Source organism: Ambystoma mexicanum, chromosome 3q (genome assembly GCF_040938575.1).
Source record: "Ambystoma mexicanum isolate Mex_15411 chromosome 3q, UKY_AmexF1_1, whole genome shotgun sequence".
In the NCBI taxonomy this organism is placed as follows: Eukaryota; Metazoa; Chordata; class Amphibia; order Caudata; family Ambystomatidae; genus Ambystoma; species Ambystoma mexicanum.
The window spans coordinates 1,031,239,379-1,031,527,736 of record NC_090926.1 but is presented as its reverse complement, the minus strand read 5'-3'; positions in this window follow the sequence as shown (position 1 = coordinate 1,031,527,736).

Genomic DNA, 288,358 nt, shown 5'->3' with positions numbered 1-288,358 from the left:
CATTGAATACTGGGCTACCATGAGAATACTGGCACTGAACATTCAATACATAGCTACATGAGATGCATGGCAAGGAGCTTTCAATACAGGGCTAACCAGAAAAGGCAGGCACCAAGCATTCAATACATCAATAAAGGACTGGTCTGAGCAGATTGTCAGAGAGTGATCAATGCATAGCTACAATGAGAAGTCCGGCAGGGAGCTTTCAATACAGGGATAATCAGAAAAGGCTGGCACTGAGCATTCAATACAGATCTGCCACGAGAACACTGGCAGGGAGAGATCAATACATGGTTACCCTGAGATGGCTGTCACTGAGTGATGACTACAGAGCTAATCCAAGAAGGCTGGCCCAGGGCGATCGATACAAGGACACCTTGAGGATGCTGGCCCTGAGTGATCAACAAACAACTACTCTGAAAAGACTGGCACAAAGCAATCAATAAAAGGGTAGCTGTCCTAAAATGGCTGCCACCAGGAGATTGATGTGAAGCTATCCTGAGGAGACTGGCACCAAGCAATCAATACAGGGCTACCCTAAGAAGGCTGCCACCAAGTGATGACTACAGGGCAAATCTGAGAAGGCTGGCACAGGGCGATCAATACAGGGTTAGTTACTGTGAGATGGCCGTCACAACGAGATTTGGAGCAACCCTGAGGAGGCTGGCACCAAGAGATCAATACAGGGCTATTTTGAGAATGTAGGCCCCAGGCGATCAACACAGGAATAGCCTGAAAAGGCAGGCACAAAGGGACTGATATGGGGCTACCCTGAGTAGGATGGTGCCAAGTGATTAATACAGGGCTAGCTGCTACTGAGACTGCGCTCCTTGCTGTTACTGACTCTCCTCTCAGCATGTCACTCTCTTCCTGTCTCATTTTACTCTGCTGCTTTTGACATGGTGAATCATACTCTTCTTCCATTTTCTCTTTCTTCCTTTGGTATTGTGTTCCTATGTCTCTGACCGCTTTTCTTCAATTTCTTGTGCGTGTAATCTTCACCCAACTATTCCTCTACATTATGGTGTCTCCCAAGGCTTCTCTCTCTACACCGCCCCTTTTGCTGATATTATTGAGCCCTTTGGTCCATCCTGTCACTTCTATGCTGACAGCACTCTGATCTTCCTCACACTTTGCTCAATTTATGGTGCAACCCATGATAATATGGCTGCCTGACTGCCGTCTGGACAATCTTGAATGCACTCACACTTTAATAATCTTAAGCTTTCCAAAATGGACATTCTTTTCTTCACTGCTATCCTATTTATTATCCTCCCCCTCTCTTTTTATTTCCTTTCCCCCCTCTCGTATCTCTATGTCCAGGGTCAGAATGGGGCATAAAATTGTCTCGGGCACCAATGAAAAAGTGGCCCACAGTTGCAAATGGCAATTCATTCCTTTTGTTACAGACTGTTTGAGTAGTACCATAGGGGGAGGTTTTTGATAAAATGAGATGCAAATTGTGCATTTTAAAGAATATTTATTCAGAAACACTTGTCAAAACTTCTAGGCACAGTGAAGTAACTTATCAAACTGCCCCCATGGCCAAAAAAAGTAAAGTGGCCCACTTTGACCAAAAATAGGCCCACACTAGAATTTTGTGTTTTCGGTTCGAGCATTGCCCTATTTCCCTATAGGCCAGTACAACCCTGTCTATGTCCCATACTGCTCGGAATCTTGGGGTTAAATTTGATTCCTCTCTTTCCTTCACATCCCACATTTCTAACTCTGCCTGCGTCTGTCATTTTTATCTCTTTAATATTCATAAGATAGACTCTTTGATTTCATTTCAAGTCACTGTAGCTCTTATTTCATCATTGGTTTTGTCAAGATTAAACTATTGCTCAGCTCCTCTTATTTGTCCTCCCGATTACCGTCTTGGTGCTCGCACTCTATCAACAACTCCTCTATTCGCACCCCTTTTCTTCTCCGCCCGTACCTCGAGCTCTAATGTTCTACACTATATTGCCTGGCTATCTTTTGAATCTCACCTTCTCTTCAAATTTCTGGGCATTGCTTTTAAATGCACACACCGCTTGGCCACTCCTTATCTTTCATCGCTGGCTTCCTTTTATGTAGCATCTCCCTCTCTGTCTTCCCAATCTCACTTTCTTCTTACTAGCCCAAAACCTCTATGTACATCATCCTCTTTTGTCTCTTTCTCCCTACTTGCGCCCAAGTTCTAGAATTCCTTAGCTGAAGCAGTTCATTCTCCCCCTTCTCTAGCCTCATTTCGCTCTTCACTAAAGCTCAAATACTGTCTTCATAATCTTAGTTTTTTGTAATTCATTACAATGCCAATTTTATTGTACCATTGGCTTTACTGTTTAGCACTTTGGCAAAATTGCTATACAATTTCAATAAATGAAAATAATGAAATGAGATGACTGGCACAAAGGGATTTATGTGGAGCTACCCTGGCAAAAGCAATCAATACTTAGCTATCCTTCACATATGCGCTAAATTATGGACGAATGTTGGGGTAAATTCGGCCTTAAGATACAAAGGAACTGCAAATGGCTGATTAAAGCCCAAATGGTGCAGAAATATAAAAACACACTGTTGGCAGAGACAAGGCCATCATGTAATTCTGAAACATGAAGTAACTGAATGTTGGTTTCAGAAAAAGAAAAAAGAAAATTAAATGGACCCTGTGTTTGATTGACAAAGCCCAAAAGCAGAGGCCTAATTCCAACTACATTGGCCCGATACCTGAAAATGTAGCTTTGCTACAACCGAGCTGACATGGAGAAAGGTGGCATTCTGCAGCATGGATATTAGCATGTACAGATGAAACTCCACTGCAGAAGTACATTCAAAGGCACACATGGTGGCTACAGAACAACTGTTTTAAAATAAGCTGCAAGAATGAAGATGTAAGCAAAATGCATCTTGTGGGATGCAAGACATTGAAGCTAAATGTATATTGTGGAACTAAAATACATTTTAGTATGATATTTTGTGTCATTCGAGCTGACTTTAAAAACTGTGGTTACACCGAAAGTGGCCTTCCTCCACATTAGATTCAACGGACAAACAGTGACCTTCCCCTTATAGTTACTGGACATATAGGAATGCCCATGAATCACGAAGAGCTAGAAAGGGAATGGAGCTTATGCCTGACCAAGTTGTATTGAGGTGAACAGATGACCACTGAGTCAACAAAAACTACTGCTGATGGATGTGACTATGAATAATAAACAGAATTAAAATTTAATTTGTGGTCTCTCCCAAAGGACAATGGTAATTGACATGTTAAAGGAGACTGCTACATGATGCGAAGGGGTGGGATTATACCCATCGGTTCAGTAAGATTACAACACATTTTCAGGTACGGGTCTTTGAAAGAATGTTAAGTGCTTTATTGCAGGTTCTGTTCACAAGTGGGAGATAACCCAGCCTGGACACAGATCTTGGGAAACCAAAATATTCCAGTTAACTGAAGTGAAAAGTATATGTGTCATTAATTCAATGAAAAAACTTTGATAAAGGGACGTTATGGTTAAGTTGCACTAATAAAAACCTATGAAATTCAATGAAAAAACTTTGTTAAAGGGACGTTATTGTTAAGTTGCGCTACTAAAAACCTATGGAATTCAGTGGAAAATCGTTGTTAAAGGGATGTTATGGTTCCAAGTAAAACCGAAAAACCCCTGAAATTCGCCAGTTATGGTAAGCTAAGCAACTATAACTCGCGCCACCACCGTGCACTGCTAAGACTCCCAGGACATCAAAGATGACATCACAAATCTCATTCATGACATCACTGATGACATCACATGTCTGGCTCACTATTTTTCCCTTTACTGATATATCTAGGCCAGTAACAGTCAGGAACAAAAATGTCAAAAAGTACTATATTTGTAGACTTATACTTCAAATGTGTTCTTACAATAATTCACTTAGGGTTCACTCACAGCATATGAAACATATACATAGGGGAAAACACAGACTTGGAAGACAGCAATGCTTTCTATGTATGAAGATGATTAGTAAGGTTATCAACACTTTTTTATAGGTCTGCTGTTTTTTATATTACTGTACTTTATATTATGCTCATATTTGTACACATTGCACGTACACTACTACCCTTAGGGTCTAGTCACAATATTTGATAGTTACATATACGAAAGTAGTAGCTTTAAAGCAGAGCAATCATTTCTGTGCATGAAGATAATTAGTTAGGTTATGAAGATTGTCGGGTAATACTGCTGTTTTTTTGTTTTCTTCACTTTCCCTGTATATGCTCATATTTGTATGTGTTGTTGTCTGTTTGTGTTTTGAGTGCAACAATGCAATAATGTAGTAAGTGGGTTTTATTAGGTACTTTTTAAATGTTTCACATTATGCAAAACTCTAATAAGAAAGCATTTGTAATTTTAGTATTTTACATGGCAAGATTATTAATATTGCATCTCCATCATGTCTGCTGCACAGTATGCCTATGTTACCACATGTGTACCTTAGTATATTGAAAAAACTTCATAATGCAATGCTATTTGGATTAATGCATTGCTTAATGCACTACGTACCTCATGGCATATATTCCAATGATCCTTGACAGTTTTTATTAACATTACAATAAGAATCCCTTGTACAGACTTTTCATGAAAAGTAAATGCACATGTGATGTCATCAATGATGTCATCAATGACATGTGTGATGTCATCTTTGATGTCCTGGGTATTAGTCTTAGCAGTGCACGGTGGTGGCGCAAGTTATGGTTGCCTAGCTTACTATAACTGGCGAATTTCAGGGGGTTTTCGGTTTTACTTGTAACCATAACGTCCCTTTAACAACGTTTTTTAACTGAATTTAATAGGTTTTTAGTAGCGCAGCTTAACCATAACGTCCCTTTAACAAAGTCTTTTCATTGCATTTCATAGGTTTTTATGAGTCCAACTTAACCATAACGTCCCTTTAACAATGTTTTTTCAGTGAATTTCATTGGTTTTTATTAGTGCAACTTAACCATAACATCCCCTTAACAAAGTTTTTTCATTGAATTTCATAGGTTTTTATTAGTGCAATTTAACCATAATGTCTACGAACATCTGACTTCATTGCGGACCTTCCGGACAGTGCCACTTGACCATATGCTGGTGCACGGCATGATGACGTGTCCGAGAACCGGTCCACACTTCACGATAAGATCCGTGCTTCGCGGACAGTTCGTAACTGCATTTTCTACTGATCTAGGAACTTTCAACTTCAAAATTTCCCTTGCACAGCTCCAACACCTATTCCTACTCATCCATTAACAATCTAGTACACAGTACATACTTTTAGCAAAACTGATATTTATCTTAAATATTAGTGTTTGGATCCCCTTCCTTCTTTTCCCTCCTCACCTTTCTTTCTTAGCTCTCCTGCCAAAGAAATACATCCAAAAACAACAAAAGAAATGTTCCTTTAGGAACCACCTTTCACAGTTAAAAAATAGAACTAAAAAAAAAACTTATAGACTCCATCTACTTTATATTTCTCAGTAAAGTACATAGACTCAGTAAGATTTTCCAACATTTCCATTTGCATTTTGTGTTATGCTAATGGGAATTTTGTGGCGTTCATCCTCCGTTCCAGGGACTGGAACGGTGGATACCGGTCCAGCAGCCCAAGTTATCAGCCCAAGTGAAGCGAGGGTGGATAACAAGGTCTCTGGACCATTATCCCCCCATACAACAACCACACAGAGACGTAGAGCCATTTAACAACGTGATGACCAGGCTCCTAAGCACAAATTCTGGACAATCCTTCAACAAAAGATCATACACGTCTGCCTGTTACCCCTTCATGTACTCCTCAGGTCATGTCAACCTAGTACTTTTAGCAAATAGGTACCAAATTGTCACAAAATAACATCACTACAAAAAACAATTCATCATTTTATTTCATATAAATCAAAAATCCTAATATACCCATTTAAAAATGTTTTTATAAAATTGCAAACATTCCTAAAAAAACCTTTTACAATATTTCACATAAAAAACAATTACATAAAACAACCTGTGTTGTACTCAACTCTGTGACATCCTGCCTATACAAAGCTAAATCATGTACAGTACTTTGAAGGACATCACTATGCCTCAAGTGACACAATGGTCAGTAGCCCATGTGTTCCCTTTTACTCAAGGATACCTCATGTACAGTATACCATCTGTTTAGTACATTCCTACCCCATACAGTGCTACCCTGGGGTGAGTTCCAACTCAATTTACAATGTTTTACATGTATTGTCACTAACTCACAATATTCTTAACTGCCCAACATGTTTCGTTCAACATAATTCTGTTTGACACAATGCTTCAGAACTTCATCAGGGGGACCATCTGTACCCTTAAAGCATCTCTCTTCTTCTATGGTTGGTTCAACATTATTTGACACCTTACTCTAAGTGATGTTCAAATAATACAATAAAAACTACGCCACCAATTCCTGACCTGGGGAAAAATAAAGGGGAAATAACAAGAAACAACAGTCAGTAATATACACTTCGCTGTTGTTCTACTTAGTCAGCACCTAAGTTTGCCGAACTAAGGCTTACCGTGTAGTACTTCCACAGTGTCACTTGACTATGGTTATTTATTAGGGGAGAGTCCAAACAACTATGTTGGACCACTCAATTCCTGAAAAACACGAAACAAAAAAGACAACTCAAACGGTGTTCAATCTCAACAAGGAACTCATCATCATACTATCACAATACTGGTGTGTTTGTTGTTCTTCCTACAACGAGGTCTTATTCCGTAAATTACACAACCATATTTAGCCTCTTACAAAACCTGTGCATAAAAATGTGACTACACAGTCTGTACTGACAACATGACTTCTAAAGCCTTCTATTGTTCTGCGTTTCAAGGTATCATTATGTACCAACAACTCCATCTACAGGACACTCTATGTTGTGTTGAGTTCAATAAATAACATACACAACTATTACCTCCTATCTGTGGTGGTTGTATTCCCCTTGTTTTCCATTCATCTGTCTACGGAGCCAATTCTCCTGTTGCCGTGTTAAAGTCATTACGCCACACGTTACCGTTTCTGCCACATCTTACTAATAACACCAGGAATTCCTGCAGTTAAAAATAAACAACCGGACTCGCCGTTAAGTACAAATAGGTGTCGCAGCTTTCATTCTCAGTTTCCTATTGACTAACTCCTGTCAAAATAAGCTAGAATACACTTACCGACGTGGCAGTCTCTGTTATTCCTGTCTCTCTCCTAGGGACCGTGGCTCGCACTACCAGAGCTGGTGGAGTGTTCTATGAACCCGTCCGGCCTCGCCACGTGAACACTTCTAATATCACATGTAATACTTCACATCACGTGAGTGCTTCTGGTATCACGTGTCTAACCTCACGTGTTCCTAATCTTCCTCAGAACATTAACTCCTTCTTGCCCTGGACTCGAGTGTCTCTCACCAGCCTTTTGCAACGCAACATCGATTCTCAACTCACTACCTAGCGGTAAAACACCTATGTTTATACTACGATTCAATTGTCTATCTCACCGAGTACTACTTAATGGGCAGTTGTCTTACCATAATAGTTTGCCAACTAGCTACTCAAGCCTGAAAATGTTGACCTGTGGGTTAAAATTAACACCCTCCTTCTCTCAAGATCTATCTTCCTGGTACAGTCAGCAGTAGTCTGTCTCAATATACTCCACTCTCATTATCCCACCATTGCAGCCCCTGAAATGGGGGATGAAGGCCATTAGCACCCTAGGTTCCCAAAGCGGGAACCCAGGGTGCTAAAAAAGAGTATTTTTCTTCCTACACCTGTGGCCTCCCGGTGTAGGAAGGAAAATCCTTTTCCAAGATGGCCACCATGGAAAGGGAGGCGGGGGTTCCATACAGGGCCCCTCTTCACTTTCCATGGCAGCCTGCAGAAGGCACAAAGAGAACCCTATGACCATATTACCACGAGCACATTTTTCTTCCCTTTCAAATCTATCCTAAATTCGAATAACTTTACCACAAAGCCAGTCCCAGGTGGACATGGCCACTTTAATCCTATGTTTTGTCCCTTGTGGTCATGGCCAGTAGCCAGATTGTCTGGATCATGACCTTATTCCATGACCCGGACAATCTGGCCACTGCCCTTGGCCACAGGCTGCCCCTCAGTCTCTTAAGGTATACCACTATTTTTGTCGCTACATTATGACACTTGTCAAAAAATAAAACACTGGCACATTTGCAAAACCATGCTTGTAGGTCCTTGCCAATGCTCCTTACGCAAGTTTGCTGGAAATCCACCCATGTTTTATTTTTTCAAAAGTGTCAACATATGTATGTATGCACATACAATCGTCATATAACCTAGCCCTTACTTGACAAAATCCATTCAGACTTTACGAAAACATTTATATCTAGATCTATAATCTTTTTTCAAACCTTTGTGTAGATTTGTCAAATGGCACCACATTTATAAGCCTTTACAATATTTTGGGACCCCCCACCCCTATAATCTTGCTCCCTCTTGACAGAATCCCACCAAACTTCGCAAAACCATTTATATCTAGATCTATTATCAGTTTGCCAAATTTGGTGTAGATTTGTCAAAAGGCACCTCATTCATAAACCTTTACATTATTTTGGGACCCTCCTCTAATTTTGCCACCTCTTGACAAAATCCCACCAAACATCGCAAAGCATTTATATCGAAATGTATTATCAGTTTGCTAAATTAAGTGTAGATTCATCAAATGGCACCTCATTTATAAGCCTCTACATCATTTAGGGACCCCACCCCCCTCTCATTTTGCCCCCTCAAGATAGAATCCCACCAAAATGTGCAAACTCATCCGGAATCAGGTCAGAAATATACATGTTAATGCTAATGTTAAAGGACATTTGTACCGCGCACTATCACCACTGGAGTGGTCCCTTGGCGCTCTGGCGGCTCTGAAAGAGGAGGGGAGGTTTAGTTAGTGGGAGGAGGCAGGAAAAGTGCAAGAGAGCAGTGATGTGCTGTTGGCGGCCTCAGCCCTGTGGGTCCGTTGGCTGCGCCTGGGGTGTTTGCGGCCGGTAGTCGTCGTGTAATGTTGTGCAAGACTATGCGTGTTTTTGTTTTGTTGTTGCAATGTAGTGAAGTTTGAGGGGTTTGTTGTGCTGTAGATTTTGGTTGTGTTTGGTTTGGAGTTTGAGAGGTGTATGCAGAAAGGGAAATTGTTAGTAGGGTTGGTTAGTTTGCGTCTCTATGCTGAATTCAGGCGCTCGGCTTGCGCAGTCTCCCCTGGTGCGGCTCAGTCCTGATCTGGGTCTGTCTGGCATACAAGGTTCCTTACTCCTCTGGCCCCCACCTCTAACATGCTCTCAATGTCAACCTCTCAGGTAGAGTGGTGATTTCCAATATCTCGACAATTCCACACCACTGTGGTACCTGGCGGTAACTAAGGGATGGGCGAAAGTGTTGGTGGGATTGTCTGGGGGAGTTGTCTCAGTCTTCGTGCGTGCCGCCTGTGTTCCAGTCAATCCGGTGTCACCCGTCCAGGTGCCATGAGAGCTACCCTCTCGGGTCGGGGATGTCCGTGTCCTTTCCGGATTAGTCATATTTTTTCCAGTTTCGGTTTCCAGATTTAGTCTGTGGTGTTGAAGAGCCAGGTTGTTAGTGATTTCCTGAATTTTAGGTGATCTTCAGTGTTTCTTATTTCTTTTGGGATGTTGTTCCAGGTTTTTGTGGCTAAGTGGTAGAAGGAGGTGCCTCCAAGTTTTTTTTTAAGGTATGGTTTGAGTTCCAGGCGGATTTCGTTGCTTGATCGGAGGGGTCTCGTTGGTTTGTAGACTGTTATTTTATTTTGTAGGAATTCTGCTCCTTGTCCGCTGATTGCCCTGTGCGTTATGCACATTGTTTTGAAGGTGATGCGAAGTTTTACTGGGAGCCAGTGTAGTAATTTAAGGGTTGGAGTGATGTGGTCTCTTCTGGATAGTATGAGGAGTAGAAGGAATGGAATGTTAAAAGGTAACACATAAATGGGTTTTAAAAGGTTGGGTTGAAAGGAAAAAAAATGACGATAGAGATACTTATTTTTCAAAGGAAACTCATTCAGTTTTATATTACAGGCGGGGAGAAAGAGAACCCTATATATACCTGGAGAATTGGCGGCACTCGAACCTATGAGCAGAGAGAAGGGTCAAGGGACCTAACCAGATGCCCATACACAAATGTGTCTGCTGTGCAGTTTTGACAGTGGACAAACTCCTGTGAAAACTCCCATATTGTTGAATGGACTAAGTGGCCTATGCAGTGAAAGTCGCAGGAACTTGCTGCAAAGCATGCCTAAAAAGAGGACAAATACGACCGGACAGACGATCTATGGAGTCCAAACCAAGATGATTCGGGTGGAAGAAATACACAATGAATAAAGAAGAGAGGGAAAATCAATGTGTAAAAATGCAAATGGAGAACCAGGAAATGTTATGGGATGGGAGCGATGGAACAAATGTGGAGTATAAGCCACACATGAATAAAGTGTGACAAACGGGCTGGTGTGTTACCTCAAAGCGTGATCTTCTTTCAAATTCTCATAGTGGCTGTAAAATTATCTGAGGCATATAGTTAGTTTAAAGTTAACTGGGTAATAGTGGTGGGATTTAGATAAAAGTAAACAATGGTATTCTTTGGGGACACATGCATGTTTAGACTAGGAGAATATAATGTCTTAGTACTGACATTGTAGAAATGTTGTAGGATATCTCCCATATTAAAATTAATTATATCACAGAAAAGGGTGATTAGGTAATTATATTTTTATAATATAAAAAAGATAAAAAACAAAACATAACATTTGTACGTTCAATTACAAATTACAAATGCATATGTCATCCATCATAAAAGTAAGAAAAATGACACCTAACAAAATACAGTGATTCCAATGCATTTGTGTTTGATATCTGAACACCATGATTACAAGCTATTTCCTTAAACTGCATAAAGTATAAGACAGAGCACATAATTTCCCACCTGCAGCAGATCATGCCATTTATCCCAATTTCAAAATTTCTAACAAAACATACTGATAGTTGCTTGGATCAATGCCACTGGAAGCCCATGATTTCAACTTAGTGGATCTTGCACATGTATAGGGAAAATGCTAATTATATCTACTTCAGTTCTAGTTCATTGGTGTTCTCCAAGGCCAGAGCCATCAAGAAGTTTGCAGTTGCAATTCTAATGCTGATGGAAGGTGAGGCACGACTCAAGTGGAGGAAGCCTGAATGGTGTTGTCTTTTCCAATACACAAGTAAATTGGATGCAAAATTTCATGCAGTTCCATTAAGTTGCGCCAAAGATATAAGCCATCCAAGAACTGCATTTCACCAACCCTGTAATGCTGAGATGTCCGTGAACGTTTCAGGAAAAAAAAACGTTTTTTTTGCTTCTTACAGCCATATCCCATCCCATCCTCATCACCCCTCACCTCCCCAGAGATTATTTGATAAGTTTGACAAGTGCAATGTTGTGTTTTTTATATGTTTTTACCACAATGTCCACTTACAAAAATGGTTGAAATATCAAACTTGGGAACAAGAGTCATAACCTAAAATGTGATTGCAGCTCCCCAGAATACATTACAGATTAAAGCACCACGTACCTTGTAGTTAATGGAACTAGATATGTGTCTATAAAATCTGTGGATTCTAAACTCTATCCTTTTTGAATAAATGGGAAAAATCTTCCATTCGCACATGAAACCGTGTGCCGACATGTGACACAGTGCATTTCGTCCGGCATGATCAGTCCAATTCAAGAATATGTCGTTTGTGACTCTTTTTTGTAAATTGGTGAAAGTTGTCATCTTGTAGCTTTTTTAAGTTCATAACTGGAGTGTTCAGAAAGGCTAATGCAAATGGGTCGAGCAATAACTCCCAGAGTTGGTGCTTCCTAGCTAAACGAACCAATCATTGCAAAAGGGGACGATAATGGATGTCCATTTCGAATCATGATCCAATAAACTGGCACCTCATGATTGAGATATTTTGGGGTGTGATTATGGCTTTAAAAGGAGAGGCAAAATGGGACACTGGGTGTCTTTTGACATAATGAGGATTGTCTATCGAGAATGATGAGCTGACTAAAAAGAGGAGAGCTCTCTGCGATTGTCTGAGCTGTCAAAGCTGACTGGAGCTCTATAAAACTATTGGAAGGGGGAGAGAAACAGGTGGAGGAGACCAGGTGAAAGACGAAAATCATGAGGGAAACAGGGCAGAGGGATTGATGCTGGAGGCTATCTATAACTGAGTCTGGAGGGGAATTCTTACCAGATCCCTATGCCCCCCACAAGATGACTCTGGCGCTTGATGACTTTCCTGAGAATACATCCAGAGAGATCTTCAATGTAAGTACCTAATCCCAACAGAACAAACCATTGGTGATGGTGGGGGTGGTGGGGTCTTGTTAATTTGGTATCTTTTCCCATATAGACATGTGTGGGGTGGGCATACAGGACTAGATCCCTAGCCATTGTGATTTATTCTTACTGTGATGAATTTCCACATAGCCAGGTGGCATGCAGTGATCTTGGAATAGTTTGAAATCTCCAAACTCTCTCTTAGGTAAAGGGGGGGCGTAACAAAAAGAAATGTCAAACTCTTGAACATTCTGTGTGCCTTGCATTAAAGCAGACAGGATGCCAAATACCTATTGAATATCTGAGGCAGTGCTGTTCAGTCAAGTGGTTTCTAGGTAAAACAAAGTGAAACAAGTGATTTAAAAGCACACTCTCTAATGGCAGTGAGCGAGAGACTCCAAATTGAATGAGAGATTCTTCAATGCCTCGGGGTAAAGGAAAAGGGTTTATTATTTCTTGAGAAAAGTGGTTGTTGATTCATGTTGTGCTAGAATTTTGCTATAACTGAAAAGTGCCCATGGAGGACCGAAATAAAGAGTGCCCCCGTGTACGTCTATTCTGTTGGAAATAGAAAAGAATAACATTTCATTTAAAGTCAGACCATTCACAATCTATATATTAAAGCAAAACTGTCATGTCTTGTTCTCAGGCTCTGCATAAATTGACTTGATAAGAGTATTTTGTGAGTGACCCAAGTATATGAAGTATTCTATAAACCTGTGTTTCTCTTTAGCAAGAGGGAAGAGAAAATAAAGAAGAAAAATGAAAATGTTGTTGCGTCGTAAATGTTCTGCAAATTGTACTCCCAAAAGTGAATTGTGTCCAATTGGTTTGTATTGAAGTTGTTGGAAGGAAAGGTTGTGGGCCACAGGGTAAGGTGGCATGCATTTTGATACTTATTGTGTGATAAGAGTTTGATCTACTAAATATTAAGGGGGTAATTCATAGAATTCAGCGCACAAGTGGCGCACGCGGCTGGCGCACAGTGTGCGCGTGCGAATCCCTGCGCCAGCTGCGTGCGCTAAAATCCATTTCCGCGCACAGCGTATTCATGGATTCCAGCCACCAAAACCAGCAGTGGTGCACAGTGGCGCAGCGACCCTGCAGCAGCGCCAGTTACGCCCCCAAGAACGCCTCTCGCGCAGGGAAAAGCCATCAATATACCCAATCCAGTGCAAAGGGCTGCGCTAACCCTGTACCAGCACGGCAAGCGGGCTACGTGTATCACTGGGGTGCACGGGAAGTACCTCACGCGATTGGCCCCGTGCGAGCAGGGTACGCGTATTTCAGGGGTGCACGGGAAGTTCCACACGCGATTTCCGTAGGGTATGCGTATCTCAAGGGTGCGTGGGAATTTCCTCACGCGATTGGGCCCGTGCGAGCAGGGTACGCGTATCTCAGGGGTGCGCAGGAAGTGCCACATGCGATTTCAGCACGGTACGTGTATTTCAGGGGTGCGTGGGAATTTCCACACGCGATTGGGGGTATGCGTATCTCAGGGGTGCGCGGGAAGTGCCACACGCGATTTCCGCAGGGTACGCGTATCTCAGGGGTGCGCGGGAATTTCCACATGCGATTGGGTCCGTGCGAGCAGGGTACGCGTATCTCAGGGGAGCGCAGGAAGTGCCACACGCGATTTCAGCAGGGTACGTGTATTCCAGGGGTGCGCGGGAAGTTCCACACGCGATTCCATCAGGGTATGTGTATTACAGGGGTGCGCGGGGAGCACCACACGTGAATTGCACGTGTGGGTCCTCCCAGGTGTTCCCTCTACACCCTCCACGGCCCCTGCAGGTGGCTCACACCACAGGGGCCTACCCTGCACATGTCCTGCAGGCACACCATCCACCATGGCCATGACCCCCAGCCAACCCACATGTCAACTTGCACTACTGCCCACCAACGCATGTCCCCCTGCACCCCCAGTCACCAGGGGCAGCCTCCACCAGGCCCCCACCCATGTCTCCCACCACCCCCACCCCCCAGCAGTGCAGGGGCACCCACCACCAGGCCCCAACCCATGTCTCCCAGCACCCCCACCCCCCAGCCACCAGGGGCAGCCTCCACCAGGCCCCCACCCATGTCTCCCAGGACCCCCACCCCCCAGAACTGTGGGGCACCTGCCAGCAGGCCCCCACCCATGTCGAACTCATGTTCCCCACCACCCCCACCCCCCAGCACCGTGGGGCACCTGCCAGCAGGCCCCTACCCATGTCCAACTCATGTTCCCCACCCCCCCACCCCCCAGCACTGTGGGGCACCTGCCAGCAGGCCCCCACCCATGTCCAACGCATGTTCCCCACCACCCCCACCCCCCAGCAGTGCAGGGGCAGCCACCACCAGGCCCCCACCCATGTCTCCCAGCACGCCCACCCCCCAGCCACCAGGGGCAGCCTCCACCAGGCCCCCACCCATGTCTCCCACCACCCCCACCCCCCAGCACTGTGGGGCACCTGCCAGCAGGCCCCACCCATGTCCAACGCATGTTCCCCACCACCCCCACCCCCCAGCAGTGCAGGGGCAGCCTCCACCAGGCCCCCACCCATGTCTCACACCACCCCCACCCCCCAGCCACCAGGGGCAGCCTCCACCAGGCCCCCACCCATGTCTCCCACCACCCCCACCACCCCAGTCACCAGGGGCAGCCTCCACCAAGCCCCCACCCATGTCTCCCAGCACCCCCACCCCCCAGCACTGTGGGGCACCTGCCAGCAGGCCCCCACCCATGTCCAACTCATGTTCCCCACCACCCCCACCCCCCAGCACCGTGGGGCACCTGCCAGCAGGCCCCCACCCATGTCCAACTCATGTTCCCCACCACCCCCACCCCCCAGCACTGTGGGGCACCTGCCAGCAGGCCCCCACCCATGTCCAACTCATGTTCCCCACCACCCCCACCCCCCAGCACTGTGGGGCACCTGCCAGCAGGCCCCCACCCATGTCCAACGCATGTTCCCCACCACCCCCACCCCCCAGCAGTGCAGGGGCAGCCACCACCAGGCCCCCACCCATGTCTCCCAGCACCCCCACCCCCAGCCACCAGGGGCAGCCTCCACCAGGCCCCCACCCATGTCTCCCAGCACCCCCACCCCCCCAGTCACCAGGGGCAGCCTCCACCAGGCCCCCACCCATGTCTCCCACCACCCCACCCCCCCAGTCACCAGGGGCAGCCTCCACCAGGCCCCCACCCATGTCTCCCGCCACCCCCACCCCCCCAGTCACCAGGGGCAGCCTCCACCAGGCCCCCACCCATGTCTCCCAACACCCCCACCCCCCAGCAGTGCAGGGGCACCCACCACCAGGCCCCCACCCATGTCTCCCAGCACCCCCACCCCCCAGCCACCAGGGGCAGCCTCCACCAGGCCCCCACCCATGTCTCCCAGCACCCCCACCCCCCAGTCACCAGGGGCAGCCTCCACCAGGCCCCCACCCATGTCTCCCACCACCCCCTCAGTCACCACGGGCAGCCTCCACCAGGCCCCCACCCATGTCTCCCACCACCCCCACCCCCCAGCAGTGCAGGGGCAGCCTCCACCAGGCCCCCACCCATGTCTCACACCACCCCCACCCCACAGCCACCAGGGGCAGCCTCCACCAGGCCCCCACCCATGTCTCCCAGCACCCCCACCCCTCCAGTCACCAGGGGCAGCCTCCATCAGGCCCCCACCCATGTCTCCCACCACCCCCCCAGTCACAACGGGCAGCCTCCACCAGGCCCCCACCCATGTCTCCCACCACCCCCACCCCCCAGCAGTGCAGGGGCAGCCTCCACCAGGCCCCCACCCATGTCTCACACCACCCCCACCCCCCAGCACTGTGGGGCACCTGCCAGCAGGCCCCCACCCATGTCCAACTCATGTTCCACACCACCCCCACCCCCCAGCACTGTGGGGCACCTGCCAGCAGGCCCCACCCATGTCCAACGCATGTTCCCCACCACCCCCACCCCCCAGCAGTGCAGGGGCAGCCACCACCAGGCCCCCACCCATGTCTCCCACCACCCCCACCCCCCCAGTCACCAGGGAAGGAAACATAAATAGAATAAAAAATGAAGAAACAGAAATGTGAATGTACAAAAATGAAAAGAAGCATGTCCGTTAAAAAAAGCAAAACCAAAAATAAAATTCCAAAGTAATGTTGTCCAAAGTCAATGTCCACAAAACAAAATCCAATGGGAAATAAGAAAGAAAGCCATTGCTCCATGGTTAAAAAGTGAAAAAAAAATAAAATCCAACTGTGAACTATGTACATGGGAACAAGCCAGGGTCCATTATCCCAACAAAATAAAGGAAACCTAACTAACTACAATAACTAATAAAATAAATTATATACAAAAATGTGGCCAATGTCCGAAAGGTCCAAATAAAATAAAAACAAAAATGAAACCTAACACTACCTACATAACTATGTACAAGGGCAGCGGGCTAGTTTCACGGCTCACTTGTGGATGTCCCGGGCCAGGGCATCATCGAACTCCTCCTCAATGTCCCGGAGGCGGTCCTTCTCCATGGCCCCGAGGGTCTGCAGGGCCATCGACGTCTCCACCTCCAAACCCCTGCGGATTGCCTCAAGGCACTCGGCCCGCCTCAGGGCCCTCCGCATGGAGTTCTCCGCCCTGACCATTGTGAGTCGTGCCTCTTCCGCCCGCTGCCGCTCCGCATCTATGGCGTGGCCCAACCGCTGCCACACGGAAGACACTCTCTGTCCTGAGTCCTCCTGCCCTCCGGCCGATGCCTGCCCCTCCGATGTTGAAGGCCCCGAGCCTTCATGGCTGCTGTGCCTCTGCCCGTGCACTGCCTCCTGCTGCCTGCACATCCTCCGCCGGCTGGGGTGCAGTCGTTGATGTGGCCACCCCTGCTGGACGTCCGACTCCCGACTGTGGCAGGGATGCCTCCTCCACCAGCCTGGCTGCACCGTCAGAGGAAGCTCCACAGGGCACCCAGGTGACTGATGGGTGGGAAGATGGCACAGAGGACGACTGGCGCGTAGGGGGTCCAGTTGAGGAGGGGGTCGGAGCAAGCCCCATCAGACGGAGGAATCCGGCCTGGGTGACCTGTCCCAGTAGGCTGACGTGGTCAACGAGCCATTCGAGATGACTTGCAGTCTCTTCATGAAAAGACTGCAGGTCACCTCGCATGGCCCGTTGACGCAACGCCACACCAGCCAGGACAGGCTCAACCCGGACCTGGATAGCCACGTCCGCAGGCAGAGGAAGGCCAGTTGACGTGAGCTCATCCCCTGCCTGCAAACTGGTCTGGACGTAGGCATCCCTGCTGGTGCAAGATGATGCAGGGACAGGATCAGGGACAGGATTGCACACAGGCACCTCCGCGGCGGCCTGTGCTGCCTCCTGTCCTGGTCCTGCACTGCACCACTAGCACCTGTGGGATCCCTACCTCCAGACACCGTCTCTGGTGCTTGCACGGCCTCCTCCTCCACCAAACCCCCCACCAACCTGGATGACTCCGTGCCATCTTCCCCTGTTGGGCCCTGTGGGGTCCCAGCTGCCCCTTCTGCTGCCGAGGAGTCCAACTCCAACCTCCGCCTCTTGGACCTCCCCCCGGCAGCTGCGGCCTGGGACGCGGCACCGGACTCCTCACTCCCCGACGAGATGACAACATGGGAGGGGAGCCGGGCCTTGCGTCTCCGGCTGGCGGTGGGATCCCCGCCACTGTGCTCCACAGCACCTTCTCCGCCCTCTTCATCAGTTGACGCTGCAGACAGGGAGAAACAAAACACAGGCATCAGGGCACTGTACAATGGACACATTCACACATGACAGTTGTACATGAGTGGCATTGGCAAACCTCAGACATGTCATCACAATCCCCAACACACATGTCATTACAACTCGCACACATGAGCCATACCACAGCCATATCGCAACTGCCACCACCATCCATACACATACAACAGCATGAGCAGCCAAAGGTGAGCCAGACATCACATGCAACACAGGAAGTGCACCACACATGTACACACACCACCACACTTGCATGCATGTGTACACCTCTGCCAAGTGTCGCAGTGTTCAGACGGGCATCCATGTCACATCTACCAATCAGGCTTCCACATACCGCTGTCACATGGATCCATGTTGCATCACTGTTGCACCCTTGTCAAATACACCCACATGCACATGTACACAGTGCTGATACATGCAGCCAAAAACAACATACATGCATGACATCACAGACATGTCTACTTGCATACACATTCATCCAAACATGTGTGCCCACACAACTGCATTTGGCATGCAAGCCTACACACACAAGCACCATCCATGTCTCACACATTACAGCCCTCGCATGTGTCAGCCCCACGGCCCTGTACACCCCCACCCATACTCGACCCCATACAAACAGATGTGCAACCTGCACACTACTGAATAATCACCACACGCACTGCTCACAATCAGGATGCATGTACACTCACCGCTCGACTCCAGACGGGTCTGCTTCTCAAGGACCTGGACGTGGAGCGCTGGGGATATGCATTCCAGGACCCTCATCTGTTCTTCCGACAAGTGGCCCCGGCGCCCCTTGGCATCCGCTGCCTTCAAGAGGCGCCGGGCCTTGTTCAGGGTCCTGGACCTGAAGTCCTCCCAGCGCTTCTTGACATGTTGTAAGTCGCGGACTGCCACCCCCTCCGCGTTGATGGCAGTCACGATGTCAGTCCAGATCCGAGTCCGTCCTTCCTTGTCGGCACGGGAACTTCCGAATAGGGCATCATACTGCCCCAGGACTTGCTCCACCAGGACACCAACTTCGGTGGCACTGAAGCTGGTGCCCCTCTGCCTCTCTGGCCGGGGGTTGTCAGTGGTCCCAGATGGTGTTTGCCCCGACATGACAACCCCAGAGGCAGGAGTGGGTGGGCAACTGGGTCCTGGGGCTGGGCTGTGGAGCGATGGAATCCCAGTCGGGAGTCTTCGGTTCCAGCAGGGGTGGTCACAGCAACAGCACCCCTGGCTGATGTGCAGGCAGCAAATGGCAGGGCACGTGGGCAGCAGGCAGCAGCAGATGGCAGGTGGGAGCGTGCTCGGGGCTCTGGGGGGCAGTAGTTCAGCCTTCTGGGCAGGAGCGTGGTCTTCCGTGTGCTTACGCGTGGCCAGCTTGATACGGAGTGATTTGGCACCTGAAAAATCTGCACGTCAGCGTGTAATTCGAGGAAAGGCCCTTAGCGCGTAAGCGCGTCTGCACGCATACGCATTTTCATTGGACAGAAGGCCCCTCAAGCGCAAGCGCCCCTGTGACGTGACGCGTACAGACGTGCATGGGCATTTCAGCGCGCGTGAAAAACTGCACATCCGCGTGTAATACGAGGAAAGGGCCCATGCGCGTAAGCGCGCGTGGAAACTGCACGTCCGCGTGTAATACGAGGAAAGGGCCCATGCGCGTAAGCGTGCGTGAAAAACTGCACGTCCGCATGTAATAGAGGAAAGGGCCCATGCGCGTAAGTGACGTGATGCACGCGTGCGTTTCCCTCAGCACGGGTTAAAGGTGAGCGGGCCCAGCAGTTCGCTGTAAGTGCCTTTCGTGGAGACCGACGTGTGTTGCTGCTTCCTGTTGTTTCGCGCGCCATCACAACTTCACAGCTATCAAGGACGTATCTCTTCTTTTGGCGGGGGTATTGGCTACGCGTGTTTTTCTGCATCGCGCTAGTCAGACGGTGAGTCGCACTCGCTCTTTTTCCCACTGCCGGTGCCCCTGTGTGAGGCACCCATTTTCGATGTCATAGTAGCCTGCGTGTCCCGCGCATACGCGTTATTCGTGTTACTGGGTGCCACCGCGTACTGCGGGAGGTTGAATCCACGCACGTAGGCTGCAGGGTTGCGTGCACGGTTTTACTGCAGTTTTGGGGTGCCTGAGCGTTGCGTGACCCGTCACCACATCACCGGGGTCACATACAGCCTTGCAGGTTCAGGGGGGCTGTTAAAATCTTGCTTTCCACCCCCTTCACCCCAATTGCCCAGGTCAATTGTGGTGTACACCTCCCATTGGCACCACTCCATCTGTGCCAGCACTACTACATCTGTGCCATGGTTGGGAGGCCACCAAAGGTGAGGGGCGCCTCAGCTGGGCGTACTCCTCGTGGCGGGCGTGGTCAGGGACGTGGCCGTGGTGACCAGGGAGTAGGGGGACTCCAGGGTGTCCAGGGCAGCCACAGAGGGGGAAGAGGCAGAGGTGTGCCACTTGAGCACAATGTTGTGCCATGTGTCGGTGCAGCCATGCCACCACCCCCTGTGGTTCCGGGGGATGCAGCTCCTGCATCCTGCACTGGCACCCATATGACCCGGCAGTCTATTCCATCGACTGCCACGGGCCCAAGGGTAGTGGTAGCTGCAGGTGCAGCTGTGGACACCGCCACCCAGGCTCAGGGTCTGCCAGCGCAGGCTGCGTTGGCACTTGAAGAGCCCTTGGTAGATCTCCAACAGGCCAGGGGGGAAACCATAGGGGCAGGCCGGGCTGCTCAGACCAAGACACGTGTCCCTGGGGCAGTCATGTCATCTGCTGCCCCCAACAGCCGGGTGTTGGCAAGTGCAGGGGCAGATGCACCCAACAGCACCCTGGTTGTGAGTCTGCCAACCAGGACCGTTGCGGTCAATGGCCCTGCCACAGCTGATGTTGCTGCGCAGGGTCCATTAGTGGGCACCCAGCTGCCACTGACACAAGTCAGGCCTTTGGTCATCCCTCCACCTGCCACTCCCTTGGCTCAATCCACCGAACCCACTGGCCATACTGGTCAGGGCGGCATTAGCCAGCCAGGGTCTGCGCCACAGTCCAAGAGGAGGAAGGTTGCACCTGCAGCACAGGCTGGGACCCCACACACAGCCACGACCTCCTGCACGTCGAGGAAGAAGCCTTTCTGTAAGCAGGAACTGGACTTCCTCGTGGACCATGTGCGGGGCCACAGCCGTGACATGCTCGTGGGTGCCAATAGTCAGATTACGGCTGCCCAACGTGACACCCACTGGAAGCATGTTGCGGAACATGTCAGTTCATTCGGCCATGAGGTGCGCACGGCGCAGGAGTGCAAAAAGCGTTGGAATGACATCAAGCGCAGCACTAAGGCCAAGCGTGCCTCAAATTACAACTTGACTCTGGTGACTGGCGGTGGGCCTGCACCAGAGGAGGAAGAACTCACTCCGCATGAGGCTCTCGTTGCGGAGTTCATACCACCTGAATTGGTCGAAGGAGTGGGAGAGATGCTGGACTTTGATGCCCAGTCCAGTGAGTGTTGATGCGTTTGTTGAGGACGTGTGTGTTTCACTTGTGGGATGTGTTGTGCATGATTGCTGCTACATGTGACGTGTACATGGTTCTGATGTGTAAGTAATGCAACGCTACCGTCATGCATGTCTCCTCTGCCTGCATGCGGGACTCCATGTAGGCATGCTCCCTTGCCCCTCCTCCGCCACTCTGCACCCCAGTTCCACCTTTGCACTGGTCTGCTTCAATCTTGCCAATGTGTACTTTCTTGTTCATGTGTCATGTGTAGATGCTAACTTCCAGCGTAGAATCTGCCAGACATATGCCGTGTGGTACAGCCTTAGTACTCGATGCAGGGTATCTCACTTGTACTGTGCATGGGTCAGATGTCCCGCAGGGACATGAGTGCCCATTCATGCTCCATGTGCATTGCACGCATGCCCCTATGTGTCCTTGACTGGATGATCACTGTAATATGAGTCCTTGGTTACATACATTGCCTGCCATCTCATCAGCCTTCCCATGTCAACTGTGGCTCAGTCCTGCGTTCCACACATGTTTAGGCTCTGACAATCTGTGTGGCTCACAGGCCTCAGCCTGTTCAATGGCCAATGACTCTGTCCAACTCTTGTTGTGTCTTCTTCACACGTGGGCGGCCTCCGGAGTTTGCATCATGTGTCCTGCCCACTGTCCCAGCATCATTTGCAGTGTTGTAATTTGAATCACATTAAGCTGTTGATGCCAGTCAACACTGCCTGTCAATACACAGGTGTATGGTCAGCCTTTTGATACCATGCTAGGCATCCCTGCTTTGGTACTGGGGTGGAGGGGTGCTTGGCTTCTAGACATGGTACACATTGAATGCACAATGCACGTGAAGTCTGAATTTGACATTGCACTGCCTTCACATTTCCTGGCACACACCATGTAGTGCTTGTACATGTAGGTAGTGAGTGGCGTACACATTTTCTGCACTGCATAGACCCACTTCCATGGAAACTGCCACCTTTCAACAGGTCTGATCACAGAAGCTATTCAAAGTAGACCCAGCATGCATGCCATGTCATATGTTGTGTGTCACATGACTGCCGGATGCCTTTGCTGTCAGTGTGTGTGTGTGTCGTGTGCTTCTGACATGTGTAGTGACCTTTTTCTCTCTATTTTTCAGGTGATGACGCAATGGAGGAGGAGGATGGTGTTGTCATGCCAGACACAGGGTTGGTAACACCACATCAACCCGGCACTAGTGGGGGTCGTGGGGTGGTAGGCCACGAAAACCCCCAAGTGCTGCAGTCCATCTTGTCTCTGGCTGCCTATGAGTCCAGCCTTGATGATGACTCTGACGTCCATGTTGAGTTGGATGAGCATCAAGTCCATGTGTCAGGGGTGAGTGATTCTGATGTGGACACTCCTCTGTCTGCGACACCTGCACTGAGGGATCAGACAGTCTTGGTTCCTCCGCCCGTAGTGGATCGGGACGCAGGGTCACCCTCCACACCAGTCACTGATGTGCCTGGGACATCACGTCGACAGGGGCATGTAGTCGTGCAGCCGCAGGCGGTGCCAACACAGCGAGGACCCCCGGTCCATGGGTCCCGCAGGGGTCAAGCCCGGCAATGCGGTCGCCACCGCAACCGCTGTATACTGAGTGGGAGCAAGACATGACTGCCAATTCCGAACGGCAGGGGGCAGCAATAGAGAACATCGCTGAGAGCATGGAGCGTGTGGCCCGATCTGTGCTCCCCACTGCTAGGCAGGTGCTTCTCCAGCAGCAGGCGGCACGGTCCACGGCCCGCTCGCTCAGGCTGGGCATGGCGGCCTCAGACAGGGCACGCCAGGCTGAAATGTCGTCTCTGCGTCAAGAAATTGCTGCTCACGCAGAGGCGCACATGGATGCCCTGAGGGAGGAGTATGCTTCCCTCAGATCCACTCTGGGTGTCCTTATGATGTCCCAGAGGCAGCAGGCAGAGGAGAGGTTTGCACAGCTTGAGCGTACCATCTCGGCTGAGCTACAGGCTTGCCGGGAGGTGCAGCGGTTGTCCAGCCAGGCCTTGCAGGAGGAACTCCGTGTTACACGTGCTACCTTGCAAGAGGAAGCACGTGTATCACGTGAGGTTCTGCATGCAGACCTACGTCACATCGCCACACAGAACCAGGCTCACCCGCCCGGCTGACCTGCTGCCGACGAGGGGCAAGCTGCGGCTAGGCGTGGCCAGGCTACTGTGCCACGTCCTCCTTTCCAGGATGAGCCAGACTCGGACGACTATCTATCTCCCACATAGGTCGTGCTGTGCAGGCGTTGAGCCCATGGAGGATTTTTTTTTTGGCTCAGCATCATCGCATGTGGATGTTGAGCAGCACCCTGTACCTCCCCCCTCCTGGGTGCCTCCCCTCCCCCCTGGGTCGTATGTGGCCATTTTTGATTTTTCTTTTAGTTTAGTTAGTTAAGTTTCTGTTTGATAGTTAGTTTAAATAGGTAATGTAGGTTTTCCATAGTTAGTGTAATTAGTTAATAGTTGAGTTAGTTTAAAATTGCTAGTCTATTGTGCTTTCATGTGACGGTGCGGTGCTTTGTGGCTTTTGAAGGCATCCACTGTCTGTTCCAGCTGGGCCCTTCATGGTTGTCTTGTGTATGTGTTTGCTGCTTGGGGTCCTTGACTCACATATGCCACTCCTGCCTCCCTTATCCATGGGCTCGCAAGGATGGTTCGGTGTTACAGCATTTTACATAAGGGCTTTGGACTGTCATATCTGTGGCATGTCTGGTGCTGTGTGACTTGTGTTGACACCCCTAGTGGGGATGATTTAGGTGTCATTGTCCACTGTTCAGCTTTTGCTAGATGGGGTGCGTCATGATTAATGTGGACATTGATTGCTATGCATTGTGTAGTATGTTTCATATCTTTCCTGTACATGTGCTTGTTGCAATTCATGCTGTAGATAGTGTTCCACATTTTGGAGGTGAAAGACGGACTGATGGTGTGATTTGTGATGTGACTCTCTGACATGGTCAAGTAATGAGATGCCTGATGAGACACACACAGATGACTTTGAAGCATTAATCATGTGTTTCATGCCCTTTCTGCAGGGGGATGAGCCTCCAGAGCACCTTTGCCAGCAGACATGGCCCATTGGATGACGGAATTCTGGACCCGTTTGTTGGTGCCCACATGCACATGTGTGCACAAGCAGAGGCACAGTGATTGCAGACCCACATCCTAGAACTGCTGACATGTTCCAAGGAACTCCAGGCAAGGTGAGCATCACAGGGGGGCCACGACACAGCAAAGCATGCACCAGGTGAGTTGCACATGCAGGCTTAGTCACAGCACTGAGGGTGAGCTTAGACGAATATTGGTGTTGAAGCACACAATGCAGCTCAGATGTGTTTGTGGACTGATGGCTGTTGATAGTAGGGTTGTCTGGGACACATGCAGGGGCAGTGGCACATACCCTCCGGTACACCAAGGTCCATTGAGGCACTTGTATCAACCATGTAGCCTTCCGAGACATGGAAAGGGGCAGCTCACAGGGACATACAGCAAGGGACATACTCGGGTGCAGTGCATGTCTTTTCCACGTACTTCATGATAAATGCACTGCCAACTTTGTTTCGGTCATGGTGGTACGCAACTTGCTCTGTAGTCATGGCTTGCTATATGGGTCTGTCTGCTTACCCAGGGAACATTGCATGTTGTGTGAATTGTGACACATTGGTGTTCCATTTGCCACGCACCCACCAGCGGCTGCCTTACTGCATTGACTGTGTATGACCCGTCACAGGGGTGATGTTATATATGGGTACGAAGCATCAACCACAGATTGTCTGTTTGTAGAGTAGTTTGTTGCTATGGGGCATGTTTGGTGTTGTGTTTTTGTGTAATTGGCACGTACAGGTTGTTGACTGTGGCTCTCTTTGCAGCATTGCAGTGCTCCTGTAATCGGACCTGAGAGTGCGCAGGCAGGAGGCCAGCACTCAAAACCAGAGCTAAGTGTCTTGTTGTTTTTCTTACGAACTGCTCTGCATAGGCTTGCTGGGGAGTGTACTGATGCATGGATGTATGTGTGGTTCAATTTGGTATGTTTTTTTCTCCCTAATCACCCGTGATCCTATGCAATTTTGAAACCTGTACCCTCTACCCGGTGTTCCTGCTTCCCGTGCCTATCCAAGCAACGTTCCCTGACCCTCTTTCCCCACTAGGGTTGCGGATGCGTAAGCCCCGAACTTGCAGGCGCCAAAACCCTAGAGGGGGTGGTTGGTTCGTACCACTCCTGAGCCTGGACTACAGAAGGCCATGACAATGATGTCCAAGTTTGTTTGGATTGTGTATGTGTTCATGCAGGTTGTACATTTTCGGGCATTCCCTAGTTTCATGTGTCATTCCTCCTCCCCTCTCCTGCCACTCATTCCAGTCATCCAGTGTGTCAACACCTGTCCCGACTGCATATCCCTGAACCTCATTCCCCACCAGGGTCTCAGGGGCCTGTGTGAGTTTGACCTTGCAGGCACCCGGGACATGGTGGGGGGGGTTGTTTTTTCGTGACACTCCCGCGCCTGTATAGGGGACCTGTGACAGTACACATCCATTCATGGTGCATCATCCTATGTCATGTACAACACATGTCTCACATCCTGTCGTGACATTGTTTTGCTGTGCTACCTTGGTTGTTGCATCATTGTGGTAGTACTTGGCCTTTGTGAGGTACTGCTACGTCAAGTCATCTACTGGAGGGTGTTCGGGTTCGTTTTTATGCCTTGGATTTTGTGATTTTGGAAATGAGTGTGGATTCTGAGGGTTCAGGCATCTTTTTACACACAAGGTGGGAGATGGTGACGAAGGGTAAAGGTGATCCTGTGGCCAGGTGGAATTGAGGTTTGGAGGCTCCATGACCCAGGTGCAGTTGTTCAGTGGGTCATGGTCATTTGTGAGGGAGGGGGGGGTTGTTGTTGATAGTTGCCTTGCCCTGCAGTGTGATGGGAACTCTGACATAGTAATGGTGGTATCCTATGTACATGTTGTGTTCTGCTGATCAATGCCTGTTCATGTGTTGTGTTTTCCTTTCAGGTGCGAGGGGATAGTTGTGGTTTGACATGCTGGGGTGTACACATGGTGGATGTTCACATGTGATGTGTAGGGAACACTGATGGTCACTTGAGTGCACATGCATATGTGGAGTGCATGTCCTTGCAGAACCACACACTTGCACTCTGATGCACTACATGTACTCCCACCCTTGCATATCCACATGTACACTGTTTGCCTTCTGGTGCCCACTGTGTCCCGGCAGCACATGTTCTGTGACCGATCATGGATCCAGTACATGCCTAATTTGATGTTTGACGTGGTCTGTCACTTAGATGTGATGCTCAGGGTGTGCATCACACACAATGGCTGTTCACTGTGCTGTGCGCCGAGCAGTGTGATGTAGGAGTAAGACACTGCACACATGAGCTGCAGTGTTGATTTTGCAATGCATAATGTGCATGTAGACAGGCATTCATTGTGATGTTATGTCTACGACTGTTGTAATGCATTTGGAAATGACTTATTTTGGGTGGGAGATTTTGTTGGTCTGTCATTTCATCTGATTCCGGGTCAGGCAGCAGTGTCCGATGCCACTGTACATTTAGGACATGGCAATGTGTACCTTATCGTTACTGCATTGGTGTATGGGTATTGCTTGCCATGTCATGTTGATGTTTGGGAGGGTTTGAGTGACATGACAGTGATGGCCATGGCCTGTTTTGCAGGTGTGTGTGATGCACACCTTGCATGTCCGGGTCATCCGCTTCTCAGAGCAACTAGCTGGGGGTAGATTTCTCTCCGCAGCAGGGCCCTCCCCCTGGAACAGACTTCCGGCCTGACTTGAACTTGAGGGGAACCATCTCCAGTTCTGGAAGCACCTCAAGACCTTCCTCTTTGCTTCTGCTTACGGTCTGCCTCTCCCTTGCAGACTTCTCCACTGGAACTGCACAGGAGCTGCAACTGGGCCACTCTCACCGACCTCGGTCCCTGGCCCAGCCACTCTCCACTTGCACTGCCTCCCTGGCAACCCCTGCACTGCAGTACTGTCTCTCTATCCCTACAGCCCTGCCTTCCCAGCACTTGTCTGCACTTACCTTTGTAGTTGCCACCAGGCGACCTATGTATTATTTTTTTGGGCTACTTCCCCTGTACTGGACTCCCCCCCACCCTTCCCCTTGCACTTTTCCCATTCCCCCTACCCCTGCACTTGCACGATCTCAATGACACCTGGCCTAGTAGTACCGTTCTCTGTGTTCCCTTGTTCCCCCCTCCCTGCCTCATTGCGCCTTGGAATACTTGTGTATGGCCCATATCATGTCATATGTCATATGTGTGCCTTTTGGTCACACAGGATAGCCTGTGTTTAAGTAGCTAGGGATGCAGACGATGTGGCACTTCCATGGCAACTATCTCAGGGTGGTAGGGTTGTGACAGTTGACTGTCTCTTTGTCATCATCGATTGTCACCTGGTATGTGCCAGGCCTGTGTGCAGTCCGCAGGGGTGGGAGTTTAGGTGAAAAATGTGGCCACAAGCTGGGTCCGGGCTTCCTCGCCACATGCCCTGTCCCCTCCCATGGGCAGCGCCTGTGCCTGTGGTTGGGGATGTGGGGGCACCACCATGTCCACCGGGACGCCCTGCCGTGTTGCAACATTGTGCAGGACACATGCTGCCACAATGATCCTGCACACTACTGGTGGTGCATAGAGTAGTTGCCCACCAGAGCGGTCAGGGGAGCGGAAACGTGACTTGAGCACTCCGAATGTGCGCTCCACTATGCCCCTGGTTGCAATATGGGCGGCGTTGTATCTTACCTGGGGTGGTGTGGTGGGGTTCCGGATTGGCGTCATCATGTGGTTGCTCAGAGGGTAGGCACTGTCCCCTGGGGAGGTCATAATAGTTGAGATTATTAGGGTTTGGATATTTGTCTGTGTGTGACTTGCATGCATGTGCAAGGGCATTTGTACTGACCTAGGAGCCATGTGTCGCCATGCTGCCCAGCTTCCACGGCCCGGCTCAGGGCGGACATTCTGTATATGAAACTGTCATGGGTGGAGCCAGGGTAGTTTGCATAGACAGAGGTGATGATTCCCTTTGCATCACATACCACCTGTACATTGATGGAATGCCAGTGCTTGCGGTTTCGGTAGATGTGCTCAATGGCCCTAGGTGGACGTAGGGCCACATGGGTGCAATCTATGGCACCGAGCACTTTGGGGAAGTGTGCCACCCTGAAAAAATCCAGGACAACGGCCTGCCTTTCTGCGGGTGTTCTGGGCATGTATATGTGCCTGCGTACTGAAGGGGCGCGCTGTCATGATTGCCAGTACCTGGTGTAGGCAGCGTGACTGCGTGGCCTGTGAGACCCCCCCCACTATGGCAGTGGTCCGCTGAAATGACCCAGTGGCCAAAAAATGCAGGACATTGAGCAGCTTCTCCAAGGGGCTCAATGCTTGGGAGCAAAGGGTGGGGGATGTGAGGTCATCTTCCCACTCCCTGACCAGGTCTAGGATGATATGGGGTGGAAACCTATACCTGCCATAGACCTGGTCGTCAGGCATCCCAAAAAGGCTTGTCCTTGGTGCGAAAATGCGTGTCCTGGCTATTCTCCTCCTCCTGCGGTGTCCCACGATCAGTGCAGCGACAAATGGGGCATTCATCGTAGCTGTATATACGCGTTTGTTGTTTGCGCGCACTTTTATGCTGTGCGCGGGGACGGCTCCGCCTGCCTTCGTGTGGGCGGACGCGTTGACGCCTGCGCACGTCTTTTGCCGTGCGCGGGTTTCCCATATTCGGATACGGTCCGAGTGTCATCGCGTGTGATCGGAGGGGAGTGAGCGTACACGCAACTGGCCTGGGTACGTGTGTCTCGGGGTGCGCGGGAAGTTCCACACGCGATTAGCCTGGGTACGTGTGTTCCGGGGTGCCGGGAACTTTCACACGCGATTGGTGGAAATCCACGTGTGTTCTGTCATCACGTGCAATGAGGGAAACACCTGCGCGTGTCACGTCATAGACGCGCTCACGCGCTAAGGGCCTTTGGTCCAATGAAATCGCATATGCGTGCTGCCGTGCATACGCGCTAAGGGCCTTTCCTCATATTACGCGCGGACGTGCAGTTTTCCACGCGCGCTTACGCGCATGGGCCCTTTCCTCGTATTACACGCGGACGTGCAGTTTTTCACGTGCGCTGAAATGCCCATGCACGTCTGTACGTGTCACGTCACAGGGGCGCTTGCGCTTGAGGGGCCTTCTGTCCAATGAAAATGCGTATGCGTGCAGACGCGCTTACGCGCTAAGGGCCTTTCCTCGAATTACACGCTGACGTGCAGATTTTTCACGTGCCAAATCACTCCGTATCAAGCTGGCCACGCGTAAGCACACGGAAGACCACGCTCCTGCCCAGAAGGCCGAACTACTGCCCCCCAGAGCCCCGAGCACGCTCCCACCTGCCATCTGCTGCTGCCTGACTGCCTGCTGCCCACGTGCCCTGCCATTTGCTGCCTGCACATCAGCCAGGGGTGCTGTTGCTGTGACCACCCCTGCTGGAACCGAAGACTCCCGACTGGGATTCCATCGCTCCACAGCCCAGCCCCAGGACCCAGTTGCCCACCCACTCCTGCCTCTGGGGTTGTCATGTCGGGGCAAACACCATCTGGGACCACTGACAACCCCCGGCCAGAGAGGCAGAGGGGCACCAGCTTCAGTGCCACCGAAGTTGGTGTCCTGGTGGAGCAAGTCCTGGGGCAGTATAATGCCCTCTTCGGAAGTTCCCACGCCGACAAGGAAGGACGGACTCGGATCTGGACTGACATCGTGACTGCCATCAACGCGGAGTGGGTGGCAGTCCGCGACTTACAACATGTCAAGAAGCGCTGGGAGGACTTCAGGTCCAGGACCCTGAACAAGGCCCGGCGCCTCTTGAAGGCAGCGGATGCCAAGGGGCGCCAGGGCCACTTGTCGGAAGAACAGATGAGGGTCCTGGAACGCATATCCCCAGCGCTCCACGTCCAGGTCCTTGAGAAGCAGACCCGTCTGGAGTCGAGCGGTGAGTGTACATGCATCCTGATTGTGAGCAGTGTGGTGATCTGTTTGTATGGGGTCGAGTATGGGTGGGGGTGTACAGGGCCGTGGGGCTGACACATGCGAGGGCTGTAATGTGTAGACATGGATGGTGCTTGTGTGTGTAGGCTTGCATGCCAAATGCAGTTGTGTGGGCACACATGTTTGGATGAATGTGTATGTAAGTAGACATGTCCGTGATGTCACGCATGTATGTTGTTTTTGGCTGCATGTATCAGCACTGTGTACATGTGCATGTGTGTGTATTTGACAAGGGTGCAACAGTGATGCAACATGGATGCATGTGACAGCGGTATGTGGAAGCCTTATTGGCAGATGTGACATGGATGCCCGTCTGAACACTGCGACACTTGGCAGAGGTGTACACATGCATGCAAGTGTGGTGGTGTGTGTACATGTGTGGTGCACTTCCTGTGTTGCATGTGATGTCTGGCTCACCTTTGGCTGCTCATGCTGTTGTATGTGTATGGATGGTGGTGGCAGTTGCGATATGGCTGTGGTATGGCTCATGTGTGCGAGTTGTAATGACATGTGTGTTGGGGATTGTGATGACATGTCTGAGGTTTGCCAATGCCACTCATGTACAACTGTCATGTGTGTATATGTCCATTGTACAGTGCCCTGATGCCTGTGTTTTGTTTCTCCCTGTCTGCAGCGTCAACTGATGAAGAGGGCGGAGAAGGTGCTGTGGAGCACAGCGGCGGGGATCCCACCGCCAGCCGGAGACGCAAGGCCAGGCTCCCCTCCCATGTTGTCATCTCGTCGGGGAGTGAGGAGTCCGGTGCCGCGTCCCAGGCTGCAGCTGCCGGGGGGAGGTCCAAGAGGCGGAGGTTGGAGTTGGACTCCTCGGCAGCAGAAGGGGCAGCTGGGACCCCACAGGGCCCAACAGGGGAAGATGGCACGGAGTCATCCAGGTTGGTGGGGGGTTTGGTGGAGGAGGAGGCCGTGCAAGCACCAGAGACGGGGTCTGGAGGTGGGGATCCCACTGGTGCTAGTGGTGCAGTGCAGGACCAGGGACAGGAGGCAGCAAAGGCCGCCGCGGAGGTGCCTGTGTGCAATCCTGTCCCTGATCCTGTCCCTGCATCATCTTGCACCAGCAGGGATGCCTACGTCCAGACCAGTTTTCAGGCAGGGGATGAGCTCACGTCAACTGGCCTTCCTCTGCCTGCGGACGTGGCTATCCAGGTCCGGGTTGAGCCTGTCCTGGCTGGTGTGGCGTTGCGTCAACGGGCCATGCGAGGTGACCTGCAGTCTTTTCATGAAGAGACTGCACGTCATCTCGAATGGCTCGTTGACCACGTCAGCCTGCTGGGACAGGTCACCCAGGCCGGATTCCTCCGTCTGATGGGGCTTGCTCCGACCCCCTCCTCAACTGGACCCCCTACGCGCCAGTCGTCCTCTGTGCCATCTTCCCACCCATCAGTCACCTGGGTGCCCTGTGGAGCTGCCTCTGACGGTGCGGCCAGGCTGGTGGAGGAGGCATCCCTGCCACAGTCGAGAGTCGGACGTCCAGCAGGGGTGGCCACATCTACGACTGCACCCCAGCCGGCGGAGGATGTGCAGGCAGCAGGAGGCAGTGCACGGGCAGAGGCACAGCAGCAGCAGCAACGTGGTGGGAGCCATGAAGGCTCGGGGCCTTCAACATCGGAGGGGCAGGCATCGGCCGGAGGGCAGGAGGACCCAGGACAGAGAGTGTCTTCCGTGTGGCAGCGGTTGGGCCACGCCATAGATGCGGAGCGGCAGCGGGCGGAAGAGGCACGGCTCACAATGGTCAGGGCGGAGAACTCCATGCGGAGGGCCCTGAGGTGGGGCGAGTGCCTCGAGGCAATCCGCAGGGGTTTGGAGGTAGAGACGTCGACGGCCCTGCGGACCCTCAGGGCCATGGAGGAGGACCGCCTCCGGGACATTGAGGAGGAGTTCGATGATGCCCTGGCCCGGGACATCCACAAGTGAGCCGTGAAACTAGCCCGCTGCCCTTGTACATAGTTATGTAGGTAGTGTTAGGTTTCATTTTTATTTTTATTTTATTTGGACCTTTTGGACATTGGCCACATTTTGGTATATAGTTTATTTTATTAGTTAGTGTAGTTAGATAGGTTTCCTTTATTTTGTTGGGATAATGGACCCTGGCTTGTTCCCATGTACATAGTTCACAGTTGGATTGTATTTTTTTTTCACTTTTTAACCATGGAGCAAGGGCTTTCTTTTTTATTTCCCATTGGATTTTTTTTTGTGGACATTGACTTTGGACAACATTACTTTGGAATTTTATTTTTGGTTTTGCTTTTTTTAACGGACATGCTTCTTTTCATTTTTGTACATTCACGTTTCTGTTTCTTCATTTTTTATTCTATTTATGTTTCCTTTAATACATATTTTTTTTGGTGAACTTCAATGTGTGGTATCTCATTGGTTTCATGCATTTCATGATATGTGTTTTGAGATTCACTGACACCCATTGGGTGTATGTGAGGGAAATGTGTTTGTTTCGGAACTTGCAATTGGTGTTCTGTGATGTAATTGCAAATTATGAGTGGGTGGATGCAATACTCGGGTGGGTGTTTTGCATTTGGAGGCTGACCATAGGGACCAGGGATCTAGATTGTGATGACATGTTGCCTGGGGAACATGAGTTGCACATGGGTGGGGGCCTGCTGGCAGGTGCCCCACAGTGCTGGGGGGTGGGGGTGGTGGGGAACATGAGTTGGACATGGGTGGGGGCCTGCTGGCAGGTGCCCCACAGTGCTGGGGGGTGGGGGTGGTGGGGAACATGAGTTGGACATGGGTGGGGGCCTGCTGGCAGGTGCCCCACAGTGCTGGGGGGTGGGGGTGGTGGGAGACATGGGTGGGGGCCTGGTGGTGGGTGCCCCTGCACTGCTGGGGGGTGGGGGTGGTGGGGAGCATGTGTTGGACATGGGTGGGGGCCTGCTGGCAGGTGCCCCACAGTGCTGGGGGGTGGGGGTGGTGGGGAACATGAGTTGGACATGGGTGGGGGCCTGCTGGCAGGTGCCCCACAGTGCTGGGGGGTGGGGGTGGTGGGGAACATGAGTTGGACATGGGTGGGGGCCTGCTGGCAGGTGCCCCACAGTGCTGGGGGTGGGGGTGGTGGGAGACATGGGTGGGGGCCTGGTGGAGGCTGCCCCTGCACTGCTGGGGGGTGGGGGTGGTGGGAGACATGGGTGGGGGCCTGGTGGAGGCTGCCCCTGCACTGCTGGGGGGTGGGGGTGGTGGGAGACATGGGTGGGGGCCTGGTGGAGGCTGCCCCTGGTGGCTGGGTGGTGGGGGTGCTGGGAGACATGGGTGGGGGCCTGGTGGAGGCTGCCCCTGCACTGCTGGGGGTTGGGGGGGTGGGAGACATGGGTGGGGGCCTGGTGGAGGCTGCCCCTGGGGAGTGGGGGTGGGGGTGGTGGGAGACATGGGTGGGGGCCTGGTGGAGGCTGCCCCTGGTGGCTGGGGGTGGGGTGGTGGGAGACATGGGTGGGGCCTGCTGGCAGGTGCCCCACAGTGCTGGGGGGTGGGGGTGGTGGGGAACATGAGTTGGACATGGGTGGGGGCCTGCTGGCAGGTGCCCCACAGTGCTGGGGGGTGGGGGCGGTGGGGAACATGAGTTGGACATGGGTGGGGGCCTGCTGGCAGGTGCCCCACAGTGCTGGGGGGTGGGGGTGGTGGGAGACATGGGTGGGGGCCTGGTGGAGGATGCCCCTGCACTGCTGGGGGGTGGGTGTGGTGGGAGACATGGGTGGGGGCCTGGTGGAGGCTGCCCCTGCACTGCTGGGGGGTGGGGGTGGTGGGAGACATGGGTGGGGGCCTGGTGGAGGCTGCCCCTGGTGGCTGGGGGTGGGGTGGTGGGAGACATGGGTGGGGCCTGCTGGCAGGTGCCCCACAGTGCTGGGGGGTGGGGGTGGTGGGGAACATGAGTTGGACATGGGTGGGGGCCTGCTGGCAGGTGCCCCACAGTGCTGGGGGGTGGGGGCGGTGGGGAACATGAGTTGGACATGGGTGGGGGCCTGCTGGCAGGTGCCCCACAGTGCTGGGGGGTGGGGGTGGTGGGAGACATGGGTGGGGGCCTGGTGGAGGATGCCCCTGCACTGCTGGGGGGTGGGTGTGGTGGGAGACATGGGTGGGGGCCTGGTGGAGGCTGCCCCTGCACTGCTGGGGGGTGGGGGTGGTGGGAGACATGGGTGGGGGCCTGGTGGAGGCTGCCCCTGGTGGCTGGGGGGTGGGGGTGCTGGGAGACATGGGTGGGGGCCTGGTGGAGGCTGCCCCTGCACTGCTGGGGGGTGGGGGTGGTGGGAGACATGGGTGGGGGCCTGGTGGAGGCTGCCCCTGGTGGCTGGGGGGTGGGGGTACTGGGAGACATGGGTGGGGGCCTGGTGGTGGGTGCCCCTGCACTGCTGGGGGGTGGGGGTGGTGGGGAACACGAGTTGGACATGGGTGGGGGCCTGGTGGTGGGTGCCCCTGGTGGCTGGGGGTGCAGGGGGACATGCGTTGGTGGGCAGTAGTGTAAGTTGACATGTGGGTTGGCTGGTGGGCATGGCCATGGTGGATGGGGTGCCTGCAGGACATGTGCTGGGTAGGCCCCTGTGGTGTGAGCCACCTGCAGGGGCCGTGGAGGGTGTAGAGGGAACACCTGGGAGGACCCACACGTGCAATTCACGTGTGCTGCTCCCGGCGCACCCCTGTAATTCACATACCCTGATGAGATCGCGTGTGGAACTTCCCGCGCACCCCTGGAATACACGTACCCCGCTCAATTGCGTGTGTAACTTCCCGCGCACCCCCGAAATACACGTACCCCGCTCAATCGCGTGTGTAACTTCCCGCGCACCCCCGAAATACACGTACCCCGCTCAATCGCGTGTGTGACTTCCCGAGCACCCCTGTAATACACGTACCCCGCTCAATCGCGTGTGTGACTTCCCGCGCGCCCCCGAAATACACGTACCCCGCTCAATCGCATGTGTAACTTCCCGCGCACCCCCAAAATACACGTACCCCGCTCAGTCACGTGTGTAACTTCCCGCGCGCCCCCGAAATACACGTACCCCGCTCAATCGCGTGTGTAACTTCCCGCGCGCCCCCGAAATACACGTACCCCGCTCAATCGCGTGTGTGACTTCCCGCGCGCCCCCGAAATACACGTACCCCGCTCAATCGTGTGTGTGACTTCCCGCGCACCCCCGAAATACACTTACCCCGCTCAATCGCGTGTGTAATTTCCTGCGCGCCCCCGAAATACACGTACCCCGCTCAATCGCGTGTGTAACTTCCCGCGCGCCCCCGAAATACACGTACCCCGCTCAATCGCGTGTGTAACTTCCCGCGCGCCCCCGAAATACACGTACCCCGCTCGCACAGGCCCAATTGCTGTATTGTGCCACTTTTGTGATGTGCTGGGACTCTACCGCCTGCCTTCGTGTGGCGGACGTGTTTCAGCTTGTGCGTGTCTTTGGCTGTGCGTGGCTTTGCCCTATTCGATTCCATGAATACGTGTGGTTCGAGTGCGTGTGGGCGTTCCGTCTGCTTCCCTGCTGGAGGCAGAATAACGCGAAGCGTGTGCTGCTCTTCGAGCGTGGTTTAAATAGCCACCAAAGTATTCCCAGGTACGTATTCCTCCCCAGCCCCACCCGAGTAAAAAAATAGTCCCTAGGTAAAATAGTCCCTTCCAAGCCTCATTTGGCTTGGAGCTCTTGTAGCATGGTCTGCATCAGGTAAGCTTGCAGCATGGTCTGCATCAGGTAAATTCTACTCTATGAGCCTGGCGCCTAGGCGCCAGGACTGACTCTCCATATGAGCCTGGCGCCATGGGCGCCATGGGCGCCAGGACCGCACCCAAACAGCCCCTAGCAGGCGTTTTTGGGCTTGCTCAAAATAGCTTGATGCCTGCTTCCGGGGTTGCTGGACCTGGTCTGGGTCCCCGGGGGTAGACATCATGACAGCACTCCCCCCCAAGGCCCCTCCTTAAGTCGTTCTTCCCTGTGGTTTTGGTTTGTCTGGGAAATTTTAGTGGAATCTTTTCACCAATCCAGGTGCATGCACGTGGTCACTAGGTTCCCAAAACCTTTCCTGTGGTCCATAACCTTTCCAGTCGATTAAATAAAAAAGTTTTGACTTCACCATCTTGGAGTCCAGGATGTTTTTAACCTCAAATTCGGGTTCCCCGTCTATAAGGATGGGGTCTGGTTGCTTGGTTAGTCTTGTCCCTGGTTGCACTGGCTTCAAAAGTGACACATGAAAGACGGGGTGAATTTGCATATTAGCAGGTAAGTCCAACTTGACGGCCACCGGGTTGATAATGGCCTTAATAGACTAAGGTCCCAAATATCTAGGGTTAAAGGTCTGCGTTCCTTTGAGAGGTATGTGTTTTGTGGCCAACCATATTGATCCCCTATCTGGTACTGTGGAGTATCACTTCTATGCCGATCAGCATCTTTCTTATATTTCTCCTTCGCTTGTTTTAAATGTGCAGTTGCCTCCTTAAAGGCTTGTGCAATCGTAGCATGTAGATGGTCCACTGCAGGCATTTCTAAGTGTTGGGGTGAGTCAAGGTCTGAGGTTTCGACGATGGTGCCCATATAGGGTATAAAACGGGCTTTGCCCAGTTCCAGAATGTACTGAATTATTGTATGCATATTCGGCGATCCAAAGAATGTCCTTCCAATTACTCTCAGTCTGATGTAACATACAACGCAGGTATTTTTCAAGAGTCTGGTGGTCCTCTCCATTTGACCATCGGTCTGGGGGGGGGGGTGACTGGTCGATAATCTCACGTCGATTTGCGCCAATTGACAACATTTCTTCCAAAAATGTGAAATGAATTGACTGCCCCGGTCAGAGACCAACACGGATGGAAATCCATGTATGCGAACAATGTTTTCGAGGAATTCTTTGGCCAGGATTAAGGCTGAAGGTAATCCTTTTAAAGGAATAAAGTGGGCCATCTTGGAAAAAAGATCCACAATAACTAGAATGGTGTTAAATCCATTACAAGGAGGAAGATCAGTAATAAAGTCTAACAATAAGGTGTGCCATGGTGTAGGCGGAATGTCTAAAGGTTGTAAGAGTCCAGTTGGTTTTTTCTTTTGACTTTTGTTTTGGCCACAAATGCCACAAAACATCACAAATGATTTAATATCCTTTCGCCAGGTGGGCCACCAGAATTGTCTTTTAATTTTAGCTTCAGTTTTTGCAATACCTGGGTTCCCTCCATTAGGGTATCATGATAACGGGAAATGACTAGCTCTTGTAGTTCCTTGTGTGGCAGAAATAGCCGCCCTTGGTAATAAGGCAGATCATTGGTGACAGAGTAGTCCGGACCTTTCTTTACCCAGTCCTGCAGGGCTGTAGGATCAGAGAGTTGCTGGATCTTTACCTGAATGTCCTATAGTGTCTGTAGAGTAGTCATGCTAAGAATCCTTTGTTCGGAAATTATAGGTACTGGTTCTGAGTTCACTTCTGTCTCTCCCATCCCGATTTCGGGATAAGGCGTCTGCTTTACCATTCTTACAACCTGGTCGACAGGTTATCATGAAATCGAACTCGGCAAAGAACAATACCCATCGGAGTTGACGTGACGATTGGGCCTTGGCTCTTTTTAAATACTGTACGTTCCGGTGATCGGTGATCACAGTAATGGTATGCCTGGCACCGAGAAGATAGTGCCGCCAAGCCTTGAAGGCGGATTTAATGGCTAATAACTCCTTGTCGGTAAACGCATAGTTTAACTCGGGTGCCGAGAACTTTCTGGACCAAAATGCTACTGGGTGAAGCTGGCCAGTTTCAGGGTCCTTTTGAGACAGGACAGCTCCCATGGCTAGACTGGATGCATCAGTTTCCACTATGTATGGAAGGTCAGGGCACGGGTCCTTTAATACAGGTGCAGATGTGAATTTCGCTTTCAGCTCTTGGAAGGCATTTTCAGCTTCTTCAGTCCACATGAAGCGTTTATTTTTTCGCAAGAGTGCTGTGATGGGATGTACGACATGTGAAAAATCTGGGATGAATCTGCAGTAGAAATTGGCAAAGCCGAGCATGCTTTGTTCTCCTTTAACTGAACTTGGTGATGGCCACTTAAGGTTTGCGTCCACCTTTTGTGAGTCCATTCGGACTCCTTTTGGGGTCAGGATAAACCCAAGGAATTCAACTTCTGTGGCATGAAAAACGCATTTTTCTAGTTTTGCATATAGTTTGTGCTGGCGCAATTTCTCAAGGACTGCTCGGACGTGCTTCACATGTTCAGATTCTGAAGAGGAGTATACTAGAATATCATCGATATATATGACAACACAAACGTCAATGAGTTCACGAAGGACATCGTTCATGAAGTATTGGAAGGCTGCTGGTGCATTGCACAACCCGAAAGGCATCACCTGGTATTCGAATAACCCATACTTAGTGCAAAAAGCAGTCTTCCATTCGTCGCCCTCTTTTACACGTACCAGATGGTATGCCCCCCAGAGATCTAATTTAGTGTATATACAAGCGTCCTTCACTTGGTCTAGTAGTTCAGGGATCAGAGGCAATGGGTACCAGTTCTTAATAGTTATCTGGTTCAATGCGCGGTAGTCTATGCACGTTCTGAGGTCACCTTCCTTTTTGGGCATGAAGAACAAAGCTGATGATGCAGGGGAGTTGGATGGACGAATAAAGCCATTGGCAAGGTACTGGTCTAAGTATTGTCTGAGGTGAAGGTTCTCAGGTTCCGTAAGGGCACAGATCCTGCTACAAGGGGGTTGTGCACCGGGTATGAGATCAATTTGGCAATCATACGATCTGTGAGGAGTTAAGGTGTTTGCCTGTTCTTTTTGGAAGACATCCTGGAATTCTTGGTATTCTGGAGGTAGTTGCATGACTGCTGTGGTTACTGTGGCCAGGCCTGCGCTCTGATTTTTCTTTGGGTAACAGGTTTGTGCACAATCCGTGAAGGTTATTCTCTTCTCTCGCAAATCAATACAAGGATTATGTGTTTCCAACCAAGGTATCCCCAGTATTATTTGGAACTGTGGGGCTTTGATTAGATCAACCACAATAGTCTCTAGATGCCCATCCTGACCCAATAGTGCCATCTCTGCGGTGGAATGAGTTACAGGCCCAGAGGCAATTTCAGTTCCATCGAATGTGGTGATGACATCTGAGGTGGTTTTTCGGCAGAGAGGTAGATTCATCCTGGAAGCCAATTCATAGTCCACATAGTTTCCTATGGCCCCGCTATCAATGTATGCCCTTACTGCGTGCATACGCGATGGCTTCCCTGGATCTACGAGGACCATTGGTATGATGAAATGCGAGGTCTGAGTATCCTTCTTCAAGCTCGGCAAGCGGACCTCTACGTTTTTCGGGTGTGGTCGTTTCCCGAGTCTGACTCCATATGGCTTTTATCAGCAGCTCCTACCACCTTCTTGGGTGGTTTTACAGGGCAATCCCGTAGAAAATGCCCAGAAGTTCCACAATATAGACACAATTGCATTTGCCGTCTCCTTTCTCTTTCCTTCTGGGTTAAGGGTCCTTTAACCACTCCGATTTGCATGGGTTCTGAAGCAACTGCTCCTTTGGGGTTAGCGTGGGTTTTGAACAACTCCCGATTCTCACCCTTGGCTCGATCAGCCTTTCTGTTCTGAAATCTGTGATCTAACTGGACCACTAAGTCTATATATTCAGCGCAGTCTTGAGGTGGGTTCATGACTTAAGCCAAGACATCCTTGAGTTCTCCTCGAAGCCCTCGATGAAATAACGTGATTCGTTTTACCTCAGGCCATCCAGTTTCCACTATCAACCTATTAAAGGTCGTGATGTAGGATAGAAGGTCTTGGTTACCCTGTTGTAGGTACAAAAGGTCGTTATCCAGGGCCTGTCCTTGGGAGTGGCGGGCAAATAGTCTTTCCATGCTCGTTTGAAAGCCCTGAAAATCCCGAAGAATTGGGTCATCCTGAGTAACTAGTGGAATTGACCAATCAGCTGCACTGCAGCTGAGATATGACAATACAAAAGCTACCTTGGCTTGATCGTTTGGGAAGGCTCCAGGTCTGCATAAAAAGTGCAAGCGGCATTGGTTCATAAACACAGCGAACCTTTTGGGATCTCCGGCAAAGCGTTCGGGTGGAGCTAATGGAATATTTCCTGGTAGGTTTATTTGCACAGGGTTACTCGATAATACAGGAGCTGGATTTCCCCCGGAACCAGGTAGGGGTGCTTGTCCAGCCTGGCTTTGCAATAGTTGCCTAGCAAGGTCATCAGTTCGCTCCTTTGACAAAATCAGTTCTCTCCTAAGAGCATTGGTTTCTTGACGGGCGGAATGCACTTCAGCCCTCAGTTCCCCTAGTAATTGGGCCAATTGGTCAGTCTCTGAGGTATCCATAACGCCTGGGTGGGAATTTGTGGGTAGGCTTCGCGTTCTGTTATGCTCACCTGGCTCCCACGTTGGTGTCGATCTGAACTGGACAGCTGCGGTCTCCACCAATGTGACGCGTAGGGCCGAGATGACGGACTGGACTGCCCCACCTAGCTTCGTTTGCTTGGCCCGTAGGAATATTCTTCTGCAAATGGAGAAAGGGAATTAACCACCCGTGGAGTTAAGTGTAAATCCCACCCGACCCCGCTGTTCTCCCCACAGATCACCTTTGATGTTCCCTCTTATAGTCCACCTGATGGTTTGAAAAGATGAGCTCTCCATCCTGCATTGAGCGCAGGGGCGAGTTAATAACCAGTTGCTTCACTGGCTCGAAGGAATTGGTGAGTTCCAGAACAATATTGACTCCGAAAAGTATGTAGTCCGTAAGAGTTCAAATGCCTGACTTTCACTCTTGTTCGATTCCTTGCAGATTGCAGCTTGACCCTAGTGAAGAGTTCCTCGTGGCAACCGGTAATATTCGGGTAGGGATTTTTATTTCCAACACAGTTTGATAAATAATATCAATATGTAACCTGTTGCTTTCTCCCTTATTCAGGCGCTGAGAGAAAGTATGAAGTCTCGGGGAGTAATACCTCCGGCGGTAAAATCAGGTAAGTCTATTGTGGTGAGGAGGGTTCCCCTTGATAGTCCCTTTGTTTCACCTTGCTGTCCTTTTGTTTCCCCTTAGGGGCCGGGGTTCGGCGAAGATGCAGTGGAAGCTGTGCCGACCCGTGAAGAGGAATAGTACCCACGGTGGTAAAATTAGGTAAGTCTATGGGGAGGTAACTAATATTCCTCTCTGTATTCCCTTGGCTCACCTTGCTGTTCTTGTCTACTCCTTAGGTGCCAGAATGCGGCGGGAACATGCAGGAGGATGCGGTGGAATGTGAAGATGCTGCGAAGGCCGGTGAGTTCAGCGCGGCGCTGCAGCAGGCGAGGCGACGCGCATAAAATAACTTCTTTCTTCCAGCTCGAAGGCACGATGGATCGGGAATTCAGGTAAGTATCAAAAGGAATTGCTCTTGTTCTAACCTTTTCTCTTGCTTTCTCCCTTTTTCTAGGAGTTCGAAACTCGAGGCGGGCGTGGCAGAAGACTGGATGCAGACTTGCAGGCACGGTGAGCGTTATGCTGCTGGATGCAGAATAACGTGAAGCGTGTGCTGCTCTTCGGGCGTGGTTTAAATAGCCTCCAAAGTAGTCCCAGGTAAGTATTCCTCCCCAGCACCACCCGAGTAAAAAAATAGTCCCTAGGTAAAATAGTCCCTTCCAAGCCTCATTTGGCTTGGAGCTCTTGCAGCATGGTCTGCATCAGGTAAGCTTGCAGCATGGTCAGCATCAGGTAAGCCATAGGCGCCGGGACCGCACCCAAACAGCCCTTAGCAGGGGTTTTTGGGCTTGCTCAAAATAACTTGATGCCTGCTTCCGGGGTTGCTGGACCTGGTCTGGGTCCCCGGGGGAAAGTATCATGACTGCATGTGAGGTGTAAAGTGGACATGAAACAAAAATAAGGTATTAACCAGGGTATGGTGTGGGGCGATTTCCTTAGCAAATGGAGTCTAACTATGTTAAAGAGTCGTGTACATGGGGATCGCCCAACTAACTACACCTGGTCGAATGGTAAGAGCCACTAGACACTTGACTACATATTTGATAATCAAAATATGCTGAAATGGGTACGAGATATGAGACTCAAAGAAAAGCTATATTGGACAGCTGGGAGTCTAAAGAGTGCTGCTAACTTCTTCTACGATATAACTAAGAATAAACTAGACAAATTTAGAAAACTGTCAGTAGACAAGATGGAAAATTGGTTCTACAAATTAACAGCAGGTGTTGCTTTAAAGAAGTGCAATTATGCAGTAACATCAAAAAAAATCAATCAAAATGTATTTGACAGGGAGGTGAAGAAAGCAAAGAAACAGATGCGACAGGAAATATGACGTGTAAAGGCATTATCCTTGTAAAATACCTATATTTGCACCAAAATTAAACAAACAAAAAAATAGATAGAACTTGGTTAAATGGAGGAACAAAACATGTAAACATGCTAAGAGGCAAGGACTTGTTTCCATCATTAAATCCAGAGACCTCTGAAAGATCTGGCAGACTTTGGGGAAAGCTAAAGGCAGTAAGGATGATTTGGTAGTTAACTCAATTGACTCAACTGAGTGGGCTCAATATATCATATCTAATTACACCAGCAGAAAGAGGGCTGAACTCGAAGCATTCTACGGTAGAACAGAGGGATTTAGGATTTCGATAGATATATTTTAAAGAACAAGATAATGAAACTCAAGGCCTCCCGTACACCAGGCCCAAATGGGCTTTCTACTATTGTCCTGAAATATGACCCAGAAGCTTGGGCTATGCTCCTTCACACATTGATTGTTTTCCAAAGTAAGTCAAAAGGGTGTAATACTAGTATCCTGGAAGAAGTCATACTTAATTCCCATATTTAAAAAGGAAATAGATGAGACCTGGTTAATTATCGGTTATTGGCTGTGCTAGATAGAACAGGAAAAATATATGCTAGCCTAATACTGGATGGGTTGCAGAAATGGACCGGCTAATCTATTTAACGAGTTTCAAACTGGCTTCAGAGCTGGATCAGGGACAATACACAATCTGAGACTTATGGACAAGCATATCAAGAATGCAAGAAGGAAGGATGGATCTACTCAAATGTTGGATTCATCGACTTCCGTGCAGCTTTCGCTTCAGTAAACCGAGAGATCCTTTGGGCCAAGATGGAAACGTTTGGTTGTCCTATCAACTTGATGAGACTGGTTCGAAGTTTTCATAAGGGAACTACTATTCAGGTCAGAATGGATATCAGGGGGACAATCACAAACCCAATACAACCCAATACAGACTAGTAAACCTGCATCTGATTAGCATTCTGAATTGTCCCCCCAAAATAGCTGGTTTTAAGATCCCATGCATTTCCTATGCCTATGACCATGACATTATGAATCACATTTTTGCAGGAATAAAAAGAACATTGACTGAACAGTGTGAACATGCCTGTAAAAACTCTCTAAGTATGTATTACAATAAAATAAAATTGATGCAGTTCTCTAGCCACAAGTCCCTAAATATACAATGATAATATCTGGGACAATCATAGAATATGTAAACTCTTATAAATAACTAGGTGTGCACATATCAACAAGAATGATTACCAAGAGTTTGTGAACGTTAAGAAGAAAGGCAGTAATTTTGACATCTTTAGTTAATAGATTTGCTTGGCTACTTCTGGCTATAGCCTGGCGGGCATATTAATGCTATACAAACAATGCCTTTGTCCTGCCATGCTTTATGGTACAATGCTCTCGCCATGAAGAACTATAACTGGTTAAAGGTGATACAAGTCCTATTTTGGCAGAAGATTCTAGCTATGGCTCCTTCTGTATCTATTGAAGCATTGCGCTTGGAGTTGGGATAGATGTCCTTGGCAGCACTAGATATGAAGAGGAGAGGCACTTTGCACATAAAATCACAAGTCTCCCCTAAATGTCCACTATTGTCTATACTGGGGAAAAACAACCAAAAAAGAGGATAACGATCCTTACATCGAATGTGTTAATAATATGTTTGAAAAAATCAAATAGTTCGCACAACTGTAACGGATGTTTCTATGAGAAAAAAAAAATTGAAAAACGTTTTGATGCTCGGGATTGGGCAATGAATTTTGACCGTGTAGCTAAATTACAAAGCTATAAGGATGGTATGGCTTTAATTTTAAAAAAAGAGCGAAACCAAGAACTGATCTGTTGATATGTTCATCTCCTCATGTCCGAATATGTTTGCTCTTACTTCCTATTAACAGACTTCCTTTGTAAATTGTATTAGGCCCAGAACTAAAACTGACAAAACTACAAAGATATTGCCATAACTGTAAAAAGACAACTGAAAAGGAAAATGCAAGGCAAGTATTGGCGTGATGTGTTGAAAAGGGAAGTGTCTGTATGACTCCTCTGAACAGATGTGTTCACCATCTCCATAGCATAAAGGATGAGCACTTTTGCCATTTCTGCCTGAAAAGTGAAAACAAACCTCGTCAATTGGCACCTTAGCAAGGATGGCTGGCAGTAAACGTTATGCTAAATCGATGACATTATCGAGTACAGAACATTTTACTGAATTATTGATTGTGATCGTTGATTTTAAGATTTTCAAAAATGATGTTTAATGCTTTTAGGATATATATGTGTAAAGTTTGTATTAACTAAAACACAGAGAATAAATAAATAAATAACGAAATAAAGTGTTCACCATTGAGGTCTGCTTTTTCATGCAGTGTTGGTGCTGATCAAGGGCTTTGACAAAATGCTAATGCCCCAGCAAGGCTTGCCAGGCTGCAGGTAATTGCCTCGCTTCAGTCGTGTGTCTTTTAAAGCAGCACATTTGCCATGTCTTTTACTGCAAGCTGCAGCAGACACAAATGGGAAACTTGGAGGGAGAATAGCCCAAGTCTTCACTGCTCACTGGACTGGCGTATTAGCATATCAAAGCCCGGATTATGTGCCTATTCCCAAGTAAATTCCATCAGGGCACGAACCTCCGTTTCACATCTAGCAATGCAGAGCTATGTCTGCTAAGTGATCGCCATTTTCATTGGACTGCATATTCTGTTACTCGGATGCCCTATTTACTAAGGTGAAAACTACAAATATACAAAACTGATAAATCACACCCACTCAAGAAGATAAGGTTTACAGTAAACGACTTTAGATTTCTCCTTCAGCATACTTGAGAAATGAGTGACTGAAATAATTACAGTAGGTGGGAAAAGTGTGCAGTGGGATCTCTACATTACTAGCTTTAGAAGATACGACTTCATTTTAAAAAATGAGGATTGGTATCAGTTTAGACTGAAAGTGACACTGCTGGCTTGAAGCCAAAGAATGAAGCTGTCCTCCTACAGACGCTTTCCTATGCTGGAGGCGTGGCACTGGGCATGAGCACGTTATGTTCTTGCATAGTGTCCTGCCCTATATTGTTGTACCTGGTTGGCACCTCAAGCTGCCTTCCTCCACTTCCTGGAGTGATGTCCCCTCTCAAGTCACTGTAGGGTGCAAGGGAAATAGCAGAACTGTGGCAGCCTACATATGGACCATTTTCAGTGGAGTTCCTCAGAAGCCTTCCTTTGAAGATCACCAAAGACACCTGCATAACTGCTCCACCCCCATGTCCCGACTTAAACAGGCCTCCACGCACAGATGCCTGCTTAGCCTGTTCACTTTCATTTACAGATCGAGAAAATAAATCTACAATAATACTCTTTGTGCTTAACATGTTTAAATAACAATTTATATTTAGACAGGTTGCTGTGTTATGTGATTTGGAGTTGCGGGGTGTCATGTTTACATGAGCACCCAGTGTTGCTGATGTCAGAATGTCTGTGAGGACAGAGTGGAATGTATGGATTGGTGGAGTGTTGAGGGTTCCAGCAATGGCAGTAGGAGACAGGGAGCTGGCAGGAAGGGTGTGAATGGGTCTGTCTAATGAACTGGTGGATGTAACTTACATTTGTGTATTTATCTTTCCAGTCAGGTAGCACCAGTGGACAATAAAGCATACCCCGATATATACAATTACCGGGTCCTGTTTCCTCTGTACCGCGAACCAACGTCATTATATAAAGTAATCCCTAAAGAGCGAAATATTAATTAGCCTGGGAAGGCAAACCTTAACACATATTAGTGCAAAATATAACGTATTAGATATGTGATTAAGTGCTTATATTTCAGACTGGGATCACATCCCGGCTTCACCACTTAGCCTTAGTGTGTGATCCTGGACAATTATTTCAACTCGCTTTGCTTTATCTGACAACATTGGGAGTCCATAGAAGTGCTAAGAAACATCACATTTATTTACAAGGCTGCAGTCTTGCTTTGGCAAAAGCAAACAGTATGCCCAGTAGGCCCTTGTGGGCATTGAAAATGTTTTCTTTGTTGGAATGTATCGAGCATCCAAAGAGATATTTGTTGTGTGCAATTGCTCTTAAGATGTCGGTTACAGCTGCTGAGAGTTGACAGGAGTTTCCGTAAATTAAAACAGAGATTGATGCCTCTAGTTGTGCTTTCAGTTGAGAGCAAAATGATTGAAGAAATAGATAACACAGAAGCAATACACGCTTTTGTGGCTGCAAAATGTTGAGTGATGTTGCCAATGAAAATATGCAAGAGACAATGAAAGTGAATCAGAGGTTGAAATAAATCTTCTTTGCTGGTCCCCAATACAACTTTTAAGTACTTTAATTGCAGGTTAATAAAAACCAGCTTTTTGTTTATATTGCAAGGATTTTATGATTTCTGGCAGGGTTGCAGTGCAGGGCTTGCGGGATGGGGCGCATTCTAGAATTCTTCACATGGCATTCTTTTGCCTAGACGTTGCCCTGGCAAGAGGGTCAGAGTGAGCGAGCGGGATGGGAATGTGTTCCATTAGCTCTCATGAGGGCCTTACCTGCTGGTAATAGGCCAGAGTGAAGCAGGGGCCTTTAATGCCTGCCACGACTCTTAGTATGGCCAGAAGAATTGATTGGCTACATGGCAACTAGGACTCTGAGGAAAATGCCCGCGGTGCAAAGGTCAACGTAACGGAGGTAAAACCGAGGCCCTCGGAAGCACATTGCATGAGCCTATTAATGTAAAAAGAAATATATATATATATATATATACATATATATTTATTTTATTTTATTTATATATATATAGCCACATTGAAATGTAGGATGAGGGTCAGAACGGATAGCCTCTTCCATTTCCACGGCATGGGGGCAAGATCCTGGGAAGTATGAGAGGGTCGGATATACAAGACGTGGGCTGCAGAGTGCTTTGTTGCCAATAGAGGGCTATTAAGGGCAGGGCGGTTTTAGAGAGAAGGAGCTGGAAAGTGTCTTGAGGTCTGGGGTCAGAGTGCGAAATGAGGCACCATGAGGAGAGGCGCCTGCCAGCAGCTTTGAACGAAGGCTTGCATCTCTAAATAAAATCTGCATTAATGCCAAACGGATTTCCTGGCACGGATTCCCTGGGCGCTTGTAACACATGAGCTTTCCCACGACTCCGCCTTCCATTTTGATGAGTTCACTTCAATGCCTGGCCCCCACCTCCCATGACCTTAAGATTAGTTGCACTAATCAGTGAATACAGGATTACCAGGAGTAGGCTGGCACAGAGCAATCAATACAAGGCTGGGCTGAGAATTATAGAACACAGTGAGATATAAATGGCCACTCAAAATAGGTTGGCACCACTTGATCAATGATATATGATATGGCATTTGTAACGCGCCTATACACAAGTGTTTTAAGGTGCGACAAGGCAAGGAAGGGGGACAGAGGGAGGACAGCGACAACGATCTTACTAGGCCAAGTGACATTGAGATTGCGCAAGTGCAGTAGTGGAGGGGAAAGGTAAAAAGTGCCAGGGGAAAGGGGATGGGGCAGTGCGGTACATGGGATCAAAACAATAACAAGAAGTGCGGCCAGCAGGTGGCAGGTGCAAGGGAGAGTGCAGACAGCAGGTGTCCAAAAGTGAAGGTAGGGGGACTGTAGGTTTACATATAAAGACGCAAGAGCAAGGGTTTCCGTGAGGCAGTGCGGGTGTGCAACTGGGAGGGCTGGGACCTAGGCCCGAAATCCGAGGGTAGCCAGGTGACCAGTGCAGTATCAGACAGGAGATCACAGGGGAGAGAAAGAGAGAAGGCAGAAGCAAAGAGGAAGGTCTTGAGGTGCTTCCGGCCCCGCAGATGGTTCTCTTCATGTTTCAGAGAGGCAGGGAGGCTGTTCCAGAGGGAGGCCCCTGCCGACGAAAGAGATCTACCACCAACCTGACCCTGCGGGAGTTGGAGGTGGACGAACATAGAGCTCAAGTAGGAAGGTATTTACAAAGAGAGAGTTGGAGGTATTGAGGACCCAGGCCCTAGAAGGCCTTGTGGACAATGCAGAGGCTCTTGAACTTAATCCGTGCAGCCACTGGGAGCCAATGCAGCAATTTCAGTGCTGGAGAGATACGATCCCAGGGCTTGAGGCCAAGAACAAGTCACGCAGTCCTGTTCTGGATGAGTTGCAGAGGGTGGAGAGTAGACGTAGGCAGATTTAGAAAGACACTGTTGCGGTAGTCCAGCCTAGAGAGAACCATAGCTCTAGAGACAGTGAGCTTCTGAGGGAAGGAGAGGAAAGGAAGAATACCTCTGAGGAGGTGCACTTGGTAGTTTGACTTCTTAGAGACGTCAGAGATGTGAGGCAAAAAGGACAGTGCGTAGTCAAAGATGACTCTGAGGTTCTTAGCCTCACACGTGGGAGCAGGAAGAGGACCAAGGGAGGCCGGCCAGAGAGTGACAAAAAAGGAGGGTGCAGGTGTGCTGATGAGGAGAATCTCCGTCTTACTGGCATTAAGGCAGAGATCGTTGGTGGCACACCACTCCTGGATAGCAGACAGACAGTCAGAGATGAGAGAAGGAGAAGAGGTGGCAGAGGGGAGCCTGAAAACGAGCTGAGTGTCATTTGCATAGCACTGAAAGTTGGAGCAGAGAGCAGCAATGCAGTGGGTGAGTGGTGCCAGGTATTGGTTGAACAGCCAGGGAGAGAGGTGAGACCCCTGGGGAACACCACAGGTAGAGAGTGAGATAGAGGAAAGGAAGGACCCAAGTTGGACCTGGGAGGGTCGATCAGAGGAGAACGAGGTCAGCCAGGCCAGGGTCTGATCGGTTATACCCAGGTTATCACGGAGACGATAGAGCAGGATGGCATGGTTGATCGTGCCAAAGGCAGCAGAGAGATCGAGTAAGATGAGGACAGAGGGGAGATTAGAATCAAGGTCAGAGAGGAGGTCTTCACAGATGTTCAGGAGAGCAGTTTCCATGCTTCTGGCTGATCTGAAGTCAGACTGATGGTCATGGAGACAACAAACAGATTAAGTGTCAAGATTAAGCTGGGAGATGGCCAGTTTTTCCAGGAGTTTGCCCAGGAAAGGAGTAGCCCGGGGAACAGTGGCGTTGCAACAGGGGATTGGGGGGTCAATGCCCCCCTCTGAAATCCTGTGCCCCCCTAGTGCCCCCCAACCTAAGGCGAGCAGTGATGTGTTCTCTTTTCCCAGTGTTATATGTGACACTCACGAAGGCAAATGTCTGCATATCACACGGCGAGTACTCTCCTTTTCTATCAAAGCTAGCAGTGATCTTGGTATGCATTCTGGCATCGGTATGAACATGAGCAGGAGCCACTTATTAGGTGTTCCTGTCTGGCTTCTGCTCAGCGACCCCCATAGTGTGCGGAACAGCTTGCACCTCCTCCCATCAGAATGTAGCGCACAAAACTGCTAATGGTGGGCCATTAGTCACTGAATGGTTTCGTACCTGCATTATGATGGGAGGGGAGGTGTGGTGTGGGTAGTTGGTGTTCACAAAAGCCTCTCTGCAGGAGTGCTTGTGATGTCACACATTACCTTTCATAGGCGGCCCCCCCACTTTTGCCTGAGGCCCCCCCTACTTTTGTCTTTGGCCCCCTCGGTGCTCCTCCTAAATTGTATTCCTGGTGACGTCACTGCCGGGGTAGCAAGGAAGGAGCAATTGATACAGGACAGGGCAACTCTGAGAATGCTGTCAACGAGGGTTTGAAGCAGAGTTACCGTGTGAAGGACTGCCCAGAATAGACTCTCACACAGCAGTCATGGGTGAGCTCTGCAGATACGCCACCACAGATCATTCAATCCAGGAACTGAGCGGGTAAAAAAGGCGACCAGGAGAGATTGGCAATTACTGATAAATACAGAGCTCTCCTGAGAGGTCTGCTGACGAGATTTCAATATGTGCTACTCTGGGATGCTGACCTCGCCACAAGAAGGCTGGCACAGTACAATTAGTACACGTTACACAGGGAAGGCTGGCATGGAGTCAGCAATAGGTGCCAACCTGGGAAGAATGGAATGGCGTAGTTAGTGCAAGGGTACCCTGAGAAGACTGGCATGTAGAAACGAATGACTAAGAGCACCCGAGAAGTCTAATAGCCAGTATTAAACACCATGAGACGCTGGTTGTTCTCAGGGCTATCCTGAGAACGGTGTCACAGTGCAATCACAACGTGCTACCTGAATAGACTGGCATTGTTCATGCAGAGACATTGGGCGAGCAGAGGGCGATGCTGAAAATGGCGGGAAGCATCCCTGCTACCCCGAAGGAATGCTCTGCTGTGGCACTACCAAGCAACTTTTTTTTATTTTTTATTAATTTGGTTTTGGTTTCAAAAAAACCTTTACAATGCAATACAATCTTTTCATACATATAAAATGACTTATTTAAAATATGCATTTACAATCCAAGATACACAAAACAGATTAAAACAGCTCAGAATTAGTTTTCCATTACCAAGACCTCATAAACATACCAATCATTATGCTAATAACAACATCTGATTAAAAAAGAAGAGGTCTCAACTAAGCCGATATACCTCATATAATACCTTTGATTATGGAGACAATTGGGACATTAAACCAGTTCAAGACTATTCACTGAGGTACTAAGCTTCGTTGTGCGTATAAACAAATATGCAAATAATACATGGGTTGGTTTGTGCATTACAAGCAGTAACACTGCAACTTCATTAGAAAAATTCTAAATGATTTCCAGTACAGTATATAATATGTGCAAAGTATACAAAATGCCACATGAAATTAGTTCACGACAATCACACAATTATACAATATTAATTAATTTGAACACAATATTTTAAATTCCCCTCAAGTGAACTACAACATCTTTTTTAAGAAGATGTGTTGGTACTTTTCAATGCAGCTTATAGCATGTGCAAATCAAGCAAATGTGCAAACAAATGTATTGTGCAAATCACACAAGGCTTCAACAGAATATCAAACTCATACATTTAAAATAGTAAAGGAACAGCACAAGTCTCCACCAGTGTACTTCGAGGTCTTCATAGGAAGAATTCTGGTAATTATAGTAGCGAAATGAGCCATGGGGAAATCACGCAAATATGTAAACAATGTATTGTGCAAATCGCATGATGCTTCCATAAAATATTGAGTTGAAGAATTTGAGGTATTGAAGAAAAAGCTCGTGCTTCACCGCTCAGGGGCCCAAAATGTGAACTGCAAATCAGGATTATATGAGGCCAGTTGCAATTAAGCGCCTTGATGCTATGGCTCATTGAGAAGTGTGGAAAGAGTCAAGAAAGATGTGTCTATTCATTATTCTCAGAAATTCACATCTCTATGACATACACATGGGCTTGATTGAGCAACTGAAAAAGAAATGTGCATAATGGCTGTTCACAGAGATTCCCAGGGTTATACCACATAGATAACCTCGATTAAACATTTAAGGACCAGGATTGAGGGAACAGTTGAATTCGCCATCGTTAATTCAGATTCCATTATTCTCAAAAGTTGTACCAGGGCAAAGATGAGAGGTCTATGTTCCCCCAAGATCATACTTGTCCAAAGGAGATGATGTGTATCCTCAAATTCATTATTAAGAAATGTAACTAATAAATTCGTTCTTGGAATGGGGACGGTCATTGGTCCACCATATGGTGGAACTGGCTGACTATGAACTGGAATCACAAGTGGATTTGCTTGCTATTACAGAAACCTGGATCCAGGATTCTGCTACCCATGCCTCTAATATTGCCACTTCGGAAGGATGCAACCTTTTAAGAGGTGACCGTATTGGCTCTAGGGGAGGGGGAGTTGTACTTATTTTTTTATAGATAATCTAAAAATCCATAATACTGCTAAGGTAGAGCTCAAAACGCGTACCTCTCCCACAATTGTGTTAGATTGTCTCTGGTCGAACCATAGCTGCATTTCCTTTGTTCATTTCCTACCTATTTCACATCCATTTGTTTTATTGCAGAGTCTATGAAACCGAAAAAGGTTAGGGACACAAGGAAAGCTACTCCTGAAGCTTTTGATTCTTTGGACCTACTTTTGCTTGACATTCCGCCGAAAATCATACAAATCACTTTAGATTAAATACCAACGCTGCATTTGACACTTTAGCTCCCATACGTTTTATAATCTCTAAAAATGATGCTAAGCAAACCCACTAGTTAAATGATGAAGTGATACAATCTAGGAAAGAAAAACATGCTCTTGAGCGCAGCTGGAGGAAACATCAATGTGACTCCATACTGGGGGCCTATAACATGGCTGTTAAAAGATATTAAAAAACTAACTTTAAGGCCAAGCAAGTTCATTTCAATAATAGAATTGTTGCGGCAATCGAATTCTCTGGAACTTTTCACTATTCTTCATGAATTTTTAGGGGATATCCAGCAATCCCAGTTTTGAAGCTGATAATAATTAGTGTCAAAATATACAAGGGGAGTTTACTAGGAAAATGTCCTCTCATCAAGAAGCCATCATGCAACGTGTATCATTACTTGAGAAACCCTCTGTAGTATCTCAATCATTACTTGAGAAACCCTTGGTGGCATTACAATTCTTGCCAGTTTTAGCATTATCATCTGAGAAATCGCCTCCTTTTACCTTTAAGGAAACCAACTGAGAGCGAGATCTATGGTTTAGTTTAGTTTAGTTTTTTATTTGATAATGCGCTCCAAACCCAGGGGTAGCCTGGCGCAGCAGTCACAAGAATACTTGATCTTAGGTTACATACAGAGGATACATACAAAAGATACATTACATGAATTATTAACATATTTACAATACATAGCTACAAGCGGTACAAGATGTGAGAACCTCACATCACAAGGGGCAATGAGATAGTCTGTAGTCTGGATTCAGACGTATCAGGTGATTATATGCAAAGATCCGGGACTAGAGCAGAGGATCAGTTTGTTAGTTGTCATAGGTCCAGAGCCAGCTTTTCACATTACATCTGAATCTAGAGTAGGGTAGATTAGCTCTCAATGCAGCAGGGAGTGCGTTCCAGGCACGGGCAACTGTAACAGGGAAGCTTGCTCCGCCTGCTTTTGTTAGTCTGAATCTTGGAGTTTCAAGTAGGAAGTGGTTAGAGGCTCTAGTGTGGGGACTAGAAGATTTTCTAGTCAGTCTAGCCGAGATGTATGGGGGTGTAGTATTGTTCAGTCCTTTATGGGTGAGAGATAGCGTCTTGAGGAGGACTCTGTCACTAATTTTGAACCAATGATGGCCTTTCCTGATGTTGGATATGTGCGCTCTGCGTGGTATGTCCAAGGCGGCTCTAAGAGCATTATTCTGCAGTATTTGCATTTTGTTTATGACAGTTTTACTGGCACCCGCATATAGGGCGTTGCAGTAGTCCAATTTAGACATTACTAGGGCGTTGGCTAGTGTGATACAATTGGTTTTGGAAAAGTAGGGTCTGCAGGCCCTGATTAATTTGCAGGTGTAGGCTGTAGATGAAGCCAAGGAGTTGACTTGTTTTTTGAGAGATAGTGTGGAATCAAGGGAGAAACCTAGTGTTTTTACCTCCGTTGCCACTTTAATTATATTGCCATCTATGTTGAAGGCGAAATAATTAGGGCTGAGTTTTTTGAGGTTAGAGTCGGAACCCAGGATCAGTATCTCTGTTTTGTCGCCATTAAGGCATAGGCCTGAATGAGGAGGTACATTTTATTTACTAGGGCTGTGTCTTCCACAAAATTGCCAGAGAGTGGTATGAGGATCTGCGTAAAATGCTCCGATGAGTTTGCACTGTGGTTTAAATCCTTCTTGGGACTGCGATGCGCTAGAGTAGTCATGGATGATTGCCATTCTCGCCCTGTTGTTCTTACGTGGGGTGTTTCCCAGGGATCGTGTTTGTCTCCTTTATTATTTTATATCTATATTAGGTCTTTGTGTGACCTATCAGATGATCTGAATATGCTATTTGGTTATTATCCAGATGACACACAAATCCTCTTTGATCTCTCTGGGGATTACATACAGGACTCCAGCATGATTAACCAAATGTACACCTCCATACAGTCATGGATGGCACTGAATTCTTAAACGCTTAATAATAAGAATACGGAGATGCTTATCATTGGAACAGGTACCAGATTGTAGAAACTTGACCCACTGTACAGCCAATTTACGATCGCTGGCTGTGCTATCCCTTTTGCCTAGCACGTATAAACGCTGGGCATTTATTTGGACTCTCAGTTATCGTCCAGTAAGCATGTGACGCATCGTAGATCTTCTTGCTTGTATATGAGTAGACTGCTTAGGCAGATCCATCCATATCTATCACAGAAGAATAGGGCTCTAGTTGAACCTAACACCATTAATGCAAAACTGGACTACTGTAACAGTCTTCTGATTGGTACATCTCAGACTAACATCTTGAAGGTGCAAGAAGTTTGAGCAGTTTGTGGCCTCAGGAAACAAAGCCATGTCCCTGAGGCCGAACAAAAATTGCATTGGCTCCCAGTACATCAAAGGGTGCAGCATTAGATGTCTGTCAGGCAATGCCCTCTGTTATCTCAGTACACACATCAAGGAGGCACCTTTTAGAAGAACGCTGCGCTCCAATAAGGGTGACCTACTGGATCAACCTTGACTTGCACTGAAGAAGTGTAGCAGTACCAGTTTTGTTGCTTGGTCTCCCGCACTATGGAATGTACTACCGCCTTTTTTTTTAAATGATGGCCCGTCTTTCTCTGTGTAAGAAGTGTCTGCAGGCCTTCCTATATAGCAGAGGCATAGATTAATTCATCCTCTGGGTATTCCTTTCCATAGTTCATGTTTCTTGTTTGTAAGTTCTGGGATATAAGTGGTGCAATATAAATAACCAATAGAATGGAGTACAATAGAATAAAAGAGAACATCTCACCGGGCCCCGGGTAGCCTTTCTCACCCCTCATTATTTTCCAACATTTCCAGTTTTAGACATGTTAGTGGGGATGTCCTGAGGCGTGTCCCACTCTGGTCCATCATCAAATAACATGAGATCTTTGCAAAGCACTGGGGTGGTCAGCCTTTAATAGGGGCACACATATTAAAGATGGCAAACTATCTCACAATTACACCCTATGCCCTGCAGGTTGATCAGATGGGCTGGAAAATAGAATATTCATGTACAGGGCTAGCCCTGGTGATGGGGACCAGGCCTGCAGCTGTGCTGGAGTGCCAGAGTGAGGGCGCCAGCTGGAGCACGAATCCTGAGAGCCCACAGAGGCATATCATTGTGTGGCAAAGAGGCCTATAATGGTTGGCATCACTGCTCAGCCCCTCCCCCACCATAACTCTGTGTCCCCATGCCTTCACTGGTGGGGTGCCACACTGCCACAGGCATCCACGCTCGCCCCCTCTAACACACATCTTGGCCCTCCTATCAAACACACCCACTTGTTTTTAATCCAACACTGGTGACAAGCGTCTGGGGTGAACAATGGAAAGACAACCTGATGAAATGCAAAATCACAGCGCCAGGTGTCCCGGATGCAGAATTAGATATGCCACCACTTCAGCAATGCATGGATAGTTCCTTCCATATTATGCCAATTATAGCTGCATGTAGGTTATTGTTATTACATGAAAAGTAGACCCCCTACATTGCTGGTTGCTGTGATAATACAAAATCCAAAAATCCAATAATTTCAAGTCACTTTCCGTGCACAGGAGCATTAATGCTTTAATGATAAGGATTTGTTATTTACATAGCGCTATCGCCAAAACACTGTACATAGCTCATATTTACATACAATATCACCCCAACCGAAGTTGGTATTCATTTATTAACCTCAGAAGAAGGAAAGGCTGAGTTGACCATCCCAGGATTTGAACCTGCCACACACAGAGCGCAACCCACTGAGCTATCTGACTGTTTTGATATTAACAATGCAATGCCACCATAAGAAACCATGTTAAATCTGGCTGCAGAATGTAGGCCAGACACGTAATAACAAATGCCTTTCCAAATTATGACATCCCTAGACTGTCAGCACTAAAATGCCAATCTAACCACATGATAACACTTACCATGCTTACTTTATCTTAGCTGCCCATACAAATATGCAATGCCACACTAAGGACGGGCTGCACCCAAATGCCAGTCTAGACAGGTAATAACACTTATCTTGCTTACTTTATCATAGATGCCCTGTAGAAAATGACATGCCACAGTAACAAATTACTATACTGGCTGAACTCAAAACCCTGTCTAGACAGGTAATAACACTTATCATGCTTACTTTATCATAGATACTCTGTAAAAATGTCATGGCACGTTAAGAAAGGACTATACTCGCGGTACCATGCACTCATTCACACATATCACTTAATATAACTATATACACACACACTCTTTTATACATGCATGTACGCATGCACTCACACATGCAGATGAGGACGGGCGAGGCGGGAATAAAGTGTGAACCTATAGACCACTGATATGACATTGAAGAGGTGAACTCGCCAGACCTGGGAAAAGAGTCAAAGAACTCCAAGGGGAATGATGTACTAACCCCTGACGAAACAAAGTCAGATAGATGTGAGGAGCTGTTGTCTGAACATGATAGTCGAGATGCTGATCAACTACCAGCCCCCGCTACCTGGGAAGAACACATAGGCCAATTCCAGTCCAATTCATAGACTTGGTGACTGACTTCCTGCCATCACTGAGTGACCAAGGACTCAGAGGAATATTCATATATCATGTTGCGGAGGAATGAGATGGACAAAGATCAGGGTCTCATGTTGATTGGGCAGCCCTCAACACACATGCAGCCAAAACGTGATGACATGCATTCCCATTACCCAACATCAAGGAAGAAGCATCTCCCCCACGGAGATCAGGCACACCCAAACAAGAGCAGATGCAACCTCAAGGGAAAAAGAAGAAGAGGAAGACCAATAGACCAGAGGACAGTAAGGTGCCACCTTTGGAAGGATCATACGAACCAACTACACCATCAGCACCCACTATGGCAAAGTCAGACAACGCAAAACAGCAAAGGAAAAAGATAAACAAAGGAATGAAAAACACTCACTGTTTTAGCAAAATATCACTACCCCCAAAAAAAGAGAGTGACATCGGCACACGAAAATCTGACACAAAAAGAGTCCTGAAGAAAAAAGACACAATATGACAAGATCCCCACTATGTAGTAGACCAAGCACTGCAAACAGAATGTAAATTGTACTTGAATCTGGAAATCCAGTAACAAATAAGACAAGTGAAGAGAATGTTACAACAGGAAAAAATAACAACTTGAGAGAACTTCAAGTACTGAAATTGGCTCCCATCTTCTTGAAAAAAGAAAAAGCACCACAGTGCGAGGCCAGCAGCAGGGATAGTTATATTACAGCATCATTAACACACTTGGGAGATGAGAGAGAATGCAGTCACCATGGAAATGAACCAAAGAAACATGGTCAATGGACTGACAATGAGGCAAAAAGCATCAGTTCCTCAGAACAAGTAGAAGGACCCCAGTCAGAGGCTGAAGAGTACAAAGGGAAAAACGCAACCAACACTAGTAGAGACAATCCCTTCGCCATTACAAGAATATGGATGAAGAAGCATCCTCAAAAGAAGCATCCTTATATCCATTTTCAAAAATATAGCAGCACATTATTTCTTTTCATCACAGGATCTGGAATATGGGCGCGTGCCTTAAATAAAACACACATATATAGTTAAAGTAGGTCTGAAATCATGGGAAGGCGAAAGTACACTGATGGATACCAGCTCTGACCTAAAGAAGGTCGGAATCCCAGTGTCAGATTTCCGCCCTGAATGAGATCACAGCGATACAAGAGAGATGAATTTTGACGAGATAAAGGAGTCGAGACGGGAAACAATAAGCACACCAAAAGCAACAACAATGATCAAGGGGAAAGAGAGAAGAGAGTAGAGGAAAACCCTGCCTTAAAAACAAAGATTTGCCGTCTACTACTGAAAATAATCACTCAGGTCTTAGTGAAGCTGGGACTAGCGAATGAATCTCTCTAGCCAAAGAGGAGAGGAGTGTGTTAAGCTGGAACACACGTGGTTCCAGCTCATTTAAGGGCCACAATGTATAGAAAACAATTTTGGGCAATTTTGATCTAATATTATTTCAGGAAGCATGGCAGATGAGATGCTTGGAAGTGGACAACTTCTTGACTTTTAACCAACTGGCACTCAATGGGAAGGGTGCCCCCCCCTAGGGTGGTATGCTAATTGCAGTCTGAAATTCAACCATCCACAAATCTTTTCTCATCAGCAATGACTTCTCTGGAATTTTGGCTATTGGCATAATGACTAAAGATACCTCTACCCCCTTCAAGATAGCTGTCATTTGTATATATTGGAACCCTGCCACAACACATCAGACTTTCCCACAATCTTTGATGTCAGTGTTTTTGACCATTGAAAATATGTGTAAAGATTTTACACTACGTATTGCTGGTGATCTGAACTCACAATGTGTTCCCGGTAACACACAAAACTCAAACTCAAAAGTAGGTCAAATCAGCAGTAAACGTAAACAATGGTCCATATTCAGGGATGACATGGCAATGACAATGGTCGCATGGGAACATTGAGGGTGACATCCCCCCAAGTTTCACATGGAAACAGGGAGTGAAGGGCTCCTCACTGATCACATGTTTTTATCCAATCTGCCATTCTCAAAGTGTACTAGTTTTCAAATCTTGCAGCAATCAGTCAGTGAGCATGACATGTTAGTGGCAAACTTTGCATTGCCACACAACACGAAGATAAACAAATACACAGCAGAAGTAGCTGTCAATGAAAGTAAAACCCGGATTAGAAAATTCAAAAGAGATGGTCCTGATTCGAATGAAAAGTTGAAACCTCACTGGGACACTGCAACTAAATTAGAAATAAGAAAACTATAAGAGTTTAGCAGATTTCTCGTTTGAATCACACCGGCCAAGACCAGGGAAAATAAAGGAACATCTCAAATACAATAATGTATGTGATAGTAAAACTGCACACAAAAAGGGCCCTAAAAAATCCATCCCCTTCGCTTGAGTGATATTGTATGTAAATATGCTCTTTGTAAAGCGCTTTGGCGGAAGCAGTACATAAATAACACATCATTACCGTCATCATGTGCACCGAGGGGGCCTCATGTCAAAGAACACAGCATTGCATTCTCCGAGTGCCACTCTTATCAGAAAATACATGCATCGAGGGCCACTCATGTTAGCAAACAATACCTCGCATGTACTTAAAAATGCTAACATCACAGAGCACCGCATGCAATTCACATCCGCGAGAACAGCACTACATTTACCAAGTGCCACTCATGTCAGTGGAGAATGTCACGGACTTAGTAACACTAATATCAAATGCCATGCCATCGATCGAATGCATAAAGCGTTGCTAAGATCAGAAAACACAGCGTCTGATACACCAAGTGCCACTGATACCAGAGGACAATGCACTGTGTCAAGAGACCACGCACAGTGCAGCGGAGATAAAACCCAATTACATAACATTACATAACTGGACACAACAATTCACTCAATTGAAAGTAAAGCCATCCGTTTTATTAATGGTAGAATCCTACCACCTAGTGTCCGTTGTGCAACCAGCAATTACTTAACAAAAACATGCAATACACATTATACTTTACACTTTGATATGATATTTTATTTGTATCGCGCTTGTACACAAATATAAATACTTTACACTTTAAAGTTATTATTCCCCATGCATTAAAGGACGTGGCATCGGAGCGGCGTCCACCATCCTTCTCCTTTGTCTGCTAGCCCTCCTTCGACTTTCTTTTTCCTGTGGCTGGCTAGCTGACTCAGTCACTGGCCGTAGGCTTTTATTTACCAAACTTCTGTGAGCTGTAGTTGTTGGATTTCATGACTTTACCTCTGTACATTTACATCTTTACGCATTTGCATCGATGCGTTTACATCTGTGTATTTGCATTTTCTTAACAAGTGGAAAGCCCCCTTGCCCCATTTCTGATTTAAATGTTCTATACCACATAGCTGTTTTGATATCTGTTCCCTGGCAAAAGAGCAACGACATGAATGCACAGATGCAAAGAAACTGATGCAAATGCATGAAGATGTAAATGCATGGACGTCACCAGTTTTGGCCTCTACAATTGAACAACCTGTACTTACAAACTTAAAAACAAATCTCATTTGTAAAAGGAAAACCCGAGACTATGAAGTCGTATGGATTCCGCCAGTGACTCTATCCCTCCTTTGCCTAACATTCCATCATTAACTTTTTCTTGCCACAAGGAGTCCCTCCAGCTTACCTTCATTTATGGCTCAAAGTTAAAAACTTGTGTTTGGCACGTGGCAAGATTGCAAGCAATACAAACCGCACTGTACTGGAGAACTTGCAATTTATGAAAGTTGGGTTTGTGAGGTGCCTATAAGAAGGCTGTTGCAGTAATCCAACTTTGAACCCACAGTTTCCCTAGCTAAAAGACAGCCCTTGGTGTCAGAAAGTGAGCGTCCGATGTGCCTGAGCAATCTGAGATAATATGCCCAAGAGGATCTAAGCTGGCTGATATCAGGAGTCATACAAAGTTCAGAGTCCAAGATGAATCCTAGTGTCTTAACTTTGTCAGCTACTTTAATGTTACAGCCAGAGATTGAAACGGAGCAGTAGTGGGCCTCTAGATACTTAATATGTTGACTAGTACCAAGGATGAGCAGCTCAGTCTTTGCATTGTTCAGTGCAAGAGAGTTAGTAGCCATCCTGGCCTGAATACTGGAATAGACTTGATTAGTAGCCAGGAAGTCTTTGTCATGTTCCCCCCGATAGTTGCAACAGTATCTGCCTGTTATCGCATAATTAGCATAGCTCACACCCATGTGGTCAAGAAGATCGAACAGAGGCCGGGTATAGATATTATAAAGGATGGGAACTAAAGAAGATGACTGAGGGATGCCACAATCAAGAAAAGTCGGAGATGCAGAGGCATCACCAGCAAAGACTTTGGCTTGTCTATTCGAGAGAAACGAGTTGACCCATGGAAGAGGCAGATGGAGAGAAGTTAGCAACAGCAGCAAGGCGATGGACCAGGATGGAATGATCCACCAGGTTGATGGCGACCGACAAGTCCAATAGCAAAAGGTGTGCACTATGACCATGATGTTGGAGATGTTAGCTTTAAGAAGAACTAAGGCAGTTTCAGTGCCATGGTGTGATCGGAAGCTGGCTTGCCTGGTGCTAGGGATGTTGTGAGTTTCCAAGAAATGCTGAATCTGCAAATAAGCCATTCTATAGACAATCCTAAGCAAAAAGGGGATGCAGGTAATGGGCCTGTAGGTGGAAGAGTCAAGGGATTCTTTCTTCAAGAGAGGAGTAATTCAAGCCTGTATAAGAACACTGGGTACAGAAGCTGCATCAAAGGAATCATTAATAATCCTGGTAACAAGAGGTATTAATGAGTCAGCATAGGATTTAATAATAGATAATAATAGACAGATGTGTCCCCTACATGCTGTAGGCTTGAAGTTATTAATCATTTCCCTGATAGTGATCTCAGTGATTGGCTAAAAGGGAAATGATGGACAGTGGATTCAGAAAGAATGATGGGGCCAGGGCAGGCCTGCAAAGGATCAAATGAAGTATTGCAAGCAAGATTGCTTTGAATGGTAAGATGACGTGTCTGTAATTTGGCCATTATGGCACCCTGAATCTTCTGGACCCAAGCATCATCTTTAACAATGCAGTTCTCCAGAACGTATTTTCCCTTCAGTTCTTTAAGGATGGCAAACAGCTTATTAGTGTCCAATTTGGGTGAGTTCATATCTTTGTTGAAGGCAGTTTTGTTGGCCTCAATAAACACATTTTTATAACGTGCCGTAGCCAAAGAATACTGGGATCTGTCCTCAGATTATCGTAGCCTACACCAGCATCTCTCAGCTATCCTTTTTTCTCTGTGTACAGGGTGATAATGTTATCAGAAAACCATGTACATTTATTGTTGTTTTGTTTAACTGGTTTCAATTTGGATGGAGCAAGAGAGTGGATAGTAGAGGTGACAGCAAAATTATAAAGAGACACAAGGTCGGAAACATTGGAAAGATCATTCACATGATTATGAATAGATTGAACAACAGAGGCAAAGGCCTCTGGAGTGACTCTCTGCAAATTGCGGCAAGCTATGCTCTTTGGGGGAAGGCGAGGACGAATGCTAGGAATATAAATGTCAAAAACCACAGAAAAGTGATCGGAACAAGGACAAGTGGTAGTTGAATGGTCAGTAATGTGCATATTCCAGGTAAGGTCCCAGTCGAGGGTGTTGCCCTCTCTATGAGTAGGAGAGAGGGTATTTAGGAACAAGCCATTGGCATTAAGCATGGATGGAAGGGAGACAGTGCATTTGTCAGGAGCATCATTAGCCTAATAGTTGAAGTCACCTAACCGTAGCATGTATGTGAGTGTTTTTAGCAAATCAGACAATAATGCCTGTAGATGATTTTCCAAGTCAGGCATAGGTTGAGTAGATTGATAGAGGGTAAGAAATGTATAGGCAAGGTTTTCATTAATCTTTATCTTTGCATGGAGAAACTCAAAGTCAGCGAATGTGCGGCAGCCTTCTTCATGAACATCTAGGGTACCTTTATATATTAGGGTAACCCCACCACCCTTGGTGGAGGGTATGATCAGCTCTTAGTATTTTGCATCCCGGAGGAATAGCTAGAGATACGGTATGGGCAGCAGTAGGATGTAACCATGTTTCAGTGATAGCTAAAATAGAAATATCATTATCAATAATGTAATCAGCAAACTCAGTAAATGATTCACAAGAGGCCAAGTATTGAGTAGCATAGTTTTTAAAGTATCATGGTTAAATGAATAATAGATGAGTCGAGGGGTAAGGACGGAGACGTTGCATGAGAAGTTTTAATAATGGATTCCTGCAAGGAGGACAATGGTATGTCAGAAGACTTGGTTTGAGGTTAGAGCCTGGCTAACACCATGGCTAGGCATGATAATATCAGAGACAGGCTCAGAGTTAGGATTTTTAGAGGGAACATATAGCAAAATGAGAGTAAGCCAGGGGTGGCTCGTAAAAGATCGGCACAGCATGACTAAGCACGCTATCATCATGCTTATGAGTTGCGCCATACATATGAGAAGGAAGAGCAGAAGATTCCATGTGAAGAGAGCAGTCAGAGCCAAGAAAATGCTTGGACACAGGGGGGGCTGGAGGCAGGGCCACATAAGGGGCTGCTGTAGCAGGGACGTCATTTCACCAAAATGCTAGGGGTAGCAGAAGTGACATCACACGACCCTTGACTTCTGATGACATCACAGGAGTTGATGTCATTTGACCCCACCCAGAAGTGACATGGGAAGCGATGGAGCACAACCTTTCACCCCTTGACAAAACGGGATGTGGTATCACATAGCATTGTTTCTAAGTACACTACAAAAAATATGGTTACCACATCACTGAAAAGTGATATACATTTCATACAAGAATGGATCACCATATTTATCTTTAATATCAGTGTGATCAGGCCCACATTACCAAATTACTGTGAATGCAAAGGCCACAACTGCCCCAGTCCCAGACCCCAGAATTCCCTGATAGTAGGTGGCCTCAGACCACCAACCATAAACCCAGTGGTCGTAAAAGATCCAAAAGAACACGATCATTCCACCTTATTTCATAATGACACCCTTTGTAATACGAGGTTCAGGGAGGAATAAATTATAGTCCACAGCGAGGGTGCACACCTTTGGTTTCGGAGAGTGTGATATGAACTGAGTGAAGAATGTGTGGATCAGCATGATCTTGAGTCTCCTGATGTACCAGACACCGAGTTCCCCAGGTGCCCGCCATAATGATAGAGTAGCATTGTCTTCCAATACTAACTAATGAGGAATGTGACCATTCCCTGGAGAGATGAGCCCAGCTGACCCCACGAGATGGAAGATGGACGGACGGGGCTGGGTCCAATTGCAGTCTACCATCCCCTATGGAGCAGGCCGCCCATGAATAGGGTCTCACCAAACAGCCACACAGGTTTTCACTGTATGTATGATGTAGTAATGACAATGTGTTGCCTTATAAGCTTTTTCATGTACTATTTTTCGGCAGAACATTCTCGAGCAACACAGTTCTTTGTTGGCATACTTAAATTATTTTTTGTGCTATTAAACTTGTTATCCTTGAAAGAAATTTCTTGGCCTTTTTCCCTAGAGGGTTGTATTTTTTCTGGCATGAGCGCTCAGGGGCCTGCCTTCATTTGGTGATCCCCGACATGATTCCAGCACCCCGTACATGCAGAGGTGTCCAGTTAGCCTCTCTGAAGGAACCGTGCCCACCTACAGCGACCAGCCCCAAGTGGGAGTAAAGGAGCCGTCTTTGCAGAATCCTGTCTGCTCTTTGGAGTGGGGTGCGGCTCAGAGGAGAAGTGCAGGCCGGTGTTCTTGGAACCCTGTGATGGAGGATTTCAGGTGAACATGCGCACGTGATTGTAGCCTTGCAAGGGATAACATGTAGGGGACAGGTGTATGGGAAATTGTGAACAGTGTGAACATGTAGAGACTACAATTTGGAGTGTGGCATGTATGCGGTTTGTTTTGTTTTTTGTTTTTATCAACTTTTTAAAGAGAATAATAAGGAAAGGAAAATTGTATGGTAGGTTGCCTCCCCGAGTGAGTAGAGAAGGTGGCGCCACTCATATTCTTTAACAAATAAGAAAAGAATAAACACATAGGAGCCCTGCATAATTAGAGGGCTCGGGAACAGTAGTGATTGTTATTTTAGCTTATTATTTGCGTATTTTATTGTGCAGGGAGGAGGCCCAGGAAGGTTGCCATGTAGTTTTTGTGAGTAAGGAAACTCAAAGCAAAAGATGGGTGGAGGGGGAAAGAAAAGAACATTTTCTTTTCCAAATTGATTTTTATTAGCAATTTCTCATAGTACACTTAGGCGAATAACAAAATAACAACCATGCCTTCGGTGCAATATGCAGATTATTCATCCCAGCCCTCCACACACCCTCACACATTCCCTGATCTGGTCTACCCTCCTCTCCACCTTAGCCTCCTACATCCTTTTTGCTAAGAGAGTCCCCGCTTGGTCTCCTTTTTTGTAGTACCTTTGCTTGGCATACCATAGCCTCCTAACCACCTCCCCTATAAGGAGAAAGTGCAGTTCCTGCCACTTGTCCCTTATATCTTTCAGGAGCACCTCCCGTTCAGTCACTGGTTGTGTCAGTCGGGCCCGCATGATTCGAAGATCCCCCTGTATCTGTTGCTCCATTAATGCCATCTCCATTTTCTTCTGCGCTCCCTCCGCTAACTAGAGGTCCTGAAAAGTAGCCTTAGCCGCCTCCCACACATATTTCATTTAGGTATCCCCACTGATGTTTGTTTGAAAGAACCACCAAATTTCCCTCCCCATAAATTCCTTGAAAGTGGGATCCTTCAATCGGCCGTCATTACAGCGCCACCGAGGTGCCCCCTGTCATTTCTAAACCACCACTCCACTGTGACCATTTCATGGTCAGACCATGTCACTGTTTCAACCGTGGGGGAAGGGGTGAGATCCCACTGCTCCTGAGGTGCCAGCAAGAGGTCAATTCTATTGTGTGTTTGCTGTTGGGGGGAAGGAAGGTGTAGCCTCCCTGCTGCGGGTTGTAAATTCTCCAAATGTCTGCCCAGAAATAGTCCCGGAGGAGCTGTGCAAAGTCCCTATGGGCCCTGTCGTTTGTCCTTTTCCTGTCATTTTGCATGGACCACAAGTCTAACGCAGGTCCAGGACTGTGTTAAAATCCCCTCCCACCATCATAGCCCATTCGCACCAATCTTCCAGCACAACACACACCTTTCTAAGAAACATCACCTGGTTCACATTAGGAATTCCACCATCCGCACAGGGAGAGTGCGCTTGTCTGTTTTTTGGAGATTTTTAAATAATGAAAATGAATATTGGGAGGCCAACCTCTGAGAAATGAGTGAGGCAATTCTGTGCAAATTTCATCTGCTTCCCGCACAAAATGCATAGTCACATGTACTCTGGGAAGAGACAGCCTACGGGTGCTGTCTTCCCCAGCCATATTCAGCTGGAATGTGACAACCGTGGCTACATCAACGCATCTCAAGGAGGGGGAAGGCACACCTTCCTTCAGCATGGGCAGCCTAATTTAAATATCAAAGGCTCCATGGATCTACATTCCTTTTGTCTTCCGGCTGATGGCAGTGCATACTAACAAAATAATTGAGGCAAGCCTGCTTAGTGGGCTGTGTTGCCGAAGAGAAATCAGGAAGACAGGACTAAAACCCCTTTGGTATGCAATGTGTCAACTTGAAGCTAGTTCCACCTCTCTGTATGAAAGCCAGTGAATGGCCTGTCTGGATCGAGCAGTTACCGCAGGTGTCCCTGCAGAGCAACCCCTTTTCAGAGGGGAGAAGTATGTGGTTTGGGGGAGACAGTAAGTCGCTCCCGGCACATACTTCAAGGGAACCCTATGCTTTAATCGAGTAACAGAGAGACACTTTGATCTACAATAGACAGGAATATGGGTGGGTATATGTCGACACCCCTTGTCTGTCCTGTTGCACAGCACTCTAGTCCTGATCTCATACATAACAGAAGATTGTTGGTGGGGACCCAGGACTGGGTCATTAAGGTAGGCTTAGACTGCACTAATCACTGGGGCCATTTGGCTTTAAAAGAGGGCATGAACCCCTCACTTAGCAGACCATCTGAAGACTTTGAAAGGAGTAAGAAGGACTCATTTGGACCCAAACTGAAGTTACAGTCTACCTTACATCTTCCGCCACTGAAGGAAGGCCAGGCCAAGAGGGAAGCAAAATCCACCCCTAAAGATGTCCCAGGGAGCAGAGGGAGATACTGTACTCAGAGGAGCCATCCAGCAGCTCCAGAACTAGAACCCGGCCGGCACACAGCATGCCCTGCTAGGTTCTGCCACCAAGCTTCCCAGGTAGGTAGTGCATGAGAGACTCTGGAAAAAGGACAAGGCCATTGCCTGCAATCACTCTCCTGAGCTTTGGGCTGTCCGCCTCGAAAGGATGATATGAGCCCCGAGAAGAAGCTAGGAGGAGTGCCACACAAGCATCATTCAGCATCCATCTTTTAAGGACATTTTCGAGACAGTCGAGTCCTCAAACCACATCCGGCTGCACCGCTGACTATAGTCAGGCCACAGTTACCAGGGCCGTCCGAGACGCCTCGATCAGCATTCCAGATCTGCCAACGATCACAGAGACGATTCTTAGCCATGAACCATTGTGCCAGACAGCCTGCAGATGTCCATCCAGCCTTGCTTGCTGAACTGCCTGCCACCTGTTAACCACAGCTGTTTCTCACCACTAACTCTGTCTCAAGCACTGTGACCCAGGAACATCCTCGATGCTGTTGAGCACCAAGAACCTCTTCAGCACCAGGTACATTGTGGTTCTGGCCCCCTTGTCCTTGTCCTGGTGACAGTTACGACCATTTTCCCCTGTGGTGCTGAAACCAAATAACATTGAACTGTAAAACTGATTACTTTACCAGCTACCGTCCTGTCAGTATCCAGAGTGCATCCCTTTTCCTTCGTGAAACAGTCTGTCCTCTGTATTTCTTTACAGTGTGGTCGTATTTGTAGTGTGCTAGAACTGTCTGTTGTAGTAACAATAAAGTAGATATTTTTATACAACCTTGATTGGACAGTCCCTTTTATCATTGGGTAATAATTCTATTTTCGCTGTGTTGCAACTAACCAACCATCCACGACCTTGCAGAGATAAGCCTGCCGTTTCGTCGATGTTACCAAAAATTGAACAAGGAGGTCTTAAAATTCACTGGATTCTAATCTGTTGGGATACCTTCTGGTGTATTAGAGTGTGGGGTTGATTGATGGTTTAAAAACTGATATTCTTCCGTGGACCACTGGTTCCCGAAGTTGATTTGTTACATTGGGGGCATCGACTGTGGCTAGGGTAATCATTTTCTCCTCAAACCTGCCCCTAACTGCCATAAATCTGCCCCTGAATCATCTTTTGAGTTGGACCTCCTTCAGTCGCATGGATCTTGCCATCACTATCCCCACACCCTCCTTCTTTGAGGTTGCATGTGAGGCCCAGTACATTTGCCCACCTCAGCTCCATTAAGAGCCCTTTCCTCCTGCTTACGATAGTGGGTCCCCTGCAGAAACAACACCACCACCTTGGATTTAAAGACTATACCTGCAAGGGACCTCTTGTTTGGGGAATTTTGCCATTTTACATTTAGGGTTGCCACTTTCAATGTATCTATAGCCTACCCTGGGTATTTCCGTATCGGCCACCCAATTCCCACGAGAGAATCTTGATCATGGCCCATGAACCAGTGATGCGTGAATTAACACCCCGCTCCCCCTTCCCTTTCCACCCTTTCTGTAACTTGAACTTTCCCCACGAATGGCTTGTGAAAGCCAAACCCGGCTTTGGTTACTGAGACACCTGGACTTGTCCGGGCTACTCAGACAGCGTGGGACCCTCACCCTGCCATGGCATAAACCAAACCGTAAACCAAACTGTTAAACCATAACATCCTCTCTCCCCTACCTTTCCTGATACATTACACCATTTGTAGCACCTGGCCAAACATCATCTGTGGCCCTTTGATAATGAGGATTGGAACATCTTAGATTTTCTCGTACTCCCTTCTTTCTTGCGGTCCGTTGGCTGGGCATAAGCCTTATTGAAGTGCTCTCTCAGTTTACATTTCCCCTCCTGTTCCAGCGTCTGTCCCTCCTTTTGAAGCTCCTCTAGTAGTGGACCTGCTTCCTCGCCCTGCCATAGCTCATAATGCTCACCACCATAGTCAAAAGACAGCGTGAAAGGGAGCCGATACCAGACCCCCCCTCACAGAGCCACCGAATCAGGGGTCTGCATTTCCTACTCTTCCCCATTATGTATGATGACAAGTCCTGAAAGCTGGACACAATGGCCCCTTCCCATTATATTTCGCCCACTTCCCGGGCTTTCTGCAGTATTTCCTCTTTGTCGCTGTACAATATACCACCGAGCATGGTCCTCCCGCCGATCCAGCACTTCTTTGAACCCTATCAAAGCGTATTACCCAGTCTGTCTCTTCTCCCAGCAGTAGCCTCAGAAGGCGGTGCAGTAGGATCTCCAGTTCTCTTGGGGTTTCCGACTCTGCACTGAGGTGCCCCCATATCCTCAGGTTGTTCCGCCTCTCTCTGTTTTCCACATCATCCAGACTTTTGCTTCTCTTACCCTGTGTTCTAGTTCCTTTACCCACACTTCCAAGCTCACATCCACTATGTCAGCAGACCATTGGTTATGTTCTAGGGTCTCCACCCGGTCCTCTACTTTCGAGACCATATCCACAATTGCCCCAGGGAGGTCTGCACCTCTGTCCTGAACGCTTTAAGCTCAAGAAGGATAGTCTAAACATATTGTAGCAGGGAGTCCATACCTCCTGCTGTCACGCCGCGCGCTCGCTCGCGGGCGTCACTTACCTGTCCTGGGGTCCCTGGTCCACGGCCGCAGCGATCTCCTCCTTCATGGAGACTGTACCCGCGGTGGCGTCTCTCCTCGCGCCGACCCGCGGTTCGGATGGGCGCCGTGGACGCCGCCATCTTGCGAGGATCTGCGCATGCGCGGATCGTCAGTGTTTCGACGTCCCGCGCATGCGCAGTGTCGGAACATGCGTTCCAAGCCTCGCTTTGACCCCGGACCATAAAAGGGCACTGCATACACAGGGACAACGCGTCTCAACGCGGTTGTTACTGTGTATGCGCTGCTGGAGTCCTGGCGCTTGTTGTCCAGCCCTCCAGTTTCCTGTTCTAACCTTTTCTGCCTAATTCTGCCTCATTTCCTTATTCCAGTCTTGCTTCCTGGTCCTCCTACTCTTTCTGCTCCTTAATTCTGATACCTTGCCCCTTCCTGGTTTATGGTAGAGTAGGTTCTGTCTGGGTTCCTAGTTGTAGTGGGGACCCTCCTGTCAGTACTGCCCTTCTTGCAGTTTGCCTTCCTTTGCCTGTCTTGTGCCCTGCCGGTACCTGTGCCTTACTGCCTTTTGGAAGTTCCTGAGTTCAGTCCTGTTATCATCGGTGATTTCATCAAGCCTTCTCAGCCAGTGGAAACACTGTCCCTACGTCACGCAAATTCTGAGAAGTGCCACCCGTGGCGTTGGGAGTTGGTTCAGTGCCGTCCTGTGTTAATTCACCAGGAGGGGATTGGGCTAATTTCTCGCGTTACCCATTCATCGGCCATCATACATCGACATACTGGCAACCTCAACTCCACGGTCTACAGGAAGCAGAGGTAACTCACGATCTCGTGAAGATTCGTTTAACAGATTGAGACGCCTATCCCTCAGTCCCGACATGGACGACATGCAGGAACTACGTGAAGAAATGCGTGCCATGCGCCTTGAAATGACCACTCTCTGCCAGGAAAACAACACTCTCAGACAAGCATTGGATCGGTGTTTGGCTAATCCCGCACAACCTGTCACACCGCCTGAGAACTCCATGGCTTACACCACTCCGATGAAGTATGATGGTGATCCGCGTCGAGTGGCAGAGTTCTGTACTCACTGTCGGATCCATTTCCAATTCAGGTCTACACATTTTTCTCAAGACAAGGCTAAGATCGGGTATATCCTTGGAAATCTAACTGGCAATGCACTCGCCTGGGCTGCACCTTTGGTCTCTACCAACAGTCCCCTGTTGGGTGATTTCGCTGCCTTCGAGAAAGCCTTTTTGGACGTCTTCAAACCGCCCAATTTGGCAGCCATGGCCCAGAATCAATTAATGGAGATCAAGCAAGGGTCAGGTGACATAATCCACTACATCAGTCGGTTTCGACAACTAGCAACTGATTCACAATGGCCCGAAATCACTCAAAAAACCTTGTTTCGTCGGGGACTACGAGAGGAGTACAAAGACGAATTGCTGCACATTCCGGAGCCAGAAACGTTGCCTGCATTGGTGGAACAAGTCTTACGCATTGACCACAGGTTAACCGAACGACGGAGTGAACGCCGCAGATCTGACAGGTATCAACCAATTCTTCCAGCACAGAACCCTGGACCGGCTGTTTCTATCGATGTAGGTCCAGAACCCATGCAGTTGGGTGCCGTCAGAGGTCCGTTATCCGAGAATGAAAAGAAAAGAAGACGACAGAAGAACTTGTGCATGTATTGCAGTGGTTCTGGCCATTTTCTAGGTACCTGTCCGTTACGTACTCTGAAGAAACAGGAAAACTAACAGGTCCGTTGTTTGAGGCGAAGGCAGCAGCGGGCCGCCCTTCTGAATCCGTCCTTCCCCCCATGAACTCAGTACCCTTGTTGATCCTGAAAGTCGGTGTTGCTTGCCTTGGAAAGTGTGTGAAGACCTGGGCCCTTTTGGACTGCGGAGCATCTGGCAACTACATCGATGCTTCGTTCGCGATTGCCAATGGGATCCGTTTACACAACAAGGAACGACCAACGGTGGTTGAGGTGATCGATGGTTCTACTTTGTCTTCTGGTCCGGTTTGCCAACACTCCCATCCCTTGTGGCTCTCTGTGGAAGGGCATCTCGAACATATCTCATTGGACGTCATCAAGTCTCCTTCATTTCCGGTGGTGTTGGGTTTACCATGGCTGTTGTATCACAATCCCCAGGTCGACTGGACCGCTCGCTCCCTGGTGTTCTCTTCGACACATTGTCCTAGTGACTGTGTAATTCACAAAACCTTTCCTGCAATTTTGGAGTCCCTCAATCCTGCTGATTTATCTGCTCGTTTATGTGCCACTCAATCGGTTCCTCATGAATATGCCCGATACCACAAGGCGTTCTCCAAGCCTGAGGACATACCACTACCACCCCATCGGCACTTTGATTGTTCCATTGACGTCCTGCCTGGTGCGATCATTCCCCACGGCAAGATCTATTCGTTGACTCACTTCGAGAAGGGCATACTACAGGAGTACATTACGGATTGCCTCAACAAGGGCTACATAGTGCCGTCCAAATCCCCTGCAGGATTCCCGTTGTTCTTCATCAAGAAGAAAGAGGGCACTTTGCGTCCTTCTATCGACTACCGTCAACTAAACGAGATCACGAGGAAGGACAGGTACCCGTTACCACTCATCCGGGACATCATCGAATCCCTGAAATCAGCACAGATCTTCACCAAGCTGGATCTAAGAGGGGCCTATCACTTGGTGCGAATTAAGAAGGGAGATGAGTGGAAGACGGCCTTCAAAACACCTATTGGTCACTTCGAATACAGGGTGATGCCGTTTGGCCTCTGCAACGCCCCGGCAGTCTTCCAACGGTTCATGGACGATGTCTTTTCTGACCTTATTGGAATATCTGTCTGGGTTTACCTTGACGACATTCTGGTTTTTTCTGACACTCATACTGCACACGTGGCGCATGTACAGGAAGTCCTCCGTAGATTGATACACAACGGTCTGTATGCCAAAATTGAGAAATGCCAATTTCATAGGGAGAGCATGGAGTTTCTGGGTTACGTGATCAGCAACACAGGAGTACAGATGGATCCCGCAAAACTGCAAGCTATTCAAGAATGGAAATCGCCACATGGCGTGAAGTCACTTCAAAGGTTCTTGGGCTTTGCCAACTTTTATCGGCGTTTCATTCCACGCTTCTCTCAACTGGCCAACAGTCTAACCCACCTGACCAGTACCAAGGTGCCGTTTCTCTGGGACACGCAGGCCGAGGAGGCATTCCAGGAATTAAAAAGATCATTCATGTCGGCTCCTGTTCTTAGACATCCAGATGATGTAAAACCATTTGTGGTTGAAACAGACGCCTCGGACTATGCAATTGGGGCGGTCCTACTACAGAAAGATACAGTCACGGGAATAGAGCACCCGGTGGCGTATTACTCGAGGAAATTGTCAGTGAGTGAGAGAAACTATGCAGTGATAGAAAAAGAATTACTGGCGATAAAGGCTGCCTTCGAGGAATGGCGACATCACTTGCTGGGGGGGAGGTACCCGGTGGTGGTTCGCACGGATCACCGTAATCTACAGTTCCTGCGCTCTTTACAATGCAGAACCTCCCGTCATGCTCGTTGGGCCTTCTTCTTTTCACAGTTCGATTTCACCGTCACGTACATTCCTTGTTCCCAGAACACTAAGGCTGATGCCTTGTCTCGGTCTCTGGAAAACAACGTTGAAGGTATCAAGGAACCGGAACCTCTGATAGCGTCCAAACATTTCCTATCGATGGTGACTCCCCAGCTCCAACAGTTGACTGAGGCCACACAAACGGATCCCTCAAGAACACAGATACTACAACGTGCTGACATCAGGGAACGTGATGGCTTGTTGTTCTTCAAGGATCGTCTGTACGTTCCCACATTGGAACTCCAGAAAATCGTTTTACAGAATTGTCATGATTCCGTCATTTGCGGTCACCGTGGAGTCCGTACAACACAAGAACTGGTTGCACGACAGTACTGGTGGCCTGGATGGGCTACAATGGTAAAGCACTACGTGGACTCTTGCCCAGTATGTGCCCAGACCAAGATTCCTCGCAAAAGACCCATTGGTCTTCTAAAACCCACGCCAATGCCTCCGTACCCTTGGCATACCATCGCCACGGATTTCATCTTTGACCTGCCCCTGTCTGGTGGTTTCACGTGTATAATGGTGGTGGTGGATTGTTTCACCAAGACAGCTCAATTCTTGCCCTTTCCTAAGCTGCCCACTGCATCCCAGATGGCACGATGTTTTCTACACGAGGTGTATCGTCTTCATGGTCTTCCGGAGAAGATATTGTCAGACCGGGGGTCTCAATACATCTCTTCCTTTTGGGGCCAACTGTGTCGGCATTTGTACATCCAGCGAGCCCTGAGTTCCGGCTATCATCCGCAGACTAATGGACAGACGGAACGTACCAATCAGACCCTTGAGCAATACCTACGTTGTTATGCCAATGCTACCCAAGACAACTGGTCGGAATGGTTGGACACCGCGGAAGCAGCTTACAACAACGCTGTTCATTCCGCTACCGGACTCAGCCCTTTTTATTGCTCTACCGGTCTTCATCCTAGACTGCTGCCTATTCATCCAACATCTTCCAGTGCCGTTCCATCTGCAGATGCCCTGGTGTCCTTGATCCGCGATCAACATAGTCTGGCGGCCGGTACCTTGGCAGCGGCACAAGCACATATGAAGGAGCAGGCTGACAGGAGACGGAGCCCTGAGCCTGTCCTTCATGTTGGGGACATGGTTTGGCTGTCCTCCAAGAATCTACCGGTACGCAACTTACTTGTGAAACTAGCCCCCCGCTTTTTTGGTCCCTTTCACATCACAGGGCGTATTTCGCCTGTTGCCTTTCGTTTATCTTTGCCCCGCTCTTGGAGAATCCATCCTGTCTTTCATGTTTCCCTTTTGAAGCCCTACGTGCCCGATGTTATGGGTCGTACCTGTTCCCGTCCTGCCCCGGTCTTGGTTCGGGGGGTCCCTGAATTTGAGGTGCAAGAGATATGTGATTCACGGATTTGGCGAGGTGCTCTGCAGCTTCTGGTCAGCTGGAAGGGTTATCCTGCTTGTGACCGTACTTGGGAACCGCGCTCCTTCGTGCATGCACTGCGCTTGGTTCGGGACTTCTATCTCCGCTACCCTTGGAAACCCGGTGCTCCGGGGTTGTCCGGGAGGGGGTATGGTGTCACGCCGCGCGCTCGCTCGCGGGCGTCACTTACCTGTCCTGGGGTCCCTGGTCCACGGCCGCAGCGGTCTCCTCCTTCATGGAGACTGTACCCGCGGTGGCGTCTCTCCTCGCGCCGACCCGCGGTTCGGATGGGCGCCGTGGACGCCGCCATCTTGCGAGGATCTGCGCATGCGCGGATCATCAGTGTTTCGACGTCCCGCGCATGCGCAGTGTCGGAACATGCGTTCCAAGCTTTGCTTTGACCCCGGACCATAAAAGGGCACCGCATACACAGGGACAACGCGTCTCAACGCGGTTGTTACTGTGTATGCGCTGCTGGAGTCCTGGAGCTTGTTGTCCAGCCCTTCAGTTTCCTGTTCTTACCTTTTCTGCCTAATTCTGCCTCATTTCCTTATTCCAGTCTTGCTTCCTGGTCCTCCTACTCTTTCTGCTCCTTAATTCTGATACCTTGCCCCTTCCTGGTTTATGGTAGAGTAGGTTCTGTTTGGGTTCCGAGTTGTAGTGGGGACTCTCCTGTCAGTACTGCCCTTCTTGCAGTTTGCCTTCCTTTGCCTGTCTTGTGCCCTGCCGGTACCTGTGCCTTACTGCCTTTTGGAAGTTCCTGAGTTCAGTCCTGTTATCATCGGTGATTTCATCAAGCCTTCTCAGCCAGTGGAAACACTGTCCCGACGTCACGCAAATTCTGAGAAGTGCCACCCGTGGCGTTGGGAGTTGGTTCAGTGCCGTCCTGTGTTAATTCACCAGGAGGGGATTGGGCTAATTTCTCGCGTTACCCATTCATCGGCCATCATACATCGACATACTGGCAACCTCAACTCCACGGTCTACAGGAAGCAGAGGTAACTCACGATCTCGTGAAGATTCGTTTAACACCTGCCGCCATTGCTGTTACGAATTGTTGTTCTGCTTCAAAGGGCCTGTGTATGATGTAACTCCTGAACCCGCGTTGCTCTCCTTGGGGCTCCCCTCTAGGTGGGCGGGCGTATTTTACACAGGTTCCCTCCTGCTGTCGCTGCTCTCCAAGTGACACTTAGGGGTCCCCCACTTTCCCCCTCCGCTTACCTGCTTCTGTCATTCAGTTCAGCTGTGGACCCCACGCAGCAGTGTGCCCTCTGGATGCCAGGCCCCATATCCTTGTTAGGCTGTGGCACTCCCTGGGGGGGGGCAACCTATGTGGCTCCTGAGAGTCTCCTCTCTCCTTGCCTTTAGAGTGCACCTTCCTTTACTGGTCTTATGTTTGGGGTGTGGAGTGTCCCGCTTCCTCTCCCTCAGGTGTGCCTTTGGGGTTTCCTACTTTTTTTCCCCCAGTGTATGGGGTAGGACAACAGAGGGAGGGGAGGAAAAGGCACCCACCTCCTCATTGTGCATCTTCACTTTCCCTTTGAATGGGGCCTTGAATGGGGCCCGGTCCCGCCGTGCTCCGCCTCTCCCCACTTTGCACAGCTTAAGCAGTCTGGTGGTTGGGGCTTCTCCCATGTTGCTGCCACTTTCGCGGGAATCCCCTGGGGGTGAGTAATATGCTGCCTCGTGGATCCTCTCAAACTCGTCTCAGTGACTTTCCTTTGCAGTCCATTTTGGCTGTATGGGGGGCCCCGCAGCAGCTCCCTTCTTCAGCCACTGCGGCCTACGGAGAATATCACTTTTTGCAGCAGCCCTCACAGCTTCGCAGCCCGACAGGCCGTGTCGTCTCTGACCAATGCAGCGAGCACTCAGCACGGCTCTGCAGGGCTGTCTGGTTGTCGGGTCACTCTCCACACTTTCTCTATCATGCACTACTTCTAAAATGATGATCTCATTCTAATGGGGTGCAGAGTTCCAGACTCACATGGGCATCTTGGTCTGTGCCCCCTAGTGGTCTCCAAAAGAACAGTTTTTGAAGTTTTTTAATTAAGTGAGGGGGTGCATTGAATCTGTTTTTGACCATTTATAAAACTGTGTAGTACATTAGCACAGGCGTGGTACCAGCAAGGGCATGACCAACGTGGCTATGGGAGGAGAAGTGCCCATAGAATACATGGGCAAGGCCCTGCCATTGTACTGTGACAGGATCAAGAAATATCACAACCAATGGGTGACTGAGACAAAGGGAGGGCAGATGACCCGCTCGTGGCCAGAGCAGGACTCATATGACAGAAGTAATCTGGAACACATGTCCATATTTTTGACATCAAATTACAATGGGCAACAATTACAAAACAGAAGGGAAATATTGAACCTCTGGAAGAGGTTTGAAGATACAGAGGAGCGCGAGGAAGAAGCAGAGGCTTGCATCGATAGCAAAGACGCAACCCTAAGTGAAGATGGGAAGACATCAGTGGGACACAAGGGAATATATCCCTTAGCAGCCCATCCCAAAGCGGGATACACAAATCCAATTTATGGGTCAACACCGGCGACAGCCCCACCAGCCCCATATGCCTCCCCTCCGGATGGTGCAGACGTTAATACAAGAGACCTAGAGAAGCACCACTGGCATCGATGCGCACAGAACTCGCCAGATTGTGGGCTGCACATGACGTGACTGGGATAGACACATCAGCACAGCAGGGGACGGTTGAGTGGAAGTCAGGAGACTTTTTATTTAGGATAGACAACGTGCCCAGAAGAGCTGTACAAGTAGAATATGACAGCAAAACAGATAGCTTGGGTTATGAGAATGTTGGTTCCCGTGGGGGAGAGGAAGATGGGTGGAGCATGTTCGATAAAGTCGAGGATGATGAGGATGAAGAGGCAGAGCAAGCACCTCAACGTACCCCTAGACTAGAGAGCTTATGCGAAGACAGGTTGAGCGAGAGCTTTGGCCAGATGGCAATAGCAAGCAAAAAGGGAAGCACGAAGAAGAGCGAGAGAAGTAAACTATAAATGCAAATGCCCCTTATACACAAGGGTATTGGGAGAACACACTATGTGCCATGGGCACAGATGAACAAAAACAACCTAATAAAGGAGCTTCTGGCCCTCACAGCAGACCCGGGGAAATTGATATGGTGTCTGAAAAAACCAACAGCGGGAGTGCCCCTAGCAATACGAGACATCAAAAGCGTATTGGAGGCCACTATCAGAGATCAGGCTTCTGATGTGCGGGTGAAGGTGGACTACCCAGGAGTAACCCTGAGTGTGATGCACTTGATGGAGCATCCTTCAATAAGATTAGAGCAAAAGTGTGGGAAGCGCTGCAGCAAGCTTTCCTGGACACACCCGATTGCAATCCATTATGCAGTATACCATGGGTGATGATGAGGATGCCACTCAATTCAAGACATTCAGAGGGCAGAAATGGGTAACACATGGGACCAGTCGATACTCTTTTTTCGATTTTATTGTCAAACAAGGCCTAACCAAAGAAGTGTAAAAAGCACTAGACAGAATTGTGGGGGTCGAAACGAAGGGGTGGCCTGAAATTCAGAGCATAATAGTGCACCATTGTAGAAGAATAAAAGGGCGTGAGAAGGAAACAACTCCTAGGTGACAGGCAGAGGAAGCCAAACAGGTACAAAACAAATTAGCTTAACTAGCTGTGGAGGCGTCAGTAGCGAAGCCAGCACAGACAAAAGTGGCAGGGTACACGCCTAACTTCACAAATGCCAGAATAGCTACATTGTGGGCTGAAGGAGGGCAAGGACAGTGGGGCAGAAACACACAATACCCTGGGCTGCAGTGGCAATGAGGACAACAGCGAAGAAGAGGTGGGTTCAGAGGGTAACAGGGAAGGAGGCTCGGAGGAATGGGATCCCGAGGAGGAATGGGGCAATGTAGGAACTGTGGGAAGTGGGGGCATTTTTCAAGGGAGTGCAGGAGCAGGCAAGGAATGGGATACAGCTATGGCCAACAACTATGGCACACCAACCCAAGGTGCCCTTCAGGGGCCGACTTCCAGAATGACCTCCATACCCTATGAAATACACCAGGAATACATGAAGTTGCCCCAACAGATACCAAGACCTCCCCCGCAGCAACAACCACAGCAGGTGATGCAACACTATCCGCATCACAACACCTTCCAGCAGGCAGGAAATACAAACCCCTTTAACGGTGCACCCAGTGGGGCAGTGGCCAATATCAAGGTGCTAGAGTGTGGGGGGGAAACCCCCTTCTCAATCCCGGGGACGAATACCTATCCTGACTAGGACAGCCCACCGAGAGAACTTGCGTGTCCAGTCCTGTTGAGGACACTCAAGCCAGAAGAGGAACCCTTGGTTGGGGCAGAGATAGGAAACAAGCAATTCATCTTTATGGTGGATTCAGGCGCTGAGAAATCATGCATCAGTGAAGGTGACTTCCGGTTATCTGGCAAAACTCTCAACACGCAGGGATTCTCTGGGGCTATTTCTACAGTTCCATATACAAAAGATCTGGATGTAAAGGTGGGATGAAAGATAGTTGGCGCTCCCCTATTGTATTCTGAGAGCTCTCCTGTCAACTTGCTCGGCAGGGACCTGCTTAGCAAGTTGAACATGACAATCTCATTTATCGATAACAGCATTGTCTGTGCCACACAAAGAATGTGCGTAATGAGGGTGATGCTCATAATACATGCATGACATATGACGTAGTAGTGCGAGGCATACCCGTTGACCCAGACATGTTCATCTATGGCATAACAGTGTTTGTGGAAGCCATGCCACAAATTGCCATGGCCTGCTGGAGAGTGCCAACTGATTTAATTGATTTAAGGAACGCCTTCTTTTCAATACCCTTTCACCATGACTCACAGCATTCACACACGGTTGAAAGCGCTACGAGCACACTTGTTTGCCCCAAGGGTATTGCGAGTGCCCACGCATATTCAACAGGATATTACGCGAAGATTCCAGTACATGGATTACTTACTAGTTTGCACTGACAGGGCCTCATCACGAGTTGGGCGGTATTCCGACTGGGAAACCTCCCAACTGTAGTTGCGTCACTGCCCACCCATCCTGTAGTATGACCGCTGGATCCCGGGTTGGGTTGTAAATGTAATTCCCTGTTCCCCATTGGACCCGATGGGGAATTTTCTGCGCAATTACATCTGGCGATATTACACCACGGTAATTACTCTGAAAATCCAAATTGTTCCAGCACATTTACCCTCAGCTTAGAGCTGGGGATAAATGATGCCAGACTCGAGATTGGGCGGACCCTTAAATGCGGCAGTAACACCATGACTGCCTTATATAAGGGCTACTGCCCAACTCATGATGAGGCCCTGAAAGTGAGCAAAATTGTCATAAGGATTCCAATTCCCTGCTACAGCTCGTGGCCTGTAAGAGGTACAAGGTTGATGAGACCAAACTCCAATACTGTCAGCTTGAGGTCCTTTACTTATGACAGCTCTTCTCAGCAGATGGCAAAAGAATATTACCAGACAGAGCAGCTACTGTGCGTGTCACACCCATACCTGTAACAGTAAAAGACATGCAGAAATTCCTGGGGTTATGTTATTACTTCAGGGCATGGATTCTGGACTATGCAGCATAGATGAGACTGCTCTTACAGGTTCTCATGGAAGCACAAATAGGCGACCATAAACTAGAATGGACAGCAGATATGGTACAGAATTTTAATGATTTGAAGGAAGTGATTTCCACAGCCCTGTTTCTCGCCACCCCAGATTACACACAAGAGTTCTATATATTCTCACATTCAAATGCACACTCATGACAGCCGTGCTAACAGAACAGCACAATGGGCCACACGCCATTAGCCTACTACAGCGGTACACTAGATTCAGTTATGCAAGGGCAGTTTGCATGCGAACAAGCTCGCGCTGCATCTGCCTTTCACCATTGAAAAAAGCTCCACAATTGTGATGGGGTGGCTCAGTGACATTGTATGTGGAGCATTCAGTATTTGTGATCTTGTAAAGATCAAAGTCCACCGTGACAACACAGAGCATCGGCATACAAAATTATTGTCTCAAGCCCTAACCTTCACGTAGTGCAATGAAAAACCATAAATCCAGCCACGGTCCTAACGGAAACGTGCACAAACAAGGACCTGCTGCAACACTACTGTGCCACATATGAAGGTGAAGAAGATGACATCCCCAAAGCAAAGGACAGTTCACTAGAGGAGGAGGAGTTACTCTTTGTTGACGTGTCAGCAATAATTGACCAGGACACTGGACAAAGACATACAGGTGTGGCGGTAGTGTTCCTCAAAGGAGGAGATTATGAAACATTAGTCATGAAGAGGTTTCCCATGCACTATTCAGCACAGGCAGCGTAGCTCATGGTGCTCATCGAGGCACTGCAAACATCTCAAGGATACTACGTGACCATGTATTCAGACTCGGCATACGTCACGACAACAGTGCATGCCGGGTTGTCACGATGGAAAAGAAGAGGGTTCCGCAGAGCGGACAGGTCCCCAGTGCAACACGCTGCACTTTTAGACACACTTATTTGTGCACTGTCACAGCCTTTTGTGGTAGTGGTCATTAAGTGGGCTACCCACACAGGTAACACTGATGAAACCTAATTCGGAAACGCTGTGGTGGACACTGTGGCCAAATCGGCAGTCTACCTCTAACTTCCTGTCTCAGTAATTGCAGAGTATGTCATGACTACACCATCGTAAAATACACAACCCACATCATAAACAGCGCTGCTCATCTTACAACTAATTGAACTACAGGGAAAAGCGCCAAATGAGGAAAAAGAATTATGGTCCAACAGAGGGTATAACAATCCCCCACAGACCTATTCTGGAGACAAGAATGCACTGACAAAGCAGTGATGCCTGTAGAGCTCTTGGCAAGAGCATTGACTAGTTACACCACAGGAAGATTGGTTTATACCAAACCTTCAGGAGCACCTCACTAATATGATTATTCACTGCACCACCTGTCAAATGTTCAGCACTGGTATGACTCTCTGGACAATAGGAGGCACAATGTGTCTCCCTATTGGGACGTTCTGTGAGTTACACAAAGATTATGCAGACATGGGAGAAAGGTGCAACGGTTCACGATACATAATAGTTGTAGTGTACCCTTTTTCATGGTGGGTTTATGCTGGACTTTGTGCACATCCGGATGGCAAAAGCACTGCTACCTTTTTAGTGTACAAGGTTTTCCCTTGATGGGGAGTGTGCAATGTATTAAGGTCTGACAACAGTACCCATTTCTTCAATTAACTTTTCAAAGAAATCACAACGCTACTTGTCATTAAATACCGAATGTGCTCAATCTATCACCCCCAAGCAATCAGCATTGTAGAATGAATCAATGGCCTTCTTAAAGTCTCTACACACAGCGAGAACACTTTGTCAACATATCAAGCAAACATAACACATAAAGTGAAACATATACGGGGAGATAAGGTCCCGCTTCTCAAATAGATGTCCTAGGGAAATAAAAAAATGAAAACCAGAAATGAAGCAAAAATAAAAAACACAGCAGAAGTTGAGATCAAATCAATCAAATCAAACACAAATAAACAACATAAAGAAACAGTTACAGCAAGATAAGGTCCTGCTTCTCAAAACAAGGTCTAGGCAAATAAAAATAAACACACAAAGCAAAGCAAGATCACAAATTCACAGCAGTTTGTAGGCTAAGGCTAGAACAGCACATCTAGCAGCCTGAGAAGAGAAAAACCTCAGGGGACGCATGGACTACAGCTAGTACAGCCAGCACCACTACACTAAGTGGGACGTCGAAGAGAATACTGCAGGGGGACATAAGAACTATAACAAAAGCTAAAGACCAAGTAGCAATACTAGGTCACACAGCCGCTCTCTTTTGGGCCCAATCTGGGTACGTAGTTATTAAAAGTTCAAAGCAATATAAACAGGTATCAAAAATGTATAATGCTTAATGAAAAAAATAGATGAGTCTGTTTCATGGTTGAGTATCCAAAATGATTATTTATCCAAAAGAAATTCAAAACAAAAAATGTCACTAATGAATTGTTAATGAGGGAGCAATTGCCACAATCCATTCATAATTCAGACTGAAATATGCCAATGCATTTCGGAAATCATTTCCTTCTTCAGGGCAAGTCTAGTAATCAGAGTGGTTATGTACAAACACATTAACATCATAATAAGCACATTTGTTGTAAAAAATAAAAGAAAATGTAACATGCCGATCAGCAGTGTTTTCAATAGTTGGTGGATAGAAAAGACAAAATAAGAATACCCTATAAGTGATAAGAAATGTAAATCAATAGCAACATAAGGCAATGAAGTTTAGTTTTACCTTATTGGTGTGGCAAATGGTGTAGAACAAAGTGTACATGCCCACAGAGAGATGGGCCAACAGCAATGTCGTGGATAGCAGGGGTTAATATAAAATCCAATTATGTTCGTAACAAATCGAATCTAGTAATCAAAAAAGAAGATCAGATCAGATGCCTCATCATTACTGGCATACGCTTGTATTTAATAAGGTAAAAGCGATGAAATATAACTTTAAGCACATGGAGCGTGCAGATCCACCTGTGTGTGGCTTCACTGCAATAACTCGGACTGCCGTGTTAAGCCGTTGCCGAGACAACGGTACTTTTGTCGCACACGTGGCAAATCGAATCTAGTAGTAAAAAAAAGAGGATCAAATCAGATGCCTCATTATTACTGGCATACGAGTGTGTGTAATGAGATAGGAGCGGTGTTTTGAGCATGAATCAAATACCTTTAAGCACATGGAGCGTGCAAATCCTCCTGTGTGTGGCTTCACTGCAGTAACTCAGACTACCGCGTTAAGCCGTTGCTTTTCTTTTGTAGCACACGTGAACGCTTCGCATCACCGAGTGGTCATGAATTAAGTTATGTAGCAGGTACTAGCCTGCGGAAATGAAGACATTAAATATTTATGAGGTATGCCCTATCTATGCCCACAATTGTGATAGCAAAAAATAGGAAAGAACAAAAATAATAAAAATGGAAGAAATACTCCATGGTTGAAGCGCAAGTAAAGGCAGCAGAAAGGGATGTTTCTAAACTCCATGAGAACACAAATATGTAACCAACTGGATCAATAAATGCATATCATATGAGCAAGTAAACAAATTAGGACCCCATACCCAAACATAAACAACAGGCAAGTACTGAAATCAACCTCATATGCTAAAGATGATCAAGCTACAGCCTTGTCGCGGAAGGTGACACCCATAGGTGGCACCTTGGGTCCCAGACGACGTCCGGGACATGCGGCAAGGACAATTTAGGTGACACAAAGCGAAGTTTCAAACTGGAAATAGTACGAATTCTCGGAACATGTAGTCAAATACACAATAGGAAGCACACTGAAGGCACAAACAGTAATGTATCTCAAACATAACAGTGATAGTTGATTTCTTGATTCAAACCATTCGGAACCAGACTGCAAAGTTTGTTGATCCAAAATGTCTCCCTGCGATTAAGGCGCAGGCCCAAATCCTCATGGGGATTGTTCTTGGTCAGAACTTCTAGGATCAAAAACTTGATTTGTGAGAGGTTATGATTGTTCGAGGTCCAATGGCGGGCCACAGCTGAATTAGGGTTGGAGTTGTAGATACAAGACCGGTGTCCGTTCCACCGTGTCTTCGCCGCTCTGGTTGACTGACATACGTAGTATTTCCCACATGGGCATTTGATGCCGTATATGATGTTCATGCTGTCACATGTACCGAATGTCTTGAGGAGAATCTTCTTACTTGTTCGTGGATGAAAAATAACATTGCCTTTAATAACTGAGTTGCAATTGATGCAGTGTAAACAGGGAAATGTACCGGTAGGCTGTGTGATCAATTTCTTCAAGGGTGGTCTTGTATGTACCAGTTCATCCCTGAAGTTCCTACTTCTTTGATAGGCGAAAACAGGTGGCTCATTGAATAGATTTTGTACTCTTATATCATTCTTAAAAATGCTCCAATGTTTCTTGATGGTTTTCTTAATTTTATTACTCTGAATGGAGAATTTAGATACATATACTGGTGACTTGAGCTCCCTTGTTGGTTTCTTCGGAGCAGATAGTAGAGCTTTGCGTTCAAGGGAACTGACCCTTTCAACTGCAGAATCAAATGCTTCTTGGTGGTATCCTTGTTTCAAAAATGTCTCCTTCATAGCCAATTGCTGTGAGATACAGTCATCACTAATGATCTTTTTCACTCGCAGGAGTTGGCTAAATGGAAGGTTCCTCAATAGACTTGACTGATGAAAACTAAGGCGATGTAACAAATTGTTTCAATCAGTTGTCTTCTGGAAAAGAGTAGTGCTGTAACAATTGTCATTCCTTATTATCTGTACATCAAGAAAAGTGATCTTGTCACGTGATATCTCCCTGGTAAATTTAACCCGTTGGTCAATGTTATTGAGGTGCTCGAAGAAGGCATCAAATGCTGTCTCTGTGCCTGTCCAAACACCAAAAATATCATCTATGTATCGAGTCCACATATGAATATCTTCTTCCATTCTTGTTTACTCAAAATATGATCCAGCTCGAATTTATACATAAAACAATTGGCGTATGTCGGCGCCATAGTGGCGCCCATTGAGGTACCTGAGATTTGCAAGAAAAACTGGTTTCCATAATGAAAATAAGAATTTTCAGCAATAAATTGCAGTAGGGATAGTATAAATTCCTTTTATGCTCGAACATCTGGTGATTGGAGTAACAGCCATTCCACTGCTTTAATTCCAAGATCATGTGGTATGAAGGTGTATAGACTCTTTACGTCTATAGTGAACATCAGCTGATTTTGTTGGAAAGTGGAAGGATTCAGTTTTTGTAGAAAGTGAGTTGTGTCTCGGGTATAAGTGGGAGTTTTTGTATTAGTGGTTGCAGAAAGAAATCAATGTAAATACCAAGTGGCTGATAAATGCTGTCCATCCCTGCGACTATTGGTCTACCAGGGGGTTTGGTGGGATCCTTATGAATTTATGGAAGGGTGTAGAAGTTTGGAATCCTGGGATGGTCATTAAGCAGGAACTTTTGCGTATGTTCATTAATCCAGTCCAATTCTAATGCCTTGTCCAGCAAAATGTTTAAGTTGTGTTTAATGGAGATGGTTGGATCGTGGTCTAGTGTAGCATAAGTTGTTTGGTCTTGCAGTTGTCTCAAACATTCAAAGTCATAATCCGCGGTATTCAGGATGACAAGGGAACCTCCTTTATCTGCGGGGCGAATTGTTATTTTAGTATCACTGTATAAATCTCTGATAAGTCTCATTTCATGGGGTTTAAGGTTCTTATGGGGTGGACTTCTGTAATTGATCCGTTCGAGATCCCGAGTGACCAATTTCTGGAAGATGTCAATCGAAGGTACATTAATAGGTGGTAAATTCTTGGAAATCAGGCTTATTGGTGGGTTTCTCATAAGTTTCCAATTCCTCAAAGAACACTTTCAGTTTGAGCTTCCTTACGAATTTATACAATTCGATCTTACTGTTAAACAATGTTGTGCCGTAGGTAGGGACAAAACTCAATCCTTTTTGCAGTGTATCTTCCTCCTGTTTGCTGAGTATTCTGTCTGAAATGTTCATGACTAGGTTTTCTTTAATTGTAGACATTTTTGAGGTTTGGCTCTTGGGTGCCCTCCTCCCCCTGCGGGTTCTTTTGGGCGTGCGCCTAAAAAAGCTGAGGTGGAGGGTGCTTGTGCTGAATGGATCACTGCCTGGGTAGAGTTGTGAATTGTTTGTTCAGTGGGTGTAGCTGACTCCCTTGGTGCCTCTGAATCTGAGCTAGAAGTGTTGTCGGATGGATGTTTCTCAGATGGATATTTAAAAAGCTTTCTTGGTGCTACCGGGCCATATTTCTCCATCCACGTGTACACTTCTTTGTTAATATAATCATATGTGTCACGCTTACATTTCTTGACTTTCTTTTGTTCAAGTTCAGTTTTATATCCTTCCAATTTCGTGTTTATATCTAAAAGAATTGAGTCGTATTCCTCTTTACCCAATTAATCTACTAGTTCCCTTTCAATCTCCTGGATTTCTGTGCTCAGACTCACCACATTTTTAGAGAGTTCCTGGATGGTGAGTAGGATCAGGTCTAGGGAGCATTTGTTTAAGATGGTCTCCGACCTATGAACAAACTCCTGCTCTCTTTACAAAGGGTTGGACGCAATTGTATTCAAAGCCCCCTTGGGATTCGTTGGTTCTTGAAGTACCGTCCCAAAGTGATTGCATGTAGCTTCCTATTTATTTCCTTTCGTACCAAATATTCTAATTGTCTGATCCGCTTCGCTGGGTCCTTTGGTATGATCCCATGGGCACCTATTTCAGTCTGAATTATGTATGGATTGTGGCAATTGCTCCCTCACTAAAAATTCGTTAGTGACTTTTTTGTTTTGAATTTCTTTTGGATAAATAATCATTTTGGATACTCAACCATGAAACAGACTCATCTATTTTTTTGATTAAGCATTATGCATTTTTGATACCTGTTTATATTGCTTTGAACCTTGAATAACTACGTACCCAGATTGGGCCCAAAAGAGAGCGGCTGTGTGACCTAGTATTGCTACTTGGTCTTTGGCTTTTGTTGTATTTTTTGAGTCAGGGTGTCTCCACACTTAACACAGCCAGCTCCTTCAGAACTACTATTCTGAACATTTAACTCTTCTCCTTTTTTTACACTGACTTTAATATTTAGAGTATTTTTTGAATTTTGTGGTGCCCACTCATCTCTCCCTTGGACATAAGAACTATAACAGGAGCAGCCAGTGCTACTACAGCAGGCAGGATGTCGAAGCAAGGAGGCTGCCCAGATCTGGCAACCCTGGAGCAGAGGCATAGCCAGGATTGTCTAACAAGTGTGGCCTGAAGCTAATGTAGTTGGGCCCACCACACTGACATTAACATAGGTAAATGTCCACCCAGCGAAGCTGAGTGGGGATTTACACAGTTTGGGTGGGCCTTGCCTGCCCAGGCCCTACCCTGTCTACGCCTCTGCCCTGGAGGGCTGCGAGCCGGAGCAGTTGTGGCGATGCAGCCTACATAGACTGCTGGGATAAAGGCCAAGCCAGGGTGGTCTCTAAGCGCTGGGCTCCAATAGGGCACTAGCAGGACACTGCCATGGGAAGTGGTGAGGAATGTATGTCAGCAGGCTTTTTGCTTTAAACAGAAGCATTAAGTATGGTTGGGATTTTTCACTTTTGCACCAATTGCTGGAAAAGCTGGCTGGAAAAGCTGGAAAAGCACCCGAGAATATAATGTGTACCAGCTGCTCTTTCCAGCCACGCAAGCTCCTGCCCCGGGTGGCGCATCTTGTTTGTGGGAAGGAAACAGGGAGCCTCTCCTTGTTGCCTCCCTATGTTCCACCCTTCGCCCTCTATTACAATGACATTAGAATCCTTTACCCACCCTCCCCCCACTTAAAGGCTGGACCTGAGCTTTCTGCTCTGGTCCCGGTGCTCCTCTGGCCCCTGGCCATGCTGGAAATGGACAAGTCCTTTTTCCTATGGTGGCGATGGGCAGATTTTCTTTTTTCAGGAGATTTGGCTCACACAATAGCGCAGATACCATCTCCAGAGGGAAATAAAAGACGCTATTTGAATGGCAGACAAACCCCGGGATGCAAATAGTTATCTCGCCCTAGCCGGGGGGTGTACATAGTCAGTAACAGCCCACAGCCCTCACTGAGGTCTAGGCTCAGGCTGGCGGGCTGTTACCAGTCATGTACGCCCTATTTCCTAGAAGAAGTATGGAAACTAACATGGCCATGGTCTTAACTAGGCACCACTGTCATGGGACTATTCACCTGGCAGGTCTATTTCTAAAATGATGCAAAACTTTCAGGTCGTTTTATGAGAAAATGTGAAAAGTAGCAGAACAATATTCATATATGATTGTGGCCATGTCATTACAGTGCTGAAACCGGCATACAAATGTTCTGAGGGCAATTTAAAGAGGCATGGACATTTTCTGAGAGTAATGTGGAAACTAGTATGGCAATGTTCTGAGGGCAATGTAAAAGTGGCATGGATATTTTATGGGAGTAATGTAGTAACTGGAATGACAATGTTCTGAGTTCAATGTAAAAGTGACATGGACATATTCTGAGAGTAATGTAGAAACTTGCATGGCAATGTGCATCCCTGAAATACATTTGAAATACACTGTTGAACCTGGCCTAAGAACCTTCTGGTGGCAAATCCTCCCATAGGGAGGATAGCTCAGTGGCAACGTGCGACGACATGAAGGAACACAGGTTCGATCCCCTAGTCCGCGCTTAGAAACCTCTGGGTATTTAAGCACATTATAAATATGCAACTAAGACAAAAAAAAACAATTACGCAACTAAAAAACAATTCCTGTAACAGAGCCTTGAGGCGCGCAGGCAGTTTGGTGCTTTAAGTATGCTGAATAAATAAATAAAATGAACAAACTAGCAAGATCATTTAAGTGGGGAAGAACTAGAATTAAACACTTGACACAGACATTCCTAGGGCCGTTTCTAATGGGCTTGTCAATGTCAATACTATCATGGCAATATTCAATCTAACAGTTTGCCACATTGAGCTGAACTCTTGTTTATTGTGCACCATGCCATATTTGAGCAGCAGCCCTGATATGCTGGAACATTGAACATTCTATTAGCAGCAGCAGCCTGAAATGTTTTAGCAACCCCTTGACTGTGGATTATTAACAACAATGTAGATTCTCGAAATAACACTCTTATGTACCTTGGAAGTGACCTGCCATGTAGTGGCAGTACCCTTGCATATATCAGCAATACTGATGTCATTTCATTTTCTGGAAATTTTGTTTCATATTATACTAGCTGGGTTATCCGGCATTGCTCATGTCCTGATCGAGTAGTGTCTCCTGTGCCCTGGTGAATGTTGCTCTTGTCCTCATGTCATCAAGTCTTGCTTCAGTTTGCTCTGGCATCTTATTTGCCCTGGGGAAAGTTCTCTTGTCCTCTGGTCGACAAGTCGTGCTGCTTTGTTGTTGTCTTTCAGAAGCTCTTGATATTAATTTTCGCTTTGCATCGGATGGAGCTTTTCCAAGTGGTGTTTGTTTTTTGTACGGCACGTTTTAGTCACTCAATGGCTTCAGCTCATTTGAGAAAATGCCCAAGAAAGATTGATTGATTGTGCTCTCTTCTCGTGAATGAACCTAAGTAAACTGTAACCTTGCCATTTCCCTTATTTGGGGGGCTGTGATAAAAAAAGTTACAATCTTTTTTAATTCCCTTTAAAAATGCTTATAAATACAGTAGTAATACATTTTAAAGGGATAACAAACATTGAACATTTAGCTTCAGACACTTTTCCAAATGTTTGCCTCCTTCTAGTACCTACTGTAGTGAATCAGTAAATGAGGGTGTCTACGGAGTCAATTTTTTGCATCCAAACATAGACTTCAATCTTGCCCCAGACAGATGAGGAATCCATGCAAAATTTTGTAGCAGTGGGTTCAACAGTGTGGATTTGTATAGTCGGACAAAGATACACACATACATACACTTTGTTTTGCATATATGATTTTACCATCCAAACATAGACTAAGACCTTGCCCTAGAAAAAGAAGAATCCATGCAGAATTTGGTAGACGTGGATTCAACGGTGTGGATTTGTAGAGCGGGACAAACATACACACACACATACATACATTCAGCTTTATATATAAAGACTAGGTAGCGCAGGAACAATCATGCTCATTATTTCTTCTGTCAAAATATTTAGAACTGTTACAATTATCTTTCTCAATATTTAAAATGGATGCAGTTTCTACTGATACATTACTTATAATTGGCATATTTCTCCTTGCGGTAGTGTCACACGGTAACAGGCTCTGATTTGTTGGTGTAGCATAAATATTTGTAGAGGTGGGGGTTGTGGGGCAGCGAATTCATAGGTAGAGCTGAGCGAAAGCCAGTCCATGGGGTATGGCCTGACTCAGAGGGCCGAGCGCGAGTGAAGCTGGCAAATGTATGCAATGGAAATCCTGGAATGGAATATGAGGTAAAGCATAGACGTTACATAATAATGCACTGTCACTTCTGTCTGACGTGCCAGGCCCCGGTCTATGCAACTACTGCTGGGCAAGGGTCTTTGATTACAGCACCTACACATGCCCTCTGCTGACAGCTCTCAAGGAAGCAGAACGGGTAAGGAAACAGCTGCAATGGACAAGGGGAATGACAGAGGCATTCCATGAGCTGAAGGAGGCAATATCTACGGCCCCGGTCCTAGGGACCCCAGATTACAAAAAAAGGAGTTTTTCATATTCTCACACTCTGATGGGGTGATCATGAAGGTAGTACTCACACAAAAAATTAGCATGGATCACAAACCAGTTGCATACTAGAGTGGACAGTTAGATCCAGTAATTACAGGACACTTCCCCTGCGAACAACATTTGGCTGCTGCTGCTTTCACTGTAGAAAAAGCATCATCAATAACTATGGGATGCTCCACCACACTCTATGTGGAACATGCCCTCTTCACGATCCTGCACAAGCCAAAAAGCACGCTGACAACACAAAGAGCAACAGGATAAGAAATAATATTGTCACAACGCAAAGTGAAAAAGTAAGGTGCAAAAATGTAAACCCAGTACACTTCCTGGCTGAAGAGTACACAACAGGAGAACATGTCCATGATTGCACAAACGTTATTGAAATAAACACAGTGACAAGGAAGGTGGAGGAAGATGCACTTGAGGGGGGAGAGGTGCTATACATCGACGGTTTGTCCACAATTGATCAAGGCAATGGGATTAGGAGAATAGGTGCAGCAGTGGTAAGGTTAAGAGAGGATTGGACGAGTGAGGTAGGAAAACGTGTTTGACTACCCCGCAATATTCAGCACAAGCAGCAGAATTAGTGGCTCTGATATTAGCTCTCAGAGAATGTGAAGGGAAGAGGGTTACAATATACTCTGACAGTGCCTACATAACATCAACAGTACACTCCGGCCTAGCAAGATGGTTAAGAAGAGGGTTCAGAAGAGCGGATGGGACCCTGTACCACATGCCCTCCTGTTGGGAGAATTAATAGAGGTAGTAACATACCCAGCAGAAATAGCATTAGTAAAGTGCCAAGCACATACTAATGGAGAAGATCCAATTTCAAAAGGGAACGAAGCAGCCAATTACCATGCAAAACATGCCTCATATTTTGGGGAAATGTAGGACCTCAAAGAAAAACAAAAAGAGAGGGGGGTGGTGGGGTGAGACAGATGCTGATGAAGGAAGGATACAACCACCTACCAGAAACTCAGATTATGGAAATGCAGACAGCAGCACCAATGAGTGAGAAAGAACTGTGGGTGAAAAGAGGGTGTTTAATGTCCCCCACTGATGCCCGATGGCGACAAAACAACACTGGAAAAGTAGTCATGCCACTAGCATTATTGAAAACAGCACTTGCACAACTACATTATCCCACACACACAGGGAAGGAGGTCATTGCAACACGCATTGGGTAATCATGGTTCTGCCCCGATTTAAATGCACATGTCACAAACTTCACCAACAATTGCCTGATGTTCTAGCAGTTCACCACTGGGCACACACTAAAAGTAATACAGGGAACCATTCCCAGGACAGAAGAACCATTTTTATAGCTCTACATGGACATGATCAAAGTATGTCAAGGTTACCGATACATGATTGTGCCATTCTGCCCATTCTGCTCAGAGCATCAACATTCCTGGTATGAGAAGTATTCCCAAGGTGGGGCGTCTGTGAGGTCCTGCTGTCTGACAACAGACCTCACTTCGCCAATTAAATGTTCAAGCACATAACAGCCCTATTAGGGATCAAGCACAAGTTTGCATGTGCTTATCCCCCGCAAGCAAATGGCATCTGTGAATGGCTCAATGGCATCCTGAAAGAGAGCATAGCAAAAACCCAACAGAGCACCAAAAAGAACTGGCTTCATTGCCTACCCCTGGCCCTATTCGAACTGAGAAATAAATCCGGGCTGACCACTATTTAAAGCCCCAAAAGGTGGTAACTGGACAAAGCATGCACTTCCCTTTGGCTGCACACACAAGGGCAGTAACGGACTGTGAATCAACAGCTAATGTTCTTGGTAATGAAATGTATACATACGTGACTTCACTTGTTTCTAGCACATCTTTTATCTCTCGACAGATACAACAAACAAAGGGGGGCTTAGAATACGGTGCAGAAGAAAATGACAACATCCCTGAAGTAAGGAAAGAGCCCCCAGTTAAAATTGGAGATGCAGTTCTCCTCAGGAACTTTACGAGGTGCTTGAATGCACCTCAGTTCACAAGGCCCCACATAGTTGAGGCGGTGGTCAGTCAAAATCTCGAAAAGATAATCTCGAATAACAATAAGGTCGAAAAAAAAAATTCTTTTTTTGATTATATATTTATTTTGGGGTCCGGGATTAAAAAAAAAAGGTAAAAAAAATAAAATAAAAAAAGGGGGTGGGGGCCACCCCCCCATTTCGAATAAAAAACATCCTAAATAAAATGCGACTTTTTTTTTTCGGCCTTTTTTTTTTAGATTTATTTTTTCGAGATTTGTAAATTCGGTATTATGACCATAAACCAGTTGAGGCAGTTACAGAAAGAGCTGTGAAACTAGTAGGTAAACCAGTCTGGAACCACTCCCATGACATAAAGCCCTATAAAGCACCGGCCTCGCCCCAACGCGACACAACAGAGATCAACAGGACAACCGCTGCAGCGACGAACATCGTACAATCAGACAATACTGCCCCAAACTCAATAACTAGGGAACTTGATACATCCCCCAGCACAAGTGACCAATAAGGTACTGGCCATCCGATGGTCAGATGCTTCCAAACATCTTAGATTCCCACTGCAACACTGGTGGAAATTGACGAGTGAAAAGGACTATCATCATTTCCCTGAACCTTAACTCTTGAAAGAAATAATATGGTTATCCTGTACAAACGTTTCACTGCTATACAGAACTAAAGATAGAAAAATGTACTAGACCCCCATCCAAAATACTTAATGAAATTCGAGCTACTAATGGTCTTTACACTATGCTAACATTGTCTTAACATTCGTTTTAATTGCACATGCAGGGTCCTGCATCTGACAACTGTATATGAATAAATGTTAGAGGTAGATTTTGGTAGCTGATTTAGATGTTGCCCTCTACTGACTACCCTGAAGCAATGTCTCATCAATACATCCACGCTATACGAAGGCCCATACATTCCAGACTCACATTTATTACTATGCATTCCTTGAGTACATAGCTCAAACGTACTCACAATTTCACCACGTCCTACCCACACTTAAACATTGATCAATACGAAAGATTTGGGAGGAAATGTTTGTTTGGGCATTAAATGATTATTTAGTTCATCGGGCTTAAAGTACTTACAAATGCTAACCCAATAACACCTTTTATCGTGATTTTCAGGTGGGCAACTTTATCTTCTCATCAACCACTGGATGGCGGCGTAAGTACCATAAAGTTATGTCTGTAATAATAAAACTTGTTTTGACAACTGTGTGGCTGATCTTGTTGACCGGTCTGTTAGTTACTGCCTTTTGGCAGCTTTACACGGTCTTGCATGTCTCTGCAATACCCAATACTAATATTTCCCCTACTCACGCTGCAAGGAGCACTGTGTCAGGTGGTACAGACAACACTGCTGAAAAGGTAAAAAGAGGTAAGCCTGGTGTTGGCACAGATGTTAATGGAGTAGACTCATACTTCACTGGCACGGCACACATAACTAATAACATGTGGTATAAACATATGTCGAAAATAAGTAAATACACAACCAGGGACAGCTGCTATGTCTGCTCATTAATCCCATATGCCATGAGCGCCTCCAGGACCTTTGGAGCAACAGAAGTACTAGCGGCGACAGTGCAGTGCCTCCTGTAAATCGCACTGTTACAAACGTGAGAAAGATTCCAAGGGAAAACAGCGACACTCAGATGGAGATCAAAGGCAACATACCATTATGAAGATCATTTCATCAAAACACTACTCATGTTCGACAATTACTGGCAACATACTGAAGAGCTACGATACATAACTGACAAACCAGAAAAGGGCGAGACAAAAGAAGTAACATTGGACTACTTACCCTGCAAAGGGAACGCAAAAGAGACAGGTGGAGAACCCGGCTGCTGGGAACGACCACAGATATTGATATATGGAAAAGTATACACTAAAGATGGATGGGTAGATGGAGTGGTGGGGAGCAAGCCAATGACATTGACAAAAGCTGCAGTTAACAAGGTTCAGGAAGAGAACAACAAGTGCCTTAAAAATGGGCCAGGAGTGCAAGCATGCTGACATGGTTGGATAAAGAAGATGGACCACTAACAATAATTCCTCTGACAACACCAGCCTTGTGCTACCAACACGACTGGGACATCGAAGTGGGGAACAATGAGGGGTGCAAAAGAACTGAGAAACTTGCTCAGATGGGGTCAGGTACGGCGGTGCTCATGGACCACCATTGGGCCTCTGGTTCAAAGGCATACGACAAACTACCACCAAACTGGGGAGGAATACACTCCCTGACACATGTCAATATACCTTCACTGGTAGTACTAAAGAAACATATCAAAATAGACGATTCTACAAAAATCAATGAAGGCAGCAGTAGACAGAAGAGATCGTTATCACCAGCATAACATCTTCCAGAAACATCCCTGCCAATGATGGAAAACTAAGGAGAGTAAAACAACAAGGAAATTACTTCTGGGGCAAGTCTGAAACGGCTCTCAATGAAGTACCACCATCACACAGGCTATTCAGCAGAACTGCCATGTTTTTCTCAGCGCTGATAAATCCAGGATTTCAAACATACGCCAATGCCAAATTGCTTCAAATTACCCGATGAGAACTGATGATGACAATAAACTCAACAGTGAACTGATTCAATGCAATAAAGGAAGAGCTCAGAGCAATACGACTGGTGGCACTACAAAATAGATATGTCTTGGACCTCCTCATTGCGATAGAAGAAGGAGTTTGTGATATGTGTGTGATATGTGTGTGGATATGATCCCTGTTCGTTTACTACAATAAATGGCAGTAACTCTTGCTCCTTGTGTGGACCTCGACTTCTTTGGGACAAAGGAAGGAGTTGGGGCCTTCTGTGAGCCGAGGTTCATGGGTCCCACGTGCAGCTCTGCCGGCCTCCGAAATAACCTTTACCACTACCCCACCTCAGCTCTGTCTTCCGTCATTATGAGTTACCATCATCCCAAACCATTACCCCAGTGGTAAGACAATTCTTTGCTGGCTGGGTATCCATCTTGTCCTTCAAGCTGGCCAGAACTCCTTAGTCTCATTTTTACTTTATCCTGGTGCCGTCTCAGTTGCTGCTCCTGCATATGGCTGGTTGGACGTCATCCTGGATACACCATTTGTTTTTCTTTTCATCCGCTTGGGTGGTCGCTATTCCAGGGCTCAAGACCCTGAGTACAAGTCCTGGCTCCAGGCCATAACACACATCCTGTTCTTCAAGACAAAACCTGAGCAGGTGTCACCATGAGTGTATGCAGTAGGTCCTGATGTATGGTTATATTTTTCAGAATACTCTTCATGGGCCCCCTGGCTCTTGGAATACTGGGGTGATGCAGTCCCCCCTTCCCTGGTATGCCATTGGCTTGCATTGGTCCATATCCTGCTCTGCTTCCTTCTTTCTCTGATTGATTGTGTCTCAAACCTAGGGCAGTACCTCTTCAAGGTGCTCCCCTTTGGCCTCTTCTGGTATCTTCTGGTGGTTTCTTTATTCATACATGTCGGCCAGAGTAAGTACTTAACTTGCTTTCACCCATGAACATGGCTTGTCCTTTCTTTTTATGAATTGGAACCAAAACTGATTTCTGCCAAAACAAAAAGTGGGGATCTTGCCATCACGCAATATCTTACTATATAGATTCAGTAGTATTGGAATCCAAATTTTTCTATTTCCTTTCAGTTTTGCATTGCATAGCCCATCTAGTCCCGGCGCACTGGAACATTTTAACAATGAAGATTACCCTCGCTAAATAGCGCAGGTAGTCTTGATTCTATTAAAGACAAGGAAGCGAGCATTATGCTTCATCTTCTATTTATTCCTGTCTCCAGCAGTTTCAGCAAAAAAACATTTGTTAACATTTTATCTGGAGAAAAAACTTTTTTTTAAAAACTTTTTTAAGCAAAACTACGTTTCCCTTCTGCCCCAGGTCTACTGTAGTCCTCATGACCTGTCCATGTGACCCTAGTCCATTCACTTGCTGTGCTCTCCCTCTTCTTGACTGCTCTTTAACTGCAATCCAACTTGAACCGATTTTCAACAGATCCCAACTTCATAATCTTCTATTTTGGACTATCTTGATCTGCAACTGTTCTGCTCTAGAACTGGCGGTCTTGCTCTGTATCTTCTGTGCCTATCATTTGGTTCAGCTGTTCTTCTGGTCATCTCCTAAAGAAGGATACAGGAGGCGGATACACACCCTATTCTGGGAGAAATGTATTCATGAGTACATCAATATCATTTTACATTAACTCTCCTGTGTATCTAGGGCAGGAAAGTAATGCTCGCCTCCTTGTCTTTAATAGAATCAAGACTACCTGTGCTATTTAGCAGGGGTAATCTTCATTCTATGTCAAGACGGATGCAAGCATTATGCTTGTTCAAAGCTTGTCATCACTGTCTCTGCCACTGATTGTACAGGCTTGAAATAGAATGTTCTAAAAGTGGTATCACTAGCCCAATCGGCTGCTTGTAAAATGTCCTGCAATCTCGCGCCGTGCGCTAGCGCTTTTGAAGCCATCGCGCCCCTGACAGAATGCGCTCCAAATTTAGCCACATTTATACCTGCTATCTGCATTACTTCTCTTACGCATCTTGCTATAGTTGCTGTAGTGGTCCTCAATTCTGCTGTCCTATGCTCGCATTGTCTTATGCAGGCTGCTATGCAGCACTTGGGGTGCTCCTACAAATAGGGGTAGACAATTGCCACAGAATCGGTCTTTGTCCTTCTCACTAGGGTAAAAAATACTCCTTCTGGTCCGTATGCTCTCCTATTCACGTCTAGAGCTCTATCTGCTACTCTTCCACATGACACTAGACAAAGCAGCATTGCTAGCTTCCTGGATAGTTGTTTTAATGACAAATATTTATTTGCTGGCCAGCTGGCTTGTAGTCTGAGGACTACCACCACGTCCCATAGCGAGTCCTATTTTAGCTGTGGTGGTTTTCTGAACCTTATTCCCTTCAACAGTTGTAATACTGCTTCGTTCTCCCCTATGGGTACTCCATCTATGAGTGTGTGGCCCGCTGACATTGCTGATCTGTAAACTCTGATCGTTCTATAGGCCTTCCCGTCTTGTAGTAGCTCAGCTAAAAAGTTTAATATTCCTACTAGAGGTGCTGAAACGGGATGAAGACTTCTCCTTTTGCACCACCTTGACCATCTATTCCAAGCTGTGTCGTAGCTCCTTCTAGTCGATGGGGCCCACGACTCAGCGATGAGGCTTGCAGCCTGCGCCAAAATCCCAGGGAGATTCCAGCATCTCCTGCTATCTTGCATGCCATCAGCAGGAGCGTCCCTCTCACTCTCAGAGGATGATATGACCAACTGGGTCCATGAGTAGGCTCTCCCGTGCTGGTAGTATACTTTGGTAATCTGTCACTAATTCCATTAATGCCGGAAACCATACTTGTGACTTCCATATTGGCGCTATCAGTATCAAAGTCGCTCTCTCCCTGCACACTTTCGTTAGCACTCTGTTCATCATAATGAATGGCGGAAAGGTGTAGTGTGTTTCTCCTCTCCAATCCTGCAGAAAGGCATCTACTCCTGCCTTTGTCGGGTGCAGTCTCCAGCTGAAATACTTGCTCTTTTGCACGTTCAGTCTGGACGCAAACAGATCTGTATGTGCTGGTCCCCAGATCCCTTTTATCTGCTGAAAGATCTCCTTGTCCAGTATCCAATCGCTGGTGTCTGTTAGATATCTGGAGTCCCAGTCCGCTATTACGTTTTGCGAACCTGGGAGATACTCCGATACAACTGACGTCCCTGATTCTAGGCAGAAATGCCAGAAGTCCTTGGCTAGTTCCGACAATAACTTGGACTTCGTCCCTCCTAAGTGATTGATGTACCTGACCGCTGAAATGTTGTCCATCTTCAGCAGGATACAAGAATTTACTTTGTCCTTCATAAACTCTTTGATTGCAAACAATCCGGCTAGCAATTCTAGACAGTTGATATGTAATTTGAGCTACTCTGAACTCCACTTCCCTCCCGTCTCTAGTTCTCTGCAACAGACTCCCCAGCCTGCTCTGCTGGTGTCTGATTCTATCAATAGATCGGGCCGGTCGCCAAATATGGCTTTCCCATTCCAGGCGTCCATGTTCTGTAACCACCACAGTAGTTCCATCTTTGACTCTCCGTCTAGAGGTACTAGTTGATAGTATTGTAGGCCCTGCTGTAGGTGTTTTATTTTCAGTCGTTGAAGGGCCTGATAGTGTAAGGGTCCTGGGAATATTGCTTGTATCAATGCTGCTATCAGCCCCACTACTCTCGCTATCATCCGCAGAGAAATGAAGGTTTTGCTGAGGCAACTTCTTATCTCTCTCTTTATGTCTCTTATTTTTCTGAGCGGAAGTTCTAGTGTCGCCTTTCTGGTATCTATGACAAATCCTAGAAATTCCATCCTCTTCGCTGGTGTCATCTCTGATTTTTCTTGATTCACTAGGAAATCTAATGACTTCAGGAGGTCTGACACACAGTTTGTCTGGTATATGAGCATTTCCTTGCTGTTTGCCATCAGCAAGTTATCGTCCAGATATACAATCGTTCTGATCCCTTTCTCTCTCATCGTTGCACCTATTGGCTTCATGAGTTTCGTGAAAGCCCAAGGCGCTGAGGCTAGTCCCAATGGCATAGTCACAAATTGCCACAATTGTCCGCCCAGTCGAATGCTAGGAAGGGGCAGTACTTCTCCTGCACTGGTATCGTGAGGTATGCATCTTTTAAGTCTACTCTTGTGACCCAGTCGCCCTGTCTGAGTGTGTCTCTGAGCTGAGGTATTCCCTCCATCTTGAAGTGGTGATACACTACCCACTTGTTCATTTCTTTCAAGTTTATCACAGGCCTTATTTTGTCTTTCCTGTGAACTAGGAACATATTGCTTATAAACTCAGGGTTTGTCAAGACAAGTTCTATTGCCCTTTTGTTTGCTAGACCTCACAGTTCTGCAACCAAGGTCTCTTTATCTGCTAATGCTAAATACGATGGGCGGGGGGGATGAGATTGATATGGTATTTCTGTGAATTCTAGCTGTAGGCCTTTAACCATCTTGAGTACTCAGGCATCGCTGTAAAAGCGCGTGCCAGTTCTCCCAAAACTTGCATGTTCTCCCCCGACCGGCGGGTAAGCGTGCTGTCTCACCTGAGGGGATGTTTTGTCCTCTTCCCTGTCCTCTGCTTCTCCTTCCACTTGGGAAGCAGCCTCTTGGTGGAAAGAAGGTGTCCTGCTGCCTGTTATCCCAATAGCGGGCCTTGTTGTTGTGAGGCTTTCTCGTAGCTTTCTCTCGCTCAGCCTCTGTACCGACCAGTCCCGCCAAAAACTCTCACGGGAAATATTTTCTTTATTGATGCTTGAGCCTTTTCCAATGAGGTGTAGGTCCCTACAAACCTCCCCATCTCTTTCCCGAAGGTTTCTCCAAATAGCAATCCTTGGGCTGCTTCACCGGCCTCGTATGACACTAGGTCGCCTAGCTTAGGGTCTATCTTGAGGAGTAATCCTCTTCTGCGCTGTGACTATAATAACAAAAGAAAAATATCAAGGCTGAGTACCACAAAAGGAAATACACCAAACACAGGCTTATAAAGATTCTCAGATCTTTATTCAAATAACTGTACAGTTTACAAAGAAACAAAGTATCAGATAGCTATCTGGCCCTCAGTACATCAAAACGAATACCAGCCTTTCGGTGTGAGAAGTTAGAGGTACTGGACGTCTACATATTCTCATCTTTTATACAATTCTCAATCGCAATGTCCAGCCCCTCTGCAAGTTAATTCTTTTCGGACTAGTGTTCATGCCGAGTTCGCCTCTAGTTAGTCCAACTATATGCATGTGGATTACATCTAGTTTGTTAAACAACAAGTCACAATGGCAACAGTGTATCTTAGATTCTGACATTAAGCCTTAGTATATGTTGTATACAATGTAGTTCAACAAGTGCTCACATTCAGTATTTAAACAACATTGTATTCAAAGTATGCCCGCGGATCAGACTTGTTGGCGCGAGTCATCTTTTGATCTTCAGGTCAAACATAGGACATGGTCTTATTACACGACACAAACATTTAGCCTACAGGCAGTTTAGGCATTAACCTGTGTAAAGGTCCGGACAGCTAAGGTCACAAGCAGGAGAACACTGCCCACCATTTTAGAATACAGAGTGACTTTGAGGTGGAAATCAAAATGGCGGATGTTCCCAAAATGGCGGCTAGGTCGATCTAAGGTTGGAATCTTGCAACGCGTATTTCTTCCAGAGCGACTGGGCTTAGGCCAATATATACAATAAAGGAGGCATAATATGATATCCCGTTTAACAAGACGATATGTCGCAATTAGCGCTACCCAGGAGGCAAATCGCTCTCTGGGCCCAGTTGGCGAGTACATACAGGTCTACTTCTTTCCCTGTATCTTTTGCTCGCTCAACTAAGTCCATGATCTTTGCTAGCGGCCCTGCCAGGTCTAGCACTTTCTCTTGACAGCTTCGCCAGGATCGATCGATTCCTTTTCTGGGATCCCTGGTGGTCTTTGAGACAAAGGTCACCATTTTTGGATCAAGCTCTGGCGCTTCCGCTACCTTTCCTGGGAGTTCGAGCTTTGGACATTCTGCCCTCATTCTCTGGCGCAATTCTTTCTCTAGAGCTTTTCGTAGCCTGTTGGTCATGTATTGAGTGACCCTGGGTGATAGCAGCCATTCTGAGGATCTCGGGTTTCGTATGTCCTCTGGTTGGAACATATCTGATGTCCCTTCTTCCTCCTCAATGTTGTTGAGTTTCCTCAACTTTTTCTTGGGTGGAGATTGTACCTCTTCCTTGTTTATATCATCTTGTGAGGATTGTGGAGACCTTACTGGTCCTTCTTCTGAACCTTGCTCCTCCTGGCCCATATTATCTTCCCCTGGGTAGGGGGTATTGAGGCTCGGCACTCCCGACTTCTTAATAAAAGCGCCTCTCAATTTTTGGAATGCGTCAGTAGCCTCTGGGGCCTTTGGTTCCAACCCGTCTGTTTGGCCCGGGGGGTCAGAAGAGTTCTTGCTGTTCCGGGCCTTGTTACACCACTGTGAGTCCTCCAGAGAGACTTTTGTGGACATGCTGTTTTCTGATACGGTACTCTTCTCTTTCTAGCTCAGATATAGCTCTGTTGTTTACAGTCTGTCTTGAAGGGGTTTTACCCTCTGAGCCACTGGCTCTATAAGTGAGTCTTCCAGCACTTCCTTGAAGTTGTATGCTACGTCCTCTGAGTAGGCTGCCTAGGCTGCTTCCTGCTCCTCTTCACTCCATTCGAAATCTGTCACATTCAGTGCTGTTAAGTGCCTTTCAATACCTTTCTCGGTGTAGTGGCACGTCCACTGCTCACTTTGATATGTTTGAGGCTGCACCTTCACTTGCAGAGCTGAGTTTGCGCTCAGTGTTACTCTGAGCTAATGTTCTTTTAGCTCTGTGTGTTAAATGCCCTTCATTGTGAGAGGGCACTGTCCGGTACAAAGCTCTTATCTTTAATCTTTAATAATCCCTCGTTTCGCTCCTGAAACTCTGTACAAACACAAGCTTTACAATTCAGCTTGTCCGCGCGTTGGAGCTCCTCCTTTGCGAGGGTGGGGACTCTTTCCGCAGTTAATGAGCTGCATGCTCTTATTTAGGCCCTTTCTCTCACTGAAGAGCTCTGTGCTCTTATTGGGCTCCTGTGGAGCCTCCTCGCGCTTTCGGAGATTTTGCTCCACCCCCCCTGAGGGTGGGGGCTCCTTCATGCACAATCGTGATCCTTGCTCTGCCCCCACATTGGTGGGTGCAGTTTTGCGCTTTCAGTGCGGATGCGGCTCTCTGCCTGCACGGCGGGCTCGCTCTGACTTGAGGAGGAGGTTGGGGACCCCCAACTTGTCGGTAATGCGGCATGGGATCGCCGCCTCCTCCTCGCTCGGTCCTTTCAATATTATACTTCAAATTTGTATACTTAAAACCATAGTATGTGTCAGTCAATCTTCGAATTTGTACACTTTGCACACCTATTATGTGTTGGTCAATCTACCTCATGAGAATTCTAAACATTTCAGTAGCATTACAAGAACGCCTGCGCGCGTTACTAGTGAACATTACTGCTTATTCTAGCTTTAACTGCTTATTCTTTTTTTTTAAAACTTTGGTTTTATTATCATTTTCTTAATGTAACAAACGGGCTCAATACATGTTCCGAGGATATACATTCGACTGGCCCAAAAACCCCCGTCCCCCTTCTCTCCTCTCCTTACCCCAATACAAACCCACCCCCCTGATAACTTTAATCACACTTGAACTGTAGTTTAGGGAGTCTCCTTGAAAGCTTTTTGTGTCCGGAGATTGGGAGTGAATGTGATCGCTGACTTATTCTATGGCTGTATTCCAACCAGCGTCCCCCGGGCCGTGGGCGCCCGTTCCATCCCTGGGTCCTCCCAGATCTCCCTGACCCCATCCCCATCAGCCCCCATCGGGGCCCCTACCGGACATCAGTGAACGTCCCATCCCCAGGTCTGCTGCACCCCGTACCAGTTTGCTTCGAATGAGCCAGAGTCATTGTTTATCATTGCTGTTAGTTTGTCCATTAAGAACATATTCTTTACCTTTTTCAGCCAGTCCTCCTTCGAGGGGGTCTCCGGGCTCTTCCATTTCTGCGCCAGGGCCACCCTTCCCACCCTCAGCATTGTTTCCCACATTCTAGGTTATCTGTATATGTCCGTGTCTTCCGGAGGGAGACCCAGCAACATCGTCAGAGGGTTCTGGGGGAGTAATTCCTCAGAGACTTCAGCGATCCAACCCCTTACCTTCTCCCAGTACGACTGTACTTTTGGGCAGTGCCACCACATGTGGCCCCTCATTCCGGCCTGGCTACAACCCCTGGGGCAATCGGGGGACACTCCCGAGAACATTTTTGACAACTTCACGGGGTCTCTGTGCCACCCCTGCAAAATCTTGAAGTTTTGTTCCATGTCTGCTGTGATTAAATTCCCATGGAATGCTATTTTAAATATCCTTGACCAGGCATCCTCTGAGATCTCCTCTCCTGCCAAGTTGTTCCAAAATGTGCGGAAGGCCCTCCTCTCCGCTAAATTAATAGTGTTCAGGATTTTGTACATTCCAGATACCGCCCCCTTCCTTGAGGTCGCTATGTCGAGTAGTTTCTCAAAGGGGGTCAGCTGTCTCTTCAAGTTTTATCCCCATGATTGGTCACAAAGGATACCCTTCAAGCGCAGGTATTCGAATATGGAGAGAGACCCCTGCCCGAGAGCGTCTCTCAGTTCCTCACATGCTAGGAATTCCCCTTCCCTGAACATCTGCCCCACCCACCCCATTCCCGAGTCAGACCAAGCCTGTGCATTGCGGAACCCCCTACTTCCCAGATTGAGGGGATGTCCCCAGAGTGAGGACATCAGGGACGGCCACAACGTTAGATATGCCGTCTGGGGGCCCTCCTTACAGATTGCCCAGAGAACTCCCAGTGTCGGGTGGGATTTAAGTCTGTTCGGGATGAACCTGCGTGGGGCCCAGAGGAGGTCTCGAACTTTAAGAGGGTGTGCGTCCATGTCTTCCAAGTCGGATCAGTAGGTTATGATCCCTTCTTTCATGTGTTCCAGGAGGACGCGCAACTGGGCGGCGCGGAAATAGAGTTGGAAATCTGGCAATCCAAACCCTCCCTCCTCTCTCGGTAAGGTTAGGACAGCCTTCGTGGTCCTCGGGGTCCTACCCTGCCATATAAACTCTTGCTCCGTGGTCTGAAGAGCCCTGAAGGTTTGGTCGGGGACGCTAGTTGGGAGAACAGTAAAGATATACTGTAAACGTGGTAGTATATTCAATTTTACCGCCGTCATGCAGCCGTACCAGGACAGAATCATTGAGCCCCATCTCCTTAGGTCTGCGGTGATCCCTGCCATGACGGGGTCATAGTTGGTAGGGGCCAGTTTTGATAGATCCCTGGTGAGGAGGACGCCCAGGTATCGGATAGAGACCTTCCCCACAGTTAACCCTTTGAGCCTGTCCAAGGAGTCTAAGCCCGGGTCCCGAGTTCTCATGGGGAGCAGAACTGATTTAGATGCGTTGATCTTTAGCCCCGAGAAGCGGCCAAATGCGGCCATCAGGGACAGGAGGGGGGGCGGGCGAGGAGCCAGGATCCACAAGGTAAACCAGAATATCATCCGCGAATAGGGAGAGCTTGAATTCTACTTCGCCTCTCTTAACCCCCTTGATATCCGGGTGTGCTCTGACTGCTATGGCCAGGGGTTCCATTGTGAGGAGGTAGATCAGGGGAGAAAGTGGGCATCCCTGCCTTGTTTCCCGTGAGAGGGGGAATGTTTCTGACAACCTGCCATTCACTTGTACCCTTGCCTTTGCGGCTCTGTATAAGGCGGCCACCTATTCCCTAATGTGTACTCCAAAGCCCATTTTCTGGAGGAGGAGTTCCATGTATCTCCACTCGACGCTGTCGAACGCCTTCTCCGAGTCCAGGGAGAGGACACTCGCGTCGAGGTCCGATCCCTGGGCATAATGGAACAAATCTATGGTTTTGCAGATGTTGTCTGAGCCCTGTCTTCCCCTTATGAACACCACCTGGTCCCTGTGGACCAGTTTCGGCAGTATCTCCTCCATCCGCCTCCCAATTACCTTAGCTAGGATCTTTACGTCAATGTTCAACAGAGATATTGGACGGTAGGAGGAGCACTCCGTGGGGTCCTTGCCGTCCTTGGGCAGCACTACAATTATGGCCTCCATCCTGGAATCCGGGAGAGTCCCCCCCTCCAGCACTGCGTTAAACACCTTTACTAAGTGCAGGGCTAGAGTCGAGCGAAACCTCTTATAGAAGTACACTGTGAAGCCGTCCTAGCCCGGGGAAGTGCCCACCTTCATCCCGCTGATCACGTGTTCTACATCATCCTTGGTTACCAGACCCTCCAACCCCTCTGTCATGTCCCCGGTCAGGGCCAGGATTTGTATAGAGTTCAAGAACCCTTCACACTATGCCTCACCCCCTTTACATTCTGATGTGTAAAAATGTTCGTAGTATCGGCGGAAGGCCTCTCCTATGTGGGGCGTGTCATGGCCTATCAATCCCTCCTCGTTCTTCACTGCTTTCACCATTCTACTTCTCTGAACATCCCTCAGTTTCCAGGCCAGAATCCTATCCGCCCTGTCCCCCTTTTCATAATACGTTTGCTTAACCAGTTGAAGACTTCTTTCTGTTTTGTGTAGGAGGATGTCCTTCAACTGGAGCCTATAATCATCCAGGGCAGCTACCTGATCACGGTCAAGGGGTTCCACTGGGGGGCCCCCGGCTGGAGATGGGCTATTTTTTCTCTCAGGGATCTCTCCTGGGCTTCCCTTTCTCTTTTTTTCTGGGCCCCCTTTTTGATGAGGACACCCCTTAAGGTTGCCTTAAAAGCGTCCCATAGAGTGTGCGAGCCTACCTCCCCATTATCATTGAGCTCGAAGAATTCCGTTATGGCGTCTAGCACCTCCTATGCGTGGACCTCGTCCTTCAACAAGGAGTTGTTGCACTTCCATCGTCCCCTGAGGTCGCTTAGCGATCCTCTTGCTATGGTGACTCGGACCAGGTCATGGTCTGACCAGGGGACGGGGTCGACCCTGTGGCCGGTGACGAATGGTTGCAGAGTCTCGTTCACTAAAATGTAGTCTATTCTGGAAAAGGACGTGTGGATAGCAGAGTAATATGTGAAAGAGGGGGCGCCCGTCCTGGGGGTCAGGATCGTGTCCACCAGGCCTAATTCCGAGTTAACCCTTTGGAGGTTTCGTGCCATTATCTCGTCTGCTGCCCTGGAGATCTGGGGACCAATGCGTTTCCTATCCTGGGTTGGGTCCAGGACCATGTTGAAGTCCCCACCCACCACCACCGTGCCTTGGACGAATAGCTTGAGTCTGCCCCTCACCTCCTCCCAGAATTGAGTTGGACCTTCGTTTGGACCGTATACAATGGCAAGAGTGAGTGGGGCGCCCTGCAGGGACCCCCGCACCAGCAAGTAGCGGCCCTCTGGGTCTTTCAGTATGGCCTCTTTTTCGAAGCCAACATTCCTCGGTAACAAAATGGCCACCCTCTCTTTTTGCCCTTGTCGGACGCACAATAAACCTCCCCAATTCCCCCCCGCGCATTTTAGGCTCCTTCCCCCGTGCCCAGTGAGTCTCCTGCAGGAAGAGAACGTCAAGGTTCACCCTTCTAAACTCCCTACAGACCAGGGACCTCTTTGTGGGGGTGTTCAGGCCCCGTACGTTGAGAGTGCTCACTCCTAGGGCCTGCAGACTTTCAGCCATAATCTAAGTTTTCTTCTCTCTCGGTCAACACTTTCACATTACCCTCCCTTGCATGCTCCCTTAGTTTTGTTTTGTGCTCCCCCGCTCCCACAACCCCTCCCCCCGGGTGGGCCTGAAGCTTTTCCCCAAATACCCCCCATTCCCAACCCCTAACTGAGCAACCCCAACTTTTGTGTACCTCCCCTCCCCCCTCCCCGGCGTCCATCCAGTTAGTTCTGCCATCGCTGGCTTTTGGCCGAACCACCAGCCTGCCCACTTCGGCCAGGTGATCCATGTAAAGCTCGTCACTTTGAGCCCCCCCTGCCCCCTGTTGCGTCGTCCCTTCTTTGGACCCCTTATACTTGCTGTTCGTAGGGACGCTGTTAGTGGTAGAACCTCTGAGTCCTCATTCGTCTGTCCAAAACGTGAAGGGTCGCCCCCGTTCTCAGTCCTCAGAATCGTTCCGTTCTCTGTCCTTCGCTGGTGATGGTGTATTCATTTTTCTGAATTTCCTCGCGCCGGTTTTTCTTCTCCTGTCTCCCGACGGGCCAAGGCTACTTGGTCTGCCCTTCTCCAGCCCTGATGGGCCCCTCCGGGGGTTTGAGTCTGTTACATAGTCTTGGATGGCTCCCCGTATGTTGTCTTCCGTGATCAGAGTTGACCTTTGACCCATATATTCGAATGCCAGGGAGAAGGGGTAGCCCCATCTCTAGCGCACTCCCTTCTCCTTGAGCAGTCTGCGCTTGGCCAGAGTATAGGCACAGAGATCCTGATAGATAGAAATCTGGGCGTTATTGTAAGTGATCTCCTGGGCCTTTCTGGCCTCCTCCAGCACTTTTGTCTTTTCCGAATAGCAGTGGAACTTGACCAAGATCAACCGGGGCCCCCCCGCTCTGCCCCCCGCCCTGTGCACCCTATCGAATGTGAGTTCCGTTGTCATCTCTTCAGCAAACAGGAGGGTGATAACATCTCGCACCGCTCGGGGGATGTCTCTCTCCGTTTCCCCTTCCATTTCGGGTACCCCGAAGATTCTGAGGTTGTTCCTCCTTTCCCTGTTTTCGAAGTCATCCATTTGCAGGGCCGGTTCCTCGTCCCGCTTCTCCAGGGCAGCTAGCTTCATGCCTATTTGTATATCTTGAGATGCTGTTGTAGATTGGCTGGTCTCAACCTGTAACAGTCTGTCCTCGACTTTGTCCACCCTTTGGTCCATTTTCTAGAATTTCTGGGCGATATCAGAGCGCACGTCCCTGATTTCCTGCAGGATCGAGGCAAAGCCCCTCTCCATTGCCGCTGTGGAAGGCGCCGGGGCCTCCGACTGGGCCATTTCTCTATCGAGGCTCGTACCTTTGCTGCTACTTGGTGCCGCCTGGAAGCGATATTCCTGCAAGGTTTCTCACCAGTTCATCTGGTCCCTCCCTGCGCCCAGCCGCCAAGTCCGCCGCGGTCCTGGCAGGGACTGAGCGACCCCTCTCAGTCAGACGGTGATTTCCTTCCTGGGGTACCCCGAGGGGGCTCGTGAGAAAGGGGGGAACCGGGGAGAGGTCTCCCCCACTCGAATGAAGTATGCCTTTGCTGCTGCAGGGGGGTCGTTATTGGGCGGGCACACGCCCCACCGTCACCAGGCGGGGGCCTCACACCCAGTCCAGCTTTGCTGTGGCAATCAGGGACTTCTTTTGGTCTCGTGGAAGTCGTTGTGGTCCGTGGGTCCCCTCACCTCCGCCCTCGCTCCTATCGAATGTGGCTCCTCTGTTCTTATGGGCCCGCCGTGTCGAGGTGCAGGCCCTGCTGCGTTGCGGGGGACTCCTGCCCGTCTGCGCGATCTTCGGTGGGCCCCTAAGGCCAGCGCTGAGGAGTCTCATGGGGGCGGCCCTGCGTTTTCGCTCCTGGTGGTGGCGGGCTCCAGCACCTCCGCCCTAGTCCCCTGGGAGCCGGCCTCCTAACAGCGTGCCCTCTCTGTCCGCCGAATCGGGCCTCCGGCGTGTTATGCCCTGGCTCGGGGGGAGGGGGGCGCAAGCCCGCTTCCCGCTCTGTGACCGCTGCTCCGGTCTGTTGGGGGACCCTGTCCCCTGCCGTGCCGCTCCCCCAGCAGGTGTAGGGAGCTTGTCGAGGGGAGGGGGAAGCCTGTGCAATGCATCCACGCGGTTCCGAAGGGATGCCCCTCCACTCCCGGCTCCGCGGCCACAGAGGCCTCGCTTCGCTTTACACCCGGAGGCCTCGGGTCTCGTTCTCGGGTTCTCCGGGGATCCCAAGCGTCGCTCTTTCGCGCGTGGGGTGCCCTGGGGGGTCACCACGCCAATCCGTCGAGTTGGGTCCACCAGGGGGGGATCGAGGGGGCTCAATCCCCTATAACTGCCAGGCTTCGGCGGGAGCAGTACCCTCAGGCAGCCATTGCCTGTGCGCCCCCTGTTGGCCTCTTTCACTGCTTATTCTAACCATTATTAACTCTTCAAAATCACCTTATCAACGCAGCTAGGCAGAAGAGGTACTATCGGCTTATCTAGTGGCCTCTTTCACTGCTTATTCTAACCATTATTAACTCTTCAAAATCACCTTATCAACGCAGCTAGGTAGAAGAGGTACTTATCTGCTTGGAGAGCAGGAAAGAAGAGGGAGAGCACCGGAGGTAAATGGACTAGGGTCACATGTACAGGTCATGAGGACTACAGTAGACCTGGGGCAGAAGGGAAACGTAGTTTTGTTTAAAAAAGTTTTAAAAAAAGAAAATGTTTTTTCTCCAGATAAAATGTTAACAAATGGTTTATTGTTGAAACTGCTGGCGACAGGAATAAATATAAGATGAAGCATAATGCTCACCTCTGTCTTTACATAGAATTTAATTCTTTCACTATTCGTTTTTTGCTTTATATGAAGCTTAATGAGGTCTGCATTACTAAGATTTAAATCAGAAGAGATGTCTTCCCTATAAAAGGTCTGCTTTAAGAAAGAAGCCCAGATGTTTTCAATTATGGGATTCATTTGAGATAGCCTGGTCTGTTGTGAATTATTGCCATTAATCCGCCAACATTTTTTACTATCATTGGTAGCAAATACTTTTATTATTTTTTGCCAGTCCGTTGTATTAATGGAGTGGCGATATACCTTGTACCAATTAATGTAGTTATTTTTAAGTTTGTTAATAAGGTTTCTAATTCCAACAGAATCATCTTTTTTGGGTGGCAACCGTGTTATCATAAGTGTTTTTCAATCCTCTGCACTCTTGCCATCCCAAAATAAGAAGAAAGTGAATATATCCAGTCATATATCACTTCTCTATTGCTTGAATCCTCTAATGGGCGTACGTTTCTAATTTGGGGGCAATATGCTTATTCAGGGCACTTATGTTTCTTGTTATCCATCTATGGAATGTCCCTTTTCATTGACTGCACTCTCTCCAATCTTTTTGATTTCACCAACTCTAAATGCAACATTTGTTTAAGAATAGAATGATCACTTAGAGGCGTTGGCAATATATCTAGATAGATTGCCTCATCAAAGTGAGAACGAGAAAGCAAAAAGTCTAGACTTTTTGTATTCATAGCCGCATGTTAAGGCTCTGAGAATATCGCTCCTAGTTCTTCCATTCAACATTACTAGACCAATTGATGTCATATATTTTAAGCAATCATTACCTTCTTTATTGCCTTCAGGTGTGTTAAAATTTAACATAGGAAGACTATTGTCCCACATAAGTGCGCTCACGTTAGTGTCCTCCACAACGAGAATTGAAATCACCCCCTACTAATATAATTAAGTTTTCAATCAATCAATGCGCAATTGCAACTACATTGTCAATATTTTTCTTAAAATTGCATCTCTTGGTTCCATGGTGGGTGGGGGAATACACATTGATCAATAGTAACACAGTGTGGTTATCCAAATATATGATCATGGCCATGATATAATGGCATTCATCAGTTTCAAACTCTGTTGTTGTGAAACTAGGGGGGTCAATCACAGAATCGCACGCAGAAGTAGCGCACGTGGCTGGTGCAGAGAGGGAGCGTGTGCCAGCGTGCGCCAGCCACATGCGCTAAATACCATTTCCACGCACCGCGTATTCATGGATTTCCCAAGCCATTTGAAGCTGTGGCGCAGCGAACATCCTGCAGTGCCAGTTACGCCACCAAGAGCGCCCCTTGCACCAGGAAAAGCCATAGAAATCCCCAATATGGTGCAAAGGGCCGCGCTAACCCTGGACCAGCTTACAGGACCCTTACAATGTAATCGCGTGAAAAACTATGCGTACCCCGCTCGCGGCAGCCAAAACGTGTGAAAATCTCCCTGTGCACCCCCTTCAATACGCATACCCCGCTCGCGTCTACAAAATCATGTGGAAAAGGCCTACTGTAACCGTCCGAATATGCGTACTATGCACAGGCAGCCAAATTGCGTGAAAATCACCTTGCGCACCCCCTGCAATACATGTAGCCCGCCTGCGGCAGGCAAATCGCATGGAAAAAGTCCCCCCTGCAGTGTGGGCTGCCCGCGGGGCATGGTCAGGGTTGTAGGGGGCCCCCTGTGGTGTGGGCTGCCTGCGGGGCATGAACAGGGGTGAAGGGCTGCCTGTGGGGCATGGCCAGGGGTGATGGGATGCCTGCAGGGCATGGACAGGGGTGATGGGCTTCCTGCAGGGCATGGACAGGGGTGAAGGGCTGCCTGCGGGGCATGGACAGGGGTGATGGACTGCCTGCAGGGCATAGTCAGGGGTGATGGGCTGTCTGAGGGGCATGGACAGGGCTGTAGGGGTGTCCCCTGTGGTGTGGGCTTGCTTGCGGTGCATTGTCAGGGGTGATGGGCTGTCTGCGGGTCATGGTCAGGGGTGATGGGCTGCCTGCGTGGTTCCTCACCACGCGGGTGCGTGAATATGGGGGTACACAAGTGTGCTTTTCACACGATTAGGCTGGCGCGAGCGGGGTACGTGTAATCCAGGGTACGCGAGTGTGCTTTTCATGTGATTAGGCTGGCGCGAGCGGGGTACGTGTAATCCAGGGTACGTGAGTGTGCTCTTCACGTGATTAGGCTGGTGCGAGTGAGTTACGTGTATTCCGGGGTACGCCAGGGCGCTTTTCACGTGATTTCGTTGCCGTGAGTGGGGTACGTGTATTCCAGGGTACACGAGTGCGCTTTTCATGTGATTTCGCTGGCACGAGCAGGTTAGGTGTATTCTGGGGTACGCGAGTGTGCTTTTCACGCAATTTCACTGGCGCAAATGGGGTACGTGTATTTCGGGGTACGCGAGTGTGTTTTTCACACGATTAGGCTGTGGGTGGGGGAGGTGCCTCCCCATGCCCCGCAGGCAGCCCATCACCCCTGACCATGCCCCGCAGGCAGCCCACACCACAGGCGACCCCTCTACAACCTGTCCATGCCCCGCAGACAGCCCATCACCCCTGTCCATTCCCCGCAGGCAGCCCATCACCCCTGACCATGCCCCGCAGGCAGCCCACACCACAGGGGATCCCCCTACAATGCTGACCATGCCCCGCAGATAGCCCATCACCCCTGTCCATGCCCCGCAGGCAGCCCATCACCCCTGACCATGCCCCGCAGATAGCCCAACACCACTGTCCATGGCCTGCAGGCAGCCCACCTGTCCATGGCCCGCAGGCAGCCCATCACCCCTGACCATGCCCCGCAGGCAGCCCATCACCCCTGACCATGGTCACAAAACCTGGCACTGCAGCAGATGTGGCCGTGGGTCCTGGCAACAGCACCCAGCAGCCACTGACTCAAGTAAGGCCTACTGTCCTGGTTCTGCCAACCACTCCCTTGGTCCAGTCCACCAGCGCCACTGCCCCTACTGATTAGGGCCACATTCGCCACTCAGGGACCATACCACTGCCCAAGAGGAAGAAGCGTGCTTCTGCGCAAGAGGCTGGGACCACAGACATGGCTCCAGTCTCCGGCACGTCGAGGAAGAAGCCTTTCAACAAGCAGGAACTGGACTTCCTTGAGGGGCTACGTGTCAGCACACGGACGCGGTATACTGGTGGGCCCACAGTGCCATACTACACCTGCCCAGCATTTGGTCCACTGGCAGCATATTGCGGATGGTGTGAATGACATGGGATTTCAGGTGCGCACAGCTCTAGACTGCTACAAGCGTTTGAATGACCTCTGACGCTGTGCGAAAAAAAAGCATGCCTCCAATTATGCCATAACTCAGGTGACTGGCTATGGGCCAGCATCAGAGGAGGATGCACTCACTTGGCACGAGGAGATCACTGCAGAGTTCATCGAGGCAGAACTAATCCATGGAGTGGGAGAGATGATGGATTATGATGCATCGTCTGGTGAGTGTTGATGCGTGTTTGTCCAGGACATGTGTGTTTGGCTTGTGTGATGTGTTGTACTCGACTGCCACTACATGCTATGTATACATGGTTGTCATGTGTGAGTCATGCAATGCTTCACTGATGCATGCCTGTTGTGATGCATGCAGGATATGTGATGCACACGGGAGCTGTCCTCATCACCACACATGCACCCTACTCACATGCAAGTCACTCGACTGCCCCTCTGGTACATGTTCCTGCTCACTCACATGTCTGCATGTAGCCTGCCGTGTACGTGTGGACAGCCTGCAAGGTGGACCTCCTCATGGGCATGATTCCTTGACTCTCAAACCCCCAGCAGTGCATTTCAACAGGGCACTGGTGAGTCACATGTTGGACTACTGCAATTGCCTGTTCCTCATTCCTGTGTACATGCACACTTCCCTCTGTAAACCTGCAAAACACGTACTGTGGTGTACATCCTTTCTCCTTGCTGCAGTGTGTCTCACTCGGACTGTGCAGATGGCAGTGGCTCCCCGTGGACATAAGTGCCCATTCGTACTCCATGTGCATTCCATGTATGCCCCAATGGGTCCTTGACAGGCTGATCATCGTAGTACGTCTCCAGGATAATATATAAGTGTCATGGTATTTGGTCATTTATTTAATGCTCACTCTGGGTCTGTCTCTCATCACGCACAAGTTTAGGGTCTCCTCGTCTGTGTCGTGCACATGCCTCGCCCTGTTACAGGCCCCCTGCTTCCGTTAAACTGGTGTCCTTGCTTCTGCAGGCATGGGTGTACTACTGATGGTTCCTCATGTGTCCTGCTTAATGTCCACTTCTCATCTGCTGTAGTGTCATTTGACTGACGAGATGCAATTGATGCATGCCAACACTGTCTGCCAATGCACAGTTCTCTGGTCAACCTTTCATTTTCATGCACTGCCTCCCTGCAATTCCCCAAAGGGTGGGGGGTTCACTGTATCCATGCAACCCAGTGCATGCACTTTGCACATGATGGCTGCACTTGCCCTTACACTGCCGTCATGTTTAGAGATTGACATCACTATGTACATAGTGATGTTGGAAGTTGAGGCGGTACACATGCACTGCACCCACCCACTTCGGTACAATGTTCCGGCCTTCAACATGCCTAAGCAATGCTGTTATATCAAAGTGACCTGGCATGTATGTTCCCATGTTCATCCCTTCACTGTGTTGAAACGCTCTAGCGTAGGTGCATCCTGTGACACATGTACTCTGTATTTGTGATGGTTGTTGAGTGCTGCATGTCAACATGCATATTACATGTGTCATAGTGTGTTTGCTTTGACTTGCAGCTGTGGCTTTTTGGGTGTTCCACCATGCTTATGCTATGTGCCTTCTCTTTGTTGCCATCTCTCATTTCTGGCTTGGATCTGTGCCTGCCAGAGGTTGTGTGTGATGCTGGTGGTATGCAACATGCTTTACATGTGTAGGCTTCACATTTTACACACATCCATTTCAGCTTTTGGGATACCAGTGCATTGCAATGCCACTGGATGCATGTCGGAGTTTGAGTTGTGTGTGACATGTCTGCTTCATGTGTTGGCTGTCGATGTTGTGATGTCTATGTTTGTGGTATGTGCTGCTGACATGTGTGCTCATGTTTCTTTTGTTTACATTACAAGTGATGAGGCACTGAAGGCAGAGGATGAGGATGTGATTCCAGACACAGTGGTAGGTTTTTGTCAACAACCTAGCACCAGTGGTAGTCTTGGGGTGGTAGACCATGAAAACCCATTGTTGCTCCAGACCATCGTGTCCCGGGCTGACTATGATTCAAGTTCTGATGGACTCTCTGACCACAATGTTGAATTGGATGTGCATCATGAAGTGTCGTCACCTGTGAGTGATCCTGCAGTGGATGATCTTCTGTCTGTGACACCTGCAGTGAGGGTAGTGCCCTCAAGGGGCCAGGCAGTGTTGGAATGTCCGCCTGGTGTGGTGTGGTGGTTACGGGTGCAGGGTCACACTCCACACCGGTTGCTAATGTTCCTGGGGCATCAGGTCAATAGAGGGATGCAGTCCTGCAGCTACGGGCAATGCCAACCTAGCAAGGCCAACGGCTCCTTGGGCCCAGCAGGTGTAATGTCCGGCAATGCGGTGGCTGTGCACCACCGGGGACCACTGAGTGGGAGCATGCCATGTATGCCATCGCGCAGCAACAGGGGGGAGCAGTTGAGATGATGGCTCAAGGCATGGAAAGTGTGGCCCGTTCCATCCTCACCCCTGAGAGGCAGGTGCAGTTCCAGCAGCAGGAAACGCGGTCCACGTGCCGCCCCCTCAGGCTGGGCATGGAGGCCTCCAGCAGGGCACGCTGGGCTGAAACGGTGGCTCTGCGCAAAGCAATTGCTGTTCAAGCAGAGGCACACAGGGAGGCCTGGAGGGAAGAACACCAATCCCTCCTATCTACTCTGGGTGTGCTCATGATGACCCAGAGGACGCGTTCAGAAGAGAGGATGGAGCAGCTTGAAAACACCATCTCAACTGAACTCCGTGCAAGCTGGGAGGTGCTCCGTATGTCATGTGAGGCCATGCAGGCAGCACTCTGTCACATACGTGAGACCTTGCTGGAGGAAGCACATGTATCACGTGATGTGATGCATGCAGACCTACGTGCCATAGCCATGCACGACCGGGCTTACCAGACCTGTTTGCTTGCTGCAGATAGGTGTGGTGAGGCAACTGTGCCACGTCCACCTTCTGATTTACATCCAGAGGGTGACGATGATGACTTGGCTCTCATACAGGTCGGGCCGTGCAGGCGTTGAGCCCATGGAGGATTTATTTTTTAAAGTTTTTTTAATCTCAACATCGACACATGTGGGTGTTGAGGTGCACCCTGTACTTCCCCCCCTCTTGGATTCTCCCCTCCCCCCAGGTTGTATGTGGCCATTTTTATTTGTGTTTTCCATTATTGTTTGTCTATTGTGCATTCATGTGACAGTGTGGTGCTTTGTGGTATTTGAAAGCATCCACTGTGTGTTCCAACTGGGCCCATACAGGTTTGTCTTGTGTATGTGTTTGTGGCTTGGGGTCCTGACACATATGCCACTCCTGCTTCCCCTTTCCATGGGCTCGCAAGGATGGCTCAGTGTGACAGCATCTTACACAGGGGCTTTTAGGCTTCTGTCATATCTGTGGCCTGTCTGCAGTCCTACCTGTGTATTCACCCCTAGTGGTTATTCCGGATGGTTTCTCCAATGCATGCCTGCACTTGATTTTGGTGAGTATTTTGTGGACTATGCATTTCATCATGTTGCTTGTGATGTTTTTTATGACTTGCCTGTCTATGTTGTTGATGCACTTCCTGCTGTAGGTGGTACCGTGCTCCCTTTGGCTATGCAACACCCACTGATGATGGGAGGAGTCCTTGTGGTGACAATGTCAAATTGGGACACTTGGGCTACAGTGATTGGTCACTGTCTGACATTGTCAATGTGGGGTACTCTGTACATGATGTGTTCTGCTGGTCAATGGATGATCCTGTGTTGTGTTTGCTTTTGAGGTGTCTGGGGATTCATGTGGTTTAACACACTGGCGGTCCACAAGGGCAATGTTCACATGTGCTCTGTACAGAACACTGCGGGTCACTTCATTTCACATGCATGTATTCTGTGCATGTCCCTACTGACACAAACACTTAGACAACACAACTCCACACCAACAACAACAACATGCACACACATGCACCCAGATTGCCTTCTCAGGCATGCTGTGTCCCTGCAGTACATGATCACTTTCAATTCCTTGATCGTGTACATGTATCACAGGGTACTTTTGGTTGATTGTACTTATATTTCATGATGCTCAAGGGTTTTCACCAACGCACAGCACACTCACTGTGCTGTCTGGACTGTGGTGTGTTGCAGGGAACACACACGCAGCACACAGTGTTTCTATTGCCAAATTTCTATTGCCCAATGTGCACGGCAACAGGCATTTTGGCTTTTGTTGCTAGTACCACTGGTGGCATGCATTTGTGCCAAACTTTTTATGGGTGGGAGGTTTTGGTCACTCATTTCATCAGATTCCATGTCAGGTGTAATTGTCTAGTGCCTGTTTACATTTCTCACGTGGCACTTCATGACAATTGTGTCATGTGTTGTGCATTTGGTTTGCTATTTTGCTGTTGCATGACATGGCATGGTGTAGCAGACGGTGGTCATGGGGGCTGGGAGGGTTTAGGTGACATACCAGTATTTTCATGCCATGTTTTTCAGGATGGTAGTGGGATATGCACCTTGCATGTGTTCCTTTGGGTCACACGGGATTGGTTATGTTTAAGTAGCTAGGGATGCACACAATGTAGCAAGTCCATGGACACATTCTCAGGGTGGTAAGGTTGTGACAGTTGACTGTCCCTTTGTCATCATCGATTGTCACCTGGTATGTGCCAGGCCTGTGTGCACTCCGCTGGGGTGGGAGTTTAGGTGAAGAATGTGGCCACAAGCTGGGTACAGGCTGCCTCGCCATGTGCCCTTTCCCCTCCCATGTGCAGCGCCTGTGCGTGTGGTTGGGGCTGTGGGGGCACCACCATGTCCACCGGTATGCCCCACCGTGTTGCAACGTTGTGCAGGACACGTCCTGCCACAATGATCCTGCACACTACTGGGGGTGCATATAGTAGCTGCCCGCCAGAGCGGTCAAGGGAGCGGAAGCGTGACTTGAGCACTCCCAATGTGTGCTCCACTATGGGCCTGGTTGCAATATGGGCTGCGTTGTATCTTACCTGGGGTGGTGTGGTGGGGTTCCGTATTGGTATCATCATGTAGGTGCTCAGAGGGTAGGCACTGTCTCCTGGGGAGGTGATAATGGTTGTCATTAGTTGGGCTGGTGTATTTGTCTGTGTGTGACATGCATGCATGTGCACAGACATTTGTACACACCAATGAGCCATGTGTTGCCATGCTTCCCAGCTTCCAGGTACTGGCTCAGGGCGGACATTCTGTATATGAAACTGTCATGGGTGGACCCTGCATAGTGTGCATAGACAGAGGTGATGATTCCCTTGGCATCGCATACAACCTGCACTTTGATGGAATGACAGTGCTTGCGGTTGTGGTAGATGTTCTCAGTGGCCCTAGGTGGACGTATGCACACATGGGTGCAATCTATGGCACCAAGCACTTTGGGGAAGTGTGCCACCCTGTAGAAGTCCTGGACCACAGCCTGTCTTTCTGCGGGTGTTCTGGGCATGTATATGTGCCTGCGGACTGAGGGGCGCGCAGTCATGATTGCCAACACCTGGTGTAGGCAGCGTGACTGCGTGGGCTGTGAGACACCCCCGACTAGGGCAGTTGTCCGCTGAAATGACCCAGTGACCAAAAAATGGAGGACATTGAGTACCTTTTCCAAGGGGCTCAGTGCTTGGAAGCACAAGGTGAGTGATGTGAGGTCATCCTCCCACTCAGTGATCAGGTCTAGGATGATATGTGGTGGAAACATATACCTGCCATAGACCTGGTCATCAGGCATCCCAAAAAGGCTGATCCTGGGCAACAAAATGCAGGGTCTGGCTATTCTCCTCCTCCTGCGGTGTCCCATGATCACTGCTGCGAGAAATTGGACATTCATCGTAGTTGTATATGCTTGTTTGTTGTTTGCGCGCACTTTTATACTGCGTGGGGGCGCTTCTGCCGGCTTTTCTGTGGCAGACATATTGGTGCGTGTGCATGTCTTTTGGCATGCGCAGGTTTTCCCGATTCGATTCCATGAATACGTGTTGTTCGCGAGCGTGTGGGCGTTGGGTGTATTTCCCAGCGGTACTTCCCCCGTTACGCCCACATTTTCATGCGTTGTTCCCCATTCTGCGTGTTCCGCTCCCTTTTTAGGTGTGTGCGCTAGAAGTTGTGCGCTTTCGCACGTCGCTTGGAAAGTCACAGTGACATGTAAGGTATGCGCGTATTTGGAGCGGCTCCCGGGAAAGCCACGTGCACAGCCTTCCATTAATCGCTTCCGTGCGAATCGCACGCGTGCACTGGCTTTTTCACGCTTGCGCCACACATTTCGGCGCACAATCTTTCCATGAATTACCCAATAGATCTCATGTCCGTAATTAGGCCACTGGAGAGTCCACCTAGCTTGTCTTTAAAAGCAACTTTCCTATACATGTTAAAACCAAAAAAATAATATTATCTTGTAACCAGCTTTCCTGGATAATGATACAATCAGAATGCTTAAATATATCCGAACCTTTCCATTTATCGAATAAATTGGCATGGCCTTGTCTATTCCATGAGACAATATTAATTAGTGGCAGTGTTTTAAGGATGCTTTGGTGATTTAGATTGCAGAAGGTCGGGTAACCAAGACCAATGTTGGTAATCCGAGAGCTTCTGTGGTGATTGGCTGCCCATTCCATTCTTTAGCCTTCTTCTCTCTTTTGTGCAGTGCATCTGTAGTTTTGTATCTAAACACGGAACCTTCAATCATTTTTAAAATGTATTTCCTGATTTGTTACATTTTCCTTGTTTATGTACCCATGTGCCTCACAACCTAATTTCAGAAAGAAGCGGCACATGATAGATATGATATGTTATTTATAATGCACTTAATACCCAGAGGTTTGTAAGCGCGGACCCGGGGATCACATACATGTTGCTCTGGGTCGTCTTGCTTCCAAGGCGAGCACACTGCCGCTGAGCTATCCTCCCGAGACATAGAACAAGCTGCACTGTATGAAATCTATAGCCGTGCACAATAGACAATCACTTTCCTTCTACTTCTGCTAATTCTACATAGTCAATATCCTTTGCACAGATTGATCTCAATGAGGGACGTTCAACTTCAAATGACTTTGACACTCCAGTTCTTAAACCTATGTATTTTTCCCAGGATTAACTATTACTGCTTAAATCACTAGTTTCACTGGCCACTTTTCTTCTATTCGCTTGTTGTTTGCCCACCTTACTCTTTCCTATAGAAGATTTAGTTCCATGCGCTTCGGCAAGCGTAGTAGTGTAATCCAGCTTGGAATCCAACGTAAGCTACTTGTTGTTATTTCTTCCATTCCTGAGGCGTTTTGCAAGGACATATTGTCTATGTAGTTTATGTCAAGTGCAGTCGGACATTAGATGACCCTGAAACTGAAACTGTTTTCAATAAAATACAATTAGTGTTATTGGTGTATTTAGAAGTTCCATTATCCTGTTCAGGTTTCCGGCACTTTTAGTATTTCCGTTTTGGATTTTTTTTCTTGTTTTTTTCCCCTTATTCTCCTTCTGTGGAACCTCAGGATTAGGTGTAGCTAGTTTATTTCCTAATGAAGGCTTTTCCAGTCTGCTGGCTGTGTCTATGGTTGGATCACTGTGATCTACGATCATCACTTCTCCCTCTTGTAGCAGCACTGCAGATATCTCCTGTGTCAAGCTACTGGGCTTATTAATGCTTCCATTGAGTGTCAATTCCTTTGATTTAGTATTGATCCCCGCGTTATGAAGATCACATTGTTACAGTCCCGACTCCCTGCATTTGTGTTGGCCATTATTTTTGTTAGTAATTTGTATTGTAATTGTTGATAGTCACATATGTCTTGACATCATTTGATAATGGTCCTTAGTGTCAAAGCTGTTGTGTTTTCATTTAAATCAAGTGATAGTTCGGACCTCTTAGTAGAAGACGTTATATGCTGTCCGCAGGAATCAGTACCGGTGTACCACTCAGATCCATGACAGTGTGCTGGCTTTCATTCCCATTCTGTGAGTGTGCCTCATTCACTTTGATTGTTTATCAGCTGTCGCTTTCAGTTCTATTACTTCCTTACACATCACGTTGCCTTCTTCCTGTAGATTACAGCATAAAATCGATATTGAGTTGTTGTTATCACTGTTATTGACACCGGACTCTGGCACGAAGGTCTCTCTGACATGTTAGTATTAGCAGGAAGATCCTTGCAAGACGCTGTGGAAGGATAGTAGGCTGGTATTTTGCACTTTTCTTTGGGTGCAGCAGCTTTCATTGAATTCATGGCTACAAATTCGAGTCTACACAGTAGCTGTGTTACTTTTCTGAGCAGATTATATGCAATGTAAACATAGCAAAATATAACAACAGCTAAAATGGCCCACTCACATTCTCAAGGCTATTAGAACCGGTTCTATGTTAATTTGCTGACTGACTTTTATTCAAAGTACTTTCCGATGTTGGAATTACTTTGGAAAAAAACAACTTTTTATTTGTAAAAATGTTGGGGGTTCCCCCAGACCTCCCTTTCTCTATTGTTTGAACCCTACCCCAACCTCCTCCCAACCCATGTTAACCCCCCCCCCACCTCTCACCGATATGTTTCTATTCGTTTCATTCGAAGTCATTCCGAAGTTGGAAGTTACTTTTTAAAAATGCTGTCGGAAAATAAACGCGATACCTTAGAATCAATCATCACAATAACGGAGCTTGTAGCCATGTAATAGCCATGTCAAGCAAGATGAAAACATGTAAATGTACTTGTGAGAGCAACAAGATGCCGCAAACTGCCCTTAACTGCACTCCCGTTGCACTCCATGCCGGAGTCTACTTAATAGAGTGTTTCCTTGGGTTGCAGCAAAAGATGCTCTCCAGCAACTCCAGACAATTCAAAATGTTCCTGCTGTTAACTGCACTCCTGTTGCACTCCGCAGCGCACAGCGCCCGGAGCCGGCTTCACATGCCATCTCCTTGTGTTGTACCAAAAGAGGCTCTCCAGCATCTCCAATCAGTTCAAAGGTTTCCTGTCATTAACTGCACCCTCGGTTCACTCCGCGGCCAGAGTAGGCTTAATCCAAGGTCTCCTTTAAAGTAATACATCACTGCACTGCACTCCTGCCTATTGAACTGTGTTGGGTCACTGTATATAACTGAATTTATGCGTTTAATGTGCAACCATATAATAGGCAGCATTTAATTTCAGTATATCTGTAATTAATTCTCTTGCCGTATCTATTCTGACTAACTCCTCCCACCAACCTTCTCCCCATCCTACCGCTCTGCTACAGCCACCCATGGGAGTGTTGGGTCTAACTTTTGGCTGCCCTGGTCTTTTCATTAGGATAGATGTTTTCCCACTCCTCAACATAGGGCACTGGAATAATCACCCTAAAAACAGCCAACACTGAAAAGCAAATAAAGCACTCTGAGACTCCTCCCAGTGTGTCATGTGTGAGTCACAGGTTGCTGTTGGTACTCTTGTTCAGAAGAGAATTGCCAGGCATTTCGGTGCTGGACTGCCCTTGGGCAGGACAAAGACTGACATGTAGTGGAAATTTCTTTTCTTTGAAAGGATGGTGAGCTAAAGACTCTGGTTGAGACTCTAACCCGAAATATAGGGCGGAAGTAGAGAAACTCACAGAACCCCCCTTGTTTTTGCTTCTGTGAGTCAAAGCAATCTTCCACACTGAAATTGACATCACCTGGTCATAAATGTAGACGCATATTTTGCCTGAACACGGTGGCCATTTTGAAATGATTCCGGCTTTCCTGGGTTCCGTGGCACAGGAAGAAGCACATTCGGAAATCACAATGAATACAGGAATACGCGACAAAACTCTTCATATGTATTCTGCCCTTAGTTCTGTCATAAAATCAGAAATAGCAGATTTCTGAAATATGTAGTGGGGTTAACAAATATAAATCCTGAAGTCTGTCATCACTTAATACATTTTTGTGCTATCTCCCAAGTGGAACGCATGAGGAGGCAGGTCTCGGTTCGTATTTCTTTCGCATAGTGGCTTGAAACTAGAGCCAAGCTCTTGCCAGACATTCGGACCAAGCAGGCCCTAGCGAGCATCCTGCATTTTATATCAGGCGCACAATTATTTTTAATTACTGGTTTATTATCCAACTTCTTCCAGAAATATTAGTGAAAAGTCAACCATTTCAAGCCATTATTTGGAACATTGTTTTCGGAGCGGACTCCCTACATGCCCCTGAAGAAGGGAGGGGTAAGTTTTGTGTGTATAGCACATATCGTTCCAGTACAAGGATTTGCACATCAAGGGCCTGATTCACAAAGTTTTGAACTGGAGCAAATCGGGAGTTGCCTTTATGAATCTTGAATTTGCACAACCAACCTTATGCCCCATTCTGAAGACCTAAAACTGGAGCAAATCTGGGGATGCCTGGAGTATCTCTAAGATGCTCATGTGGAAATGTGATTCACAAATATTTGCTCAAGGGCAACTCAGAGGCAGGGTCCGATTGGCTCCTCGGGAGTGGGGGCCGGTTTCTGGCCATGCCTGGGCCGGTTTGGAAGAAAAATAATTTGAGAAAATTTTTTTTTTCCATTTTTATTTTTACAAAAAGCCTTTCATCCTTCTTAGGTCGATACATGAGTACCAACACAGGTTGGGTGATATTGTATGCATATTTGTTCTATAAAAAAGAGCTTATGCGTAAGTGCTATACAATAACATATTATCATTTGGCCTTGGACGTCTGCTTGCATTCACAGTAATTTAGTGTGCTTGTGAACAATGCTATTTGATGCCACTTCCTGTTGTGTCAAGGGGTGAAAGGTTGTGTTTCATCGCTTCCCGGGATGTCACTTTGGGGTGGGGTCAAATGACATCACTTCCGGTGATGTCATCAGAGGTCAAGGGGCGTGAGGCGAGGGGCGGGCCCCTTTTTTTTGGGTGACCGGGCCTATTTCTTGTTCCAGTCCGACCCTGCTCAGAAGTACTCCAGGCAGCGCCACATTTTCTCCAGTTTTACCCTTTGTGACTCAGGGATAAGGATGCAGGTGCAAATCTGGAATTCACTCTCTCGCAGAGCGGACATAGCAAGCCTTCCTGGCATACCACTCTAAATGTAGCCATCATCCATGTTTGGGCCTATGACCACTGAAAATCTTTCCACTGTAAGAGTTCCATTCCCTTGCATCTGTGCAGGAACTTCTGCATGCATTTGCCACAGTGCATTTCCATTTTCTCTTTTAACATGGGAGGCAACCCTGCCCGCCTCCACCCTGCCCTCTTTACCTTTTGATGGTTTCAATACACCATTACACTTTTTACATCTGTCTGCTTGAATGCTTAAAAATGAGCAAATGCGATATGATATGATATGGCATTTATAACGCGCCTATGCACAAGTGTTTCAAGACGCAATGAATACATGCAAATGTACTGATGCAAATGCAAGAATATGAAAATGCTTTGATGTAAAGACCTGACACCTCTCTGGGTGCACGTACTCTCTGGACGGGAACTCCGCTGGAGAGATCTCCTGCAGACAGGGCTCAGCAGGGGTGTTGCTAGGTCTGGAAAAGACCCGGGGCTACGCTGATGTCGGAACTGTTGGGACGGGGGGCTAGCTAGCCTTTTGGCTGCAGCTCCTGAGATTCTATCCGGGGCTACAACCAAAAGACCAGGGGCTATAACGCCTCTGGGGCTCAGAATATACACGCAGAGTTTGCTCCACATCCGTACTGACCAGCGCACAGACCTCTGCAGAATCAGCTCAGCGTGCTCCCTGTTGGTGAGGACCTGGCGAGCATCCAGCGAGCATGCTAGGCCTCTCTACCTTGAGAGAAATTGGCAGGGCTCTTTTTCAGAGAGGAAAGTGAGAGGGGGGACTTCCTCTACAAACATTGCCTTATCAAGTCGTTTGATAATTTCTCATTCTCTGAAATGTTGTGTCAGCCTGGCCTCTTCTTGCTGTTTCATCACCAGCTGCGTCCACATCAAGGCTTATGCTTCGATTGCCTTGTTTTTACTTCCAGGGACCTATAGTATCACGGAGGAGTTGGTTCACTCCAGACACTCCTCACACAAGTGGGAGTGAAGTGCATGTAATTTAGTAAGCTCTACACAAAAAATCTAAAAGAAGAGGGTAGGGAGGGCTTGTTCCTGTTTTAAAAGAAAGCAAAGGTGCACATGTGCACAGATATAAAGACTTGGAACCACCAGTGATAACCAGATTCTTCCAATTGCTGTGGAATTGTTCATGTATGTAGATTGCACGTTTGCATTCTGCTTCGGCAGGTACCTGAGGCAAGCCTTTTAAGGGCCCATCTCTTTGAAATGCTCTTCAAAAAAGAAAAGCCGGTATAAACCAAAGCTGTCACACTTCAAAAACAAATCATGACTGGGTCAGAAAGGATCCTGACATTATTTGAGTATCTTCTCACTGACGTCAAGATTTGAGAATCTCAGATCTTGTTGTTTTGTGGAAATGGCCCACAAAGGGACTCCCAGGAGAGGAAGAGGAAATACATATGGGAAAGGGTGGGGGACAGGGCAGCAAAAAAATGCAGTCACTGCATAGCCATGAAATAAGTTCTTTTCACCAGTGCTCACGCCCCGTGCAAGCATTTACGGTGAACAGTGACACTGTAAATGAGCAGGTGTCCAGTCTTGAATCTTCTGCCTATCTTCTACAGTTGCCGTGCTGTCCCATGGCATGCGCGGCTGCATGGGTGAACCTTCGCTGTCGCTGCCTGACACGAGAGGCAATATCAGTGTTTCAGCCTGGCGTGGGGGCTGTACATCTCCATACACCTGCTGCGCGGAACTCCTGCTGTGCGCAACAGGAAGCAGTGTGTGCCTCTGGGAGCAGTCCCTCATTCTTTGCAGGTGTCCTGCTGATACTGCTTGCATGCTCCAGCCTATCTGCTTCATGTGACTACTATACCCTGCCTGCTCGTACTTGCTCCACAGGACTGCATTACTATGCTGCAGCTGCTGCACATTGGTGCTTGTGCCTTTGGTCGCCCCAGTCACCCATACATGTTCTACCAGTGGGATGTTTCAATCAAGGGTGCTGGGGAGAACCTCAGGAGTGTTAGGAACGTTACCCCTGTTCTCCCACCTTCCCTGCAAAGTTTCCATGTGTTAATATCCCCACGAAAATATTGTGATACAAAAATATCCCCATATTTATGTGTCAATATTGAGCCATGAATCCTGTGGGGGACACCCCTGCACTATTTATAAATGTCCGGGGGACACCCCTGCAACACCCGCTCCCACAAATTACCCCCCCCTCAAAATATCACCTATTGTGAGACAAACAACTATATGTACGGCAATATTTTTGGTGGGGATAAAATGTAGGGATACCCCTGCAACGTCCACAAGGACCTGCTACTTACCTGCATTTTTTGCTGTCGCCATCAGGTCCTCGGAAGAAGTTTAACCCTCAAGCGTGGCTAGGCCATTCTCTCCTCACACTGGTAGCTCAACCATGACTGCGCTATCCGTACAGGTGCCCATCTATTTTCACATTGCAGACTCCAGTAACCTGGGCCTGAATTGGGTTAGGTGGGTGAGGGATTTTGAGTTAGTTTTTGCCACAGGTCCTGCTACTGGACTTGTGGCTCCAGCTGTTCATAACATTATATGGGATGCCAGAAGATACAACTACTAAATATGCTGATATGGAGGCAAGTCTGGGCTAATATGCTGCACTGTGCACAAATGTTAACAATGGGAGTCACATGTTCCACACCATGCATCCAGCAAAGGCCGAATTTCATCATGCATCTCACCTGTACACCTGCACCCCTCCTCTGTGCCAGCGTGTATCCCATCCCCCACTGTATATCCGTTCTGTTGTATACCTCTGTAAAGCGCTCTGTTGCTTCTCAAAGCTATATCTGCGCTCAATAAATACAATAACAATAATAAGAATAATCTGAGTGCATGCATAAAACACTGCAACTTTCATCGCTATTGCAATGAAGGAGCTCTGAAGCCAAAAGGTCCGTGGCAGACATGAACATTCATTGTTTTGAAGGAAACTGCTACAGAAACCACCCAACTTGGATATTTTGACCATGGACAGAATCATCATGACAAATGACATTCAAGTAGAGGTGAGTGACACCCAAAAATCTACAACGGGTTCTAGAAAAAGATGCTTTTGATACGGCTATGATGACCCACATTACAGAAGTTGTCTGGCAATTGGCCAGTCGGGCAATGCCTGTGGTTAGGAAAATCATGTCCATGTCATGCCTCCAAAATATATCACACACTTGCAGCGCAAAAAGTCTCTGGTGCATTGTGCATGACGCACATAGAGGGGAGCATGCACACTTACCACAGTGTTGCCAACAAACACTAGAGCCCCCCTAAATACTCTGTTCCACTGGCATGCATGCTCACCACACAAGCTTGACTCCAAGTCTTGACGGCTAAAAGAATCCAACTCTCAATCCACAGACAAGAGTTGAATGGCCTGGTATGTGCTTCGGGAATCTTAATAATGACCAAACATAGTCCAATCCTCCTATAACAAATGAATGTCCGGTAGATTGTGTTGGCGGATGGTGCATCTGCAGAGCAGTATGTGGATCGAATTGTGAAGCTATTCCCTTCCCTGTGTCGATTACTGGGTGGGCCGAAGAATCGTCACATTACGTTGCGTAACAACGACACAGCCAATCCAGTTGTGGGAAATGATCTGCACATGCTGTTAAATCAGGAGATCATGGAGGCTAAGGGATCTACTCCATGGGTCTCTCCCATAGTCCCAGACAGCCCAGAAACAACACTTGGGTGGTTGCATCTGCTTAGACATCGGTGATAATCAATCAGGCTATCCAACGAGAAAGACCCAGAATCCTTGACAAGGAGCAACTCCTCAAACGGACCTATGACCTTTTCAAAACTTGATATGAACTTGATCTGAACAAGGAATACATTGGTTAAAGCTGGAAGCATATTCAAGGACTATCACCACAGTTTCTGCATTTGCAGCACTAGTCCAATGCAAATGCTTTTGTTTTGGTGACTGCTAAACTCTTCGACAAGAAAATGCATAAGATCATGCATCATGTTATGCACTCCTTTAATTATAGCAATGGTATTTCATTGTTTGGCATGACTCAAGATACCTACAATGCAACACCAAGAGGAGTTTGCATGGTACAAGAGGAGGCAAATTTAACAGTGAAGAAGGAAGATGTTAGTAAGAATACACTGGCATTATTTGGGCTCCTCTTTTCCAAAGGTGAATAGGGCTAGATCCGGAAAAGGTGCAGTCCCTCACTTCAGCACGAAGTCCTCAACAGCGACAGGCCTTGTGCTCTTCCCTAGGCATAGCAAGATACTGCATGGGATATATCCGAGATTTTGCATTGGTTATGGCTCCTTTCTGCTTCCTCACTAAACAAGATCAGGACTTCCATGAACTCAGATGTCAGGATGCCTTTCATCAAATCAAAGAGCAAATTAAAAGGCAGTCTGCATGTCCTATTTTGATCCAGGCAAAACTGAAGGTTGAGGGCTGGAATATTATGAATTAATCATAACCACTAGCTGCTCTGAGCAACACTCCAGACTGATGTTTTTCAGTCTACCTTGCCGTTATGGAGACCATATAACAATCAGGCTTGGCCCCACATCTCAAGCAAAGTCCAGCCTGAACTGCTAGGTCACAAACCCTACGGACGAGAGCCCAAGCAACCGTACACATGTTTTGGCCTCATTGAGTGTCATCAGTGAGATGTACCTTGGGTCACTAGGCAGAGAAAGATCACCCACCTGCCTTCCACGCCTGGTCATCTGTGTTCCTCTCGGGTGACAAATGCAAAAGTGAGAATGATAGTTGGAATTGAATGCATTATTTTGATCCAGATCTATGCAACAAACAGACCAGGTTTGGCAGTCTGGTGTGTTTATTTATTTATTGTGCATTTGTAAGGCGCTCATACAGCAAGAAATTGTGTTTCAAAGCGACCACAGGGCAAAGGGAAGGGAACATGGGAACAAAGGAGATAAGGATAAACAGGTGAACGGCAAAGGGGCGGTCCTACTAGGCCATCTGAACATTCAGAACGTGCAAGTGCCTGGGGCACTGAGCATCATACTGGCGCATTAAAAGCCTGGCTCAAAGTCTCTTCACCGAATATTCTCATGTGCCACCACAAGCCTCAGTGAGGAAGTGTGGGACTGTGAGAGTGTGCTCCTGCTCATGCATGGAAACGCTTCATCATAATCACTGACCATCATGCCCTCATAACGATCTATGGTAATCATCACAACTCCAAAGCGCCTCTCCAGATAGCTATATGGTGCCTACCAGTTATTATAGATACGCCTGGAAAATAGAGTGATGTCTTAAGACACCATCTATCAACACGGTGAACAAAAGGTTTCCCTACAAAACAATACAACAACCAAATTGTGTACAAGGCACAACCCGAATTACTGAAACTGGCTGACCTAAGTACTGCGACATGTTTAGACCCCACACTAGCCCTTGCTATAAAGTGTCTTCTGTCACGACAATGGCATCTGGTAAAGCAGATAGTCCCCTCTCTAGAAGACATTGAACAAGACATGCTGAAAACAGTCATAATGATCAAGGAAGAGTTATCCATGACCAGGTCAGGAAAAGCAACAGTGTCACATCCCAATGTCTATATGGCAAACGATCATAGGGCGTACTCATGAAGGTCACCGGGATATAGTGTCTACAAATGGCTGTTCTCCCAACAAGTATCGTATCTTAAATTGCACCTGCTTGTAATCAGTTTTCATGATGCCCAAAACCGCAAGCCATTCCATCTACGGCAGGAAATCTTTGCCATATTTGGAATTCTGAAAATGGTCAACACTGACAATGCACTGCCATTCAGTGGGCAGGAAATTGGGTTTCATTACGAGTTGGTACTGCAGTAATTCCACCGGACAGAATTACTGTTGGCACTGTGGTTTCTGGAGGAATTACTGCCACGTTACAAGTTGATGTGAGCATGCCTAAACCATCAGCAGTGATGGTAATTCCGTCTGGTGGAATCACCACCAAAAGTAAGTTTGGACAGTAATTCGGTCATGTTTCAGTGAATTACCATTACTGCCGGGGAAATCGTCGGAAATTCCTCTGGCTGAATTATTGCTGGCTTGATTCTGCTGATTTACGGCAGTCATTCTGCTGGTGTTAATTCTGCCGGCATTAACTCCGCTGGTTGAATTAAGGCCTAGTTACTGGAATTCCACAATTCGGCGGAGTGGTAAAAGTGGCAGTAATTCTGTACCGTCACATTTACCACTTACCACCCAAGTCGTATTGAGGTCCAATATTAAGTTATTTGCAGAAAATCTGGGTTCCCAGCTTCGCTGAGGAATTCCATTGTGGCTCCAAGTAAATGGTGCTAAGGAAAGATGCATGTGCAATCTGAAGAGGACTCTGCAAAGTTCTCACATAAGCAGAGGACCAACAGCACCAGCTCTGTGTCAGCTGATGCGGCACTACCGCAATACTCCGCGCAGCATAACTGGCAGGTGTCCGTCTGAATTTATTTGGAAGACTTATAACTGCTGGACCCATATGCAGGCAAACTTACATTTGTTGTGCTGTCATGCCTTGTGGCCCTTGCCCTGTTCCATGAAATGTTACACCACAACATTTGGTCAAATGGCCGTAGGTTTTTGTTGTTACAGATATGGTTATGTAACATAAACAAATATCGCATATCGTCAAAATATGATACTTTTGGGCACCGGGTCCTGAGGTTACCCGCTCTGACACGTGCCACCTTCTTTGTCCCACAACTTGTTGTGGCCACCGTACAGTGTCCTGTCTTTCCTTTCCTTGTTCTTCTCCCTTTTCCTAGGGTGCGAGGGTTTGCGGAAAAGAAAAGAAAAGAGGAAGACGCTGAGTAGACAGCGCACTACCTGAGCTGTTTGAGTCCCCGTGCAGGGTCCACAAACAGTTTGTATTCTTTGTGCTGCAAGCAACTCCTTATATAGGACCCAGGGTAGTCCCTGGGTCCTTGTTGTGTATCTTTGGGGGCTGTGACTCCAGCCCCCAGGCCAGCAATGGAGCCTACTATCTGTGCCCCTGGGAGGGGCTCTTCTTTGTTGTTCCCTTGTTGGCTTCCCTCACTTCTCTTGGGTGCTTAGCACCCTCGAACGGCTGCTTTTGTGGATAGTTATCATCTTGGATGCTTAGGGAAATCTCCTAGGGTTGGAATGCTACTGATAGGTTGCATGCAGTCAAAGTCCTGTTTCCAATGTGTTCACCTCTTGCAGTTCTTTGTTGATGTCCTGGTGATGTTGTGACTTTAGGTGGTGTGCAACTCTCCAGAGATGGCGAGTTTCTTGGTCAAGTAAAGTGGTGTTTATGTTGTGACTGCTTCGTAAGTGATGCAGGCAGTGTTTAACATGATGCATGCTCTGAGATGAGGCTCATTGAGGATGAGGGTGAAATCGCAAACTGTTATTAGTCCTGCACTGAGGCATGCTGCAGCATGCTGCATGGCTTACAGAGGGACCACGGTAGGATATAGGACTCCTGCAAATAGGCCATTGCACCACCCTGATGGGAGATGACCAGACCTTTGGCATTTTTTATGAAACTCGGGGCAAGGATAACATACTTGACTTTGTGGAGGAGTGCAAGTTGATACCATGCTGCTTGGGTCTTCTTCGTAATGTGTGATTTGAATGAGAGATCAAAATCGATAGTAAAACCTAGATAATTTGACCTATGTGAAAATTGAGGCGGGAATCTGTCGCGCTTCATATCAGCTAGAGAATACTGGACTTTGGCGTGTTTGCTAGGGTTTCCTAGGGGAATGAATTGACTCTTCCTAATGTCGAGCATCAGGTAGGTGATTGACATCTCGGATTGAATGATACAGCCTTTCGCTGTGTCTTGATGTCGGTGTTGTTGAAGAGTTCTATGTCGAGCTTGAAGATGACTGGGGAAATCATAGCGGTTGGTGGAACTCCTCAGGTTACTGGGAGTACTGGGATCTGTTGGGGCTTATCTGGATGAGTTGAAGATTGTTGGAGAGGTATGAGGTGGACTGTTCCAACAAAGCCAACACGCATGGCAAGGATATTAAGGAGAGCTTCATGGTCAACGTTATTGAAAGCAGCAGAAATAGAAATTTGGATGAGTAAGTAGGTGTACCAGTTGTCCACGATGTGTAGCGTTCTATTGATAACTTTAACCGTGGCGATCTCTGCACTATATGATGGACGGAAATCAGATTGGTAGACTTCTTTCTGGTCTGCCCGCATGGTCATTCAGAGATGATGAGACAAGTAGTCTGCCGGATTACAGGCCCCCCAGAAAGTACTCAACATCATATCAATACTCTTCCAACTAGAGGAACCATTTCTCAATCTTTGGTAAGGGAATGAGTGCTGAGGCCTAAGACAAGAGTATCAATGGGCTGTGATTGATCAATACCTTGAAGGCCTGTACATATATGTCGAGAGGGAATTTTAGACCAGCACATAGGTTCGTAATGGCTTCTTTCTTGCATGGCGCTGTACAAATCGGTCCTGCGTTGGTTCACATGCTACCTCAGGGGCTGACTGTGCACTTCCATGCATCAAGAAAAGCGGGTGCCTCCAACCTCAGGGTGTTTCATGCCTGCAATTTATTTAAAGAAGTGCTTATGCCGACCATATGCGCAGAGACATTTCACACTGGCACTTTCGACTCTTTGAAATAGCTGAATCAAAAATGGTCAAAGCAATAATAATTGGATGGATGCCCCGCAGTGTGCAGAGCTTAACCACCTATGAGGGGACTTGATCAGTCTGTTACATGAGTATTTTAATATACTGCACTATATATATATATATATATATATATATATATATATATATATATATATATATATATATATATATATATATATATATATATATATATATATATATATAATATGACACATCATTGGGCAGTCAGCCGCTTGTACAAAGCGCAACAATAGATAAGACGGTTCTCCAATAAATGTCCTGGTCTGGGTCCCAGAGGCGCAGAGGCAGAGGACCTCCATAGTTTCTTCATCTGTAAGACTTAATGCCATTCCTGGAAGCATGTGAGTGCAGTGGTGGGAGGCTATTGGCCAGCGAGCTGGCGCTAAACCCATCTTTGAACATCTTTGGTACACTTAATGATGTTACTATGTACAAACATGATTGAACAATGTGTTGCTATGTTATGGAACCAGGCTTTACATTGCAGTAGTGCTGCCTTGTCCATGGTCGCTGAGTGCTTACGGCGCGCAGGAGAGTGGGTCGGGTTTAGTTAGAAGGTGCAGAGGGAGCAGTGCCAGATCACTTTGCTGTTTATTGATGGTCCTTAGGCTCTCTGTGTGGGGGTTCCCTTCTAGGTGTTTTAGGCATGCCATGGAGTGCGAGGTGTCCTGGGTGTACCCTGAGCTGGATACACATGTTGGGCCTCTGGCAGATGTCTGCTTTAGTTCCCCTGGGTGTTATGATCGTTTTGGGGTAGTGTGTGACCTCGCTTTCGTCTTTGCCGCAAGCATTGGTACATGCAGAGACACGGATCTGCACCGCATTTCTAATTGTTAGGGTCCAGGTTTCCAGGGTCTGGCTGGCCAGGGAGCCCCCGGTGTATCATCTTGGCCCGAGAATTTAGTTAGGGATTAGGATTGCCCTGGCTATAGCTGATGCTAAGGGATGACATGGGGCAACATGGCCAACATCTGGAATCCCTATGTTCTACCTACGAGGGGAGGGGAGCTAGGAATAAAAGCCGCGAAGTACGGAAGACCCAGGATTATAAGTACCTGCCATTTATGACAATATGCATAAAATAACCAAAAACTTGAAAACAGGCTGAAACTATATTAAAGGCTTTTTCATAAGGTTAGACGCATAGGCTCTGCTTACGTAGTCAAAGGATCTTTTAAGTCTGCGTTATTCTATGATTGCGGCGCAAACCAACATGTGTTTAGGACCTGCATCTTTTCTCAACAGTTAATGGAAAGTTTGACTAGCCTGTATGGGTAATCTGACATACAGGCTCAAATCCAACACTGGATTCTTAAATCTGCAATGGTCGCAGTAACGCACGGCCGAGCAAAGCTTCCTTATTAGTTTGATACACCTCTCAAAATTGTTGGGTCCAGCTCTGCTACATTTTGCTGTGCTGGACGGAAACTAAATCCACCGTTTGGTGGCAAGGGCTGCTGGTTTGTCCCCCGCACCCTTGTTCACTATACTGTCAGTGGAGGTTGCGGGGGTGACCACTCCATCTGTTTCCATATAGCTTAAAGGGATGGTATAGTAAAAAATGTTATTTAAAAAATAGATAGGCAACATAAAAAAAATACTAGCATTCTCTTTTTTAAAACTTCCTATGTAAAATTTTGAGCTATTCAAGCTCAAAATTCGCAAAAGCAAGCACATGGGCGAATCCATTTTGTGAAATGGAGGCCTTCCTGTGCTGGCTTTTGCTTTTGCGGCACTAATGAAGGAAAAGCCAGCCAGCTGTAGTAAACAAAAGCTACAGCTGGGTGGCTTTCCCTTCATTAGTGCTGTAGGCGGAGGACGGGGACCGGAGACCAGAGCTGGAAAGCTGCAGCTGAATCTCGGTAAGTGCTATTTATTTATTTTGTTTAAATAAGCACTAGCTGCGTTTTTTTTTCTAAGTTTTCCGGGCATAAACGTATTTATGTTTGCGGTCGCTTTTGAAGCGACCGCAAACATAAATGCAACGTTATTGTGTTGGTAAACGCTGCGGTTTTTCTTTCCAAGTTTCTCAGGCTCCTCCGGCTCGGAGGAGCCTGAGAAACTTGGAAAGAAAAACCGCAGCGTTTTCCAACACAACCGTGTGTGTTTCTGCCTGCTGTGGCTATCACTTTGAGTCTCCGGTGCTCTCAGGGGAGCACCGGAGACCCAAAGTGAAAGCCACAGCAGGCAGAAACACAACGCGGTTATGTTTACATGCCGCATAGTGTTTCTACCTACAGCTGATTTCCCATTTGGGGCTCTCGGGCTCCCCGTGGGAGGCCCTAGAGGCCCAAATGGGAAATGCTAAATGCTGCATTGTGTCTGCCTACGTCTGCTTTCCCATTTGGGGCTCTCGGGCTCCCCGTGGGGTGAGAGCCCCAAATGGGAAAGCAGATTCAGGCAGAAACAACACGGTTGTTTTCCGCAATGCCGCGTTGTTTCTGCCTGAATCTGCTTTCCCATTTGGGGCTCTCGGGCTCCCCGTGGGGAGCCCGAGAACCCCAAATGGGAAAGCAGATTCAGGCAGAAACAACGCGGATGTGTTGGAAAACGCTGTGGTTTTTCTTTCCGAGTTTCTCAGGCTCCTCCGAGCCAGAGGAGCCTGAGAAACTTGGAAAGAAAAACCGCAGCGTTTTCCAACACATTAACGTATTTATGTTTGCGGTCGCTTCAAAAGCGACCGCAAACATAAATACAACGTTTTTAAAGCTGCGGTTTTATTCCTTCAGCCCGGAAAACTTCGAAAAAAAAACGCAGCTAGTGCTTATTTAAAAAAATAAAATAAATAGCACTTACCGAGATTCAGCTGCAGCTTTCCTGCTCTGGTCTCCGGTCCCCGTCCTCCGCCTACAGCACTAATGAAGGGAAAGACACCCAGCGGCTGGCTGGATTTTCCTTCTTTAGTGCTGCAAAAGCAAAAGCCAGCACAGGTAGGGCCTCCATTTCACAAAATGGATGCGCCCATGTGCTTGCTTTTGCGAATTTTGAGCTTGAATAGCTCAAAATTTTACAAAGGAAGTTTTAAAAAAGAGAATGCTAGTATTTTTTTTTATGTAGCCTATCTATTTTTTAAATAAAATTTTTACTAGACCATCCCTTTAAAAAAAAGAAAAAACTTAAGGACCCTGCAGCGCCTGTTCCGGATCACAGAAGTGAAAGGGAACAGGTGTCGCAGGAACACAGTGAGTCTGTGGCACACAGCGAAGTGTGCCGCCGCAAGGTAACCGTGGGGGGGTAGTGGGGGTGTGTCATGCATTTATTTTAGGTTGTTTTACCTTGACCGAAAAAAACATATTTTCGGTCAAAACTGCTACGGGCCTTTTCGGCTGCAAGTTTTTCCGTCACGATAAAACAACCCAAATCCCTTCAGGACATCATCTAGTGACCCTGTCGGCATGGCATGGTTCTAGAGGACTCCCTCACAGTATGTCACTTTGCCCAGAAATGTTCTTAACTCCCAGACACACATGGATGTGGATGGAGACCTAATGACTTGGACATTCTTTGCATCTCTGCTAGAACACACCCCTGAAGAATTCCAGTATGATATGATAAGTCATTTATAACTCGCCTGTACAAAAGTGTTTCTAGGCGTGACAAGACAAAGAAGGGGAGACAAAGGGAGGACAAAACAAACGATCGTACTAGGCCTTGTGTCATTCAGAATGTGCAAGTGCAGGGGGACAGGGAGAAGAGAGGTGCTAGGGGGAAGGAAAGGGAGAGTGCAATAAACATGGCTCAAGTAAGTGCCGCATGGGTGGCTGTTTCTAAGTAAGTGCAGGGAGGCAGGCGATTGTAGGGTTGCAGATGCAGTCCCTAGTGCACGGTAGGCCTGGAGGCAGTGCCCGGGGCAACTGGTCGTGAAGGAGCCTGGTCCCCATAAGGTTCAGAGGGAAGCCAGGTAACCAGTTAGTGCCGTGGACAAGAACATCAGCAGGGGAATGAGAGAGAGAAAGCAGAAGCGAAAATGAAGGTCTTGAGTTGCTTCTGGAACCTAAAGTGGCCTGCTCAAGTCTGCGAAAGGTAGGGTGGCTGCTCCAGAAGGAGGCACTAACTGAGGGGAGAGATCTACCCCCCACCCTCAGCCTCCAGCAGTGTCTGACCCTCAGAGAGTTTGAGGTGGAGGAGCGGAGGGCTCGAGAAGGAAAGTGTTTAGGAAGAGAGAGTTGGATGTAGTGTGGTGCCTGGCCCCTGAAAGCCTTGTGGACAATGCAGAGAGTCTTGAACTTGATCCTTGCAGCCACTGGGAGTCAGTGGAGAGACTTCAGGGCTGGAGAGATACAAACCCTGGGCTTGCGGCCAAGGACAAGTCTTGCAGTCCAGTTCTGGATTAGTTGCAGAGGGTGAAGTGTGGAGGCAGGCAGATTTAGAAAGAGGCTGGTAGTAGTCCAGCCTAGAGAGAACCAGTGCTCTGGAGACAGTGAGCTTCTGTGGGAAAGTCAGAAAAGGAAGAATACCTCTAAAACGGTGCAGCTGGTAATGTGACTTCTTAGAGATGTCAGTCATGTGAGGAGAGAAGGAGAGGTTGGAGTCGAAGATAACACCGAGATTTCTTGCCTCGCAGGAAGGCACAGGAAGAGGGCCCAAGGAGGGTGGCCAGAGTGAAAGAGCGAAAGCGGGAAATGGAGTCCCAATGAGAAGGATCTCAGTCTTACTGGCGTTCAGGCAGATATCGTTAGAGGCACTCCATTCCTAAATCATGGACAGACAATCTGGAATGAGCGAGAGAGGAGAGTAGGCTGAGGGGAGACTGAAGGAGAGCTGAGTGTCATCTGCATAACACCGAAAGTTAGGAGAGATGGTGGAGATGAGATGGGGGCAGAGATGCCTAGTAAAGGTTGAAGAGCCAGGGGTAGAGGTTAGAGCTCCAGTGAACACCACATGTGGAGAGAGAGGTGGTGGAGAGAATGGACCCCAGTAGGACTTGGCAGGGTCGATCAGAGAGGAAGGAAGTCCACCAGACTAGGGCCTGATCCGTGATTTCCAGGTTGTCACAGAGAGGATTGATCAGGATGGCGTGGTTGACCAATGTTGAAATCAGAGGAAAGATCAAGTAGGAAGAGGACATAAGGAAGGCTAGAGTAAAGATGCAGTTTCTGTGCTTCTGGCCACTCTAAAGCCAGACTGATGGTCATGGAGACAACCAGTAGAACTCCCATTTGCTTCAGTCCCTGCAGTACCTGCTTCAGTTCTCTGCAATGGTGTTGTTGTTGTAGAGGAGCAGACGTACACATCCGCAGGAGATCCTACCCCCCTACCTCCCCTGTATTGGAGACATGAGACCGTGCCCTGTCTAACATCAGCTATTGTACCAATGCTGCAGCAAGTATTTGGAAGACAGTATCCATTAAGACAACCATACCAAATGTACCCTCCAGTTCATGACAGCCTGCAGGAGGAGATTCCTGAAGGAATATGAGAAGGAGCTAAGAAAATGGACTGATGAAATCATAAGAAAGTGTCCACAAAGTCCTGAAATACTGAATGAATACAATGTATGAATCGTAGATGAGAAATGCCGAAGTAAACAATCACATGAAGCTTAAAAGTTTAAAAGAAGAAGATTACACAGTAAAAGGTGCGGCAGAAATCAAATGTATAATGAATGTACATACACTGAAACGCAAGATAGATCAAGTCATCGCATAGGCTAGCTACAAGTAGTGAATACTGCAGGCGGAGCTGCCATTGTACAGAAAATGGACATTGGTATCATGAAATAAGTAAGCCAAAGAATCATGAAGAGAAATGAAAGGCTGGGCTGCAGTAGAATAGCAGGTTACTGGAGCTGCGTTGGGAGGCTGTCTGGCCTGAAGTCAAGAACTGAGAAGTCGAGGTCAGCTATCTACGCTGAAGAGGAACATGTGTGCGAAGGATGAATCCTCTCACATTACGGTGGAAGAAAGAAAACACAGGATGCCAAGTCTTAATTCATTTAAAACATTTAAAAGCTTGCAGAATGAGCAGAATCGAAGTCTCTTGTCACGTGAGTCAAGGATGGAAATTGGGCCTGAATGTGAAGTTCCAGATACGATTGTGAATGCCTTCACTCCCATTGAATTCCTACGACAAGAATACTCTGCAAGGCCAAGTACAAAGTGAATTTCATGGCAGAAGGCAGAAGTGATGAGAGATGTTGGGCTAATTGGGATGTCGGGCAGCCTCATGTTCTATCTACTTGCACCTCGGTCTTGGTTTATGTGCTGCTAATTGAACCGAATGTTCCAAAAATAGCACAAGCATGTCAAACCAATTGTATTAGTCCATATAACGAAGGACCTTATAGCGTAAGAAACAAATGAAACACTGTGTAACTGATTTTTCTTAAATGACACATATGAAGAGGTAGGCATAAGTTGTCCACCTGATATCGGACAGCCAATAATAAACCAAGCCCCTATATGATTGTATATCTAGTTGTGTCCAATAACCAATCCTATCCCCTGATAGGTTTTTCACTATTGTCACTTAGCATGATATCATTCTGACGCACAAAGAAGTATATCATTGTATTACATACGGAAATCTCTGAGATAATAAACATACATCTGTTGATGTTTGTTGAAAACTCCCTGTTTTAGATAATTGATAATAAAACAGAAACTTGACATCTTCTTGAGTTTGTCTGATTATTTGGTCTCAGAATTATTCTGGTGTAATCCCACCCAGTAACAGATGCACGTTTCCAAGGGCCATTAGCTCATTGTGATGCAGCATACAGGATTGTGGGGAATTTGACCATCCGCACAGTGGGTGTGTGTTCATCTGTTTTTTTTTATATTTTATTTAAATGGAATGATAGTAGGTCATGGCGTGGGCATGACCGAGAAAGTCGAAACACATGTTGGCGGGTTTTGGTTCATTAAAACAACTTTGTGTTAAACTCACCTATCAGCGCAGTGTGATTGTGCAATTTTGTAATTGCACAATACACATAATGTATTCTGTTTGCATACAAACATTGTTAATGGTTACTCCAATAGTATGATATTATCAAGACCATACTCATCTGTTCCCTTCATGAAAAGTTCTGGCCAGGCAGGCTAGGATTCCAACCAGAGATAGATACTATTTAGGTCTGAACCCCACTGGTAAGTATGCTTGAGAAGAAGATGTGAAGCTGGTCCATACTTTCCATACTAGCCTTGATATGTTCAGGTAGGTTTTAGTTGGACCAACCCAGTGAGGTGGAGTTTGATTCCCTAAGCGTTGCCAACAAGGCACCCACATACTTTCTCTTAGCGAGACAAATGGACACCAACATGAATTGGCAAAGCCAACAGTTTGGGTTTTTCAATACACATGGGAATTTGCCAGGTACTGCCATAAGGGTGCCGCCTGGCAATAAGGTGGGAACATCTCGAAAATTATGCGAGTACTTAGGCTTATGATGTCATTGTCTGGCGAATGACTGTGTAATACCTATATACTTGTCAAAACGGTTGGCTTTGCTATTGCTTGTTTAAGGATTCCAATGCAAGGAACAGATGCAAGGGCACCCATGTTGCTTTTAAATCGACTGGCTGCAAACACACATTAAGAGATTTTTTATTACAGCAGGAGCTCATTTACAGAGGCAATTACGTTATGCACTCAAAAGAATGCTGAGATATAACACAACCCTTCCTTTTCTCCTTGGTACATTGCAGCTGAATAATTAATGCAACCTGAAATATGTATATGTCAATACTTATGCTTCTCGAATAAATATTCACATTGTCACCACTATGACACCTCACACACCACCTTAATCTCTGTACAGTTTACTACTGTATGCATGTAATGCATGACCCATACCTGTAGCGCCGACGTGCCCCTACCTTGTCACAAACACACTCTCACCTCACCACTTATGCAGAACCTTGACAAAGACATCAGTCGAAACACGTGTTGGCTTCTTTCTCAGATGCGCCTAGCACATCATGCTAGGCCAACAGGATCTCTGCTATAACTAACAATAAACCTTACATGTGAACACGAACTAAGAGTTGCAAACTTATTTCAACCTACAATTAGGAAACTAATGGTTCCAACCACTCTCCAGCGCCAATACTAAATAAGGTTTGCATACTCACCCATAGATCTAACACAATCAGGCCCAATACAGCACACAGGTTGATGTTACTTTGTGATACAGCTAACTGAAAGAGTACCCAAGAGGGTATGTTTCAACAGGGAGCGGGCAGGTAGTTGATGGGAATACCAAAGGTTTTAACAAGGCAATGGATGGGTAAATGACCATTTACGTACATAGAATGTGTGTCCATCCTAACATCCTTTCTCCATCCGACCTGTGGTCCAATGCAATCATGCTGGCATACACCTAATAGTCTAATTCAAAGCATTACATCAAATAACTTTCGTTTTAAAACACTTTCTCCTCCAGAATTTCATTTTTCTGGCTACCAACTTTATTGTTTCACTTATACTTAAGTAGCTCATGCAGCGGAATATATACTTTGATTATAAGTTGCAGGGACACTCAGTCTAATGGATGTAAGTCTCTGAGTCAATCATAACCACTGGCATTGCTTTGGTCTGGCTTCCATACCATTGTTTACAAATCAGTCTTGGTCTCCCTCCCAATATTGTGAGCAGCTCTGCCCAAACTGCTTGCCCGCAAGGCCTATAAATGCCTGCGGTGGCTCTTGTTCAAGTGCATGTAATATGTCAGGGTCCTCAGCCGTTTATGCATCTGGTGCAGAAACCTGTGTCCACGTAGCATCACCTGCCATGTATTGGTGCTACAGTTATCCATCTTTTTAGGCATGATGGCAACAGCAGTTATATTCCCACACATAAAAGCCTACTTTAAATTAAAGAAAACAACTTGATAGGTTTGAAGAAAAATAGCTACCATGTAAATGAGAGGTTTCAAATGTATGTATGATGAATGGTGCAGCAACACAGGATCTTACTAGATAGTTGTAGGCTGTCTGCTTGAGCAATTGTGCTTAGAGGTGTGAATGGCCTTCCATATCCCTGATCATTTCTGCTTTCATGGTTGTGGGGCATAAATCATTGTCCAAGGCAAGCAAACAAATCCTGATCGGGCCCCCTGCAGTACAGCCCCTCAGAATGCTAATAGTTAAATCCCACCTAAACCTCCGTCCTGGGTCCCAGTGGTGGTTAACTGTTTTTTTTAAATGTTTGTCTTTTTTTATTGTGCATGGTTAAAATACATTCAACCTTTTGCAAAAAAAAGGAAGAAAAATCCCAAAACAAAACACCACTGGCAAGGCCTGTTTTCGGGGGGAGGGGCAGGGGCTGGCCTTTGGGGTTGGTGGGGGCTGGCTCCATCGTCGGAGCTGGGCCTGCTCCACTGTTTCTTTTCCATTGACCGCATTTTACGACAGCATTGCCTTTTACAGTATGAGGAGCTTTAACAGTCCTACGGCCTGCTGGCTGTACACAGCTCCTGCCGTCAGCGCATTGACACGCCAAGCTATCTTGCAGACTGCATCAGGAAGCTCATAAACCCAAAGAGCTATCTTATCAGCTGCTAGGATAGGCTTGAGCACTGCCATTGGTTTTACCCATTCTCTGCCCTCCCCACCCCCAGATGCCCATTTCCTGGCCCTGAATATCGCCTTCTCATTTTGCTCAGGTCAATGCGGTTTAACCTGATATCACTGATTATCTGTTACCAGCCCTGCCCACTTATGGACTCTGATATTCCTCATCTCTGTGACCAAGATGCTTATCGTCGGCTCCCAGTCAAAGGGCCAGAGAACACATGGACTTTGCATCATCCAAGATGCATAATGTGCTTTTGAGTACTGTACCCTGTGTTGTTTATGTAGTTTAAATCAGCTGACTTAGCTAAGGAAAGTATCCTACCATAGATCATTTCTATAAGCACGCCCACCAACCTGAACTGTCTCTTGGCGCATAAATATAACACATTACTGCTACTTGCTCACAATAAGAGTAATATTTAAGGCATTATTTGGGGTTGAGGCCTTTAAGCTATATGGGATTTTAGAGAACCTGGGAGCTTTATACAGAGCCACCCACCACTGAAAGGCTAAGGGCATCACTTGGGGTAGGGGGTCTGCAACCTTTGGCTCTCCAGATGTTTTGGACAACTACTCTCATCAGTCCTAACCAGCGTAGCCAATGTAGAGAGATCTGGGGAGTTGCAGTGCAACATCTGGAGAGCCCAAGTTGGCATACTCCTGATTTCGAGTTTGGCGGTATTTCCTTTGCAAATGCCGCCAAACTCAAATTCTGCTAGTACATGTGGTAAGCCTAGCAGCGGGAAGGGTCCACATGTATCCGGAGTCATGGGGACCCACCAGTTATTCCCGATTTTGGAGCCTCATGCAGTAATTACGGTTCCATGTAATAATGTCCCCGCAAACATGTCTCCTGACAACAAAGTCGCAGTTTTTTATGGAAACATTATTACATTGAACATGCGGGAGACACCCCCGCAACCCTCAAATTATTCTTTTTTTTTTTCTTTCAAAGGGAGCAGGGGGACACCCCTGCAACCCGTCCCCATACATGATTTCACCAGATATATGTTGCCAAAGGCTTTTCCAGGCGACATTATGCATGGGGACATTATGTATGGGGACATTATGCATGGGGACATTATGCATGGGGACATTATTACCTGATGCCGTAATTACCACATGCCATAATGGAAATGTCCTCGATGCAAAACTAGGTGGTTCTTACTGAGTTTCATTTTGACACACTGAATTGGCAGTGCGGTACAAGTGGCGGTAATCCAGTTACTTTTTAACTGGACTGCTAGCCTCTAAGGGCCAGATTCATGGAATTGAAGGCGCAGTGCAAAGTGACTTTGCACTGTCAACACACACCCTGATTTACAGGGCGCTGCAAAGTGTATTTCTGCGGTGCAAAGTGACTTTGCACTGCAAAAATACACTTTGCACCGCTCTGTGTATCAGGGTGTTTGTTGGTAGTTGCTAAAGGTTCCATGAATCGGGCCTTAGGGGAAGGGGAGATATTCATTGTATCCTCACTCTGAGCCTGTGCTGCCAGTGACGCACGGTGATGCGCAGATCTCTGCAGCAGGGACATTAACTCGCGGGGCTATCATACGGGATCATCTGTCAGAGGTGGCGATGGTGCCAAGAGGCCTATCGCTAGCGCAGCTCTTGCTGAACACAGGTAATCCCCTGCAAGTGGCTGCTCCCGGCGCCTAAGAGGATTACACCCCTAAGAGCATTACAGCATCCTGTCGCAGGGAGCTTTAAATCCACTCCCTTTTCACTGGAAATTAAAAGGGGTCTGCTGGGAATACACGCAGGAGCTACTCTGATGGCAAAGGTGGGGGGCCTGACACCCTACAGGAAAGCGGGTGGGCTTCTGAAGAAAGGTGCAGCGTCACAGATCAGAGGGCACTCGGCGCAGGAAACTAAATGAAAACATGCTGCATTATAAAGCTGCCAGCACCAAGCTAGCTTAGCAAATTAACCCTCCCCAAGGAATCTGCGTGCAGCCTGCGGGGCACTTGTTCCAATTCTGCCTGGGGGGCGAGCCAGGCTTTCACCAGTGCAAGCTTGATAAACTGATTACCATGAAAGTGAGTAACAATAGCAATAACACAAAACATTGCATTTTTTGACTACAGTGCTTAAAAGCAGGAGGCAACCGGTATGAAGCACTATATAAAAACATCATGTTATACATCTAGTAAATCTAGGAGCACAGTCACTAAATTCTTCTTAGCCACGGACCTTCTGACCCCAAAAATGTTATCTAGTTACATGTAATGCAGTTCATTCATGTATGCAATGAAAACTTGTCGTCATTTTTGTAAATAAAATGTGCAGTTGGGAACACATTTTATTTTTGGATTTTTTTTGCACTAATAAAAAAAAACATTCTTGAGAAAATAAGACATTTTCCTGTGCAATTGTTGACTCAACCAATCACGAAAATGGGCATCTATTGGGGTACAGAGTCCTCCCGCTGCACGGACAGGCAACAGCTGCACTCCAGATGTGGGAGACATTCCAGGTTTCCTGCCTCTGGAAGTCCTACAGAGCGCATAGCTGTCATATACCTGGGTCTGCTCTCGCGAGACTGGTATCTGAAAGAACTAGTCCATGCTGCATGTGGGAGAGCCGAAAGGCTTGCAGGGCTGGGGCAGTGTCAGACAGAGAAGAGGGGTCAAAAAAGGATGCTGGCATGAGAGCACTATGGCGGAAAGACCCACAAAAAAAGTGTTTGTGTTAAATGTGCTCTAGAGGATGTGCTTAGGCCGCATTACAAGTTTGGTGGTTTTGCTGTGGTAAATTTACCGAAATACCACCAAATGGAATTACCATTACTGCCACTTGGTCCAGCAGATTTACCACAGGATTACAAGTGGTGGCAGGTGGTGTAAATCCACATTTTATGGAGTCCATAGGTATTTAGACTGCATTCGCACTGCAGGAATTCTGCCATTTGTGAAATTTTTAGATGGAAAATCCTCCACCATACCGCCAAAGTTGTAGTATAGTGGGGCGCAAATGTAGTGGTAACACAGTAACCATTGCATTAGCATAGTTTTCCCCCACACTGGCATACTCATAATGAGGCCCTTTGTGTCCATTTCGTTTCAGGGCTCAAGTCGAGGGTACACATGGGTGGACGGCGTACCCCCACTTTTTTCAGGCGTTCCCCCACTTTTTTGAGAGGGCACCTTGATATGCTAATTTCTAGTGATGCCACATTCATTTGGTATGTTAATGAGTCCTCCCAGTGTTATAGTTTGGTCTTGACCCCTGGTCAATTCAATATTTGGGCGGTCTGCCCAGACAGAGTTCTGTTAAAAAGTGAGGTGTTACAAGCGGGACTGGTACAGTTGGATTGGAAGTACAGGAGAGCTGGACCTCCTATATTACATGGGGTGCATCTACGCAGATAATTCTCACAGCACTCCAAAGAGGGTGAGGGCATGCAATGAACACTGCATAAACACATTCAAGTCATCTAAACTAAATTTCCCCATAAATGAAAGTAGCCGCGCTCAGAAGTTTGGATTTGAACTCGGGTTGAGAAGTAGAAAGCTAATTTGTCTCTGCAGTATTTTTGGACAGCGCTGTAACAGGCGCATTAACATATTGGTTTATCTTTCCAGAACCGGAAACAGGAACCCAAATCTCTCCAGCAGGTGCTTTACCAGAAGGCTGCATTTCCTAACATGGAGATTCCTCTGAAAGGTCCAAAGTACCAGTCACACACACACATGACGTGCCTGATTTATGACAGGCTGCACCCCAGAGTCTCCCTGGACTAGTACAGAGTCGGACTGAGTCATAAAATGGTGTCTGGACACCAACGAAAAAGTAGCCTACAGTTGCAAATGGTTATTCATTCCTTTTGTGAGTCACTTTAAATCCCGTAGACTGTGAGAGACTCTTAGTCCTGCTAGATTGGCTGAGTTTAAGAGAGGGACGCACTGAGGACCACAGTCCTAAGAGAAGGCAGATCACTATGCATTTTGTTTGAAACCCCACCATGTGACCTAATGCTTATTTTCTGTTGTTCATAACAAACATAGCTGACCATCTGCCTTATCTTTGAGTTGCCTGTTTATTACCACAGCAGTGTCAGGACCTACTCCCAATATGGCTGCCAGAGAGTAGCCTAGCATTGGAGTGATTGTTCTAGTCGTTAGGCACGGTTGGAGCTGTGCCAAAGTTCTACTGTGGAACATGATTGTGACAGAAGAGATCAACTCAGTCCATGGAACTGCAGAGGTCGGTTTTTTTCTGTAGCTCAGCTATCCTCCGATTACTTGCCCCCATCAGAGTGCTAGTGACATTAGTCTGCAACGGCCGACATTGCCAGAGCTCTAAGACTAGTTGCATTGAACCTTCGGTTAGGATGACACACATTTCTTGTAGTAATGTCACACCATATGACTCCCAAATCCCAGACGGGATCAAACCTGCATTAGCGGAGACCATGTTGATTGGCTGCCAGTGTGCTTGAGGTTTGTCGTAGCCAAGAGCCATATAATTAATGAAAACCTAAACAGGACTTACCTGCAAGAACATGAGCCGGGGTCAGAGCTGTGTACAGTCCAAGACTAGATGCAGTTAGTGAAGAAGAATTGTGCTGAGCTCACTTAATTCCATCTAGCATGATCTAGCGTGGAATGCCACTGACTACTAATAGTGTCACTAGTGGCTCTTAGGGTGGGAAAAAACACCAAAGCATTAGTTCATTTCAAGGCTACGCTTGGAAGAACACAAATTGCAGTGTGCGTGCTGAAAAGAATGCACAACCCATTTCATGACACACAAAGTTCCTAAAATAAGGTACAATTTAATACATACAATTCCTAAAACCAAGTTACGTTTGCCTAAAATTTATATTAAAACAATATACACAACACTATGTGTACCCTACTCTTATTTGTGATCAATATAGTGCAAAGTGCAAGTCGAAGGAAAAAGAGTGGAGCTTGTAAAATGTTGCCAATCTCAAGGTCATTAGAGTAAAGATTAGCAATCGTATCACGAGGGACACAGTCCTTAACTACTGAAGAAGTAGTTCAGTTAATGATTTTTTTAGGTCTCCCTAACCATGAAATTCCTGATGATTAAAGGCAAAATAGAACAATAGACCAAATTAAACTATAAAGCATTCCTATGATGGCCACCCCAGACCCTTCTGCATTCCCATCCATCCCAAAAACTCGAGAATTCAGGAACGCAGGATACTCATGAAATTATCCAAAGAGGAACAACTATGAGTATGAGGAATTCGACCATCCACACAAGGTGTGTGCACTCGCCTGGACTTTTAAATAAATGTGTAGTGAAATTGAATGATGGTAGATCAACCTCCGGAAAATGTGTGGGGTCAATCCGCATACATTTTCCTATGCTCGCTGCACAGCAAACACATAGGGCCTCATTACAACTCTGGCGGTAGCCGTGCCCTTATTAAGGGCACGGCTGCCGCCGGAGTTGCATTTTTTCCAGCACCCGCGAATGGGCAAGAACCAGGTCATGCCGAGCTTGGCAGACCCGTTATTTGCCCATTTGTGGGTGTCCCGGAATCAAGAGCCTCCCGACGGCACCCGCGAGCAGAGCACGTAGTATGGCAGTCCGGGAACTACAGTACCGGCATGCTTACCAGTACGGTAGTTCCCGGACCACCATGCTTGTAAAGAGGCCCATAGTCACGTGCACTCTGGGTGGACATAGCCTACAGGTGCAGTCCTCCTGTCATGTTCATTTGGAAGTGACAGCCAGTGAAATGTCATGTCTAGAGCAACTGTTTACAGTGATCGTACCTGCAGGGGGACTGTGAGAAAACAAAGGTTGTCTCACTTACTAGTCCCCGGGGATCTCTCTTTCAGGTGGCCAGGGCACAGCCATCACCTTTGGATCCAGACCCTGGGGGTGGACCAATGCTGGAGGATCACCTGGTTGGGGGATCTTCGGAGAGTGGGGGTGAGGCAGCCGATGGTGAGACGTGGTATCCCCCCCTTTCCTGTAACCATACCCCAACCTATTTTAGAGGATTCTCCAACATTCCAACTCCGCCCCTTTCTACACAAACACTGGGCCAAGGGAGAGGAGGACTGAGAGTAAAGAAGCTAACACTAGCATATCTCATTGGACATGTCCCATTAATAAGGTCAGGCAAAATCAGACACTTGACCTTAATAACATACATCTGATAACTATTAGCTCCCCCCACACGAATAAAATGCATAACATAGAGACACACTCTGAGCAAGGTGGGTCACAAGAAGGAGCCGCTCTTTCAGGGAGAATCTGAACCCATTGGAGCAGGAGGACCAATCGAGGGACAAGAGCGAAGGGCAGGGAAACCCTGAAGATCCCTGCAGGAGTTTCTTGCCTCCGGGAAACCATTAAGGATAAAAGAAGAAAGCCAAATCCCAGACAAGAAGAAGCCTGCATTGTGTTTCAAGGATGCCAGCGACCCTCCTGGGTGAATAGCGCAGTTGGGGAGGCGAGGCCAAGCCTCTGGTTTAACCTTGACTTGTGAATTAAAGCCGCAAAGACAAGAAAAGAATGCACACAACTGGTGAGTTAGCGAAAGACATGAAAGGCCGGTTTGTGTCAAAGAAAGATTGAAGCCGCAACAATGTATCTCAACGAGTGGTGAACTTTAAAAGTTACTGATAACTGAGAAGTCAGGGATACAGAGTCGCGAGTGGTCCGGCGCAAGGAAATAGCCCAGTTGAATGTCTCTGCAAAATGTTTGGTGTTTGTTATAAAGCGACAAAGTGAAAGAACTATGAAATGTGCAATGGTCAAGATGAATTCTGTCAAAAGGGGGAGTTAAAAGGTGATTGCTTTAAGAGAAAGATTTCTTTGAACTTGTCTGAGTGTGTTATGGAACTACCAAGACCAAGAGACACTGGGGCAAATAACATAAGGGAGAGCTGAATTGAAAGTCGAAGTGGTCCTGCGGAGGTCTATGGAAAATCCTCCCACATTCGAAAGTATTCAACATCAGTGAAAGGTCCAAGCCCGACTGACGGAGACCAGGAACTGGAAATAAGTTAGGGGAATGGAACCCCCTAACGAATGTGAATGAAGCTTGGGGAAGGTAACCCCTGCAAGTGCTGTGATTGCGAGGTCCAAGCCCGGCTGAGGGAGATCTATGTTGAAACAGGTACTTTATGTTGAGAGGTCTGAGCCGACTAAAGGAGACCTATGTGAACTGTTGATATCTGCAGTGGTTTGAGCCCGACAGAGAGATACCAACGTGAACGTTTGTTGAACTGTGAAAGAACTTTTGGTGAAATGGAAATAAGTGACTTTAACATGGAAGGCTAAGTGGGCCTCGACCCACGTTATGAACTGGCTTTTTTTGATAACCTGAGCCAGAGTGTGTCATCCAGTCTATGGGGGCCGCCTTACTCCGTGCTGTCCAACGTGGGGGAGGGGGAGAGCTGACTCAGCCACCGTGATCCTTTATGTTGTAACACTGACTTTCCTTTGCATACCAATTTCCCTTTACTCAATTTTTGTATAAGAGATAGGGCAGGCATTAGGTTTTGTAAGTATAGGCCATTTTTATTTGACATAGACTGACTAGGACTGTGTTTTCTTTATTATTTGATGGTAGAGGCTACTCCCATTATGCCTACAGGGCAAAGTAGGAGTTTCCCTTACAAGACCCCATTCCGGAAGGTACGAGTATGTAGTTTGGTGGTGACCATAAGTCTGGTCCGACCACTGCTTCAAGGGAGACCTTCACTTTTAATCGGGAACCACAGAGAGCTCAATTAACCAGAAAGACACTTTGATATACAACAGACAGCAAGAGGTTGTCATCCCTTCATCCTTCCGATTTCAAAGCACTCTGGTTATGACCTCATGCATAACAGAAGATTGTTGGTGGTGACCCAGGATTGGTTCATTAAGGTAGGCTTAGCCTGCACCAATCACTAGGGCCCATTTGGCTTTATAAGAGGGTTGAGCCCCTCTTTTGGCAGATCATCCGACGACTTCAAAAGGAGTAAGAAGAAGCACTCCTTTGGACCCTGGCTGAAGGTACAGTCTTCCTTACAGCTTCCGCCAGTGAAGGAAGGTCAGGATTTCCAAGAGGGAAGCGAGGTCCATCCCCTAAACATCTCCCGGGGAACATAGGGAGATGCTGAAATCAGAGGACCCGCCCAGCAGCTCCAGAACCAGTACCCAGCCAGCAGACAGCGTGCCCTGCTAGGTTCTGCCAGCAAGCTTCCTAGGTGGAAGTGCCAGAGAGTCTCTGAACAAAGGACAAGGCCGTTGCCTGAAAACACTCTCTTCAGCTTTGGGCTGTCTGCCTTAAAGGACGACAAAAGCCCAGCGAAGAAGCTGGGAGGAGTGCCATGAAAAGCATCAACCAGCGTCCATCCTTTAAGGACATTTTCGAGGCAGTCGAGACCTCTAACCCCCAACGGCTGCACCACTGACTGTTGTCACGCTGCAGTCACTAAAGCTGTTTGAGACACCTGAACCAGAGTTCCAGATCCCCCAAACAGCACAGAGACATCAATTCTCAACTCCAAGCAGCCGTGTAGGCAAGCCTGCAGCCGTCCGTCCAGCCAAGCTTGCTGAACTGCCTGCTGCCTGATACCCGCAGCTGTCTCCCGTCTTGAACTCTGTTGCAGGAGCTGCAAAGTGTCCTGGAACTGACTCGACCCTGTCGACCATCAAGAACATCCCTAGCACCAGGTACATTGTGGTTCTGTTCCCCTGGTCCTTCTTTTCCGAAGGTCTCTAGTGACATTTACGACCCCTTGGTGCTGAAACCAAGTATCCTTGAACTATTGGGATTAATTACTTTACCAACTACCCTCCTGTCAGTATCCAGAGTGCATCCCTTTTCCTTCTTGAAACTGTCTGTCCTCTGCATTCCTACGCAGGGTGGGTTACATTTTGTAGTGTGCTAGAACTGTCTGTTGAATAACAATAAAGTAGATATTTGTATACAATCTTGACTGGACAGTCCCTTTTATTATTGGGTAATAATTGTATTTTCGCTGTGTTGTATGTAAACAGCGATGCAGAATTTTGCGGGGGATAAGCCTGCCGTTCCATCCACGTTACCAAAATTGGACAAGGAGGTTTATAATTGACTTGTGTTTCCAATCTGTTCGGATCCCTTCTGGTGTACTAGAGGTGTAGGGCTGATTGATGGTTTAGAAACTGATATTCATCCCTGGACCATTGGTGCCCCAGAAGTTGATTCATCTCAATAAGTCAGTATAAGAAATGGCCTTATACCAACTGAATTAGTACACATATAACATGTGTCACTGACATTTATATTTTCAAACAACATGGTTGCGTCCTTGGCCCTGATGCAATATCCAATGTTGGGGCAAACCAGCTCCGCAGATGAATTTATTGTTCCCTGTTGAAAATGTGCCCCGACCCTATTCTCTCTGCTGTGTGGTGCTAGATGGAACTGCACTGCCATGCCCAAAGTGTATATGTACCCAATATACTGGGATCTATGAACACATTTCAAATGTGATCTTTTATATCTGCTTTTGAAGATTTTACTTTTTTAACCCTTCCTTTTGAGCCCCCATAACCATTTTGACCTCCCACTAATTCCCCTTAGTAACTCATAAGCACGTTATCTATGTATGTTTTGGGAGAACTTATGAAATCTGATATCAGATCTATTTTCTTAATCATGCACCTCGCACAATCTACTGCCATGTATTTCAAGTCCGTAGTGTCTTCGCCAAAGGGTTTCCCGATCCGTACTGATGTACCATGCTGAGTTTAAGCTTTTAGATGTTTATGTGAGCTTCATAACCAGAGCTTTGGTAGAAGAACAGGCAGGGTCTTTGCCTAAAAAGGGATCAGCCGTCTGAGCTGAGTTTGAGCCTCTCCATTAATGCATGAATTGTTTTTTTTTTTTTTTAAAGAAATCCGGTATGACCTGAAATAGCTTACAATTAAAACACACTGTTTGATTGACATGTGCACAATTTATTTGTAAAGCGCGTTTATCTAATTAGGTTGGCGAATCGCGCTTGGCCAACAAGATATCTCCAGTTCCTCAGTAAATATCACAAAATCATCCAATAGTTTCACAATTTATAAAAATATTGTTTATTCTGATTCTGATTCAGATGGTGATGACTGATTGCAGCCGACACGTGTTTCGACCATAGGTCATATTCAAGGCTAACAATTACAGCATGATTAATGCAGAAAAATCACCAAGTTTGAACATTCTAAGTAAGAGAAATGATTAATTTGCCATTACATACCATGCTCGTAACTATGGGACAAGCAGGTGACACAGTGGAAACGAACAGACAAACAACATAGAACATAAAACAGGCACATGTTAATTATGCACTCCCAATTTCTTAACATTTGATAAGTTTTAGGTTATCTGTTTGAGTCTTCAGCTGAATCCTATCCCGTGTTGTGTATTTCTTAGCACAGGTTGCGTGACGCATTCAACAAATATCCCCATTCTAGGCGATTTTTGTCTATTCATGCAAAAGCATTAGTACTTCCCTTACGCCTTATATGCCTAATGCAAAATTAGTAGTGACTAAGATATGGCCAACAAATCAATTTCAGGTTAGCCTGGTGTCCCCAAATGCGAGACCCCGTGCCCATATTAATGTGACCTCAATAGGTTTATAAGTTGGACTTGGGAACTCATCATACCTTGTTTTTTCTGTAGATCAAAATAAGGAGAAAAAGTATGGGTATGGGTATTCCTAGTATTTGATGAACGGATCTATAACATTCTCCATGGACAATGTCCAACTGATCACTCCCATATATACGAGTATGTTCCTCAATGTGGGTGAAAGGCACTGTTGTCAGGTGCTGTTGTCTTCTTTTGTCACTAAAGAAAATGTGAGTGTTGTTTAATCAATGACACTGTGGATGTGGTTCAAAGAGTCAGAAATGACTCTCCCGCACAGTTCCCTTTGAGACTTATTACCATAAAACCTCTAAAGCTTTCCTGGTTGAGATTGTCTTTCCTTTAGAGGAGCTTTGTTGCATATTAGTATACCATCTCTGCAATATTCCTGCAAGAAACCGAACCGATAAATTCTTTATCACAGTAAACCTTGTTAGGAGTCTTAATAAAAGGGGGACGGTTTCCCAGCACCTCCAGTGTGTAGAGCACTCGGGCGCCATGTTGTTTGTTTATTATGGGATTATGCACACGTATGAAGTCTCCTGGTCGTAGCGTGCGCTCGCATGCATGGCCGTTTAGCCTTCAATGGGCCTAGTAAGGGGATGTTCCAGCCCCTGCAGGGGGCGCTCAAGGGACGTCCCACATAGCATGGGAGCCCCTCTGGCGGCCCCTCCTCCCCTCGTGGCCCTGCAGGTCCCTACCTCTTCCGTTCCACATGAGCGGGGGGGTGTCCCCTGGGCGGGCATTTCCAGCCAGCCCTGGGGACGGCCTACAAATACAGAGGACGACTGCAAGAACCGGGCTGGGAGCAGAAGACATCAATGAGTGCACAAGCTCTGAGGTAGCAGGACTTGCAGAAAAGCTGGTGAAAGGCAAGGCACCAGGGAGTGACAGAATAACCAACCTGGCAATCAAGAACCTCCCACCAGCATCAATGGAATACCTCACAGAGATCTTCAATGCATGCATGAGGCTCCAGCACTTCCTGAGTTCCTGGAAAGAAACAAGGGTCATCGTTTTCCCAAAGGCTGGCAAACCACTGAGGGATCCAGCGAACTACCGCCCCATCAGCCTGCTCTCTGGATTATCGAAGCTCCTCGAGAAGGTCCTCCTCGCTCGACTCAGTGACTTCACTTCCGAAAGAAATCTACTAGCAAAGGAACAGTTTGGATTTCAAAAGGAGCATGCAACAACTCACCAGCTACTGAGAGTGGTGGACCCCATTAGCCATGGATTCAACATCAAGAAGTCCACAGGAATCGTCTTCCTGGATGTCGCCAAAGTATTCGACCGAGTCTGGCACAAGGGACTGCTGCACAAGATGATTGGCCTGGGATTTCCGAACTACCTGGTGAAGAAGATTGCAAGCTACCTGAGAGGACGCACCTTCCATGTCACCATGCGGTCTTAGATGTCCTCATCTCATCCCATCCGAGCAGGCGTGCCACAGGGATCGAACCTTGGACCCTTCCTGTTCAACCTCTTCACCAATGACATCCCGACAGATCTCCACAAGACCGACCTGATGCTGTATGTAGACGATGTTGCAGTCATCTCCCAGTCATTCAGCGAAAAGGAAGTGGCGAAGAACCTGCAAGCTTCATTAGATACCATTGGGAAGTGGTACAGCGACTGGAGGATAGAACTCAACACCAGCAAGACAACTGCAACGCTGTTCACCAGAAAGAAGATCAAGGAGCACCCACACATCAGCCTCAACAGGGAGACCATCAAATGGGAGAGCAGTACGTGCTACCTCGGTGTGACCCTGGACAGCAAACTCAACTGGGAAAGCCACATCGAGAATACTCAGCAGAAGGCAACAGAAAAGATGGCAGTGCTGTACCCACTCCTGAAGAGGATGTCCATGCCCCTCCAGGCAAAGATCAATGTCTACAAGGCGATCATCAGACCGACCCTGACGTATGCCTATCCAGCATGGATGACCTGCCATGAGCGACACCGGAAGAGTCTTCAGATAGTCCAGAACAAGGCCCTGCGGAGATCGTCTGGAGCTCCAATCTTCACAAGGATAGCAGAACTTCACAGAGATCTGGACACCGAGATCTTGGACGAACATCTAGCGAAGCTGAGTAAGAACTTCTGCCAAGGACTGGATCAGAACCCGAGCCCTCTGATCAGAAGACTCACTGCCACTACTGCAAACCCCTTCGACCGCTACCCACGGCCCATCACTGCAAAGACCCTGTGAAACCAGCTCTACTGTCACAAGACCACACAGACCAAGAAGAATACAAACCCACGACTACATACTCAATCCGAGAAGATGGAGTAATGAGGCTCAAGCCTCGGTATCCAAAATCACTGCTGATGGATAAAAGTCTATCAGCAAGAAGAAGAACAAGAAGAACAAGAACCAAAGAACGGTCTCTTGCAGTCCTCCTCCGGCGAATTAGGTTGGCAGTTGATGCAGGCCAACAGTGTGTCCATCGTCGGCGCCATTTCGGGAGGTAAGTTGCCGAGTCCCATGGCGAGCCTGGTCGCTCTCTGTTTTGAGAGTGGCGAGGGGGCCGCCGGGCATTAATTGTTTGGCTATGTGCGGGGACAGGTATTGCTGGGGCGGTCGGTGCGCAGACTGGGTTGGGCGCGCTATGGGGAGTCAATTTGTCCGGGAGTTGCATGGGTGACCCATGCTGCGAGTGCGCGGGAAGGTTTGGTGTCGGTTGCGGCATATCCGTTCTGGAACAGGATTGAATGGAGTTGCAGGGGATGTGTGGCTGAACCTCACTCTCCCTGCTTCGGTTTGGTTTGCTTAGTGGAGAGAAACCGCATGGCGGTGCAGGAGTGATATCGATAACTGCTGAGCCCATATGCATGCATCATGGTACTTAGCCAAACCCTACCCTTAACCAGAATAATTTGGCTCACACATTGTTTGTCAAGTGTTGGCAATAAAAGGCTGTATGTTTTTATTGTACAGATATGGTTATTCACATAACAATAATCACATATCATAAAAAATAATACACAATACTTTTGGGCGCCGGGTCTTGGGGTTACCCCCTCTGGCCCGTGCCCGCCTTCTTATGTCCCACGACTTGTTGTGGACACCGTACAGTGTCCTGTACTTCATTTCCTTTGTTCTTCTCCCGTTTTTTGTGGGGTGGGAGTGTTTTGTGGTAAAGAAGCAAACGTTTGGAAGGTACTGAGTCAACAGTGCACCTCCTGTGTGTTTGGGTCCCCGTTCAGGGTCCACAAACTAATTGTGTTTTCTCAGAGCATGCTGCTCTGTGGTGGTCAGTCATAATGTAGAATGCAATAATGTAGAAAGTCAAAATGTAGAATTTTTTTTTAGAAAACAATAATGTCGAAAAACAATAATGTCGAATTTTTTCTACATTTTTTAGAATTTTTTCAAAAAAATAAAATAAATATATATATAATTAAAATGTCTTCAGTATGAGGGGTGAGGGGTTTGGGGGGGGACCCCCCGCTAGTAAATGATACTCTTCTTGTTTATTTATTTATTGATAGTGCTAATTGACATTTTTTTTCGACATTTTTTTTTCTAAAAATTGACTCTTTTCATTATATGTATAGGTTTTCGACATTATTGTTTTCTACATTTTTTTTCTACATTTTTGTAGGTCGACATTTTTTTTTCTACATTATGACTATAAACCCTGCTCTGTATTTATAAGACCCAGGGGAGTCCTGGGTCTTTGATATGTATAGTAGTGGTGGCTGTTATGTGTCAGCCCCCGGCCGGATAGCTGACTGTCTGCCCCCCACCCCACCTGGGCGGGGCAGCTCTTTGAACCTGATCCCTGCCTGCCTGTTGGCTTCCTTGGGTGCTTAGCACCTAGCTGCATGAAGGAAGGGTGAGGTGATTGCTCACACCTCACCCTTCCTCAGCATTATGCTGGGTAGACTGTGTGTCTCTACGACTGGGGGGAGGAGAGGAGCAGAGGAGGGGAAGAGGTTGTGATGCCCCTCTCCAGGCCTGCTGATGGTAACAGCAGTTACCCTGCCTCGCTTTGTGAGGCACTTCAGCATTGCCCATAACTGCTGAACCCATATTGTGAGGCACTTCAGCATTGCCCATAACTGCTGAACCCATATGCATGCATCATAGTACTTAGCCGAACCCTACCCTTACCCAGAATAATTTGGCTCACACATTGTTTGTCAAGTGTTGACAATAAAAGGCCGTAGGTTTTTATTGTACAGATATGGCTATGCACATAACAATAATCACATATCATAAAAAATAATACACAATAATTTGGGCGCCGGGTCTTGGGGTTACCCCCTCTGGCCCATGCCGCCACACGTGGGCAGGTTTCCGGCTGACCGCGTTCCCCCTGAAAGTATCTCTTATTTACAACCCCTGGAGGCTAGAGTTGCTGTAATTTCCCGAAGGAAATGTTCCATGCCCTTAGTTGATAAGTGGGTGCCATTTGTGAAAAAGGTCCGGATCACCCAGTGTAATGGCTGGGTGCTTGATGAAGCCCAGTCCTCTTACTGTGCAGAATTTCTCTAGCCCCCTGTTGATTTTTCGTCTGGAAATGTCTACAGATTTATAAAAGTTGGCCCCCTGCCATTTCTTCCTAGGTAGGATGGCTGAAAAGTATATTTCCGTCCCTCTCCAGTTGTGTGCGATGCCTGCAAGGGAGGCACACATGTCCTCGAGTAACTGCCTCCTCCCCACTGCTACTAGGTCATTGCCACCTAAGTGTATGATCAGAAATTCGGGCGGGTCCCTGTATGCACCCAGCTCTGATAATGTTTCATGGATCTCTGCCCACCGCAGGCCTCTGTAGCCCCACCACGAGGCAATGGTGTTCCTGAAAGGTGGCCTTAAATTGGTCTCCTCTGCCCATCGGCCCATCCTGAAGATAAAAGAGTGGCCGAAAATCCATGCTGATTGCAGTGTGGTCTCCCTTCGCCTGGTGTTTCTGTATGAAGGGGGGGGGAAGAAAGGAGTGAGGGTGGGTGGCTATATTAATTGCGGTCTGATGTATCTTTTGTAACAATCTGGTTTTCAGCCCCCTATATATTTCAGTTGTTGGGGGGCTAAACCTCCCTGCCATGCTGAGGTTGCGGCACCTATTCTGAAGGAATGGGTGCCGAAACCCCTTGGGTCCCACCCCGCCTTGTTGATTGCTTTCAACAGCACCCCTTTAAATTGGTATCGGCTTAGTGTTGAGGCGTCCTTATGGATCAAGAACCTCCCCCAACCTTGGGTCTTTGTGAATTGTAAAGGTTGGTAATACATACTGGGCAGTTTACTGCCTCATCAACACAACAAATGTTGATGGTTCTTTTTGCCCCGATTTTAGATTGTTGTATTTCTATGCTGATGCTCTCCTGTCAGACCCTGACTTCCATGACGCCCAGCCCGTTGCTGGCGTTGGTGCTGGAAGCAATGAGTTCACTCACACGGAAAGCCCCGAAATGTGCTAGGAAAAAGGCTGTTCTGAACATTAGGATCTCATAAGGATGCCAACATATGGCTTCCAGCTGGTTTGTAATTTGTACCAGTTTGCAGAAATCAAGGGGGCGGCCTGTGGCCCTCTAATCTGCCCCATCCTTTTAATGCATAGGTAATGAGGGGGCTTTGGTTGGGGTCTGAATGACCCCGAATTTTAGAAAAATATGACACTGCGACTATATGTCTTTTGGCCCAGTCCCTCTTGAAGCCTTGTTCATCTGCCCATTTTAAAAAAGTTTCTATGTCTTTCATGGTTATTAATTCTACGTGTTTTATGCCTGTGGCTTTAAAAAGTGTCTGTAAGCACTTACTGTATTGCGCTGCGGTGGTGCGTGCCAGTGGTTTCCCTGCCATTTCCGTGAGGAAACCTAGGGAGGAGTTGGCACCCGATTTTGAGGTGCCTGGTTCTTGTTGGACATCCCGGCCTAGGCTCTCTGGCACTGGCGTTCATGCCGTTATATTATTGGCACCCGTATTTGAGGTGCCTGGTTCTTATTGGACAACCCAGCCATTGCTCTCTGGCACTGGCGTTGATGCCGTCATATTATTGGAGCCCGTATTTGATGTGCCTGATTCATGTTGTGCATCCCGGCCTGAGCTCTCTAGCGCTGGCGTTGATGCTGTTATTTTTTATTTCCCATTATTTCCCAGCATTCCGCTGGTATTGGCGTCATCTGTTCCTGGGCGTGAGGCGCTAGCTCCCAGAATCTTGGCCACTGAAAGCGAGATAAGGCATCTGCAATGTTATTATCTGCCCCAGCAATGTGCTTAGCTTTGATCACAATATTTTCTTGTAATGTGACTGCTGTGATGGCTCGTAGGACTTTTAGTACTAAAAGGCATTTGATAGACCTTCTGTTTATGGAGCCTACAACTGCCATGTTGTCGCACCACACCAAGAGTTTCGTGTTAGCGAGCTGCCTGCCCCAAATGTGTAATGTTAGCCAAATGGGAAAAATTTCTAGGAGGGTGATGTGTTTTGCCCACCCTGCCTGTTGCCATGAGTCGGGCCAGTGTCCTGCCACCCACTCTGTGTCTAGTATGGCTCCAAACCCCTTGCTCCTGGCTGCATCGGTAAAAAGGACTCTTTTTATCCATGTGTTCAAAGGTGTTCGCCAAAGCGTGGTCCCGTTGAACTTTATTAAGAAATTCCTCCAAATTTCCAGGTCTTGTTTCACCTCTGTGCCTAGTCGGATGTGTAGGTGGGGTTTGGTAAATCATTTGATTTTCAGTTCAAGGCTTCTGGAAAATATCCTCCCTTGCGGAATGATTCTGGCAGCGAAATTGAGACTGCCTGCTAAAGATTGTATTTCTTTGACTGTGCCCTTGTCTTTAGTTATCAAGGCTTGTGTCTTCTCCAAGAGTTCTGCGATTTTTGTTTTGGGGATCCTGCATAGCCCTTGTGCAGAGTCAATTTCAATGCCCAGGAAAATTATGTTGGTGGCTGGTTTGGTCGTTTTCTCCTTTGCTAGGGGTATGCCCCAGAGAGTGGCCATTTCTTCTAGTTTTTCCAGGGCCCTGTTGCATTCTAATGAATTTGCTGGGCCCATGACCAAAAAGTCATCTAAATAGTTAACTACTTTGGTCCCTGTTCTCTGTTTTTGAAAAGCCCATTGGAAAAAGGAGCTGAGTTGCTCGAATAGGGCGCAGGATACTGCACACCCCATCGGCAGGCATCTGTTTACATAGAATTTATTGTTAAAGGTGAAACCTAACCATTGCTGGGAGTCTAGGTGGACAGGCAATAATCTAAATGCGGATTCAATGTCTAGTTTGGCCATCAGGGCGTTCCTGCCACATTCCTGTATGAGTCTTACTGCCTCTTGGAAGTGTGTGTAGAATACTGCAGATTCCGTGTGTGGAATGCCGTCGTTTAGGGATAGGCCTTTGGGGTAAGATAGGTGGTGGATTAGTCTCATTTTCCCTGGCTCTTTTTTGGGGACCAGTCCTAGCGGTGATATTATGTACTCTTTGAGGGGCATGTGGTCCCAAGGTCCAGCGATCCTGCCCAAGAGCAGCTCTTTCTTGATTTAACTTTCCACTATTAGGGGGTTGTCCCTGGCTGATTTTAGGTTCAGAGGGATATTCTGTGACCCTGTGCCCCGAAATTGTATGAAAAAACCTTCAGAAAAACCCCGCCAAATGTTTTGCTGGTTTCCCTGTCTGGATTGTTCAATATAACATGTCTAAAATTGTTTGGGTTGATTGGAGTCTTACCTGGCGCCAAGAAAATGGTTGACCCAGGGTGGTTGGCACTAGCCTTTTGAGTTTTTGGTTGGCAGTCTGGTGCAGTTGCTGGCTGTGTGGTCACCGTTGCAGTTTGTGCAGGTGTGCTTGTACCAATAGTCCTTGCCCCAAGAGCATTGTTTTTTCCGAAGTTCCTGCATGGAGTGTTGGCTTTTGAACTATGGTTTTTGTTTTGCCTTTGGGTATTGGACTTAGCCACCCACGGCTGGTTTTTACAAAAAGGCTGTTCTCCCTTTTTGTGCTTTTCATTATCGTTGTTTCTGGGACCTGTGCTTTTGTTACTTTTGGAGGGGTTGGCGGAGGCTTCATCCTCCGCTGCGGTTTGGCATTTTACATATACAGATCGTTTTGGACCCCGTCCCATTCTATGGCTGGCCTCTCTGACATGCACCTCCTAAATCTGATGTCGTATGCTAGCCAGGTCTTTCCTTTTTGTGCGACTTTCACCTCTCTTATTTTGTCCATGTAGGCCCATATTTTTCTCCCATCATGGGGAAATTTCTCTTCATAGATTGTTGCCAAAATGGCAAATGCTTGGAGCCAGTTGTCCCAGTTCTGTTCTACCTGTGCGTTTCTGGTTATTGCTTTCTCTTCTATCTTTTTGGGGTGTCTAAAAGCATCTTTTCCTTTGCGTTGGGCTTCTATTAATAGAAAGATTTCTATGAATTCTTTGGCCCATATGGCTTCTTTAATTGTGGTATCGATATTCCATGCAAGACATCTTTTATATCTGTTCAGTATTTCATCCTGAAAGGATTTCATTTTTCAATCTAATTGGGCGTTGCATGTCATTGCTATGTCTGTTGGATTGCTGTTGCTCTCTCCCGTTTGGCATACTACCAATGTATTGGGAGTTGACCAAGACTTCAGAGCCCCTGTTGGATCTGCCGTGATGGCTGTGGGTGCAACTGTAGGGGCAGTTGTTGGTGCAGCTGGCACTTGTGGCTGTGCTAAGGCTGCAGCTCTGCACTGTTGCCAAAATATTGTGTGACGAACAGGGCGAGGAAGGTGTTTTTCTGGGTAATTGAGGTTGTACGGGTGTAGCTTTACAATGGCCTAGTAAACGAGGGGGTCACCCTTATGCGCACACGAAGGAGGCTAAGCCTCGTATGGGCATCGGTCGGTCAGCAGCCAGGACGGTGGCAGGGTGGCCACGTGCGTGCCGATTCGGTGCTGGAACATATGTACGCGCGATGGACATATAACGGAATGGGAGGATTGCTTTTACACGGAGCATGATTTCAGACCTCCCAGAGAGGAGGGGGTGGGGGTACAAATACATACGGATGTTGTGCAATATATGGGAAGTCTTCACATGATGCTGTGGAGACATAACACCATGGTTCGCTTGTGATAGCTACAGTACATTTAGACGTTTTGGGAAACCCCTGTTGTATGAAGTCTTGTCTATTGTGTTACAATGGTATATCGGAGGGTGCATTGACTGAGTGGCGAATTGTTGTTTTGGTGCACAGACCCGATTGTGCTTTGCAGCGGGTGTTCGCCCTGGAGTGGTCGCTGTGCCACAGGGGTTGCTTTGTTTGTTGCTTTTGCCACGGCAACACACTACTCTGAGCGGTGGGGTTGCGGAGGAGTCGGTGCGCCTTCAGGCAGCACGTTGTTTCGCCGTTTGGTATGGGCGGGTCCATTTTCTGTTCGGGTCTGTTGGGGTTGGGGCGGGGGGTCATCGCCTGATTGAATAGGAGGGACAGCACTGTGGGGGACCGTGCCAGAGAGGGGGATCCTTTTGCATGGTCGGGAATGGCGGTTATTTGTACAGTTATGGCCATACACGTTGTTCGGGTAATGCATGTGGGGCCCGCCACTTTTGGGGGCTGTTTTGCCGCGATGGATGTGAATGCTGGGGGCTTGTAGGCACGGAGGTAGTGCCAGGTGCTGGGGGAAGTTGGGGGTGCTAGGGCCGCTGTGCCACGTGCAGCAGCATTGCACTTGAATGTGTTTCCTAGTTCAGTCCGCCCGCACGTAATTTTCTCACGCTGAGGGGATGGCACATGTTGTTGAGTGGTTGACTTGCGACTTACAGGTTCGGTTGCTCACGGCTGCCGCGGACCCGAGCTGCCTTATGGTTTGTCCCGTTCGGCACCCCCCCTTGCAATTTTTACCACGTTGGGGCAATGGCTTTTTAGTCGCACAGGATTTACTTTGCGGTGGCAACGCTTCGGGCACTCAGTGTTCACTTGCATGCCTATCAGGTTGCAAGGTTAGGAGGAGGAAGGCTGCTATTTATTCGGCAATGCAATTGGCGATGAACAAAAAATGTATGCTGTTTAGGCTGAGTAGTATGGGTTCACTTTGCTTCTCTTACCAGATCCCTACCTAAGTAATAAATCACAGACAACTTATGTCTATGGAAAAGTTGTAGGCCGTAGGCATTTTATTTTCTTACAGAAAATACAACACAACAAAATAATTACACTGCCATATGCTTTTGGGCACCTTGTGTCCAGTCCCGAAGTTGCCCAAGGCTCCTCCTGAGTCCTTGTTCTTCCTGGGCCTTCGTTCCTGGGCACATGCCGCCTACGACATATCTTGGACCGTGTACCGAAAGAGTACTCAGCGTTCCTTCTTCTGCATGCTCCTTCGTTTCTTGGACCGTGTACCGAAAGAGTACTTGGCGTTCTTACTTCTTTTTGGACCGTGTACCGAAAGAGTACTCGGCATACCTGCTCCTGCCTGCACCCTTCTACTTCGTTATTCTTGTAGGGTGGGTTGGGTGGCAAACGTTTTTCCTTCCCCTTATCCAGGCACTAAGAGCCTACCCGAGAGAGGTGAGCTCTTACCTGGTTTGTGCCGCCTCTCCTTTTCCAGGCTTACTTATATCCCCCCGGCCTTTTGTTCCTTCTTGGGGGCGGCCGGGTTACCCCCTTGAGCCCTTGCTGTTACATTTAACACCTTCCCAGGTGCTGTTTCCTGCCCTTCCTGGGCTTTTGTTTCTTGTGGCGCCGTTCGGACGCCCCTCCCTACGCTTTCGCGCCATTTTCCCCCACCCCACGCCTAAACTCCCAGACCCTCTATCGTCCCGCCTTTCATGCGACCCGGGGCCTGGGTCATAGGCTGAGTAGTGTGGGTTCATTTTGCTTCTCTTACCAGATCCCTACCTAAGTAATAGATCACAGACAACTTATGTGTATGGAAAAGTTGTAGGCCGTAGGCATTTTATTTTCTTACAGAAAATACAACACAACAAAATAATTACACTGCCATATGCTTTTGGGCACCTTGTGTCCAGTCCCGAAGTTGCCAAAGGCTCCTCCTGAGTCCTTGTTATCCCTGGGCCTTCGTTCCTGGGCACATGCCGCCACACCTGAGCGGATGTTCTTTACGCCCGCTCAGATCCCCCCAAAGGCACCCTACCTACAACCTCGTTCTTGTAGTGCCCTAAAAATGTTGTCGGAAAAAAACCCCATCCCTTTCCTTGATAGGTGTACCCCATCCTGGTGAAACATGTCCGGATTGCTCCGGTGTAAGCTATGTCTTATGTAGTGCAGCCCTGTGTTCCTGCAGTACTTTTCTACTAATTTATTTAGTTTCTTTCTGGCCATTTCAATTGCGTGCCTCTTCTGTGCCCCATACCAGACCCTTCTTGGTATTATTTCTGACATAAAAATCTCGGTTTTCCACCAGCTGCGGGCTATGCTATGCAGCGACTCGCAAATGTTCCTTTGTAATTTACCCCTGTTTGTGCTCACCAGGTCGTTCTCTCCGAGATGTATAACTAGGTACTCGGGGGGGTCCCTGAAAGTTATCAGGTCCGACAGCTTGTCATGGATGTCCTCCCAGTGCACCCCCGGGAGGCCCCACCAGGACGTAATTGTGTTCCTGAAATGTAGTCCTTGCTTCTCCTCTTCCAGCCACCTGCCTGCCCGGGTCACGAAAGAGTGCCCCACTATCCATGCCGATTTGTAGGGTCCGGCCTCTATGGAAAACGGGGGAGATAAGTGTCATATCAGTTCCTCCCTTATGTATTTTTTAAAACATTGCGACTTCCATCCCCCAATCCTTCTCACCCCCTTTGCTCCCAGGCCCCCGCCCACGCAGAGGTTGCTGCTCCTATCCTGAAAGAGTGTGTCCCAAATTCGGCTGGATCCCATCCTGCTTTTGCCACCGCCTGTTTCAATACTGCCTGAAACTGGTACCTGCTGAGTGCGCTGCCGTCCCTATGTATTAATAACTGTCCGTCGACCTCTGGTCGCAGATCTAGGAATTCTTGGGTGATGCATCTGGGACAGTGGTCCTTCTCTCTCATGCAATTGAGATCTATTGCTCTCCCCTTCCCCGTTTGGTCTGTCTTAGATTTCTTTAGCATTATAGACATCCCCTTGTTTCCCATACTAATTTCTTTCCTTGCCAGGCCGTCTCCTGCCACCGTATTCCTGGCCACCAGTTCCCCTACTCTGAAAGCCCCATAGTATGCTAGCGCAAATGCTGCCCTGAACAGCGCGGTTTCGTATGTGCTGCTGCATGTGTCTCGCAGCACTTTTAACAGAAATATCAACTTCCCAAAATTTACCGGCCTTCTGTTATCTGGTTTCTTCCCCTCTAACTGCGCCCATCCTCTCATAGCGTATTTTATTTTAGCGCTGTCGGTCGGGTCCGGTATGCCCACTACTTTTGTGGCATATGCCACCGCCGCTAGGTGCGCTGCTGCCCAGCTTTTCTTTTTCCCTTTGGCAAATGCCCCTTCGAGAAATTCACAAATATTTTCCGTTTAAATTTTTTCCACCTCTTTTACACCTGTTTCCACCAACACATCTTTTACATGCTTTTCGTACTGCTTACCCATTTTGTACGTTAGGGCGTTCCTGGTCAGCTTGTCGATGACCCTTTCTTTTCTCCGTTCTTCTCTCACTTCTTTTGAGTCGACCTTGCGGCCAACCGTGCTTTCCTTTCTAGTGCCTCCAACGGGACCCATACCTTCCGCGGCGTGGGCGTTCTTTCCTTGTCGGTGTCCGGTCTCAGCTCCCTGAATTTCTCCCACTGAAAGCGAGAGATTGCATCAGCCACCACATTATTTTCCCCAGCGATATGCCTCGCCTTTATGCATGTATTCATTTTTAGGCTTTCCAGTGTGATTGCCCTCATTAATTCCAACACTATCATGCATGACGCACTTCCTTTGTTTAACACGTGCACCACCGCCATGTTATCTGACCATACTGCCAACTCCTTGTTTCCTAGCTCTTCCCCCATGTGCATAACGCGACCCATATAGGGAAGAGCTCCAGCAGCGTTATGTTTCTTGTCCATTCCGCCACTTGCCATGTTTTTGGCCATTTGCCTGCACACCATTTTTTCCCCAGTATTGCGCCAAAACCAAGGCCACCTGCTGCATCGGTGAACAACACCCTTTTACCTTCCTCGTTCACCGGTGAGCGCCATATCACCGACCCCTTGAAGTATTTCAGAAATTCTGCCCACACTTCCAGATCTCTCTTGATTCCTCCCCCTAGCCTGACTCTTTGGTGCCCCTTGGTAGCACCTCTTGTTTTCAGCTCGATACTTCTCTGGAACACCCTTCCCTGTGGTATGACTCTTCTTGCGAAGTTCAGCTTCCCTGCCAGCGCTTGCAATTCTCTCACTGTCGCTTTGTTTTTTCCCTGTAGTTCCTTTATTGTCTTCAGCAGATCCGTCACCTTGTTCTCCGGGATCCGACACCTTCCTTTGTTTGAGTCAATTTCTATACCTAGGAATTGGATAATATGCGTTAGGCCCATTGTTTTCTCCTCTGCCAGAGGAAAACCCCACTCGCTTGTTATTTCCACAAATTTGTCCAGGGTTGCCCTGCATAGCTCCGAACCTTTGGGCCTGACGAATAAAAAATCGTCCAGGTAATGTACCATCATGGACTCCCTCATCTCTTGTGTTACTGCCCATTGTAAAAATGAACTTACCATCTCAAAATATGCGCATGAGATGGCGCACCCCATCGGAAGGCATTTGTCGATGAAGTATTCCCCTTCCCAATGCATACATAACCATCTTTGTGATCCGCTGTTGACTGGCAACAGGCGGAATGCCGATTTAATGTCTGGTTTCGCCATCCATGCCCCTTTTCCCGCTTTCCTGACCATTTCTACTGCCTCCTCAAAGTTTGAATATGATACTGTTGCATCGCTCTGGGCGATGCCGTTGTTCACTGAGGCCCCCGGGGGGTAGGATAGGTGGTGCATTAGCCTGTATTCCCCTTCATCTTTTTTCGGCACCAGCCCTAGTGGAGAGCATATATATTCTTTGAATGGTATGGCCGTAAATGGCCCCTCCACCCTCCCCAGTTCTACTTCTTTCCTGATCTAACTGGTCACTATATCTCTGTTCTCGGTTGCCGATTTTAGATTCCTAAGAATGTCTTGCGCTCGCTGCCCGGTAAACGGGATGTTAAAACCTTCTCTAAAGCCTTGTCTGATCTGTTCTGCCATTTCTTGGTCTGGGTATTTCTGGAGCCATCTTTCCATCCTCTCGATTTTTACCGGCATGGCCCCTTTTCCGCCCCAGTCCTTATTTCCTCATCTCATCGCTTCTGCCACTTGGAGCTGCGGCCCTTGTGCACTTGGAGCTGCTGTGGTCACCCATATATCTCTCGCACTTGTGGCTGAACTTGCACTTCCATTCCCAGCTACAGGGTACCCCCTTTTCAAAACTCCTGCATTGTCCTGGTTCTGCTCGTGTTGTCCCCTTGCGCCCTCTGCCCCCCCTGTGTTGTCGGGGGCAGGCTGCTCTGCCACCCTCTCTGTGACCCATAATTTCTGCTCCGAAAACTCTGGTCTCTATTTCTGTCATAGCTGGATTCGTACTTTCTGCTATTGTATCTATAATCCGCTTTGTAATCATTCTGCCAATACTGCCTTCTCTGCTGTCCCCCTGTGCTCCGCTCCTTGGAATCCCATTTCTCCTTTAGCACATTAAATATGTAGAGATTAAAGTTTTCTTCATCCCAGCCCATAACCGGAAAGCAGTCCATCTCCTTTCTGAACTCGTGGTCATACTCCAGCCATGTGTCACCTCCAAATGCTGCACCCTCTGCTGATATGCCACTAACGCTACCCCGTCTTCCGGGAATTTCTGTAATATAATTGTAGACATTATGGTGAAGGCCGACATCCAGTTGTCAAAACTCCTTACTACTGGCCCCTTTTTTAGTAAACTTTTCTCGTCCACCTTCATGTCCTCTAGGGCCACATTCATCCCCCTCTTTTGACAATCTAACAATGTAAAGATATCGATCAATTCCTTCCTCCATATTTTTTCCTTTACTTTGTCATTTATGTACCAAGCCATCGCTTTCATTGCCTTGCCCTGTGCGTCTTTACCCATGGTTGGCCTGCCATATTTCGTCATGAGTGGCCCCCCATTTTCTGCCGCTGCCACTGTCTGTGCTGCCCCTGTGGTGTGTCCCCTGCCACTATGTTTGGCCCTGCCGGTGCACCTTGCGGTGCCGGGGTTATTGGTGCCCCTTGCGGCACCGGGACTACCGGTGCCCCTTGAGGTGCCGGGATCGGGGTTTCCCTTGGTTCTACTGGTGCCCCTTGTGGTGCCGGGACCGGGGTTTCCCTGGGTTCTCCCCTGCCCCCTCGCCCTTCTCTGTTTTTCCCTGCTCACTACTCCTCTCCATTTTACCTAAGCCCTTAGGTGATCCCTTTCTTCGTCATCACTGCTTGCTTCAGTTGAGGAACTCCCCTGCTGCTCCTCCCTGGATCTCTTCCCCCATTTGCTCTTCTTGTCATTGGTTCTGGGCGACTTACCCGACACCGTGACGCAATTTTTTAACATTTTTACGATTTTATTCCCCACATTATTATTCACAGGACCTTCCTTTTTATCCTTTTTCTTTCTCTTGGTCGGTGCCTCTGTCTGTTCCTCTGATCTCTTCGACTCCGCTCTTCCCCTCTTCTGTCCTTGCGGTACCTCATCTTCGCCTTCGCTGCTGTGCTCTATGAACAGCAACGGTGACGTTGCCTTCACCCTTTCTTCTTTCTGCATTCTCTCCAGCACCCATTGTGCCCCATATTCCTTCTCTGCCTTTCTCACCCATTCTGAGAATTCTTGGGCTCTTTTTGCTCTTCCTTCCGCCATGCTTCTCGTCTGAATTCTGTCAGCCACTGTCATGAGGCAAGACTCAAATCCTTCCATTATGGACCCAGGGAGGGACCAAAACCAGAAGAATCCAAAGGTGTTAAGGTTTGACAACACTAGGAACAGATTACATCCTTATAGAAGACTGTTGTGTCCTGTTTGCAGGAAAAAGGCAGCAAAAACTACATTACCCAGATTCCCCTGGGGTCAGGACTACAAGAACAAGCCCAAGAGGGGCGCGCCTCACGCGCACGTGCACGCTCGGATAGCCAAAGCATGGGGCTTGTGCTTAAGCCTCCGGCAGGAGAGGACGTGTTCAGAAGAGCTACGAGATCGGGGATGTGCACAAGGGGCCATGCCCCAACCACCTTCCACTCGGGGCCCCTCGCCAAGAAAAGCTAAGTAGCGCTCGCGCTAGGGGGACTCCAGAGATAAGGGGAAGAGCGCATAGAAAGACGCCGCCACACTGCGGGGCCAACACGGTCCAAGAAGGCAGCTGGGGCACGCACAAGGGGGGGCTCCGCCCACAATCCACAAAGACCCCCCGGCGACAGAACAGCTAAGTCACGACCTAGGCACCCAAGCGAAATCCTGGCATATCGCGCGCATTACCAGGGAGGTCCCGAGTCCAAAGCAGTGCATGCGATTTGCATGGCAATTAGCCACGAGGGGGAATACTGCACGCTTCCTTGATTCATAAAACGGATCGCTCAAGGGTCTAAGACCCAGTGGATCCAACTATACAGTGCGGGGCCACGGGCGGCAACTCCACATGTGTCGGCTTGTTGACAGCATTAACCCGCTCACTAACTCATAGAGCTCCGCACTGCTAGCACACACAACAGGGTGCAGATTAACCAATTGCATGCTGGCAAGTGTTGTTTTGAGTGTGTGACGTAACACACAATATAGTAACTTAGTGCTTTCTTGCAGCGGTATTACGCTCCAGTTTGTTACCGGACCTGAGTGTATGCAGGCAGGAGGCCAGTACTCACCCCAGAGCTAAGTCTATATCCATCTTTTCAGACTCTCTGATGCACACTGTATAATAACGTGAATGTATGTTTAATGTGTTACCCATTGTTCCCTTCCCTGTCCACCTCCCCTCTCCTAACCCTCTCACCGGTTACCCTACTGCTGAAACCATCCAACCAACGTGTCCCTAACCCTCTTTCCCCGCTGGAGTCTCGGTGTCCTGTATAAGGTCAGACTTGCAGGTGCCCAGACTGCAGAGGGGAGGGTTGGTTCGTGCCACTCCTGAGCCTGAAGACTGGAGACCTGACAGCCACACTTCTCGCTTGACCACGGCGAAAGTCCTTTGTCCGTTCGCAGCTGGTACCTCAGGGTCGCTCCTGCTCCGTCACCGTTTGGGCGACTCGTAACCACTGTGTTTAGCCAAAATCCGTTAGGTAGAAAAAAGCGTGAGCCTGCAAGAGCAAACGTTTTTCCTTCCCCTTATCCAGGCACTAAGAGCCTAACTGAGAGAGGTGAGCTCTTGCCTGGTTTGTGCCGCCTCTCCTTTTCCAGGCTTACTTATACCTCCCCGGCCTTTTGTTCCATCTTGGGGGCGGCCGGGTTACCCCCCTGACCCTTTGCTGTTACATTTCGCACCTTCCCAGGTGCTGCTTCCTGCCCTCCCTGAGTTTTTGTTTCTTGTGGCGCCGTTCGGACGCCCCTCCCTACGCTTTAGTGCCGTTTTCTCCCACCCCACGCCTAAACTCCCAGACACTCTATCGTCCCGCCTTTCAGGCGGCCTGGGGCCTGGGTCATTTGACAAAGGTGGGAAGTTGCGTGAGAGGCTTAGTGAAATGCCGGACAAAGCACATGCTCCAAGCTTTACGGTGGGGAAGGGTTGTCCTGTTGAGTCCGCCCTTGCCAGATTTGGTTTGTGTTAAACCATGACAATTTGATTGGATCGTTTGGACAAGGAGGGTACCATGGGCAACACATTGATCTGCAGGACATGGGTGGTGGACCGTGTCGGGATGCTTTTGTAGAGCAGGGTTATGGCCTTTGTTGAGGGCGGGAGTGGTCGTTCTTTGTCTGCTGGGCGGCTGCATGTCCAACTTGCACATGGCATCATGGGTGGTAGGGGCATGGTCTAAAACTACGGTGCATTTCGGGGTGGTGGGATGGTGCTGGATTGCTTGGTTCATTTAATTTTGAACTGCGTTATAGGAGCAAACACTGCCCTATTGTATTATATTTACTTTCCCTTGTTGCGCTTCGATGTAACTCCATTTCAATCTCCACGAGGATTACCTTGCATTCCACGCACTCTGCCCCAGGTGTTCACTGCACGCATGGGAGTGCCCCGCCCGGCTGACCTCGGCCTGATATGATAGGTTATTTACAACGCGCTTAATAGCCAGAGGCCGGACTGGATGGGATGGGCTGGCATTTAGTCTTGTCAGTTTGTTAATGTCATAGCTGGGGGGTCGTCAGATGATTCAGATGAATGCTAAAAGGGTAGGGACGACGGCGTCCACGTGTTTATTTATTCAACCGAAGGTTTGTTGCGTGGGGCAGCTCGAGGCTTATGTTCTACCATTTTATGCAGGAAACGGGGGCATCACATAATAGGGTGCTAACAGGCACACAGTTTACCGTGATTGCACTGGGGTCCTTGTGGCGTTTTCACCACGCGTGGAGAATAATGGTTTTACCTGCGATAACGTGTGTTCATTCGCCGCACTAGGGATTAAGAGGGTTAATTAGGTGCGCAGCAAAGGGGCCAAGCTTGGGATGGGCGACGGTAGGCCCACAGCTAGATACAAGGGCGGGGTGGCTACAGGGCCGGAGGTTACTGCGTTTGCAAAGGTATACGGTGCTTGTTATTTGCATAATCAGAAGTGTGCTTTCAAGCCAAGGTGTGCGGTTCAGGGTAACAGGTTACAGCAAGCGAATGCATGGCATGAGTGAGGGAGGGGGGTGGGGAATTTCGTTAGTGCAGTACGAAGGGCGCCATGCTTTGTGCGAAAGTGCAATTTTGTGTTTTCTTTCTGGATTGCACCACGGTGCAGTGTTCGCTTTGCAGCAGGTGTGTGCTTTCAAATAGTTGGAAAACTGCAATGTGGGGTAAGGGTTTCTAGTCAACACTCCAATGCACCAGATGTACTTTTTTGGGGTGCCAAACCGCGGGGGTGCAGGAAATTTGTTTTTCTACGTGTCTCCATTGGTTATCGTTGTATGGTCAGGTTCACTTCTCCACAGGAGGGTATAAACATTTAATTTTGGGAACCACAGGGTGGTGTAGGGGTTAAGTGTTAATTTCTACAGTGCATTTTGAGGGGTGCTATGTTGGGGGGAGACAAAAAAAACAAAATAAATAAATAAAATAGAAAATAAGAAAATAATAATAATTAAATAAGTAAATAAATAAATAAAAATAAAAAATAAAATCAAGGTTGGGAATGGGGGCAAACCACGATTTTTAACAGTAAATGGGTTCGAAGTACAAATCGAAGGCAGCATGTACGTCTAGGAACCAGATGATGAGGGGATCTTGATTGCTGTGTCGGTGGCACCCGTACATGACACTCAAAGGCCCAAAGGTGTAATATGTGGGTCAGAGGGGCAAGGGTGTGCTTTCTCGGGCAGCAAGGGGGCTTGCTTAGCGCGGGCATGGGTAAAATTGTTTAGCAAATGTGGGCAACAAGGGGTTGGCCTGGGAGGAGCGGGGATAGCAGGGGGGGCCAGGACCACGCGCAGTCGTGTCTGGTGTTTTCGCGTGGATAGATGTGTGGGGGCTGGAGATACAGCTCAGCTTAATTTGCATTTCTCGTGTGTGGATTATGGTCTCCGAGTGAGCACCCACGCGGTGTCCCACCTACCACCAGCAGTATTTATAACACGCCTATACACAAGTGTTTCAGTGCTTTTCATCTCCTACCGCCAGCAGTATTTATAACAGCCTATACACAAGTGTTTCAGAGCTTTTCATCTCCGAGTGAGCACCACGCGGTGTGCCACCTACCGCCAGCAGTATTTATAACACGCCTATACACAAGTGTTTCAGTGCTTTTCATCTCCGAGTGAGCACCACGCGGTGTGCCACCTACCGCCAGCAGTATTTATAACACGCCTATACACAAGTGTTTCAGTGTTTTTCAATAAAGTGGGGGAACTTACAGATTCACTGCACGGGGACGTGAGCCGCGGTTCACTTTTCGGGCTGCCACTCGGGATAACAGGCAGATTTATTTAGCTTAATTTACTTTTTCTGGCGTTGCAATTATCTCGGGTTTTAATGTGGGTCACCTCAGTTTACAGAAGTTGTAAGGGCCTTATGCAATATGGGCTATACTTGGACAAAGTGTTTTGGCAACATATCGGAATAACACATTTCAATTTTGTACCTGAACCATGTATAGGCCAGCTGCGAAGGGTGCAGGAGGTACGCATTGGTAAGGTGTTTTTTGTGATCGAAATACAGACGGCTATAAACAGCAGCACAAAAGGTTTGCTTAAAGGATCAAGTGCAGGTGTTTCGCGAGGGCAAGCAGTAGGTCAGAACCACGGAGGTGGGAGGTTAAGTTGCAATTAATAACTTTATCCCAGGTTGGGTAGGGCCTAAATCAGTAAGGGGCAGGAAATCAGGGTTAATATGCTAGAAGTGAGGAAGGAAATGTATGGTAATTAATTTGTCTTAATTTTTCATCCAGCTCTAGGTTTGCGTAACAATGTCTCAGATAAGGTCAACGGACCTGTTTTCGGGGTTAGACATAGTTTTGGACACATCGGACAATGATTTGGAGGAGGAAGCCTGCTTGTTCGCACGATTCCAGGAACGAGTGCGGGCTAGAGGCAAGGACTGGGCAGAAAAAATGCTGAGCGAAGGAAATGGGCTGCTACCCAATCAGCATACCGTGGTAGCACAAGAGCGTGCAGTTCCACACATCCCCCTACTTAGGGATGTACCCCTAGTGAATGCCCCAACTCCTAAGGTGGCATACAAGACCAAGCAGGGAGGTTTTGGCGCCGATAAGTGCGGTGGTGGGATCAGAGTTGGGGGTCCAAATTACACCAACCTAAAAGAAACGGGCGGTTGGGAAAGGTAGGGTGGCACACACCGTGGTCAGCACTCTACAAACACCATTGGGTTTGCTGTCCTACAGAACGGCAAGTAGCCCGACACTAGCAGTGGAGGAAGTCGGCACATCCCCCCCAACGACCACACACACACCTGTGGGCGCCCATCAACCAGTTGGGGCAGCAAGTGCGCATGAAGCAATATGTGTTGCATCGGCCATTAAGGAAGGAGGGTCCACAGTCCAGCGGGTTGCAAACGCACCCTTATTAGCTTCCACATGTGGGATGGCTTGGCACATTCATAAAGAATTTAAAGAAGGAATATGGGAAAGAGAGCGATGTGACGCAAGGTGCAGTCGCGAGACCAAAATTGCAGGACCAGATCTTAACATTAGCGGGGGCACAGACGGAAAAAGTGGTGAGAGGGTAAGACCAGAGGAGAACATACAGAATTGGGTATTGGCATCTGATCGGTTGGCCGCAGCTTGGGTGGAGAAATGGCCAAAAGATGGTCAGGCTTTAATTTTATTTATTTTTATTTATTACATTTGTTACTCGCCCAGACCCTGGGGTATCACGGCGAAGGTACAGATAAGTTATCTCATTATTATACAATTTTGCAGTTCCAAACAAATACACATTTTTCTACTTAGGTTACAAAAGATCATATAGTCAGATTATTTATACCATATTCCAATTGGTCAGGTAGCCATTCACATTTTGTTTCAACACTGTTTGCAGTACTGCGGGTGACCCCTAGCAGTGTAGTTGGTCATGGGGGGGTGGGACTTAAGCGGTTACTATTTATTGAATAGCCCGGTTTTCAGTGCTTTTTTGAATTTTAGTAAGGAGTCCTCATTTTTGATGCTCAGGGGTAGTGCGTTCCAGTGCGATGGAGCTAGAACTTTGAAACTACTTCCTTCTGCTCTGCTGTATTTGTATTTAGGAACTTCTAAGAGGGCAAGTTTATTGGATCTCAGGGTCCCACAGGAAGTTTTTTTCTTAATGGAGTTGTTGAGGTTGCTAGGCGCTTTGTTGGTGGTACATTTGTAGACGATATTAAGGGTTTTGAAGATGATCCTTGCTTCAATTGGCAGCCAGTGGTTTTCTTTTCTAGTGCTAGATATGTGTTCAGATTTCTTTATCCCTAAAATGAAATATAAGAGAAGAATTACGACAGAGTACGAAGAATACGGGACTACGGGTTGGATAGACTATGATAAGACCTTTTAGAAGGAGGATGGCCCGGCTAGACATGAAGTGGGATGACAGGGATGAGGATGCATGGACGAAGTTTATGGGCTGTAAAGATAGGACCAACCTGCCTAAGGATGTGGGGAGCAAGGGAGCATGGAGGCCAGGTATTAAGCAGGAGTGGCAGCCATTTCGGCCACCCCCACCAAGGTCATACACGGAAGGAAATCAGAGACCTGACAGGAGAGAACGAGTCAACCGGCAATTGAGGGAGGGGAAAAAATGTAGGCCATTCAATAAAGGGTCCTGCACCTGGAGGAGCAAGTGCCATTTCTCTCATCAATGTTTTAGATGTGGAGGAAGCCACTTAGCCATTTCTTGCTCCAAAGCTTAGGGGGACTCAGGGCGACAGGAGGGCAATGAGGAGGTTTGGTCGATAGGGCCACACCCGGTGGACAGAGGGGGGCCCTTGAATTTCAGCAAGAACACCTGGGTGCTCGGGATAGACAATTACTGGGGGGAGGGTTCTCTCAGGGATGTAGGATGACTTAAGGGCCCCTTGGAGGGATGGCAAGAAACACTGTGTGGCCACTACATCACCAACGGAGCGGAATGGTAAAGGATTGGAGCTTAGGGGCATTGGGAGTAGCGGGGGGCCACCCCAAAGCATGGTGGAGTTAGGGGCAGTCCTAGCCAGGGAGGATGCTGCGGCTCGGGCCATGGGCAGTTTCCCGATGGCCGTAATTGAGCCAAAGTTGGACGACGGGCATTGGATCCCTATGGACACTGGAGCCTCCTCAGTTTCATGTGCAGTGGCCCGAGGGAGAAGCACTCAGTGCAACAAGCTGGCGCAAATGTCCGGTGCCTTGCGACATGCATGGGGGCGCACGGGAACACCGGAACAGTCAGTTTTGCCCCACTTTTTGGGGGCTAGGCGTTTTTTGTGGTATAGATGGTCAGGAACCATGGTGCTTTAGGGGCTGGGACTGCCCCCTATGTATTGTATGCTCCAATAAACTGTGATCTGTGTTTCCAAAAATGTAAACTGTTGTCGCACTATTATTCAATGAATGCTCAGGTTTTTGGTTCCCAAGGTATGTCATCCTCACACGACAGGGAGGGGGGCGCCAAAGGGGGCTGACACCGCTAAGGGGATGTTCCAGCCCCTCAAGGGGCGATCAAGGGACATCCCACATAGCGTGGGCACCCCTTTGGCAGCCCCCCTCCCCTCATGGCCTTGCAGGTCGCTACCCCTTCCGCTCCACACGAGCGGGGGGCGTCCCCAGGGTGGCATTTCTGGCCAGCCCTGGGGACGGCCTGCAAATATAGAGGACGACTACAAGAATGGTCTTTTGCAGTCCTCCTCCGGTGAATTACCCACCCACCCGCACCCAATGGTAAATTGGGGAGTACAGTGGTGTTGAACTAGGGGGTAGGTATCTAGGTAGGAACAGAAAGTGAGGTTCGGATTAGGGTGGAAGGAGGGTCGGATCACGGTGTATGGACGTGTTGCAAAGAGGTTCAAGGGTTGGCGGTCTTTTTGGGGTTTTTTAATTCATCAATTTTGAACCCGAGAGGAAGGTAGCAATGGGGGGAAAAGGAGTGAGTTCAAAGGATTGCTTAATTCAAATAGTATTAATTTTGACATTTTTCTGACCAGATCGAGGTGTAAGTAAGTCATAAGGAGAGCGGGTTACATTGTTTTCTTCATGCTGTCCAAGGTTAAATTCGGCAACAGAGTGAAAGTGGGCGACTTCAATTTCGATTTCAATTTTCGTTGTCAGCGGTCATCAAGGTGTAAGTGGGTGCTCAGGGAATAGGTTTAGCATTGTTTGCATGCTTCAATTTATATAAAATTCTCCGTTTTCAGCGGAGTTCGAGGTGTAAGTGGGTGAAGGGAATTGTGTGAAATTCCTGGCTTTATTTTGCACTAATTGTTTCTTTTTGTCACAGGCGGAGTTAGGGGCAGTCCTAGCCAGGGAGGATGCTGCGGCTCGGGCCGTGGGCGGTTTCCCGATGGCCATACTCGAGCCAAAGTTAGACGACGGGCATTGGATCCCTATGGACACTGGAGCCTCCTCACTTTCATGTGCAGTGGCCTGAGGGAGAAGCACTCAGTGCAACAAGCTGGCGCAAATGTCCGGTGCCTTGGGACATGCATGGAGGTGGCAAGGGGACACCGGAACAGTCCGTTTTGGCCCACTTTTTGGGGGCTACGCGTTTTTTGTGGTATAGATGGTCAGGAACCATGGTGCTTTAGGGGCTGGGACTGCCCCCTATGTATTGTATGCTCCAATAAACTGTGATCTGTGTTTCCAAAAATGTAAACTGTTGTCACACTATTATTCAATGAATGCTCAGGTTTTTGGTTCCCCAGGTATGTCATCCTCACACGACAGGGAGGGGGGCGCCAATGGGGGCTGACACCGCTAAGCATGGCCCATTTGACAATCATTGTCGTTGGTACAGAAAGCACAATGTGCGCAGGAAGCTCCCGCTCCAGTTAGCAAGGCATAGTTTGCTCTCAAAGCAAAACACCCTTATATATGGTATGCCTGAGTGGGGCTATGGAGGATGCCTCACGCAACCAAATGTTTGAATGTTTGATCTGTGATTGGTACACCTAAAATCATACGTATCAAAAATGTTAATTATATATCATCTATGGCACTGTTAATATACTCTATTTCATATAAATGATATAACGGAATACAGAGTTCAGCAGACAGCCAGGGATATGTATTCTTTGTTGTTATGTGTGCCTCACACAGCCAACTGTTTTGGACGATTTTTCCATGATATGTGCACCATGAAATACATGATATGATATGGCATTTGTAACGCGCCTATACACAAGTGTTTCAACGCGCAACGAGGCAAGGAAGGGGGAACAGAGGGAGGACAGAGGCAACGATCTTACTAGGCCAAGTAACATTGAAATCACGCAAGTGCAGGGTGATGGGAAGGGGAAAAGTGCCAGGGGAAGGGGGGGGCAGTGCGGTACATGGGATCAAAACAATAACAAGAAGTGCTGCCACCAGGTGGTAGGTGCAAGGGGAAGTGTAGGCAGCAGGTGTCCAAAAGTGCAAGTAGGTGGACTGTAGGGTTACAGATGCAGACCCAAGTGCAAGGGTTGCCAGAGGCAGTATGGGTGTGCAACTGGGCGTGCTTGGACATGGGCCCGAAATCAGAGGGTAGCCAGATGACCTGTGCAGTATCAGACAGTAAATCAGCAGGGGAGAGGAAGAGAGAAGGCAGAAGTAGAGAGGAATGTCTTGAGGTGCTTTTGGAAACAGAGATGGTTCTCCTCAAGTTTCAGAGAGGCAGTGAGGCTGTTCCAGAGGGAGGCCCCAGCCGAAGAAAGAGATCTACCACCAACTCGTTGCTTGGAGAAGCGACTGACCCTGAGGGAGTTGGAGGTGGAGGAGCGAAGAGCTTGAGTAGGAGGGTGCAGGTGTGCCGATGAGGAGAATCTCTGTCTTACTCCGTCAAACATAGGTCAAATACCCTGTTCTATGGAATTTCTCCCACTCAGGAGGGTCTACAACCACGTTTTGGCTCACTGCAGCCTTCACAAATGAGAAGTAGCCATTTGCATGTCAGTCTGTTCGCACCCACAAGGGCAGTCCAGAACCAAAATGCCAGGCAATCCTCCTCTGAACAAGAGTACAATCAGCAACCCAGCAGAGTGAGTACATTCAGACTACCCCCTTCAGAGTAAGCATTCATGGAACTGGACTACTGATTGCAAAGTACTTCCCAGTTATAACCAACAGAAAGCAGGCTTCTCACCTTATACCCTCAACTTGCACTGTAGTCTTCTGAGGCTGCCTCCCCTCTCTGTATTGAGAGGAAAAAACATTGTTTGGAAAACAGTACTTTTTTCTCCCGCTACCTAGCACTTTCCCCACATATTCTAGGAGTGAAGTTTGTTTACGTAATTATACCAGTCCTAAATTATATTGAGATTGCTGATGAGTGGGGACGATTATTCAGAGGATGTAAAGACTCTGAACCTTGGCGAAATTGACAGGCAAGGATAAATATCTGATAGTCAATGACAGCTCGGCTATTTGAATGGCTGCCATTTTTAAATGTGGTTCCCTCTGATGATAACGAATCAAATAATAATGAAATCCTTTTTAACACAAAATAAATAATGAAAATAAATCTTTCCTTTTTCAATTTGATGGCTCTCCCAAGCCTCCGTTTCCCTAGCTTTATCACCCCACCTCAACACCCTCCCCACCCAATGTATTCCCTTACACCAACCACCATATATACTTTTAACTGAAAATTCAGTGTTGTTTGTTATTTAGGGTTCGTTATAAAAGTCATGTGTTATTGTCAATTTGTTAACATCACTGTATATCTTAAATTTAACTGGGTCAAAGTCTAAACCGGTTTTCTTTACTAGTACAGCTAGTATGTCTTGACTTTCATTTTTCAAGAGTTAATCCAGACCACATACTGTTTACAGAAAGTCCTCCCAGATAGTCACAATCTAGAAGAAAGCCTCCATCCAGAATGGGCGGGATCTGCCGGGATCCATGTGCCGGAGCCCTAACAAGGATCTACAGGCAGGAAAGCAGTTTCCCACATATGTCCAGATGTAGGGCAAAGACTTGCTTTTTTACGAGGACAGGGCCATAATGGATAATCTAGAATATACGATTTTACTGTAAATACACAGAGGGAAACTTTAAAATGCAAACCAGCCAAAACTGCAGAACGAATTTGTCTGACCGTCCTCTTCAAATGCCCCCAGCTCTGGCCCAGCGTGGCAGCCTCATTAAGGATCTGTAGCCAAAGCAGAGTAGAGACAGATTGAAAATGAAAGGAGAGTCACACACTCGCCTTCAGCTGCTAAGAAACAGCCCAGGATGGTACAGGAGGTAGCAAAGCAGGTAGAGATGGTACTAGATTGGTCCTAGGTTGGGTAATCAAGGAAATTGGAAGGACCCATGTGTCTATAACACATCAAATTATGTATTTATTTCTGGCATACACTGCAAAAGATATTTTCAAGAGACATATATATTTTTTAAAGTTCATCATGAATCCCTTTCTTCCAAATCAATTATGCGATGTCCATGAGAAAATGTGTATTTCAAAGACACAGGCAGTCACTTATGTCCAATGCATTTCGGTCTGTAGACCATCTTCAGAGGCCAGTGTCTGCCTGCTGTGTCATCCTCTATACACAATCAGACATCTTTCTTGATTTTCTGTTATCCAACAACTTCAATCCGAAGGATATGTCCCCAGATCCTCTTTTTATGTTCTATATTCCTCTGTGGGTTCTGTTCTCTCTGTCCTGAGGTGCATTTCTTTTATACAAAAACTGCCTGGCACCTGAGGATTGCTGTGGCATCAAGCACTGAAACATCCAATATTATTTAAAATTAGCAAAGCAGAAGATATGCCGGGTGTAAAATCTTAGGGATGGAAGAAACAGGCCTTGTGCCCCAGAAGGTAGGCACATGCCCTCTAATGGGATTGCATGTCTCACTGAATTCATGCTGTAAATTCCACATGGAAAATGCTGAAAGTGAGAAGTACCATTTGAAAATGTCAAATAGCTTTTGTAATGTACAAAGTTATTTTGAGTGCAAATCCCCAAATCAAGGTTTCTGTCTTCCATGCAGGTTTGGCCCAGATAGGTCTTCGTTGATTAGAGTGGCGACCAACACAAAAAATACACCTCTTCCAACTGATCCCTCTACAGGCGAGGCAGACAGCACTGACAGTGAATGTTGTCGTCGAGCTACTGATGTTGTGTGATTTAAACTGGCCCAGCCCCACCTTCCACTCTGAGGCACCAGCCTGTCAGGAACACTACTAATTATGCAGCCCACACTCCCTAGACCAGTCTGCACCATGTAAGAGGAGTCAATCCAGCACTACAGCTAAGTCAATGCCTAGTCTGGGATACTGAATGGAAACCCTTATTGTTTGTCCAGTTCATGAGTTCTGGATGACTACCCCTATATAACACCCCTCTCTTGGAACCCCCCTGACCCCACTGAGCCAAGAAGTAGTTCTGTTTTGCAAGTTTAAACGGTTTATTTGAGAATGTAAACAGTATATATATATATCACACTTTATAATAAATGAATAATTAATATCACACTTAATCTGAGCAGTAATCAATAATGGATAGTCTGGCACTAGCACACTTGTGAATAGGAACAGAAGAATAAGGTGGTAGAGAATGCTTTATATAAGTTCAGATGGATGCAATGTTGAATGAAAATGCAGTACAGAAAATACTCAATATGATTTCAACAAAACAATGTAATCACTTTTCTCTGGCAATCCACTCCCCCCCCCTTATGCAATGTAATGAAATGAAGAGTAGTTTTTTTTTTTTTTTTTTTGGTAGGGCTCGGATGCATGGGTAAAGACATCCCACAACCAGAACATTAAGACCTCGTTCACTTGGCGTTGGGACAAAGAGTGTTGATAACGATAAGAGGGCCATAAAAGCAGCAGATGAGCCTGTTTGGGCAGCCTGAAGGTAATGTGCCTATCAAGTCCAGTCGAAGGCCAGGAAGAGATAAGTCTTATCAATAAATGGCAAAACAACTCCTTAACTCTTGACTGTTCAATGGTCTTCTGGAATCCGCGTTTGATTCAATGACGTAGCACAAAATGCTAGAGATCAATATCTACCCATGCTAGGTCACCAAGCAGAAGCCATCCCACGTTGACACAAAGATCTATCCTATGCCAGATTGTGAAAACAGAAATAAAATATCGAGGCTAAGTATCCCAAAAGGAAATACACCGGACACGGGTTACAAAGGAACATACAAAGTACTTTATTTTATACTGAATCCAGTCACAAAAACAGAGCAAAATCAGATAGCTATCGGCCCTCAGTACAACACAACGAAATCCAGCGTGGTTCAGTGTGTTCAGTGAGAGACGTTGTACATTAGAATGCATTCGCTTTTTATACATTTGGCGGGCGCGATGTTCAGCCCCACTTCGGATTAACATTCCTTTTAATACATCACCGATCTAGGGTTTGTGCCAAGTCTCAACCAACCGCATATAACTGGTTTGCCTTTAATACATGCATCAACAAGCGTATGCAATAACTGTGTATTCTAAAGTTTTCCATGCAGGCCATGTAGTTAAACAGATGCTCTTCGTTCAGTATTTGAATACAATGCCGGTAAGTACTGGTACTTTCCGGCATGGTGGAAAGTACGACACCGTGCTGGTATAACAGCGAAAATGTCGGCCCATTCCGAGTTCTCGGACACGTGCTTTCCGCCATGCCAGAAAAGGACCAAGCGGCCTGCCGCAAAAACCCCCTGAAAAACCCCTACCGGCATGCAGCGACACGTAAAGTACAACACCGCCCTGTAAGCAGTAGCGTCAGTGCATAACGGTGACCGCAATTTACGGAGACCGTAAATTATGGTCACCGAAAAAAAAGGAAGCGCAAATTACGACATCGCACAGGAACGGGAAGGAGAGTGGCGGCCATCTTTAAAAACACAATCCATTTCCATCCGCAGCCACCAGCACCCTTGTGAGGAAACTAAAGTTGGAAACCGGACCAGGCACTGCTCAACATGCCAAAAGCACCAAAAAGGGCGGCAGATCGCATGCGCAAGCAGAGATTCTGCCCAGATGAACTCCAGGCCATGGTCGACTTCCTGGCAGAGCATGCCGATGTCACCTTCAGCAGCGACATGCGGAGGGAGTCAACCCTCCGCAAGAAGAACATTTGGGCGGAACTGGCACAGAGGGTGAGCGCTGTTGGCAACACCCCCCGCACTCCCAGGGACTGCTGCAAGCGGTGGGACGACCTGCGGGTGCGGGGCCTCCTCTCCAGCAACCGCAGCCAGACCCTGCAGACGGGAGGTGGCCCAAGTACCACAGTCCAACTTGAGCCGTGGGAGGAGACCTGTGCGGAGCTCATTGGCACTGAATCCATTGAGGGCATGGGGACCATGGAGTGCGGGGGAACGACTTCTGCAGAAGGAGGTGAGTCGACAGTGTACACTGGCAATGTTCATGATGTAAACTGACCCAGGGGCCATTGAAGGCACCCTCTCGTGTTACCCTCCCCCATCCAACGCACCCCCGATCCAACAAATGCTGAGGCAAGTGCCGCCTAACGATGGCCCAAGTGCGAGTACATAACGCACATCAACCATAGTGCATTGACTTGCACAGCCCATCATGCACACTGTCCAGCGTGGTAGGCATTGTACTAGCCAAAATGTACATGACCAGGGCACAATGAGTCACTCCCAAACATGTGTATATGTCATCACCAACATGTACCACTGCCATAGCTACCCCCCAAACAGAACAAAACATAAATGACCGAAATGTCCATGCAGCCATGTATGCAAATAGGACATTGCACATACACTAATGTTGTCCCTCTCTTCTACCCCCACAGTCACTGACCATGACAGCACAGAGCCCCAAGCAAGCTGGCCAAGCACCTCCACGGGTACTGGCAGGGTCAGGCCGAAGCCAGCAACAAAAAATACAACCCCCCAACCCACGGAAAGGCCACTTGAAGCTGGCAGACCAGCAGTCCATACAGCATCGGCGGCAGCAACTGTGCCAACCCCCAGCTCGGCGCAGTCGAGCGTCTCAGGGGAGGCTGCTGCTACGGCGCCGGATGAGTGGGAGCCCAGCCCGTCACTCGCCCGGGGGCCCATGTCGGAGGACGGCCAAGACACAATGCACAGCCCGGAGCCATGCTCCGTAACCCTGGCGTCATGCAGTGACTCCGGGGATGCATCGTCACCTGTGCACAGTCTGGAACTCATCCTGCAGGGGTATGACGCCGATCCCCCCAGTCCACCCATATCGCCCCATGCAGAGCATGCTGGTGCAAGTGGATCTTCAGATGGTCTCCCTTCTTTTGACCAGCAGCGAGTGCACCAGTTGACTGATCTCATACAGAACTACATTGAGGACAATCGCCAGGCCAGGGCAGAATTGCATGTAAAACTCAATCAAATGCGGCAGTCCCTCACCCACTGCACCACCAGATTGTGTGACTCTGACTGACAACACGACCTGGCTATGTCATATCCTTAATCGAATAGCAAATGCCCTTGAGGCAGGGCATCCAAGTACCGAGGCACAGCAGGAGGAAACATCCTCAACCAGTGAGACCACGCAATGCAGCCCGGAGAGACGCACTCGGCGTTCCTTGCATCAACGGGATTTGCCTCCCCCAGACAAGGGGAGTAAGAGACATTAGGCATTCCTGCCACATGTGGGCCCCACATCCTATGTGGGACGACTGCTCTGGAGTTGGGGGAGGGGGGAGATGGTGTGTTCTGGAGTTGGGGGGAGGGGGGAAGGGGGAGATGGTGGGATCTGGAGTTGGGGGAGGAGGGAGATGGTGTGTTCTGGTGTTGGGGGGAGGGGGGAGGAGGGAGATGGTGTATTCTGGAGTTGGGGGGAGGAGGAAGGGGGGAGATGGTGTGTTCTGGAGTTGGGGGGAGGGGGGAGATGGTGTGTTTTGGTGTTGGGGGCAGGGGGGAGATGGTGTGTTCTGGAGTTGGGGGAGGGGGAGATGGTGTGTTCTGGAGTTGGGGGGAGGGGGCAGGGGGCATGGGCAGTTGCTGATGTAAGCACTATTTTGTTTTTTACTCACAATACACAATTGGTGTCGCAAACTTAAACCGTTGTGGACATTCTTCATTGCACATTTGTTCATTGACTACTGCCAGTGCATGGTGTACAAGTATGCACGAGTCCGTTGCCCTGTGTGCCCATGTCATGACACCCTCTACTGACTTGTGTCCTGGAGACCTTGTCCACTGTAAGTACAGAGCATTGCATGTCCCTCAAGTGCACAGCCTCAATGACCCTTTGTTGGCACTTCACCCTCCGCCTTCACCGCATCGTCTTGTGGTTGTAGCAGTACCATGTCAGGCGTGATAGCCGCTCACGGAGGGATGCACTTTTTGTCCATCTGCACATATGGCATGGGCCCATTCGACACCAGATATCAGTGGAGGGGTCACCCACCTGTCCTGCTTCGCCGGCACATATGTGCATCACGCAAGCCAGATGACTGCTTCATCTACACGCATGCACGGGTATGGCCATTGTCTGGTTGCCCCATGGCCCTGTTCAGGGGGTTCGTGACAGGGGTCATGTGGCTTGCTGTCAAGGGACAGCCAACAACAGTTGCATGTTTCGCCAAATGAGGTGGGTGTGTGGACTGTCATGGTGGAGAACAGTACTTGGCTGTCATGGCAGGGTTTCAATGATGGCCATCTGCACATGTCCATGGATGTATTGCGCACGATCATGGACACAAATATGTGTCCGATGCAATGTAATGCAGTGGGGTGTTGCGTCTACATGATGGCCCGTGATAATCCTTCTACACATAGGTCAACCAAGGACATGGTCTCAGTTCACAACCGCAAAAAGTGGCCTGCAGGCAAATTACACATTAGCTATGTACAGAGGTCAAGACGCCCATGTTGTATTCTGGAATGACATCGTCCACCATTTTAGCTCACAGGGTGCCTTTTACACAACGAATCCTAAAATGGCGGTTTGTCCTAAAATGGCAGCTTACATGGATTTAAGGTCAGGACCTTGCAACACAAATTATCTTTCGCAAGCGACTTTCGAGCAGCTTGGCGTAGGCCAATATTAATTTATTTCTTACAATAGGAGGCACGATATACTTTCTCTTTTGACAAACCCTCCTTTTGGCCTATGCCAAGTGCTAAAAACTACTTTGGATCTCCTTGCAAATAACTCCATGCATCATCGTCCATGCACCCTGAATCACTGTCGGAAATATCTATTGCCATTAGGTCATTTGCTAAAATGTCCTTCAATACATATCCTTTGGAAGTCTTATCTGGGGCATACACTTTATGTCCTATTGAACCTATCGCTTGTGCGCAACATCCCCCTACTATCGAACACATACCAGGTAGACACTGAATACAGCAACAAAGAAACAACAGGATTCCCAAAATAATTAGTAAGACTGAAAGTACCTTCCAACCCCAAGATCACAAAAAGTCCCAGAACCAAGCGCTTAGATCCCAGTTTCCCTCGGGAACATGCACTTCTGAACGAAGGACGTGCAGATTCTGTATTGCCTTGAAGATAGTTGGGGAGGAATCTGGTACAAAAACACAGCAAGCGGACCCTACTAATTTGCATACTCCACCACACTCAGCTAGAATGACATCTAATGCCATTCGATTTTGAAGTGCTATTAATCTTATCGCCTTTTGTTCTAATGTCATATTATAGAGTATGTCCGTGGTCCGGTTGATGGTTCTCTCCAGTACTCTCGCTAGTTTTCTGATATCTTCTGAATTCGCTATCTGCCCCCAAAATGGCACAACTGATTTAGCTATATCTCCCAAGACTTGTGCTGGGGTGTCGCCATTCCCATCCCGCTGCGGACAAGCCTTCAAAACTTCTTTTGTACTGGCTATAAACACCCCAGGTAACAGGATCCCTAAATAACAGGTTCCGTGCCAATCCCTGGGCAACCATGGGAATGCTACATTACCGCAGACAAAGTAGACAGGTTCGCCTACATACAAAGGTCTGTTCTCCCCAGTCAAATTTGCAACGTTGGCACAACCTAGACAATTTCCCATTGACTGAGTTGCTCTCTATGCAAAAAGAAACTGAATCGGGGCTATGGATAACAGTGTAAGAAAGAGGCATGGCATCCTTATTGCCTATTGGAGCCTATTGGAGCCATTTTAAAGGAAATCAAAGATTGGAAAGGACGAGACAGTTTATCAGAAGGCCTAATAGAAGCAACATTCGGGTTACTCCTATTTGCAAAAAGCAAGCATCCCAGGGGAGTCAAAACACGTTTCTCAAAACTATTCAAATTGGTGCCCTCAAAGTTCCCTGAGATGCTATCATTCCATCGGCCAAAGAACAGTGCTCTAAGAGAAGCATAGCAACCAGTTGTCAACGGTAAAGGTTGAATATACCAACCTAGCCCCTTATCCCAGTGTTGCGGTAAATGTGAGCAGACACAGCAGTTGGATTTATTAAAAATGGCATGTGTAGCATTCATGATAAGTAGTAGAGTGTTATTATGGTACCTTTGTCTGTGCTGGGAATCCTGAGGGGATAAAGTATGCAAATGTACAAAGGGAGTAGGAACAATGGGTGCACTTTCAGTAGGCAACAAAAGTTCTAAAGAGTGAGTTTCCTCGAGGTACCATAATCCTAAGGAAGCAACTATTAAAAAACCAAACATCATTATAACAATACAGCAATACGTTTTCGGGGCCCAGGCATTTTGTCCATTGTCCTGGTTGGTCACCCCCTTATTTACAAGTCCCATATGAGCGGTAGCTGTGGCGGGCATCGTGGTCTTCAAACGGACACTCCAAAGTTTGTTGCTGGCGACCTCCCGGTCGAGCGACTTCTTAGTCCTTCCACCACCCCAGCCAACAGAATCCCCTTTCTCAAATTTAGGAAAAAAGCAAGCCCTCGATGACTCTTTTCCTTCTCCGAATGCACAGCCAAACCGTGCCGTAAATCTATCAGATGCACAGCAAAACCGTGCCGTAAGTCTATCAGATGCACAGCAAAATCGTGCCGTAAGTCTATCTTCGTGGTCGTAGGTTATATCTTACTTTTCCTGGTACTGATTGATCCGGAAACAATATGTCATCACTTCCTGCTGGACGCAACGTGTCAGAGGCAAGTGAAGGGGCTGAATTTGAAACAGCCGTTTCCGGGTGCAAAATTTGTGGAGAGTGTGGAGACAAAATGGCAGCTTCCCCAAGCCTCCCAGGCTTTGAGATAATCTCCGACACACTCTCAATGCTGCTTACTGCTTTGGCATCATTGGTTGCAGTATCAGCGAGGGGTTCTGTTTCTTCTGTAACGTGTGGCACAGGGTGAGGAAGTTTCTTGATGTGTGACGCGTGGATCCAGTTCTTTCGTCCAGCGACCCAAATGATTTGACGAGCACCCAACTCCCAGGCCGTATGTCGTGGCCCGGGCCCTCGTATTGCACAGGTAAAGCTTCTCGTACCTTGTGATAAATCAAATACAGGTTTTTAGTCAATTGGCTACAATAATCTGAAAGTAGTACATTTTCAACATTCTTTAAAGTTCGACATTTTGGAAGGTTCCAGATATTGGCAGGTCTCCCCATTACCACCTTAAATGGAGAGAGCCCAGTCTTAGTTTGAGGGGTTGTACGCATGGCTAGTAACACGATCGGTAAGGTGTCCGGCCATTTTAGTTTGGTGCCGGCACACGTTTTAGCGAGCTTGTTCTTGATGATACCGCTGTATCTTTCTACAAGTCCGGCGCTCTGAGCATGTCTGGCCGAATGGAACCGTTTGTCAATTCGTAATGCTGTACATATCTGTGAATTACAGCAGCGACAAAATGTGGACCATTGTCCGACCAGATAACTCTCGGCAAACCAAACCGGGGGAAGTATTCTTTTAACATGGTTTTCGCATTGGTCATGGCTGTAGCATCATTAACAGGGAAAGCCTCAACCCATTTACTAAAGGCACAAATGACCACAAGTACGTATTTTAGATTGTTGCATTGTTCCATTTCAATGAAATCAAAGTGAATAACTTCGAAGGGAACAGAAGGTGGCCCAAAACATCCCCTTGGAGTTGATGTCCCCTTTCCCACATTGTGTTGTAGGCAAATCATGCAGTTCTGGACATAGCGCTGGGCAATATTTGAAATCTTGTCATTTGCCCAACCTTTTTCTAACATTTTCGTAACCTGCTGGGTACAAACATGTGTAGGGCCGTGTGCCATGACAATCATCATCAAGGTGTCAGGTAGCAGCCATTTCCCTTCGACCATATCCACCCAACACCCATCATCATCAAATTTCCCCAAGCCTTCAGACCACCTCTTAGACTCTTCCATTGTTGCATCAGCTTGGATATCCCGTACAGACCCAACACCCTCATCCATTACATAGGCATCCACAGTCTCCCTTGAAACATACATCTCCGTGAAGAGATCAGTGGCAGTTTGTCTAGCTATCTGATCAGCGAAAGCATTCCCTTTTCCAATATCATATACAATCTTTCGATGTGCTGCACATTTCTTAACTGCTAACTGAGTAGGGAGAGCAAGCGCTGAGAGTAGTTGTACTATTAGGGAGCCATGTTGAATCTTGGTGCCATGCGAAGTTAGGAACCCTCTCTCTGACCAAAGTCTCCCAAAGTTGTGAGCCACCCCAAAGGCATACTGACTATCAGTTTATATATTTAAGGCAAGCCCTTCGGAAATTTCACAAGCTCAGGTCAATGCTATAATCTCTGCGGCCTGCGCAGAACTATGAGTGATTCTCTTAGTTTCCACAACCGTGCTCAATGTAGTGATTGTATAAGCAGCTGTGGATGTACCATCCGGAAGTTTAAAGCAGGAGCCGTCACAAAACCGCTCTCCTTGCGGATTATCTTGATTGATTATCAGGAGTATCTTTCAAATCAATTCTACCCTTTGTTTCTTGTTCGGTCGTATACAAACAATCATGTGGTACTTCAATGCCGCAAGTAGTATCTTCCGGAAAAGGTAAGAGTTCAACCGGATTAAGGACACAACACCTCTTAATTTAAATGTGAGACGCAAACAAGATCAATTCATATCTTGTCAACCGTGCAGAAGTGAGGTGTTGCGTTTGAGTTCGGTTCAATAGAACATCTACAGAGTGAGGCACCATCAGGGTTAGATCATGGCCTAGGACCATTCCCTCACTCTGTTTTACAGACGCGGCAGCAGCAGCGACAGCGCGCAAACATCTTGGCCACGCGCATGCTACAGGATCAAGGGCGGAAGAATAGTAACCGCACAGCCTATTCTTCCCTCCATGTTCCTACGTTAATATAGCCAAAGCACATCCATCACATTCATGCACAAACAACACAAAGGCCTTTTCATAGTTTGGTGTGCCCAAATCTGGTGCAGAGCATAATGCAGTCTTAAGCAAGTCAAACGACTGCTGGTGTACCGCGTTCCATGGCAATGGCGAAGAAATGCCCTTCTTCGTCAAAGCCAACATCGGTTTGATTACTAGTGAACAATTGGGGATCCACAACCTACAGTAAGAAGCCATACCTATCAAGGCCCTAACTTCCTACTGTGTATTTGGGACAGACATGCCAGAAATGTGTTTTATTCTTTCAGGTGTCAATCTTCTTCCCTCCTTTGACAGGAGATAGCCTAAATAGGCGACCTCCTGACAACAATATTGACATTTTTTAAGCAAATCTTTGTGACCATGCTTAGCTAGATGAATAAGTAATAACACAGTGCCCTCCTTACAGGCACTCTCAGAGTCAGCAGCTAGAAGAAAATCATCAACGTACTGAAGCAAAGTACAGGTAGAGGGCAATTCAAGGGTATCAAGGTGATCTTTCAAAGCCCTACTATAAATACTAGGACTCTCTGTGTACCCTTGAGGTGCATGAGTAAATGTAAACGAGCGTCCCCCTAAGGTGAACGTGAACAAATATCTACTATCCTTGTGTATAGGAATACTAAAGAACGCATTCTTTAAGACCACAACACTAAAGTAAGTAGCTGTAGCTGGAATCATGGTTAGGATTGTCGTTACATCAGGCACAATTGGAAATTGTGGGGCCACAACTTTATTAATGGCACGTAAATCAATTATGAAACGGAATTGAATTACATTATCACCTTTCTTGTACATGGGTAAAATCGGACTATTACACAAACTTCCTGTAATTTCTTCAATCACCCCGCGATGCACAAAATCGGAAACAATACATTTCAAAGCTTGCTCGCCCTCAACCGAAATCTTATACTGGGGAATGCGTGGCAGCTCAATTCCATGTTTCAAAACTATTTTGACAGGCTCAATCTGTAAAACACTGACATCATTGTCGTCGACAGCCCACAAGCTCTCTGGTACATCAATGAATTCTGGAGGCAAAGGTCTAGTCAAGAATTGCGAGGCAGAAAATTGCTGTGATGAAATCGTCAAGCGCATTCCATCAGAAGAACAATAAATCACTGCATTTAATTCTTTTAACAAATTCAACCCCAGCAAGTTCTTTCCGCAATCCGAAGTCAACAGAAATGGACACTGGTCCGTAAAGGGACCCAAAGAAATAGGTACCGGCATAGAAACTGGACAAGCAACTGGTGTACCAGAAAACCCTACAGAAACATTGGTTTGCCCTGACAGTGAAATGTTTGGAACCCGCAAATGATCAATGGAACACTTCTGTGCTCCAGTGTCTATCAAAAACTGATGTTTCCTATTTCCCACCACCATTTCAACGTAGGGACCTTTCTGATTGACGGGAATAGGTTCCAAACCCTGCTTCGGGCAATCCCAACGAAACAGAATATGATCATAAGGAAGCTCTTCAGATAAATATGCAGTGGAAGGATGATCAAATATGTTCCTGGTGTCCACACTCGGAGTCTGATTGTCCAGCAAAAAGGTTGCTGAGGGCCCTGTGTAAACTGACCTCTACCAGGGCCCACTATGCCCGGGCGACCTCTGGACCGCCTACCCATATTACCAAAAGTATTATTCGACCTTTTTTGAAGGACGGGGCATTGTGCTCGCCAATGACCCTCTCGACGACAATAAGCGCACTGGTTAATGTTCACAGGACCCAAGGGCACATTCCCCTGCGGGACATACTGACCTCTAACCTGAGAACTACCCCCTCTGGGGCCCCTAACAATTTGCTGCAATAGCACTTTAGTTTTTAAATCGCCTTTCTGTTTTTCAGTCCTATATTTTTCATTGTTGACACGGTTCTCATAGTACTGAGCCATGTGCAGTACTTCTGATTGTGATTTCGCCTGCCAAGCGCTCTCAGAAGACATCATTTGTGACTGGATGGCAGGCAGCAATCCACGTACAAATTTGTCCACAAATAATCTTTTCCCAAACTCTGTGCCTAAGTCTTGTCCACTGAAATCCGAGAATACCTGTTCGAACCGATTAAAGAACTCGGTAGCACCTTCAGACTTTCCTTGGACACAGGCCGTAACCTCGTCCCAAATAATTCTCTTTTCGGGAATTATGGTTTTTAATTTAGCAACGATTCTATCAGGCAGAGTCAATATCATTTGTTGCTGTCTTTTGCCAGCTGGCCTTTCCCCATCAAGTCTAGTTATATTCGCCCATGTATCTCCCAACCTGGGTACATCGTCAATAGTTCTAACTTGTTTCCATAAATCTACGGGCAGGAGTACAGGAAACAACAAATCAATGTCACCTAAGGTGAACACTGAGGAGTGCAAAATGGATTCTATCTCTTTATCGAACCCTGTCAGATTTTTCCTAATATCAGGAATAGATTCTCTAATAGTATTCACTTCCTGTCTTGAGAATGGGACAAGAACGAACTCCGATACATAATGTGCAGGAATGTTCACAGCGACTATATTATTTACAGCATCGGCCGCAACCTCAACCTTCGGGACAAATGTCGGAGGAACCTCTCTCATAGGCAACTGAGAAATAGGTAACTCCGAACGCTTACTAAGCAACAGAGCCAAGTTGAGCGCTAAAGCAGTCGAAGAAGTGTCAAGTGAAAAAGCTCTCTTATAAATGCTCAATAACTCTGTGGGACAACTAATCTTCCTTTTTACACATTCATCCTGCAGGTATACTACCATTACCTGTATCACTTTCCTCTGCATTTCTAACGTATATTGACTATATGTGTCATATACCTCAACTGGAGTTATCGATATGTCTGAAATCCATCTAATCGCGTCTTTCTTACAAATTTGCATTTCCTCCGATGTCGGTTTACGACACAGAAGGAACCATTTCTGTACATACATATTTTCCTTTTCATCATCCTCATTCTGTAACTTTTCTAACTCCTTTCAATACCCAAATAACCTCTCGACATGCTCATTTACCTTCTCCACAGTGTCTCTAGAAAGCGCTAGAGTGTTTAGATCCCTTAACTCTTGCGGAACATCCGCATTATTTAATCTTCCCCACATTATACATAACTGAATCCCTAAACCTTCAATAAAAACATTTTTCTCAGGAAAATTATCCGTATTACAAAGTGTGGCAAAAACGCTAGCTTGATCATCCTTCTCCATACAATGCTTAGCCCATGCAATTAACTCACGTTTCTTCTCCGGCGGTACAGTATTGCGAGTGACAACTTTTGTTCCTGTACCTCGATCGATTACAAGCAGCTCAGGACCACTTGGAAGAGAGGGAGTAGGCAAACTAGATGGAGGTACTATAACTGGTGCGATAAAAAGAGGCAGAGGAGCAGGTGGAGGGACAAAAACCAGAGGAATAGGAACAGCAGGTTGAGCAGGAAGACCAGGAATAACAGCAGGAAGAGGAACATACGGAGGTGGCGCAGAGGCACCAGGCCTTCGTTCATTTAATATTTTGTCAATAAACTCATCAGAAATATGAAGATCTTTAGAAGGATAGATTTTCTGAATTCCAAGTGAGAAAGCCCTACCCATATTTTTAGTCGCCTTCGACTGTTTGTCTTGGTCATTGTTGGGTGTCCTGACCCACATTTGAGCTATCATGCTGCAACATTTGGTGCTGTGGGCTTAGAAAATCCAAGATGGCCAAAAAGCCCACATGTACGCCAGAATAGGAAAACTGTGCAGTACTGGCATGGAAAACATCATGATGGCCAGAACTACCCAGAATATGCTCAGGGAAATGCATGAAGAATAGGCTGCCACCCATTTTTGCCTATGTTGTGAGCACAGGAGGGCACTGCCTAAAACCACCATTGGGCTACCCACACAGTAGCCTGAAACCATTGGGAATGGCAATGCTGATTGCCAAAAGCAACCTAGAACTGTGGGGAATACATTTTCTTAAATCCCAAAAATGGTTGCATTACCAGTACTCACCACTATCAGAAAGCCGGTGTTTTAAAACCACCAGAATTTTGTGTAAAACTGAACAAATGAAACAAAACCAGACCAAGGAAAGACTTGCTAAGAGATGGATACAATGTAAAACTATATTCTGAAATGACTTGAAGGAAGTAATTATTTAATGTGTATGTAAAAATCGTAAGTGATTTAAACTGGGAACAAAAAAATTGACATGTAGCTAAAAACTGGCTTAAAGAGATTCCAATTCTGCCTGACATCTACCCCCACAGGAGTTAAAACCTGCTCAGCCACTCTTCCCCTTGCCAAAAGGAGTTGTCACCTCTCTGATTAAATTAGGGGTGGAGCAGCTACAGGGAGTTGAACAAAGGCCTGTCCTGGACTCAGGCAAATGTTATATTGGGGGTGTCGTAAAAGTGGCTTCCTCTTGGCAGAAACGGGGAGGGGCAGCCCCCTCTGAGGACAGGCTGAGCTTAAAGAAAGTGGATAGACTGGTTTCTCCACCATGTGACCTGGGAAGACACACCCCTGTTGGCCAGAATATGATTTTAAGAAAGATGTATAACTCATGGTGCTGACTTGTCAAAATTATCTAAATGATACCATAATTCTTGTGATTTTTCTGTGAACATTTTGAGTTGTGTTAGGACCCTTTGGTGTATTCTGGGGGGTTGCTAGCGGAAAATAGGGTCTCACTCCAAATGTCTGCATGTTAAAAATCTGACACTTCATCAATTAATGACCATACTCCTTGCGCACATGTGTGTAAATTTGGGTAAATGTCCGATATTGCAAAACCAGTTAAAAAGCGCAAAATATTGCCATTTCTGGATGCAAGCTCTTAGAAACATCAGAGTTTGAACAGAGTATACCTCATGTGATACGTGATGGGTGCATGTAATTTCAAACCACTGTGTATCTATGAAATATGTCTTTAGGTCAAATATAGATGTGTGTGTAATTTGACAGGGGAGTGTCCTTTCTGCAAGCCATTAAATTACATCATTCTGACACACAATCCTGCTCTCCAGTGAGAACGCAAAGAATTCTCCAACCTATCAGAACTCTGAAGGGGTTGGGCCTAGAAAGCTAGCCTCTCCACCCACTTTCAAACCACCTAAAAAGGGACCACTGAAATCTAGAGAGAACTTCATTTTTCATTTTCTTGCGGGAAGCTTTGTAGATTTTCTTGCGGGAAGCTTTGCCGGACCACACAACATCCAGAAGATACCAGTTCCAGACTGACTCCAGCTACATATTCCAGAACCTAGAACTTATACTTTAGAACCTAAATCAGAGGCCTAAAACCACAAGCTGCGTTCTCTGCCGCAGGCCTCAAATCATTGCAAACTACTCACAGCCGGGCGAGCTGCTTGAATCCCTTGCCAAGAACTTTTGCCAGGACCAGTGCAGAGATCCAGGAGCTGTGCAGAGACCGCTGTATCCGGACAGACCAGACCAGAGATCCAGAGTGACCCAGACCGCTGTGAGCAGAACAAGAGAGCTGACCCAGATCACTGTGAAGTGCCGAGACCAGAACCGGAGTCCAGTTCAAAACCTCACAAGATCCGTGGCGAGGCCTATTTAAAAAATATATTGTGAGTACCTAGCAGAACTGTGCAGAACCAATCTCTTAGTTAAAATAATCTAATCCAAACTATTTTAATCTAAATAGAACAGCCTCCTAGAAGTTGTCACTTGTCATTTTGTAAAGCTGCACCACTGTCATTTGTCAATTCTGCAGCTGCAAAGCTGTCACCTGTCATTTTGAGTTCACTTAAAATCCGAAAAACTACCTTTATTTAATCGTCTGTATCTCTGGAACCGTTTGGGCTACAAACTTGGTTTAACTTTCCTCTGAAAGCTTAGAATCTAAGCTTTCCAAAAAGCCTGGAACCGACTTGCTACTCCTTATACGTCTGCCGTAATCACGATTCACGCACTCATGAATTTTACCGCGATTTGCGATTTGGTTAAAAATCCAGCCACTTGTAACCATCAGCAGTCATTTCTTTCCTTGCTAAAAATTCGTTTGATTCTTAATCACCATCTCTGAATCATTGCTAAAGTGAGCCTGAACTCATCCCAAGTATCTCTCACTCACCCTGAACCTCCTAAAGGGAATTAAAAGCATTTTCAGCATATTTCGCGCTTCATTGCCACCACATTCAAAGCACTTGGGGCTGTGTTTTAAAACTCATACCGGTTTTCTCTAAGCTTGCTGGGGGGAACTGAATTTCTTATTGTATTTGATTGCATTCCTGAGAACTGTGTGCTCCTCTTCCCATCTCCTTCCATTTCTTACATTGCATAGGGGAGGGGGGTGAATTGCCAGAGAAAAAGTGATTATATTATCTTTTGCTAAAATCATCTCAAGTATTTCTGTACTGCATTTTATTCCTCATTGCTTTTCCCTTGAAATCATAAAAGTAGTTTTGCTACTTTATCCATCCTATACTGACTCCTCATTGATTGTAAAGAAGTGTGCTAGTGCCAGATTACCCATTGTTGATCAACATCATATGTCTAAGTGTACTATCAGATATTAATTTATTATAAAGTGTGATATATATATATTGTTTAAATTCTCAAATAAACCTTTTAAACTTGCAAAACAGAACTATTTCTTGGCTCAGTGGGGTCACGGGGATTCTAAGAGAGGGGTGTTATATAAGGGTAGTCATCCAGAACGCATGAACTGGACATAAAGATATATCAATAAGGGTTTCCATTCAGTATACCAGACTAGGCATTGACTTAGCTGTAGTGTTGAATTGAATCTTCTTACAAAGTGGGGGCTCGTCTGGGATGTCTGGGTTAGATCTATCACTTGTGCAGCTTAATACAGTGTGCTAACTGACGGGATACATACATCCGGTCGGATCACCACGCTGTTTTACGCTGTAAAGCACTCTTCAAAGGGACACTCTAAGGAAAAGGTTTTGCAAAAATAAAGTACTAATTTCTGTAAGTCAGGACAGAGATCAATCTCTAGAATGACGACCTTGGTAGACATGAAAATAGCGAGGGAGCACCTCTTACATAAGCTATTTGTGAGAGGTGAGTGGACTCACCAGGACCAAACGGTCTGGTTGCAGGCCATCGCGCAACAGGTCACTGAAACAGGGTCAGACACATGGAGAGATCAGGGTCCATTACATGTGGCCCTGAGTGAACTATATATGGCTCCTAAAGCCAAAGATGAACACAATAAGATTGCCAGGATAGCGGCATACCTGCACCTATATATGGGAGACATGCAGGATAAATATACTGAAAGCCAAGATCTGGCAAATAGGTGACAGATGGCGTTAGAGAAGGTCCAATCTGACCTGGTCTCTTCTGAGCAGAGGCTGCAGAGGAGCCAGGAGTTAGAAAATGATAGTAGGCAGAATATCATTAAAATAAAAGAGGATATGGACATCCTGCAACAGGAAAAGGCTGACCAGGATACCAGATTTCTGGCCTTGCAAAAGGAGTACCAAGAAGGTTTGGACTCCCTACTACAGAGCCAGAAAAAGCTGGAGCAACAATTAGATTTCAATAGGGTATGTGCTGAGCAGGTAGTCCCCCTGCAAAGCCACCTAGATAGGGAAAAGGCAGAAAGCAATACATTGATTCTGAAAGACCTGGATACACAGGCAGAGTTTGATCAGGAGCGCCAGAGAGCTGGTACCTTCCAAAGGCAAAGGGACGACCTGGCGGCACAGATGCAGCCTCTTAGTCAGGAAAGGGACACCTTAGGCCAGGAAGTCTACCATTTAAAAAGGAAAATGGAAAAAAATCACCTGGCCCTCCAGGGACTGGGTGACCTCCAAAAAGAACACCAGAACTTGTTAGAGCACACCAGGAGGGTGGAGGATGCTCTGGCAAGAAAGGAGCAGGCCAGTAGGGATGGGACTGAGGAGGTAACCCTCCTGCAGCAGAGACTGGCCCAATACTCCAGGACCAATCAGGGGGCACAGAGAGAAAATGAGGCTCTCTGTCAGCACAATGATAGGCTCCAGCAACAGGTAGCGATGCAGGAGAGACTGATAGAGTCTAGTAAGGCCTTAACTGAGGAACTGAAAGCGCAGGCTCTTGCATTGCAACAGGGAGGAGGGGCTGATAGAGACGAGGTGCGCTGGGAAAGGGAAACGCCTGAACATAACCTCAGGAGCCCTGGTACCAGAGGCCTTCATCTCTCCCAGTCCCTGGACTCTGTCACCCCCATGTCCCCTCGCGCACGTGAGACCAGGGCCACAGAGACGGCAGATTACTATCCAGCTAGAAGTATGGGGCTCATAGGCCAGTACCTCCCAGGAATGGATGGGCGGGCATCTGGGTATGGGCACCCAAGAACAGTGCAATTTAGTGGGGAACCCCAGGAGAGTAGGCCCATTAAGGGAATCCTGAAAACCGCTGCCCAGTTAGGTCAGTGGGGGGGGTACCCATCAAATCCTGGCAGCAAGGAGGGGTCTGAAGACTCCTCTGAGCATTACAGGACACAGGAGCCCAGGTCCCCGCATTCTGCCAGCCGTTCCCAGGCTCGCAGAATCCGGGAAAACCTGGAAGATCAGACGGGCACCTCTGGGAGCAGTGCTTCTGAGTTAGAGGATGAATGGACCAGGGTTACCCGAACCAAAAAGGCCAATAAGGCAAAAAGGGCCTTGCTTAAGGACCCATTGAAACAAATAAAGGCAATCAGGAGTGTCATCACTCCTTATCATAAGAACGCCAAGTATTCCGTTTGGGAACACCTGGAGCTCTATGAGCAAATGATGGAGACTTTCCATTTGAAGGACAGCAGTAACTGCATCCAGTACTTCAAATGGATATTCTCCCCAGAATACTCTAGTTTCTTTGCGGGGCTGGAGGACCAAAATCATTTAAGATGGTCCACCTATAAGGCGGCCATCTTGAAACATTTTTCTGTTCACAGAAATCCTCAAGAGGCTCGCAAGGCAGCCTACAATTTGCAATGTGGGGAGGATCAGGCCCCACAAGAGTTTGTGCAAGAATTAAAGCGTGCTTTTGCGCAGAGCACCAGAAGGGTGCGCACAGACAGCAAAGAGTTTGTCAATACATTTTTCCATGCTCTCCCTAAATATATAATGACCCAGCTCGTGAGAGATTTTCATGAGAAAAGATCTTTAGACTGGGTCATTGAACAGGCTACCCGGATCTATGAGGTGCAGAAGCCTATCGAAAATAAAAATAATGTGCCGAAAACCCCCAAAACCAACAGCACCCCTGCTCTGGCAAGGTGGCATAGGTAAAGGTTGCCCCCGTTTTAGATTTGGAGATGGGGGGGCCTAAAAACCTGCCTGCACCAAATAATTCACAGCCCAGAAGGCCCTCGGGCCAGTCACAGACAGGGAGTCGAGGAGGTAGTCCCACAAATGGGGTCCCCCGCTCCCCTGACTATGTAAGTCCCCGCTATAAGGGAAACCGACCAATCCTGGGTTATGTGTGGACTCCTCCAGCCCAAGGGGGGGATCCAGCCAAGCACCTGACCCGGGGAACTTCCCTCCTAACTTCCCCCAGGAGGGCAGAAATTCTCCAAATCCTGGGCAGAACTTTTTCCCCAGGTATCCACCCAATTTTCAGCCCCAAAATCATCCATCCTTCTTTCCCCAATTCCCTGAGCCCAGACAACCTAATCCGGGAGAGGGGAGGCCAAGGGTGGAGGGGTACCAAAATCTTCCCAACCAGGGGTATTACCAGAGAAGGGATAACTACCCTTCCTGGGATCAGCCCAGGGGAGAAAATAGAGCCCCTTATCAGCCTGAGCGGGTTTCACAACTTGAGCGCCAGGTCCAAAATATGGCACGAGATCTGGGTCACATACTGAGGGCTCAACAGAACCCTCAGATGAGCATGCCACCGCAGAATGCCCCAAACCCGGGACCTGGTACTCCAGAACAATGACGGGGGCAGCACCCCGATAACACACCGGTTCCCAGGGAGGAGGCACAAGGGGAAGGGGGGTGTAAAGCCTTGGAGGAAGCTTCCTTCCCAACTTGTAAACAGCCCCTGGAAAACCAGGAACCGGAAACAAAATCTCCTACCCCTGAAAGCCTGCCTCCCAAGGAGCAGAGGGGGCGTAGGAGAAACAAAGGACCAAAACAGACCCACTTTGTGGAGGAGATACAGGTCTTCCAATTTGAGGGAGAGGGATCCTCAGAAGATCCTGGGAAAATGATCTTCTCCTTCAGAGATGGGGGAACTCCTCCCAAGGAAAAATGGGTCCCAAGGGATGCCAATTCAGACTGGGGAGATGTGGAGACTGAGCTACCGCCGCCCATCATCTCATCCCAGAACCGACAATACCGAAATCCCCTGGTTCAAACCCATCCTGGTGACTGCCTCCAAAAAGGGGGGGGCGGCCCAGAACCGGAACCAGGGGAACCCACAATGGCTCTGATCTCCAGTTGCCAACTTTTTCTTTCAGATTCCCAAGACTCTCCACAGACTTCTGCCCAAATCTCTTCTCTAGCAATGTCCAAAACCAGAAAATTAGCCCACCAGTTGTCCAAAAATGTGCATTATCTGTGACCCCTTGAGGAGAAGGAGGGAAGATACTATGCCCCGGTACAAGTACATGGGCAGGGTACAATTTTGGCACTGGTGGACAATGGATCCCAAGCTACCCTTCTGTCCAAAAGGGCCTTTGAGGAACTAAATGCAGGAAGGGGGGAGAATTACCGTATTCCTCTCACCTCTCTTCCTGGACAACTGCAGAACTTTTACGGGAAGGAGATTCCCGTTGAGGGGACTGCAGACTTGGACATTAAAATTGGGCGACACAAGGTGAAACACCCGGTCATAGTAGTGACTCCAGAGGGCACCCTTTGTTTACTAGGGAATGACCTCCTGAGAAGTTTGTCACCCCTAATAGATTGTGTAAACAAGGTCCTCTGGACCCAGACTAGCCGACCAATAAAATTAAAACAGAGTGTCAACCATGTTAGTTTAAACGGCACCTGCCACATGGTTGAACAAAAATCTGACCAAGTAGAATTTCACTTCCGGAACAACCAAACTCCAGACGTGACAGTAATAGCAGAAGGACAACAGACTGGTGATGAGGGGTCCTCTCTATTTCTGAAAATCAACCTTCCTTCCAGTTTAAGGTGGTATTCCACACTGGAAGGAAACACCCTGAAATGCTTTACTAATCCACAATCAGAAACTTCCACTCCTATAGTCCAGAAAGATGTGAAATCAGCTCTGAGCCTGGCTGATATTCAGCAATTTGGAGAGCAGTTGTTCATCCCTGTTCAGTTAAATGATGGGAAGGACTCTGTTCTCGCTCGATTGTGTGTGAACAACGGTAAGAGCTTCATCAGCGAAGCCATGTTCCGCCAACTCCTAAAAAGATCCAGCCATTCCCACATTCAAACTGATAGACAAATGGGAAATGGACCTGGAAGCACCTAATTCCCAACATCTCCTGCCAAGCAGGTGTATGCTCAAACTCTCCATTGGCAACAAGAGCATAGTCCATAATTGTTGGGTCGTGCGAGATGTCACTGCTGCCTTTTACTTAGGCAGTGACATTCTCAATCGCTTTGCCATTAGTTTGGACCTAATAAACCTCAAAGCTTGGTCCCGATTAGCGGATAATCCCATGGGCTTTGAGGATCCAGAAAAAGCATTTAGGTCAGCTCAATTGCTACCTTATGCAGTTGAAATTCAGATCAAAGAGGAAGTCACCATCCCAGAAAGGACCAGACAATTCTCCCTGGAAGTGAAAGTTAAAAGAGGACAAAAATTGCAAAACCCTGATGCTTATGTACATCTAAATGCTTCTCTCCAACAGCAACGGTTGGGGGTAAACCCAACTCCATTAGTCAACATAGAACATGACACCATTCCAATAGAGGTGGATAACAGTGACTTAAAGAGTATTACTCTAGCCGCAGGCACCTTTATTGGAATGGCCGTTGATGACCGACATTTCTCCATGGATCTAGGAAATTAACTGTTAGGACCAATCCCCAAGGACTGTTTTGACAGTGACAGTGAGGACAATACAACACCAGACAGGATTTTCACCCGGCAAGGGGGGAACTTCCTGGTGTACACTTCTTGCCCTTGTGGTAAGGAAGATGTGACTTGTGACTTCAGGAGGGATGAGGTGATTTTCCAGGTCCATGAGGGTTGCCTTTCCCACCTGAGGCCTCCAGTCCAAATCAGCACTCTGACCAGGGACTTCTCCACCCAGCTGGAGGAGGCCGCTGAGATAGCCAAACCAGAAGTCTTTCCAGGCTTCAGGCAGATGGTAGAAGAGAGAGTCAACCTAGCTGATGCCTGTGTGACTCTGGAATAAAAGCAAAAGTTGAAACAAGTTTTCTTGGATTTCCAAGTTATCTTTGCGGTAGACTCATATGACTGTGGTCGCACCAACATCCACACCACAACAATTCCCACGGACCCTGGAATGACTCCAGTGTTTGTGAAGCAATATCGCTTGCCTCTCGCATCAATGGAGTCCCTTACTGAAATAATTAAGAACCTGGAGTCCCGGGGAATAATCCGTCCAGTTCACAGCACCTTCAATAACCTGGTGCTGGGAATATTGAAGCCAAACGGCCAGTGGAGACTCTGCGCCGACCTCAGGGAGCTCAACAAACAGGTCCATACATCCCGATGGCCTCTGCCCTACATTGACCAAGGGCTGGCCCAGATCCAGGGGTCACAGGTATTCACTGCAATAGACCTGACCAATGGATACTGGACTGTGCCTGTCAGTAGGGAGGACCAATACAAGCTGGCTTTTACCTTTGGGGGCCAGCAGTACACATGGACCCGGACTCCCTTCAGATACCTCAACTCCGGCAATGAATTCAACATTTTCCTACATAAGGCCATGCCCGACCTGGGTGCGAGGGGTAACCTGGCTTATGTAGATGATGTCCTCATCAAAAGTTCATCTGTGGAGGAACACATAGCGGAGATCCGTTATGTTCTGACACAGTTGAGGGCCGCCGGAGCAAAACTTTAGTTTCAGAAAGCACAGTGGTGTAGAACCCGTGTTAATTTCTTGGGGCATGAGATTACTCCTCAGGGTTTCTGTCCCCAAGAAAAGAAAGTGGAAGCACTCCAGAAACTGAAAGGAGCCTCCTTGGACTGACTAATTACAGCAGAAAGTTCATTGAAGGCTACGCAGAGATCACTAGACCCCTGATTCAGCTCTTGAAGGGGGGGTCAAGTGGGAATGGGGTCCAGAACAAGCCCAGGCAGTAAGACAACTCAAAAGAAGCCTCTCACAAGCGCCCTGCCTAGCTTACCCTGTCAGAAACAAGGAGTTCTTCCTGGAGACAGGGTTCTGTAATATGTGCTTGACGGCAGTATTTTACCAAAAGCATAACAAGGTCAATAAAGTAATCTCCTATGCGAGCAAAACTTTATCCTCTGTGGAGGAAAAATTCAACAATTGTGAGAAGGCACTCCTGGCAACGGTGTGGGCATTGAAGAATTACCGCCCGTTTATCCATGGGGAACACATCATAGTGGAGACTCCACACCAGCCTCTGCAATATCTCCAAAGTGACAGAATCCGGGCCGGAAATGTGAGTAATTCCCGAATTACTTCCTGGATTCTGTCAATGCAAGGCTTTCCTGTGGAGGTCAGATATGGCCAAAACAAGAAGAGTCCCCTCGCGCAAGGTCTGGCTGACTTGCATGATTGTGCCAGAGAAAACTGTCTCGAGGACGAAAGTCTAAAAATCAAGGACAACACGGAGGCATACCTTAATTCCCCACACAAAGTCTTTGAAGAAGACAAGTGTGAGGGAATGCCCACTGTCTATGTGGATGGAGGCTCTTACCATGTTGACAACGACGGGGAGAAAGAACTGGTGGCTGGCGTAGGGAATGCATGGGTGAAGGAGTTTCCAGAACCCTCCGCTGGATACAAAATTGGTCCCCAAAGTAGTCAGGTGGCAGAATTAATGGCTGTGCATCAGGCCATCCTCACTGCTGTCCAGCATCAACTCCACGAACTGGTCATAATCACAGATTCGGATTATGTACGGAACGGGTTCGTGGAGCACCTGGTTAATTTAAAAACCAGAGGCATGTTATGTGCTAATAACAAACCCTTGAAACATGGGAAGTTAATCCAAAACATTGATGATCTGGTCACATCGAATGGGATGACCATTTACTGGAAAAAGATCAAGGGTCATTCCAGAGTAGAGGGACCAGACAAAACTGGAAATGACTTAGCTGATCAGCTGGCCAAAACCGGGGCCATCCAAAGGGATCTAATCGAAATAGAGTCGCTGTTGGGGGAAATCCAGGTCACTGCTATCACTAGGTCCCAGACAAATGCTCACAATGATCTTTCAACTGCACAATGGAGTAAGGAGACCCCTGATGCTGATTTAATTACAGCTCAGAAGGTGGATCCAATTATTGGTAAGTTTTACCAACACCTTGAGGACCCTGAGAACTTTCCCCTGACGGATACCGATTACATTGGGAAAGAGGACCTAAGAGTGTTGATGAAATGTCCAAAAATGTTCCGAATCCAAGACGGTTTGCTGGTAAGGAAATCCAAAGCTGGCCACGATCAGTGGGTGGTTCCTACCTCATTCCGAAGCCTGATGTTAAGTCACGCCCATGATGCGGCCACCGCCGGTCATAGGGGGTTTCACACAACACTGGAAATCTTAAGAGAGGTTGCATACTGGCCACACATGGGGCAGGACCTCGACCAATACTTGAAGGGGTGTCTTGTGTGTGCACAATTTCAGCCATCATCCCTCACACACCGTGCGCCTCTCCAAAAAGGGGGGATGACACTACCATGGTCAGATTTGCAAATCGACTTTGTAGGCCCTGTGATTCGCTCGTCTAGAGGAAACAATTACATGTTGAACGTTACATGCTTGTTTACCAAGTGGGTGGAATGTCTCCCAGCCCCAAACTGCAAGGCAGAAACAGCAGCTGCCCTGATGATTAACCACATCTTTTCCCGTTTTGATCTACCTCAAAGGATTGAGTCAGACAGAGTTAGCCACTTCACCAGTGAAGTAATGACAAAGATGTGGGAGATACTGGGGGTTAAAAGGAAGCTACACATTGCTTACAGGCCAGCTTCTTCTGGAGCAGTAGAGAGATATAACCAAACCATTGTGAGCATCTTAAAAAAGTTTGTGGCAGATTCTGGGCCAAGTTGGGATATCCGATTACCTCTGCTCCTAATGGCCATAAGATCTACCCCTTCATCTGGAACCAAAATGTCACCATTTGAGTTGATGACTGGACACAAGATGGTGCTTCCCCAGCATTTGCTCTACAGAACCCAAGAGCAAACGTTGATAAATGCCTCCACAACTCATGAGTATGTGGAGAATTTAAGGAAACACCTTCAGCATGCTTTTGCCTATGCTCAGCGGAATCTAGAAAGATCAGCCGAGAGCATGAAGACCCACTATGATTTAAAAACTACCCGAAAGGAATATAAGGTGGGTGATCGGGCCTATCTATACAATTTATAAAGGAACCAGGCCAAACAGCGAAAATTCTTGCCTACATGAAAGGGACCCTTTGAGATTATAGACAAGATCTCCCCTGTGGCCTACAAGATCCGCATCCCCAAAGGCGGTTTGGCAGAGGGGGAAGACAAGTGGGTCCACATAAACCAGTTAAAGTGTTGCCATCCCATGCACACTTTGCAGCAACTGGAGGAGTCCTCTGTAATCCCAGAGGGTACCGCTCCAGAGTAATTCAATTCCAACCCTAAAATATCCTACATATAGCCTATCAAATTCTGTGTTTCTCAAGTTTATGTGTTCCCGTCGCTTAATTTGAAAAAATGTGCATGTTCCTATCTGTTGAGTTCTAAAATAGATATGCCACCCCACTATATCAATGGCGGGGGAGAAATGTCCATGAATAGGTATTGCCGCTTTTCCCTTGTCGTCCTAGGAGAAAGAAAACGTGGAGATTGGCCAAGGAGGACGATCCGGAGACCGGGAGCAGAGACCCAAGAGGCCCGGGGTACCGCCCAATATTCCCATCAGGACCGGCGAGGAGAACCGATCGATCAGTACCGGATGGAGGAAAAGATGCTGAACTGTGCCATTTGCAGAATTGAAAGAAGATTACGAGGACATACCAGTGTGGGGGTCAAAACCTTCTCTGCACCCGACTCCCCATCGAGTCAAATTCAAAGTACAGTCGCGTGGGGGGCTTTGTTGGGTGTCCTGACCCACGTTTGAGCGATCATGCTGCAACATTTGGTGCTGTGGGCTTAGAAAATCCAAGATGGCCAAAAAGCCCACATGTACGCCAGAATAGGAAAACTGTGCAGTACTGGCATGGAAAACATCATGATGGCCAGAACTTCCCAGAAAATGCACAGGGAAATGCATGAAGAATAGGCTGCCACCCATTTTTGCCTATGTTGTGAGCACAGGAGGGCACTGCCTAAAACCACCATTGGGCTACCCACACAGTAGCCTGAAACCATTGGGAATGGCAATGCTGATTGCCAAAAGCAACCTAGAACTGTGGGAAATTAATTTTCTTAAATCCCAAAAATGGTTGCATTACCAGTACTCACCACTATCAGAAAGCCGGCGTTTTAAAACCACCAGACTTTTGTGTTAAACTGAACAAATGAAACAAAACCAGACCAAGGAAAGACTTGCTTAGAGGTGGATACAATGTAAAACTATATTCTGAAATGACTTGAAGGAAGTAATTATTTAATGTTAATGTAAAAATCGTAAGTGATTTAAACTGGGAACAAAAAAATTGACATGTAGCTAAAAACTGGCTTAAAGAGAATCCAATTCTGCCTGACATCTACCCCCACAGGAGTTAAAACCTGCTCAGCCACTCTTCCCCTTGCCAAAAGGAGTTGTCACCTCTCTGATTAGATTAGGGGTGGAGCAGCTACAGGGAGTTGAACAAAGGCCTGTCCTGGACTCAGGCAAATGTTATATTGGGGGCTTCGTAAAAGTGGCTTCCTCTTGGCAGAAACGGGGAGGGGCAGCCCCTTCTGAGGACAGGCTGAGCTTAAAGAAAGTGGATAGACTGGTTTCTCCACCATGTGAACTGCGAAGACACACCCCTGTTGGCCAGAATATGATTTTAAGAAAGATGTATAACTCATGGTGCGGACTTGTCAAAATTATCTAAATGATACCATAATTCTTGCGATTTTTCTGTGAACATTTTGAGATGCGTTAGGACCCTGTGGTGTATTCTGGGGGGTTGCTAGCGGAAAATAGGGTCTCACTTCAAATGTCTGCATGTTAAAAATATGACACTTCATCAATTAATGTCCATACTCCTTGGGCACATGTGTGTAAATTTGGGTAATTGTCCGATATTGCAAAACCAGTTAAAAAGCGCAAAATATTGCCATTTCTGGATGCAAGCTCTTAGAAACATCAGAGTTTGAACAGAGTATACCTCATGTGATACGTGATGGGTGCATGTAATTTCAAACCACTGTGTATCTATGAAATATTTATACAACGGTAGCGGGCGCCCCTCTCTCGCAAGAACAGACATGATAACCTGTTCAGTGGTTATTAACCACTTGAGAGTTCGCAGCCACTGCTTTTACTCACTGTGCCTTTCACAGATGGGAAATATCCATTTGCATATCAGTCTTTGTCCTGCCCAGGGGCAGTCCAGCACCGAAACACAATGGCAACTCCAATCTGAACGAGAGTACCACCAGCAACCCCATACACGTGTTTCACCCTTGTTGGGGATCATCAGTGAGGTGAAGCTGATGCCTCTCTAAGCACAGTGAGAGGGAGACCACGTCTGGTTGCCCCCAGGAGACCTAGGGTTACCAATCCCAGGTTCCTTAAAAATAGTTATACAACGGTAGCGGGCGCCCCTCTCTCGCAAGAACAGACATGATAACCTGTTCAGTGGTTATTAACCACTTGAGAGTTCGCAGCCACTGCTTTTACTCACTGTGCCTTTCACAGATGGGAAATATCCATTTGCATATCAGTCTTTGTCCTGCCCAGGGGCAGTCCAGCACCGAAACACAATGTCAACTCCAATCTGAACGAGAGTACCACCAGCAACCCCATACACGTGTTTCACCCTTGTTGGGGATCATCAGTGAGGTGAAGCTGATGCCTCTCTAAGCACAGTGAGAGGGAGACCACGTCTGGTTGCCCCCAGGAGACCTAGGGTTACCAATCCCAGGTTCCTTAAAAATAGTTATACAACGGTAGCGGGCGCCCCTCTCTCTCTTGCTGGTGGTACTCTCGTTCAGATTGGAGTTGCCATTGTATTTCGGTGCTGGACTGCCCCTGGGCAGGACAAAGACTGATGTGCAAATGGATATTTCCCATCTGTGAAAGGCACAGTGAGTAAAAGCAGTGGCTGCGAACTCTCAAGTGGTTAATAACCACTGAACAGGTTATCATGTCTGTTCTTGCGAGAGAGGGGCGCCCGCTACCTTTGTAAAACTATTTTTTAAGGAACCTGGGATTGGTAACCCTAGGTCTCCTGGGGGCAACCAGACGTGGTCTCCCTCTCACTGTGCTTAGAGAGGCATCAGCTTCACCTCACTGATGATCCCCAACAAGGGTGAAACACGTGTATGGGGTTGCTGGTGGTACTCTCGTTCAGATTGGAGTTGCCATTGTATTTCGGTGCTGGACTGCCCCTGGGCAGGACAAAGACTGATGTGCAAATGGATATTTCCCTTCTGTGAAAGGCACAGTGAGTAAAAGCAGTGGCTGCGAACTCTCAAGTGGTTAATAACCACTGAACAGGTTATCATGTCTGTTCTTGCGAGAGAGGGGCGCCCGCTACCTTTGTAAAACTATTTTTTAAGGAACCTGGGATTGGTAACCCTAGGTCTCCTGGGGGCAACCAGACGTGGTCTCCCTCTCACTGTGCTTAGAGAGGCATCAGCTTCACCTCACTGATGATCCCCAACAAGGGTGAAACACGTGTTTGGGGTTGCTGGTGGTACTCTCGTTCAGATTGGAGTTGCCATTGTATTTCGGTGCTGGACTGCCCCTGGGCAGGACAAAGACTGATGTGCAAATGGATATTTCCCATCTGTGAAAGGCACAGTGAGTAAAAGCAGTGGCTGCGAACTCTCAAGTGGTTAATAACCACTGAACAGGTTATCATGTCTGTTCTTGCGAGAGAGGGGCGCCCGCTACCTTTGTAAAACTATTTTTTAAGGAACCTGGGATTGGTAACCCTAGGTCTCCTGGGGGCAACCAGACGTGGTCTCCCTCTCACTGTGCTTAGAGAGGCATCAGCTTCACCTCACTGATGATCCCCAACAAGGGTGAAACACGTGTATGGGGTTGCTGGTGGTACTCTCGTTCAGATTGGAGTTGCCATTGTATTTCGGTGCTGGACTGCCCCTGGGCAGGACAAAGACTGATGTGCAAATGGATATTTCCCTTCTGTGAAAGGCACAGTGAGTAAAAGCAGTGGCTGCGAACTCTCAAGTGGTTAATAACCACTGAACAGGTTATCATGTCTGTTCTTGCGAGAGAGGGGCGCCCGCTACCTTTGTAAAACTATTTTTTAAGGAACCTGGGATTGGTAACCCTAGGTCTCCTGGGGGCAACCAGACGTGGTCTCCCTCTCACTGTGCTTAGAGAGGCATCAGCTTCACCTCACTGATGATCCCCAACAAGGGTGAAACACGTGTATGGGGTTGCTGGTGGTACTCTCGTTCAGATTGGAGTTGCCATTGTATTTCGGTGCTGGACTGCCCCTGGGCAGGACAAAGACTGATGTGCAAATGGATATTTCCCATCTGTGAAAGGCACAGTGAGTAAAAGCAGTGGCTGCGAACTCTCAAGTGGTTAATAACCACTGAACAGGTTATCATGTCTGTTCTTGCGAGAGAGGGGCGCCCGCTACCTTTGTAAAACTATTTTTTAAGGAACCTGGGATTGGTAACCCTAGGTCTCCTGGGGGCAACCAGACGTGGTCTCCCTCTCACTGTGCTTAGAGAGGCATCAGCTTCACCTCACTGATGATCCCCAACAAGGGTGAAACACGTGTATGGGGTTGCTGGTGGTACTCTCGTTCAGATTGGAGTTGCCATTGTATTTCGGTGCTGGACTGCCCCTGGGCAGGACAAAGACTGATGTGCAAATGGATATTTCCCATCTGTGAAAGGCACAGTGAGTAAAAGCAGTGGCTGCGAACTCTCAAGTGGTTAATAACCACTGAACAGGTTATCATGTCTGTTCTTGCGAGAGAGGGGCGCCCGCTACCTTTGTAAAACTATTTTTTAAGGAACCTGGGATTGGTAACCCTAGGTCTCCTGGGGGCAACCAGACGTGGTCTCCCTCTCACTGTGCTTAGAGAGGCATCAGCTTCACCTCACTGATGATCCCCAACAAGGGTGAAACACGTGTATGGGGTTGCTGGTGGTACTCTCGTTCAGATTGGAGTTGCCATTGTATTTCGGTGCTGGACTGCCCCTGGGCAGGACAAAGACTGATGTGCAAATGGATATTTCCCATCTGTGAAAGGCACAGTGAGTAAAAGCAGTGGCTGCGAACTCTCAAGTGGTTAATAACCACTGAACAGGTTATCATGTCTGTTCTTGCGAGAGAGGGGCGCCCGCTACCTTTGTAAAACTATCTATGAAATATGTCTTTAGGTCAAATATAGATGTGTGTGTAATTTGACAGGGGAGTGTCCTTTCTGCAAGCCATTAAATTACATCATTCTGACACACAATCCTGCTCTCCAGTGAGAACGCAAAGAATTCTCCAACCTATCAGAACTCTGAAGGGGTTGGGCCTAGAAAGCTAGCCTCTCCACCCACTTTCAAACCACCTAAAAAGGGACCACTGAAATCTAGAGAGAACTTCATTTTCCATTTTCTTGCGGGAAGCTTTGCCGATTTTCTTGCGGGAACCTTTGCCGGACCACACAACATCCAGAAGATACCAGTTCCAGACTGACTCCAGCTACATATTCCAGAACCTAGAACTTATACTTTAGAACCTAAATCAGAAGCCTAAAACCACAAGCTGAGTTCTCTGCCGCAGGCCTCAAATCATTGCAAGCTACTCACAGCCAGGCGAGCTGCTTGAATTCCTTGCCAAGAACTTTTGCCAGGACCAGTGCAGAGATCCAGGAGCCGTGCAGAGACCGCTGTATCCGGACAGACCAGACCAGAGATCCAGAGTGACCCAGACCGCTGTGAGCAGAACCAGAGAGCTGACCCAGATCACTGTGAAGTGCCGAGACCATAACCGGAGTCCAGTCCAAAACCTGACCAGATCCGTGGCGAGGCCTATTTCAAAAATATATTGTGAGTACCTAGCAGAACTGTGCAGAACCAATCTCTTAGTTAAAATATTCTAATCCAAACTATTTTAATCTAACCAGAACTTCCTCCTAGAAGTTGTCACTTGTCATTTTATAAAGCTGCACCACTGTCATTTGTCAATTATGCAGCTGCAAAGCTGTCACCTGTCATTTTGAGTTTACTTAAAATCCGAAAAACTACCTTTATTTAATCGTCCGTATCTCTGGAACCGTTAGGGCTACGAACGTGGTTTAACTTTCCTCTGAAAGCTTGGAATCTAAGCTTTCCAAAAAGACTAGAACCCCGTATACTTTTGCCGTAATCACGATTCACGTACTCGCAAATTTTACCGCGATTTGCTATTTGGTTAAAAATCCAGCCACGTGTAACCATCGGCAGTCTTTTCTTTCCTTGCTAAAAATTCGTTTGCCTCTTAATCACCATCTCTGAATCAAAGTGAGCCTGAACTCATCCCAAGTATCTCTCACTCACCCTGAACCTCCTAAAGGGAATTAAAAGCATTTTCAGCATATTTCTCGCTTCATTGCCACCACATTCAAAGCACTTGGGCCTGTGTTTTAAAACTCATACTGGTTTTCTCTAAGCTTGCTGGGGGGAACTGAATTTCTTATTGTATTTGATTGCATTCCTGAGAACTGTGTGCTCCTCTTCCCATCTCCTTCCATTTCTTACATTGCATAGGGGAGGGGGGTGAATTGCCAGAGAAAAAGTGATTATATTATCTTTTGCTAAAATCATCTCAAGTATTTCTGTTCTGCATTTTATTCCTCATTGCTTTTCCCTTGAAATCATAAAAGTAGTTTTGCTACTTTATCCATCCTATACTAACTCCTCATTGATTGTAAAGAAGTGTGCTAGAGCCAGATTACCATTGTTGATCAACATCATATGTCTAAGTGTACTATCAGATATTAATTTATTATAAAGTGTGATATATATATATATATATATTGTTTAAATTCTCAAATAAACCTTTTAAACTTGCAAAACAGAACTACTTCTTGGCTCAGTGGGATCAGGGGGATTCTAAGAGAGGAGTGTTATATAAGGGTTAGTCATCCAGAAGTCATGAACTGGACATAAAGATATATCAATAAGGGTTTCCATTCAGTATCCCAGACTAGGCATTGACTTAGCTGTAGTGTTGAATTGAATCTTCTTACATCATATAACAACGCTTTTTCAGCGTTCGTTTTATGACGACCTGCATGTTTCTCTCTACCTTTAAGTTGTTGCAACACTTCTTTTTTCCAATTCTGCAAAACATCAAATGCTGCAGGTCTAGCCTTTTTCTTTAACAAGACTGACTCCAAATATTCAATACGAGGGATCTCAAAACTACCATTGATTGGCCACTGAAGTTCGGAGGCATGTCTGGTTTGTCTGTGCCAAATATCATTAAGTAATATACTTCCAATGCCATGCTTACAGTACATAGTACATGCCGGCAACCCCTCCTGTGGTGCGGGACGGCTAAATTCCAAAGACTGTCTATCACTGTGGAATAATGCCCTAAAGCAGGTAGACAATTTCCCAGGCATATCTCAAATTCTTGGTGTTACTTGGTCAATAATTGTGTCTGCAGATACAATACGCCAAAATTCAAATTGTCAGGGTTAAATTAAGAATCGGGTCACGACTCGCCTGACCAAACCTAAGGAGGACCGATCCGTACTTCTAAGAATCTTACCTAACTAATCTTACCTCGTGTATGGTGATTTTGGCAAATCTGCCCGCCTCGATAAGTGGACCCTCGTCAAGATGCCGTCTCGGACCACACGCTTATCGTCCAAGGATCGGGTCGTATAGCGCTGCTGAGGTGTCGCATCTCGTTCAGGGGGCCCTTTATGTCACACCGTCCGATCCCGGTCCCATAGCGTGAGTCAACCTTCAACAATCCGGCATCAATCTTGAGGGTCCCTATTCGGGCGCCAACTGTGAAAAAAGAAATAAAATATAGAGGCTAAGTACCCCAAAAGGAAATACACCGAACACGGGTTACAAAGGAACATACAAAGTACTTTATTTTATACTGAATCCAGTTACAAAAACAGAGCAAAATCAGATAGCTATCGGCCCACAGTACAACAGAACGAACTCCAGCGTGGTTCAGTGTGTTCAGTGAGAGACGTTGTACATTAGAATGCATTCGCTTTTTATACATTTGGTGGGCGCAATGTCCACCCCCACTTCGGGTTAATATTCCTTTTAATACATCACCGATCTCGGGTTCATGCCAAGTCTCAAACAACCGCATATAACTGATTTGCCTTTAATACATGTATCAACAAGCGTATGCAATAACTGTGTATTCTAAAGTTTTCCATGCAGGCCTTCTTAAACGTTAATACAATGTAGTCAAACAGATGCTCTTCGTTCAGTATTTGAATACATTGTCTCAACATATGCTCGTGGATTAGTTTCATTGCACGAGTAATTACTTCTACACATAGGTCAACGAAGGACAAGGTCTCAGTTCACGACCTCAACAAGTGGCCTGCAGGCAAATTACACATTAGCTATGTACAGAGGTCAAGACGGCCATGTGTATTCTGGAATGACATTGTCCACCATTTTAGCTCACAGAGTGACTTTTACACAACGAATCCTAAAATGGCGGTTTGACATAAAATGGCGGATTACATGGATTTAAGGTCAGGACCTTGCAACACAAATTTTCTTTCACAAGCGACTTTCGAGCAGCTTGGCGTAGGCCAATATTAATTTATTTATTACAATATGAGGCACGATATACTTTCTCTTTCGACAAGATCACCAGGAAGCAGATGTCTCATGCTAGACGCAAATATCTATCTTATGCCAGGTCACGAAGCAGCAGCTACTCCAAGCTAGACATCCATATCTATTCTAAGCCAGTTCATCAAGCAGCAGCTGCACCAAGCTAGATATCAATTACTATCTTATGCCAGGTCACCAGCCAGCAGATGCACCATCCTAGACACCAATATCTATGATATGCCTTATCACTAGACAGCAGCTGTTCCATGCTAGAAACTAACATCTATCCAAAGCCCAGACATCAGGAACGTAGCTGCACCATGATAGAAAAAACCATTATCTACCCTATCCCCAGTTATCAGATATTTTAGGCACCAACATTATTCCTATCTCAAGTCATCAAGCAGTAGTTGTTCCACACTAGACACCAAGAGCTATCCTATTTCAGATTAACAGGAAGCAGCTGTACCATGATAGACACCAAACTCTATCCTGTGCCAGGTTACCAAAAAGCACCTACTCCAGACAAGACATACATTTCTATCCTATGCCACATCACAGGCAGCAGCTGCTACATGCTAAGCATCAATATCTATCATATGCCAAGTGACCAGGCAGTAGCTGCCTCAAGCCAGACATCAATATATATCCTCTGAGGAGTCACCAGGCAGCAGCTTTTCCTTGCAAGACACTCATATCTATTCTATGATAAATCACCAGGCAGAAGATGCTCTGTACTAGACAACAATATATGCACTAATCCTGGCCACCAGACAGAAGCTGCTCAATGCTAGATGCCAATATTTATTTTTGCCCTGTCACTAGGCAGCAGCTGCTGCATACAAGTCACCAATATCTATTCTATGCCAGGTTACCAGGCAGTAGATGTTCCAGGCTAGACATCAATCTGTATCATATCCCAAGCCACCAGGCAGCAGCTGCTCCATGCAAGACATCAGTATCTATTCTATGCCAGGTCACTATCCTATGCCCTGTCACCTTGCCGAAGCTGTTCCATGCTAAGCACTAACTTTGATCCTATGATCGGTCATCAGGAAGCAGTTGCTGCAGGCTAGACACAATTGTCTATCCTACGGCCAATCACCAGGCAGCAGCTGCTCCATGATAGACACCAATATCTATTGGTCACCAATGTCTATTGCACACTATCACACATCACCCCCCCCCCGGGCCTCTTTTGCTCTGAATGGTGTGGTGTGCTCAGGTTACATTTATACAACACCTGACAGTCCGACGGTAGCTTTTTACGTTACCAATTGAAAAGTTTCAGGACAGCAGATCAGGACATGAAATATCCACTGGGATTCCGTCCTTACACTCACCTTGGCTGCACACCTAGAGGACTCATACTGGTAGCACTTCTCATGTCAAATATCGAATGGGATTGCCAATGTTTTTTATTTTTAAAGCGCCCCTAATGTTCGTTAAGTTAGATTGTTGGGTGTAGGAAATGTGGTGCACCTAAATTAAAATTTGGGGTAGGAATCACGCCGCACCGGATTGGTGGTTATGGAAAATGTGTCACACTTGTATGGATTTTTTTCGTGGTTGGAAATGTGACGCACTTGGATTGTTGTGGGTAGAAAACATGGTGCACTTAGACAGTCTTTGGGGAGTAGGAAATGTGACGCACTCAATGGATTTCAGGGGGAGTATGAACGGTGTAGCACTCTCTTGCTAGTCTGTCTTTATACGCAGATGCTATGACGATATACCCAGCACTCTGAAAATCATAACAAGAGCTCCCCCAAAGTGCCTGAAGTCCCTTGAGGACAGACAAATTATTGCATGGAAAAGATGTATTAGGATTACCCCTTCTGTGCTTAAAGATCTGTCAGGATAGCTTACCACTGCTCTGAGGCTTTGGTAATGGATCTGACAGTTTCTTAATATTTGCCCGTTTATACGCTTGTAATACTTGTAAGAACAGACATGGGGTTTACCCTAGATATGCAAATACCTTGGCATTTTAACTGGAAGAAAGCACACCAGTGTCCATCCTATGCCAGATCGCCAAGTAGCAGTTGCTACAAGCTAAGCACCAATATCTACCCTAATTCATGTCACCAGGCAGCAGCTGCTCCTTGCAAGACACCAACATCTATCCTATGCTGGGTCACAAGACAGCAGATGCTCCATACTAGACAGCAGTACATATGCTATGTATGGTAACCAGTGTGAGTGGTCAGAAATGCGAGACAAATACAAAGCTATAGTCTTCTCAATGTTTGCCATTTATTAAATGAAAAGGGGTGAGATAAAAGCCTGGGTTTCCCTTTCCTACCTAGCAAACTAAAACAAAATAAGGATGGCATAGTGTCCAAAAGGTCTCTGACCCCCACACTAATACACATAACAAAAGTATACAATGAATATTTGGCTGTCTTCAGTTCAACAAAACAATATAAAAGTTCAAATGTTTACGTTTTAGAAAGTACTCCTTGATACTAGGGTTGGTCTCCCTTACCCTGGATCAATTCAGGAATACCGTTGGAAAAGTTCTGATTCAACAAAGTTTTGTTCAGTTCAACACAAACTATCTTTTCCCTCTACTGCATCCTTCCACTTGGTAAAGTAAATGTCTTTTCCATAAATAATTGTTCATCAATCAAAGCAATTGTTGTTTTCCACAACATCCTTCTTAGTAAGGCAAATGGCTCTCTTAGAAAACACAGGTTCATGAAGCAAGGCAATTGTTCTCCTCAGGCTGTAAAGCAATTATTAGCATATCACACTTATTATTCCAATGGAATGCATTTGTCAGGATAGCAAAGCAACTATCTTTGGTGATGCAACATTTTGTCAAAATGATAGCAAAGTTAACAAGCTCTTTCCATCACAGCCTTTTGCCACTAACATACTCAAATCATCTTCTTTTTTCCTGGTACACCCACCTGCCAGAACTAGCTACTGTGATCCCTTTTCTGGTGTACTTGCCTGCCAGGAAGAAAAAAAATCTACAACTACAATTGATCTTAGTAGCAATATTGGTTCCAAGATTCTCCACACCAGTATCCCATATGAGGAGGGCTATACAATATCTGCATCTTTTTATTGGAAACTCAGGAAAGGTGAATTGCGCCCAAGTTGCATATTGACTGCTTCTTTTCATCCTCTTGGCTGTTGGCAATGCGAGTTACAGTTTTCCCCCACTTGCTATTCCATAAGAGGGGAGTTTCGCCCTTGTCGTACTTTATTTGTTTGCTATTCAGAATTACTATTTACTGTCAATTGTCCTACTTGGAGTGGTCCAGGGTCACCTTTAACTTCAAGCCAATCTCGCCTGTCTTCTTTGGCGTCTCTACTTCACTGTCTGCTGCTGCAGCAGACCTTCTGCATCCTGCCTGCTCTGTTGCCAGTTCCTGCATAACTACGGCAGACTGCACAGCTCTTTCCCGGGGCCCTGCCAGATCGGTTGACCTTCTGCATTCTCTCGCTCACCGAACCGCCACACGTCGGGTTGGGAGTATGTCTTCCTCTCGGCTGGGTTCGCTTCCCGACACTGCTTCCTGCTGCGCGCACTCTGCAATGTCACACGCCTTCACTTCTTGCTTCAGCTGGCGTTCTTCCTTCTGCTTTTACAGCAAGCCCAGCTTTCTGGACTGCTTTTTCCTCTGATATTCCTTTTGCATCTCTCTCCAGCTGCAACTCATTTTTGAGTTTAAATGTCCCACTCAGGTGTCTTGCTCTACAACAACTAGACCGCACATTCTGGTCAACAGCACATCTGATCCTTACTAACTCTGAGCACTTCTTCCTGATCCAAGTACCATAGGTACTATGGATCTTGAAGTCCATAATGGATTGCATAGCAGTTACATTGTTTGCTCTATTTTACAAAATGCCATCAATGCTTCAGGAGGAATAGGGGAATCATGAGTTGAAGAGGTCACCGATGCACCTGATATGAGTGCCCTCCCATGTGATCCTCCCACATAATACCTCCCACAGGGTCAGTATCATGTAGCGGCTGCCTTCCCCTGGCAACATGAGAGGAGGCCCATACCAGGATTTTAGTGATGATCTCACTGGGTGCAGTACACCAGCCAGCAGCTTCTTCATTCTAGACGCCATTATTTATCTTTCCCCAGTCACCAGGCAGGTGTTGTTCCATGCTAGTCACCAATATCTGTCCTATGCCCAGTTACCAGACAGCAAATGCTCCAGGCTAGACAACAATATCTATCCTATACCCTGTCACCAGGCAGAAGTCGCACCATGCTAGATGCCATTATTTATCCTATGTCTGGTCACTAGGCAGAAGCTGCTCCTAATAGACACCAATATCTATCTCATGCATGATCACCAGTGTGGCAGGTCAGAAGGATGAGACAGACAAGGGTTCACCATGTTTTAACTGTACTTTATTCAAAATAAAGAGAAAAGGCCTAACTTTCCCTAATCTAAGGGTTGCCCTGCCTAACACAACTAAAACTAGGGTACTCGTAGTCAGGGTGGAAGTCCCAAATCAAATGCCTGTCCTCACTCCAAAAACTAACCGTCCTGACCCTACCACTAACACTAACCCACTAAAGGCCAGGAGAAGAACTCCCTTCTGTTGGTGCAGAAAGCTGTCTTTCCAACATAGGTGTTCTCTTTCAATAGGTAAGCTTTAAATAGCGTTGGCTATTTTCTTTACTTGATCCTTCACTGCTTTCCTTGAACTTGTACAAATCTTATTTTGCAATCCTCTTGGCTACCTTAAAGTTTTCATCTCTATGGTATTGACCCCTATAATCCCCTGTGTCTTGTACTGGTCAATGAACAGTCTCTCTTTCTCCTTAGGTATTATCAGTTTTTCCTCTGTGATACTAGGCTTAAGTCCCTGGATTTCTGTACTTCTCTCTCAGGATCTGGGTGATGTACACAAGGTTTAACTCCACCTTTGTTGCCTTCTTCATTACTATTTGGATGAGTAAGAGGAGTCCAGTAGCTATCTTCACTTTCATTATGACTTCCGGTATTACTGGGACGAGTATGATGGGTCCCGTAGTCAGGTACACTCTTCTTTTAGCATTTGTTACTACTGAGACGAGTTAGGTACACTCTTCTTATTCCAGCTACGGTATAGCCATTTGAGACAACCACCCCCCTCCCCAGGTCTCCCACTATTCCCGTTACATTCTTGGGTTAGGGCTAGCATCACTGGGTTGGCATCTCCCCTTGATTCTTCGTTTCATCTCTGCAGGATGGCTTCCTGGCTTCATTTCAAGGTATCTTCAGGTACCGGACTGTGTGCGCGGGACCAGTTCACAGAGGGTTTATCTTTCTCTCCTCCTCCTGGTTACTGTACAGCAGGTATCCTTCACTTCCCTTGGTTACTTCTGTTGTCAGCCCTGCTTTGGGTACGCCAAATTGATGGCCTCGATACAAAGAGGTTTCTCCTTTGTCTCCATTCTTTGGTTGATGCTTCCTCCGAGCGAATCCCTCCGGAGGTGCTTGTTCCGGACAGAGCCCGTCGGTAGGCTCTCTGCCCACAGATGTTCCTCGGACAGCCTCTTCTCTGCTTTTCTCATTACTCAGGATGCCGGCATCTCGGTCTCTGCAGAACCCGTTTGAAACTCCCAGGTCCCGCTCCATGTTTGCCTAACTCCTCCCAGTTTTATGAGGTCAGGCTGAGGCTTCCCCAAGTTCCAGCAACAGTCCTGTCTTTGTTTTTGAGTCAGGCTCAGCCTAACTCCATTGGGGTTCCTCAGCTAAGTGTCAGGCAACTGTTCATTCTTTCCTACTTAGAGAAGGATAAGGTAGAGTCGAGGTAAAAACTTAATGCTTTTACTTCCTGTGCTACCTTAATGAGGTTGCCGTCGATTTTGAAGGAGGTGTAGTCGGGTCCTAATTTTTTTTTTCGATACAAAGAGGTTTCTCCTATGTCCCTATGTCCCAGAGAGCCTACCGACGGGCTCTATCCGGAACAAGCACCTCCGGAGGGATTCGCTCGGAGGAAGCAGCAACCAAAGAATGGAGACATAGGAGAAACCTCTTTGTATCGAAAAAAAAATTAGGACCCGACTACACCTCCTTCAAAATCGACAGCAACCTCATTAAGGTAGCACAGGATGTAAAAACATGAGGTTTTTAACTCTACTCTACCTTATCCTTCTCTAAACAGGTCAACACGCTAGCATCCACCACGGCGCACGCGTGCAAACTCATTAGAACCAGTAAGCCATTTCTCTCGAACAATAGCTGCACCATCCTGGCCAGAGCCCTCATCCTGTCCCTCCTGGACTATTGTAACGCCCTATACATAGGCTCCAACAAATCCATCCTTACTAGAACCCAAACCCCACAAAACAATGCCCTTAGAGCGGCCTTAGGCATCTCCAGAAGGGTGTAGATGACAGAGCAACTGGCTCCGGACAAATGACAAAATCCTACTTAAAACGGCGTTGCTCATCCACAAATCTCTTAACAACGCCGCACCCATCTACTTCTCTGAGAGATTCCACAAACAGACATCCCCAAGACCAACTAGATCAGTAAACCTGGATTGCTTGTCCATCCACAGATTCAAAAGATCCACGATTGGTGGCAACAGCTTCCCTGTTAAAGCGGCCAAACTTTGGAACTCCCTGCCTCCTTCCCTAAGAGCAGACCAGTCCTACCAAAATTTCAGAACTAACACTATCTCGTGGTTAAAATCCACTGACCACTAACTGCACGACTGTGTAACAGAAATGCAACGCGCAACACCCACCTGCTAACCCCATGGCGGCAACTTCATTTCTATGTATAATACCTGTAATATCTGTAAATATCTGTATTTCCAGCTTTGTAGAATAATGTATAATAATGTATTGTATTGTATGACTTACTGTAACTAAGCTTCGCATATTCTCGTATCTGCTGCGCCCTGATACCCTTTGGTCTGGTGCGCATTACAAATAATAAAAACAAATAAACCAAACAAAACAAACTCCTTGATGTTTACTCGTCTCAGTACCATATAGACTTTCTTCAGAACAAGTACTACAGTAACACATATGAGAGGATTCAGGTGTTATAGATATTTCTTTCTTTGTCTCTTGTATGCGATAAAAAAGGAGTTCCTTCTCGGAATGGGAGTCCCTATCCCCAAGAGGGGAGTTCCTCCCCTTGAGATCCCGCTTTCTGCGCTCCCTAGGGGAATATTGCATAGCAGGGTTACCTCCCTTGTCTCACAAGAAGAGGCTCCCCTCTAGGGAGAAACAAGCAAATCCCACGATTCCTCACACTGGGCAGCAGCTCTTCCATGCTAGATACTAATATTTATCCAGGCAAAAACCTCTCCATTCTAGACAACAATATCTATCCTATTCCCTATCACCAGGCAGAAGTTGCTCCATTCTAAGCAGTATTCTCAATCCTATTCCCAGTCACCAGAAAGTATCTGCTCCATACTAGACACCAATATATATTCTAAGCCCAGTCACCAGGCAGCAGCTGCTCCATGCAAGACCCCAATATATATATCCAGTGCTAGGTCACGAGGCAGTAGCTGAACCATGCAAGGCAGCAATGTCTACTCTTTGCCAACTCACCAAGCAGCAGCTATCCCATGTTGACACCAAGATCCCTCCTAGGCCAGATCACCACCTGCTCCATGCTAGATAACAATATATATCCAATACCTCGTCTCCAGGCAGCCGCTGCTCCATGCAAGACACCAATATCTATCCTATGCCTGGTCTCCAGACAGCAGCTGCTCCGTGCAAGACACCAATATCTATCCTATGCCTGGTCTCCAGGCAGTGGCTGCTCCATGCAAGACACCATTATTTATCCATTCCCGGTAACCAGGCTGCAGCATCTCCATGGCAGACCCATAATATATGCCTGGATCTGTGCATAGGATACTATGCACAGATCCAGGCAGAGGTAGTTCTAAACAAAACTTAATTATCTATTGATGCCCAGTCACCAGGCTGCAGCTCCTCCATGCAGACACAGCAAATATATCCTTTGCACAGTCACCAGGCAGCAGGTGCTCCATGCTAGATACCAATACCTATTCTATGCCAGGTCACCAGGCAGCAGCAACTCCATGCTAGACACCAATATTTATCCATGCCCGGTCACCAGGCAGAAGCGGCTCCCAACAAGACTTCAATATCTATACTATATATTTATTTATTTATTTTGTTACTTATATAGAGCGCCAAGCCCAAAGGCATCTGGACGCTTTCTTACAGATAATGTTACAATTGATTCCATGGTTATATACAACAGTCCTCAACAATAATAGATACAGTTCGTTGAGGGGTGATACATTATTTACATAGTTACAAAGAGGAGTCCACAGGAGTCTTGTGAGAGTTCCGAATGTCCAACAGACATGTCTGGGGTATGTTAGTTGCCCAAGCTTTGTGTGAAGAGGAAGGTTTTTAGTTGTTTACGGAATATCCAAAAGGATTCTTGGGCTCTAAGTTGGACAGGCAGGGTATTCCACTGCTTGCTAGAAATCATAGGAAAACGGCTGCCACCTGTTTTTTGAAGCTTGAATCTCGGCGTGGCGATGCCACGCCGAGAAGGTGCATGTAGGCTGATCGTGTAGGCCTTGCAAGGTGGGGTTTTAATATTTTGTCAGACAGGCATGATGGGGCTGCCCGGTGAAGATATTTGTGTGTCAAGGTGAGTGTTTTGAACATGATCCGTTCTTGTACCGGAAGCCAATGAAGTTTCTGTCTCGTTGAGGAGATATATGCAGATCTGGGGATGTTAAGTGCTGCTCTAACTGCATTATTTTGCAGAACCTGGAGTTTTTGGATGTTGTAGATCTTGGTGCCTCCATATAAGGGATTACAGTAGTCGAGTCGGTTCAGGACTAGGGATCTGGCCCTAAGTAATACAGCTGTCAGTTGACAAAAATTGTCTGCAGGCGTTGATATTGATATTGTATTTCTATTACAAGTGTGACAGAGCGCGACAAGGCAAGGGAGGAGAACACGGGAGAACAAAACAACGATCTTACTAGGCCCAGTGACATTCAGAACGCGCAAGTGCAAGGCGTTGATATGGTAACCAAGCAGCTGGTGCTCTAAGCTAGACACAAATCTCTATTCTATGCCTGGTCACCAGTCAGCAGCTGTTCTATGCTAGACAACAATATATACTATATACCCTGTCAGCAGCTGTTTCATGCTAAGCATTAATATCTATCGATGTCATGTCATCAGGAAGCAGCTTCTCCATTCTAGATGCCAATATGTATCCTATTACCCAAATACCCTATTACCCAAATAACTGTTCGATACTTGTAGTGATTATGTCCACACTCAGCCACTCCAATGGAATCTATGCCAGGGTCCTCACAGCCCAGAACTTTGCTGCCGACCTTCACTTAAGCCTGTAGGAAACTGACCTTACCAACTGGTCCTTGACATCACTGCATTGGCTGCTGATAATAAAATATATGGACCTCAAAGTACTGTACCTAACCCACAAAGCCATTCACCACAGACACCCTAACAAAGAGCTACAATGCAACCAGCTGATCCTCCACCTAAGGTCAACTTCCCATGACCTTCTGCATTAGATCAACTGAAATATACACATTGTGGAAGACAAGCTATTCCTTATCAAGGCTCCTTCATCTGTAATTCCCTTTCAAAGAATCTCTGTCTCTAGTCTTACTGTAGGATGATTGCAATAGCATTGACAAATCACCTCTTGCTCGCTGTATAGCGTCAGATATTTTGTTTTTCTCTTTCCCATTCTCTCTTGCTCATTCTTTCTCTACTCATTTACTCTCATAGCGCTCTGAAGCGACTTGCTGATGATGTTGAGCACTCAGCAACAACCACTAATGAAATCCAAATAAAAGTAACTTCTACAATCAAAAGTAGCTTAAATCCATAACACCAAAGACCAATGCCACTAGATGGGCCAGATGCCCAGTTTAACCAGGCAAGAACCAAACCCAGTCCACCTTGTAGACCCCAGTGCACCCTCTCCATGTTGCAAAAGACCAATTCCGCTAAAATTGGCTCGATGCCAAGGTACACCAGGCAAGAACCAATACCCACTCCACCATGTAGACCCCAGCGCACCCTCTCCATGGTGCAAAAGACCAATGAGCTAGATGGGCTCGATGTGCAGGTTCACCAGGCAAGAACGAATCCCAACCCCGCCATGTAGACCCCAGCGCACCCTCTCCACGGTGCCAAAGACCAATGCCAATAATATGGGCCCGATGTACAGGTTCACCAGGCAAGAACCATAACCCACTCAGCCTGGTAGACCCCAGAAGTGCTGGAAAATGCACCATCTTAGAAAAAGAGTCCACAGACGCCAGTATACACTCGCCCATTCAGAAAGGGGAAAATCTGTAATGAAACTGGTGGATATTATCTCCCAAGGTTTGATAGTCATTTCTGGTGATCAGAGTAACCCAAAAGGCCTTTGGTAATGTACAAACTGGGTAAGCAGAAACATATTTCCTGATATCTGAAATGAAGGTGTATAGGCGCGTTATAAATGCCATATCATATCATATCATATCATAAGATGGGCCACCAATACTGCTGAGAGTGGAAAACAACCTCTCTGACCTGCTAACAATGAGTCACAGCATATTTATAGGTCTCCTTCTTGCAAAACGAGAGGTACAGGTACAAAAGAACTGAATCATAGTAATAGCCCCCCTGGACCTTGCTCAAACTTTCTCTATCAGACTTTGACAAAGACTGAAGATAACTGCAATCTTGAGACTCTACCTTAATTTCACCAATGAAACTAGATGGCATGATAATGTAATAAAGATGCAAGTTCAACCCAGCATAAAGGAACACACTTATCAGCTGCGAGAGTACCACTGTAAAAGTGGAGGAAGCTCTTTCTGATACCTGTGAAATAAAATGCTTAATAAAACTAATCCATAAATACAGGGGCACAGGTAAGTATAATCAAACTTAGTGGTAGAACGAAACACAGTAAATAGGCTTTAAGAGCTTGCTTTTGCTTTAAATTTGTGTTAGCATTTTGTCCGCGGCAAAGGCTTCTGTGGCTGGTGATTTAGGGCAGATTCAGCAATCCCAGGTCAACGCTGAGAGAAGTACACAGTGGTTGTTATTCTTTTAGGTCATAGATTAGAGCTCACAGGTCTTGCCAATGAATAAGCAATACATGATCATTTTATAATTCATAAACGTCTACAATCGAAAGTAACTTCAACCCGTAACACCAAAGACCAATACCACTAGATGGGTCAGTTGCCCAGTTTAACCAGGCAAGAACCAATCACCACTCCACCATGTAGACCCCAGTGTACCCTCTTCATTGTGCAAAACACCAATGCCGCTAGATGGACTCGATGTCCAGGTTCACCAGGCAAGAGCCAATCCCCACCCCACCATGTAGACCCCAGTCTACCCTCTCCATGGTGCAAAAGACCAATGCCGCTAGATTGGCTCGATGTCCAGGTTCACCAGGCAAGAACCAATCCCCACCCCAGCATGTAGACCCCAGTGTACCCTCTCCATGGTGCCAAAGACCAATGCCACTGAGATAGGGCCGATGTCCAGGTTTACCAGGCAAGAACAATTTCTCACCCAGCCTGGTAGACCCCAGTGCACCCTCTCCATGGTGCAAAAGACCAATGCCGCTAGATGGGCTCGATGTCCAGGTTCACCAGGCAAGAACCAATCACCACCCCACCATGTAGACCCCAGTCTACCCTCTTCATTGTGCAAAACACCAATGCCGCTAGATGGACTCGATGTCCAGGTTCACCAGGCAAGAGCCAATCCCCACCCCACCATGTAGACCCCAGTGTACCCTCTCCATGGTGCAAAAGACCAATGCCGCTAGATTGGCTCGATGTCCATGTTCGCCAGGCAAGAACCAGTCCCCACCCCACCATGTAGACCCCAGCGCACCTTCTCCATGGTGCAAAAGACCAATGCATTAAGATGGGCATGATGTCCAGGCTCACCAGGCAAGAACCAATCCCCACCCTGCCATGTAGACCCCAGCATGTTCCCAATCCATGGTGCAAAAAACAAATTCTGCTAAAATTGGCTCAATGTCCAAGTTCACCAGGCAAGAACCAATTCCAACCCCGCCATGTAGACCCCAGCATGTCCCCAATCCATGGTGCAAAAAACCAATTCCGCTAAAATCGGATCGATGTCCAGGTTCACCAGGCAAGAACCAATCCCCACCCTGCCATGTAGACCCCAGCATGTCCCCAATCCATGGTGCAAAAAACAAATTCCGCTAAAATTGGCTCAATGTCAACGTACACCAGGCAAGAACCAATACCCACTCCACCATGTAGACCCCAGCGCACCATCTCCATGGTGCAAAGACCAATGCCACTAGATGGGCCCGATGTCCAGGTTCACTAGGCAAGAACCATGCCCCACTCAGCCTGGTAGACCCCAGAAGTGCTGAAAAATGCACCATCTTAGAAAAAGAGTCCACAGATGCCATTATACACTCGCCCATTCAGAAAGGAGTAAATCTGTAATGAAACCGGTGAATATTATCTCCCAAGGTTTGGTAGTAATTTCTGGTGATCAGAGTAACCCAAAAGGCCTTTTGTGCTGTACAAACTGGGTAAGCAGAAACATATTTCCTGATATCTGAAATGAAGGTGTACAGGCGTGTTATAAATGCCATATCATATCATAAGGTGGGCCACCAATACTGTTGAGAGCGAAAAACACCCTCTGTGACCTGCTAACAATGAGTCACGGCATATTTATATGTCTCCTTCTTGCAAAACGAGAGGTACAGGTACAAAAGAACTGAGTCATAGTAATAGCCCCCCTGGACCTTGCTCAAACTTTCTCTATCAGACTTTGACAAAGGCCGAAGATAACTGCAATCTTGAGACTCTCCCTTAATTTCACCAATGAAACTAGATGGCATGATAATGTAATAAAGACGCAAGTTCAACGCAGCATAAAGGAACAGACTTATCAGCTGCGAGAGTACCAATGTAAAAGTGGAGGAAGCTCTTTCTGATACCTGTGAAATAAAATCCTTAATAAAAACGAATCCATAAATACAGGGGCACAGGTAAGTATAATCAAACTTAGTCGTAGAAAGAAACACAGTAAATAGGCTTTAAGAGCTTGCTTTTGCTTTAAATTTGTGTTAGCATTTTGTCCGCGGCAAAGGCTTCTGTGGCTGGTGATTTAGGGCAGATTCAGCCATCCCAGGTCAACGCTGAGAGAAGTACACAGTGGTTGTTATTCTTTTAGGTCATAGATTAGAGCTCACAGGTCTTGCCAATGAATAAGCAACACATGACCATTTTATAATTCAAAATCAGTTACGAAATACAATTTTCTAATGGAGCCCGAAAAGAACCACAGCGGTTTCAAATTGACCCGTAGAGCATTGTCCCCGGGAAAAGAGTTAGAATGTTCCCGATATGCAACATTTGTATAGCAGTTTGTCCGTGGTTCAAATCTCTGGTGGTGTCATGGTGGAGAGCCATTCTCACAAGAAGCAGGATGAGACGACCAAGGCAGTTGATTAAAGTTCTGATGGACGCCTCAAATGTTTCAATGGCTTAACTTTATGATGTGGGAATTGGGGGTGGATTGTGACATCATAAACTGTTATTGAGGACGGTGTTGGAAGGTTTTTGGACCCAATTGTTGATTGCAATATATGCTTTTCTAGGAGGTTTCAAAGTGTGACGACCAATCAGATTTCTTTTTACTTTTTTTTATTTTATATAGTTCGTTACAAACTTTTAAAATGTTCATCATAATCAACAAAAAAGAACTTAAAATATAAAAGAAAAAACATTTCTACACATTAGTGAACTTCCAAATCAATTCAACAAGGATTCAAAATTGACAGTAGTAATGAATTATATCATTGTCTTTCATAAACTTCTATCAAGGAACTGCAAGTATTATTTCTGGGCCAAACTACACTTGCTCAAGGAAGGTCCGCCATGGTACTTTCCAATTTCTCTAAAAAAAATGTTGATGCCAAAATTAGTTTAAAATCTGTTCCTTCTGAAATTATGTTCCACCAACCTTCTCCTTCTAAATGCGGCCTCTTTAGAATTTCCGGTCCCAAGGGTGTCGTTCTTAAATCTCTTAATTTTTTACAATATACTACAAGATGTTTTAACGTTTCCTTTTCTATTTTACAAAATCTGCAATCTTCGTCAGAATCTTTGTTTTTGCTTCTTATTTTCATGATTGTTTTGTTTTTAAACAAGTTCATACGAAATGTCAGGTAGATGTTTCTCCTTTTAATACATGGAAAGTTTTGGGGATATTTAGCAAGAGTGTTAACTGCCCGTGCTTCAGAGGCATTTTCAACCATGCATCTATGGACTGATCTTTGGTCCTGGTTTTCACACCAATCTTGCTCCCATAATTTTCTTTTTACAGCATTTAGATTCTGGATCAGTAGCAATTGGTCTGTTTGTAGTTGTTTTAGAGTATTCATGCAAGTTTGTTTCCACATACCCAAAACAGACGCTTTAGAATAGTTTTCTTCTTTACGAAGAATTCGATATTGAGGAAGGTCATCAGCTCCCAAAACATTTGTATACACTGACATAATGTTCCACATCAAATTTGCATTAATTGAAGTTAAACCAAACTCATATCGAATGCAAGCATTTGGGGTCCATCTGGGCAATGAAAGCACTTTTCCCTAGATTGTGTTTTCACACCAGGACCCTATCCCATCAGGACAGCCAATCATTGCCCCAGCGCCAAAAATCTGTGCTGGGATAACCTTTGTTTTATAAAATTATATGGTCGGTTTTAAGGTGAATTTGTCGTACTTCTTATTTAAAACAACACCTTGGGCTGCTAAAGATTTACATTTCCGACAGAATTTTGACACCATGTTGTCGTCATTAATACTGGAGTTTATTATCACTCCCAAGTACTGGGTTTCCATCGTGAGTTGGATAGGTTTATTTTCTAGTTTCCAATTGAATTTTCTCTGATTACTTGCTCCAACTATGTTTTGAAGTACCAGAACCTCGGTTTTCGTTGGATTAATCACAAGACCATTTGCGTCTGTATATTCTTTTAAGGCCGTCAGTTTCCTTTTCAAACCAATCGGAGTTACATCCATTAACACAATGTCGTCAGCATATAGTATATGACCAAGTCGATTTCCGTTTATTTTCGGAGCAAATTATTTAGTTGTTTCAAATGCTCTTTCTTTGTCAGAAATGAATGCACTGAATGGAGTGGCACCAAGGGGGCACCCCTGTTTTACACCTCTTGATGTTCCAATGGGTGCTGAAAGTGTTCCTTGCGAATCCAATCTGACTTTTATAATGGTGTCAGAATAAAGTTGTTTAATCCCAGCAAGGAGGCTATTCAGGCACCCCCATTTACTAAGTTTTGACCACAAGAGCTCACGATCAATACTGTCAAATGCGTGAGCCAAATCTACAAAGGCTAAGTAAACTTTGTTTTTTTCCCTTATGGCCTCCATTTTTAATAAATTGATTAGAATAAGATTTAGTCCGCATCCAACACCTTTCACAAAACCAGTTTGGCGAAGCTCGGCCACCCCTGGCACTTTTATCCAATTCGTCAGTTGTAATGACAGTTGGGTTGCAAAAATGTTTCCCATAACATCTAAAAGGAGGATTGGCCTGTAATTTTTCGGGTCTGTTCTTAATCCCTTCTTAAACACAGGCACGATTATAGCACTTTTCCATGAATTCGGAATTCTTTTTTCCTCAATGATGTTTTTGAATAGGATAAAGCAGAACTCGGCCCATGCATCAGGATGTAATTTTAATGTCTGGTTTGTGAGGCCATGCGGACCGGGAGCTCGAGACGAGCTCAGCCTTTTAATGTTTTCGAGGATATCTACCTTGTCAATGGAGATGTCCCACGTTGAAGGTGTATTTTGTTCGCTATATTTGCTGCCAGTATTTTTAGTAAATAGATTTGTAAAATGCTCAATCCATTTGTTTTTATTTTTTTTTTAATTTTTCATTGTTGCTTCCGTTACCATGTTAGTTTGAATTGCCTGCTGAGGGACAGCCAAGTTGTTTATCACTTCCCAAAATTGGCGGCCGTTTTTTGATGATAAGATTTGCAACATTTTTTCCGCATCATGTTGAACCATCATAGTTTTGTGAATTTGCAGCCAGTTTTTATAGCTTTGTTGCGCTTCATTTTTGTGTTTCAAGTAGTCCTTGCCAGGGTTTTTTTGTAAACTCCTAATTATTTTTCTCACTTCACGTTTTTTGCTGACTACTTCTCCGTCATACACATGGATCTTCTTGAAGTTATTTAAGTTGTTTCCTTTGAAGGTTTCAGTATATACTTGTAGTAAGACAGGATATTCTATTTGATCTATATTTTGTTTTATTTTTTCTCCTGTTAACAGATTTGTCATTGATATAATCTCTTGCTCTTTTAGTCTTAGACGATTTCTACCTGGTGTACTGGAGACCTCATGGTTCCATCTCAGCTGATTTTTCATTTTTAGTCCTTGCATGGTAATTATTATGAGCACATGGTCACTATATTTCATGCCAATTACGTTTAGGTCTTCAATATTTGGTGCTAGATTTTCCGAGACGTAGAAGTAATCTAGGATAGATTTAGAATTGTCATTTTGCCAAGTAGTTTGGGGGGGGGGATATCCCCTTTCGTGTTTCCATTTAGCATTTTCCATCCTTGCACTTCCATCTCTTCTTCCCCTTCTAAGAGCATCCGAGTTTTCTTTATGTCTGATTTTGTATTTGGTAGGGCTATTGTTTTTTGTACTTTTAAACATTCCATGTTGAGACCACCACAGAGTATAATTTTAGCATTCTTCTCACTAGACAATATTGTGTCTATTAGATCTCCTATTACGTCAAAATAAACCCATTCATCCGAGGCGTTATGCTGCCAATATAAGTTAATTATATGAATTTTGGCATTATCTTACTGTCATATATTGGATGTATGGGGTCACATTAGCAGAATGCATTATTCTCAAGCCATGGTTTAATTTTACCAAAGTCAATAACCCTACCATGGGTGTTCCTTTTGATTGCTTTATGGCCGGGTTCCTGGCTGTTTCATAGACTTCCACCAGGGGCTGACTAAGAAGCCAAGTTTCTTGGAGGCAAATGATGTGTAAGGTTCTAATGCCTCACAGACTGTTGTTAAACAGGTGCATGAAACCTCTTGTGTTCCATGTACCTATCCGTAGAACGAATGGTATTCTTTTCAACTGGCATTATTTGTTTTCTTGGCAGTTTAGTGATCTTGCAACCCAGTTCCAGCATGTCGGGTCATCATTTTTCTCCTGTCTGTTGTTGATGGTACTTTGAATCAGAGCTTCTTTCTCCTTACAGGCAAATGTGATTTTGATTAATTTATTTGGTTCACAAAGAGGCATGTCGTCATCTTAGTCTTGGCTCTTAGTACCTCTTTCAAAGATGAATTTTTTATGTAAGATTTGATTCCTTTGTAAATTGATCACTTCAGCTCTTTTGGGTTGTTGTTTTTCCTAGATCTTTGTTTTTATATGTGGGGAGTCACCCCATGGTTCCGATATTCCAAAACCCAATGCGTCAAAGTCAGCGGTATATTCTACAATAATGTCTCTGATGGCTCTTGAATAGATGTGAAGCAATACACAATCAGTTATTGCGTCGTGTATGAATTCAACTGTTTTAATGTCATTCGTTGTTAACGAACGAAGCTGTGGAAGGTGGTTCAAAAGTTTCGACACATTACACCTATTTAGAATTAACCCATCATTTGATGAAAAGTTTCTTTCTAAAAGAAGGCAGAAGTTTGAAGTTATATCCTGCTGTTTTTTGTCGACAACTTCTGTCTGTCGAATGATGGTCTCTTATCCTCTCTACAATCTTCCTTAGCCTTTTCACTCCGTGTCATGTCCCTTTCCTTATTCTTTAGAACCATTTTCCGCCCACTGCTTCTCCATATCTCTGCTCTCTGATGTTAGATTTTACCTCTTGAGGTTTGGCCTGCATGCGGTGGAGGTTCTCAGCAGATTTAAAATTAGCTGAAGCACATCTTTCATCAAGTGTCAGGCATCTTTTTTGTATTTTTGTTTTTTCTTCTGGTTCTTGGAATTGAATACTCTGTTTTTTATCGTTTTCCGGTGTAACTTCAATTGTACAGGTTCTCAACTGGATTGTTTTTCCATTTTGTTTTATTGTCGGTTCACTATTGCTATGCAAGCCTAGCATCAGATTTTGGTCATTGTATTCTTCTTCATCCATTGTTAGCTCATCATCATTTGACTCGTATGTCAATAGGTTTGCCAGTTCCTCTATCAAGGATTACAATCTTCATCTTCAGTTTCAGTTATGATCACTTGCTTTTTTCCATTTATCTGTGCACTCTCCGCTTTTTCAGTAAGGACTACCGATTCTTTCACCTGAGGACTTTGTGTTAACCTGCTGTTACGCTCACCTGGTATCGACTTGGACGCCACTCAGCTGTGGGGACTCTGGTATCCTTCTCAGCGGCTCCCAGGTGTGGTCAGTGGGGAAGTTCTGCCTAGAATACAGGTGGGCAATGTTCAAGACTGGGCAACTGGGGTAAGAGCCTCCCAACACCCCGTATGCCCGCAACCCCCTCCGGACCTCTCCTCACCTTGTTATGGGTTTTGTTGTGCTCTCCATCCTGCCTTCTTGGCAGGGGCGCGTTGTCCTTTATGGGCGAGTGCGATCTAGTTACTTCACTGATGCCGGCCCGTTTTGAGTCTTTCAGGTAGGTCTTATTACTGTTATACTTGTATGCCTTTCTTTGGTTTAAATAATGTCTGTTCTCTTCCTTAGGTGCGCGGAAGTCCACTGTGAAATGTTGGCTGAATTGGGACTCGCCGGTAAAGATGGTGCATTGAGAGCGCCTTGATGCGGTAAGTAGGCGCTATGCGCTGCATTATGATGCCTTGCCTTTGCTAACCTGTTGCCTTTTCTTTTCCGTAGATTGCGGTGCTTACCCGGTGTAAGAAATCCCAAGGATGATGCTGGTCGATGGGCGACTCGTGAGGCAAGCTTTTGGCACGATTGTAAAATGTCTAATGTCTTGTTTCTCCCTCTTTTGCAGATCCGTCGGTCCGGGAGACGCGCTGATCTTTGGATGCTGTTAGCAAGAGCTAAGAGCAGCTAGCGATGGAATTACAGGTAAGCTGCTGCTATTAACAATGTCCTTTTGTCTCTTTTAAGATGCTGTTCTTCCAAGGTTCGCAGGTACAGCAGAACACGATGAGGGTCACGTTGCAGGATTGCAAAGTAATGCAAAGCGCGTCATTCAAGTCGGGTGTGGTTTAAATAGCTTTGGAAAAGTAGTCCAGGTAAAGTAGTTCCTAGGCTACCACACCCAAAACACTATACCACGTAGTATACACTGGAGATAAAGTAGTTCCCACAAACACAGGTCCTTATGAAGTATGAGCCTGGCGCCAAATGCGCCAGGACTGGCCCCAAGAGGGCTTCAGCAAAGGATGCCTGAGTTTATTAGGGACCCGATCCAAGGCCCCTCCTGGCCCATGGGCTGGCCAGGGGGGTTTCTGGATACGGGTCGTGACACCGGCTCGGAGCTGTTTGGATCATTACGTTTAATGAGTGAATGTTCCTTAGGAATTTGCACAAGGTTTTGTTGTTTGATATTTTTTTGTTTAGCATATTTTTCATTTTCTTTGTTTGTTTCATTGGCATTTTATCTTTTGTTCCTTTTTTGATCATACTTTCTCTTTTGTTTTTATCAAAGATTACAAACGTTTCATTTTTTTCATTTTTTTCTGGGATTTGCTCTGGATTTATTTCTAAATTCATTGACATAGGTCCAATAAGTCCTTCAGCGTTTGCTGAAGTTGATGGATGGCTAGCTTCGGCTTTATCCTCAATATTTTCAATGGCATTTTCCTTGATTTACAATGGGTTTGTGACTGGCACACCATCTGAGTGACTCACATTTGAGCTCATTAATACCACACTAATGGTTGATGATGGGGACTCAATTGCAGTTCCAAGAATTGTTTGTAGTTTACCAACAGCTAAAGAGCTTGTTGTAGTTGTTCCCTCTACCATTTGTTCATTATTGACCGCTTTCCCAACTCTAGATCCACTGAGAAGTGCAGCACCTGCTGCGATCCGCTGCGGTTGCTTTTCTTCATTGATCATTTGCTGTTTTTTTAGAATCATTAATGCTTCTCGAGCCACCTCGGCTAAGAGCCGTTTATCATCTGCGATGTTTTTTAGTTGATCCTTCATTTGTGCGACAAAGGCATCATTACTCCTCAGGTTATTAACTGTGTGATTTTTCACTTCTTGTAGTACATGCTCCATGTTTATTAATATAGCGTTTACTAAAGCCATCAGGGTAATTTGACCTTTAAGGCTCTCATTCAGATGTTCAAATAGTTTTATCAATGGTCCCACTGTTATTGTCAATGCAGAGATTATATTAGGTCTAAGCTGATTAATCACTTGTTCTACTAATTCATAGCAGTCTGTTTGTAGCTCCCCTGAACATTGCAGACTGCCTTGTTTTCTCATGTAGATATGCTGTCGCACTTTGGAAGAACCTCTTGCGGTTCTGGAATCATCTGAGTCTGGATCTGGATATTAACGTCCCAGACGTGATTTGAGCAATTTCCATGGGATGCATATGCGCCCTCAGATACTGCAGCAAACGCACCCCCACCTCCTTCGTCTATGAGTCTGAGCACGCCAGCTTCCACAGCCGATTCTCCCGGCTCGCAGCCCGAATGACGGGCCACGCACCTGCTGCTGCACCCAACAGCAACTCCTCCTCCCCACAGGCAGCAGCCAGCCGACACAAACGAGGCACTCGCCACCCCAAGAACAGCGGCATCCAGACACGACTCGAGTGCGGTAAGTTCAGAGGGGGTGTAGGGGTGACATTGGGGGTCTTGTAAGCATTGTGTGTTGATTTTGCAAACATCAAAAACCATCACGGGTGGCGGCGGCCCCGCGGCACAGGGGGCATGAGAAAAGGCATGAGAAAGGGGGGAGGAGTTATACTCAAATGTTGACAATGAAGGGACAATCACAGGAACAGGAAAGGGGGATTGGTCAGAATGTATACCCCCCTTCAAGCCACGTACCGTTAGGCCCATTGTAGTTGGGCTGTAGATTTGAGGGGGTGCGGTTTGCAATTGGCGTAACCTTGAGTCCGTGATTGAAGACAGAGCGTTTGAGGAGTGGTAAGGTCCATTATCCATCACCCATAACCGCACACTCCCGAACACTCCCAAACACTCCATGACACTTGACGTGAGTAGGGGGTTTTTATCAATATGCTCCTCCTCTCCTCTAGTAGAGCTAGCAGAGGTACTCCACACCACAGCAGTCCGACAGAGTACCAGCCAAAAAGAACACTCCCAAACACTCTGCAACGCTCCGTGTGAGTAGGGGTTTTTTATCAATATTCTCCTCCTCTCCTCTAATAGAGCTAGTAGAGGTACTTCACACCACAGCAGTCCGACAGAGTACCAGTCAAAAAGAACACTCCCAAACACTCCGCCATCAGATTTGTGTGGGGAGATTTTTTCATGTCTTATTATCACGAATACTAATTACTTGCATAGTATAAAAGTTCTAACCTTAGGGGCATTTCTTTGACAGCGCTTTTTCATGCAGTTCTGTTCTGCAATCTGTTCAAATTTGCTGTCCCAGTTGCGTCTGCTGCCCCGAATAAAACTGCGTAATTTCTTGCACCGGCGTACACTCCTTTTTGACTACTTTTGTAATTGTTTGATGAGTTTTATGAGGCGACCCCCGATACAGATGGTTTGAGGTAAACATGGGCTGGGAGCAAGAAATCTGCGAGTCTGAGACTTCTGGCTAAGGATGTGAAAGTGCATTGGTTAACGCATTTTGGTTACCTGGATTGTAAGTGATCTTGAATTCATAGCAAAAGGAATGTGCCCAGGTCAGCTGTTTCTATACTCAATCTTCTTGAGGACCACTAAATTCCCATGATCATTACTAAACTCAGAATCAAAACATAAACCCAACAACAAATGGCACCATTCCGGTCAAGCTTCTTTCATAGCTAATAACTCTATTTCTACAAAAGAATAATGCTGCTCACAGGCCATCAATTGTCACGATAGGTAAAAAAAACATCTGTTTCGACTATAAACAGTAGATTATTGTCAGGATGACACAAAATGGAAGCTTGAGTAAAAGCTTCTTTTAAGGCTGTGATGACCTGTTGGGCCTGTTGATCCCAAAGAAAATAAAACCCCTTCTTAAGTGGGTGTTTTTACCCCTTAAATATACGTGGTGAAGTTATTTATGAATTTGAGAGAAAGATGTGAAAAGTCCAAGAAACACTGTGTCTCCTTGACACTGGCACGTGAAGGCTAATCTAAAACTGCTGATACCTTCTTGAGGTCCATGCCTTTGACTCCTGGAGAGAAGACATAGGGCCTCATTACACAGTAGGCGGTAAGGGTTTACCGGTACCAGTATTTTACTGGTACCTATAAACCCTTACCGCCTTACTACGAGGTCCCTTTGCGGGTTGGAGAATTTAACGCCTGCTTTTTGCAGGCGTTAAAAACCAACCTGCAAAGGGACCAGGGAGCTAATTACGGTACCGCAATTTGCGGTGCCATAATTAGCACCTTCCCCATTCCCATTATGCCCTATGGGGCAAAACTGGGAATGGGGAAGGGCAATGGGGGAAGGGGGAATTAAGGCCCCACCAACCTTGGAATAGGGCGGTAATTCCCCTTTCCACCAAGGCGGTGCCGGTATTTTACCGGCATGGACCAAGGTGCTAAAAGCACCTTGGTCCACCGCCGTCCGTGTAATGAGGCCCATAGTCTGGGTTCTCTACCAGAGGACTCTCAAACTCTCAAACTCACATTTTCATATAGAGATGGTTCTCTCGTCACTTACGAAAGGCAGCACTCAACGGTTTTTTATATTGTTTTAATGATTAGGAGAAAAGTAGAGTGTCAGCAAGATACATGATCACTGAAACATTCAACAAATCTGAGAAATTGCAAACCATAAACTTCTGGAATATGGCAAAGACTTTGCAAAGTCTAAATGGCATTACCCTAAACTCAAAATGTCCACTAGTAGTATGGAATACTGTCTTTCACTCGTCCTCTGGGAGGACAAGAAGCAGGGCCGAGAGTGCCTAACCATGTGACCATGTGACCATACTCTCCACAGTTGAATAAACAGACCCCTGACTCTGTCCATGTCTCTCCTTTTCTATTTTGTAAAATGGGTGACGGGTAAGAGCCATCTACATCAGACAGCACTTCTAGGGACAGAATTGCAGCTGCAGCTTGGCAGGGAACAGCTCTGAACGTTGTTCCTCATTCCCTCGTTTGCTCTACCCGTCCCTCCTTATGGTTAATCTATAAGACCAAGTCAACTACGGCTTGCATAGCTGCAAGACAAATCACCCCGGCCAACTCCTTTTTGACCTCAATATTGAGACCTCGAAGAAACAGGGGGAAATGAGTATACTCATGCCCACCTGTTTCAGAAGCTAATAAACGAAAATGGCTAACATGAGAGAGTATGTCAGAGTTGCCTTGGTATTTATGCACCATCTCGTCTTCTGCAGAGTGAACATGATCAGGGCATTCAACCATAGATTTGGAGGCTGCTGGGAAGCCTGTCGAATTATTGTAAGCCAGGATAAAGGGGAGTACCTAATGGTGTTGCCCAAGAGAGAGCACTACCTGCTAAGCTATGGATAATGTAGCCTACGTTGGCTCAATCACTACTAAACCGGTGAGGCCGGAAGGTGAACTGATCTGTAGAGGCATTGAAACATTCATGACATTTCCTTGGGTTACTATCAAGTTTCCCTCCTGACAACCTTGCCAATGGAGGACGCATTTTCATTCTTTAAGCCTCTGCTGCAAGGGCCTGGCCAGCTACAAATAAAACTAACTCTTGTATCTGGCCCATGTCCTCAGTAAAACTAGGACTCTTTGGCATCTCAACCTGTCAATGTCAGGATGAACTGGGCACAGCTTCATCTCCTCTTTATCCCAAGGGGAGTACAGGTTGCCTGTTCCACTAGCCAGTGCCTCACCCCCAATTGAGTAAACAAACGCTGGAACACTGGCAGTTTGGGAAAATACATTGCTTAGGGCATCTAAGTAGTGACTTGGAAGTGAAGGGGGGACAGAGAGTCGGAGAAGGGCCCTCTTGGATAGGGATATCACAATGTTGGAAATCAGAGTCCACCATCTTGGAACGAAATCCACAAGAGTAACAGCCACCAATTTGGGAAGGCCACTTTGTAAAAAGGCAAGAAATATAACTGCAGAAGTAGGCAGGGAAAATATGGTGATGGTACTACCCCCTTTGAAGAGCTGGCATCTAGATCTGCGATTGTGGACAAGGTCGCTGTTGTGATCGTAGTTGCGATCATGGTAAAATCATGGTTGGGCGCAGTGTCAAAGGTGCAGGTAAGTGTGGATCTGCATGAGGGTTGTGTTAGTCTGCTTCTCTAACAATCCCCCAGAGACCAGGCAGCATGGCTGCGTCTGTGGGCTCTGCAACATGCATGACAACTTAATTCCAAACATATTCCTTGTACATTGTGGCAGAAGCAGAACACTAGCTAGGAGGGAGGCTAAAGATGTACTTAAGAAAAGATGAGAGATGGGGCAGGGTAGGGTTTTGCAAGAGAATTTGGGTTATAGCTGAAAGAGTGTTTATTAAAACAGTGTCACAGTTTTGAATTGTTAAATTGTTGCTTAGAAGAAATGTTGATATTTTCAAATGTATATCGTAGGTCCACTCCAAAGGCTAAGATCAATCGAAGGGCTGGATTTCTGCCCACATAAAGCAGGGCTTCTGGCTTACAACCTCGCATAGGACCATGGTGTTCTAATGAAACTCATGGCCTACTGCACGATCACCAATCAGGCAGCAGGCCCGCGAGAATCCCAGAAACTACACTGCTTTTCGTGAGGGATAAGCTCCTGTCTTCACTCAATGCCAACAGTCCCATGATTCTCATTTTCCTGCATGGACCTTTGGCATTTGATACTGCCAACCATGAAACCCTCCTTGACACATGGAAACATCATTTGGCATCTCTGGCTCAGCACTCTGCCTGATCACATCCTTCTGGAATATTGAGGTTAAGTCAGACCCCTTCCTCTCAAGGTCCATTTCCCATTACTGTGGCACCCCCCCAGATTCCAACCTGAGACTGTTGCACTTTAGTATCGATTTAAGACCTCAGGTGGACCTCATCACCCTTCACAGGCCCACTTTTCAAACTTATGCAGACAACACTCCGATCCATCCTCAGGAAACTGCACCTGCTCACCATCACATCTCGGAATGCCTGATCCAGATACAAGACTGGATAGTTGACACAAATCTCTCTGTGAACACCTCGAAGAGGGAGATCCATCTAGTTTGGTAAATCCATTTCTGAAGCACTTCCCTTCTTCTGGTCTTCCTTGGAACTCCCCCACAATTGTTGCCTTTGCCGAAAAACGTGGTGTTATTTTTGACAATTGTCTGTCCTTCATGCCCCATATTCAAGAACTCACTAAAAAGTCTTACTTCCAACCTCATGTGCTGCGCTTAGGCGCATCCACCCTAGTCCTCAATATGACTCAAAAAGATCAGGTCATCTCTACAATGATCCTCTCCTGCCTTGGCGATTGTAGTAGTCACTTATCAAATTCAAAATAAGGCAGCAAGACTCATTCTGACCCTCAAACCAAAGGACCACATCACACCTGCTTTCCAATCTCTGCATTGACTTTAAAGTCCCTTGCCTCATTGATAGAGACTAAGGGAACAAGGGCGTGTTTTACCCTGCGCAGAAATTAAACATCATGCACCCGGGGAATGGCGCGCAGCCCATCAGGCGGCTGGGAATGAGAGTAGAATTTGACAGTAACTGCTCCACATTCTCCCAGCCACCTGTGCCCCTTCCCTTCTACGGTTCAATTATCCATCACCTCCTTGTTCATGGGGATACATGGGCTTCATTCAGGCTTTGCTTAGGCTTGGGCTGGCAGGCCGTTACAGAGCGCAGCGATGGTAACTAAAATGCTTCCCCGCAGGGCACTCGAGATCGCCTGGCTCCAAATGCAAACACTTCTCATTGCTGCTTTTAGGAAAAAGAAATTTGCTGGCAGATGACTTTGAGCAGCAATATTCTACTTTCAGAGCAGCCTGCCTATGGCCATTAGAGAAGTGGACAACCCCTTCCACTGCACATAGAACATATTTCACACAATTATCGCCCAGCCAAAGTTGGTACTCATTTATCGACCTTGGAAGGAAGAAAGGCTGAGTTGGAATTGCTGGGATTTGGAGCCGAGACCTGCAGATCACACACAGATCACACCAGCGACCGCTTAACCCACTGAGCTATCTTACTGGCTCAATTATAAAAAGATGCAGGTAATTCTATTTCTAAATGGGGAAGGGGCTAATCAGACTCCCCTTTCATAAATCTCCAGGCCCAACGCATAAGGCATACATGTGTCTTTGATGCACCAGTCTCCTGACAACTGCAGCACCAGCTCTTCAGTGGCACAGGGCAAGTCAAAGATCACATGTACATTCCTGAGAGCTGCTGTGACCCAAAGTCACTGCAGTCTGAGGTGACATTTTAACTTTTATACATTTTCAAAATGTAATAAGTGTTGCCGTATCTGTCTGGTGGCAGGTTAATCTACAAGAATAAGCCATGCCTGAATTTAATAGAGTGACTAATGAAAGCACACAATTAATAAAGCCACCCGAATCTGATTTTATACAAGTGTTAGCTCTGGGAGCCCAGACTAGCTATGTGAGGGTAATGTGTAGTCATGGTAGCCTGGCTTTCTGCAGTGCTAACAGTGAGACAATAGCCAGACAGAATGCTGTCCTCCTTTGATTCCAATGGATGAAGGTTACCACCTCCCCTTAGGCATAGGAGCCCCCACCAGGAGATCTCTGGGTGTTTCATTGGGGGCACTCACATAGCATAGACCAGCCTTACACCAGGGTGCTGCAACTAAATGGACTATTGAAATCTCATACATGGATGGTGGGTGGAGTTAGAGTTCCGAGAGAGGGGAAAAGTGGACCTGAGAAAGTGGTCCACCATCCTCGTTCTCTGTGGGGCTCTCTATCCTTCCTGTCCCCTCCATTTCCTGCCGAACAGGACACGTTCTGTATGATGCAGAAAGATCTCTGGAACCCGGTTGGAAGTGCGGTCCATTCCAAGTCCTCTGCCATAGAGATGTAGACAAGTGTATCCAAGGCAGAGGGAAGCTCTGCTTCCTAACCTTCACCAGGGTACATTAAGGTTGACTGCTATTGGACCAAGGCCTGCCACTTGCACCAGCATCAGGCTCCCCACTCAAGGTGAGGGAACCGCTACAGGTGGCAGCCTAACTCCCTGGACTGTAATGAGCATAGTAAGAAGGGCTCACCGGGTCTTGGGGCTGCTGGATTCAGAGTCACAGCATCAGAACACCAGGAGCAGCTGGAATCATGTTTGCATAGCATTGCACAATATTGAACCTCCTTTGATCAGCATTCTCAGTGCCCTTCAATGCTACATGTCCCACGTTGCTGCGTTTGGCACTCCTACACATCTTTGAATTGGTGCTTAAAACCTTCAAACCAGCTCAATGCCTCATTATACCAGCAGCGCTCATCACTGCATTGCTTCAAACACCACATTTCTTTCCCTTCCCCCTTGTGCTCTGTGGGTATACGAAGTGGCCCTGACCATGGTTTGCACCTTATAAAACCCATTAATAAAATTTACTTCACCATACAGATGTTGAATTGTAGATTTTGCCAGCAAAATTCTTGTTGTAACCTGCTGAGAAAATCTGCATGGCCTTTGTTAAAATTACCTTGTATTTATGGACAATGTAGGTGGCTGGGGAACCTGTTATTGCCAGTCAAAATGCTTCTGATCCACCATTGATTTAAAGCAAAGTTGAGGAAATAATGAGCAATATTAATCTGTAGGATTGGGCCAAAGCTATCACTTCATTTGAGGGGTTTGTCAGGATCAGATTTGCTATCCTTTAGATAAAATGGTAACAGTAGCACAAAAGAGATTAACCCGCAATGGTACTCATTGCCTTTTAGACATGGGTCCATTCTGTGAAGATTTGCCGGGTACCTTTGCTTCTCCCCAAGGGGCATCCCTTTCCCATGAGGCTAGGATGGCACGCCCACTACCCAATAGTCCCCCTAGGGGTGGTTTAATGCAGGTGGACCTCATGGGGAAGGACTCCCCCTCTGGGAAAAAAGACAATCACCTAGGGTACAGCCCGTTCACCAAAATCACACCCCAACCAACCATAACCCTGCCCCCCTCCATTCCAAACCGCTTCCTTAAGAGTAAACCCATGTATTTCAGTAGTGTTGCGGAAATAGTCAAAACAGAAAGTACCAGGACAAAGAAGAACACAGATTACAGGCTGTGATAGTACTGGTACAAGGTGGCCCAGAGGAGGCATGAAGATCAAACTGTCAAAAGCAGGGCTGGACTGACAATAATGTATAAGAAGAGACTATGGACTAAAGAGTTTGTCAAGCATAGTTGGCAAAGACAGCATGTGTGGAAACCATCCAGAGCGGCAGTTTAGATTTCTGACGGTTGGTCAGAGAAACAGAGGAGTGGAGAATGCCGTCAAAACACTGAGGGAGTTCTGTCGGGGTCCAGCAGGAGCAGTCCTGAACAGGAAGCAGTAAGAGAGAGCTGAGCAGTCCAGTAGAGCGCGGAGTGCCACAGTGCTGCAGAAGCAGAGGAAGGGAGCCTGAAGGGCCAGAGCGACATACCCCAGTCCCAGGAAGCCCTGGTGGCATACCGAAGTCCCGAAGAAGGTGACAGAAGATACAGAGAACCACATGGGACATAGGGTGGAAGAGGGGCAGGCTCAAGTGAATTTCTGCAGGCCCAGTAGTAGTAATCAAACTATTGGGATGGGTGGACTGGGCATACGACGAGACCTTCCTCGTCACAGTGGCAGCAATAAGCCCACTGACCACCAGAGAATCGTCTGAGACCCCACCACCAGTGAACTGAGCATCCAAGTGTAACTTCCTCATTTCAGTGGTAGCAATAAGCCCCCTGACCACCAGAGGACGGTCTGGGACCCCAATACAAGTGAATCGAGCACCTAAGTAGTTATTCTCCTGGTCCCGAAAGCTGAATGGTACAAAGGTGTGTTGGACCCACAAAACAGAGACAGGGTGTTATTTCCCCTGGCATCCTTTTGCAAAAGAACATTTCTAGGAGTACTACCTGAATATCAGGAGAAAGGAGTCATTCTCCTGGGAAAGGAACTTTCTGTTGGCGTATTCATTAGTTATAGTGCAAAGGATAGAAGTAGGTAGTGACACAGGACGGTGGGGTTTGATTTTGACTGACATTCTGATGGATCCTTAAATATTAGTTTGAGAAAGGGAATCCCCTCTTAGAAACTAGGGATAGTGGGGGTTTCTTTTGCTAAATGCTAAACATAACACAATCATACCTATTTTGCACAATACTACACCACAACTAAACAAAGCACACATAGACTCGCAGAACCGCACATGACAACTACTGACCGAAAATCACACCTATGCTCATCGAATGGTATAAACTGAACTGAAGCTGCCAACAGCACATCACAGCTCTCTTGCGCTTTTCCCACTCAGTCCCACTAACGCGCCCTACCCTCTTGCTTTTCAGATCCGGCAGAGTGCCAGGGGTCCAATCCGGTGGTGATAGTGTGTGGAATAAATATCTTTTAAAATAACATAAATAAATGATTTTACCAACCAAAATGCCACCCTTGCGTCAGGATCCTTCATCAAAACCCTTCCAATTCAGAGCTATATGCACTCCTGTTCCAGACCCGGGAGGTAATATTGTTTATTGCCCAACTGCCCGTAACAAGATGGTGGCTAAAAAAAAAAAAAACATTTGTTGCATGTGCATTCAAATGCATTTCTTGTTTTCTTAGAACATTTTGTATTGATATTAGAAAGTTACATTTTGTTACTTTTCCATCCAGAATCAGATGTATAGACTAAAAGGTCAACTAAGACACGTGTTTAGTATTTGAGATGCTGTATTCATGTACATCAAACTTATGATACCAAATAATCCCCTGAGGAACCGGGTAATTGTGCATGACTGCCCGGGGCTCTATGTCACATATCAGAACAAGATGTGGAGGACTTCACTGAATTCAATCGATTCTTTGTGCTAATAGGTAAATTAATCACACTCTGAATTAATCATATACTCACTGAGAGGTGCACCCAAAAATGAAAAATATACTATATATGCATCCATTTATGTAATCAATAATTTTAAAAAGAATTGCATAAAACAATCGTAGGAAACAGATCCTCTAGCAAATTCTTTACATTGAATTACGTGGGATTTTCTGTCTGTGGGCGCCCAGCAACATCAGCTAAATGCTGTTTTTTCTACTATCAGAATACTTCCTGGATATTAACCACATGAGGCAAGGTCGCCACTGGGCTGCGCATTTACAAGGATCTACGGGCAAATAGCTACTATTTCACAGATGGTAAGATGATGGGAAAATGATTTGCTCCTAGCAGGACACTGCCAGAATAATCGATATAGAATTCAAACACATAATGGAAATATCCAGAGGTAATCCTCACAATAAAAATCCATCAAAACAAAGACAAAATGACAAATGAGAGGACATCACACACCCACCTTCAGCTGCTTTTAGTCACAGACATCCAACAAAGCAGATGGAGATGCTATTAGAATCTTCAATCAGTGCAAGGGCAGGTATGAGCTGTGTTGCCAGTTCCCAACTCCACTTCAGCAGAGCTTTCCAAAGAGCAGAGATGTATACCTAGTAAGGGGCCATATCTGCCAGAATATTGCTTCCATTGCAAGCCTGTCCTCTTCACCTTCCTGCAGCCTAGGAAGCCCCTTGTAGACTGAGGAAGGTTGGGCCCTGCATTGTGAAACAGCTTGAGGAAACTTTCCACCACCGTTCACCTTTCTTGCTCCAATTATCGTGCAGGGATTCTTATGGAGCTGGCTTGACACCAGGTGGCGGAGGTCCTCAGGCCTGTGGCTGCCTGTGTCAATTGAGAGTTTATTTTGCCCAGAGGACATTCTTATTGTCATTGTATTTATTGAGGGCGGACCTAGCTTCGAGTAGCAACGGAGCGCTTTACAGAGGTGTAAAGCAGAACAGATAAACAGTGGAGGATGGGATACAGAGGGACACAGAGGAGGGGGACAGCTGCACAGGGTGGCAGGAAGGAGAGGGGCAGACGACGTCTAGTGAGTCAGGTGGCCGGAGGGGCGACGTGATGGCCTAGGTGTTGAGAAGGAGAGACTCCTTATAGAGGTTGGTTTTGAGTTCTTTTCTGTATTGTAGGAGCGTGGAGGCAAATCTGATGCTGATGGGGAGGAGGTTCCATAGTTTTGGGGTGTAGGTAGAGACGGCTTGTTTTCTCTTCCTTACCTTTTTGTAGAAGCGGATTTCAAGTCTGCAATTTGGACTTCACGCTTGTTGAAGACAAATGACCAGGTCCAGCCCCTGCCTCGTCACCTAAATATCTGACAAACACCTCCATCTTCCCAACAGGAATTGCCTTGATGGGTAAAATTCCCTGGGGCCCACTGGGCATGGCACCTCTGGGAAGAATTGTGAGGTCTGAGATGGCTCTGAACTGTCTTCAGCGTGCTAAGAAAGGATACATGGGGTTCTCATGTTCATGTGCACTCTTTCATTCAAAGCAAATGTCCACGCCTAGCAGAACCATAAGCACTGCACTTGGGGCAAGGAGGTGAGTTCGGCAATGAGAGGAGCTCCCAAGCAGACCTCCACGCCCTATCTGACATTTCAAGATAATTGTTGCACACTGTGTACCATGTATATAAGAGAAGTAAGGAGTGAGGGATAGAGAAAAGCAGCAAGAGAAGAAGGACAAGTGAGAAAGCGATAGCAAGAAAGAGGGAGGGAGAGAAATAGAAATTGACAGTAGTGAGTGGGAAAATGGGAGCACCCTGCAGAGGTGAGTGGGAGGAGTGTCATATCACGGCTACAGAGACCTTGTTATGACTTATCCTGCGGGCCCTTCTCAGGCTATGTCAGGGAGTGTACTCAGGGCCCACAACTCTCAATGTATCTGCAACCCTACAGTCCCCTGCCTCTCTGCACTTACTTGAGCCACCACCCTGGCAGCACTTACCGTGTCTGGCAACACTTACTGCATCTTGCCACTGCACTCACCCCCCCCCCGCCATTTCCCCCTTGCACTTCCCCTCTACCCTCCCCTTTCCTTGTCTTGTCGCGCCTAGCAACACTTGTGTACAGGCGTGTTACAAATGACATATCATATCATACTTCGCTAACTTCCTTTGTAAAGGTTTGTAATAAACCATAAACAATAAAAGATAGAATACTCAATTTTATACAGAGTATGTTAAGAATGCACAAGTCATATGATAGAATAACCTGACAATGTGTACACCATTGTCGAATGGGTTGATGAAAAAGAGTATTGAAGTAATTTGGTTTTTAATCATAAATTGAATGGATGGGACCACTCCTGTTTTCACTTCTGCCCCTACAGGCAATTAGTATTGTTTCCACAAAGTACTGGAAAAGTATGTAGCAAAGTATGGGCAAAATAGCCTTTTCTCTTTACTTTTACACTAGTGTTGGGAAAAGCATAAATCTCTCCCACAATTAACAATTTGGAATCCACTTGCTTTTAGCAATAAATCATAGGTGGTCATTTTCCAGGTCCTGCAGAGTGGAAAAATTGGTGGTAAAATTATTTCATTGTAGCTTTATTTTCCCCATCCTGATTGGAAGCCTACAAGATCCAGAATGCAAATTAATGAGAGAATGTACAAAAATCTCATACAGACACAAAGTGAAATGAAAAGCATAACAAAGTCATTGGGCCTCATTAGGAGTGTGTCGGTCTGGTAACACCGGTGCCGGTAAGACTACCGGCACTATTGTTACCGGACCAGAACACTCCGAATTTGCGGGGAGACTGACCTGACGGGCGGGTCGCCAGCCGCCCGCAGCCTTTCACGGAAGCACCGGCACTGTTATTAACAGTGCCGGTGCCTCCGTCATCCCCATTCCCATTGAGTACTATGGGATTCAAATGGGAATGGGGATTAACGATATTCCGACACCTGACTTCCAGGAACACCAGGGCCATAATTCCCTGGTGTTTCAGTAAAGCCAGGCAGCGGAAAAATTCACAAGTCCGGGGCAGCCTGCCGGTTTTACCAGCACTGCTACCGCCAGGACTTGTAATGAGGACAAGGGGCCACAGCTTGTTCTGTACACCCATAATATCTTATCGCGCAACACACTTAAATCGTTTGTTAAAAGCTTATATCATTTAAAAAACAAAAGTACCTTTCCCATCACTAATCACTTCCTATTTGAAATAATCTGCATACGAGACATGTTAGGAAGATAAGACCTCCCTGGGAGGGCCTATGGAGCACTGGCTGGCTTCCAGCGGAGAAAGGCAGAGCAAGGCTGCCCCATGGACATGTGTCCCTTGTCTCACTGTTAGATCGCACTCTGCAGGAAATATTTCAATACCCTTTTTTAGGTTTAACAGATGTGCACACTTTATACTTTGCCAAAAGCATAACAGGACATTCTCTTTTCTTGTGTTAAGGTTTCATGATCTGAGAGGCAAATGCCGTATTGGGGGGGGGTGGAACAATCCTCCAGTCCCGCTCCCCTCTCGGCCACTGGTGGAATCCCACAGTAAATAACTTCCATATCCAGCACAGCCTAAACACCCAGCTATTTCATACTTTTCAAACAATACCCACAATACACATAATGTATTCTGTTTGCATACAAACATTGTTAAGGGTTACTCCAATAGTATGATATCATCAAGGCCATACTCATCTGTTCATTTCATGAAAAGTTCTGGACAGGCAGGCTAGGCTTCCAACCAAAGATGCATGCTGTTTAGGTCAGAACCCCACTGGTAAGTATGTATGAGAAGAAGATGTGAAGCTGGTCCATACTTGCCGTCCTAGCCTTGTTATGTTCAGGCAGGTTTTAGTTGGACCAACTCAGTGAAGTGCAGTTTGATTCCCTAAGCGTTGCCAACAAGGCACCCCCATCTGGGCATATATACTTTCATTTAGTGAGACAAAGTGAAACCTACACAGATTGGCAAAGCCAACAGTTGGGCTTTTGAAAACAAATGGGAAAGGCATTTGCCAGGCTCTGCCATAAGGGTACCACCTGGCAATAAGGTGGGAACATCCAGAGAATGTTGCGAGTACCTAGGCTTATGATGTAATTGTCTGGCAAATGCCTTTCTAATACTTATACACTTCTCAAAATGATTGGCTTTGCTATTGCTTGTTTTAGGATTCCAGTGCAAGGAACAGATGCAAAGACAGACATCCATGTTGCTTTTAAATCTACTGGCTGAAAAAAACACATTCATAAGAGATTGTTATTACAACAGGAGCTCATTCACAGAGGCAATTAATTCATTAAATACTCAAAAGAATGCTTAGATATAACACAAGCTGGCCCAATACAGCACAAAGTTTGATATTACTTTGTGACAGAGCTAGCTCACAGAGTACCCAAGAGGGTATGTTTCAACAGGTAGGTGGTGAGAATATCATAGGGGTTAACATCTCAATGGATGGGTAAACGACCAAACGCTTTCATAGAATGTGTGTCCATCCTAACATCCTTTTTCCATCAGATCTGTGGTCCAATGCAATCGTTCTGGCTTACACCTAATAGCCTAATTAAAAGCCTTTCATCAAATCACTTTCATTTTACTACACTTTCCCCTGCGGAATTACATTTTTCTTACTACAAACCTTATTGTTTCACTTATACTTCAAGTAGTTCATGCAACGGAATATATACTTTGAATGTAATGTGTAAGTGCCCTCTGTCTGATGGATGTAAGTCTCTAAATCAATCATAACCACTGGCATTGCTTTGGTCTGGCTTCCATGCCATTGTTTTCAAAACAGCCTTGGCCTCCTGCCACTAATGTGAGCAGCTCTGCCCAAACTGCTGGACCACAAGGCCTACAAATGCTTGCAGTGGCTTGTGTTCCAGTGAATGTAATTTGTCAGGATCCTCAGCTGTTTATGCAGCTGGTACCAAAAGCTTTGCCCAAGCATCATGACCTGTCATTTATTGTTTGCTAAAGTTAACCATCTTATTAAGAATGATGTGAACAGCAGTTAAATTCCCACACATAAAAGCCTACTTTAAATTAGAGAAATCAATCTGATAGATTTGGAGAAATAGCTACCCTTGTAAATGAGAGGTATGAAATGTAAGATGAATAGTGCAATTAAAAAAGCAACACAGGATTTTGCTAGGTAGTTGTAGGCTGCCTGCTTGTGCAGTGTGCTACCTTACTTAGAGGTGTGAATGGGCCTCCATATCCCTGGCCATTTCTGCTTTCATGGCTTTGGGGCATAAATCATTGTCCAAGGCAAGCAAACAAATCCTGATCGGGTCTCCTGCAGTATAGCCCCTCAGAATGCTAAATCCCCCCTGCCTGCAACCCCTGTAAACTCCCGCCCCAGTTCCCAGTGGTGGTTAACTTTTTTTTTCCAATTGCGTATGATAAAAATGCATTCAACCTTTTGAAAAAAAAGAACAAAAAAGGCAGAGTCGCTATAACCTTCTCCACTTGATAAAATTGACAGGTCTTGTCATTGCCTCCTCCCTCCGTTCGTGTAACTAGAACCTCCCTGGTCGTGTAAAGGTTCAATCTTACCCCTAAAAAACTGGTTTTGATGATATGCACTAGAGAACTTCATCAGATATCAAGATTCAAAGGATAAATCGAGGGCCAGTTTAAAGGTCCTTCTCATAGTTTGAGTCTCAATCCAATCATACCATCAAATTTTATTCTTAACAGCCGTGGGATTTCATATCAGCACATCCAATGATGTATCGAGAACTTTCAACCACTTCACACATTTTGCTTGCCATGGTTCCTTCGGCCATTCACATTTCACTCCATCTTGGAAGCCTAGGATTTTATACAGATAAGCTGCGTCTTTCATTGAAAGCTTGAGTAAAAATGCCAATGATTTCCAAATCATTATTGAGCATAGTGATTGGAGACCCATTCGGATCTAATGGCCACCCTTGGGAGGCTCCTCGGAAGTGGGAGAAAATAGCCCCACGAGTCAATCCCAGATTTGCCAATTTAGATTTAGGCCTTTTGATTATAAAATGTCATTGGGTCCAGTCCTTGATTCACTATTGAATCCATGTTGACTACATTTTTATTGGGCAAAATCGAAGCCACGGGTTTCCTACCCTGCTTATCACAGCATGCTCGGAGAGGCAACCTATTCATAACAACCTGCTCTGTCTGGTTTTCTGAGTTCTCCAAATTCACCCCATTAGGTACAAGCCTGCCAGAGAGATCAACTCTAGTCAATGGAGTGGACAAATGAATTGTAGAATGCTAATCTTGCTTTCTGGCCTGATGTCCCAGCCATTTAAGTGAATCTAATAGGGCCTTCATCATAGTTGATGTGTCCGCCAGATCACCACTTGCCAGGTCACACAACCTTGCTTGCCATCACACTGAGTTTTCCGCCTCATGGTCTAGACGTGATTGCACTGCAGTTGTAAATGATTGCAAAAAAATGAGTTTGGAATGAACCATAGCCAGTAATGTGGTCTGGTTCTTAAAGTTATCATTCAATGCTTCATATCATTTCAAATATGGGGCCAAGGAGACGGACCGTGCTGCCATAATACTCGTATGAATCTGAAGCGCCGCTGCTTCAGACAAGTTGGCTGTCTGCATCAAAGGCATTGGTGGTAGTAAATGAGCAGTTGGCAAGCCAGCCTCTGGCACTGCTGGAAGGAAGTAGACCCATGTACCCACCTCATGATTCTCATCTCGATTTTGATTTGGATTTAGAGTGGCATTTAAGTCCCCCATGACTTCAGGGGCTTTATCGGGCAAGCATGTAAATCTTTTTTCTCGCTGAGTTGGTAAGAAAGAGCTATTAGGCTGTCGCTTTAATTCGTCAGCCCCCTTATATCACTGGAATGAGGGCAGGGATTGCACATGGGGATATTCCCTTCCACTTTTTTTCATTTTCAGGTCCATTTCCCGCGGGGTGTTTTGGCCCAAACACACCTTAAGCTCCACAATAGAAATACCAGCGGGAGCGCCATCTTGATTGCCCAAAGATATTACCATAGAGGCAGTTTCGAATGTCATTGATGCTACCAGGCTTGAGTGCAGCAGTTCACTCTCTCTCAGTGCCCCCACACCGGATTCATCCTCTGGTATCACCCCTGGGGAGTTTGGCAAGCACTACGCCCCCTTAGGGATATCAAAACTGTCATGTTGACAATCATGTTCCATGGCACGGGGGTGGGAGACGGGGAGGGAAGTGACGAGGGAGGCAAGGGCAGTTTGATACATGTTGCAATTGCAATAAAGGCAATAAAGTAAGACAGTGAATCTGAGCTGGCTGGCTCCTTCTCTTTATTGCAGCATGGCGGCGCACAGCCAAGCCGGGCCATCCCGCACAAGGCATCTGCCACAACACTGTCAACAAGGTTGTGCAGGGTGCGCGCAAACCCAGGTAGCAGCAGTGAGCTATGACACAGGAAGTTACGGAGAGCAGATACCTGCCTGGGCTGTGGCGGTGCCCCGCCCAGAGATGGAGAAACAAGCAACAGGGGTTGAGGAGAACCAGGATGTGGGGGTGTATGAGCACTGCATGACGGTGAGTGGAGAGAAAGAAAAGAGGCCGTAGGTTGGTACTCATGCCTAGCGGTGGCCATCAGCAGCCGCACCTCCTCCCCTGAAGCAATCGAACATTGACTGGAAGGAATTAGTGTGCTTGTGCCTCATAAGGCGGTCGTGTGGGAGACTGGACTATCCATCAATACTGTTAAAAGGCCAACACTCATCAAAGGACCATGTCTGACCAGGAGGGCCATCAGGCTGCAGTTCAGGACATACAAGCACAGGGCCAAGATGTCCCACAAGCCACAACCCCATATAGACTCCCGGATTCACTTGCAGTGCAACTGCCAGGGGCTTTCGATGTGACAGTTACTAGCAACATGGGGCCGAGGTGGGCAAAATAGATTACGGATTTTGACCTCTACATGTGGGCCACAGGGTCCATTGATGATGAAAGACAAAAGTACCTGCTCAAACTGGCAGTGGGACCTGTGACATGGGACATCATTGATGTGATGTCTGCCACTTCCATTGATTCGATCCAGGACCTAAAAGGTGCCCAATCAGCTTACTTCACCCCACACACCAACGTGGACTATGAACGACACCTGTTCCATAGCACGAAACACGCAAACGGTGAGACTATGGATGCCTAGGTCATGCGTTTGAGGATTAAAATGAAGCACTGTGATTTTGCAAATTATTCCAACACGTAGGCCCTGCGTTCTCAAATCATTGCATGGTGTGAATCCCAGCCATCCAGACTAAAACTGCTCCAGAAAGCCCACACCCTAGTTGAGATTCTGATGCTCACAAGGGCAGAAAGGGCAGTGGACACGCAGGTCGAGAGCTTTAATACCACAACACCTGCAGAATCCGTACACCGACTACAGTATGATAGAAGACAGGAAGAATTTGCTTTACATGTCGGTATGAATATCCACACGAGGGGACCTGTCTGGCGATGGGACAGAGATGCTCTGCATACGGCGAAGAAGGACATTTCAAGTCTGTATGTCGACTGGCAAGAGAGAGAGAGCGAGACAGGGGGAGGGAGTCTGCTCCCCGATACAGACCCATAGCCCCCCACCCAGCGCACAAGCGTCCGGAGTGACATCTCAATCCCAGCAGAGACCCAAGAACCCTGAGCCGAAGGAGACCAAATCTGGAGATGTCAAGCATAGGAGAGACCGAAGGGAGAGAAGAAGGTACATCACACGCGTACGACCCGAGCACAGATCCAAGCGCCATGTGCGCTATCTAGTGGAACAGTCCCCCTCTGACACTGGCATCAGCTCCTCAGGAACCGAACAGCAAAATAAGGGCTACGTCTACAGTTTGAGCAACTCAACTGTGACAGAACACGACCCTGACAATGCTGATGGGACTAAACGAAAGGCCAACTGAATTTTTAATAGACATGGGTGCTATGGTAAATATAATAAGTGTACAGATATACAAAGATTTACGGCAGGCCTTGAAACTGAGTCCAGCGACGGTCCCCATATACGCGTACGGAGCAACATCTCCCCTCAAATGCCTGAGACAGTTTGAGGGAACTTGCCGGTACATGGAACAAATGAAGAGGGTGCTCCTGCCCGTGCTTGTGACAGAAAGTTAAAGCAGCTGCATAATCAGCTTCATAACAGCAGTCGACATGCGCCTAATACATGTGCTATACAAACTGATGATACACAAATATATTGATCCTGTGCACATGATAAGGGAACTATACCCGAACCTGTTCAAAAGGATAGGAAAACTGTGCAATGAACAAATTAAGATGCACATTGACGAAGATATCCACCCGGTGGCGCAACACTATAGGGGCATACCGGTGAAAATCCAATGGCAAGTAGATGATGAACTACACAAGTTGATAGAACAGGAGATAATAGAACCAGCAACTGGTCCCTCCACATGGGTATCACCCATCGTTCCGGTTCCTAAAAAGGGTTCCGACGCCATCCAGCTGTGTGTGGATAGGAGAAGACCCAACCAGGCCATTCTAAGAGAAAGACACATGGCGCCACTTATCACTGATATGATGCACTTATTAAATGGGGCCAAAGTCATCTCCAAACTGGACTTGCAGAAGGGTTATCACCAACTGGTACTGAGTCCTCAAAGCCAGAATATCACAACTTTTGTTATACACCTCAGACTTTACAGGTACAAAAGTTTGAGCTTCGGTGTGTCCTCCGCCGTGGAGATCTTTCAGGCAGAGATGCATAATGTAATTGAACACATACCAAACTTTATAAACTACAGAGATGACATTCATGTGTTCGGGACTGAATGAAACCTTGGCCAGGGTATGCATCCAATCTTACCCTCAACCAAGAAAAGTGCGAGTTCAGGAAAGGAACGTTGAAGTACTTCGGCCACATCTTCTCTGAAAATGGCATGACACCGGACCCAGACAAGGTCACTGCACTTAATAAAATCACCACCGCTGACCAACGTCTCTGAACTAAGGTCATTCTTGGGCCTCGCCAGTTACTGCACACAGTACATCAAAGACTTTGCCATGGTCAGTGAACCACTCTGGGCACTCACTAAGCAAAATGCTGCGTTCAAATGGTCAGAGGAATGCCAACGTGCCTTCACAACAATTCGAGAGGGAGTAGCTTGTGCAGAGAACATGTCCTACTACGATGCCAACTGCAAAACAGAACTGACAGTGCACACAAGCCCGGTTGGTCTGGGTACTATTCTGGCCCAAATTGACCCAGCAGATACCGGTTTCAAACACATAGTTGCCTATGCCAGCCGAAGTCTCTCTGCTACAGAACAGGCCTGCTCGCAAGTCGAGAGGGAAAGTCTTGCAATGGTGTGGGGTGTGAACACTTCCATCTTTTTCTTCATGGTAAACCATTCAAAGTAGTGATGGACCATCAGGCTCTTTTATTCCTTCATGGCAACCACCAGGCCAAGATGCCACCCTGCATCGCTAGGTGGGGGCTCAGATTGCAGGATTACTCATTTGAGATAGTACACCAGCCGGGCAAAGAAGAGACCCAGCTGACTTTCAGTCTCAACATCCGATAAGTGACTGCGCCCCTGAACCATCGATAGCAGACTGTTATCTCTGATAGCTGATCCAGCAGGCCATACTCAAGGACATTGAACCGGCTCACCTGGCCCAGGAAACGGAGGCAGACACAGCATGCCAGATCGCATGTGAAGGGCTCAGATCAGGCCAGTGGAGAAGAGCCAAAGAAAGGGATCGTCTCGAGTCGGAGGATGTACGGAATCAAGTGGACAGGCTCTTGCAATTGAACGAGGACAACATGTTGTTGAAGGGTCACAAAATGGTTATTCCAGCATCACTGAAACGAAAAGTGGTGGAGCTACCCCATGAAGAGCACTTGGGGGGTGATCCCCACGAAAGGCATGCAGCTTCAAAAGGTGTGGTTTCCACAACTAGATGCTCTGGTGGAGGAGATCCTGAAGCAGCACTCCACCTGTTGCCTTATCACACCCAATCGACACCCTGGACCACTGCAGATGTCAGAATCACCGGAAGGAATATGGGACGCAGTAGCTGCTGACTTCTTGGGACTGATTGAAGGTAGAAATACGTATTAACCATCATGGATGAGTATTCCAGATACCCGGAAGCTCAAATTGTGTCCTCGACTGCCGCCCACCATGTCATCCGTGTAATGGACCGCATCTTCATGGCGTACGTCATTCCCTGGAGGGTGAAGACAGACAATGGGCCTCCTTTCAATGGTCAAGACTTTGCAAGATTCAGCGAATGCATGGGATTCCATCACCAGAAAATCACGCCACTCTGGCCACAGGCGAACAGCATGATCGAACGTTTCACGGCCAACCTCAAAAAGGGCATTGCAAGTGGCCCGGCTCATGGGTCAGCCATATGAACAAGTGGTGCACCAATTACTGAGAGACTACCGGAGTAGGCCACACATCTCCACAGAGAAGAGTCCCGTAGAAGTAATGTTTGGGGGGGTGTACGTACCAGGCTACCGCAGACTAACACTCAGGAGGGTGAGCAGCCGTATGATAATGAACTGAGGAAACGAGATCAGCTAAATAGCGAATGAAAGAATACGCTGACATCCTCAGGAAAGCCTGAGAGCCCCAGCTGGAGGTGGGAGAAATAGTTACAGTGAAACAACCACAGACCCACAAGAACACATCGATATTCAAAGAGGAACTACTGATCATCCTGGAGAAAAAGAACTCCATGATTTCAGCTTAAGGGGACCGTGGACCTACCACTCGAAATTCCTCGATCTTCAAGAAGCTTCCCTTAACCAACCCCAGGAGGCAAAGAGGAAGGTTTGAAATATCAGACGAATGTGCCTCAGATGACCCTTATCAAGGAGATCAACAAGAGGACAGAGGTGATCGATCAGAGGTAACATGCTCCATGGAAACGGCGAGCTGGAGGCCACATAGAGGAAGGAACAAGCCTCGACGCATCATTGAAGAAATGGGCTGATTGGCCTCACGTTAAGTGCGGGTGGAACCCCTGCTGGCTAACTGTTTAATTTGGGAGGGATGTCAGGTCGACAATCATGTTCCGCGGCACAGGGGCAGGACGGGAGGTGGGGTGGGAAGTGACGAGGGAGGGAAGGGCAGTTTAGTACGTGTTGGAGTTGCAATAAAGTCAGATGCTGAATCTGAGCTGGCTGGCTCGTCTCTTTATTGCTGCGTGGCGGCGTGCAGCCAAGCCGGGCCATCCCGCACAAGGGGTCCACCACAACAAAAAACATTATCCGAGTCCAGTAGTTCAGCATCCGTAACGTCAAGTAAATTCGGCGCATAATGAACAATATAGCGGCTAGCGCTTAGATGTGGTGGAATCAAATATCAAGCAATAAACTGTGATATTACAATTATTAATGGAGACATAGGGCCTCATTACACGGACGGCGGTGGACCAAGGTGCTATTAGCACCTTGGTCCATGCCGGTAAAATACTGGCACCGCCTTGGTGGAAAGGGGAATTACCGCCCTACTCCAAGGTTGGTGGGGCGGTAATTCCCCTTCCCCCATTGCCCTCCCCCATTCCCATTTTTGCCCCATAGGGCATAATGGGAATGGGGAAGGTGCTAATTACAGCACCGCAAATTGCGGTACCGTAATTAGCTCCCTGGTCCCTTTGCGGGTTGGTTTTTAACGCCTGCAAAAAGCAGGCGTTAAATTCTCCAACCCGCAAAGGGACCTCGTAGTAAGGCGGTAAGGGTTTACCGGTACTGGTAAAATATCGGTACCGGTAAACCCTTACCACCTACCGTGTAATGAGGCCCATAGCCTTAGAGGCAAATCCGAGGGAGATATCAAAGAGGTCCGGCATCCCAGAAGGGATCATCACAGATCCAGCCTTGCGTGCATTTCCGACATTGGCACATGCACTATTTTGGGATCGCATCTCTCGCTGAATCCAAGCATATCATTTTTTATAATGCACACAATATTATCAAGCGAAAATATTGCTAAATGAATTAGCCAGTATACCTGGAGGTTTACCCCTAGTATTTCTCTCTTTACCGGTGTGGGAAATTGCAAAGGTATGAACCTCTCGCAACTGCTCCCCCTACAGGCGAGGCAGAAAGCACTGAAAGTGAATCTTGTCTGCTACAGGTGATAGAGGACAGGCATGCAGTCAGGAAATCTTCCGCTCAGGCAGCCCACACTCCATGAGCATGGCACCTGCACATTAAGCCCATTTCACTTGGCATTGGAACAAACAATGCTGATAAGTCCATGAGAGCCACACAAGCAGCAGATGGGCCTGTTTCAACATCCTCGGCATGTCCTGGAGGAGATAAGCCTTATCAACAAAAGGCAAGGCCACTCCTTCGCCCTTGACTGCGGGATGGTCGTGTGAGGAACCAGCATTCGGGTCAGTGACATAACACAAAGTGAGAGGGGCCGCTTAAAAATATGGTGGGAGGCCCCTGGCATAGACGTTGCCCAGATGCATACGCAATCCCTGACAAATGAGGGGCCCATGAATAGTGTCAGCGATCTTGCATTGCAGGGGGCTACGGGCATGATCTCCCACTGTGGCCATAACATCCATAATATCCTGCATTTGGCCCTAAAGAAGAGAAATGAATCACATCTACCTTCGCGAATAGGACATACTTAGATAAAATGTGTGCCCAGGATCAAACACCAAAAATTAAGCTGTGTAGCTGGAGTTTAAAACCAGACCGCAATGTAGGCACTGGACCATATATCTTCTCAGTTCTAGTTGAAGGAAATATGTATTAATGTTTGACTTTCAAGAATATTTATGTTTATGTTGATTACCAGAAAAGTGCACAAATCACATAATACATCAACAGGACAAATATATACATCCTTATAGAAATATGTTAAGCTTACAAGTACGAGCAAGACTCATTAAAGGACTCAGCAGATTCTACCACATCACTCCGCCCCTCATTGAACTGCACCAGCGCCCACTGCAAGCCCATATCATCTTCAAATCATGTTGCATCATCTACAAGGCTGTCATCCTGAAGTCCCCAAGCTACCTCACTGAGATACTCAGCATCTCTGGAGGCCTGCGATCCACCTGACGTAAAAAATGTACAGCCTTAAATTATGACGGTGCAGGAAAGAAAGAACCAGAAGACAGGCCATCTCTGTTTACGCTCCAAGACTGTTTAACCTCCTCCCCATCAACATCAGACTTGCCCTGTCACTTCTACAGTTCAGGAAAGAGCTTAATATCTTCCTCTTCAAGGAATGGCTCCTCCTTAACACATTGGTCCACACATCCTGCATTCCCAAGCCCTACCTGAGACTCAGTGATCTGCTCCCCACTGTCTTCCCCTGGTTGTTTGTAGATCCCTTGCTGCCAAGTGCCCACCTTCGCACTCCCCACTCCCCTTTTCTCTGCTTCCCTCACTGTGTCCTTCCCCCTATGATTGTAAAGTGATCCATTGCTTCCTGAAGCTAGGACCACACTGAAAAAATACCCTACTAACAATAATAATAATATAATAGTAATAATAATAATAATAGTAATAATAACAATAATAATAATATAATAATAATAATAATAATAATAATAATAATAATAATAATAATAATAATAATGATAATAATAATGATAATGATAATAATACCAGAATGTAAAGAACTGTGAGCCTAAAAACGTTATTTTGCAAATGTACTTTCAAAGACACAAACACAGCTAAATATTCAGTATGAAACGTTGCATGCCTGCAGTCATTGTTTTATGTAGGCATGTAGTTTATTTTATTTGATGTGGAGAAAATATGGTCCACAAAAATCAAATCCTTTTATGAGTGGGTCAAATAAGCACCCATAATAAAAACAAGAGATAATTAAAAACAGGTTTCTTTGTAACTTGGCTCAAATCCTGTGATAGCAGACACTGGATATGGAGATTGGTGTGGGGTGTCAGAAGCAAATGCATAATCAGTTCTTATCACCCAAACATTAACACTTATCATGCTTGTTACAGATTCTAAGTTAACTTCAGTGATACAACACTAATAAAGAGTGTCCCGTTTAAAGGATCTACTGATGACAGAGTGTTTTTACTAAGTATTGACAAAGCTCCAGTGGGATGCCCTGCTGAATTTGCTGAGGATGGGAGGGGCGATGACCAGACTTGTATCGGAACCAGCCTTTCATTGCAGCTCTGGTTGTGAGCCAAGTGTGTGAGTCCCCCATGCGCCTGGGGTCCAGTGTTGTCACATAGTCCGCCCATTCATAGCATTGGCACTGAATTTATTGGCTATTTCTAGAAGAAAAGTAGGACCTACCCCAGGATCAGGGTGTCATCTTAATAGGAGCCTGGTAAGGTGACAACAGTTTGTAAAAATAAAAATCTTAAACATAGGTGGAGCTCCTGTCCACCAACAATTCATGTGTAGGCAATTAAGGGTCAAAAGACAGACCAATATTTAACAAAGTGAAAATGCCGGTTGTCACACCTGGTTATTTAATTTGGAAATCTTCATCTTTGCACAGTCTCACTTAGCTTGTTTTCAGATATTTGCAACCTGTTTATATGAATATTTACAATAAAACTTGTAAAGACGTGAACTTCTTCTCCTATTTAACAATTGATCGCCACGTATTCATAAGGTGTAATTTTGCTCATCCATATATTATTTCTTTACAATTTCAATGAATCATTTCTCAAATTGATACAGCGCGGGCACAGCCGTTGTTCTTGTATTTGTATTTGTATTTATTATTTTTATATAGCGCTTTCATCCAAAGCGCTTAAATTGTAACAACAGAATACACAGAACATTATAACCAAGAAGCAATTTACAATGAATCAAACCAATAAAAACAATAAGAAGAGCAATTCCTCAGTGAGGGGGGTGGGGAGAGTAGGGGAGGGGAAGGGTGAGGAGGGGGAAGAAGGGATATGTGGGTGGAGTGAGGGAGGATAAGGGGAAGGGGGAGGGAGGAGAGGATCATAGGGGGGATTCGAGGGAAGGGGAGAGGATGGGAAGGTTTGAAGGCGGGGAATGGAGAAGAAGAGATTTCAGGGAAGTGCGAAATGAGGAAAAGGTAGGTGTGGAGCGGATCGAGAGAGGTAAGGAGTTCCAGTGGATGGGGGCTAGGAGCCGGAAGGAGCGGAAACGGGAGGAGGCACATGTGGAAGGGGGTTCAGTGAGAAGGAAGTGGTCGGCTGAACGGAGGGGGCGGGAGGGATTATAGAAAGAGAGAAGAGAGGCGAGATAAGGGGGAGCCAGGCCATGGAGAGATTTAAAGACTAGGCAGAGGAAATGAAATTTAAGTTAGGAGTGAAAGAGAAGCCAGCCAAGAGAGGAGAGCGAAGAGGAAATGGAGTCAAGCGGGGCAAGGAGACAGAGGGTACGGATAGCTGAGTGGTAAATAGATTTGAGGGGAGCAAGATGAGAAGCTGGTAGTCCAAAGAGTAGGGAGGAGCAGTAGAAGAGGCGTGAGAAGATAAGGGAGGAGATTAGAAGTTGTGTTGCTTGAAAGGTGAGAGAGGAGCAGAAATTTGCGAATATTGAAGAGGTGGTAGCGACAGGTGCGAGAGGTAAGAGAAATATGGTGGGCAAAGGAGAGGGAAGAGTCAAAGTGAATACCTAGATTGCGAGCATGAGCAGAGATAGGAAGATTGGAGGGGGGGAAGTGAATGAAAGGTGGAGGAGAAGGAGGGGGAAGAGTATTGGAGGGAAAGAACAGGACTTCAGTCTTATCAGTATTGAGAGAAAGAAAACGGGATGACATCCAGTTTTTAATGGCAGTAAGACAGGAAGAGAGTTTGAGGTGGAGATCAGAGGAGAAGGAAGAGAAAGAGAGGGAGAGTTGGGTGTCATCAGCATAGAAATGGTGAGAGATACCGAATTAAGAGATAACAGGGGCAAGGAGACAGGTATAGAGAGAGAATAGGAAAGGGCCAAGAACCGAACCTTGGGGTACACCGTATTCCAAGGGGAAGGTGGCGGGCGTGGACCCAGGTGTCGAGGCCTCTGCAACGGCCTGCGGTTTGCTCTGTTAGCAGGACCTGGTAGGAAGACCTTTGCTGATGAACCTTCAGGACCACCCAGCCTCCTGGCAGGAGGCTGTGGCACAGTATTTCAGGTGGACGAGGAAGTTCTTCTTGTATTTGCTGGAAGTGAGAACTAACAACGAGCAATCATTTATTTTCCCACTATGGCACAAGATCATCATTCAGTTCAATATTACATAGTTCTGGAGCCAGTGGGGCAGTCACTTGCATCCTCATGAGTATACCTATTAGAATCTCATGTGTTGACAGGCCAGGCGTTCTGCTACCAGTAATTCTAATGTCCATCAATATGAGAGGAAGAGCATCTGGCCAGCTTAGGCCTGTTAGATGGCACACTTTGGCAAGGCAGTTTTACAGGTACCCATTTCGAGCACTGGAAATTTTTAAGAATACGTAGGGCCTTGCAAATGTTTTGGACAGTCTGTCCTGTGAAATGAATGGCCCTGTAAGAGTTTATCGATACTGGGACGCCACAGCGTGGGATGCACTCCTTAAAAAGTTTCTTAGCTACAGTGATCTAATCAGCATATTTACAGAGGTAGGCCTCAGTCCATTCAGAGAATTTGTCTATGACGACCAGGACATATTCAAAGGAGGCACATTTTTTTTATTTGAGATCAAATCAATTTGCAAATTCACAGAACATCTATGTGGCAGGCCATGTGACCCTGGAGTTGTTTTGACAGGCTTTCCCTGGTTGTATGTAAGACAAATGGGGCAGTGGGCACAGTAATTCTCTGCATTGGAGGAGAACTTGGGAGTGAACCAGTATCTTTTGAACTTTGCAGTCTTTTTCCACATACTTGAATGTGACACAGAGTGAGCAACATGTGCCAAGTATGGTGCAATGGATGGGGGCCACTAACCACCCTGTGCTATCACGCCATTGGCGATCAGAGCAACACACACAACCTTTAATTTCCCAGCTCTGTTTCTCATTCTGGGGGCAGCCTCTTGGAGGTCCGCCAGTACAGAAATGGATGCTAGGGGGTCCTCAGAGAGGAAAAACAGCAGCACATAATAAGGAGACTGAGAGCCATGGAGGGCAGTATTTATGGCATGATGGTCTGCCAATTCATTTCCCTGCAGAATGCTGTCTGAACACTGAGTATGGGCCTTACATTTCATGATGGCCAGCTCAGTGGGTAGCAAAATAGCATTAAACAGTGCTTCAACATAGGGTGTATTAAGGATAGGTGTACCCTGGGCAGTGAGGTAACCTCGCTTTTTCCAGAGGGTTCCATAATCATGTGAGATGCCAAAGGCATAGCAGGAATCTGTGTATATATTGGCTGAGCGTTGTGTGGCGATGGTGCAGGCCCTGGTGAGGGCAATGAGTTCAGCACCCTGTGCTGATCTTACTGATGGGACTGGGAACGCCTCTATGGGCTCCAGGTGGTACAGACTGCAAATCCCGCCCATCAATTTCCTGTGGAATCTTCTAAGACATGAGACGTCCACAAAGATCTAGGTCAGCAATGGGGCCGGGGGGGCATCTTTGAGATCGGGTCATGGGGAAGAAATTATATCAACCACAGCAAGTCAATCATGCGGGTGACTATCATGAGGAGTGGGTAAAAGGGAGGCATGATTAAGAGGGGTACATCTGATCAGGGTGATATTGGTGCTGGAGATGAGTTATTTTTCATACTTGGTGAGGCGGGCTGCTGATAGGTGTTGTATTTCACCTCTGAGGAGTAGGGCCAATACAGAGTGCAGCACTGCCACATTTATGTGGTGTGCCAGTGCGATGCAGTCAACTTTGGAGAGCAGGAGTGCAGAGGCAGCCCCCGCCTTTAGATATTTGCGGAGGCTACCGGGTCTAACTAAGAGTGGCCATAGGTAACTGGGCATTGTGGGTCCCCATGCTTCTGTGTCGGTACGGCTAAGGAATACCCCACTTTCTCATCATAGAACATGGTGAAGGATTTGGAATAATCCGAGAGCTTTTCTATCGCTGTGTCATGCATAATGGACAGTTTACTAGGTTTCAATAGGGAACATGGAAGGTGGGTCAGTAAGGCAAGAGTGTGACAAGTCAATGTCCCTTCGAGCGAGGTGAGGCCTTGGTGTCAGCAAAAATGACTCCAACATAAAGCCATCAACATATATATATATATATATATACATATATATATTTTTTAATAGATCGATTCAGACAGGCGCCTGTAAGATGACGTGGCAGCCAGGTCTGTTGTGGGACCAAGGGAATGAATTTAAGTTGTGGTGGGAAGCTACTGGAATGGGAGCGAGTCCTGGGTGGTGAGTAGAGCCAGGTGGGAGGCATTGGGGGAGTGAGTCATAATACAATCCAGTGGAAAGCGCTTTAAAACACAGTGGCCACATATAAAAACACTAGGTGCATCAGGCGAGAGAGGCGATCAGAGGGGCAACGTTTATTCCCCATTAAGGCGAGCCGGCCAGCAAAACACGGAGGCAGCATGTCGTAATAGCATACCACTTAAACACCTTGGCGAGAGAGACAATGACAAGCTGCAGACAGTATTTAAAACTACAACTTCACGAGCAACCCAAAAAACAGACAGCTCAAATTATGTGCAACAATTCTACAATGGCGGCATCCAGATAAGGTAACGGACAAAAGCAACTGAGTCTTTTAGCAAGCTTGGGGTCCATGTGACAAAACACAGAGGCTCTCCCCAGCTACCTGGCAACACTGTAACCTCTGTTCCTGAGACGGCACCCAAAAACCGATGTTACAATCAATTGTAATATTTACACAGATAGCCACATCCAGAGCTCACCCTGTAGCTAGGGGCATAGGCATGGCCCCTTTAACCACTTAAACCTTACTTAAGCCATGTACCCTGGGACGGCACCCATGGGCCACTGGCTGCAATGCACAAGATCACACAACCAGATGACAAATGCTGTGGTAAATGCAGTACAAAAATGCAGCACTTTACATTCAGTGCTTTACTTTCAGATACCTCAGATAAGACAGATGACACAAAATGAGCAGAAGCAGTAATGCACATGTAATGACACGGATGACATGAACTAAGCAGCTGCAGAAGTATACCGGGTCTGGCAGAGGAAGGCGAAGTGGTTGTGGTGCAGCTTGAATGCAGTGATTGGAATGCACCTCTAGGTGCTTTATAAGAGCTACAGTGTGGGTATTTTACTTTCCAAATCTTGTGCCCAGTAATACGTGAACGTATTACCTGTGGATCATCCAGCATGTACTCTGCACCCTACTGGTCTCTTGAATGGGGCACTATTCTGACAGTTTCCTACAGGATAAGGCTGTGAAAGCTGATATAACGTGGGCAGCCTCCTCAAGCACAGGTTCTGCACTGAATTCAGGAAACCCAGCAAATGACAATGAGCATCAGGTCAACGCAAAGTATGCAACTGATAGATGCAGTAAACGACATTTAGGAACATACTGAAACTAACATAACAGATGATATTATTTCATAAACATGTGGTGAGAGGGGTACCAAGAAGCCCAGATGGACATGAACAAAACCACAGCATGTGAATACAGCAAACGGCGAGATAAAATGGTATGGAGACAGTGCATATATAGAAATAAAATAGGTTGGTTTACCCATCAGCAGTGGTCGTAGGAATACAATGGTTCCCTACATCCGGACCGCAACACCCAGCATACCTACAGCCCATCAAATCAGTACACACATCCTCGGAGGACGGCAGGCATCCCAGGAGGCAAGCAGGATGGAACGAGTCACAGCAGCATTTGATAAGGAAATCTCCAAGGCAGGGGGAAACCCTACAGCAATGAAGAGTCAGGACAAAGCTGAGAGGCAAACCAAGTTATTAGAGAAAGACAAACAGCAGAATACAGTAATACAGAATGATAAGTGACAGGTGTCAGACGGAGAGCTCTCTGACAGTGTTAGGTCAGATTGTGTCCTATGTAGCCTGTCAAATTTCCATGATTTGTGTAGACATTTGGTAATACTAGGAAGCAAACATTTTTGAAGAAGCCTTGCAATTACATGCAGGGTACATTGTGTAGCAAGATCAGTACGCAGCCTTGGCGTACACAACGGAATACTCCTTATAAAGTGGTATTGGTACACAGCTATGGAAAGGTACTGTGAGCTGGTGTCTCATGGGTCCTGCGGGCAGAATTAGGTCGTGGCCTACCAAGGCGGGGTGTGGGCATGACAGGCGAGCAAGAGGCCTCCGGCTAAGCCATGGTGAAGCAAATGGGGCCTAGCTTGCTAGGTGGTATATTATCAGGACAATTCTGCCACATCAGAGGCTAAAAGGGTAGAGAAACATACTAGAAACAACTGTGCAAAATGACTCGGTGGTAGACCATGTCATTTCTAAAACTGGATTAGCTTTGTGAAATGACGCAGACATAGAGACTGTCCTTTTTAGGACTGACCAGGTAAGGAAAATGATACAGGGGTAGTGTGTCTCATTTCTGGAACTGGAATAGCTCAGGAAAAAAGAACAACAACTATCAAGATAACCTATCAAGAGAAGAAAGACGTGCCTTAGCTTCCTTGAACAGTGATAAAGCAATCACCATCAAACCAGCCGGCAAAGGCGGCGGCCTTGTACTTCTTAACATGGTGGACTATGAAAAGGAATTTCTTCGATTTCTCTCAGACACCGAGGGTTACCTGAAATCAAATTATAATCCAACTGTACGACTTCAAGATGAGATAAAGAGTTTGGCACGCCATGCAGAGGAAGAAGGCTGGATCTGTGAGGAAGAAAGAGTCTTTCTAAATAAAACACCCCAGAATCCCAGCTTTTTACATCCACCCCAAGGTCCACAAAAATCCAACCAATCCACCTGGACGACCGATAGTCTCAGCCTGCGACTCACTCCTTGAACCACTGTCTTTGTACACAGATTTCTTTCTGAAATCATTTGTAGACAAAATGAAGTCTTACATTAAAGACACCACTGAACATCTTGAGCAACATCAACCTACCCAAACACTGCATCTTAGCAAACCTTGATGCTGAAGACTTGTATACATTGATCCTGCAGCAAGAAGGTCTGGAGGCATTAAGAGCCCTCTTAGACTCAACACAGGACAACTCAACAGTACCGACGTGCTTCATTCTGGAATGTGTTAAACTAGCCATGTCTGAAAATATCTTTCTTTTTAAAGACCAACTATACAAGCAGACAAAGGGCATTAGTATGGGAGCCACTTTCGCAACGGACGTGGCCAATTTATGCATGGCCCAATATGAACTTGATCACGTCTACTCCAACACCAACCCATTTTAGGATAATATACTGGTGTGGCATTGTTATTGACAATGTCCGTCTGGTCCGGATTGGTTCCTCCACAGACCTATGCCTATTTCATCAACGGTATGTGTACCAGCCATATCAAGTTCACTATGCAGTGGGATTTTCACTCGGTTGATTTTCTCGATCTACGCAAATACAGAATAGGCACCATTCTCAAGACTGAATTGTTTCGGAAAGCAACTGACCGGAATAGCTTACTACATTTCTCTAGCTACCACCCAGCATGTCTAAAATACAACCTTCCATAAGGACAGTTCCTCAGGATAAGGAGGAACTGTACCGACAAGTCAAAGTTTGCTCTGCATGCCAATAATTTACAGCAGAGGCTAATGGACAGGGAGTGCCCCAAGGAAGCTAGAAGGATCTCCAGAAAGAGAGCAGCAAATACCAGCAGAGAAACATGCCTTACCCCAAAAATATGCAAACCATTGGAAAGATTGGTGTGTGTTACTACATACTGCCCCCTGAGCATAGTGATTAAAAGCACTATTAATAAACACTTGCACTTAATCAAGAACGCAGGGAGTCCCGCCAAAAAAACTTTTTTTGCTTTTAAGAAAAACCGCAACGTCAAGGAAAGACTAGTGCATGCCTACATTGAACCAATCAAAGAACCAATAGCAGGAACCCTGTAGCCGTAAAGGTTGACTACAAATGTGGCCATTGCATGGCGTGCAACTTTACATATACAAAGACGTTTTTGAGCATAACAACATCCCTTGGGAGTTGCTATAACACACCAACTGTAACAGCAAGTTGGTTATCTACATGATTGAGTGCCCCTGTGGTTTACTATACATCGTCAAAACCATGAGAGGGTTAAAACAGTGCATTTCCAAGCACCGATCCTGTATCAAAAACAGAGTTGCAGATAAACCCCTGGTTGAACACTATGCTGCAAGAAAACACATCAACTCGGATCTAAAATGGTTTGTCCTCCAGAAGATCAGCCCACAAAAAAGAATGGGGAGATGTGAACAGAGTCTTGACTAGATTAGAACAAAAATTGATACACTGTTTAGGTATGGTAAAAAACAGCCTCAACATCATGGTCGAGTGGAAACATTTTATGGGGACATAATCGTACAACACCAACTCCCCACACTGAGGGCTGGGCACCATAGACTACATAGACTTTGATAACTGCACCTCTCACATGGTGAGATCACGCGGATGTCTGTTATCTGTTGTTCCCTCCCCAAGATGTATCTTCAAAAATGTTTTTTCAAAAAGAATTTCTGTCCGTGACAAATGTGGTCTGTGAACCACTGCATATCAGCAATTGATTACTGTACTGGGATACATCAGATTTTCTGTAACAATGTACACTAGTTGTAGCACAACACTTTATCCATCTAACCCAGTGTTCAGAGCCAGTGCATTATAGCATCAATAATATTTTAGTGACCTTAAGCAACTTATTGAGCATCTTTCCTGTTTTTTCACTGAAATTAGCAGATCTTTATACTGACATTAGCTTTTTAGCATGCATCTTGCAGCCAATATTTATTGTTGTGTATGGAAACTGACTTGAGACACTTCTTTTGCAGTCCCGATGTCCATATCCCATGTGGACTCAATAAGCATATTGCTTTTAGCCCATGCAGCAACCCTCCCAACATGGCAGCTACGCAGTCTGGAACTGTCACCACGGCAACAAACGCTTCATAACCTTCTAGTACGAGGCTTAGTCAGTTTCGTGTTTTACATCAAGCGCACACAGCCCTCGTTTGTCCGAGTACACCAGCAGGTTCACAGGATCACCTGGGAATAAGGTGATATTGTGGTATTGATTTATGAAAATGCCAATTATGGCATGTATGGTTAACGTGGACGCCATGTGCATGCCAGTTGCAACAGCATGCTATAGCTCCATGGCTGTCAGAAGCCGACATCGGTAGCATTTCTAGCATGTTTGTTGTTTTCACCATGGCACCTCTGCACTTGGACCTCTATTTGTGAGCACCACAACCCTGACACATTAATGCAAACGGATTTGACCCAAACGACCACACATGCCCTTACACACTCTCCTGTGTTCATTTTGTTGGCAGAGCAAGACAGAATTCTACAGTCAATATTCCACCACCAAACTCTTTCGTTTGTCCTGATGAAGGCCACCCAATTCCAAGCACACTAGACCAGCTACCAGTGGTCGAAACACACCTGTGTCGACATTTCTTTCATCAGTGTTTAATGCCAACACTGTTACTATTTTCAGTTGTTTAAATCAACTTGTTTTTCCGAATTAGATTGCATGATCCCGTAAGACTGTGTTGGACGTTTTTTGCTCTATGTGTGTCTTGCACAAAAAATGTTCGTTGAGTATATGTACCACTTGTTCACCTTTTGTCCCATGTAATATTGATTTCTCACTATTTTTTGTATCAAATCACCTGTTTGAAAGCTAAAATTAATTTGCGAAACTCCACAAGAGTGACATTTGCTATATGATTCATTGAATGTATGGGTGTGGTAATCGCGTTTGGTTGCCCCGATCAATTGTGCTTTGAAAACAGAGTTTTCACAATTCCCTCCTCCCCCAGGCATGCCCCACATGGGGGGTGAGGTCAGCGAAGAGTAGCCTGCCCAATCAACAGACAGTCTCAGGGAAAGACACCCCACATGCAATTTATGCACCCAGGAACTCCCAGACCAATAATGCATTAAAACGAAGCATCAACCTAACAATTGCTCACCCACATTACTAGGGTCGTCCGGTCCTGCCCCACTACCTCAATCTATTATAATAGTAACTGAGCACCCATTTTGCAGCCAACAGCACAACTGGCAAAAAAGCAAATGCTCTGACTAATCCCGGCTGAGTAATTAGGAACACACTAGGTACAACCAACTCTCTGCCCTCATATCCATAGGGGAAGTCAGCCTCCATGCCTGTAGAAGAGGTGGGGCTGGCAGACGGACCACAACCAAGAATGTTGGAAGGTGCCATCAAGCGGCAACCGAAGACGGACCGGAGAGGCAGTGTCAAAATGACCAATGTACTAACGAATTCCCCCCTTTCCTGTTCTTCGAACATAACCATCACCACAATAGACAACTAGGGGCTAGCTACACTACACATAGACACACAGAGACCTAGTTCAGTGCTTGCACTCAACCAACTCTCTGAGACTATGGAATAACCTTAGAGGGAACATACCCTTGCACATATTTCATAAATCCATTGATACTACACAAAGGCAGACCAACACAATACAATCAAACACTTAACAGTTCATCCGCGACTCTGCAACCCCTTATGGATACAGCTAACCAGCGCAAAACGACCGCAACCCCCCTAACCTCATACGACCCACACGGCCAACACAAACACTACCACACAGCCAAGACACTGAGTCCTACACATATGGTTATAACAAGTGGGGCCTCTTGAACGAACTCCCACATGCAAGACAGCGCTCACAGATGTCAGTTCCTCCTGGTTCTGAACCTATCCTATCGCCCTATCCTCACTAAGACACCCCACCACTTGATCCTCTGGAGACTGCACGGTATAAAACAACATAACATTTCTGTAGTTGTGTAGAGGAGGTCCCAAATATAGCCTGCACTCCAGTCGCCCATTTTGAAGTACCAGGAACATTTACACCGAAATATGTGATGTATGATGAGCAGATAAACCGGCAGAGAGCCGCAGTGGGGCTCTGCCCAGTACTTATTAGAAGAATGACACCTATTGAAGTACCAGACAACCATGGGCAGTAAGGTACCCATTAAGAAAACTCTACCAGCAAATGAAATGAAATGAAGATTGGTTAAGTGCTGTACAAAAAGAAACCAAAATGTCCTTAATGGTAGACGAATGGCAAAGTCACGAGGGCCTGGACTAACGCACCCATAGAAGATATGATGACCAAAGGATGATGTGAAGAGATGAAACACCATGAATAAAGATATTGTGAACAAAAAGAAGAGAACATTGTTGAAATACAAGAGGGCTTAAGCTGAAAGCAGGATACAGATATTCAACCAGCTAACGCCTGTACATATGCTTGTAACTGCAAGAAGCTAAAGAAAACAGCACGGCTTGCTATGCTAAGTAGAAGAATAGAGCGGCAAGTGCCATTGTACACAATCTACCTCAAAATGAAGCATGTTATACAAGTGCGAAAGCAGAACTAACCCAGGTTATTACAGGCCAAATGCAAGAAGTTTCATATTTTGGTAATACGAGGAAAAAGGCTGAATCGAAACTTGACGGAGACAGCTTGTGCCAGGAAAGCCGAGGTCACATCGATAGAAGCTCTGAACAGTAGCTACTTTTAAATGAAGCTAAGAACAGAATATCCTGCCTCTGAAGAATCGGGATAAGAAAGCGAATGCAGGTGGCAGGGTGAAACGAAAATCAAATGCACAAATGGAGAGAAATGAGTTAAATCCATGGTGTGCTAGCACGTGACCAGCCGAGCGAGACGAGGCACAGTTTCACACCTACGCTTGGCACCCACCCAGATAGAGATATCAGAACTTTTTCGAGACAAGAAGATGCAGTTTGGAGGCCAACCACAGTGAACTAATTGACACATAGCCCATAAAGTGATGATTGATTGAAGGGAGGCAGGGTAAATTGGGGGACACCCTGCACCTGCTTGTCCGTTCTGCATGCTGCTAAGCAAAGTGGAGATTTATGCATGGGGTTGATGCCAACCCAATTACAATGGACCAAATAATCTAGGGTCCTATAGTTAGTAGAACCAATGAGACGTCATACTTTTAGTGACGTCTACAGTAGTCATTTTTTGAAGGAAGGGCTTAGATACCCCCCTGACAGTATTTGCCTAATCCCCTCACTCTGTTACCATATACAGATATAGCACCTATATTAAAGTTACCTTTTTCCAACCAATAGAATTGCATGTTAACTTTTGAATGTTACACGTCAGATTATGACACGTTTTTGGTATAAAAGTTATGTTTTGTATGAAGTTCGAGGGAGTTGAAGCGAGACGGGCTGTCGCACCACTGTCGATTTCCATGTTTCCCCGTTTTTTGTACTTGTCATTAAACGGACTCCCCTTTGCCAAACCATTGAGTTGTCCTTATTGATTGGTTTTGGAGTAAGAAAACCTGCACCCCATCCATCTCAAGGTGCAGCTATCTCGTCTTAAAGTACTGAAGAGCAACCCCGACTCTATGGGCCGGCCGGGGGTCTCTTGGTACAGTTGGAATAGCATAGAGAAATGAAGGGATAGAGTTTGTCATTGCTGGTATGCGACTAGCGTAGTGAAATGACACAGCCATAGAATGTCATTTCTATGGTGGGACTGGCTTTGGGAAATGCCCCTGAGATGTTCCATCATTTCTGGGACTGGACCAATTTAGGGAAATGACAGATAGATGTGTCAGAAAAAGGGTACAGGGAAAGAGTCCATTACTTCTATGATTTCCCAGTGTAGGATATTTTCGGAGCTGCAATAATTTAATAGTGGATGGGCTCATGTTATTGTCACAGATATAAAGAGCTGTCACCTGTAGCGAGTTGTCACAGGTAAAGAAACTCTACCACCTTTACCAGCCTCAGAAGGTTGTCACAGTGATACAGAAACTTCAACTCAAGGGCTGGCTGGAATCAGGAGATTGTCCCAGAGGTCTCTGAGTGAATTGGTACAAGGATATTTTGGGGAGGAATTGGGAATGACAAGAAAGCGATTGGATAGAAAGGTAAGCAGCTCTTGCTGAGCTCCCAAAACAGTCTGTCCATCCGCTCACTAACAGAGGAAGGCCAAAGGTCTGTATGGTGTGAATGTAAGTCATCTATTACCAGTGCAGGCTGATCCTGATTTCTAACTCTGCTGGAACGCATGCATCAAACTGTCAAAGTGCAGTATACTTAAGATTGGAAAAAGGTTAAGATATAAAGAAATGGTTCATAAAAATAGCAAGATATTTTTTTTTAACCGAGTACTCTTAAAAGATTAAGGATGATAATGTGAGAAATTAGAATATCAGGCCCCTTGGCATAAAAGAATTATTTATTGTATTTATTGGGTATGTATAATGCGTCTGTACAATAAATGGTGTTTCAAGGTGCAACAAGACAAAAGAGGGGGGGACAGGCGGGAAGAATAACAAAAACGGTCCCTCTAGGCCTTGTGTCATTCGGATCATGCAAGTACAGTAATCTTTGCAGGGAATTGGGGAGGTGGGGGGAAGTGCGGTCAGAGCTGAGGCGGGAAAAGGGAGTGCAGGTCGGATCTCCACAACTGTGTCACTGAAACGGTTGAAAAGCTCATAAGAAGAAAACTCTAAATTGTTTGTAACATGTCTAAGAGTCCACCAAAGCAGCTCAGCAAGGAAGTCTGTTCAGGGAGGCAAGGAGGCTGGGGAGACACCAGTCGGAGGAAGGCTGGCGCTAACGAAAGTCCTCTAAGTAGTTGCATGGAGTTCTTGTGTCAAGCAGTCCTCTCTTTCAGACCCTGCAGTGGGGAGGAAAACTATCCACTTCAGGTTCAAAGATGGTGAACTCCTGAATGATGAAGATCATGACATCAGGAGTGCTGAAAATAATGTACTCAGGGGTCTGAGGAGCAATTCATGAGTACTAAAAATGATAAACTCAGAAGAGCTGATGATGATGCACCAGGGGTCCCAGAGGGTCTGCCTTTCGGAGCCAATGCCAAGAAGGTGGTGCCCAGAGTGCCTAAGGTAATCCTTAGGTGGACTTGGGAAACAGTACCTGGCATCTCCGACTGTTCATCCTCCTGGCGAGCGACAGTGTCTAGGTGCTTGTAACAGGCAAGGCATTTACACATTGTGCTGGGCAAGGCTTCTTTCTCACCCTCAGCTCTGGAGGGGTCTAAGAGGATCTCAGACCTTAATATGCATGGCATTGTGAAGCTGTAAACCATGAATGATTTGGCTTAAAAAAGGTCAATTCAACTATCTAAAACTTAAGGAACGTTCCCTTTTACTACAGAGAGTTGAAGGCATTATCCCGAGCATCGCTTCCCTGCTCACAGAATGATGTCTCATTTTCTTAGTTTCTTCCATGAAACAGACAGCTAGCTCCTTCTTGCAGAAGGGGGGCCGAGGGGGACGGTGGTTTTGGACGCTGCACTGGCGCTGGCCTGCGCGTAGAGCGCCGTGAGGGGTGGTATTTAAGGGGAGGGGAATGTTCGCGAGCAGGAGACCGTTAAGGGCAAGTTTTTTTGTCCGGGTCTCCTGCTCTCGAGCGTGTCCTTGCCTCGGGGCCTATTAGGTAGGGCAGTGAGCAGGGGGATACTGGAGGCGGAGGCGGTGGGGGTGATGGGCGGGTGTAGCGCTAGGCGGCGTGGGATTATTTAAAAAAAATAATAATTATGGTGGAATGGCGGGGGTACTGTAGATAAGGTGGGGGGAAGGCTGGTCGTGGGCCGGCGTGTGCGCGAGCTTGGGTGGCCGGCGCACGCTTGTAGCAGCTGCAGCGGGGAGGGGCCGGGCGGAAAGGGGCCGCGCTAGGGAAAGTAGGCTGTTGTATTGCCGGTTCGCGGCCGGCGCGCGGGGGCTGGTATTACGCGGGTAGGCCGCGCGGCCTGTGGCGCAGCTCCAGCGGGAGCTCGCAATGACTCACACCCACGCTGGATACTCGTTCGCCCGGAACTGCTCCCCGAACGCGGGGGCGGGGCTTTTATTAAGGACGCCCTGCGTCACCGCGTAGCGGGACGCAGGGCGGAACATAACATTCCTCCTTTATTATAAAACAAAACGAAACACACAACTCAAACAGCCGACCAACGGCCACATCGAGCATAAGCGCTCAGTCTTCAACACTCAGCCACCTTGCCATTGGGTTTCATGGCACTAGTGCACCAGTTACCACACATAGTCACTTAGCTTGGCTGGCGGTCTCGTCGTGGTTCTCAGTCGGTATCGTCCTTCTCGGGGGTCCTTCCCCCTTGCTTCAGACTCGGTTCCATCGTCGCTGTTCGGGTCCTCGAGGCCAGGTTCATCCATCGGTTCCCAGCTTCCATCCCGCACTCCATCCTCCTCGGGGATGGCCTCCGGCTCTTCTTCGCTGGGTGGATTGTCCATGCCTTCCCGATGGCATTCCTTATCAGTCCATAGTGTACGGGGTATGGCTTTGAACCATGACGCATTTCTCGTCACTTGGCGGTTACCTCGTGTCACAGTGACCATGGTTCCATGCCGGTTGCTGACGGTCCATGGAAGTTCCTCGTACCTTGTGTCAAGTTTTGACTTGGAAGGGTTGCGTAGCATGATAACCTGGTCACCCACTTGATGATGGGACGGCCTCGCTCTCCGCTTGCCACTCATGTGTTCGTTGGCATCCCTCCTCCTTCTCTCGGTGCGTTCTTCGTTCACCGTGTCCGGGGTTCTGCTTGGGTGATGCGGGATCGAGGATCTGATGACGGTGCCGAACATGAGGTCCGCAGGCGGTATGCCGGTGGTGCTGTGAGGCGTGACCCGGTAATTTCGGAGGAATCGGAAGAGATCAACCTTCCAGGGGCTGGCGTTGGCCTTAGACACTCGGAGTACCTTATTGATAGTCCGCATGAATCGTTCCACGTCCCCATTTGCCTGGGGGTGTCTTGGGGTGATGTGGTGATATTTCACATTGAGGTCCTGTAGGTACCTTTTGAAATCCTCTCCCGTAAACGGCGGGCCATTGTCGCTTTTGATCGAGATGGGTAGTCCATGGGTTGCGAACATTTTCTCTAGGGCCGGAATGACCACTTCAGCTGCTGTGGACTCTACTATCTCAACCTCCGGGTATCGGGAGTGGTCATCGACGGCCACCAGCAAATGGAGGCCTTCCCGGAGCTTGCAAAAGTCAATGCTGATGGCCTCCCAGCGAGAGCGGCCCCGTTCTGCCGATATGATGGGTTCCGGGTCTGGCGGCCCCCCTGTTATCTGACAGGCTAAGCACGTTGTGATGAGTGTCTCGACTCGCTCCTCGATCTGGGGAAACCATACTCGGTGCCGAATGCGGGCTTTCGTCCTTACCAGTCCTTGATGTCCCTCATGTGCTAGGGCCACTATCCTGTCCTGTAGTTTGAGAGGGATTACGATGCGGTTTCCTCGAAGTAACAGTCCACCCTCCGTGACTGACAAGTCTTGCCGGACTGTGAATATGCCTGACAAAAACCCTTTTGCTTCCGCTGTTCTGTTGTGTGTATGTCTCATGAAGGTCTTCCAGTCACCGGACAGGATGGCATCTTTCACCAAGTCGCAACACGGGTCTTGGTGTGTTTCCGCCTCGATTTCCTCGATGCTCACCGCTTTGGGCCTCATTGCTCGCACCACTTGGCATATGTGTTCCTCTGTTTCTGCCGCTACTTGGATCTCTTGTTGAGTGGCCTCTCGCGGATGCCTGGATAGAAAATCCGCTGGGTTCCCGCTGCCTGGTTGGTAGACGAGGTTGAAGTCATATTGCTGGAGGTGCAATAACCACTTGGTTATTCGTGCCGGAGGGTGTGCTGAGGTTCCCATGAAAATTGGTAGGAGGGGCTTGTGGTCCGTGATCGTCGTGAAGTGACGTCCATATAGGTAGAGGTGAAAATGCCGGCACCCCCACAGCACGGCGATGGCCTCCTTTTCGATGTGCGAGTACCTTTGTTCGGTCTCGGTGAGGGCTCTCGATGCATACGCGATCGGTCTTTTCTCCCCTTCCCTCGTGACTTGCATTAGGATGGCTCCGAGCCCCACGGGGCTGGCATCCACGAATAGTTCTGTGGGCAGTTCAGTATTGTAGTAGGCCATCTTGGTGTCCGCTGAGAGGGAGTCCTTGATGTTTTCGAACGAGTCCTGGCATGTTGGCCCCCATTCCCACTTGACGTTGGCCTTCGTGAGTTCCCGCAGTGGCTCAGATAGTGTGGCCAGGTTTCGGATGAACCTCCCGCAGTAGGTGCCCATGCCTAGAAAGCTGCGCACTTCCGTGGGTGTCATCGGAGGGCTAGCCGCCTGGATGTCTGCGACCTTCTGCGGGTCCGGGGAGATGCCTGTGCTGCCAAACTTGTATCCGAAAAACGTGATCTCCGCTTTGAGGAACTCACACTTTTCCCGATGTATTGTGAGCCCAACCTCTTGTAGTCGGCCCAGTAGGGCGTGAAGCCTCTTGATGTGTGTCTCTTTGTCGGGGGCGTGAATCAGAATATCATCGCTCACGTTGAGGACACCAGGGATGCCCCGGATGACCTCCTGGATGGTCTGCTGGAACACCTCCGCAGCTGATGATATTCCAAAACTTAGGCGTTTGTACCTCCGCAGCCCCAGATGCGTAGAGAATGTTGTTATGTATCGAGAGTCTCTGTGGAGCTTGAGTTGATGATACCCCGCCTTTAGGTCAATCTTTGAAAATATCTTCGACCCTGTGAGGTCAGCCACAATCTCGTCGATTGTTGGGGTTATGTGGCGTTCCCTTTTAATGGCAGTGTTGGGGAGACGCATGTCTATGCAGATCCGCACCTTTCCAGGCTGCTTGGGCTTCCGTGTGACTACCATTGGGGAGACCCACGGTGTGGGCCCTGTGACCTCCTCAATGATGCCCGCTTCCTCCAGTGCCTTGAGTTCCTGCTCCACTTGTTCCCTCATGTGGAACGGCGTTCTGCGGTGCCGGACGGCTTTCGGCTGCACAGTCTCATCAATATGCAGTTTGATGGTCTTGCCTCTTAGACAGCCTATGCCTTCTTGCAAGTCAGGGTATTGGTTAAGCATCTGCTCGATCTCCATTTCTTCGTTGACATGGCAGACGAATTGAACCACTCCCAAGTCCTCCGCTGCGTCCCCACTCAGGAGGCTCTCAACATCTGCCTTCACAACATAGACTTTGGACCATAGTCTGTTCTCCCCGTGTTCCAGCGTGGTGCGGAACCTGCCAATTACCGGCAGGGGCTTTCGACAGCCGTATGCAAAGAGCAGAGTGTCGGTGCTTTTCAGCTCTGGTGGAGGACTTAGAGTCAGGAAAATGCTCTCAGGCATTACGTTCACCGAAGCGCCTGTGTCGATGGTCATCTGAACGCACTGATTTTGGATGGTGACCATGCATTTGCGCCTTCGGGTGGCTTTTCCTCGAGGTCCACGGTCCTGGCATAGTGCAGACACTAGGTATACCTTCCTTCCTTTCCTGTCTGTGTCCTTGGAGGGGGCCTGCAGCATTGCCGAGACATCGTCCCCTTCATCCTCCGTGGAAGAGCTGGCCACTGCGACCCTTCTGGCACTGGCTTGCTTCTTTTTCTTGGTCGCGATCTTCTCCGGCTGGTTTTGCTGAGGCTGTATGGGGGTGTCCGTTGATCGGCATACTTTCGCGTAATGGTCCTTCCGGCCACATGCCCCACACGTGGTGCCTTGAGCAGGACAGTTGCGACGGCCATGTCGTGGGCCACCGCACCAACCACACTCAGTGGGTCCCGGAATACGCGGTTGCCACCTGTTTTGTCCGTATCCGCCACTGTTGTCGTCTCTCGAGGATTGTTTGGTGGCGATGCGGGCCACCATAGCCGTGTTGAGAGCAGGTTGCAGCCTGTGTAGCGTGGCCTCCATGTTGGCCGCTCTAGTGTGTGCCAGTTCCCTCTGACGTCCTAGTTCAAGGATACGCTGTAGGGGGATGCCCTTCTCGCTGAGTATCAGGCGCCTCAGTTTCTCCGAATAAATCCCGTTGATGATCTGCCTCCTGATTTCCCTCTCCACATTTGTGAATTCACAGGACATGGCTAGCTTCCTCAGGCGGGTGTGGTACGCATCAAGGGTTTCCTCCGCTGTCTGTAATGTGGTGCAGAAGAGAAACGTCTCATAGTCTGGGTTTAATTGAGGGAGAAAGTGATCGGTGAGGGCGTCTTTCGCGCTTCGGTACCCATCTAGGCCATCATCAACGTTCAGCGAATTGAAGATGCGCAGTACCTCATCACCCACACTGAGTAGCAGGTGTGCCTTCAGTTTCCTGGGCGCAGTGATCTCTTTGCACTCCATCGCCATCTCGAACTTCTGGATCCATAGCTGCCATCTGGGTCCGCATGACGACGGGTCCGTGAATGGGTCAAACGGTTGGACCAGTGTCGACGAAGTGCCTTGGGTTCGAGGTGGAGGCGGCGTCATGGACAGGTTTGCCGCAATTCTGGACGGCGTGGAGGGCCCAGGCGTGGATGTGCCGGCCGCCATGCTGGCGTGTACCTGATCCGTGTTGTCGTGGGTGCCTCCGACGGCCACCAATGCTGTGCTGCGACGTCTGCCTGCCTTGGAGGCGCCGCCGTGTCCAGGCGCCGTGTTGCAACTCCTGGCCTGGCACTCCCCACACTCTGTGGTGCTGCTCTCCTGTGGTGGATGGGAAGAGCTGTGGTCTTGGAGGCAGAGCTCATGAGTGTATGAGCGAAGAGAGAAAATTTTTTTTTTTTTTTTTTTTTTTTTTTTTTTTTTTTTTTTTTTTGGGGTGGGGGGTCACGTGTGTGATGGCACCCCCACCGGGTGTCCAAAAATTAAGCCGCGATGGCTGTGTGTCGTTGTGGTGCCTTCAGAGCACCGAGCTTATTGTGGAGCTCGTCTCTCCTCGTCGCCATTGTTGTATTGCCGGTTCGCGGCCGGCGCGCGGGGGCTGGTATTACGCGGGTAGGCCGCGCGGCCTGTGGCGCAGCTCCAGCGGGAGCTCGCAATGACTCACACCCACGCTGGATACTCGTTCGCCCGGAACTGCTCCCCGAACGCGGGGGCGGGGCTTTTATTAAGGACGCCCTGCGTCACCGCGTAGCGGGACGCAGGGCGGAACATAACATAGGCTACCACCCGCACACGGGTGTGGTGTGCACCGGAGCACCTTTAGAGGGGCATGGTGGTAGATCCGGGGGGAGGGAGTAAGGAGAGGTGTCTGGGAGGCCGCGGTATTAGGGGAGCATAGTAGCCGCGAGGGGCGGGCAGAAGGCAGTTTAGGGGGGTAGGTTCTTTAAAAAAAAAAAAAGGAAGACATACCTGCCTCTCTGTGCATACCTTTGGCATACCGCCTGGAAAAGGTTGGGGGGTAGGGTTTAAAAAAATAAATAAATAAATAAACAAAAATAAATAAATAAATAAACTAAATGAATACTACATGAATAGGTGAAAGGGGTGCATAGAGGATTTAGTAGGGAGTGGTAGGACCAAGGCCAATGCCTCTGGCAGGGAGATCAGAGGGGGGGGTGGATGATAAGTAAGTAGGGCTTGGGAGCTGGTTGGGTTAAGGAGGGGGTGCAGGGGAGCCAGGGGGCATATGCCAGGGTGGGGGGGCCACCACTTGAGGAGAGCCAAAGGTGTACTTTAAGGGGGGTGGGTGTTTATGGGGTCGGTACAGCCACGGCTGATCCATGCGTCGGTAGAGGGTTGGCGAACGCCATCATCCCTGGGTACAGGGGGAGGGGCTAGGACACCCCCCCTCACAACAGGAGCAGAGAGGGATTTGCACGTCCCTGGAACCGACAGCTTGGAGTTGGGAGACGGCTGGCATGCCGTCACCGGCACTGAGAGTGGGGAGCGTTTGTGGACGGCTCCCCCCATCAGCAGTCTGGAGTTTGCAGCGAATGGTGGAGTGATCTGAATGGTCCCCCTCGCAGCGGCGGTGGGGTGTACACTTCACGCTACAGCAGTGCAGCGGCAACGATCTTGGTCAAAGAGGTGAGCGGAATTTGATCGGAAGGTGCATTGGTATTTGGGAAGGGTAAGGTGGGGGGTGTGAAGATGATGCAGAAGGTTTATTTATGGTTAAAGGATACGATTAAAGGAATGTAATACGCATTAAATGATTAAATGAAAATAAAGGGTAATTAGGAAGGAAGATTGGATAGCCCAGGAGGAACAGGATTGGGGGTAATAACGACGAGAAATGGTTGGAGATCTGGAGGGACAAGACGATTTTGTAAGGGACGATGAGTATGAAAGTGGCACAGTATAACGAGCCGGCGGGAGGAGGTTAGGGTGTCATATGTCTGGTATAGCGTGCCCGTACCCAAATGCGAGCGGAAGTACAATTGGGGCAGCAGTGCTTGTTTGGAGCACAGCTGGAGCAACGGAGCTTGGTTTAATGTGCAAGGAGGAAGGGGAGTTTTAAGGTTCCAGATACACCCCTTAGGGTCTGGTAGGAAGGGGGATGGTGCAGAGGATACAGGTAAAAAGGGGGCAGGCTCGGTACCCGTGAGACTCAGAGGTGTAGCAAGTCAGTGCAGTATACTGATAGTTAGCAGGGGAGAGGGTGGGGGATAGTGGAAGGGAGGAGGATTGTTTTTGGGGCTGCTTCGAAGTCCAGGACGGGGGTGGCACAGCAAGTTGGAGGGGGCAAGGAGGTCGTCCTAGAGGGGGCTAACTGCAGAAGGGGGAGGAGCGTTACCCCCATATCTGACTGGCGAAGAGTATGGACATCGGAAATTGGGGTTTCTGTGACTGAGCGGAGGGCTCTAGATGGAGGGAAGACGTGGATAAGTGGGAGTTTTTCTTTGAAAGTGATTCTAGGGTTTTTGAGGGTAGGTTAAAGGGTGATCGGTTAAGGTGAGAAGAGTGCAGGGGCTCAAGGTAAATGGGGTCAGACTACCTGGGCAGGAGGTGTAAGACCGGCACGGAGCAAGGCAGGGATGGAGTGGTTGTATGGCCTTCTGCCCCTTGTGGTTCAGGAGCTCGACGGAAAGGGTAGGATGGCAGGTACCCCCTTTTACTGCCTCAGTGTCGACTGTCCAACACGGGACAGGGCTGGGGGGAGGGACAGGAAGAAGGAGGGAGACAGTGGGTTTTCCGGGGAGGAAGGGTTGCTGCGGGGCACGGGGTAGCGGTGGCGGGGTGGAAAGGGTTCCTATAGGAAGGAATGGCCAAAAACATTGGTGCAATGGTAGAACGTCCGACTACAGTGCATGAGGTTGTGAGCTCAAGAGAGCTATTGGAATTTCGGTAATTTCTGGAGCATTATCGGGACAGGAAGTTGGTGGGCTTGTGTGAACGGCATCACAGTAATAAGTTGTCGTACACCGTTAGTGTGTGGGCTTAAGGGGAAGGGGATGGGGGTGTGATTATGAGCCTCACTTTGGGGTTACAATCATTAGGATTCCACCAAAAATGTACAAAATAAATTATATTAGCCAAAACAGATGTAACGGACCAATTTCGGTATAACGAAAATTGATTCATTTTGACATGAATAAAAAGAGTGAGTGTGTGTGAGAATATAAGGAGGCTCATCACGACTGCTCTGAAAACAAGATCAAAATAATCGAGCTGAGTACATAGTGACAGCAAGCAACAATAAATCCATCAGGCACATCTGTGGAGGTCTCTGAGTATTGGCAGTCAGTTTAGACTCGCTACGCCAGCATTCACTGACGGATGAGTGCACACCCATCACTGATTGGAGACACTTCTAACTGGTCAAACCTCACAAGATATGCTGGAGCTTGGTGATAGTTAAGTTGGGTGAATACAGGTCAACAAAAAGTTTTGGACTAAGGTGCACCGGGCAGGGTCAAAGTCTGGGAAAACGTAAGTTTAAGGGGGGATGTTTAGAGGAGGTTAAGGAGAGGGGTATGGGAGGAGATGAGCATTGGGCAGTGGGGAGTTATACTTTGGCAGCAGGGATGGGACATGGGAATAATAACAAGGAAAAGTTAAATGAAAGAAATGAATGGAAGTGAGGATCTGCAAATTAAACTAGCAAAACGGTTTGGAGCAAAAGGGGTATAACGGTTTTGCGCGCAGATTGAGTAGCTGAGTTAGAGCGACACACAAGGGTAAGGGGGAAAGTGGGCAGTGATGCTAAGGGTAGTAGCAGGGGGGTGGTTTGCACGGCATGGAAGGGGGTGCATAGTTGGCCGCGGATTGGCCCCTGGTGCAGCGGGGGGAATGGCATTGCGATGGAACTGCATGGACGGGGGTTCATAGATGGCCCCTGGTGCAGTGGTGGGGAGCGAGTTTGAGATGGAACTGCAGCATCGGGGGGTACACAGATGGGCCCCGGTGCAGTGGGGGAGCGGCATTGAGATGGAACTGCATGGACGGGGGTACACGGAGGGCCCCTGGTGCAGCCGGGGGAATGGCAGTGAGATGGACTGCATGGAAGGGGGTACACAGACAGCCCCTGGTGCAGTGGGGGGGAGCGAATTTGAGATGGAAATGCAGGGACGGGGGTACGCAGATGGGCCCCCGGTGCAGTGGGGGAACGGCATTGAGATGGAACTGCATGGACGGGGGTACACGGATGGCCCCTGACGCAGTGGGGGAAACAGCAATGATAACGGTGCATTGGCAAGGGTGAACATGAGACTGCATGGACGGAGGGTGCAGGTACGGCCCCCGGTGCAGTAGGGGAAATGTCAATGATAATGGAATATGTGAAAGGTTGAGCGTGGAACTGCATGGACGGAGGGAGCAGGTACGGCCCCCGGTGCGGTGGGGGAAACGTCAATGATAATGGAACATTTGCAGGGTTGAACATGGAACTGCAGAGACGGAGAGGGGGGTACGGCCCCTGTTGCAGTGGGGGAAGCATCTAGGACAATGGAACATTTGCAAGGGCGAACATGGGACGGCATGGACGGAGGGAGCACGTATGGCCCCCGGGGCAGTGGGGAGCAAGAAGGAAGGTTGCAGGATAAGAGCGGGAGCAGTTGGTATGGTCGTGGCGGGAGCAGGGAGTCCCCATACAAGGGTGGATAGCCATGAGAGGCTGTTCAATAGGGCAGCCCCATATAGGAGGAGGTGGGGCTTGGGCTACGGTTACAGGTTATCACATGGACTGGCAGAGGAGAGGAGAACGTTTGCGGTTGGAGTGAGGATTATCAGGAAGAAAAGGTTTAGTTGCGGCGTTGGTTGGGGGTACCAGAGGGGAGAGCATACGAGGGACGGAGGAGGCCAAGGCGCAGTCTGCAAGACTTAATTCTGGTATACCACACAGGGTAGGGTTTTAGTGGGTTAGGGAATTGAATAAATAAGAGAGATCGTGACAAGGGGAACATCCAGGTTTTCAGAACAAATTAGTGGGGGCAGCAGTGGGCGGGTGGTGTCGGAGTGCGGTGGATTGGTGGTGTCAGAGTGCAGTGAGTTGAGGGGCATGGGTATAAGGGCAAGAGGGAGTTTCAGAAGGAAGTAATACGTAATAAGGCAATAATTCACATAAAAGGGAGGAATTGGAAAGAAGGGTCAGAGGGGCCAGGTGTTGACAAGTGCCTTTTCGGGCTCTGCGGAAGTGTTGGGGGGGGAGAGAATGGGTTGGAGGGTTTCAAGCTACAGTTGAAGGCGTTGGGGGGGGAAATGGGGATGGGTGTAGCAGGTTGGGAGGGTGAGTTGGGGCGTGGTGGGATGAACAAGGTCGGTGGCGTAGGGTCCAAAAGAGGCTGGTGCAGATTGACGAAGGTTAATTAGAGAGTTTTGGGACATAGAAGTGGTACTGAATATAAGAATTAGTATTGAGCTCATAAATAAAAAAATTAAAAAAAATAAAAAAGTAGGTGCCTGCGAGGGGAAGGGAGGTGCATTTGGTGCTCGGCTTGGGAAACGAAACATGGGGCAGGCACGTAAAGGAGGTGAACAGGTTTTCGGTATCTGGTCAGGGGGAGGATTTGGATAACAGGATAAGTGGTAAGGGGTTTGGGGTTGGAGAGTATGAGCATATAGGGAAAGGTACGGGCTGAGGGGTTGGCCAGAAAGGAGAGGTTCGTGAGTGCAGAGGAGGAGAAGGGTTTCTGCAGGGCAAGGAATTTTAGGGGCACCAGGATTTTTTGAGGTTTACAGTGTCAGGTCTTGGATATGAGGGAGGATTAGCAGCGGAGTGCAGCAAGGTGGATTGATTTCAATTGCGCATGGTGTTGATTTTGTCTTTTTCTTTCACAGATGCAGCTGGAGAGATGTTTGGGAAGACGATTATAAAGGATCGGTCAATGTATGCAGGGTCTGTTAATGTAGGACTATGAAGTTTAGGGCAGTTGGGTACAGTGTTTTCTCCCAAGAGAATGTTTTGAGGGTGGGGATTAAGGACATGAGGGTTATTAAGGGGGTTGTAGAGAAGTGAGTTGGCCATGGCGAGTTTTGGAGCAGAAGGTGATTGTATATGGGAACTTTGAAGTTTTCAGGGAAGATGGGGTTCACCTGTCGGTTTTTGGTAATATCTGCTATCTGTTGGTTTTGACGTTGTTATTACAGGACAGGGTGAAGAGTTGGAGGTAGTATGCTATACAGGGGTGGGGCAGAAAAGAACACCTCAGGAGAGGGTTTTTTCTGGTGGCCGGGGGGCATGGCCCCTTTGGATGAGGGGGAGGCAGGCAATGGGGGGAATAAGGCGGGTATAGGATGGGGGTGGTGCTGTTTGTACAAATGGGCTACCCCGGGGGTGCAGAGTGGGGAGCAGGTCTTGAAGATGGAGGGGCATGGCCCCGGGGAGATGATGCCAAAAAGCGGGAACGAAGGTTTGAGTAGATAGTAAGGGGATGGTAAGGGCCTGGGGATAGGTAGGGAGGTAGTTGGGGTTAATTATTTATTTATTGTTGGAGGCATAAAGAGTTATTTATTTATTTAATGTTTGGCTAATTGTTAAAGTGGTTAATTTTAGTCTGTAAGGCCAGGGGCCAGGTTAGCGTTTATTTGTGAGCTTTGGCCTGTCACATTAAAGCGACCTTTTCCACTTTGAAGCGAGTCTGGGTTTTTGTGCAGTAAACCCAACAAGTCTCTATGGGCATCTAGCCCACAGAGACCTTGTGCAAGGGTTTCAGCAGTATTGAATGCAGTTTTAGACAACAAGATATATAAATTGAGAAGGAGGATGGCTGAACAAATTACTTTATGACATCTGTAAAAAAAGGGACTATTCCTGCCTCTTGGAGAAAATCTATTTTGATAGCAATACATAAAAGGGGACCCATGATCATCCTGCTAATTATCATTTCAAAGAAACTATATCATTTTAATAAAAAAATAAAAAATGATCATTCATTGCCTTTATTAATCCTTCCAGGTAAAATGTCTGTACCATACTATGAGGCAACATTACCAGATGAATCAGAGAAAATAATTTGCTTAATTGCCAACAAATGGGCTTTCGTAAATGTATTGCGACCTCCACTAACATTTGGACCATCCAACACTTGATCGCCAGTACTTCAGGCATGAACGGTTCCTCTCGCTACCTGGCATTTATTGATTTCTTACATGCATTCGACACTGTAAACAGGAACCGATTGTGGGGTGACCTAAAAGCCTGGAATTTAGATCCTGTGATAGTTCATTTTATGCAGCGATTGTATACAAACACTCTGGTTGTTGTTAGAACGGGAAATAATGGAAGTCTCAGAGAATATTTTGAAACAAATGTAGGACTAAAACAAGGATGCGTATTGGCACCCACACTCTGTAACCTCTATGTGGCAGACATGTGACTGGTACTGGAGCAATGCAGAGACTTTCCTCCCAGGATTGGTCCTCATCTAAGAAACACTTGTGTAAAGGCGCATAATAAATACCAAATCCTATCATATCATATCTCTTGGATTGGCTATGAAGACGACACGCTTCTGCTGGACCATACTCCATAGGACTACAAAGATCATTAAATGCATTAGCACTTTAATCTCAGATTAATGAATTAAAGATTAACACCACTAAAACAAAAATGATGGTGATTAAGGCTAAGAAACTAAATTTTATTTTTGCATGCATGGAGATAAACTAGATGTAGTTAACCAATTTGTCTAGCTAGGTACTTTGTTATCTGAGGGATGCATTGGTTCTCCTATGTGCCATTAATTATGGACTAAAATATGTAATAAATGTAGGCTTATTAAAAGCATTATCACCGACCATGGTGGTGGTTATTCAATTGAAGGAATGATACAAATCTACAAAACAAGCATTATCCCAGCTGTGCTTTATGGCCTAGAATCACTTCATTGCCATCGTACACAATGGCTTAAAATACTTGAGGGCAAGCTATGGAAACAGCCAGGGGCCTGCCTACATCCTTGCCCAATTAATCATTACGACTTGAGCTAAGGTTGGTCTCGCTTGAGACGCTCTAACAAATCCAACGCAGCCTTCACCTACATACAATTCTGTCTGCTGAACTATCGACTCTCTTATCCTTGTCTGGTCTATTATATAAATCATCGACTATAAAAGGGAAGGTATTATTTAGATATGCTTCTGACCGTATAGTATTTCATAACAGCATTGATTGGGACTATGCTAATAATACTGCATATGTCTCTAACAAAAAAAGTACTACTTGATAATAGTCAACGGGGGTTTCTTCTTTTCATACCGTTCTATTATGTTGTACATACTGTTGTCTCACTGCTCCATAGATTCAAAATGTGGCTTAGGTTACATCTGGTGCCATCTCTTATGGTTTTGGGTCCTAGACTCCATATTCCAAGGGTAAAACGATTATGTAGCCCGTGTTTGAGTGAACCTGAAACAACAAGACACCTTTCGACTCAGTGTGATACTCTGGTCTATAAATATTGCTTCTTTTATGATACATTTGTGCATTCCATTGAAAATATCGTTCGTGATCAATTTTGGTAATCTATATTTGCGGCAAAATCTATGGTACTACTAAATGCAATACATGAATTATAGAAATAAATATTGCTCTTGAAAGGAATGCAATCAATGTTTATCTTCAGGGGAATATACAAATGATTTTATTTGATTCTTATAACTAAAATGTGATTCTATAAACAAAATGACAAATATACATTTTGTTTTGTGTATTGAAAGTATAATACGAGAATAATTATGGTATTTTGTACACATTTTTGTATTGTAATATTTTATTTTAAATTACAGACTCAGTGTCAAAGTTTGTAATAAACCGAGACACTTAAATGAAACAAAAAGAATGCAGCATTATTGTTAGGGAGAATTCTCAGAAATGTGCTAATTCCCTCCACCTTAGAGACCCCCAGCAACTTTGCTGGATTATAAGGACTTGATTTTGTTAACCTGGAGAGAATGAGACTCTTTTTACCACTCTCTCATGTATTTTAATGTGATTTTTGAACACTGTGTTTCTTTTGGTTGTGGAGCCTTGTGGAGTCTGACAAACTCCATAGGCATCATCTTTTACATTGTGTCACACAGCACTTTCTATGCAGTGACACAGGGAAGTCTTCCAGATTTCCCAAAGGTT